At 37.1% G+C, this 288,358-nt stretch overlaps 2 protein-coding genes and 1 pseudogene across 5 annotated transcripts in view; 1 reads left to right on the plus strand and 2 right to left on the minus strand.

The window, feature by feature from the left end:
• Positions 1–396: 396 nt before the first annotated feature.
• On the minus strand, positions 397–148,353 carry GREM2 (gremlin 2, DAN family BMP antagonist). The gene is made up of 2 exons (XM_060192034.1): positions 147,806–148,353; positions 397–3,580 (listed from the first exon to the last, which is right to left on the minus strand). The coding sequence occupies exon 2, from the start codon at positions 3,577–3,579 to the stop codon at positions 3,073–3,075; it is 507 nt and encodes a 168-aa protein (XP_060048017.1). The 5' UTR covers position 3,580; positions 147,806–148,353; the 3' UTR covers positions 397–3,072.
• Positions 148,354–254,183: 105,830 nt separating this feature from the next.
• Positions 254,184–254,307, plus strand: LOC132539175 (small nucleolar RNA SNORA70; annotated as a pseudogene).
• A 29,080-nt stretch (positions 254,308–283,387) lies between these two features.
• RGS7 (regulator of G protein signaling 7) overlaps positions 283,388–288,358 on the minus strand; it is a 522,282-nt gene continuing 517,311 nt past the window's right edge. For 3 of the 4 annotated variants that reach the window (XM_060192035.1, XM_060192037.1, XM_060192036.1), the window contains one exon: positions 283,454–284,099. Coding sequence is in view for 1 of the 4 variants with exons in the window: in XM_007532564.3 (XP_007532626.1) it covers positions 284,049–284,099 (51 nt within the window). In the remaining 3 variants the exon portion in view is untranslated. Of the gene's footprint in view, positions 284,100–288,358 lie in introns of all 4 variants that reach the window. The other variant, XM_007532564.3, reaches the window with a different exon arrangement.

The raw sequence follows: 288,358 nt of genomic DNA on the forward strand, positions 1-288,358 counted from the left end.
GGGCTTCCTGCGGTTCAGTGGAGGGGAAGACTCAAACCTTGGTTGCAGCCATGGTCAAGCAGGCACACTGTCCATGTGAGCTACTTTGAAAGCTGTTCTTATTCAGAGGGTACATGGAGAAAGGATTAAGAATCCTGTTTTCATTTGTTAGATGAATCTATAAGAGACTTGAAAACTCCCCAACACCAGGACTTGAGAACCATCCCCATCATCTCAGCAACATGTATCTCTGATTTTAATTCTCACTGAAGATGTCAGAACCAAAGAAGATTATGAGAGATAGACTACGTGATGAGATCAGAACGGTTGGGTAGACATGCTCTGAATGCACTGTGTTCCTTTGCTACTTACTGAAACAAGCTCAGGCTTAAATTTCCATGACATATCACACCAGTATCACATACAATCCTATTTTTATTTGCTCTATAACTTAATACAACTATAAAATAATTACATTCTACTTATAGTTTTTCTTCATTAATAAACGAAAAACCAATTAAATACAATTTAAGCCATTAGAAGGTAAACTTTATATATATGGTGGCCCCCAGAAGGAGCTTGAGATTGCAGCATATCATGTTGATTTCATTGCTACATCTCATCTACAATTGGTTTCAAAGAGAGTGTACTCATGTTTGTATTTTGTGCATAGTGTAACCCTACCCCTATCTATTAGGGTTCTGTATGAATAAAATGACAGGGGCTCACTTTGTAAATGGGTTGGCAACTCCTCTCTCTGTCTGCTCCTGCACACCATTAGTGGTCATTACAATCACATGGACATCTTTCTTTCACAGCTTTTCTGCTCTTTGTTCTGCCACTGAATCTGATGTGAGGTTTTCCACCAAATGCAAAAAAAAAAAAATTCTGAACTTTAACTGCTTCTCTACTTTTTATCCCTACCCCGCAAGGATTTTTTTTAATTCCTGCTTCCCAATTTAGGGCTGGATGGTTATATTTCTGAAGTCAAAGCAATATGTTTTCTTTTTTTAAGTTTTTTATTGTCTTTATTTAGGCATTAGATAGAGACAGACAAAAATCTGGAGGAAGGGGGAGATAGAGAGGGAAAGAAACAGAGAGACACCTGTAGCATTGCTTCACCACTCATGAAGCTTTCCTTCTGCAGGTGGGGACTGGAGGCTCGAACACAGGTCCTTTTGCACATTGTAACACAGGTCCTTGCACATGTGCGCTCAACCAGGTGCGATACCACCCAGCCCCAGCAATATGTTTTCCTTGGGTTTCATGGTGCTACAGACAGGAATGAAATGTGCAATTAATGCCCCACTTGAATCCTTGCTTTCCAGGTGAATGTCTTTAGATCCCCAATCATTGTCTAATAGCAAGAAGCCTCAGTTCCCAAGGAAGCATGAAGAGAGCCTCTCACACACCCAGAAACTGGGCCTTTTGGGATTCTCTTAGGAGGAGAATTTGAGACTTCACCTGAGATTGTGTTTTTCAGAATTACCAAAGACAGATTTTCACAAGTCTGTTGTTTATCATCAATGGCAGCTTATTCACATTTATCAGATTTCTTAAACATTACTTGCAGGGAAGATTCTGTGGGGCAATTTAAGAAAGGTGTTTAAAGTAAGTAGAATTTTGCATGAAAAATAAATCATGTCAATGTTGTTCTTTTAAGAGATAGCAACATAAAAGGTCAACAATAATAATAATGAAAGGTGAACTAATGTTTACTCATCCACTTTAAAGTTTATTCTTTGAAAAGAAAGCTAGTTGTTTTCTGCTCAACAAGATTTCTGTCCCACATATATTATTTATTCTTTAACATTTTATTCTATATCACAGAGTGATTCAGTTCCTTATATTTTTAAAGTATTTATTTCTTTTAACAGGAAATGTTTGTTTTGTGTCATGGTAGTTAGCTGGTGTAAAAATTTCACTCCACATGTGTGTATTAAATAGTGTAGAGTCTTTTCAATTTTAGGCTTACAACTTCCCAGTGTGTCTCCTCCCCCAACCCAGTTTTTGCATTGTGCTATGCTTTAGTAACTTCAGTGAAATATAGCCAATGTAAAATTATAACTCTTCCAATTTCCCTGCCCAGTTTATGAGTAGGTGCATGACAGTAAGCTGCTGATTAGGCATTTATGAGTAAATCACTTTGCTGGAAGCAGATCACCAACCTGCTCTGGTCTGTACTATGAATGGTGCTGCAAAGCCTAATCAAACACGTGAAGTAATAGATGGATAGAGTTATAATACTTTTTTGAAATAGTATTTTATGATACAGGTCAATTATAAAACCGCTGTTAACAGAGAGACCTTTTGTGTGTAATAATATTCTAATTGCAGCGATAATAGCATGCACACCAGAGCTTATCTTCAGCCCATGGATGGCATTAGGGTAAGTGGGAAAGAAGAGGCAGTGATGGCTAGTGGAAGGGCGTGTCAGGTCTGCTATTAACAAAGTCCTAGGGAAGCCCACTTTGTCATCCAAATGACTCAGGTTTTCCTGTGGCTATCAGGTTCCTTAGGCTAACCTTCTGTCAACCCAGACATCCTTACACAAGACCTGGTCCAAATCAGCATCACGACTGGCAAAAAGCAGCCTGTGAATCACTTGAATGAATAATCTCAGGCAGAGGTCATACACCAGCAGGAGAGATTCGAGGAGGAGGAATGAACACCTTTCATTTTTATGGGAGAAGGGGAAATGACTTGTAGTCTAGGCCAGAGAAATACTCGCTTTTCCACATGGTGGAAACATCAGTGCATATTGACAAAAGTCCATCATCATCCCAAAGCTTCTCTCCGACAACTGGGTGGTGGCTGGCGATTCTCCAGCATCTTCCTTCGGACCTGCTGCTCAGCCTGACATGTGAGGCACAGGTGAGGCCCGGGGTCGGTCAGAAATACATCAGCAAGGCCCCCCTAGCGTCCGTGTTTGTGACTAGGACGCCGTCAACCCCAGGCAGCTGCGCTTGCTGCCCATGGGGAGAGGGCAGACAGCGTGTGAGTGAGCTCGGTGGACAGGGACAGAGGCGGTGACAGCGCGACCCGGAGGGCAGGGCACTCACGGAACGGGGGAGCGGCACCCTGCTCCGGAGCTCACTGCTTGTCCGAGTCGCTCAGGTTCACCGACATGCACCTGCACTGCTTCACCTTCTGGATTTTTTTGAGTCGGAAGGGGGGGTCCAGGCCGGGGCACTCGAGTTCCACGAGGACGGAGGTGGCGCGCTGCGGTTTGCAGAAGGCGCAGGACTGGAAGGACTCCTCCTCTTTCCTGACGTGGCGCGGGATGTAGAAGGAGTTGCACTGGCCATAGCAGAATCGGTTGAGGATGGTGCGGCTGCGGCAGCCTTCTTCGCTCACTGTCTGCCGCAGCGGCTGCGTCTTGCACCAATCACTCTTGAGGTACTTGCGCTCCGTGACCACAAGGGCCTCCTGGCTGGAGGCCAGCACCTCTTTGATCTGATGCTGCCATCTCTCAGAATTGTTGCTGCTGCCATCTTTGTAAGGCGAAGGGATGGCTCCCGCGGGCCGATTCTTTCTACCCTCCGCCACCTTTACCAGCACAGCAACCAGGAACAAGGACAGAGAAAGCTTCCAGAACATCCTGTAACAAGAGAAAGGCGTTAAAGTAGCTGGTTGGGATGAGCTGGAGCCGCACTGAGGTGTGTGTGTGTGTGTGTGTGTGTGTGTGTAGGGGTTGAGGGGTTATGGATGCACATTGCCCAGAGGGGTGTGTGTGTGTGTGTGTGTGTGTGTGTGTGTGTGTGTGTGTAGGGGTGGAGGAGGTGTGGATGCACATTGCTCAGAGGCAACTGGAGATAAAAAGTAATTAAAGGGGATACAGATCAGAGCTGAAAAAGCAAAGTCTGCACTACTAGCAGATGACATTATAGTATACTCCGGGAAACAAATTAGATAATAAAATAAGATGACAGATTACAGAGTTTAATGTACAAAAATCAGTAACATTCCTTTAAAAAGTAGTAAACCAGAAAAAGAAATCTCCAAATCAATTTCACTTCCAAAAGCAGCCAAAACAAGTACCTAGGAATAAACTTAACAATGGAGATGAAATACATGTACACAGAAGATTATGAATAACCATTAAAAGAAACACAAAAGACATAAAGATATGGAAAGACATTCTATACCCATGAATTGGGAAAACATTTTTTTTATGTCAACAGTATCAATGATGAGAAGATATTGGTAGACTCTTTACCAAAACAGATAACTGGATGTTTGAAATTATGTGGATCATTAAAAAAAAAACCTTAAAATTACTAATTAACAGATAAATGCAAATGAAGACAACCAGGTACCATTTCATACCTGTGATAATGTCATACAAAAACAATACTAATATGATTAATGCATTTAAGAATAGGGAGGCCTAGAAAACTAACTGCCAGTCATAATTGAAAACATAACTTTATTCCTCTATCCTCTGTCCTCCTCTTTTTACTTTCTTGTTTTGATAACCATAATATGTACTCATATTTCTAAACATTTTTTATGTATCAGTCAGTCATGGTACTAAGCAAGTTATATACATGAACTGTAAATACTGTAAACTTTAAGAAAAGAAAACATGAAATAGTTACTACTTATATCTCCATTAAATAGATGTCTTAAGATTAAAAAAAAAAAGGCAAACAGCTAGTGAGGATGTAGGGGAAAAGGATCCCTTACATGCTGTTGGTGAAAATGTAAATTGGTTCAGGATTTGAAGGAAACAGTCTGGAAACTCTGTAGAATATTGGAAATTGACCTACTATATGATCTAGCAGTTCCTCAGAATGCAAAGATACTTACTTGAAAAGGTTTAGGGACAGGTATATTCATAGCAGCACTAATTGTAATTTTCCAAAGTTACAAACAACCTAAATGTCCAACAACAAATGAGTGGTTAGGTTGTGTCATATAGACAAAATGGAATGCTACTTAGCTCTAAAAAGCTAAGCTAATAAAACCTTTTCTGACATACCTTGAATGGAATGTGAAGAGATCAGTGAGATAAACCTCCAAAACAAAAACTATGGGTGATGATCCCATTCCTAGGTGGAACTTAATAACCAAAAAAGAAAAGGATAAAACAGGGTGATTCTTAGATTAATTGTGGTTTATTGCTGAAGAAACAAGGGCTCTAAAAATGTAGAAGCAGGAGGGGTTTGAGAGGATGTTGAGGCCCCAGAGAAGGAAGACAAGTTGTTGGGTGAGAGTGACATGCAGATACCTATCAGAGGAAGATAAGAAGTTGTATTCATCTTACAAACACTGTCATGAAAAGTATTATTTATATCCAATAAATTTATTTGGAAAGACAATGTAAAAAGAAAGTTGTGAAATATATATATATATATATATATATATATATATATATATATATATTGAAATACCACATCTGTTACAAATTAGGAAATCTCATTTGGTATATCTTGAATAGCACTTGAAGGAATAATATTAATTGAGATAAGTCAGAAAGGGAAGGATGAAAATTGAATGACCTCACCCATAGATGCGATTTAAGAAAAAAAGAAATCATCCAACAGCACAGCTTTATACAAGATACTGGATACTGTACAGCAAACCATAACAAAAGGACTTTTCAAAGTTAACCCAATTACCAAATAATGTGATGATAACATTAACTATCGATTGTCTTTTTGAACCCTAAGACAGCAGGAACCTCACATCTCCACTATAGAGCCCCTACTTCCCCCAGTCCTGGAACCATTGGATAGGGCCCACTTTTACATATGCCTCTTCCAATCCATACCAAATAATATTGCATCCGCCGATCACAACCTAACCAACGCAACGATTGCCACCTTAAGATGCTTTACCTCAGACTGTGTCCAGAGACTTCACGTGTGGAATGACAACCCTTCAGCTTCATTACTTGGGTGAGACCTTTCCTTTTATAGTACACTCTAATTTCATCTCAGGTGGTTCACTTTCTAACAAAGTCCCAAAACCTAGATATACACCAGTTTCTGTGAGAGAGAGCTTATGTTCACATGTATCCATAAACTACTGCAAAATATATACCTGAAAGCAGAAGTACACTAGAGTTTGCAGTGAGTACCTCCCTAACACTTCCTCTCCATTATTCCAAGCTTTGGTTCCATGATTGCTCAACAATTTGTTTGGCTTCGTATGTTAACTCTCTTTCCAGCCACCAGGTTCCAGATGCCATCAGGATGCTGGCCAGGCTTCCCTGGATTGAAGACCCCACCAATGTGTCCTGGAGCTCAGCTTCCCCAGAGACACACCCTACTAAGGAAAGAGAGAGGCAGACTGGGAGTATGGACCAAGCAGTCAACGCCCATGTTCAGCGGGGAAGCAATTACAGAAACCAGACCTTCTACCTTCTGCAACCCTCAATGACCCTGGGTCCATGCTCCCAGAGGGATAGAGAATGGGAAAGCTCACAGGGGAGGGGGTGGGAAATGGAGATTGGGTGGTGGGAATTGTGTGGAGTTGTACCCCTCCTGCCCTATGGTTTTGTTAATTAATCCTTTCTTAAATAAAAAAAAATAAAAAGAAGAAAAAGAAAAAAAGAGAGGAAAAAACAGGGTGAAACTTAGATTAGTTGTGATTTATTGCAACATAGCTAAGAGATATACTGGGGAGAGTTGAGAAGGCAGTAGGGACCCTGTGTTCTGTTATGGAGGAAGACTTCAGTTGATAATGTGTGTGGAGCATATCATAGGGAGACCTGAAACTGTACTCATGTAACAATAAGTCCCCCCCCTTTTTTTAAAAACATGTCTTTATTTTATTTCTTTCTTTCTTGGGTAGACACAGAGAAAAGTCAAGAGAGAAGAGGGAGATGGAAAGGGAGAGAGACAAAAAAGACACCTGCACCATTGCTTAGCTGCATTGTGAAGCTTCCCTCTTGCAAGAAGGCCTAGGGACTCAAACCACTGCTGGGCACCCAATAACTGTCTCATAAATTATTGTTATCCCAGAAGTTATTTGAAGGAGAAAATGATAGTATTTTATGATCTAATTTATTTTTTACCATCTGTTTCCCCAACTGAAATTTAAGGTCCTAGAGGCTGGTAGATAATATACTCAACACATGTATTGAATGAAATATGAATATCATGCATTTAATTGCCTTGAACAAGGTTTCAATTATGAAGCTAGAGAAAGGTATGAAAAATGACAACATGATTTTTATATAGGAACAACAGCATAGGTATGCATGTCAGCGATTCTGTGATCTGAATCTCCTGAGATGTTTTAGGAGACAAAAGCTAGACTTTGTCCTAAATATTCAAAATTAATAGCACTGAGGTCAGCAATCTAAAGGTGATTCATTGATTCCACTGACCTTGGGGCATAGTGAGGGCATTGTTCTTTCTGGAGAGAGAGAAGGATATACCTAGAAAATAGCTAAGTTGATCTCTTAAAATTCAAACAGGATAAAAAGCTGACATCTATCATAGAGAGAAATGACAGTGTACATTTGTGGCAATAATAGTTTTATAAATCAACATTTCTCCAGTGAAGATCTCTAAATATATATCAAACAGGATTCACCCAGGTTCTGACAATGCTGAAAGTGCAGGAATTGAAGAAATATATATATGACATTGAGTGGAAGAATTAAAAAAATTAAAAGCAGAGAGGAGGAAAAAAGGAAAAATGCTTTTTTAATAAAATATTTTTGTCCAAGACAATTACTGGAATTTTCACAGTAAGGATTCATGTCAAGAAACTATTAAAAAATGAAAATAGGGAGAGCAAAAGAACACTCATTTTTGAATTTTTACAAGGCTTTTCCCATGCTCCTCCCTTGCACACAAGAAAAGTTATATGAAAATGGCTGCACTTCCAGTTGGCTCATGGTGATCAGTCTGCTTGGTTTGCTTGTCTCACACAGCTTATTGCAGTTGAAGAATGGCTTATGTTCTCAAATCTCTTAAAAAGAATTTTGATTTCATTTTAATAATTTCCCAAAATATTAATGTTCTGACTGAACACAGCAAATGTTTGAAAGTCCAAGCCAGGAAAGATTTGTAATTAGCCTGCTTGACTTCCCAGATCCTAATTCTAAGAGTAGCTTCACATGCATTTTTGATAGGCTCAACCATGAATAATTTTGCACAGGTTCAGATCAATATAACACAAGGAATTCTCCGATGCAATAGTATTTGATATAGTAAATGCTTTAAAACATTTTCAGGATATCTGGCAATCACCTCTAGGACTTCAGCCTCAGAGGAACATAAGAAGAAAAACAAGCTTCCCATTTTCAGAAACTAGAGAAGTCAATGAATTCTAGATGACTGAAGGCAAGCTAGAGTCTTATTTACTTCCTCTACAACTATTTTCTTTGCTCCCTCACAAACAGCAACAGTGAGATTTCCAAAGATCTGGAATCCCTGTAGTAGGCAACTATTCTGTCATGATGAACATTCGACTATCTCGTCTTTAAAGGGCACTACAATAGTATAACTTTATGTATGATCATGATACACACTTGCTGACCCTTAGTTGTGTTTTAAAATTTTTGATGTTTATTTTATTTATTTCATGATAGAATCAGAAAACAAAAGAGAGAAACAAAAGGCAGCATAGTACTCTGGCATATGCAGTGCCAGAGACTGAACTCAGGACTTCATGCCTGAAAATCCAACACACTACCCACTGGGGGAAATCACCAGAGAATTCTTGTGTATCTTCATTATACAAATGAGCTGCACATACATGACAGTGACTCCACTAAGACCTGCATTATCACTTTAGAATTATGTTCTGTCCTAAATTACTTAGAGAAATGGTTGATATGCAATTTACTTCACAGAAATGCTGACACCACTAGCAGTAAAGATGGAAGAAGTAGTCTGCATTTCATATTTACTTTTTGTGCTTGGCTATTATCAGAAGAAACTTGCAAATCAATTCTGATAGTTTTATTAACTTTCCTTGTGGCCTCACACTGATGCTGACTAAAAAGGAGTATCATGACTGTAAAAGCTGATGGCATAAGCAGACATTCTGGGTCAATTTTTTGTGTGTGTGCAGACAGAGATATTGGAAACACTCAACCCTTGGCCAATGGTGCATGCACTCTCAGCATGACGTTGAGTTTTAGAGATCTGTTAAGACAGTTCTGGGCTGTTCAAGAGTGATGAATAGGATGGACCTTAGATGTTTTCTATAGTTTAAAATTCTACAGCATCTTTGGTAGATGGATAAAAAGTATGCAGAGCTGAATAATAAGTCACATTTGGGATAAACTCCCCACAGTCAAGAGAGACAGAATCAAAATCAAACAAAAGCCCCCCAAACACAACTCCCAACAACATCAAACAGCGGACATCTTTCTTGTTTGTTTTACTACTATAACTTTAACAATCACATATATTTCACCAATGATTTGGATTCTTAGGCTGAGAGGATGGTGTTTCAACTAATGCCTTATCTCTAAAAGATGTGTGGTATATCTCTCCACCTCTCTCCTTCTCTCTCTCTCTCTCTCTCTCTCTCCTTCTCTCTCTCTCTCTCTCTCTCTTCCCTACAGGACTATCCTTCTTTAGCCTAAGAGTGCTTATCTATTGCTACTGACTTTTGACATCTATAATCTGTGACAAGCTATCTGCCACTGACTGAAACCAATCTAAAGTCTGTTTGTGTAAATACAAATTTATTGAACATATCCATGCCCATATGTTTTTATTTTGGATATGGCCAGGCAACAGCAGGGACAGAAACCATATGATCAATGAAGAAAAACTATTAAATATGTAACTTGAATAGAAAAATTTACAATGAAAACACAGAGATGGTTTATAGGTACATGAAAGATGCTTTATTGTACTGACTTGGGAAATGCAAATTAAAACCACAGCAAAGTTTCATCTCACGCCTCTGAGAATATTTTATGTCAAAAAGACAGAAATTCCTAGTCATGATAAGAAAGAACTCTTGTACATTATTGGTGTAAAATGTAAGTTAGTGTAATTTCAGTGAGAAATGTTAGGGGGATTCCTTTAAAAATTAAAAAGTAGGAGCTCAGACTTTCTCAGGCATGAAAGTCATTTGCATAACTATTATGCTTAGTCCCCAGAACCACCATAAGCCAGAGCTGAACTGTATTCTGGTGAAATAAAAACAAATAAAGGTAGACATGGCTATATGACCCATAAATATTATCCCTGCTGTTTACTTAAAGGATATGAAAACACTAATTCAGAAGGGATATATATATCTTTATACTAATAGCAGCATTATTTGCAATAGCTAAGAGAAGAAAATGCCAGAATATCCATTGATGGATAGCTGGATAAAAATGAGTATTATATTTACACCTGTGAGAATGGCACACATTGAAAGAGACAGAGACATCAGCTGTTGGAGAGGCTGTAGGGAAATATAGGGACTTTACTGTATTGCTGTTGGGAATGTAAGTTGGCCCTATGGGAAATAGTCTGGAGATCAATCAGAACTCTAGAAACGAACCTTCATATGACCCAGCAATCCCTCTCCTAGGGATTTACCTAGGGAAAACAAAAACACCTATCTGAAAGGACCTATGCACACAAATCTTAATAGCAGCACAGTTTGTAACAGCCCAAATTTAGAAGCAACCCAGTTGCCCAATGACCTGTCAATGGCTAAGGAAGTAGTGGTACATATACACCATGAAGTATTATGTAGCTGTCAAAAATGATGAGACCATCTCCTTTGCAGTGGTATGGTCAGAACTAAAAGTCATAATGCTGAGTGAGATAAGCCAGAAAGACCAGTTTTAAGTGATCTCACTTATAGGTGGAACTTAAGAACAAAGAACGATAAGGGAAAACATAAGGTGAAATTTGGACCGGGAGTATTATACTGCACCAAAATAAAGAACTCTGGGAAATCAGGGAAAGGGACAGGATGAAGGGACACTGGGATTCTGTTGTGTTTCCTACACATTAGTCAAGGGGTGATGAGAGGCTGTGCCTATGTGTTAAAGACTATAGTATAAATCATTATTCACCCCCAATAAAAATTTTAAATTGTGTGGTATGTATACTCAGTAGAACAACTCAGTTATCCGAAAGAATATTTAAACCAAAATTGCAAAAGCACCAATATGAAACAGTATGTACACAGCTATATTTATCTCAGCATTATTTGTTGTAGTTAATAATGGAAAACAATATGAATGCCCATTGACTTATAAGTGGATAAAAATGTGGTAAATGCCGCAGTGGAATACTCACGATAAGAAAATAAAAGATGAACCCTGTCATTTGCAACAATACGGACAGATATAGAAAGTTTCGTGTTAAGTGAAATAAACCAGATGGAGAAATACAAGCATATGATTTCACTTATATATAGTTTATAGAGAAAACAGATGAATCAAATGAAAAAGTAGTAAACTTTTGGATTACTATAAGACAAATTAATGTTTACCAGAAGGAAAGAGGGAAATCCAGGGCATTTGAGAAGAGAATAAATCAAGATAACAGGGGGCACACACGTTGATTTTTAATGAAGTACACCTGAGAACTTTGTGGTATTATAATGCAAAGATACTTCAACTAACACACACACACACACACACACACACACACACACACACACACACACACACACTTGTTCAAAGTAGTAGACTGCAATGAATGGAGAAAAGCCAAGAAATTTTTCTCCTGTGATAGGTGATAGAAATTTGTAATAAAAAAGTGGTCTCATGAAAAGAGTATTAGATTATACACTCAATTAAATAAGCCCCAGTTAAAAGATGTAATTTTGCCTTTTGCAGTAAACAAAGATGGAACTTGAGCAAATTAAGTCAAAGAGTGAAAGACAATTACCAAAAGATCTCCTTCATATGTGTAATGTAAATAACCAGGGCAAAAGACCTAAAAAAAACTACAACAAAAATAATTCTTTGACTGTGAGAAATATGGAAGTTACCAGAGAGGAAAGGGAAAAGGTGGTAGGAAGAGAAAGCAAGGGAGTCAGTTTTCAAGTAAGTATGGCACTGCTACTTTGGTGTGGTGGGTATGAACAGAAATGTACATATATAGAGGTGAAATATATGTTGTCTATATACATTATATATTGCGTACATATTTCTGAACTAAATATTTTCCATTTTAATTTTCAAGTATCTCCCTACTTTGAAATATAGAAACAATAGAGTTAAAAGTATAACCTGTCTTATCTTTGTCACATTCTCATTGAGATGACCAGTGTCCTGAAATTGAATACTTCATTCTTGTTGACACATTTCCACCTTCACTGTTGCCAACAGCACTGCACAAAACATTTCCATATGTGTTTATTTACATCCCTTTGTTAGAGGTTTCCTAGAGGAGACACTAGGAACTAGATACACTGGGTAGGATATGTACACTTAAGCTTGACAAAGTTTTGCCAAGTTATCTTCCAAGTAGTTATACCAGTATTTTCTCTCACATGAGAATGTTTTCTCACTGATGTATGCACTTGGTGCTACACACACTTTCTAATACCTGATATCATCAAATGTATTAGGTTTTGCTATCTGAAAAATTTTAAATGACATTTTAATTTTCATATTTCTGATCACTAAGAAATTTGATCAAACAGAACAGTTTGATACAGTCATTGTATGATGAAAAGGAATGATTGAAATTTATTGGAAGGGAAGTTAAGATAATATAAAAGGAGAAAAATTACTTGCTATGGAACTTCTGAACTTTCAGGATAGCAAAGTGGCTTACAATTTCAAAGCCAAATTATCAGTGCATCCCACATGATTTAGAAGTTTGAAATCCAAGTAGATTACTGTACTTTTCCAACTGACATTGTCTGAGTGGAATACTGACTATCATTTTGTTCCAGAAGTTGAATTTCATATGGAAATTATATTATGTTTTCATAAAAGATTTTCAACACATGAAGAAATGATACTATCACTACTTACTTAGACTTCTGGATAGCAAATGTATCATTTGAGTGTTTTTCATCAAAGTCTTGATCTTTGAAGAAATCATTACTATAAACTCATCCTGGGAAGTGTAACACAAAGCCAAGATGGTTTTGCTAAGCATTACGTTAAGAAAGAAAATGGAAGGCTAGAAATGTATACATTCATGGTAGCTTTTCTCTTGATCATGGCTACTGGAAATAGAAATGAGAACATGGTTTCTGGACCTTGGGGTGCCCATCTTATATCCATAGTTGACTCATTTCTTGCCTTCTCTGGTTTGCCCTCTGTAAAGTGGTATTTGTGACAGTTACCACCTCTGTTCCATGTTGCTGTTATAAGGAATGTAGCACCATGAACAAATTGTAGTCCAAGAACTCTCTGAATGAAAAGGACAGGAATTTTATGAAAAAAAGGAAGTGTGACCCATTAAGGATCTTATAGACTTTCAAACTATTTTTTTCAGTTGTTAGGCAGAATCTAATTCTGTTTTTTTTTTTTAATTTCAAATGAAAATTGTAGACTTTTGCACAAGGAATCAGTCATGCTGTAATAGATCCCACACTTCTCAGTCCGTCTTCATTCCCCTAAGTATTGTCTTTTACATTCAGGTCAAGTTTTAATTTTTTTTTTTTTATAATAGAAGTCTTCCTTTCCTAAAAATAGAGGATAGCCTTTTCTTTCTATGAACACACAAACATTTGAAAGGCTTTTCTAATAGACTCTGAGAAGGGGGTCAGGTGGTGGCATACCTGGTTAAGCACACATATTACTGAGCTTAAAGACCCGGGTTTGAGCCTTGGATGCTTCCCTAACTCCCCCTCTTCTCTCTGTCCTATCATAAAAATTAAGGGGAAAAAAGGAAATAAAGGGACACTGGGAGTAGTGGATTCATAGTGCTGGCACTAAACCCCAACAATTACCCTGGTGGCAGAAAAAAAAATAGGATAAAAAAAACTCTCAGAAGAAAAATCCCACCTATGCACTCTTTTTATTCCTTCTCTATTTTTGAATTGTATTGTTTTACTTGCATGACCATGTATAGGAATTCTGACCAAGTCCACAGTAAAGCCATTTGTCCTCTTTTTTTTTTTTTAACTTTATCTGAAATTCATAAAACTTTGTTTGTGGAGATTAGGCAGTGGCACACCTGACTGAGTGTACACATTACTATGTACAGGGACCAACACATTACTATGTACAGGGACCAAGGTTCAAGGCCCCTTTCCCCACATGCAGTGGGGAACTGTCACTACTTTACTTCAGGAGGAGTGAAGTAGTGATATAGGTGTCTCTCAATCTACCTCCCTTTCTATTTCTTCTTTCCCCCTTAATTTCTCTTCATCATAAATAAATAGAAAAAATTACTGCTGAATTACTGGTGAATTTATAGTGCAGGCACAAAACCCCAACAATAACCCTAGTAACAAATAAAAAAATTACTTTTATTTTTCTTTTCAGTTTTCTGATTTCTTTCCCTGATTCTTCTTTCTCTGACCTCTTATTGGAGGGTATTCTAGAACCCTGTTATCTCATTCCTCATATTCCTTCCAAGAATTTAATTTGTGACTTCAACCACCAGCTCTTTACTCGTGCCTTCCAGGTCTTTTGCCAAATTACTACCAAACATTTCCTGGATCTCTTGTAGACATGCCAATTACTATGTGTTCCTAATCTATCATATCTTCTCTTTCATTTCTTCTTCTAACAGTTCCTATTTCAGTGAATTACACAAAATGCATCCTTTAATCCAAGATGGAGAGTATGAGTTAACACAGATACTATTAATTGGGTCAAGTCAATTGGTTTTCCCATTATAAGTGATGGACTTAGGCATAACAATGCAACTGTGAGATGGTGAAGTAAGGAACAACCTCACAGCAAAAGGTTTTATTCCTTGATAAAAAGAAACATTCACAAGAAATTTGGGTTGTTGTGGTGATTATGGGAAGACTTGAATCCAGTCACCTTCAGAATACAAATATGGGATAAAAGCCAAAACTTGACAGTATAAAGCATACAAAATATAGGAACTAATATCTTTATTATCCTAATTCAGCAACTAAATTCACCATCTGGTTAACTTACTTATTTCTGGAGTTCGTGTTATGTGAGTTAATATTCTCTCCAGTATTTAAGCCAGTTTTATTTGGATATTGACAAGCATCCTTTCAATGTGCTATCCAATTCTCTTTGCTCTACTTTATCCCACTGGCCTAATGTTCTTTGTCATTTGTCTAAACCACAACAACGACCCTTCTTGGCTAATGGTATTCTTTTTTTTTTATTTATTTATAAAAACAAAACATTGACAAAGCCATAGGATAACAGGGGCACAATTCCACACAATTCCCACCAGAACTCCATATCCTATCCCATCCCCTGATAGATTTCCTATTCTTTAACCCTCTGGGAGTATGGACCCAAGATCATTGTGGGATGCAGAAGGTGGAAGGTCGGGCTTCTGTAATTGCTTCCCTGTTGAACATGGGCACTGACAGGTCGGTCAATGTTTATAGTCCTAGGAGTTGCAAACTTTTCAAAATGTATGTGCCAAATGCGATTTCAGAGAAATAATTATTCTTCCCCTCAGTCTTTTTGTTGTTGTTGTTCTTTCTCTCCTAAGACATTTGCTTAATATTTATAATGGAACATGTTCTACTTTTCTTGTGCCTTCAGTATGTCATCTCTATATTTGAGAGGAAAAAAGAAAGAGAACAGTTCTTATTCTATCTACTTATACTGTGATAGTTGTTCTGAGTGTTTCAAAACCTGCAGGGCATCAAACAATAGGACAATTCTAAGTATTGGTGCTATCTCTATTAGAAAGTAAATATTGTTACTGATAATTCGTTTAAGTCAGTCAAAGGAATATTTAATCTAACTATACTGTATATAATCTAAATTATTTTCTGATATAGCATCAATTATTAGCTGGTATATATATTTGATGACAGGGCAGAGGGTAGATAGCACAATGGTTATACAAACAGACTCTTATGCCTGAAGCTCCAAAATCCCCGGTTCAATCCCCTACACCACCATAAGCCAGAGCTAAACAGTGTGCACTTCTGGTTAAATATATATATATATATATTTGATGATAGTCACTGCATGAATTTTCACAAGTGAAATCAGAACAATACTATGAAATTGAACATTTTTTTTGTAATTTGTTAACTAATTAATCAATTATCAGAAGACTATTCAGCTCTGTCTCTGCTTATGGTGGTACTGGGGAGTGAACTTGAGGCTTTTGATGCCTCATGATACCTCAGTCTTCTTGCATAACTATTAAGGTATCTCCCAGACCCATTATATCTATCTTATTTGTCAAAAATCTTGCATCTGTCATCTAATTTGTCTGAATTCAATATTGGTTGTCAATAGGAGTTAATTAGAAAAGGGTAGGGTATTTAAGCCAGAAATGAGCAATGCTCTAGTCTCTATCTTCTTTCTTTCTTTCTTTCTTTCTTTCTTTCTTTCTTTCTTTCTTTCTTTCTTTCAAGATTTTATTTATTTAGAAAGATAGGAGGAGAGAGAAAGAACCAGACATCACTCTGGCACATGTGCTGCCAGGGATCGAACTCAGGACCTCATGCTTGAAAGTCCAAAGCTTTATCACTGCGCCACCTCTGGGACCACTCTATCTTTCTATATGTATTACCTCATTTAAATGAAATTAAAATTTAAAAAGGGCATAACCAGAGACAATCAGGAGATTTAAAATATGCCGATGAATACAGAATTAAGTAAGTAGTAAGCAAAAAAGTACCAAAGATTTCTTTTTATATAATTAGTAGTTACAGGGACTTAGAGGTCACACAGACTCCTGTGCTAAATGTGAATACATATATATGGACCCTGTGTCAAACCAATAGGGTAAACAATTAATTGTATTCATATACTTTTTTCAAGTTTGGAAGCTACTCTCCATAATACAGCTTTCTATTCATATTCTCAACTCTGACTACATCTTTCCAGACAATGTTTTTAGTCCACCTGCATATTAGTTATCAAGTTAAAACAAAAATGACTAAAGTCATGGCCCCCTAGGAACACTGATGTGTTGAAATAGACTTCCTAGCTTCTTTTCACCCTAAGATCCCTATTCTCATATGCTCTTTTCCTACTTCTTGGTTCCTATTTATTGTTCATTTTTATTGTTTTGTACTGCTTTATATCTTGTGACCTTTCAGTCACCAAGTTGCAGATGGTACTATGATTCCATCCTGACTTCCCAAGGCAGGTTACTACATCAATGTGTCCTGGAAACTCATGTCTCCAGAGCTCTGTCCTATTAGGGAAACAGAAACAGGTTGGGAGTATGGATCAACCTGCCAACCTCCAGGTCCATCAGGGAAGCAGTTACAGAAGCCAAACTCCAACTTTCTGCACCCCCAAAAGAATGCTGGTCCATATGCCAAGAAGGGGAGCAATGTTAGAGGAAGATAATCAGAGGGCTCTGAACTCCAATTCCATCAAAACCCCAAGATCTAGAGAGAGAAGAGGAGGAAAGGAAGGGCATTTGTAAGTAGCAGTAGGGTTGTATGTGACTCAGAACAGAAAGGAAGTAAGGACCATAGAAAAAAATGAGGAAACAGGGGCTGGGGTGGTGCAAATGACTGAGCACACATGATAAAATGAGCAAGGACCAGGGTTCGAGTCCCCAGCCCCACCTACAGGGGGAAAGCTTTGCGAGTGGTGAAGTAGTGCTGCAGGTATCTCTGTATCTCTTCATCTCTATTTCCCCTTCCACTCTTGGTTTCTAGCTGCTTCTATTAAATAAATAAAGATAATGTGTCCTTAAAAAAGAAAAATGGGCAAATGTATACAAATATATATAGTTATAGAAATAATGGTCAACTCATCTATAATCTTACTTCAGTTTCTAATTGAGGGAATGGGGATGCAGAACTCTGGGGATAGGAAACATGTGGATGATGCCCCTGCTGTTTCATAATTTTATAAATCAGTATTAAACCACTAATAATAATAATTGAGTAGAAACATCAAAAGCTTTCTTATTAACATATATAGGAAACACTTTTGCAAACATTATATACATTAATCGATCCATTAATTTATTCTGTGTGTGCCATGTACTTTCCTAAGAGTTGAGATTCAAAGATAACATTGCTAAGAATGGTCCTAGAAACAGATAAGCTAATTTGCTAATTCAATCACTCATAAAAGAAACCATGTGAACTAAAGGACAATGGTGATACTAGATAATTCTCTTATATTTTTGAGCTTTAACATGTTGATTTGGTTGAGTTGATGTAAATATAATGAAAAGTCAGAAATCTCAGTATCTAGTTCAGAAAACTAAATCATGAGGGTAGCATTCATCATGACAGAGAATAGTAGAGGGAGAGCTGGTTTTCAGGGGTGAAAAAACTGGGCATGAAAAAACTGGCATAAAGTATATACTTTAGAGGTGAATCTGAAGTGGCATCTGCTATATGGAATAAACTATAATTTATCTATTCCGATGTAGAGCAAGAGGAAACCTAGGACGACAGTGTCAACTCAAGGGAGTAAGAATAAAAAAAATCTACAAAAATGGCCCAAAAGGGGTTAAAACAGACAAGACAGGAAGAAGGTGAGGTAAAGATTGATGTGGTGTTCACTGAAGCAAACACTATAGAATGTTCTAAAAAAGTTTCCTCCTATAAATTTGTAGTTTTTGGAGATTCAATTATGACAGCATGGAAAACAAAAACGAAAAGGAACCTGTGGACCTATATTAAACCGAAAATATTTGCACAACAAAAGAATCATCACCAAAACAAAAAGACACTCTTAGGAATGAGAGAAGAAATATACACACCATATATCAGATAGAGAGCTAATAACCAAGATTATATCAAGAGTTCACTAAATTGACCACCAAAAAAACAGTTTTATTGAAAAATAGGGAGAGATGAACAGATCTTTCACCAAGCAAGGTATTCACATTACAAATAGATGACAAAAATCCTCTGAAAGTCATTGATTATCAGAGAAATGCAAACCAAGAGAACACTATAATAATATTTCACATCTATGAGAATGTCATACATTTAAAAGGATAAGACAAGGACTGCTGCAAAGGATGTGTAGAAAGAGAAACCAGTTTGTGCTACAAATTAGTTCAGTCCCTATAAAAAAAATTGTCTGCAGGTTCCTCAGAATATTACAAATGCACCTACCATAGGATCCAGCAATCTCTTAGAATAGATGTTTTTGGAACACAAAAACATCTATACTAAGAGATCTATGTACACCTATGTTCTTAGCACTCTTTATAATAGCCCAAATATGGAAATGACCCTAATGTCAATGACAGGTAAATGGGTAAGAAAGTTATAGTATATACATAATGAAATACAGCTCAGTTGTAAGAAAAATGAAAAAAATCTTCTCTTTTACCACATCTATATGGAACTTGAAGCAACTATGTTAAGTTAGATAAGCCGTAAGTAAGAATATGAAATTATATCACTTATGGGTGAAATTTTAGAAATATAAAGAAAGGCAATATGTGAAGTGACACTTAGACCAGTCATAATATATTACTGCAGAGCAAAGGACTCTAAAGTGGGAAGGCAAGTGGGGTCTTCAGAAGATAGGAGTGACCCAGATCATGATGGTGTACAGACTTTAGCTGGTGCTGTAATAATACCTATCACAGAGAGATAGGAAACAGTAATTTGCTGACAATAACTATGTTGTAAGTCTTTATCGCCCCCCCCATAAAGTGATTTGGTAAAGAGAAAAAAAGTTTTTTCTTTCTTGCTAGAAGCAGTCTTATCTAGAGGAGATTGAAGTAGAGGTTGGAGAAAGGTCAAAGTGGAAAGGTAAAGATAATACAAAATTAATACTATTTGTTTATTATATTTTGAAATGATGCTATAAACTCATGATTCACCTAGCCTGCTAATCATATAAATATAAGGATAATCATGAAAAGTATAAGAAGAGGGCAGATACTACTTCCTGAACCATGTCAGTAACCTAAACAATTTGACCCTGAAAAATCTAAAATTATGACAAGTGCAAAGCTGACCCTTTAGCTTAAAGGTCACTAAATACATATATAGTTTTTCTGTGACTCCCCTTGTTTTTAAAATAAACTCCAAAACCATCTGATTTATTAGTTGTCCATGAAGAAAGATCCTAGAGTAGAGACAAGTCTTTTTGACCTGGAACTTAGCACAAGTTTGATGTCATAACAGATGACCATCAAATATTTATGTAATTAATGAATAAATATGTAATATTTTAAAAGAAATAACAGATGTTGTATTTGCTAGTATTTAAACAGACACAATACAACTGCTATTTGAGAGGGAGAAAATCTGGGAGGTTAGAGAAATCATTCTTTTGCCTTTTATTTGGGAAATAAAGCAAATTTAAGTGTACCATTCATGCAGCAAATATTTACTGAGTGCACATGTGCTCATGATATGTTTGGTGTCCATTCTGCTTTTTTATAACTCTTTGTTTAGGTCTTTCCTTAGATCAGCTTAATTATAAATAATGTAAATAAGAAGAACTTCTATTGAACTTTTGAAGTATTTCTAGTAAATGTTTCTTGTTAACATCAAATAGAATCATTTATATCTTAAAGTATGGTTATCAAATGTGTTCTAATAAATAATTTCCTCACATGAGTATTAGCATATTTTTTCATTCAGCAAGTTTTGTTAGTAATTATTTTAGTTAGTATATTATTTTATTTGATATAAATTTATTACATAAACTTTATTTTTGTTTAATAAATTATCCTCAAACTTCATTATAGACAGACACATATGGGATCATTTAAAATAATGCAAATCCCAGGACAATTCACTACACAAATTCTTATTTTCAAGATATATGGGATGGAAAATGAACTTGCAAAGAAAAATGAATGAAAACCAAACTGTCTCTTAGACTTTGTGAAACATATGGTATGGTGTTGGTGGGCAGTAGAGAGGGTGGACACAGGACAATGGTGGAAGGAGTGATGGCATATACATATGTGGATGTGAAACTATACCTCTGAAAAATCTCATAATTTTATAAACCATTGTTAAACAATAATAATACATTTATTTTTAAAAGAATTTTTAAAATGTATAGATTGGAACCTGAGAAGTGGCAATATGTACCTCTTGTTCTGAAAAATAAAGCTTAAATTATTTGTGTAAAATATTCCTCTACCCAGGGCAAACTTCATTAACTATAACCTCATTTGTAAGGCTCAAAATCTAATCCAGTGATGTGCTGTAATCACTGTCCAAGTTAATTTTAGATCTAACATTTCTTCTTTCTTGGAGTAATTTTCTCATGTTTAGAGTGAAAGATTTAATGGTTTATGACAGGAAGATGTGAGGGAGATGATTTGCAAGTTATTGTGATGTGTGTTTCCACTTAGGATGCTCTCTTCTCAAGGCTGTGTACTGTGGCTTATGCAGTAATGTGGAGAGCAATGTGGGTAGGGGATCAAGCCCTTTGTTCATCACAGGGGGTTTCAAACAGGCACCTGGATTGCTGCAGCTCAGGCATAGTGAATATTGACACAAACTTCTACCCAGGAACTGTGTACTTACCTCTTCTAACCCAATCATTTCTATGTCTCTATAATGTTTGGGTCTCTGAGTTAACACAGTTTACACAGGGTCTTAAAAATGTAAAGAGAAGGCATAGCAAGTGTTGGGTCTCTGAGTTAACACAGTTTACACAGGATCTTATGGGCCCCAGACCAAATCAAATCGATGGGGTTTACAGTAAACAATATTTACACCCCTTTCCCATATTAGGAAGCTACTTTCTTCCCTGATCCAGCTTTCTGTTCCTTTTCCAGCCATGATATCATCTCCTCAAACAATAAGTTGGATCCACCAGCATATATCAAATTTCAGGCTGGGGGGGGGGCGGAGAAAAATAAAACTAGTATAGCCACAGCACTTTGGAATGTAAGTAAAATAGGGTTACAAGCTATCTACGAAAATGGAGGGACCCCCCCCCCCCGACTCTTCATCTGCACTATTAAGTCCATGATTGGTCAACAATTTGTTTGGCTTGTATGTTAACTCTCTCTTCAGCCACCAGGTTCCAGATGCCAGCACGATGCCAAGCAGACTTCCCTGGACAGACAACCCCACCAATGTGTCCTGGAGCTCTGCTTCCCCAGAGCCCCGCCCTACTAGGGAAAGAGAAAGGCAGGCTGGGAGTATAGATCAACCTGTCAATACCCATGCTCAGTGGGGAAGCAGTTACAGAAGCCAGACCTTCCACCTTCTGCGCCCAGTAATGACCCTGGGTCCATACTCCCAGAGGGTTAAAGAATAGGAAAGCTATGGGGAGGTAGTACGGAGCTCTGGTGGTAGGAATTGTGTGGTGTGGCTTTGTCAATGTTTCCTTTTTATAAATGAAAAAATAAAAATAAAAAAATCTAAAGAGAGGGCATAAGCAGGTGTGTGTTTTGAAGAAAGGAACTGTAGAAAGATTTTGTATACCAATATGAAGAAAATCATTGGTATTAGGGAAGAGATACCAGCAATGACAGTACTCAGCTATTTAGGGAGCATAATCCCTGATGTTATAGTGAAATATTTAAAGGACTTTCTTGAGAAAGTCACAATTAAGCCACTCCAGAGCTACTCTAGGGCAAACTATGCCAGTAAGCAGGCAAAACAAGCAGAACTATTCTTACTCAAGATGTACTTACTATCTTTAAAAATAACAACTATAGCTCTTTACAATCAAATGGGACTCAGATTAAAAAGTTTATAGAGACAGAACACAGAATGGTGGTTCCTGGGACTGGAAATGGGGTGAAGATCGGGGAATAATTCCTTAAAGGGTACAAGATTTTCTTTGGGGGTAATAAAAATGTTTTAGAACTAGACTGAGGTTGAGGTTGCATAACTTTGTGAGTCTACTAACTGCTGCTGAATTATACATTTTAAAATGGTCAATTTAATGTCATATGAAATTTATTTCAGTGACAAAAATAGCCAACAGATTGATGTAAAATCATTATGTGAGTATATAGTTCAATTTTATGGTTAATTTTTAAATAAATAAAAAGTTTTTTTTTTTTTTTTTTTTGCTTCGAGGGTTATCACTGGAACTTGGTGCTACGAATCCACTGTTCCTGGAAACTTTGTTTCCCTATTTTGTTGCCCTTGTTATTGTTGCCATTGATGTTGTTGTTGGGTAGGACAGAAAGAAATGAAGAAGAGAAGAAGACAGAGTGGGGGAGAGAAAGATAGACACCTGCAGACCTACTTCACCACCATGAGGTGATCCCCCTTCAGGTGGGCAGCCAGGAGCTCCAACAGGGATCCTTATGGCGGTCCTTGCAATTCATGCCGTGTGAGTTTAAACCACTATGTTACTGCCTGCCACCCCCCCAATAAATTATTTTTAAGAAAATGAAAAAATACATCTATTGTTTAATAGCACATTGAATTCTCATCTCCGAGAAAATATGTAAATGAAGGTTTTATGATTATTATTCTTTAATATTTAATTTATTTATTGATTAGAGATTGAGAGAAGAGGGGGGAGATATAGAGAGGGAGAGACAGAGAGACAGAGAGACAACTACAGCCCTGCTTAACCACTTGCAAAGCTTTCCCCCTACAGGTGGGGCCTTGGATCCTAGTGCACTGTAACATAAGTGCTTAACCAGGTGCGCCATCACCTAACCCCTGATTATTTTTTGAGTATATCATAAAAATAGCATCTAACTTCAGTGGAAAAAGTGCCGTATACAATCCAAGTTAGTTTAATTTAACTTTTAATGACTTTATTAACTTATTACTGGGTCTCTCCCATGCTTGATTTTACTACTCCAGTCAATTATTTCAGTCATATATGCAGACAGACAGACAAACAGAGGAAACACCACAACACTGAAGCTTTCCCAAAGCCTGTTTTATCATTTAGAGGGGGAGAGGAGGGCAAGGAGAAAGACACCACAGCACTGCAACTTTTGCTAGTATGAAAGTACTCCCAGGTGCTCCTGAGTGAAGACATACACTCTGCCAAGTAATTATGTCTTTGGTCAGATATTCTGTCTTCAAACTAATATTTCTATTTTAGTGAAAAAAAGATCTCTAGAAAAATGGTACTAGTTTTTCACTAAGATAATTTCAATGCTAAGGCTTGGCGCTTGATTTCCTAGACAAATTCCCAGACTTATCAAGTCTGAAGTCCAAGTCTCTTAGTGACAAAGTAATATGATTTCTAGGGATCTTTCTAAGTGTGATAATCCATGGATGAGGTAGTTACCACAATGTTTGATAAAAACACAAATCTATTCTTCAAAACTCCTGATCAGTCCTTCTTCAAAATGCCAGGGTTGGGGGAGATAAAAGTTCAACAGAGGAAAAAAACATTGATATGAGTCTTCTCACTTCACCATATCAAGTCATTTAAATTTTTACTCCCTATGGTAAATGATTTTCAAATATAATGTATTATTCATGACAATATAGCTTCAATTCAGGGGAACAGTGAGGCACAAATAAATATTATCTGTAGGGGAGTTTCTGTAAAACTGTACAAGAATAATTTACTGCTGAAAAATAAAAGTTATCTGAGTAGAGCATCGGTTTGAAAACATCTATAATGTACTTAACCAATGTCTAATAAACAGAATTTCTTATATCAAATGTAATAGTATTCTTTTAGATTAATAGAAACTATAACGTTTTAAAAGAAAAGGTGATTTGTCTGGATAATCTGATAATAAGATAGAAGATAAATTTGGCAAGTTATGATTTCTTCCTAATTTTCTACTCTTAGGAGTCTCTCCTTTCTCTCTCTTTCTCTCTCTCTCTCTCTCTTTCTCTCTCTCTCTCTGCCTCCAGGGTTATTGCTGGGGCTTTGTCTGAAGACCTGCTTCGCAGCTTGTGAAGCTTCCCTCCTGCAGGTGGGGAGCCAGGGGTGGGGAGAGGGGCTAGAACCCATATTCTTACATGGGTTCTTGCACTTCATACTATGTGCACTTAACCAAGGTGCACCATCACCCCCCCCCTGGTTAGAAAACAAAAACTATCAATGAATTTAGTAATAAGGAAATCACTGCCAACTTGAACAAGTTTCAATAGAGATATTTAAAAAGGAAGCTACACTCTAAAGATAGAAGAATAGTAAGTTAGGGGAGTAGCTAGATTGTGAAGTGATGGAAATGTAGAATATTTAGTGTGATATGCAATTGTTATATGAGACTTGCTCTTTAGTGAAACAACAAATGATCCCAACAAGTCTTGTAAATCCCGCACATATATCAAATTCTTACAGGTCTCGTCAATTAAATTGTAACTTTTTCTTCATCTATATTCTTCACTATCTACTTAATGATTTTTAAAATGGATGTACTGGTTCAACTTTTTTTTATGCCCTTTACCTTTCCATAACTGAAAATATTAATTTGTTCCTTTCCTTCTTTTAATGTAGTCAAGATACATTAGAATTAGACAGTATCTCAACAGTGCTTTATAGTCTCTTGGAAGTACTCTATCAACAAGGCTTTTATTATTTTTCGTCATTTACTCATTTCCTTTCTCTCTCTGGGAGGGCACTTTTGAGATTATATGAGGTCGGAATTTATGAGTTAAACAACACAAATATTTAACAACACAAGTACTAGCACTTAAAGAAAAAAGGATAGGGGTCATTGCAAAATATTGTAAATTTTGGGACTAACTATTTTGTTTTGTGGGTTTTCATCCCGAGGCAGTGTTCCAGAGAGGGCAATAAAGGGTAAAACTCATTAGTACATCATTATCTTTTGTCTGAAGGAAACAATGTGTGGTTTCTGGGAAGCCCACTTGGTGTTTGCATTGGTCCTGGATGTATTTCAAACCAGCTATATTGTTTGAACAATATCCTCTCTTAACATGAAAGGACCACCACAGAACCACAGAGTTGATGCTAAATTACTAGGTGATGACTCTTCTGGCTCCTAAAGGTTCCTAGATCTCAATCACTGAAATCATGGATCTTTCTTCTAATGAGAAAGAACTAAGCCTTTATGGTAGACCTCCCATGCAGTCAGTCGCCCGTTGTCCTGGCCTCAGCGTGCTCCATGGACTTCTGAAAAGTTTGGTTTGGAATCAAGGTTAGTGAGTTCTCTCCAAACCTGACTTTTAATAGTATGTATATATTTGAAAGTGCAAAGCATTTCCAAGTCAAAGCTGCAAATTTGTAATTATCAGCAGCTCATAGTTTACTATTATATTTGATAAATTAAAAATGAAGCATTAAGTGGATATTGGCAAGTCTATTTGTATTCAAGAGATTATTTATTTTATTACACTTTATAATAAACAGTGATATCAAATGTTTATATATGAGAAAACATTAAAAACACATTTGATTCTGACCTGGCAAGATAGCTCATTTGGGAAGGTGCCTGCTTTACCCTGGAGGTTGGCCCAGGCTCTAGTATGGCCACCACTTTATTGGGAGAATCTTCAGAGTTAAGGTGTTGTTTCCCACTCTCTTTCTGTCTCTGAATTTCTATTTGAAAAAGTCACTTGAAGTGGTGAAGAATCTACAATGACAAATACATTAAAAAATAAAAAAGTAAATTTTAATCCATCTGGGAAGGAAATATTTATTTCCTTTTTTTTCTTAAAAGAATCACCTTTATTTATTTCAGATGAGATAGATTTTAATGTGAGAAAGACAGAAGTCAGAAAAATCACTCCAGTACATGAGATACTAGGGACCGAATTGTCTTGCATTCTTCCAGTTGAGCTATTTCCAGAAAATTCTTTTCATTGCAATTTCTAGTAACTATAGTACCAATACTGTGTCTTTGAAAGAATATTATTTGATTTTCTTCTCTACATATGCATATCAAGATTTTAAACATCAAAAATGGAAGCAGTTATCTATTTCCTGGTTTATATTATTGTCCACTTAGGCTAACGTTACAAGGTTTTAAAGTATTCCTTTTCTCACACTTATTTTTCCTTGTATAGTAGGATCTTACTTTTAAGATCACCTTTTCCTAAAAGTAAAAATAGCTTCAGTCTCTTCAGAACGCCAACCAGTCAGTCATACTCAGTTTTCATATTTAGGATTTGATGTCAAGGTAACTGAATATTTGCATATGTAGTAGTAATTTGACACTTATTTATTAAGTCTGAAATTATATTTGGATTGAAAGATAGTGTTTCCTTTCTTCTTTCTTTCTCTCTCTCTCTTTCTTTCTTGCTTTCTTCCTCTTATTTTGCCTTCAAGGTTATTGCTCGAGTTTAGTGCAGGCACTATGAATTCACTGCTCCTGGTGGCCATTTTCATCTTATTGTATAGGACAGAGAGAAACTGAGAGAGGAGAGGGAGATAGAGAAGGAAAGAGACAGATATGCACCTGCAGACCTGATTCTCTGCTTGTGAGGCGCCACCCTCCCCCCTACAGGTGAGGAGTAGAGGCTCCAACCAGGACCCTTCTGGACCACTTGCACTTAGTACTGTGTGTGCTTAACCAGGCACACTACCACCCAGCCTCCAACAATAAGTACTTCTTTCTCTATATATTTTTTCATAGTTTTTTTTTATAATAAACCTTACTGTCTAGTGTGTTCTGTGAACAGAAAAATATGTTTCTTGTTTTTGATGACTAATGAATCAATTTCCATTTCCAAAAAATAAATTTAATGCAAAATGAAAAAAAAAAATTTAAAGATGGTGGGTGAGAAGCCCATCAACATAGAACCAGAAATTGGTTTCATGTATAACTTCATATATGCCAGAAAACACCTTTTTAAAATGTACCCAAGCTCATTACTTTCTTCTCTTTTGTTTTGGAGGAGGCAACATACAATTGCTTTTACATTTTCATTAGACTCAATTTCCCTAAGTTTCCCTTAAAAACTGAATGCAGAGTCAATTCACAGAATGAACCTTATGAGTTCACTGATTCATACATCTTCAAGAATAGGAATGGAGACTGCTAAATAAGAGCGATACCCATTTTAATCTCAGTAACAGCTGGATGAGACTGCACAGAGAATGGATATATGTTGTATTTGTTTAAGGACACATTGCTCTGAGGAGTGGCTGTATGCATTTATTTGCTCTTATCTTATTATTGCCACTAGGGTTATTGCTGAAGCTTGGTGCTTGCATGAACAATCCATGGTCCTGGTAGTTCCCCCCTTCCCTTTCTTCTTTCCTTCCTTCCTTCCTTCCTTCCTTCATCACAGAGACAGAGAAATTGAGAGAGAAGTAGGACACAGAGAAAGAGAGACACCTGCAGCTTTGGTGGTGTAAAGTACTTATTTTATGAGAGTCTTTTTCTCATCTCAATTATAGATTTATTGAGAGCAAGAATTATATTTTCCACAATATTGATCTTTTAAAGATTTTTTTATTTTGTTTTTTTAATTTATTTTATTTTTATTTATTTTATTTATTTATTCCCTTTTGTTGCCCTTGTTGTTTTTTTATTGTTGTAGTTATTATTGTTGTTGTCGTTGTTGGATAGGACAGAGAGAAATGGAGAGAGGAGGGGAAGACAGAGAGGAGGAAAGAAAGACACCTGCAGACCTGCTTCACCGCCTGTGAAGCGACTCCCCTGCAGGTGGGGAGCCGGGGTTCGAACCGGGATCCTTATGCCGGTCCTTGTGCTTTGCGCCACCTGCGCTTAACCCGCTGCACTACAGCCCGACTCCCGATCTTTTAAAGATTTTAAAATAATTTTTTGTACTGGTATATACAAAAAATTTCTTTTCAAGGCCAAATTTAAGTTAGAAACAACATTTTAGTTCAATATCCTGTCATTTACATTTTTAAGGAAATAAAAAATGCATGACAAAGTAGCAAAATAGATAACTACTATTATTATTTTTATTATTATTTGGCTGTCATTGGGATATTATGGCTCCATGCCAACTTTTCGAAAAAAAAAATTTAATTATTATTATCCCCTTTTGTTGCCCTTGTTGTTTTATTGTTGTAGTTATTATTGTTGTTATTGATGTCGTTGTTGGATAGAGAAATGGAGAAAGGAGGGGAAGACAGAGAGGGAGAGCGTAAGATAGACACTTGCAGATCTACTTCACCGCCTGTGAAGCAACTCCCCTGCCGGTGGGAAGCTGGAAGCTTGAACCAGGATCCCTACCCGGGTCGTTTCACTTTAGGCCACCTGCGCTTAACCTGTTGTGCTATCTTCCGACTCCCTCCAGACCAACTTTTTCAGCTAGAAAGAGCAAGACAGAACAAGTGGAAAGTTGGGGCCAGGTGGTGGAGCATCTGATTAAACACAGGTCGGAGCCCCCAGTCCCACCTGAAGGGGGAAAGCTTTGTGAGTGGTCAAGTAGTGTGTTGCAGGTGTCTCTTTCTTTCCCTCTCTATCCCACTCTTCCCTCTCAATTTCTGGCTGTCTATCCAATAAATAAATAAAAGATAATAAAAAATAAAAGTAAATTGACTTTCAGGAGGCATGGTTTATGGAGTAGCTGCAATCAGATCTTCGCTCTCCCCAGTACATCTATTGAACACAACAAGAGATTGGATTGGACACATAATCTACAGCTGAAAAAAATCCACAGCCTCAGGTGAGTGTCAGCGTGCGCAGTTGGGGAAAGGAGAGATCTGGGTAAAGGCGCTTAGCACCAACCCACACCATCTTGGACTGTAACGGAGTTATCAATCTCCCCAGAAAAAAGAAATTGAAGCTTAAAACCTCACAATCTTTGACTCAGGGTTTTTATTTTATTTTTACTCATTTGTGTGTGTGAGTGTGTGTGTGAGTGTTCACACTTTTTTCTCAGTCTGAGTTTAAGACAAAGCTCAGTCCACAAGATAGCCCAAAACACCCCTCCCCCCACCCATCACCACAGATTCAAGTAACTGAAAAGCAAAGACCACAACAGCACCACCTGCTGGCCAACAATAACCAATACCATACATGTGAAAGCAAAGAGGCAGACAGTTAAACAGCATGCCAAATCACACAGAGAGATGTAAATCAGACGAAATCCAAGAAATTCCAGATGCAGAGAGTCTATTAGAGACAGACTATAGAAATCTTATGAGAACAAGAATATAAGCGAGCTTTGAAAAAGCATTTTACTTTGGAATTTGCTAAGATGCTACAAAGCGTGAAAGAAGAACTCAAAGCAGAGTTCACTAAGCGGTTTTAAGCAACATGGAGGAAAAATTTCAAACAGAACTTCAAGGACTGAAAGACATCTTTATTGCAGTTCAATCTCATGTAGAAAGCATAGGAAATAGACTCACACATGTAGAAGAAAGAATTTCCAATCTAGAAGACACAATTACCCCACTCTTGCAATTCAAAGATGAGGGAGAGAAAAGGTTTAGAAAGAATGAAGCTACTCTGTGAAATTGCAGACTCCATAAAGAGGTTGAATATATGAGTTACAGGGATACTTGAGGAAGTAGACCGGGTCAAAGGTCCAAAGGTAATTTTCAGAGAAATTTTAGATGAAAATTTCACTCACTTAGGCAATCCTCAGAAAATACTTATTTTGGAGGCAGATCGATCACCCAGGTTCAGAAATCCAAAATGACCAACACCAAGGTACATTAATGTAAAATTATCAAAACTCAATAAGAAGAAAATTTTTCAGGCTGCTAGGGAAAGGAAAGAAGTTAATACAAAGTGAGAAATATCAGACCTTCATCAGATTTTTCTTCACAAACTCTAGAGGAAAGGAGAGAGTGGAATGACATATTCAAGGCACTACAGGAGAGGGAGCTTCAGACACAAATTTTATATCCTGAAAAATTATCCTTCAAGTATGAGGGAGAAATAAAGATACTCCTAAATATTCAAAAACTAAAGGAATTTGCCACAATCAACCCCACCAGACAAGAAATATTGAATGGAGTCTTACAGGAAAGGAGGAAGCAAATGGACACATGTTCTCAGTGAGGTGAACAGCAGTAGACTAGAAACAAAAGCACAATAAAATAGGAAAGAACGAAATGCAAACAGGGGAGGGAATTAAAAGACAAAGAAGTCTATCAAATGTTTGTTAATCAAGATCAACTTAAAAAGACTTTTCTAGATGCACAATGCTAGTTATTACACACATGGTAAACACAAAACAAGGAACAGAGATTTACAGAAAACAAGAAAAATCAGTGAGGAATTCACTACAGAAACTCATCCACACAATAGGCTAGATAGAAACAAATGGGCAAAGACTAAACAATTTAAAATAAACTCAACACAAAAATCAGAATGGTCATAAGTAAACCACATACATCATAATAATCTTAAATGTGAATGGCCTAAATTCACCTGTCAAAAGACTCAGAGTAGTTAAATGGATTAAATGACAGGACCCATTCATTATATGTCTTCAGGAAACACACATCCAAAGAAAAGACAAATGGAAACTGAATATTATAAGAGGTTGGAGTAAAATATTCCAAGCTAATAACTCACAAAAAGGGGCAGGGACAGCTATCCTATTTTCTGATAAAATAGACTTTCAGGCAAAGAAAGTAATCAAAGATAATGAAGGACATTACATAATGGTTAAAGGATCAATCCAACATGAAGATATAACCATCATTAATATATATTCTCTCAACTTAGGAGCACCCAAATATATAAAACAAACACTTACTGAATTCAAGGGAGACACTGATAGCAACAAAATAATAGGAGATTTCAACACACCACCCACAGCAAGAGACAGAATATCTGGACAAAAAAATCAATAGAGAAATAGTGAACTTAAATGAAACCATAAATGAAATGGACCTAATAGGTATATATGGAACTTTCCATTCCAAAAGTAATGAACACACATTCTTCTCAAGTACACATAGAACATTTACAAGGATTGACCATATGCTGGGCCACAAAGATAGTCTAAACAGATATGTAAATATTAAAATTATAAACTATCCTATCAGACCACGAAGACATGAAACTAGAAATTAACCCAGAAAGGAAAAGAAATTTCCCCAAAGCCTGGAAACTAAACAAAACAAAATGCTGCTGAATAATAAATGGGTCATTGAATAAATCAAAAAAAGAAATTAAGAATTACCTTGATACCATTGTAAATGAAGAAACCAGTTACCAGACCCTATGAGATGCAGCAAAAGCAGTGCTGAGAAGAAATTTCATAGCAATACAGGCCCACATTAATAAACAGGAGAAATCACTAGTAAATCATCTAACAACCCACCTTAACCAACTAGAAGTGGATCAACATAAAGATTCAACAGTCAGCAAGAGATAGGAAATAGTTAAAATCAGAGCATAAATCAGTGAAATAAGAAAACAAGAGCATTAGGAAGATTAATGAAACCAAGAGCTGGTTCTTTGAAAGGATAAACAAAATAGATAAGCCACTAGCTACACTCACCAAGAAAAAAAATGCTGTAGTAAAATCACTAAAAAATGAAAGAGAAGATTTTACAACAGATGAGGTAGAGATTCAAAAGATTATACAAGAATATTATGGACACCTGTATGGAACTAAATGTGACAACTTAGAAGAAATGGACACATTCTTAGAGTCATACCCACTACCAACCTTGACACAAGAGGAAGTAGATAAACTTAACAGGCCAATCACTAGTAAAGAAATTGCAACAGGGGAGTCAGGTGGTAGCACAGCGGGTTAAGCACACATGGCACAAAGCACAAGGACTGCTATAAGGATCCTGGTTCAAGCCCCCAGATCCCCACTTGCAAGGGAGTAGCTTCACAAGCATTGATACATGTCTGCAGTTGTCTATCTTTATCTCCCCCTCTCTTGTTGTCCCTTCCTCTCTCCATTTCTCTCTGTCTTATCCAACAACAGTGACAATAATAACTACAACAATAAAACAACAAGGGCAACAAAAGGGAATACATAAATAAATAAAATTAAAAAAAAAGAAATTGAAACAGTCAAAAGCCTACCCAAGAACAAAAACAGGGGTCCTGATGTATATACTAATGAATTTTACAAAACATTCAAAGAAGAACTAACACCCATCCTCCTCAAACTCTTCCAGAAAATAGAAGGGGGAATACTCCCAAATACATTCTCTGAGGCTAACATCACCCTGATTCCCAAAGCAGGAAAGAACCCTACCAAAAAAGAAAAATACAGACCTATATCCCTGACTAATATCAATGCTAAGATCCTCAACAAAATCTTGGCTAACTGAATACAACAATATATTATGAGAATAATCCACCAAGATCAGGTGGGATTCATCCCTGGGAAACAAGGATGCTTCAACATTCATAAGTCAATAACCATAATCTTCCATATCAGCAAAAGGAAAGATAAAAATCACATGATTCTATCAATTGAAAAAGCAGAAAAAGCAAGGTACAACACCCATTTATCATAAAGGCCCTTGAGAAACTTGGAGTAGAAGGAAAATTCCTCAAGATAATATGATAAATCAATGTCTAACATCATAGTCAATAGGGAAAAATTGAAAGCTTTTCCCCTAAAATCAGGAACTAGACAAGGGTACCCACTCTCAACATTTTTATTCAGCATAGTCCTAGAAGTCCTTGCCATAGCAATTAGACAAGAAAGAAATATCAATGGAACCCAAATTGGAAAGTATGAAGAAGACACCAGAAACTATGCCAAGAAACATGTTGGAGGTAGTGGATAGATTTAATATCTCAAGTTCCCCAACTGCCTAGACAGTATCCCTAAGCACAAATACTAGCTTTTTCTAATATTTATCTTAGATTTGCAAGATGATCAAACTCCGATAAGGGGATTAATTTTTTATAGATCTCTAAAAATGTATCTGAAAATATAGCTCTGCAAACATCTAAGTCAACTATAGCTTTAGGCCAGACCGGTCAAGACTCCCTTCCCTAATCCAACTTTCTAGTCCTTTTCTCTACTCTAACACCATTCTCTCACACAATATTCTCCTCCAACCTTAGGCTAACTACTATAGTTGTATGCCCCCAGGAACATGTCTAAAATTGTTCCCCTAGCATTTTTCTACTCTAAAGTCCCTAATCTCATCTTCTCTGACCCTACTTTCTGGTTCCTATTCATTAACCATCTTGTCTCAACTTAGTCATGCCACCTTCCAGATATCAGGCTGCAGATGCTAACATGATTCCACCTCTACTTCTCTGGGCAGATGATCTCACCAATGTGTCCTGGAACCTTGCATCTCCAGAGCTCTGGTCCACTAGAGAAAGATAGAAACAGGCTGGAGGCATGGATCGACCTGTCAATGCCATGCTGAGCTGAGAAGCAGCTACAGAAGCCAGAACTCCTAACTTCTGCTCCCCATAAACAACCTTGACCCATACTCCCAGCGGAGGAAAAGTGATAGGATGAAGATAAGAGGACTCTGCACTCCAGTTCCATCAGCATCCAGAGAGAGAGAAGAAAAAAAAAGAGGGACATATGGAAGTAGTTATGATGTCATGAGTGGCTAAGGGGAAAGAGAGGATTGAATCAGAAAAAGAAGGGGCAACTATGTATAAATGTGGACAGATAGTTGTAGAGAAGATGGTTGGCCCATGTTTAAAACTTTAGGGGAACTGTGGTGGATTGCAGTGGGGAGAGTGAAGATTCAGAACTCTGGTGGTGGGAATGGAGTGGATTCAAACCCCTGTCGACATGTAATTCAGTAACATAAAAATATAAAAATTAAATTAAGATAAATTAAAAAATAAAGTGAGGTGTTGGGCAACAGTGCACCCAGTTAAGTGCCCATTATACTAAGTGTAAGGACCTGCATAAGGATCCAGGTTTGAGCCCCTGGTTCCACACCTGCAGGGGGAACAATTCACAAGCAGTGAAAAAGATCTTAGGTGTCACTGTTTCTCTATTTCCTCCTCCTCTCTCAATTTCTCTCTGTTTTATCCAATAAAATGGGGGGGAAATGTCCTTCAGGAGCAATGGATTCATAGTGCTGGCACGGAAACTTAGTGGAACCTTTGAGGAAAATAAAAGAGACAGAAAGACAGAAAGCACGAATCTTTGTTCAGTGAAGTTGGGACGGGGCTCTAATTTGAGTCCATGATAAAGCAAGCACATAATCCAAGTGAGCTATTTTGCTAGTACAAAACAAACAAACAAACAAAAAAACCTCAATGTAAATGTAGTTTGGATACAGTTTGCTTTTGACTCCATTAAATTTCATTTTTGAGACCTATGGTCTCTTCTAGTTCTTCTGTTATAGGTTACAAAGGCTTCTAGCTTTCCTCTCCTGCTCTTGTGAATAGTTGAAATAGCTTGAAAATAAAAAAAAAATATCAGAACTATTTTTCCCATAGTTTCTTATTTTTATGTATATTAAATAGGAAGAAAAATAAATAAAAATTATTAATGATATACAAATAGTGAAATATGATGTAGTAATGACAACTCCTAGGATATTATCTACTAACATTATACAACTTTCTTCAAGCATCTATATTATGTTTAAAACAATTAATTTTACTTTCAGATCTTAGCTACGTTTTTAATTTATTGATTTAATAATGATTGACAAGACTGTAGGATAAGAGGGGTACAATTACACACAATTTCTACTATCAGAGTTCTGTATCCCATATCCTCCATTGGAAGCTTTCCTATTCTTTATCCCTCTGGGTATATGAACCCGGGATCATTATGGGGTGCAGAAGGTGAGAGGTCTGGCTTCTATAATTGCTTCTGTACTGGACTTGGGTGTTGGCAGGTTGATCCATATTCCCAACCTTATTCTATCTTTCCCTAATGGGGTAGGGCACTATTGTTTATACATATGATGTATATTTGTATGTGTTTGTGACATGTATTTTTAAATACAATTTAAACATAACACAGTAGTTGAAATGTCAAAGTACTGAAGTGGAGAAAGAGATTTTGGAAAAAAGTTTAAAATAAAAGAATTAAAATACAGATTATGATCTTTTGGAGCATTATTGCTAGGGAAAGTAGATGATAAATTTGGGGCAGATATTAATCTTACTTGATTACAGTGAATGACTTCTGGCACATTCAAATCTGTTGACAACTTTGCTTTGGTAAAGAAGTTTTGGGAAAGTAGTGCTGTGAGGGAAGGTATTGATGTAGTGGCAAAGATAGCTTTCATTAACATCTAGAGCTATCATGAGACAAGAGACACTAACACTGAAACTCTATAGTAAATTTATAAAATGATTCCAGAGAAATAAGTAAAAGTCCCTTAGACTTTTAAAGTCACTGTTGTGAGGAATTCTAATCAAAAGGCACCTCTACACTATCAGTTTCCTCTTATGAGAATGTTTGTCTTTGCAACTGAGAAAACATTGACTTACAACATTTGTAACTTCTATAAATTTAGGTTATAATTTTCTCTGGTGTTTGCTAAGATCAAAGTCTGTTTGGTCAGATATAATACATTGCAACCTCATTCCATTTTATTCTATCAGCTGGAGTACCTTTCCAGAAGAGAATACCTCATCTATACTAAAAACAATCAACATGTATGTCCTTGAGTTTCTAAAGGACAAAGGACCACAAGGAAAGACATCACATGAACAGCAACAGAAGCAAGAACAAAAAATCATTTTTCTTCATATCCCCTAAGAAAAATTTTAGAAGATTCAGTACTGACTTACAAAAGTAAAAGAAAGAAAAACTGTCATTCATTTATTTTTGAATAGGTAGTATATACATACAAGTGCATCATTATAAATGAAAATAGTGAACATTTATATCAATTTCTTAATTCAACATATATGCAATATCATCAATTTATATATTATCTAATGTAGTACATGTCATACCTAGAGAATGATTTCTGAATGTTGGCACTATTGACATTTAGAATGGATAATGTTATGCACTGAGGGGCCATCTTGTATATTGTAAGATGTTTATATTATCCCTTGTTTCTACCCACTAGTTCTCCAAATTAGTCTTATTTGCCTCCTAGATGAGACATCCTAAATATCCCTCAAGTATTCAAAAGAATAAATAATGCATCCAGAAGAAATGATAACTGTATCTGATGAACTCCCTCTATTTTGTGGATCTGCATCATAACCAAATATATATATATATATGTATATGTATGTATATATATGAGAATTCATATATATATAAATTTTTATATATGTAAGAATTTATTTAACTAAGAACTCAGTTATGGTTCTTGTTTCTGTATTATTTAAAAATCACATGCAGGATAGCAATGAAATTTCTTAGAGTTGAGTCATTTCAATAATATTTTCACCATTAATATAAGTTCCTAGAAATAATTTATTTTAGGTTAAGCTTGTATGTGTCTTTAATTTTAGCATGTATTTCTGAACAAACAACCCTCTTCAGAGGTCACATTAATTTATGGTCTCAGTAACAGTATATTATTGCTAAGACAGTAAGCTAGTAACATTGGATTTTTGCTGATCACAGAGGTGAAACAAAATCATTAACTAGTCTTTTAATTTAATTTAATTTCCATAATAAAACAACAGTTAAGTGGCTGTTTATTTGTTTATGATTTATTTATGTTTCCTTGTCATGTCTGTCTAGATCCTTTACTCATTTTTAATGATTTTGAAGCTCTTCGTATGAATCAAGTGCAACCTGGTACAGTGTACACAATACCGTGTCTGAGAACCCTGGTTTAAGCCTCTGTCCCTACTACAGGGGGGAAGCTTTATAAGAGGTGGAGCAATGTAGCAGGTGTCTTTCTTTTTTAAATTTAATTTTTAATTTTTTATATTTTTATGTTACTGAATTACATGGGACAGGGGTTTGAATCCACTCCATTCCCACCACCAGAGTTCTGAATCTTCACTCTCCCCACTGCAATCTACCACAGTTCCCCTAAAGTTTTAAACATGGGCCAACCATCTTCTCTACAACTATCTGTCCACATTTATACATAGTTGCCCCTTCTTTTTCTGATTCAATCCTCTCTTTCCCCTTAGCCACTCATGACATCATAACTACTTCCATATGTCCCTCTTTTTTTTTTCTTCTCTCTCTCTGGATGCTGATGGAACTGGAGTGCAGAGTCCTCTTATCTTCATCCTATCACTTTTCCTCCGCTGGGAGTATGGGTCAAGGTTGTTTATGGGGAGCAGAAGTTAGGAGTTCTGGCTTCTGTAGCTGCTTCCCCGCTGAGTATGGGTGCTGACAGGTCAATTCATACCCCCAGCCTGTTTCTGTCTTTTCCTCTGTGTCTCTCTCCCTCTTTATCTTCCTCTCTATTTTTCTACTTTTCACAATCTGTCAGAGAGAGAGAGGTAAAAGAGAAAGAGGGTGGGAGAGGGGAAGAGAGAGTTAGAGAGACAGACAGAGTGAGAGAGAGAGAGAGAGAGAAAGGAATACAAATGACTACCAAGTTCAATATAGTCATTGTGTAGATACTGAGTCCCAGTAATTTTTGTTCAGTATATTTTTCTTTCCCTCTGATATATTTGTCATTATTTTTATTTAATCCGTTGTCCTTTGATTTGTTTATGGAACAGAAAAGGAAAGGAAAATACCTAGATCTATATGAATATTTAGATCTATACAAATATTTAGGAAATAGTTATAGTGATAAAAAGGTGACAGGCTATACAATAAATGATGTTGGGACAACTAAAAAGTCATCTGTAAAATACAGAGCAGAGTTCATGGTTCATATTATACAACTATAAAGTCTCCATGAAAGTAAGGTTTAACTGAAAGAGAAAATTATTACAAAATGTCATGGGAGTAATTTTCAATAATGTAAGTATGGAGAAAGCTTTCCTAAGTCTGACACACTCTAATAGCCATAGGAGACTGTAATATGTTTCCTTTTTGATGACCTTTTTTTTTTTCCTGCTATTGATTTTTTGATAAAGTTCCAAGTTCAAAACAGACATATCAGAAAAACCTCAGTCTCCTTCGCATGAGTCCAAAGTGACCTCATGATAATGATATTGAAATAGTAGAAGCTAGAAGATATACCAGTAACAACTCAGAACTATGTAGAAGCTAAGAGCTTTGAAGTCATGTAGGCCTGGTCTTCGTTCATGGGGCAGCTACAAATGAACTCTTGGGCAGTTGACCTTGGAAAATTCACACAACTTTTCTGAGGATTAGTTTTCTCCACTTGCAGACCTCAGCTAAATTAGATGTGAGAAGACATGTGAAGAACCTAGAGGGTATAAACTTTAAATAATTGGAATTCACTCCAATACTACCCAAACTTCCCTTGTTAATGTCAACTTCCACACAAGCTTTCTTCAAGTTTCCACATTGTCATCAGTTACACACTTACTGGGCAGGAATTATTGTCATGATTTCTTTCTTTAAAATTGCTTAACTATATCCTGAACCTCCACTTAGAGTATTGTTTTCTCACTAGAGTCTTTCCTTTAAATAAATGAACAGCAAGTACCCCATTACTCCATGATTCTTAACAGTCTTATGTTCAGCCTTGGTCCAGGAAGGATATTTAAAAAATGAAATATCAAGTAAAGAATTGTTTCTGAAGTCTGTATTCCTCCTATACTTTTTTCCATTGCTTTAATAGTAAACTATTCCAAATTCATTGGTTTGATGAACCAAAATTTACTTTCTCATCTGTCTACAGAGGCTAAAACCAAGCTAAAACAAAGCTTTGTTGCTTTCTTGATAATCTAGGAGATAATTCATTATTTCTTTCCCTTCCTGCCTTCTAGAAACTGCTACATTCTTCACTTACGACTTCATTTCTTTTTGAGTTTGTAAACCAGCACTATTCCACTCTATGGCCATTATTCTGAAGATACATCTCTCTCTAACCACAGTCATGAAAACCTCTCCTCTTTTAAAACTTATGCATTTGTATTGGGCCTAGTTAGATAATCCAGGGTAACATACCCATCCCAAGATCTTTAAATATGGCTACAAATTCCCTTCTTACTAAGCAAAGTAATATGTGTCACACAAATTATGGGGATTAGGATGTAGACTGGGGCCAGGGTGGTGGGCAAATAGTTCCTGAGAGATTAAGAGTAATGTGATATGATCATGTCATCCTAACAACTACATTGAGTAGATTGTTTCAGGGTTACTGTTTTCATAAAATTAATATACTTCTTGTAACTAGCACATGTAGTTTGACATACTAATTTCTGCAGAAATCAAAGCAACTCAGTCTCCTCTCTGCCTTCATCACTAATCCAGAGGGCATGTAAAGTTGTGTTCTCCTTGGCTTGCTCTACTAAAGCTTTCTAGAGGACCTCTAGGCACAGCTGCTCAAACTATCATGAGTGCCATGCCTGGATCAGACTACTTTGGCCTTCCTCTTTCTAACTTGGCTCTCTCACGAGAAGTAATTTGAGTTAGATATTGTATTTCTTACTTGTCAAGTACTTTCTGACCCCTCTTGGTTTTTAAGACAATTCTGTCTTTGTGCTTACAAGGATGCACCTTTAAGAGTATCTAGTAGGCACTGTTCTTTCTGGATCGTAGAGAAAAATCTCAGTGCTGACTGACACACAGGAAGGTATTTTAAAAAGCTGGGAGGATGTACATGTTGCCAGATAGAAACTGCTAAACTGCTTTTCTGGGAATATGTTGAGATGGCCTAAATGTACTGGCTAAACAGAAACTTGAACTTCTAGGATGGGGTTACTTATCTTACTACATTTAAACCTATTAGCTGATGTTCCACTTGCTAAGCAATATTTAAGTACCAGCAATACTCAAAGACCAAAATAATGAGATGGAAAAATGGTTGAGAAGTCAAGGAAAGGAAACAAAAAAAAAATTGTTAATGGTGAAAAGGGAATAGGAATTAAGGTCACATCAAAGACTACATCTTCAGTGTCATTAATTTGTACCTGTAACATACTGGTAAATTTTGTTCTAAGTCTGTTGGCATATTGTTCCTACTTGTCTCAGTGGTTCCAATGTGAAATGTCAAATTGATTTTTCCTAAAGAAAGGTTGAAAAAATGCATTTCTGTTCACTTCCTTTTTTATAACTTGAGGGATGTTTATTTTATAATTTTATGTTTTTGAGAAATAACATTGATTTATGAGACCGTGACTAATTTAAAATATTATTTCACATCTGAAATATATATATAAATATATATATATATATATGCATATATGTTACACCTACCACCAAAGTAGCAATATTCCTCCACCAAAATCCTCTTCTTGCAATTCAGTTCCTCTAAACTACTATATATATATTTTTTTCCTTTAATATAATGGCTGTAATTTCTTTCTTTTATATTTTATTTATAAAAAGGAAACACTGACAAAACCATAGAATAAGAGAGGTACAACTCCATACAGTTCCCACCACCAGAACAACGTATCCCATCCACTCCCTTGATAGCTTTCCTATTCTTTAACCCTCTGGGAGTATGGACCCAAGGTCATTGTGGGATGCAGAAGGTGGAAGGTCTGGCTTCTGTAATTGCTTCCCCACTGAACATGGCAATAACAGGTAGATCTAGACTCCCAGTCTGCCTCTCTCTTTCCCTAGTAGGGTAGCGTTCTGGGGAAGCGGAGCGCCAGGACACATTGGTGGGGTTGTTTGTCCAGGGAAGTCTGGTTGGCATCATGCTAGCATCTGGAACCTGGTGGCTGAAAAGAGAGTTAACATATAAAGCCAAACAAATTGTTGACTAATTATGAACCTAAAGGCTGGAATAGTGCAGATGAAGAGTTGGGATGTACTCCATTTTGTAGATAGCTAGGAGGCATATTTTAGTTATATTCCAAAGGTCCTAGGCACTGCTCATCTTTGGTTTATGGCTATACTGGAGATTAAATTTAAGACCTAGGAGTCTCAAGCATGAAAGTCTTTTGAATAACCATTATTGTCTTCTCAGCTACCTCTCACCTAAACTCCTCTGTTAATTTAATTTCTGAAGCCTGAGTCCACCTTCATGGCTTTTGCTTGATTTCCTAGTTTTGTTTGTATATTTCCTATGGGAGGGGTAATTCTATATTTTCTTTTTTAAAAGTTATCTTTATATATTTATTTAATAGAGACAGCCAGAAATTCAGAGGAAGCGGGAGATAGAGAGGGACACAGACAAATAGACGCCTGCAGCACTGCTTCCCCTCTTGCAAAGCTTTTCTCCTTCAGGTGGGGACCAGGGGCTTGAACCCAGGTCCTTACACACTATAATGTGTGTTCAACTTTCGGTGCATTACCACCTGATCCTCTATATTTTCTTTTTATGTATATGCCTTTACTATTTCTTGTAGGGTCAGTTTAATGGTAATAAGTTGCTTTAAATGTTGCTTGAAAAGCTCTGCAATGCTTCTTCAAACTTGTTTGATAACAAGGGTAAAATTTTCTTGAGAGAGAGGAAATTGAACTGCTTTGATTTCTGCACAAACTAAATTTTCTGCTCAGAATTTTGATCATATACTTCTAATAATTTCTAGTCTTCAAAGTTTCTATTAAGAAATCTATTGATAGTCATAAGAAATATGGGACTTCTCTTGTAGATGACTCTGATTTTCTCCAGGAGTTTCCAAAATGTTCCCTTGTCTTTGATATTTGTAACTTTAATCATGTGCTATGGCGAGATTAATTTGAATTAATTAATTAAAGGAGTTTTAGAGCTTCTAGATTATGAAGGTCAATTTCTTTTGGTTTGGGAAAATCCTTGCTCAATATTTCATCAAACAAGAATCCTTCTTGTTTATCTTTATCCTTCTTTCTACTGGTATCCCATGTTGTGAATGCTGTTCCTCTTGATGTTGTCTCATAGTTAGCTTATATTATCTTTGTTTTTGCATCTTTCTTCTTTTTGTTGATTTTTCTTTATGGTTTCCATTACTGTTTCTCCTCCCCTCCAGCTTACCACTTCAGTGTTTGGAGTCTGTTGATCGCTCTATTGTAGTTTTGTTGTCACTGTTTTTAACCTATTGAGTTCTAAATCACTTTAATTTCTCTTATGAGTTATCTCTTATTGTCTATCATACTCTGATATATCTACACACACAGCTATCTCTCTGCCTCTCCCTCCCTCTTCTATATTAATTAATCAAAGAATTTTAATATATTTATTTATTTATTGGGTAGAGACAGCTAGAAATGGAGAGGGATGGGGGTTATAGAGAGGGAGAGAGACAGACACCTGCAACACTACTTCACCACTTATGAAGCTTTCCCCTTGCAGATGGGGAAGAGGGGTTCAAACCTGAGTTCTGCACATTGTAATGTGCACTCAACCAGGTGTTCCATCACTGACCCTATTGATTAATTAATTCATTAATTAATTGCCACCCATCTGTTTCTGGGACTCCATGCCTGCACTATAACTCCATTCCCCTGATGGCATTTTTTTTCTTTATTTTTGATAGAATATGAAAGACAGAGATACAGGAGAGAGAGAAGAAAGAGACACAGAGAAGGAAAGATACTTGCTCTACCCTTATGAAGTGTCCTCCTGCATGATAATGTGTTTGCTCTACTGAATGCATAACTACCCAGCCACTGTTTATCAGTTTTTACATGGAACTCATCTCAGTGAACATCCTAAAGATCATGGCTTTCATAATCTATTTAGGATGTTGATATAACTTGTTGAACTTGGTGTTTGCTTCCTATTATAGCCAATTTCCAACAGTGTTTAGATTTAAGTGGCAACCTAAAGCTCAGAGTTGGGGCAGTATAATCTTACTAGGTTGCTTTAGCAGGACCTCAGTCTAGGCTATAACAGCTCTATACCCAATCTGAGACTGGCCAGAAACAGTATCTTCAAGCTGTGGTCCAGAAATCTAACCCCTGAAGTCTGGATTTTGGTCTGCCCCACTCACTAGACCATTGTCCATTACCTTATTAATTTCTTTCACTTGTGGCTTGTCACATGGCAGGGAGTCTAAATACCAGGATGTTGACTTTTCTGTCTTAACTGTAGAAAAACTTTTTTTATGCATAGATTCAGTATATTACTGTGATCTTATTGTTGGTACTGGGAATTGAGATACAAAGTCCTTATGTGAGTCTTCCATCTTAGTCCCCATTTTCCTCCTCCATCTATATGTGGGTTAACTTATTTTTTGCCATAGGATTATCTATGGGGGTTGGTGTCTGCATAACTCCACAATTCCTAGTGGCCATTTTTTATCTTTCTGTGTTTCTTTTGACATAAGGTAAGAGAGAGAGAAAGAGAAAAGAGATACCTGCAGTACTGTTGCATTGCTCCTGAAACTTTCACTTTGTAGGTGGGGACTGGTCCCTCAGATACTTGTGTAGGGTAACATACTACTTGGTTAGCCACCACAGTCCACTGTACTCTCTGTTCCCTTCAATTGGTCTCAGTGCATGCTTTTATTCCATTGCCACATTGTTTTAATTACTATTGCTTAGTAATATAAACTAAAGTATGGGAATATTGTAACTCCATTTTCCTCTCTCAGAATTACTTTAGATATTGTCTTTTGTAGCTTTACATTAATTTTTGGGTTATATGTTTAATTTCCTTGAAATATACTATTGGAATTTTTATAGAGGTTGCATTGAATAGATTTACTTTTATATGCTTGTCATTTTAATAATATATTCAACCCATTAACAAGGAACATTTTTCCATTTCTTTGCATCTACATTATTTCTTTTAACTTTTCATTATAAAGGGTTTTTTCCCCACTCTTGTTAGAGTTACTCCAAGGTATTTGATATTTTCAGTTCACCTGTAAATAGGATTGCTTCCTTCATTTCCATTTTCTCTGACTTAGCCTTTGTGTATAGAAATGACACATTATGTAAATTGATTATTTATTTATTTATTTATTTACTTACTTATTTATTGTCATTGGGGATTCACTGCACCAGACTGACACCCTTCCTTCCTTCCTTCCTTCCTTCCTTCCTTTCTTCCTTCCTTCCTTTCTTCCTTCCTTTCTTTCTTTTTTTACCAGAGCACTGCTCAGCTATGGTTTATGGTTTTATGGTGGTACAGGAGATTGAAACTGGGACTTTGGAGCCTCAGGCATGAGAGCAGCAGCTGCCATGAGCTCCATAAAGCAGCAGCTTGCGACCTGGGATTCTCTGGATAGGGTAGGATACTGTGATATATGTAGGAAGGTGAACATGGGCTGGCCAGGAAGGTACCATAATAGAGTCCCACAACTCACTCTTGGGCTGACAAATGGAGGCCAGGGGGACAAAGAAAAATCTTTTGATTATTTCTGAGCTCACCCTCCCCCCCCCCAACCCCAGAACCAGCCCCCAGGGGCTGGACAGCCTCTTCTAGCAGGCTTCCCGCTGCTGAGCTATCTTCTTTACCATATTCCTGGCTCACCAGGGTGTCATTCCAAGCTTTTTCCTTTATGTTTAAATTCTCTGTTTTTTGTTTTTTTTTTTTAAGTAGCTAGAGCTCTAGTTGAGTGACAAAATACCTGACCAATCAGAGCCTCATCTCTGCCTGGGAAAGATTACATGGAGTTTTTTTTTTTTTTAATACTTCTTACAATTGGCTATCTTAGCTCAGGCTGCCTGCAGCCAATCTGGAGTGGTCTAAGCTGCAGACTGACTGTTAAGGTTTTTTACTCTATTTTATTGTATTATTACTATTATTATATACGCATGTTCCTTTTCCTCCTAGCTCTTCAGGTTGACCAAAATTAACTGTTATTTTTTCCATTACTAGGTGACTAAGTGTCCTATCCATTGTGAGAGGAATTTGTTTCTCTCTCTTCTTTCCACTCTCCTTTTTTCCTCCTAGCTAATTAAAAAAAAAAAAAAAAACTCTTTCACTGCTCTTCTTCTTATTATTAATTTTTAATTCTTTTCTTCCTTCCTCCTTCTTTTGCTTTCTGAATTCACTGATACTTGCTTGTGAATGATTTGGGGGAAGAAATCTGACTCAGAGTGGACTGTGTGTGTGTATGTCTTCTCTACTTCCCTTTCTCCTCTTTCTATCCCTAGAATTTATAGTGGACAGTAGATTTGCATAATTGTCTATTCTTGCTTTCCCTTTTTTACTTTCTGTTTTTTTTTTTTTTCATTAGGACTTGGCTGTTATTTTTTCTTGGATTGGAGGTGTTGTTTGGCTAACTAGTATTGGCTGAACTGCATCAATTCTTGCTTCAGTTGCTATTGTTGTAACTTCTGAGGTTAGAGACTGCATTTGTCATAAAGGACCTTAGTATAGTGTGGCTTGTACCTAAAACACAACAACTAAAGAATGACAGACAGAAAAATTAAAACCACATTAATAGGTTAAATCAAGAGCAAATAAAACTGGTACCACAATGAATTAGGACAGGAGCCCAGGAGAAACTCTACATCAGTCAGAAGTAACCATAGATAAGAAAAGTATGGAAGCAAGAGTAAACCTAATAATCACAGAAATGAAGACAACTATGGAGCAAAGGGCTATCAGAATTAGGGAAACAACAGAATAGAGCCTCAAAGAAAATACAAGCCACCTTGAGGTAATTACAGAGCTGAAAGATGAAATAGTTGAACTAAAAGGCCAATTAGTAGAACAAACTAATACTATAAATGAACTGAAGAAAGAAGCTGAGGGAAGGGAAAGCAGGCTAACAGAAGCAGAAAAAAGAATTAGCCAGACAGAGGATAAGCTAGAGAAAACTAAGAAAGAGGTAAAACAGCTCAAAAAGAGATTGAGAGACACTGAAAACAACAACAGAGACATACAGGATGATCTCAAAAGAAGTAACATTCATATAATTGGCATACCAGAGGAAGAAAGAGAGAAAGGAGAAGTAAGTATTATAGAGGAAATAATGGAAGAAAACTTCTCAGGCCTAAACAACAGAAAGGACATTAAGATTCAAGAGGCCCAGAAAGTCCCAAGCAGATTCAACCCAGACCTGAAGACACCAAGACAGCTATTTTTTAATATAGTATGAGACAGAGAACCTCTCTCTCTCTCTCTCTGTGTGTGTGTGTGTGTGTGTGTTAAAAAGAGAGACAGAAGAAAGAGGAAACATCTGCAACAGTGTTAAATCACTACATTTTCCTAAACTATTTTACTCCATTTCTTTCATTTCAAACAGAGTGGTCATATTGCCCTTTAGTATTGATATTCTCACCTCTACCTGATTCAGTCTACTTCCTAAGCTAATTTCAAACCTAGCTTGCATTCAAAAGTATCCTTCGCACCTGTGAATTTGTTCTTTATGCTTTCCATGTCTTTAGTGAGAGACTATAAAGATTTCTAAATCTCTTTTTTAACCTGTCTTATTTTTAGGTTAAATGCCAAGTTTTAAATTTCTTGAATTGGTGTCACCATGAATTTTCTAAATTATCTATTTAATATGTCCTCTAGTCCTGCAGCTTTCTGTAGTTTTCCTGTGAGCTTTCTTTCCACAGTTTTAAATGGACATGGTAGAAGTTTCTCTGTGTTTGCACAGAGTATGTAGCTTCTGTTTTTAAGCCCCTGGATATGCTGTGGCTACAATGCTATATTTATTCATTTTGTTTTGTTGGGAGTGAAGAGGCTTTTGGGATAATAACCCAGTATGGCTTCTGGTTCTAGTGGGAATGTTTAGGCCTGAACCCAGACCTGTGAGAACGAGCAATCTAGATTCATTTTCTTTTTTTTCTTTTAATATTTATTTAGTTATTTCCTTTTTGTTGCCCTTGTTGTTTTTATTGTTATACTTATTATTGTTGTTGTTATTGATGTTGTCATTGTTGGATAGGACTGAGAGAAATGGGTAGAGGAGGGGAAGACAGAGATGGGGAGAGAAAGACAGACACCTGCAGAACTGCTTCACCACCTGTGAAGCGACACCCCTGTATGTGGAGAGCTGGGGGCTCAAACTGGGATCCTCATGCAGGTCCTTGTGCTTTGCACCATCCGTGCTTAACCCGCTGCGCTACCGCCCTACTCCCTGGATTCATTTTCATCTCTGTGTTCAAAAGTATACGGCACACTGTTTCCAGTCTGTGCATCTGTGCCTCTTTCAACTCCTGTGCTTTCCCTTGGGGTCCTCATGTCCTGTAAATTATGGCTGCCAGTCATTTGCCATTTTACTTCTTTGCTGTAGAGTTGAGTCCTTTCAATGTTCTTATTTACTTGAAATGTTTTCCGAGGACAGAGGCTAAACTTTCAGTCTTTTTACAGCTGTCAATCTCTAACTCTTCAATTCTGAGATATTATCCTTCTTCCTTTCTCTGGCCTCTGATCACATGTGAGTGCACCCACTTTATGCCAATGCTTTTCTTCCATAAGTTCTGGTTGTAGTTTAATTAAGCTTGTTGTATTCTTTTGTTACTTCTAGTTTTAAGGAACAATGACATTTGAGGTTGATACTATACCATAGACCTCTGGAAAAAAGCCATTTATAATATTATGATATATTTATACATATCATTTCATTTAGCACTTACAGTGACCCATAAAAATAAAGAAGCATCTTATTTCTTGTCTGTGTCTTAAAAATGTTTACATAGTATATATTATTCAGAAGTACATATAGTGCTTTTAAAATTCATTAACAATAATTTATGTATTTATTTTAATGAATATATATATATGGAGAGTATATATATATATATATATATATATATATATATATATATATAGAGAGAGAGAGAGAGAGAGAGAGAGAGAGGGAGAAAGCCAGAGCACTGGTCAGCTTTGGTTTCTGGTAAAGATGGGATTTGAACTTGGGACCTAGAGCCTTATACATGAAAGTCTTTTTTTTTCTTTCTTTATTGTTTTTCTCTAATATTAATTAAATAGTGATTTATATGACTACAGATTAATAGGAGCGTACATAAACACCATTCCCACCACCAAAAGACTATGTCCCATCCCACCCCCCCCCACCCCACCCCCCGCCTACCTCATGAAGCTGAACATACACCCTCACTCTTAACCCAAGGTTTTTACTTTGGTGCCCTACTCCAAATTCAGACAAATCCTGCTTTTAGTTTATCTTTCTGTTCTTCTTTCTCAACTTCCGTTTATGAGTGGGATCATCCCATACTCATCTTTATCTTTCTGACTTAGGTCATTTAATATAATTCCTTCTAGCTCCATCCAAGATGGGTCAGAGAAGGTGGGTTCATTGTTCTTAATAGTTGCATAGTATTCCATTGTGTATATTTACCAGAGCTTTCTCAGCCACTCATCTGTTCTGTTGTTGGGCACCTGGGTTGCTTCTAGGTTTTATCTATTATGAATTGTGCTGCTATGAACATAGGTGTACACTTATCTTTTTGGTTGGGTGTTATGGAGTCCTAGGAGTATATCCCACATGAAAATCTTTTTGTATAGCCATTATATTTCTCCAGAGTCATGGTATTTAATTGTGAAATTTCCTGGACCAACAAAATAGCTCGTTTATATAATGAAACTTTTTTTTCTTTTTTTTGCTATGAGTTCGTCCTACGTTTGATCCCAGCTCCTTTCACATTAAAGGGAACTTTGGTGCCTCTCCCCCAACCCCTCTCTCTCTGGTTGAAAAAGTTGATCTAGTGTGGTAGAATCACAGCAACAATAAAATAAAGGGATTTCTGTGAGACTTTAAATTTTGGGGGATTGGATTTTATTATGTCCATTTAGCAAAGTAGTTAAAATCATTTGTTAATTTATTATCATTCACTATAAAGTTCAAATGGTTATGATTCTCAGAAGCCAATCACCTTTTATTCATCCGTCCAGTTACTAATTGTTTAGAAATCTTGTTGGCCACAAGAACAAAATTATATCTGGATAAAAAAGGAAATACTTAGGAATTATATGCACCATTTTCTCCAGATAAATCTGAGAGCCATGAAATGACACTTGAAGTTAATCAAATGAGTAAAATAATTATTACCAGCCCATTCTCAGAATATGTAGTGAATTTCTTGACACATCCGATTTGAGGACGTATCTCACTAACTCCTCAGTGAGTGTCCAAAAGTCTGACTTCTCAGTTCCAGGACTACCATTGTCTTGCCAGAGAAATGATAAACAGCCTGGCTGCTGGGTTTTTATGACATTCTAGCCTCAGTACAGCTTTTTATATCCAAATAGAACTTCAGATTAGCATCAAGTTTTGCCAAAGTCACACTAGGGAGAATCATTTAACCTGAGTTATTTTCCATCTCTGCCTCCTACATCGCAGAGAAAGGTCTCTTGGGCTTTCTTAAGGGGAGCATTTGATCATTTCTTTTGTTTTGCAACCAAAGTTCCCCTAAGGTAAAGCTGTTTGGATTTGGTTTCCTTTGTTATTTAATAACTTCTGATGATGACATGGCATTTGATAATGATGATGGCATTTGAGGGAGTTGAGTAGGATTTTTTTTTTTTCCAAATAGGATGATCTGGTATTGTGGCAAAGTCAGATAGGTTGGTTCTTAAAAAATAATGTCACAGTAATGTTATGATTATCCACCTCGTACCGTTGTATTTGATTCATTTGAACCATTGGGTAGATTTCTTTTCTACAGAAATGTCTATGGCTATAGTTTTTCTTGTAAATTTTGTTAAATCAGTGACTATGTGTTTAAAGAATGGGGGGAATTATATGATCACAAGGTATGAAAAGTCAGAGCCAGAATTAACATAAAAAATGACAGATAACAAAATACCATATTCTTCCCACTTTAGTATTCTTGGGACCCTGACTAAAGCATCATCTCATCATAAAATGTCTTCCTACTGGACTGTCCTATGTGAGCCCCTCACCTACAGCAAGTTATCAAAAACTATATAATAAATATATCTATGTACAAAATATATAATAAATGAATGCATTATATGAATATAGTAGGTGAATAGCAACCAAATTAAATTAAATAAGCTCAAAACTCTTAATCACCACAGTTCAGGAGTTTTTGAAAGTCCTATACATATATTTTTATTGATGTGGAAAAATAGTAGTCCAGTGAGTATATTAGCTTTATAAATTTTCTTAATCTCTTACCAAATGTTTTAGTAAAGCATTTTCCAAGTGAAAACTGTATAATTTTAATTAATGAAAGGTTTGTCTTGCACAGGTTTATATGTATACTACATTATTACTGCTACCAGAATTAAATAAAATTATTTAATAAGTGAACACAGTGATGGCCCTTACGTTTAATTCTTGGAGCTTTTAAGGAGATATTTTTAGTACATAAATTATCCCTAAGAGTTATCTCATTCTCAGTCTCAAATTCTAGTATTAGATTTTTATTACTAGTTGATTACTTGACAATTTCATTGGAAACTAGATTTCTAAACAAACAACAACAAAATGAAATAACTTAATGTTTCTTGAAACATGGATCCCTGGATACTAGTTCATGGAATAACAGAGTTATATGACAAATAAATAAATCACAACAACTGGGGTTAACATAGATGTAGAGCTTCCTTTTCTGAAAGATGTAAATGTGACTAATGTGATATATAAGTCTCTAAAAGAGAGTAATAGTGTGCAAGATTTCCTGACTTCTCAAACAATGGAAACTTTGGAGAAATATCTAGCTGGCAAGGAACATATTTTGGAACCTTCCAGACAAGATAATTTTTAAGAGTCTTTTCTTTGAATTCTCTGATTACCTTTATACACATATAACCCCTATGCTCACCCCCTACTCCAGCTATTCTCTAGATATTTTCTATACACCTACCAACATTTCTTTCTAAAATATTTAACTTCTTTACAAGTGTAAAGATCAAAAAAGATCACATTATCTTTTACTTGCAGTGCAAAAATATCAAACAATTTAAGGGGAAATTATATACTTTTAAATACTATTATGATTATTTAATCATGGGAAACCTAAAACAAAATTACTCTTTTAAAAACTGAAACTGCAAATGCAAATGCAATAGTAAGTTCTATGGAAAGCAGTCATACCATAAAACCCAGAGAGGTTATTTCTATAATCACTGTCTATAAAGGATTTCAAGTATCTTTTGTTGTACTTTATAACATAAACAACAAAATTTGGGCCTTGTAGTTTTAATTCTCCATTTTTGTCAAGCAATGAAATGTTTTCTGAACAAATATAAAAAGCTTAAGAGTAAACTAAGTGGAAAACACAATGCTTTCTAAAGTTAACACTTGTGCTACTAAAGAGACATTTCAGAGCAAAAAATAATGCTATAATCTTTGAAATTACAGACATCTAGGAGCCTGTGTCATTAGGATTTTATTATATTTTATTAAGTCTTCAATCAGATTCTGTGACAAATAATTGGTGTAATTGAAATTATCATCAAGAATCTCGTGTTATTAGGAAGTTCCCTTAGCCAAGGAAGACTCATTTAAAAACTTTTGTTTAGATTCCTCTAAGAGGAAGAAATATCTCCACCATACAGTAGTTTTTTTTTTTTCTTTTTCCCTTTTTGGCATGTACTGATATTTTTCTTTCATGTTCTCTCATCTGTCTCCATCTTTATTTTTGAGACCTCCTTTCTTCACCCTATCCTGCTGAAGTACCTCAAACAAATTGGTGATATAATTAAAATTTTTACTTTTCTGCATGCTAACTTAATAGGGGAAAGACAAAGCTGAGAGCTGGCAGAGATGGCAGAAATTAAGCATGATCAGAGCTGCATGCCAGCCCTGGGAAATGTGTCTGTCTCAACTCAGGGTTTACAGTCACTGTAATTTTAATCAGATTTGCATGTAATAGTATTTCATAATTTCCCACAGAGTTCATTTTTATTTCCTTGGAAAGAAAGAACATACCAAATAAAGGAAATTAAGGAACAGAACAGTATAGCTAGAATATGGGTGTATAACAAGACTACATTTTCATCCATACAGCATCTTCCTTTTTCCTAACATGGATTCTTGCTATAGTGGTGGCATACCTAGTTGAGCACATATGTTACAATGTGTAAGGACCAGGGTTCAAGACTCCAGTCCCACTTGCAGGGGCAAAGCTTCCTAAGTGGTGAAACAATGCTTCAAGATTCTCTCTGTGCTCATCCATCTCTATCTCCCCCCCTCTCTTCTTGATTTCTCTCTGCCTCTATACAATAAATAAATAACTTACCTTTAAAAAATCTGTAGCTTTTGGGTCATGCAAAATATCTCACTTGAGAAAAAAAAAAAACTCACTTGGATAGTGTGCTGGCTTGTGACGTGTATAGCCCAGGCTTGAGCTTGAGCTCAGCCCCACCATTACTGAAAGGAGCTTTAGTGCCATAATATCTCTCTCTTAAAAAAATCTTCAGGTTTTCTCATTTCTCATTTTTTCTTGTAGAATATAAAACAAGTGGTTTATTCAATTGGAACAACTGGGAATAATGGGCATTTAGGTTCTATCTGCTCTAGTCTAACCACTAAGAAGGGATGTGGCCTAGATTTTAATCATCTTGGATCACTACTTCCTGACATAAAAAGTGAGGGTTTTGAAGTAAATAATCCTTATTGTCCCTTTCATCTCAATATATCTGTGAGTCTGAAACCTAAGGGCAACTTTTCCAAAAGTAGATAGCTACATAATTGATTTTAATTTTTCTAACGACTTACAATTAAAAGACTACACAATTGAAAATAACAGTTTAAGGCAATATACCAAACAGAAAGTAGAAAAGTTGGTGTAATATTTACTGGTGACTATATTTATGGTAACAGCTGTAATAACCACTTTTATGTAAGTTATGCTACCTGTACCTTTCAAGAATCACTTCAGGGAGTCATCATCATCATTTTCATAGTTGCTATTTTCCAGATAATTTTAAAAAATGCTTAGACAAGGTTATGTATTCAACTAGAGATAAGAAGTGACACTCCCCCCCCACCTAGGAGGTTCACTTCACAAGCAGTGAAGCAGGTCTGCAGGTGTCTTTCTACCCCTTTCTGTCTTCCCCTCCTCTCTATTTCTCTCTGTCCTATCCAACAGCAATGGCAGCAATGACAATAATAGCAATAATAACAATGATAAACAACAATGTCAACAAAAGGGAAAAATAAAAAAAAAGTTTCTTTAAGAAGTGACACTCCGAGGCAGAATTCAAAACCAAAGTTTTTATTTTTAATTTTGTTATTTTCCCTTTTGTTGCCCTTGTTATTTTAGTTGTTATTGTTGTTGTTGATGATGTCATCATTGTTGGATAGGACAGAGAGAAATGAAGAGAGAAGGGGAAGACAGAAAAAAAGACACCTGCAGATCTGCTTCACTGCCTGTGAATAGACTCCTCTGCAGGTGGGGAGCCAGGGCTCAAACCGGGATCCTTAAGCCAGTCCTTGTGCTTTGCTACCGCCTGACCCCCCAAATCAAGGTTTTTATTCTCCAAAACCTTACTGTGAACCAATGTAGTCTGCTTCTAGAACTCAGGCTTTGAAGTATATACTAGTTCATATTTTTCTAGTATTCAACATTTATGATTTTTATTGTGTTCATTTATTCAAACATCAGGAATGTAGTGTTTATATGTAGAAGGCACTATATGTAATTAATATTACAGCACAAAGGTACTATGACAAAGAGCTTACTCAGCAAGAATTCAATTTTTACTGAAATGTTTGACAAAAAGATAGCATTTATAATAATGGGTTGTCAGAAAGCCATGACATTTTTTTCCTGTGCTTTTCTGTAAAAAAATCTGTTGGCTTTTCCAACAATCCAATACTTAGCAATAGGTACTATGAGATCAAACATTCAGGAAATTCCATATCTTTTTTAGGAACAAAGGATAATGGCTAAGTAAGCATGATAAATATATTTTGATCATCTGAAAGACTTTATATACAGCTTGTCTCTGAATTAAACATAGCATATCTTGAAATGAAAGCATAAATCACACATCTGCTTTTAAACATTGCAATTCCAAGGTATATCTGCATAGGCATGTACAATAGTTATGATATGAATCTGATCCCACAGGAGAGGGCCAGAAAGAACAAAACTTAAAAGTATTTGATAGAATAAGTTCTAGTAAATATTAGCAGTGGTATGATATAAATCACTTATTATGTGTAGCATTGCACATTACATATTTTATATGAATGCATATATAATTTCACTAAATATCCAATAACAGTCTGGATAAGAACATTTCCCTTTTACATAGGTGATAGTTAATAGAAAGATTATGTAACTTTTCAAAGTTATGTTGTTAGTTGTTAATAAAAGTAAATGTTATTGCTGAGATTCAAACACAGGTTTAAGTGTTTAAATATATATGCCCAAATATTTTTAATTTTATTTTTGAACTTTATTTTGACAAGACTGAGAGATATTTAGAGGGAAGAAAGAGATAAGGAGAAAGAGAGAGAGAGAGACAGAGAGACAGAGACAGAGAGAGAGAGAGAGCTGCAGACCTGCTTTACCACTAGTGAAACTTCTCCCCTGCAGGTGGGGACAAGGGGCTTGAACCCAGGTCCTATAATATGTGCACTTAACCAGGTGCATAACCACCTAGGCCCCATCCAAAATATATTTTTTATTTTATTAGTTATTTAATAATGATCCACAAGATTTGAGATAAGAGGGGTACAATACTATACAATTCCCACCAGCAAAGTTCTATATCCCATCCCCTTCACTGGAGCTTCCCTATTCTTTATCCCTCTGGAAGTAGGGGCCAAATATTTTTATGGGGTGCAGACTGTGGGAGGTCTGGTTTCTGTAATTGCTTCTCTGCTGGACATGGGCATTGACAGGTCCATACCCTCAGCCCTAGTGAGATAGGTCTCTGGAGAAGTGGGGTTCTGGGATACACTGGTGAGGTTGTCTGCCCAGAGAAGTCAGGTTGGTATCATGGTAGTATCTGCAACTTAGTGGCTTAAAAGCATTAAGATATAAAGCCGAACAATTTGTTTAATAATCAGGAACCTAAAGGTAATAATATTACAGATGATATTTGGGGTCTTCATGTTGGAAGAAGCTAGGAAGTCTATTTTAGGAATATCCTAAGGGGCTCATGACTGTACTAATTTTTGCCTGAGCCCGACAGCTAACATGCAGGTGGGCTGAAAATATTGTCTGAGAAGATGGTGTCAGAGTTGGAAATAGGACCAGAAAGCTGGATCAGGGCAGAGTAGCTCCTAAATATGGGAAAAGTATATAAATGCCATCAGTTGTAAACCCATCGACTGACCTAGGGCTTGTATCTATTCATATTTAGCACAGGAGCCTTTGTAACCTTTGCATCTCTGTTGGTCTAAGCTTAGGTCACAGCTAGGAAAATTCTAGACTGCACGGTATATTTTAACTGCAACAGTCCTTTGAATTTGTAAAGAAAGAAGACTATAAAAGGGAGAGATGACTACAATAACAAAAGGCAAGTAAAGATACCTTTGGAGGAAAAAGATTAAAGAACAATTGTGAAAAAGAAGTATTTTTTACAGAAGACTTTGGGCAAAAAGAGAGTAAATCAGTCAAAGCTTTCACTAAATCTCAATTAGGACAGTTGGAGAGAAGTCATCTCCAACAGATAATTTATTATTTATACATTTATTTATTTGGATGCATGTATTAAATCTTCTTCACATATAAAGATGAAGGGAAAAACTGGAAGACAGGAGGTTTAAATAATGTGAGTAAAAGAGTATAATAAATCCTGCAGCAAGATTTATAACTTAATTAGAAAATATGAAGAAGGAACAAGCAACCAAATGTACAGGTCTATGTGCTGGTCTTGAACTGGTTGCCACTTGGCTTGTCTATGGCACATGTGCAAGAGTTGGAGAGTAAATCGATATATATTGGTGTTCAGAGAGATGCTAAGTTGATCCTTGTGCCTGGACAGTTGTAATTTTCTCCATTAGGGAGATCATATAGTAATTTTTCTTAGGTGGGAAGTTTCTGTTGAAAAATGTATTTAGAGTGGGGGAGTAGCATTCTGCTTATGCATAAAGATCCTCATACCTGAGGCTCTGATGACAAAACGTTTAATCTACTGCACCACTATAAACCAGAGCTAAGCAGCTGTGGAAAAAAATAAAAAAGGATTGTGCACATGTATCCACAAGTTAGGGGAAAATATATACCTTAAAATAAATTGTGCAATTGTCTACAATGACTCAATAAGTGCAGCAAGCAAGTAGAAACACACACACACACACACACACACACACACACACACACACACACACACCACAAAGTACTTATTCAAATATTTCTATTTAGACCTAGATACCCTTCTTACCTACTTCCTAGTTTACTTCCCTCAATCACTCTAAGGCTAGCCTTGCCAGACTACAAAAGCTGGATTGGGGCAAGAAACCTGCACACTTTACTGATGTCCCTTTTGATCACTAAAAGGCCACCCCATCATCTGGAGCCCTAGTCAGGGAATCTTGGGGTTCCCACATAAATATGATGGGCCCAGACCTCTAACAGATGCCTCTTTCCACTATCACTGTGGACCTTACAGGACCTTGCTCTCAATGTTGAACAACAATGGTAGAAACTGCCCCACTCTCTGAAGGGAGGCTGGGTCAGCTCACCTACTTGAGGAAGACTAGTTCTGAAATGAGTGAAGCCTAGAATGTTCCTAGCTGTGACCATGGACTGCAAGTTTAGACTCACAATGGTGCACAATATGCCAAATATAAATAGACATAGGTCCTAGGTCAGATTGATGATATTTATAGTTAATGGTAATTGCATACTTTCTTCATATTTAGGAGCTACTTTCTGCCCTGATACAGCTTTCTGGTCCTATTTCCAATCTTGACACCATCTTCCCAGACAATGCTTTTAGCCCACCTGCATTTTAGCTAAGCTCAGGCAAAAATTAGTTAAGTCATGTGCCCCTTTAAATATAACTATAATAGACTGCCTAGCTTCTTCCAACATGAAGATCCCAAATCTCATCTGCTAAATCTTCCATTTATGTTCCTGATTACTAAACAATTTGTTCTGCTTTATATCTTAATGCTTTTCAGCCACTAAGTTGCAGATACTACCATGATGCCAACCTGACTACCCTGGGCAGACAACTTCACAAATAAGTCCTGGAAACCCACCTCCCCAGAGCCTTACCACACTAGGAAAATAGAAACAGGCTGGGGGTATGGATTGACTCATCAATGCCTATGTCCAGTGGAGAAGCAATTACAGAAGCCAGACCTCCCACATTCTGTATCCCATAAAAATCTTTGGCCTCTACTCCCAGAAAGACAAAGAATATAGAAGCTTCAATGCAGGAGATGAGATATGGAACTTTGTTGATGGGAATTGTATGGACTTACACTCAGCTTATCCCACAATCTTTCTGATCATTATTAAATTACTAATAAAAATTAGGAAAAAAAGTATTTGGGGTTTAAGACAAAATTATAGCTGGCTCTGTAGAGCTGGGGCTAATTTGGGCTAGGATTTGTCTCCCAAGAGTTGAACCTTAGAGACAAATGATATTTGGGATGAACAGAGTAATGTTTCCTCAGAGTTCTGTAGATGGATAAGTTTGTGAGGACTAGCAAGAATTCAGCATCCAAGTAAGGCAAGAGTTTCTCAGAGACACATGCTGAGGAAAGTTCTTAACTTATTAAAGAAGGCAGGATTGAAATGACTAGTTCCTGTCAAGGAACTTAGTTATACTGTAGTCTCAGTTTTGGTGTGAAACAGCAAATAAATGCAGAACTTCAGTGAGCCCCCCCTCCCCCAATAAACTTGAACAGACCTCAGAAAGTTTAATTTGCCTGCCTGCCTCTCTCCAGACCTTCACTCTTTCTCCTTCCCTCCTTTTTATTTTCTCTTCTTTCTGTGCTTCTTTCTTCCTCTTTCTTCCTCCTTCTTCATTTCTACCTTCCTTCCTCCCTCCATCTCTCCTTTTCTTATACTTAATTTTTCATTCCTCTCTTTCTTCCTCCTTCTTTCTTTCCTCTTTTCATCCATGCATTCTTTTATTCCTTATTTACTTATTTATTTACTAATTTATGCCAGAACATTGCTCATCTCTGCCTTGTGGTGGTGCTGAGGACTGAACCTGGTACTTCAAGTCTCAGACTTGAAATTTGGTTGCATAACTGCTAGAATTCCTTTAAAACTTTTTTCAGTTGTCAAATTTTAAGTGAAAAACTGAACATATTTATAACTGAGCACAAATAAAGAACAAAAATAGCAGACATTTGAAAATAGAGACAAAATAGTGTTCTACAAGATTAGATATTTTCTGAGATGAGAAACAAGAGATGACAGTTTTTAAAATGATGGAATTCCAAACTTGGTAACCTCCCTGCTCCCTATAGCTATCTACTTGGAGAATGCAGAAATGAAAATAGTATGAAAGGTTAATAAGAGTGGTAAATTCTGTGACCAACAGTGTAGGAAAAGAGAGATAATATACTAAGAAATAGAAAAAAAAATCTGCCAGTCCAAAACAGTGAGGATATATTATTTTATTATAAAATTAATAATATCAGCAATGTAAATCTTGCAGAGTGTTCATAGTTTATTCATTAGCTTTCATAATGTAGATGTAGAGATACTGTGAAGAGATGGTTGAGCAGGCTGCGCTTAAACCTATGAGATGAGTCCCTCCAGGTAAGTCTCTCTCTCTAAAGAGGGGTTGAGCACAGGAGGACGCATAAATCTCACAAGGTTGGCAGACATTTAAGCCTTCCCTCCTCCACAGAAAGTCCTACATCTTACCACATGAGCACGGCATTCCTTAAAAACATTTAAGCCTGATCCATTCCATTTTTCTTTACTGTGTCCATTTAGATATAAAGGAATAGGAGGAGACGTTGCTGAGGAATTATTCTGATGCAGTCTCTGCCCCCAGGTTTTACCACGCCCTGCGAAATCCTAGCAGTGCCCCCTTCAACCTATCCTGGCCCCACACGTCACCCCTGGTTGTCGCCCAATAAAAAGCCCCCTCACCCCCCCCCCCCAGGCTCTCGGCTCCCCCTCTCGCAGATCTCTCTCCCTTCTCTCTCCCCGTGGTCAGGTAGTGGGGACGGCCATTGTCGGCTGACTCCACGTGGCCTGAGCCACCCCCCCCACCGCCATCCTATAATAAAGATTTGTGTACCTAAGACAAATAAAAGTCAGTAAAGAAAGAATAAATAAGTAAAGTTGGGTTGTTTAGAAAGAAATTTTTATAGGCCACACTGACCTTAAATTTAGCTATTCTTATGATGTATAAAATAACCTAAAAATATCAGGTGACTATGCCATCAAATGCTAAAATTTGAGACTCGATATTTCTTTTTAGCTCTTGTTTGACAATTTCAATAAATATGCCAACTCACACCCCAACAATAAGTTCTTTCCACAACTTCAGTAACCTGGAGAAAGGCTTACAAGAGCTTGAGATCAGTCATTCCCTTCATTCTGATATGTTTAAGAACATACACAGATTTTTTATAATGGAGTTTAGTAGATAGCATATACTCAACATAAACTATTTATAAAATATTAAATTGAGTGAAATTGTATGAGCATGTGTCTCTCCCAAAATGAATCTGAAACTTGGCACCCTGGCTAAAACTACTTTGAAGTATCTCTCAAATGAACAATTTTTAGATGTTGCATTTTAGGAATGAAATAACAGTATCAGATAATTGGCAGCAAAGTCATTTTCCCAAGTCCGAAAGCCAAATGAATGGCAGACATCCATTATGGGATGATATAGATCAAAAGAGGGTGAGACAACATCTCATGCTTATAGAATTTTGGAATTAGAGACATTTGGAAGGGGAAAGTTAGCATCATTTGTCACATTAAAGCCAAGCCATATGTACTGAACTACTTTTCTTCATTAGTCACATCCCAGTCATCCATTTTTATTTACCACCTCTTCTCAATTTTTCATAATAGTGTGATCCATGTCAAAACTAATTGCTTCACTATAACTACAAAGCTGACTTAAGGTCTGCTGGTTGGTGACAAGACTCATTTGTATATGTCTGATGATCAAAAATGATATCCCATGGTCCAGATCCAGTCTCTGAGCTTGCATGATTGGATCATTTAAACATATTTAGATAGAAAAGAAGCACATTTGTCCACTACTTCTGGAGGAAAATAGTCAGATTCTTCTTTCCTTTCAGAATACCATCCTAAGGCCTTTTTATTCTGTTGTTAGATCAACAATATTCTCTGCTCATTTAGATTGTCATCTTTTTAATAAAATGAAATGATGAATTCATACAAAGTTTTGAAACAGGCTCAAACACTTCCAGGGCTTTGAAAGACCATCTTGAAATAATGTGTGCGGGCTCTCTGGAACATATAATCCATACATGCAACACAAATAAACGACTTGGATCTAATAGTAGGCTTTGGAGAGCAGAAGGAGGAAAAGGGCAATTGACTCGTCATGTTAAACTCTGTGTAACATGGATGAAGTGGAGATTTTTAAACTAGGATGTTATTGTAAATTTTCCAGTAATCTGGATCTCTGAATTGCAAATACTGGAAACCAATGCAGCCTTCCTGCTTCACACTAACAGTGACACTTTGCTTTCCCACATCTGAAGTCTTGTGGCTTTTGATTCATTCTGTTGTTGATGCTGCGTCTTTTGTTTTCTCACAATGTAAATATTTGTTCTGTCTGCATTCAAATTGCTAGTCTTCGAGTCTTATTGAATATGAGAGCTGTGGTAACTCAGAGGCTTCAGAATTCTTTGCTATGGGCTGGGATTTTATGTCTTATGACATTAGTTTGGCATAGCTGTCAGCCACCCTGTTCTATGCCCCTAACTAAATTGGAGTTATGTCTTTAATTGAAATCCAGTATTATTTTATTCTTCCCTCCAAAGAGGAAACCCAGAGCTATCTTTCTGTACACACACAAAACCACAGGAGCCTGGGTGAGGGTCTGTAATGACAGGGCCTCCTACACAACAAACTTGTGAGCTTTCTGCTAATTACTTTAATTTTCTTTGTCTAGACTAACTTATTGCATTGACAAGCTTCTTTTCTAAAAGAGGGTATAAAGGGGGAATCAAATCGTTAGTCCTTCAACTCCTGCCAAGGGAAAAGGAGAGAAAAACACAAATAGAACAAAGAAAATAAACAAAACAGAATCAAAGAATTTGCTCTTGAATGGGCTTTTTCCTAGAACATATGCTGTTTTAAAAATTATTTTGGAGGATGTGTTCTAATAAGACTAGAATTACTCTCATGAATAACAGAGAGCTCTTCAAATACATAAGCCCAACGTAGAAAGGTAATTAAGAAATGACAGTAATAAAGAGAAAAGGGGCATTCACCAATTTACTCCCTATGTCACCTGACTATGGCGAGAATACTTTTGTTCAGCTATTACAGCATCTTTACATTTTGTCTTTTCAGACTGTAAAACTATGACTTTGTCTGGAATAATCTGGTTTCTGTTTCCTTCATGCTTGTGTAGAAGAATTCTAAGAGGAATTTAATAGTTCAGCCATAAATAGTTTTGAAAACTTTCTTTATGCATTCTTAAATGCCTGAAATAAAAAAATGAATTTTGAATTTCCTGGATAATGGGTGTTTGAAGATAGACAGAAGAACCTCAGAAGTGCCCATAGACTGTGACAGTGGATTGAAAAAAATTCACTGAATAAAGTTGTACCCTTCTGGGTATGAACTGTACCTCTGCTAGGAGGTTGAAGGTCTTTCATGGAATATTTACTTTTTTTCTTTGTAAAAAAGAATTATTTTTTATGAGAGAGAGAGAGAAAAAGAGTGAGAGAGAGAGAGCGAGAGAGAGAGAGAGAGAGGATCAGAGCATGCCTAGCTGCTTAAACTCTCATATACGCAAGTAAATGAATGGCACAGGTACATACTTGGAAGTGATCATGCTGCAACAGTCTACTATTTACTTTTCCATGTCATTACTTTGGATCTCTATATGTAGGAGATATTCTATACATTAGATACATCAGAGAATTTCAGTCAGTTGTAGCTTTGTCCTTTCCATCCTCTATGTTCCCTCCACCTCAGTGGACCTCAGTGGACCTTTGGAATTGTTTTTGCTTGGCATTTTTCTTGGCACTATAATACTACTGGGATCAAGAAGGCCAAGGCCCAAGGTGAAGCTCCACAGACCACAATGATCTCCAGAACAAGAAGTTAATATGTGCCTCTCTCCAAATACCTGGAATTCAGAGCCGGGTTGACAGAGCAATTTTTTCTTTCTTCCCTTTCCCATGCCCTCTTTCATGTTCCTCTTGTTCTTCCTAATTCTTTTTCTTCCTTTCTTTTTTGAAGAGGGGGGTGATGGAAGCTTACATATGCAATTTTACTACCTCTGGGCTAATTTTCTTATTCAGAGAGATAGACAATTGAGAGGCAGAGAGAGAAGAAAAGATATCACATCACTAGTTTCCTTTCTCATATGGTTCTAGGTTCAAATCTAGATACCAAGTATGACAGAACACAATCCTATTCAATGAGCTCTCTTCTGAGCTCTGATTCAGCATTTTAGTTTTTGTGGAACAAATATATTTTTCTGATAATGCTTGGATTTTTTTCACAGAATATTTCTATAAAAAAATTGTCATGCTTGGAATTTTTTTCACAGAATATTTCTGTGAAAAAAATCATCAGATACTTTGGTATAAAAAGATAATGAAGCAAAGTAATCTGCCTAAACTTTATATCATCAACTTGTGATGAAGGCATTACAATTACTAGTGATTAGTAGAAAACTAGTTATCTATCATCTATTTATATCTATCTATCTATCTACCTGTCTCTCTCTATATAAAGAATATAAAGTATATATTCTAGGGAGTCAGGTGGTAGCACAGTGGGTTAGGTGCACGTGGTGCCAAGAACAAGGACTGCTTAAGGATTTCAGTTTGAGCCCCCGGATCCCCACCTGCAGGGGAGTCACTTCTCAGGCGGTGAAGCAGGTCTGCAGGTGTCTATCTTTCTCTTCCCCCTGTCATTTCCTCCTCTCTCCATTTATCTCTGTCCTATCAGACAATGAAGACATCAATAACAATAATAATAACTACAACAACAATAATAAACAACAAAGGCAACAAAAAGGAATAAATAAATAAATATTAAAAATATTTTTAAAAGAAAGTATATATTCTAGTAATTTGAAGGTTCTTGAAAGATTATTCATTGTATGCAAAGAAGAAAGACTTTTTACCACTCATAAATTATACAAAATCCACCAAAATTTTACCTTTTAAAAATATTTTATTTATTTATTTTTAATGAAATATAGATAGACAGATAGCTAGCTCTGACTTACGGTGTTACTGGGGATTGAGCCTGTGACCTCAGAGCCTCAGGCATGAAAATCCTTTGCATTACCATTATGCTGTCTCCACAGCTCAATTTCACCTTTGTGTGATTTCTTACTTAGGTTTCTACACTTTCTCAAGATAACACTAAAACACTAATTCTGTCCCAAAGTACCTTAGACAGTTTTCTCTTCCAGATTTCAAAAGCATTTTCTTTCTTTTTTTCAATTTGTATTTATTTATTTTTAGTTGGTATGATAGAGAGAAATTAAGAGGAGATAGGGAGATAAAGAGACAAACCTCTAAACAAAATTAATGTACAAAAATCAGTGGCATTCCTTTACACAAACACTAAGTCAGAAGAGTATATCCAGTAATCCCTCCCACTCACTATTGCAGCAAAATCAATAAAATACCTAGGAATAAATCTAACCAATGAAGGGAAAGACTTGTTTACTGAAAACTATGAGTTGCTATTGAAGGAAATAGAAAATAATATAAAGAAATGGAAAGATATACCACATTCGTGGTTTGGAAAAATCAATATCATCAAAATGAATATTTTACCCAGAGCCATACATAAATTTAATGTGATACCCATCAAAGTCCCACCAAGTTTCTTTAAGAGACTATAACAAAATTTACAATCATTTATATGGAACCAGAAAAAAAACTAGAATCACTAAAATGATGTTGAGAAATAGAAACAGAAATGGAGGCATCACACTTCCAGATCTCAATCTATATTATAAGGCCTTTGTAATTGAAACTGCCTAGTACTGGAACAAAAATAGGTACACAGACAAGTGGAACAGAATTGGAAGTCCAAAAATAAACCTCACACTTCTGTACACCTACTTTTTCTTTTTTTTTTATATTTTATTTTATTTATTTATTCCCTTTTGTTGCCCTTGTTCTTTTATTGTTGTAGTTATAATTGTTGTTGTCGTTGTTGGATAGGACAGAGAGAAATGGAGAGAGAAGGGGAAGACAGAGAGGAGGAGAGAAAGATAGACACCTGCAGACCTGCTTCACCGCCTGTGAAGTAACTCCCCTGCAGGTGGGGAGCCGGGGTTCGAACCGGGATCCTTATGCCGGTCCTTGTGCTTTGCGCCACCTGCGCTTAACCTGCTGTGCTATAGCCCGACTCCCTACACCTACTTTTTCGTAAGGGGACCCAAACTATTAAATGGAGGAAGGAGGGTCTCTTCAGTAAATGATGCTGGGAAAACTAGGTTGAAACAACAAGAAGAATAAAACTGAATCACTTTATTTCAGCAGAAATAAAAGCCAATTCCAAATGGATTAAGGACATGGATGTTAGACCAGGAACTGTCAAGTACTTAAGAGGAAAACACTGGGGGAAGAGGAAAACACTGGTGGAAGACTTTGCCACCTAAACCTCAAGGACATCTTTGAGTACAAACCCAACCGCAAGGATGACTAAAGCAGAAACAAATCAATGGGACTGCATCAAATTGAAGAGTTTCTGTACAGCAAAAGAAACCATCACCCAAACAAAGAGATCCCTCACATAATGGGAGATGATCTTCAAATGCCATACATCAGACAAGAGATTAATAACCAAAATATACGAAGAACCCACCAAACTTAGCAACAAAAAAGCAAATGAACCCATCCAAAAGTAGGGAGAGGATATGAACAGAATATTCATTAAAAAAGTGATACAAAAGGCCAACCGACATATGAAAAATTGCTCAAAGTCACTGTCAGAGAAATGCAGATAAAGAACAATGAGATACCAGCTCATCCCTGTGAAAATGCCATACATCAGAAAGACAGCAGCAAAAAAGGCTGGAGAAGTTGTGGGGACAAAAAAAAACCCTCCTGAACTGCTGGTGGGAATGTAAATTGGTAAAACACCTGTGTAAAACAGTCTGGGGAATTCTCACAAAGCTAGAAATGGACCTTTCATATGACCCAATAATTCCTCTCCTTGGGATATATCCTAAGGAGTCAAGCACACCCATCCAAAAAAATATGTGTACACCTATGTTCATAGCAGCACAATTTGTAATAGCCAAAACTTGGAAGCAACCCAGGTGCCCAATAACACATGAAAAGCTGAGAAATTTGTGATATATATATATATATATATATATATATATATATATATATATATAACGGAATATTACTCAGCTATTATGAATAATGAACCCACATTCTCTGACCCATCTTGGATAGAGCTAGAAGGAATTATGTTAATTGAGATACATCCAAAAGAGAAAGACAGTGGTCTGGGAGGTGGCGCAGTGGATAAAGCACTGGACTCTCAAGCATGAGGTCCTGAGTTTGAGCCCCAGCAGCACATGTACCAGAATCATGTCTGGTTCTTTCTCTCCTCCTATCTTTCTCATTAATACATACATAAAATCTTAAAAAAGAGAGAAAGACAGTATGGGATGATCTCACTCATAACCAGAAGTAGAGAAAGAAGAACAGAAAGGGAAATACAAAGTAGAAATTGGCTGAATTTGGAGTATTGTACCAAAGTAAAAAATTTGGGGGTGGAAGGGGGTAGATTTTTCAGCTCCACTATAGGTGAATGGAGGTAAGGACACAGAACTTCGGTGGTGGGAATGTTGTTAATACACCCCTATTAACTTATAGTCTTTTAAGTGACTATTTAATCAATATGAGGGGGAAAATAGATTGAAACTCTCAAACACTTTTATGCATAGACCCCTGGTCTGAGTATATATTCCTCCAGTCCACTTAAAGTTTCAGATTGGTAGCCTGATTGAATTTAACAGGCTTAAATTGTTAATACATTTCTAATAATGACTTTTTTTGGAAATATTAAACTACCTATAATCTTAGACCAGGGAGACCAGAAGCAACTGGTCTTGTCAGTATATAAGATATAGTTAATTGTAAATAGCATTAAATGACATAATTCATGTTAAGGTATTGTATGGCACAGTAAATCCTAACCATAGGACTTTCAAAGTAAACCCAATTTCCAAATAACTTGGTTATAACAGTTACTATTTATTGCCTTCTTAATATCTAGGAAAGCAGGAACCTTCCCCATTCTCTTTTAAACCCATGTTTCTCACAGTCTGGAACCTCTGTGGTGTGGCTCATTTCCTTCACATGGACTGCATCTGCTAATTTCAATCAAATCAATGCAACCAGTACCACCGTGACATGTTTCCTTTAAACCTACTCATAGCCATCCCTCAGCTGAATCCTTTACACACCACAGCCAAAGCCCCTTTTAATAGTTATAACAGGTCAATATACTCTGTCACTTGAGGAAGACTGTTCCTGAAATGAGTACAGCCTAGAAAGTTCCAAGCTATGACCACAGGGTGTGAGTTCAGATCTACAGGGATGCAGAAATTACACAGGCTCCTGTGCTGAATATGAGGCTCCAGATCAGATCAATGGGGTTTACAGATAACAGCATTTATATACTTTTTCCCATATTTGGGAGCTACTCTCTGCCCTGATCCAGCTTTCTAGTCCTATTTCTTCTTCTCCTTTTTCTTCTTCCTCTTCTTTTATTTTTTTTTAGCATTTTTTATTTTATTTATAAACAGGAAACATTGACAAAACCATAGCATAAGAGTGGTACAACTCCACACAATTCCCACCACAGGACCTTTGGAATATAATTAAAATATGCCTACTAGCTATCTACAAAATGGAGACTCCCCCCAACTCTTCATCTGCATTACTCCAGGCTTTAGGTTCATAATAGTCAACAATATGTTTGGCATTATATGTTAACTCTCTTTTCAGCCACCAGGTTCCAGATGCCAGCATGATGCCAACCAGGCTTTCCTGGACAGACAACCCCACCAATGTATCCAGGAGGTCCAATTACCCAGAACCCCACCCCACTAGGGAAAGAGAGAGGCAGGCTGGGAGTATGGATAGACCTGTCAATGCCAATACTCAGTGGGGAAGCAATTACAGAAGCCAGACCTTCCACCTTCTAGTCATTTTTCTAATTCTGACACCATCTCCTCAGATAATACCTTCAGCTCACCTGCATGTTAACCTGTTGGACTCTGGCAAAAATAAGTAAAGTAATGGGCCCCTTGTAATATACCTAAAATAGACCTACTAGCTTTTTCCAAAAGAGAGACCCCAAATTGCATCTGCTACATTCTTACCTTTAGGTTTCTGATTATTTAACAATTTGTTCTGCTTTATATTTTAATCCTTTTCAGCCACCAAATTGCAAATACTACCATGATGCCAACCTGACTTCTCTTGGCAAATGACTTCATGAATGAGTTCTAGAACCCCACCTCTCCAGACCCTGCCCTATTAGGGAAAAATAAGGACAGGCTGGAAGAAGTATGGATTAACCTGTCAATGCCCATGTCCAGTGGAGAAGCAATTACAGAAGCCAGACCTCTTGCCTCCTGCATCCAATAATGAACCTGGGTCCATATTCCCAGAAGGATAAAGAATAGAAAAGCTTTCAATGGAGGGGATGAGATATGGAACTCTGGTGGTGGGAATTGTGTGGAATTATACCCCTCCTATCCAATGGACTTGTTGATCATAATTAAATCAAGAATGAAAGAAGGAAAGAAAGAAAGAAAGGAAGAAAGAAAGAAAGAAAGAAAAGAAGGAAGGAAGGAAGGAAGGAAGGGAGAGAGAAAGAAAGAAAGAAAGAAAGAAAGGAAAGAAAAGAAACAAAGGGAGAGAGACCTAAAGCACTACTTCACTGGTCTTGAAGCTTTCCCCCTACAGGTAAGGGAAATTGTTTTTATTTCCCCCATATATGGAGTGACCTCAGACTAAGATCTGGATAGTTTCACACTAAGACAGCTTTACAGCCTAGGAGAGTAAGTGGAGAAAGTGCTCTGTGAAACAATTCCAGTAATTAACACTAAAATTCCATGTCAGGTTTTGTGACAGTCTGTCATCTAAAAGTATGCATAATCTTATCAAGGCTAGTTATATCAAATATACTTTGACATTGATATTTCATAGAAAAAACTAGGTAATTACATTTCAAATAGAATTAATGCATAGAGAATTCCCGGAAGATGGCAGACTGAGAAGCTGCTAGTGGCTTGAGCTCTGACCACATCCTCTAGAAATGGTAGGATTTTCTGCCTTTAGTAGGCCAGTCAAGAAGGGGTCCTAGTGGTGACACCAAGGAGGTGACTATAACTTAATTTGGGTCAAAAAATAGAGTAGAAAAAAAGAGAAAAAAAATTTTTCTTTTAAATTATTATCTCCAAAGCGTACCTCCTACCCCTTCCCCCCCCCCATAACCAGTCCCTGGGGACCAGCTCCTAGCAGGCTCCCCTGCTGAGTTTCTTTCTTTACCAGGATTTCCGTCCCACCAGGGAGTATCATTCATTCTAAGTCTAGTCCCTTCTGAAACCTCTGCCCTTTTATCTTTCTAAGTAGCCAAGCCCCCCTGCATAGCTAATTAAATAATTTTTAAATTTTTTTAAATAAAAAACTCTTTCCTTCCATCGCTCTTTTATGACTGTTCTTTTTCTTATCTTTTTCTTTTTTCTCTCTTTTTTTTTCTTTTTCTCATTCTTGTCATCCTTTCTTCCTTAATCCTACAGCTTCCAAAGCCACAGGCCTCATCCCCCACACCACCAAACAGTGTGCTTTCACTGATACAGGTTTGGGACATATTTTGGGGAAGAATTTTGACTCAGAGTGGACTCTTACTGAGAGTATCTCTGCTCAACTTCCCTTTCTCTTTTAGCTACCCCTAGAATATACAGTGGATAGTAGATTTGCATAACTGTCTATTTCAGCTATCCTTGTCTAGTCCTGAGGTTTTTTGTTTGTTTGTTTGTTTGTTTTCTTTTCTTAACAATCAGCTGCCACTGCAAACGAGGTTTGAGGTAATCTGGGACAAGGTTTTTTTTTGTACCCTGCTCTATTTTATTATTAATATTATATAAAGGCATATATCTTCCCCCCCCCTTTAGGCTGATCAGAATTAACTCGTAGGGTATCTTTCATTGCTAGGGTAGTGGGCATCTTATCTATTGTGGGAGGAACTTGTCTCGTTACTCCTACCTCCTCTACAGACTCTCCACTTCTTCCTCCTCCTAGCTAATTAAAAAAAATAAAATACAATTAAATTAAATTAAAAATAAAGTAAAAAAAAAACCCTTTCCTTTCACTGCTCTTTAATTATAGCTCTTGTTCTTATCTTTTCTCTTTTCTCTCTCTTGTTTCTTTCTTTTTTTTTTATGTTGTCATACACTTCTTCCTTCCTTCTTCTTCATCTTTCTGAATTTAGGAATTATTTGGGGGAAGAAATCTGACTCAGAGTGGACTCTCTATGTATCTCTGATCTACTTCCCTTTCCCCTCTTGTTACCCCCAGAATATACAGTGGACAGTAGATTTGCATAACTGTCTATTCTTGCTATCCCTTCTTTCTTTTCTCTTTATTCTTCACTGGGATATGGTTACTATTTTTTCATGGACGAGACATTGTTTGGCTAACTGGCAGTGATTAAACTGCTTCAATACTTGCTTCAGTTGCTATTGTAATTCCCGAGGTTGGTGAGTTCAATTGTCATAAAGATATTTAGTACAGTGTTGCTTGTACTCAAGACACAACAACTGAGGAACAACAGAGCATAAAAATAAGAATCACATAAATCAAAAAAATTAGTAGATCTAAAACAAATAGAACTTCTACTCCAATGAATGAAGACAAAAGCCCAGAAGAAACTACAAATCAGCCAGAAGTAACCATAGAAAAGAAAAGTATGCAAGCAATAATAAACTTACTAATCACAGAAATGAAAACAACATTGGAGGAAAGGAGTGGCAGTATTAGGGAAACAACAATTCAGACCCCCAAGGAAAATACGGATTAACTTGAGGCAATTAGAGAACTGAAAGCTGATATAGCTGTAATGAAGAAAGAAGCTGAGGCAAGGGAAAACAGACTAACAGAAGCAGAAAACAGAATTAGACAGAGGATGAGTTAGAGAAAACTAAGAAAGAGGTGAAAGAGCTCAAAAAAAGATTGAGAGACACTGAAAATAACAACAGAGACATATGGGATGATCTCAAAAGAAGTAACATTCATATAATTGGCCTGCCAGAGGAAGAAAGAGAGGAAGGGGAAGCAAACATTCTAGAGGAAATAGTAGAAGAAAACTTCCCAGACCTGAATAACAGAAAGGACATCAAGACTCAAGAGGCCCAGGGAGTTCCAAACAGAATCAACCCAGACCTGAAGACACCAAGACACATCATAGTCACAATGAGAAGAAGTAAGGATAAAGTAAGGATCCTAAAGGCTGCAAAAGAGAAACAAAAAGTCACATACAGGGGAAAACCCATAAGATTATCAGCAGACTCCTCCACTCAAACTCTAAAAGCCAGAAGAGAATGGCAAGATATCTATGGAGCCCTGAATGAAAAAGGGTTTCAACCAAGGATAATATATCCTGCTAGGCTTTCATTCAAATTAGATGGAGGGATCAAACCTTCTTAGACAAACAACAGTTAAAGGAATCAACCATCACCAAACCGGCCGTGAAAGAGGTTCTAAAAGACCTCTTATAAACAAGAACATCACTATAATACTTGCAATATAGCAGAGCAAACAAAAATTTATTTTGAACAATGGCACTACAATACATTAAATCCATAATATCAATAAATGTCAAGGGCTTAAACTCACCCATCAAAAGGCACAGAGTGGGGGGATGGATCAGAAAACATAACCCAACCATATGCTGCTTGCAAGAATCCCATCTGTCACAACAAGATAAACACAGACTTAAAGTGAAAGGATGGAAAACTATCATGCAGGCTAACGGACCACAAAAAAGGGCAGGAACAGCCATTCTCATCTCAGAAAGGATAGATTTTAAATTAAATAAAGTAATAAAAGATAGGCAAAGACACTACATAATGATTAGAGTATCAATCAGCCAAGAAGACTTAACAATTATTAACATCTATGCACCCAATGAGGGACCATCTAAATACGTCAAGCACGTACTAAAAGAATTTCAAAAATACATCAATAGTAATACAATAATAGTGGGAGACTTCAATACCCCACTCTCACACTTAGACAGATCAACAAAGCAGAAAACCAATGAAGATACAAGAGAATTGAATGAAGAGATTGACAGACTAGACCTCTTGGACATTATCAGAGTTCGTAACCCCAAAAAACTGGAATACACCTCCTTTTCAAAGCCACATAACACATACTCAAGGATAGACCACGTTAGGCCACAAAGACAGCATCAATAAATTCAAGAGCATTGAAATCATCCCAAGTATCTTCTCAGACCACAATGGAGTAAAACTAACATTTAACAACAAACAGAAAATTATTAAATGTCACAGAATTTGGAAACTAAACAACATACTCCTTAAGAACCACTGGGTCAGAGATTCACTCAAGCAGGAAATTCAAATGTTCCAGGAAACTAATGAAAATGAAGACACAACCTATCAAAATATTTGGGACACAACTAAAGCAGTACTGAGACGGAAACATATAGCCATACAATCACATATTAAACACCAAGAAAAAGCTCAAATGAACGACCTTACTGCACACCTCAAGGACATAAAGGAAGAGGAACAAAGGAACCCTAAAGCAACCAGAAGGACAGAAATCACTAAAATTAGAGCAGAAATAAACAACATTGCAAGTAAGAGAACCATACAAAAGATCAATGAAGCCAAATGTTGGTTCTTTGAAAGATTAAACAAAATTGACAACCCCCTAGCCAGACTCACCAAACAAAAAAGAGAGAAGACTCAAATTAATAGAATTGTAAACGATGGAGGAGCTATCACAACTGACACCACAGAAATCCAGAGAATCCTGCGAAACTTCTATGAAGAACTATACGCCACCACGCTAGAGAATCTGGAAGAAACGGAACAATTCCTAGAAGCATATGCCCTTCCAAAACTGAACCAAGAAGAACTACAAAATCTAAATGCACAAATCACAGACAAAGAAATTGAAACTGTTATTAAGTACCTCCCAACAACAAAAGTCCTGGACCAGATGGCCTCACAAACGAATTCTACAAAACTTTAAGGAAACAGTTAGTACCCAAACTTCTTAAGCTTTTCCATAATATTGAAGAAACAGGAATACTCCCTTCCACCTTCTATGAATCCATCACCCTGATACCAAAAGCTGATAGGGACAGAACAAAAAAGGAAAACTATAGACCAATATCTCTGATAAACATAGATGCCAAAATATTAAACAAGATCTTGGCCAACCAGATACAGCAACATATCAAAAAGATTGTTCATCACGACCAAGTGGGATTCATCCCAGGAATGCAAGGCTAGTTCAACATCCGTAGGTCAATCAATGTCATTCACCACATCAATAAAACCAAGCCAAAAACCACATGACTATCTCAATAGACACAGAGAAAGCCTTTGACAAAATCCAACACCCATTCATGCTCAAAACTCTACAAAAAATGGGAATAGATGGGAAATTCCTCAAGATAGTGGAGTCTATATATAGCAAACCTACAGCCAACATCATACTCAATGGACAGAAGCTGAAAGCATTCCCCCTCAGATCGGGGACTAGACAGGACTGTCCACTGTCACCATTACTCTTCAACATAGTATTGGAAGTTCTTGCCATAGCAATCAGGCAAGAGAAAGAAATCAAAGGAATACAGACTGGAAGGGAAGAAGTCAAGCTCTCACTAATTGCAGATGATATGATAGTATACATAGAAAAACCTAAAGAATCCAGTAGAAAACTACTGGAAGTTATTAGGCAATATAGCAAGGTATCAGGTTACAAAATCAATGTACAAAAATCAGTGGCATTTCTTTATGCAAACACTAAATCTGAAGAAGACATCCAGAATTCATTCCCCTTTACTGTTTCAGCAAAATCAATCAAATACCTAGGAATAAAGTTGACCAAAGAAGTGAAAGACTTGTGAAAACTATGAGTCTCTACTCAAGGAAATAAAAATTGATACCAAGAAATGGAAAGATATACCATGCTCATGGATTGGAAGAATAAATATCATCAAAATGAATATTCTCCCTAGAGCCATATACAAATTTAATGCAATACCCATCAAAGTTCCACCAAGCTTCTTTAAGAGAATAGAACAAACACTACAGTCATTTATCTGGAACCTGAAAACACCTAGAATTGCCAAAACCATCTTAAGGAAAAGAAACAGAAATGGAGGCATCACACTCCCAGACCTTAAACTATATTATAAAGCCATCATCATCAAAACAGCATGCTACTGGAACAAAAATAGGCACACAGACCAGTGGAACAGAATTGAAAGCCCAGAAATAAATCTCCACACTTATGGACATCTAATCTTTGATAAGGGGGCCCAAACCATTAAGTGGAAAAAGGAGGCTCTCTTCAATAAATAGTGCTGGGAAAACTGGGTTGTAACATGCAGAAGAATGAAATTGAACCACTTTCTCTCTCCAGAAACAAAAATCAACTCCAAATGGATTACAGACCTGGATGTCAGACCAGAAACAATAAAATACTTAGAGGAAAACATTGGTAAAACAGTTTCCCACCTACACCTCAAGGACATCTTTGATGAATCAAACCCAGTTGCAAGGAAGACTAAAGCAGAAACAAATCAATGGGACTACATCAAATTGAAAAGCTTCTGCACAGCCAAAGAAACTATTAAACACACAAAGAGACCCCTCACAGAATGGGAGACTTCACATGCCATCCATCAGACAAGAAACTAATCACCAAAATATATAAAGAGCTCAGCAATCTTAGTACCAAAAAATCAAATGACCCCATCCAAACCTGGGCAGAGGATATGAACAAATCATTCACCTCAGAGGAGATCCAAAAGGCTAACAAACATATGAAAAACTGCTCTAGGTCACCGATTGTCAGAGAAATGCAAATAAAGACAACACTAAGATACCACTTCACTCCTGTAAGAATGGCATACATCAAAAAGAACAGAAGCAACAAATGCTAGAGAGGTTGAGGGGACAGAGGAACCCTTTTACATTGCTGGTGGGAATGTAAATTGGCCCAGCCTCTGTGGAGAGCAGTCTGGAAAACTCTCAGAAGACTAGACATGGGCCTTCCATATGATCCAGTAATTCCTCTCCTGGGGTTATACCCCAAGGACTCCATAACACCCAACCAAAAAAAAGTGTGTACTCCTATGTTCATAGCAGCACAATTCATAATAGCTAAAACCTGGAAGCAACCCAGGTGCCCAACAACAGATGAGTGGCTGAGAAAGCTGTGGTATATATACACAATGGAATACTATGCAGCTATCAAGAACAATTAACCCACCTTCTCTGACCCATCTTGGACAGAGCTAGAAGGAATTATGTTAAGTGAGCTAAGTCAGAAAGATAAAGATGAGTATGGGGTGATCCCACTCATCAACAGAAGTTGAGGAAGAAGACCTGAAAGGGAAACTAAAAGCAGGACCTGACCAAATTGTAAGTAGGGCACCAAAGTAAAAGCCCTGTGGTGAGGGGTAGACATGCAGCTTCCTGGGCCAGTGGGGGGTGGGAGTGGGTAGGAGGGATGGGTCACAGTCTTTTGGTGGTGGGACTGGTGTTTATGTACACTCCTAGTAAAATGCAGTCATATAAATCACTAGTTAATTAATATGAGAGGGGGAAAATTAATTGTATGTCTCGAGGTTTTTTTTTTAAATTATTTAAAAAATATTTATTTTATTTATTTATTCCCTTTTGTTGCCCTTGTTGTTTTATTGTTGTAGTTATAATTGTTGTTGTCGTTGTTGGATAGGACAGAGAGAAATGGAGAGAGGAGGGGAAGACAGAGAGGAGGAGAGAAAGATAGACACCTGCAGACCTGCTTCACCGCCTGTGAAGCAATCCCCTGCAGGTGGGGAGCCGGGGTTCAAACCAGGATTCTTATGCCCGTCCTTGTGCTTTGCGCCACCTGCGCTTAATCCACTGCGCTACAGCCTGACTCCCTCGAGGTTTTTTAAAACAGACTGAATCTTTTTAATATGTAGGCTGTCTATTTGATAGGCGGACGCTCTCAAAAGCCTAGACCAAGTAGATCAGAGGCAACTAATAGCACAGCTATATACAAGATACTGGATACTATACAGCAGACCCTAACAAAAGGACTTTTCAAAGTTAACCCAATTACCAAATAATGTGATGATAATCATTAACTATTGATTGTCTTTTTGAACCCTAAGACAGCAGGAACCTCACATCTCCACTATAGAGCCTCTACTTCCCCCAGTACTGGAACCCTTGGATAGGGCCCACTTTCCCGTATGCCTCTCTCAATCCATATCAAATAATATTGCATCTGCCTATCACAACCTAATCAACGCAACGACGGCCACCTCAACATGCTTCACTTCAGACTGTGTCCAGAGACTTCACGTGTGGAATGACAACCCTTCAGCTTCATTACTCGGGTGAGACCTTTCCTTTCATAGTATACTCTAATTCCATCTCAGGTGGTTCACTTTCTAACAAAGTCCCAAAACCTAGATACACACCAGTTTCTGTGAGAGAGAGCATATGTTCACACGTATCCATAAACTACTGCAAAATATATACCTGAAAGCAGAAGTACACTAGAGTTTGCAGTGAGTATCCCCCTAACACTTCCTCTCCACTATTCCAAGCTTTGGGTCCATGATTACTCAACAATTTGTTTGGCTTTGTATGTTAACTCTCTTTTCAGTCACCAGGTTCCAGATGTCATCAGGATGCCGGCCAGGCTTCCCTGGACTGAAGACCCCACCAATGTGTCCTAGAGCTCCGCTTCCCCAGAGACCCACCCCACTAGGGAAAGAAAGAGGCAGACTGGTAGTATGGACTGACCAGTCAACGCCCATGTTCAGCGGGGAAGCAATTACAGAAGCCAGCCCTTCCACCTTCTACAACCCACAGTGACCCTGGGTCCATGCTCCCAGAGGGATAGAGAGTGGGAAAGCTATCAGGGGAGGGGAGGGGATGGGATATGGAGATTCGGTGGTGGGAACTGTGTGAAGTTGTACCCTTCCTACCTTATGGTTTTGTTAATTTATCCTTTCTTAAATAAAAAAAATAATAATTAATGTATAGCTCTAACACTATTACTGAAACTTGATTTTTTTTTTCTTTTTAACTTTTTTTTCCATAATACTAATCAGCTCTGGTTTATGATGGTGCAAGGGATTAAACCTAGACCTCAGAGCCTCAGGCAGGACAGTCTGTTTGCATAACCATTATGCTTTGCTATCTTGAAACTTGATTTCATAGGGAAATATAACACATTAGGTTGTCAGAGAAGTTATGACAGATTTTTAATGTTTTTCTATGCAAAACTGAGACTTAACTTTTCCAATAACCCAATATATAATCACTATAATCTAAAAAGAGCTATGGTGCATAATAATTATGCAAAAAGCCTTTCACCCCTGAGGCAACAAAAGTCCCATGTTCAGCAGCACCACCATAAACCAGAGCTGAGCAATGCTCTGTTAAAAAAAAAAAAAAAAATTTAAAACACCGTAAAAAGTATATGGTTTGATCCCCAGCACTGCATGTATCAAAGTCTTTCTCTGTTTTCTCTTCCACTTTATAGTGCATGTAAAACTTGTATGTAATAAATAAAAATGCTTTTTTAAAAAAAGTATATGTTTGCCTATATGAATTCATGGAACGAAAATGAGATTGGATATCATTAAAATATATTTCACTGGGGCCAGACAGTGGCATACCTGGTTAAGCTCAAGCATTATAGTACGCACAGACCCACAAGGTTTAAGCCCCTGGTCTTCAACTGCAGGTGGGGGGGTGGGGGGTGGCCGTCGAAGCTATACGAGTGGTGTAGCAGGGCTACGAGTGTCTCTCTGTCTCTCTCCTTCTCTCTATCTCCCCCTCCCCTCTCAATTTCTCTGTCTCTATCCAATAATAAACAAATATAAATATTTTTTAAAATATATAGTACATCATACATAAAAATCAAATAAAAAGTCATAAATTTAGGTGTTTAATGCTTATTAGTTTGTTATTATTTTAAGTTTCAATAAAATAATGTTGAAAACTGGAATAGCAACTATTCATTTTCATTGGAGTCTCTTCAAAGATGTCTTCAATTTCTCTAAGCAAAATTCTCTAATCATCTCTACTGTCTACTTTACGCATGTCTCATAAGACCTCTTTTTGATATTTCTATAGGTTAGGAACATTTTTTTAAGAATATAACTCCTCAAAGGGAAAAAAATCACAAAATCAAGGAGCATTATGAACTATAGAGTAGTTTGCAAGTAACACAGATGTTACTGATATAAAGTAGTAACTCATGTTTTGAAGGCTTCTAGAAAGAGAGGAAGTACAACACACACACACACACACACATGAATAGTGTTACAAGATATCATGTGAAAATTGTAGGTGGATGGAAAGTAGACATTTAGTGTTCTAATTCAGAGAAAAGAGAGTAGACACTAAAGCTTTTGGTCTCTGTAGCTTACCTAACAAGTGTTATGAAAATTAATTTGGTTTTAAAAGGGTAAGGGAGATTTGAAGGGGAAACTATGCTATAAGGTCTTTTTGGCATTATGGATAAAGAAATGCTTCAGGGAGGGTGGGTGATGATGCACCTAGTTGAGTGCACATTACAATTGGCAAGGACCTAGGTTCGAGCCCCCAGTCTCCACCTGCAGCGGGGGAAGCTTTGCATGTGGTGAAATGTACTGCAGGTGTTTCTCTGTCTCTCTCCCTCTTTATTACCTCCTCTCCTCTTGATTTCTGGGTGTCTCTGTCCAAAAAATAAAATAAAGATAATTTTAAAAGAATAGTAAAACTTTAAAAAAATGCTTTGGTAGCTGGAATGAACACAGCATAGTTACAAAACAAGGAGTAGGTGAGAGCAGTAGATATTAATATCAAAAGGGGGTTTGAAAGATCCATTTGAGGAGAAGTTAAAGGTGAAAGTTGGTGATTCAGAATAAGAAAGTCATATAGACAAAGAATCTTAAATGACTAACATTTGGTCTTGATAAATGAAAAATGATTCAGCAAAATAGTGATATGTGTGAAGAGATATTTGAGAAAGGTTAATGTGATAGTTAATGAGGAAATTGGGAAATTAAAAAATTCTGGGGAAAAATTATAATTATCTACTTATAATTTTTAAAAACCACCAAGAGACATGGCAAATGCTTACTGACAGGTTATAACAGGTTATGATGAATAACATCATTGCAAGACTGGCCAGCTCCTCATGGGGTGCGAGTGCTTCCACACTACGATCATCATCTCTGGCATTATGCTATTCCACTGCAGAATACTGTGCCCCAGTATGGTTCCGTAGCCCCCATGTCCACTTGGTCCATTCCAAATTATATTCCTCCATGAGGATAATTTCTGGAACCATCCGTTCCACCCCGGTTCCATGGCTACCAGTTCTTAGCAACATCGCCCCACCAGATATTCGTCGGGATGCGGCATCATCTAAGTTCATTTCCCATGTCTACGCTCGACCGGACCTGCCAATATACGTGGATATCTTCGCCCACCCTGTCCAACGCTTGACGTCTCGTCACCCAATCTGGTCCCCTACGCCTACACTGAACTTCTCTGTTCCAGTCTCTTGGAAACAGAGTTGGCAGTCAGCTGAGGTAAAGAACAAACACCTCATCACAGACCCCTGCAAGCGTCAACCCGGCTTTGACCTAGCACGTTATGATTGGGCTCTCCTCAATCGCTATCGAACTGGCCATGGCCAGTGCGCGCTATGTTCCATCGCTAGGGAGCCAGAGACGACCAAAACTGCCCCTGCGGCTACAGACAGACTATGACCCACATAGTCAACGACTGCCACCTCTCCAGATTCAAAGGAGGTCTCGAAACTTTACATCAGGCTCAACCTGAATGTGTTGACTGGCTACAGAAGAAGGGCAAACACTAGAAGAAGAAGAAACTGACAGGTTATAAAATATATGAGTAACTGGATAAGGTAGAATTTCTCTAGCAGTAGAATTTTTTTAAAAAAGGAAGGAAGTCAATAATACTGAATTACTGTAGAGAAAAACTTAATGTAAGATGTTGGAGTAGGCTTTTTTAAAAAAACAAAATAAGAAGCTCTGTAGGTATTTCTATTTATGTTTCTATAATAGAAGTAAATAAGCTCTTGGTCCCTCAGTCTTTTAAAACATATCCAGATCACCTCTGATTACTCATTTTATTTATTTCCTTATATCTTTACATATAGTTCTCTTAAATTTGAATAAACATTCTATGTGTAGTATTTTACACAGGACTAAAAAACTTAATGTTACCCACAACATACATAAAAACATAAACTGATTTCTGCAAAAATATATGAGTCTAATTCAATATACTGAGAATTTTTTTTGCTTTATTTTTTCTATTAGTGATTTAATAATGATCAACAAGATTGTGAGATAACAGAGGTACAATTCTACACAGTTCCCACCACCAGAACTGAAAAACCTTTACTAAGATGCCTCTGACAAACAAATGTCAATTCAAGAGTAATACTTAGGTGAAAAACTCTTTATTTTTCTTTCTTTTACTCAGTAGGACAGAGATAATTAGGAGGGGAGAGAGGGACAGAGAAAAAGAGACACCTGAAGCACTGTGTCATCACTTGTGGAGCTCTCCCTTATAGGTGAAGACTGGGACCTTAAACCTGGATCCTGGCATATAGTAATATGTGCACTCAACAGGGTGTCACCATCCAACCCAAGAGAATTCTTTTAAGTCATGAAAATGGATAAAATTTCTGAGAAAAAGTCGAAATGTTGTGAAAAATGAACACTCATTTTCAAGAAGGAAATGAGAGGACAAAGTTAACGGATGACTTTCATTTAAAAAGAATTTCAAAGATGAAATAAGAACTAGATCCATTTGAATTTATATAATTTTAATATAAAAAATTTATATGGATGGGATATGAAGATCAGGTTGTGGGAATTGTGTGGAACTGTACCCCTCTTTTTCTATGGTTTTTTTTAATGTCTCCTTTTTTAAACTAAAAAAAAGTTGAAAAAAAAGAAGTTTTGACTTACTTTTTCCTGGTTTTTGTACATTGACTTCATGCCCTGTAACTTTATTACATTCATTTATTAGTTCTACCAGTTTTTAGTAGATTCTATATATAATGTCATCTGGAAAGAAAATTTCATGAATCACTTTCCTATTTTGATATAAGCTTTGTTTATTTTTTCTTACATTATTATCATTATTATTATATTTATTTACTTATTTTAAGTTTATTTTTAAAATTTTATTTATAAAATGGAAACACTGACAAGACCATAGGATAAAAGGGGTACAGTTCCTACCACCAGAACACTGTATCCCATTCTCTTTCTTCCCTGATAGCTTTCCTATTCTTTATCCCTCTGGGAGCATGGACCCAGGGTCATTATGGGTGCAGAAGGTGGAAAGTCAGGCTTCTGTAATTGTTTCCCTGCTGAACATGGCATTGACAGGTCAATCCATACTCCCAGCCTCTCTCTCTTTCTCTCTTTCCCTAGTGGGTCAGAGCTCTGGGGAAGAGGGGCTTCAGGACACATTGGTGGGGTCGTCTGCCCTGGGAAGTCCAGTTGGCATCATGGTAGCTAGCATCTGGAACCTGGTGACTGAAAAAGAGTTAATATAGAAAGCAGAGCAAATTGTTGACTAATCATGAATCTAAAGGCTAGAATATTTCAGATGACGTTTGGGGGTTTCCATTTTGGAAAAAGCTAGATCTATTTTAGCTATATTCCAAGGGGCCGGTGACCCAACTAGTTTTTTCCTGTGCCTGACATCTAATACACAGGTGACCTAAGTTATTGTCTGGAGGGATGGTATCATAGTTGGAAAAAGGATTAGAAAGCTGGATCAGGGAAGAGTAGCTCCCAAATATGGAAAAAGTCTATAAATATTATGACAAGCTCACTCCTAACATAATCCTCAATGGCAAAAAAATTAAAAAGCTTTGCCTCACATATATCAGTGACAGGAATACCTTCACAACATTCTTATTCAACATATGAAGTGGAATAAGAACAATAATGGGATTGAGGTAGATAGCATAATGGTTATGCAAAAAGACTCATGCCTGAAGCTCCGAAGTCCCAGGTTCAGTCCTCTTCACTACCATAAGCCAGAGTTGAGCAGTGCTCTGGTAAAAATAATCCTCAATGTGGATCAACAATGGTAGGGAGTGTTCCATTAACTCCACATGTCACCCGAAGATGATGGGCCCTGAAATTGGTGCAGCCTGGAATATTCCTACCTGTGACCACGGAATGTGAGCTCAGACCTACAGAGATGCAGAGGTTACATATGCCCCTGTGCCTATGAGATTTACACTGTCTTCATTCTATTGAAATATATTTCATTATGTCTAATTTGTGATAGTTGCTATTATGAAAACATGTAAAATTTTTCAAGTGTTTTTACTGTATCATTTAAAATAACCATATTGTATTCATCCTTTTTTTCTATTAATGTGATCTATCAATTTTACTGACATAGCCATACTTTTATGAGAACATAATAAATCTCTCTTGATCATATATGGTGTTTGACCCTTTTAATGCAATGATACTTTTGATTTGCTAATATTATGTTAAGAATTTGTGAATTCATGTTCACTGATATTTGTCTATAATTTTCAAGTAAACCAACTTGGAAAGTTTCTAATAGCTAGACTTAAATTTAGATTTAAAAATTCCCTAATTTCCAGAGAAAAGCAAGACTAGTTTCTCACAACATAAGCTAAAGTGTTTCTATGACTTACAATTATCAGATTCTATATAATTATCAAATTCAACTTTTAAAAATACTGATTACCTTTTTATAATATAAGTCTTTTCAAATTTCAGCCCAGGCATACCAGACAACAATATTGGCCAACAGGAAACTGATGAATTGCTGAAATTTAATTTAAAAATGGTATCACCCAGAATATTGTTACAGTGTAATAGATTATTTTTCTACATTATTTGAGTGTCGTAGTGTCGTAGTGTTAGCTCTCAACCATAACTGTATTTGCTCACGCAAGCAGTAATTTGTACAAGTAAATTTTGACATGAACAAACACACTTGTATTGGCCAAGTCCCATTACATATTAAATTTTTAGTATTTTAAATTATTGCAATAATTATTTTAAATTATTTTTTAATTTTGCAATAATAATTATTAATTATTTTTTTAATTTTGCAATAATTATTTTAAATTATTGCAATCTTTACATTGTTAGACAAAAATAGAGTTGGAATTTTTAAGAAATTGATTTATTTTAGTTGTAGGTGGAGGTGGAGAACCAAAGTATTACTCTAGCATATTTATTTCCAGGACTCAAACTCAGGACCCCATGCATGCAAATCTGTCACTACCTATTACACCACATCGCAGACTTTCAGTGTTGGGAATTATGTTTCATTATTTGTATGACAAATTTCTTGCATTTTAAAATTTTGTTTCATTTCAATAATCACAGCATATTTCCCATTTTAAATAATATTAGTTGGTTATTTTGTTCCTTTCTAACATCTCCTTTTAAAAATATATATGTTAAGAACTTACCAAATAACTCTAGATCATATTTTGTTGTGTTGAAAAATGCAAGCTTTTTTAAAAAAATGCAAGCTTTTTTAAAATAAGCTCAGTTAAGGCTCTGGTTTTATTATATTAATTATGCAATCTGAAGCAAGTTATCTGTACAATGTAAGACTTTGGATTACTGTAATGATTAAATATAATTATGAAAACACACCTAAAACTCTTTAAATATAAAGATAACACAATAGTATTAACTATACTCCCTTGTCTTTGATCTTTGTCATTTTTAAGTATGTGCCTTGGTGAGCTTAATTTGAATTTACTTATTTAAGGAGTTTCAGAGCTTCCAGTTCATGAAGATCGATGTCTTTTGGTTTGGGAAAATAAGAATTCTTCTCCTTTATCTTTATCTATCTTTCTACTGGGATTCCATGCTGTAATGTTATTCCTCCTGAACAGGGATAAAATTTTAAATAGGGAAAAAGCTGAAATTTTCTCCAAAAATTAGGAACCAGATAAGGATATTCAATATCTCCACTATAATTCAACATAGTTTTCAAGGTCCTCACCACAGCAATCAGACAAGAAAAATATATCAAAGGTATACAGTTTGGAAAAGTAGAAATCAAACTATTACTATTTGCTGATGATGTAATAATATGCTTAGAGAGCCACAAAGACTCCAACAATAAACTACAAGAAATAATAAATTTAGTAGAAGGATATAAAATTAATATTCATAAGCATTCCTGTATAAAACAAGGAGTTCGAGGAAAGGGAAATAAAGACTCAATCCTGTTTACAATTGAACCTAAAAACATAAAATACCTTGGGGTGAATCTCGAAAAGGACCTCTACAACTGAAGCTATCAGAGTTTATTAAAATAAATAGAGAAAGATATAAACAAGTAGAAGAATATTTCTTGTTCCTGAGTTGGAAGAATAAATATTGTTAAAATGACCGAACTTCTAGAAGCAACTAATAATTTCAGTGCAATCCTATAAACACCCCACTGACACTTTTTAGGAAAATCAAACAACTTGTCCAAAAATTTGTGTGGAACCACAAAGAGTCACAAATAGCCAAAGCACATCTAAGAAAAAAGAAAAAAAATATGGAAGTATCATGCTCTCTAACTTCACTTTATACTCTAAAGCAATAATGATCAAAACAGCATGGTACTAGAATAAAAACTGACACTTGGATAAATGGAGCAGAATAAAAAAGCCCAGAAATGGGCCCACACATATACAACCATCTAATATATGACAAAAGGCCCAAGACCATTCAGTGAGCTGAGGAAGGTCTCTTCAACAGATGGTTCTGGGAAAATTGGACAGACACATATAGAAGAGTGAATCCAGGGAGTCGGGCTGTAGCGTAGCGGGTTAAGCGCAGGTGGCGCAAAGCACAAGGACCGGCATAAGGATCCCGGTTCGAACCCCGGCTCCCCACCTGCAGGGGAGTCGCTTCACAGGCGGTGAAGCAGGTCTGCAGGTGTCTATCTTTCTCTCCCCCTCTCTGTCTTCCCTTCCTCTCTCCATTTCTCTCTGTCCTATCCAACAATGACGACAACAACAATAATAACTACACAATAAAACAACAAGGGCAACAAAAGGGAATAAATAAATAAAATAAAATATTTAAAAAAAAAAGAAGAGTGAATCCAGAACACCACCTAATACCATATATCAAAATCAAATCAAAATGGATGTTAGACCAGAAACCCTAAAATTTGTAGAAGAAAAAATTGGAGTAATTATATTTGGAGACTCAACTCCATGGGCATGGAAAATCAAAATAAGAGTAAATAAATGGGACTATATTAAACTAGAAAGCTTCTACATTAAAAGAACACTACACAAGGATAATCAAGGAACCTAGTAGATGAGAGAAGATATTTGTACACCACATACCCAGTAAGCAACTGATATTGAATAGAATTGGTACTGAGCTACAAAAGAAGTAATAATAACCCAATAAAAATTGGGCCAAATAAGTAAACAGATTTCTAAGAAAAAATACACATGGCCCATAGACACATGAAGAAATGCTTCATTCTGGGAGACCGGCGGTAGCACAGCCGGTTAAGTGCACATGGCACAAAGCATAAGAACTGGCAAAAATATCATGGTTCGAGCCCCGGCTCTCCACTTGCAGGGGAGTCACTTCACAAGTGGTGAAACAGGTCTGCAGGTGTCTATCTTTCTCTCCCTCTCTCTGTCTTCCTCTCCTCTTTCCATTTCTCTCTGTCCTATCTAACAATGATGACATCAATAATAACTACAACAATAAAACAACAAGGGCAACAAAAGGGAATAAATAAATATTTTTTAAAAAGAGGAAAAAAAGAAATTCTTCACTCCACTTATCATCAGAAAAGCACAAATTAAAACTATATTGTGGTTGGGTGGTGGCAAACCTGGTTGAAGGCACATATTGCAATGTTCCCCCTGTTCCCATCTGTAAGGGGGAAAGTTTTGTGAGTGGTAAAGCAGTGTTAGAGGTGTCTCTCTGTCTCTCTCCCTCTCCATTTTCCTCTTCCCTTTCTAGCTATCTCTATCCAACAAATAAATACTTTCTTAAAAAAAACCTATACTGAGATACCATGTCGTACCTAAAAGAGCGGCTTTCATCAACAAATCAGGAAATGTCAGGTGCAGGTAAAGTTGTGAAGAAAAATGGTCTCTGCTACACTGATGGTGGGAATGCAAACTAGTATAACTCCCTTGGAAGACTGTATGGGGAGTCCTTCAACAAATAAAAATGGAATTAAGTTAGGATCCAGTGATACCACTCAGGCATTTGTCCAAATGACACTCAAACACTAATTCAAAGGAACATAGCACCATGTTCAAAGCTGTATTATTAACAATAGCCAAAGCCTAAATGGCCATCATCAGATGACTGGCTAAAGAAGTTATGAAATACATATTCTATGGAATACTACTCTGCAATCAAAAAAGTTGTACTGCATCCTTTGGGATAAAATGGATGGAACTGGAGGTGATTATGCTTAGTGAAATAAGAAATGAAAGACAACTATCAGACAACTATCAACTGTTCAGTCATACATGGAATTCAGAGATTTGATACATCATGAACTTAAAAAAAAGCAGAAGCAATTAACCTATATCTAAGACTTGTATTAACTATGATGGTTATCTCTGAGAGGTGGGAAGGTGGGACACAGAACTTTGGTAGTGGGTATGTTATGGAACTATATACTTTAATGTTACAATCTTGTAACCTCCTGTAAATCACAAATAAAACAGAAGAGGAAAAGGAGTAGAAAATGTACTCCAATCTCACTCCAGTAAACTGAAATTCCATAGAGATTTTTAAGGTGAAAATTTTCTTTGGGTAGTAAGGTGCTATGATAAGTCCAAGCACTCTGACAAATGCAACCACACAATTGTATACTTCGAACCCATATAGGTAGCTAGGAACTCTAAGGTATAACCTCCATGGGAGTCACTGAAGACATATTTCTTTTCTTTTTAAAATATTTTTATAATTTTTATTTATAAAAAGCAAAGACTGACAAAAATAGGATAAGAGGGCTACAACTAACTCCACACAATTCCCACCACCAGAACTCCGTATCCCATCCCCTCCCCTGATAGCTTTCCTAGTCTTTATTCCTCTGGCAGCATGGACCAAGGGATATTATGGGGTACAGAAGGTAGAAGGTCTGGCTTCAGTAATTGCTTCCCCACTGAACCTGGGCATTGGCAGTTTGATCCATACTCCCAGCCTGTCTCTCTTTTTCCCTGGTGGGGTGGGGTTCTGGGAAAGTGGGGTGCAAGGACACATTGGTGGGTCATCTGCCCAGGGAAGTCCAGTTGGCATCACGGTAGCATCTGGAACCTGGTAGCTGAAAGAAGAGTTAACATATAAAGCCAAACAAATTGTTGACTAATCACGAACCCAAAGGCTGGGATAGTGCGGATGAAGATTTGGGCATCTCGTTTTGTAGATAGTTAGTAGGCCTATTTTAGTTATACTCCAAAGGGCCCATGACTATACTTCTGTTTTTTGTTTGTTTGTTTTTTCTGAGCCTAACATCTGATATGCAGGTGTACCCAAGTTATTGTCCAGGGAGATGATGTCATGGCTGGAAAAAGGACCAGAAAGCTGGATCAGGGAAGAAAGTAGCTCCCAAATATGGGAAAGGGGTATAAATATTGTTGACTGTAAACCCCATTGATTTGAAGGCATATTTCTATATCACCCTTGCAGCCTTCTTGAGAAAAGAAAAACTAGTGAACATAATATTGGATCTCATATACTTCTATAGTAATAGATCCTGGGGGAAAATACCTGAGAATTGCCTCATACAACTCCAACTAAAAACTGAACCAGTGAGAAGCAGAAAGATGTTTACTTAGGGGTTGGGTGGTGGTGTACCTGGTTGTGCACACATGTGACAATGTGCAAGGACCTGAATTCAAGGTGCCTGAGTAGTGAAGCAGTGCTGCAGGTGTGTCTCTGGCTCTATGCCTCCTCTCTATTTCCCTTTCCTCTTGATTTCTGGCTCTCTCTATCAAATAAATAAAGGGAGAGAGAGAGAGAGAGAGAGAGAGAGAGAGAGATCTTAAAAGTAATATATCTAAAATATACCTACTAGCCTTTCCCAAAATGGAGACTCCAAATATCATCAGCTATAGTCTTACCTTTAGGTTCCTGATTATTCGACAATTTGTTAAGTTTATATCTTAATGCTTTCTCAGTCACCAAGTTGCAGATGCTATCATGACTCCAGCTTGACTTCACTAGACAGATGATGTCACTAGTGTGTCCTGGAACCCCACCTCTCCAGAGCCCTGACCCACTAGGGAAAGATAAGGACAGGCTGGGAGAATGGATAGACCTGCTAATGCCCAGGTCCAGTGCAGAAGCAATTACAGAAGTCAGACCTTTCACCTTCTGCACCCCATAATGATTGTGGGTCCATGCTCCCGGCGGGATAAAGATAGGAAAGTTTCCAATGGAGGGAATGGGATGCGGAACTCTGGTGGTGGTAATTGTGTGGAATTGTACCCCTCTTATCCTCCAATCTTGTCGATCATTATTAAATCAATAAAGAAAACAAAAATGATAATAAAAAGATATTTACTTACAATGCTTTCTCATGGCAGACAAGTTGCCCTGCCCCTACTACCAGAACTCTCCTTACTATTTGTAAGCAAATCATATCTCTACAATCATCAAGAACACTATAGAACTCCCAAATCAGTGCATGATTGCTAAAGCATCCCACTACCTATTTATTCCTTTACTGCCCCAAACTCCTCTTGTCGATAACACAAAAGTGGACACTTTACAACCAGCTAAAGGTTAGATTCCAGGCTATTTTCAGTACTGTTCTGGCACTGGTGTTCCAACTTCCTACCCCACTAGGTCTATGCAACTGTGACAACCTAGGTGCCATTAGTTACTAATTATCACTGCTCTGATATATCTGTATCTGCTTGGTTGTGTCATAAAGACGTCACTGAATATTTGAGATGTCAGATCTTAAGTCACCATTAAAGACCACTCCGACCATTTGAGCATGGTGCCATAGCTATTGTTGTGTATTTATGACCATGAGGACCTTACATAGGTCATTTTGGTCTCCATGTAAAGGTGCTACCAGGCACATACAACAGTGAATGCCAACCCACTGTTTGGGCTTACTATTTGGTACCATAGATAGTGTATTCCAGCTTTGATTCCAAATACCTACTCTCACTCAGGTCCACTTAAACTTTGTTATGCATCACTGGGCATTCACTTTATCATCCTTTAATCACTGTGCACACAAGTCTAACTCTGGTGTCATAGATACTACTAGTCACTAGTGACTTTGAATCTCTGTTCTTTTATCAAAAATTTTGATAAATTTTTGATGCATAGCTGCTACTGAATACTCACCACATTGGGTACATTCACTTCTGCACAATAGTTATTGTTGACCTAGTTTTTTTCAGGAACCTGTAACACTACACCACTTGTGAAGCTTACCCTCTACAAGTGGAGAACAAGGACTTGACCTCAGGTCATCCTACATGGAAATATCTGCATTTTATGGTTCCACCATCATATGTCCCCTGGACAAGCTTTCTCAAACTCACCAATAAGCACCTGAAACCCTGGACTTCTTTGTCACCAGTCAGACTCACAGAGTTTTGTGGATGTTGCCAGTGCTGAGGACAAAAAATGAACATAAACAAAGAATACAACTGCTCCCAGGCACTCACACCACTGAACCCCTATCATGCTCATGTTAATTCTTGCAGAAATCAATGTATCAGGTTTTCATGCTTTACCAGATAAAATAAGGACATAAAGTTACTCATTTATACCACCCAAACCACCAACAGATCAAGGCAACAATCTGAGAAATAACCCAAATACAACATGTAGACTTTATGATGTCTTGAAAGCAGCAATTCTATTTAGTAATATGACCACTGAAACAAAGAGATTAATGAAAGAAAATCAAAAGGATTGAATAATGTGTAAGAGATATCCAAACACCTAAAGAATACAGTGACTAAGCTAAAAACTACAAGGGAGGAGACTGGCAGAAACTGAAGGTTAAGTCAATGAACTAGGGGATAAACTAAAGGAAAACAACAACAAAAGTATTAAAATAATGAAATGAAGAACTGAAATAAATGAAAAATAATTAAAATAAATAGGGTACATACTTGATTGAGCACACATATTGCCAGGCACAAGGACCAGGGTTCAAGTTCCTTATGCCCACATGTAGGGGGAGATGAGGTGTCTTATATGTTGATTCTTTTTTCTCCTGCTGCTTTAAAAACTCTTTATATCTTATCTTTGTCATTTTAACAATAATGAGACTTTCTGTTTGAGATTATTTTGCATGGAATTCATTGATCATCCTAGACCTGGATCTGGTTATATCCTTTCCCAGTTTGAGTGATTCTTGATTATTATTTCTTTAAAAAAAATCTTGCCTCTTTCTCTTCTTTACTCCCTATGATACATTTTTCCCTTTTTGATCCCATCACATAGATATATCTTGTTTTAGTTATTTAAAAAAAAATGTTATTGCCAGCAGGGTTAATGCTAAGAATCAACGCCTACGCTATGAATACACACCACTCTGGAGTAGTAACATTTTTTCTTTTTCTTTCTTACTTGATAAAACAGAGAGACTTCAATAAGGAAGGGGTATAGAAGGAGAGAGAAAGAGGGATACTTACAGCTCTGCTTTACTATACATGAAGCATCCTCGCCCCCCCTACATCTTCCATAAAATTGACAAAGGGAATTTTTTCAAAGGTTTTTTAAATAAGGTAATCATTACCCCGTTACCAAGAGCAAACAGAAACATCACACACAAAATGAAAACTTTAGCTGAATATCCTTAATGAACATAGTTATAGTTGCACAAGCCCTCAACAATCCAGAGATATAAAGATAGCTCAACAAATGCAAGTCTTTTAATTTAATACATCACATTAAATACAGGAAAACATTAAATCATAGGATCATATCAGTAAATGCAAAGAGAGAGCCTCTGGTGAGATCCAACACTTATTCATGAAAATATAAAACTCAACAAAATGGTGATGAAAGGAGCATGCCTCAATATAGTCAAAGCAACATGTGCCCCCCACCCACCCACCTACTGACATCTAATCTTTGACAAAGGTGCCCAGACTATCAAATGGTGAAAGGAGAGTTTTTTTAAATAAATGATGTTGGAAAAATTGGGTTGAAACATGCAGAAGAATGAAACTGAACCACTATATTTCACCAAACACAAAAGTAAATTCCAAATGGATCAAAGACGTGGATGTTAGACCAGAAACTATTAAATACTTAGATGAAAATATTGGCAGAACTCTTTCCCATCTAAACAAAAACTGCATCTTAAGTGAAACAAATGCAATTACAAAGAATACTAAATAAAAAATAAACCAATGGGATTATATCAAATTAAAAATCTTCTGCACAGAAAAAGAAACCACCATCCAAACAAAGAGACCTCCCACAGAATGGAGAAGATCTTTACATGCCATAAATCAGATAAGAGGCTAATAACCAAATATATAAAAGCTCAACAAATTAAGCAACAAGTAAACAAATGGCCGGGGTGCCAGTCAGTAGTGCAGCAGGTTAAGCACACATGGAGCAAAGCTCAAGGACCTGTGTAAGCCCCTGGCTCCCCACCTGAAGGGGGTTGGCTTCACAAGCGGTAAAACAGGTCTGCAGTTGTCTAACTTTCTCTCCCCCCTCTTTGTCTTTCCCTTCTCTCTCAGTTTCTCTCTCTCCTACTCAACAGCAGCAAAAACAAGAATAATAAGGGCAATAAGGGAAAAATAATTGGGGAAAAATGGCCTCCAGGAGCAGTGGATTTGTAGTGCAGGCCCGGTGCCCCAGAGATAAACCTGGGGACAAAATTTTTTAAAAATAATAAAGAAAAAAAAAGTAAAAAAAGAAAAAGAAATGACACCACCCAAAAATGGGGAGAGGACAGAATATTTACCGTAGAAGAGACCCAACAAGCCAACAAACGTGAAAAACTGCTCAAGTCATTGATTGTCAGAGAAATGCAAATAAAGACAACAATGAGATACCACCTTATTCCTGTGAGAATGTCATATATCAGGAAAGACAGCAGCAACAATACTGGGGAGGTTGTGGGGACAAACAAACCTTCCTGCACTGCTGGTGGGAATGTTAATTGGTCCAACCTCTGTGGAGAACAATCTGGAGAACTCACAGAAGGCTAGATGTGGACCTAGCCTATGACCTTGCAAGTCCTCGTGGACCTAGCCTATGACCTTGCAAGTCCTCTCCTGGGATATATCCTAAGGAAACAAACATACCCACCCCAAAAGATTTGTGTATACCTATGATCATAGCAGCACAATTTGTAATAGCCTAAATCTGGAAATAACCCAGTTGTCCAACAACAGATGAATAGCTGAGTAAGTTGTGGTATATATACACAATGAAATACTAGTCAGCTATTAAAAAATCATTTTACTTCCTTCACTTCATCTTGGATGGAGCTTGAAGGAATCATGTTAAGTGTGATAAATCAGAAATAGAAGGATAAATATGTGGTAATCTCACTCACTGGCAGAAGTTAACAAACAAGAAAAGAATGGAAAACACAAAGCAGAACTTCGGAGTTAGTGTATTGCACCAAAGTAAAAGACTCTTGGGTGGGGGAAGGTTCAGGTCCTGGATCATGATGGCAGAGGAGGACCTAGTGGGGGTTAAACTGCTGTGTGGAAAACTGGGAAATGTTACACATGTACAAACTATTGTATTTCACTGTTGACTGTAAACTTTCAATTCCTCAATAAAGAAATTAATAAAAAAACATGTTACACTTAAAACTAACCTCAGACTATATGGGTGAAGATCTGAGAATTTTTACTCTAAGATAAAGCACAAGAGAAGGTTGTTCACTGTCCTAGAATATTATTTATCATAGATTTTGAAGTCTTAGCAAGAGTAATTAGATTTAAAAAAGAAGTAGAAGATATAAAGAGAACCAAAGCAGTAGAATTCTCACTGTCGGTAGGGCACCAAAGTAAAAACCCTGTGGTGAGGGGTAGACATGTGGCTTCCTGGGCCGGTGGGGGGTGGGGGTGGGTGGGATGGGACACAGTCTTTTAGTGGTGGGAATGGTGTTTATATACACTCCTAGTAAAGTGTAGTCATATAAATCACTAGTTAATTAATATGAGAGGGGGAAAATTAATTGTATGTCTTGAAGTTTTTAAACAGGAAACAGTTAATACCCATACTCCTAAAGCTTTTCCATAAAATGAAGAAACAGGGACACTCCCTTCAACCTTCAAGTGATAAGCCAATATCACTCTGATACCAAAAGCAGATAGAGACACAACAAAAAAGGAAAACTACAGACCAATATCTCTGATGAACATGGATGCCAAAATATTAAACAAGATCTTGGCCAACCGGATACAGCAGCATATCAAAAAGATTGTTCATCACGACCAAGTGGGATTCATCCCAGGAATGCAAGGCTGGTTCAACATATGTAAGTCTATCAATGTCATTCACCACATCAATAAAAGCAATGCCAAAAAACATATAATTATCTCAATAGATGTGTAGAAAGCCTTTGACAAAATCCAAAACCTATTCATGCTCAAAACCCTACAAAAATGGGAATAGATGGGAAATTCCTAAAGATAGTGGAATCCATATGTAGCAAACCAACAGCGAACATCATACTCAATGGACAGAAGGTGAAAGCATTTCCCCTCAGATCAGGGACTAGACAGGGCTGCCCACTATCACCATTACTCCTCAACATAGTATTGGAAGTTCTTGCCATAGCAATCAGGCAAGAGAAAGAAATCAAAGGAATACAGATTGGAAGGGAAGAAGTCAAACTCTCAGTATTTTCAGATGACATGATAGTATAAACAGAAAAACCTAAAGAATCCAGTAGAAAACTACTGGAAGTTATTAGGCAATATAGCAAGGTATCAGGCTACAAAATCAATGTACAAAAATCAGTGGCATTTCTCTATGCAAACACTAAAACTGAAGAAAAAAACATCCAGAAATCACTCCCATTCACTGTTGCAACAAAATCAATAAAATACCTAGGAGTAAAGCTGAAAGAAGTGAAAGACTTGCATACTGAAAACTATGAGTCACTCTTCAAGGAAATAGAAACTGATACCAAGAAAGGGAAAGACATCCCATGCTCATGGATTGGAAGAATAAATTTCATCAAAATGAATATTCTCCCCAGAGCCATATACAAATTTAATGCGATACTCATCAAAGTTCCACCAAGCTTCTTTAAGAGACTATAACAAAAACTTCATTCATTTGTCTGGAACCAGAAAACACCTAGAATTGCCAAGACCATCTTGAGGAAAAGAAGCAGATCTCAAACTATATTATAATGCCATCATCATCAAAGTAGCCTGGTACTGGAACAAAAATAGGCACACAGACCAATGGAACAGAATTGAAAGCCCAGATCTAACCCCCCACACCTATGGACATCTAATCTTTGATAAGGGGGCCCTAAGTATTAAGTGGAAGAAAGAGGCTCTCTTCAATAAATGGTGCTGGGAAAACTGGGTTGAAACATGCAGAAGAATGAAATTGAACCACCTTATCTCACCAGAAACAAAAATCAACTCCAAATGGATCAAAGACCTGTATCTCAGACCGGAAACTATCAAATACTTAGAGGAAAACATTGGTGAAACACTTTCCCACCTAAACCTCAAGGACATCTTTGATAAAACAAACCCGATTGCAAGGAATACTAAAGCAGAAACAAACCAATGGGACTACATCAAATTGAAAAGCTTCTGCACAGTCAAAGAAACTATCACACAAACAAAGAGACCCCTCACAGAATGGGCAAAGATCTTCACATGCCATACATCAGACAAGAGACCAATCACCAAAATATACAGAGAACTCAGGAAACTTAGCACCAAAAAAGCAAATGACCCCATCCAAAAATGGGCAGAGGATATGAACAAGACATTCACTTCAGAGGAGATCCAAAAGGCTAACAAACATATGAGAAACTGTTCCAGGTCACTGATTGTCAGAGAGATGCAAATAAAGACAACATTGAGATACCACCTCACTCCTGTAAGAATGGCATACATCAAAAAGGACAGCAGCAACAAATGTTGGAGAGGCTGCGGGGACAGAGGAACCCTTTTACATTGCTGGTGGGGATGTAAATTGGTCCAGCCTCTCTGGAGAGCAGTTTGGAGAACTCTCACAAGGCTAGAAATGGACCCAGTAATTCTTCTCCTGGGGATATACCCCAAGGATTCCATAATGCCCAACCAAAAAGATGTGTGTACATCTATGTTCATAGCAGCACAATTCATAATAGCTAAAACCTGGAAGGAACCCAGGTGCCCAACAGCAGATGAGTGGCTGAGAAAGCTGTGGTACATATACACAACAGAATACTATGCAACTATTAAGAATAATGAGCCCACCTTATCTGACCCATCTTGGACAGAGCTAGAAGGAATTATGTTAAGTGAGCTAAGTCAGAAAGATAAAGATGAGTATGGGATGTCCCCACTCATCAACAGAAGTTGAGAAAGAAGAACAGAAAGGGAAACTAAAAGCAGGATCTGATTAAATAGAGAGCAGGGCACCAATGTAAAAACCATGTGGTGAAGGGGAGGGTGGCCACTAGGCTTCCCGGCATGGCGGGGGGGGTTTGGGGGGGGTGGGGATGGGACACAGTCTTTTGGTGGTGAGAGTGGTGTTTATGTACAATCCTATTAAAGTGTAAACATACAAAGCACTATTTAATTAATATGAGAGGCAAAAAAACTGATGATATGTCTAGAACTTCTTAAAACACAGACTGAGTCTTTTTAATACATAGGCTGTCTTTGATATGTTGTCTCTCCCAAAAGCCTAGACCAGGGAGAATAGAAGCAACCAGTAGCACAGCTATATACAAGATGCTGAGTATTATACCCCAAACCCTATCAAAGGGACTTTCCAAAGTTAATCCTATCACCAAATAATGTGATGATAACAATAACAATCCATTGTCTTCTTGAACCCTAAGAAAACAGGAACCTCACATTTCCACTACAGAGCCTATATTTCCCCCAGTCCTGGAACCTTAGGATGGGGCCCACTTTACCGCATGCTGCTCTCAATTCAAATAAAATAATATTGCATCCGCGGATCGCAACCTAATCAACACAACGAGTGCCACCCCAGCATGCTTCACTTCAGACTGTGACCAGACACTTCAGGTGCGGAATGACAACCCTTCAGCTTCATCACTCGGGTGAGACCTTTCCTTTCATAGTATTTTCTAATTCCATTCCAGGTATTCCACTCCCCAATAAAGTCCCCAAACCTAGATATAGTCCAGGTCCCCTGAGATAGAGCATAGGTTCACCCGTGCCCGTAAACTAGGGGAAAAATATATACCTGAAAGCAGAAGTACACAAGAGCATGCAGGGAATACCCCACAACACTTTATCTGCATTATCCCAGTCTTTAGGTCCATGATTGTTCAACAATTTGTTTGGCTTTGTATGTTAACTCTCTTTTCAGCCACCAGGTTCCGGATGCCAGCAAGATACTGACCAGACAACCCTGGACAGATGACCCAATCAATGTGTACTGGAGCTCTGCTTCCTCAGAGACCCACCCTACTAGGTAGGGAAAGAGAGAGGCAGACTGGGAGTATGTCTCGACCAGTCAACGCCCATATTCAGCGGGGAAGCAGTTACAGAAGCCAGACCTTCCACCCTCTGCAACCCACAAAGACCCTGGATCCATACTCCCAGAGAGATAGAAAATGGGAAGGCTATCAGGGGAGGGGATGGGATATGGAGATCGGGTTATGGGAATTGTGCGGAATTGTACCCATTATTCTATGGTTTTGTTATTATTCTATTACCCCTTATTCTATGGTCTCCTTTCTTAAATAAAAAAAAAGAAAAAAGAAAAAAAACACAGAGACTGAGTCTTTTTAATATATAGGCTGTGTATTTGATATGCGGACTGTCTCAAAAGCCTAGACCAAGTAGATCAGAAGCAACCAGTGGCACAGCTATTGACAAGATACTGGGTACTACTATACAGCAAACCCTAACAAAAGGACTTTTCAAGCTTGGTATTTCCAATTACCAAATAATGTGATGATAACATTAACTATCCATTGTCTTTTGAACCCTAAGACAGTAGGAACCTCACATCTCCACCATAGAGCCTATATTTCCCCCAGTCCTGGAACCGTTGGATAGGGCCCACTTTCCCGCATGCATCTCCCAATCCATATAAAATAATATTGCATCCGCCGATCGCAACCTAATCAACGCAACGATGGCCACCTCAACATGCTTCAGCTCAGACTGTGTCCAGAGACTTCAGGTGTGGAATGACAACCCTTCAGCTTCATCACTCGGGTGAGACCTTTCCTTTCATAGTATTCTCTAATTGCATCCCAGGTGGATCACTTTCTAACAAAGTCCCAAAACCTAGATATAGACCAGGTACTGTGTGAGAGAGCATATGTTCACACATATCCATAAACTAGTGCAAAATATATACCTGAAAGCTGAAGTACACTAGAGTTTGCAGTGAGTACCCCCCAACACTTCCTCTCCACTATTCTGACCTTTGGATCCATGATTGCTCAACAATTTGTTTGGCTTTGTATGTTAACTCTCTTTTCAGCCACCAGGTTCCAGACCCCAGCAGGATGCTGGCCAGGCTTCCCTGGACTGAAGACCCCACAAATGTGCCTGGAGCTCTGTTTCCCCAGAGACGCACCCTACTAGGGAAAGAGAGAGGCAAACTGGGAGTATGGACCGACCAGTCAACGTCCATGTTCAGCAGGGAAGCAATTACAGAAGCCAGACCTTCCACCCTCTGCAACCCACAACGACCCTGGGTCCATGCTCCCAGAGTTATAGAGAATGGAAAGCTATTGGGGAGGAGATGGGATATGGAGATTGGGTGGTGGGAATTGGGTGGAGTTGTAGCCCTCCTACCCTATGGTTTTGTTAATTTATCCTTTCTTAAATAAAAAATAAATTTTAAAAAAAGTTATATCATAAAAAAGGAAAAAAAAAAGAATTCTCACTGTTGGTAAATACTATGGCAATATTCATAGAAAAAACTAAACATTCCATCAAAAATTTTTAGAAAAATTAATCCAATATGTGAGTTACATGCTATCAAAGCTACAAATTATAGATTTGATAGATTTGAGCCCCCAGCCGAAACTGCAGGGAGAAAGCTTCTCAAATGGTGAAGCGGTGTTGCAGGTGTTTCTCTGTCACTCTCCCTCTCGAACCCCCCTCTCCTTTACATTTCTGAAGATCTCTATCAAATAAATAAAGACAAAAAAAAAAAAAAAAGACGGGAGTCGGGCAGTAGCGCAGTGGGTTAAGCGCACAGTGGCGTGGCTAGAAGTGCAAAGGCTCGCTTAAGAATCCTGGTTCGAGCCCCCAGCTCCCTACCTACAGGGGTGTCTCTTCACAAGCTTTGAAGCAGATCTGCAGGTGTCTATCTTTCTCATCCCCTCTCTGTCTTCCCCTCCTCTCTCCATTTCTCTCTGTCCTATCTAACAACGACTACAGTAATAACTACAACAATAATAAAAAACAAGGGCAACAAAAGGGAAAATAAATAAAAATTTTTTAAAAAGAAAGACTAGGATAATATGTGGCAAAACTGGGCCCAGCAATCTACAGGGGAAAAGTTGGATGGACTTTAGAGGGTTCTGGCCCAATTCTTGATGGTGAAAGAAGACTTAATAGTGGGAATGGTGTGCATACACCTATTCCAGGGAGGTAAGAAATTGTACTCACGTGACAACTTCTTTATAAATCATTATTTTCTCTAGTGAGATGATTTAGAAAATGAAATATATGTTAATATTAATTGCTATTCCCTTTTACAAGCACATGAATGTAATGAAGAGGCTTATGTCAAGTGAAATTAGCAAGGGTAAAAACCAGATGATCTCATAAGTGATCATAAGTATGTGGGATATAGATAAATACAGCCAGTTTAAGGACAGTATCATGGAAAAGAAAACTCTTGGACTCTATAGGATTGAGGTACCCAAAGAGTGAGGTGTAGCAGGGCTTGTATTGTATGGATGGAAAAGACTCTGGATTTTGGTGAAGGATTATGGGTACTGTGGCATGGTATGGTAAGATAATGAATACATCAGGAATATGAAATTGTACCTCTAAACCATACCACTTTGTAAGCAGTAAAAATTTAAAATGTTGAAAATCTAAAAAAAAATTCAGGTCTTTTAATTCCAGAAATAAACTTTTTTACATTTAGTAGTTCTTACTGTTAACAAAATCAAATAATATCAGAATAAGGCACTGACTCTTCTGTGAGATGTGGAATCACTTTCCCAGCCTGCAAGTGTTCACAATACTGGCCTATAAATCATTTGATATCTAGATAAAAGATTTTCAATGAAATATTCTTTTATTTATTTATTTTCCCTTTTTTTGCCCTTGTTTTTTTATTGTTACTGTAGTTATTGTTGTTGCTACTGATGTCATTGTTGTTGGATAGGACAGAAGGAAATGGAAAAAGAGGGGGAGAGAAAGAGAGACACCTCCATACCTGCTTCACCCCTATGAAGCAATGCTCCTGAAGGTGAGGAGCCAGGGGCTCGAACTGGGATCCTTACTCCAGTTCTTGTGCTTTGCGCCACTTGCTCTTAACCCTTTGCGCTGCCGCCCAACTTCCTCAATGAAATATTCTTTAAGGCATTAGCTGAAAATTGAGTTTTGTCATCAGTCACATAAAATAATAATGCACTTTACAAAAACTATCCTTGGAATTGTGAAATGGAAATATTTATTGTATACTTAATCACTTGTTTATTTAGTCTTCAAAATATTCAAAGGGGAGCTATCCTTATCAGTTAAAGATATAGTACCTGATAAATAGAACAAGAAAATTTTCTAAAGTCACATATCCTTGAAGCTATGGATTCAACATTGGGACTAATTTTTGACTCTAAGATTATGTTCTTGCTATGCTAATTATCAGTTTAACATGCAATATGACAAAAAACTGACTATTTTGGAAGCTTATATGTGAATATAAAATTCATGCTGTGCTTAAAGAATTCAAAGATTCATTACAGAAAGAAAAAAAAAGGATAGTTAAGTTGTGTGTTTCAAGTAATGGTGATTATTTAGAGAGGAGGTGAAGCAATTGCTTGTATGTTGCTGACTCAGAATTGTAGGAAAATATCAATGGTCTTAGAGCCCCATTCCTTTGGTGTACTATGTGACCCTAGCCTAAGAAATTTAGTGTCGTGGAATTGTATACCTTTCCACTATAGTCACTTTACCCTGTCAGCCTAATGAAATAACTGAAATTTAAAAGTATGTCAGAGTTGCAGGTAAACTTTAGACATAGCCCTGTCTTTGAGACACAGCCATTTTGTGCTCTGGGAGATTAAAAGATTCCTACACTAACAGGTGGTGTCAGAAAGCAAAACTTAATCCTCTAGGAACTGCCTTGGTGTTCAGTTTCGCCTCTCACTGTAGGTGTAATCCATGCCATTAGTTTAATATTTCTCTGTGGGAAAGGTACCAAGAGACAGGATCCTGGAGAATCTCCTGGGATTTTCAATATCTCTGGAGGAAATTATAGCCTGTGTAGGGCTTTCCCTTTAGGATTTACCATATAGTTGGTAAATTAGTTGATGGTTGGAGAATTACAGGGTTGTATGAATGTGTGTGTGTGTGTGTGTCTGTGTGTGTGTGTATGACTGTGCAGATGTCTCTCATTTTAGATTTAACATTTCGTTACAGACTAAAAAAAAAGCTAGAAAGGATTGTGACTGGAGAACACAATGTTCCTGAAGCTAAATTTACAGTGAAAGGACTTCTATCTGTAGTACTGCATACTAAAGGGTAAGAAGTAAGTTAGTAAGTATTACTGTATGAATGCACTCTGTAACGTAATGGCATAACAAATTGATTTAGACAAGAGTAGAATAGGCCAGGGTGGAAAAAAAAGTTCTGTGCCCAGCTATTAATCCAACTACAGGATAGGATTGCTACCTTTTGTCTAAGTCTCTCAGGACATTACCCAAGGGGAACCCACTTGAACTTGGGCAGTCTCCATAGCAACTGCTAGGTGCTGGGTGAAAGTCAGTGGATGGGGCTACTTTGGCTAAATGGAGTGGAATTCTGGAGCATTTTATAAATTTCAGCTGACAGGATCATGAATCAGATGCTTTGTCTAGCCCACCTCCCCATCTTTTACCCACTGATGTCTTTGAGCCTCTCCCCACTTTTTATGTTCTTGGTTAAAGAAAACATACCAATTGACTTATTTGCAGTAACCTTTGACCTTTTAATGTTATGGGGTATATTAAAGGCAGGATCTCTATCAGTACCTTATGTTGAAATGTATAAAATTACTTGAAACAATTTTATTATAGCCATATTACTCTGCGCTTGACCATGTCCCTCATCCTTGATTCCCTCAGAGGTCAATTCAAGGTAAAGTGAATGATGCTAAACTTCAGGTACATTTGAGCACTAGCAATATAGTCACATGGTCATGTGGATTGATAACATTTGGAGAATTAAAAAATAATAGATGTCATAGATCAATATTGAATATATTTTCATTTAAAATTGTTATCCTGTATACTTTCTTTTCTATTAATTTACTAGTGTGTAGCAATGGGCATATTTTAAACTTCCTGGTATTTAAAAAATTTTATTCATTTAAACCTTTTGAGAGAGAGAAAGAAGAAGCTTCTCTCCTGCAGATCAGAATTGGGGACTTGAATCAGGGTCCACACTCATAGTAACATGAATGTTCTTGTGGGTATACCAGCAACTCATCTCTATATTTGAACTTTCAGTCTCTATGGTAAGTAGAGTTGAATATGAATTTATTTTTTATTTTTGTAGCATATATATTTTTACATTTGAAGTAATTTAAAAATATATTTTATTTATTTATTTATTTATAAAAAGTAAATGCCTACAAAACCATAGGATAAAAGGGGTAGAACTCCACACAATTCCCACCACCAGAACTCTGTATCCCATCCACTCCCCTGATAGCTTTCCTATTCTGTAACCCTCTGGGACTATGGACCCAAGGTCATTGTGGGATGCAGAAGGTGGAAGGTCTGGCTTCTGTAATTGCTTCCCCACTGAACATGGGTGTTGACAAGTTGATCCATACTCCCAGCCTGCCTCTCTCTTTCCCTAGTAAGGTGAGGATATAGGAAAGCAGAGCTCCATGACACATTGGTGGGGTTGTCTGTCCAGGCAAGTCTGGTTGGCATACTGCTAGAATCTGGAACCTGTTGGCTGAAAAGAGAGTTAACAAATTGTTGACTAATCATGAACCTAAAAGCTGGAGTAGTAGAGATGAAGAGTTGGGGGGGGGGTCTCCATTCTGTAGATAGCTACTAGGCATATTTTAGTTATATTCCAAAGGACCTTTGGATATAGTAGGTTTTTTTTTCTTTATTATTTTCCCCTGAGCCTGAAATCTGATATGCAGGTGGATCCAAGTTATTGTCTGGGAAGATTATGTCATGGCTGGAAAAGGACAAGAAAGCTGGATCAGGGAAGAGAGTAGCTCCTAAATATGGGAAAGGTGTATAAATATTGTTGACTGTAAACCCCATTGATTTGATGTGATCTGGGGCCCATATTCAGCTTAGGAACCTATGTGACCTCTGCATCCCTATAGATCTGAGCTCACATTCTGGGGTCATAAGTAGGAATGTTCCAAGATGCCCCAATATCAGGACCCATCTTCCTCAGGTGTAGCATAGAGGATGTTGTCCAGACTCCCTTCAGAGGATGGAACATTCTCTACCGTTATTGATCCAAGTTGAGGGCAAGGTCCTATGGGGACCCACAAAGGGGTCTATTTTGTTGTTCCTGATAGAGATGACTGGCAACAATGGAGAGGGGGATTTATTTGAGGTTTAAGCCCATCATGTCTGTTTGGGAATCTCAGGACTTCCTGAATAGGGCCCCAGTTGATGGGGTGGCCTGATAGTGATTAAAGAGTCATCATTAATGTATGCCAGTCTCTTGCCCTTATTCAGATTTTTGCAGTCCTTGCTTTGATAAGGATAGTTTGGGAGTGAGTGAGGGAAGTATAATAGGAAATAGGTGAGGAGGGTAGCTAAGTCTATGTAGACACAATTTCGTTATGAACTTCATACTGACTCACTGTAGACTTTTAGGTATATATTTTATATATTTTTAGGTATATATATTTTATATAAACATATATACATATATAAACACATATATACATATATATGTTTACATATATACACATATATAAACATATATATGTTTATATATTTTATATAAACATATATATATGTTTAGGTATATATTTTAGGTATATATTTTATATATGTTACTTTTAGGCATATATTTTGCCCTAATTTATGGAAACGAGTGAACACATGCCCTACCTGATGGTAACTGGTCTATATCTAGGTTTTGGAACTTTGTTAGGAGTGAACCACCTGGAATGGAATACACTTATGTTATTTGCAGAGATGCCAGGACTGGGATGTCAACTCTCCAGCTCTAATACTCAGTAACTTTCCTAGCTTATAGGATCCTGTGTTCCATTTTGGGTAGCACATTTGCTGATGAAGTTATAGAACCTACATATAGACCAGGGCCCATGAGATAGGGCACAAGTACACATGTACCCATAAATTAGGAGAAAATATATACCCTAAAGTAAAAGTGTGCAATAGTCTACAGTGACTCACTAAGTACAGAAAGCAAGTAGAAAGTCCTAAAAAAAAAAAAGACACCATAAAGTACTTAATCAAATATTTTCTACTTAGGCCCACATAAATTAGCCCCCACTAATAGACTAATTTTCAGGAACACTGTTGACTTCTTTTTACCAGTTATAAGTGCTTATAATTTTGGACATTGTTCTTTTAGGAAGCTTCTCTAATTTTATGTTTTAGGTTCCACCGAACCTGAATCTGTTTCAGATTTTTAGGTGTTATGTGGTGACTGCTTTATGTTAACATTTTCTTTTGCATGGATAAAAGATTGTTGGACCATGATTGTGTGATCTTGAAGTTAGCATTATGACACTCTCTTTAATACATTTTTTAAAATATCAAAGTTCTTCTCAAGATATATATATATAACTTATTTATAAAATAGCAACATTGGCCTGGAAGGTGAATGTACTCTCAAGCATGAAGTTCTGAGTTTGATCCCTCATATTTCATGTTCCAGTGTGGTTCTCTTGGTTTTCTTTTTTTTTTCTCTTCTAGGGAAGGGGAGATAGACAGAGACATTCCCAGCACTGCCTCATTGCTTACGGAGCTTTCTCTCCTGCAGGTGGGGACCAAGGGTTTGAACCCCGGTCCTCATGCATGGCTCTACTAGGTGCATTACTATCAGGTCTCTGGGTTGTGTTTGTTTTTAATATATATATTCCCTTTGTTGCCCTTGTTTGATTGTTGTAGTTATTATTGTTGTTGGATATGACAGACAGAAATGGAGAGAGGAGGGGAAGATAGAGAGAGGGAGAGAAAGATAGACACCTGCAGACCTGCTTCACCACCTGTGAAGCGACTCCCTTGCAGGTGGGGATCCAGAGCTCGAACCAGCATCCTTATACCGGTCCTTGCGCTTTGTGCCACATGCGCTTAACCTGCTGTGCTACTGCCCGACTCCCCGGTTCTTTGGTTTTCTTTCTCATTAATAAATACATATTTTCCCATAGTGGTTGTACTAATAGAAGAGTTCACATGATACCATGAACAAAGACCTGGGTTCAAGCCCCAGGTACCTACTTCCAGGAGGGAAGTTCCTAAGTGATGGAGCACTCTCTGTTAACTCAAGAGAAATGTTATCAACAAGTAGTCCAGTTTCTACCTTGCTGAACCTTGAACTTACAGATTTTTAAAAAGATACTTTCTTTTTCTCTAGTTATGAAGCAGTCACAGCAATAATAAGGACCTCTGTTTCTTAGTGACTGTATGGGTAACAGACAATGTTGACTGAGTACCCTAAATTTTTCAAAGAAACAAGTTATGAAGTGGTAAGTTGTGTAGTGCCACTAAACTAAGCATTTATCTCATATATTTGTCTGATGTGTCTGGACTTGTATCTAGATAGGCACCAATCATATACTTGCAAAACAAAAAACACTCTAAAAAGGATTATCTCTGTGGTCAGAGTGCTGAAACTAGTTCTAATTTGTTTTTACTAGAAAAATAGGATGATGCTTAACTTACCTAAGGTATAAACTCTTTGATTATATATTAGAATTAGTCACTAGTATTATAAATGGAGTCTATCAAGACAATATTAAAGGGAGTGCATAGCTGGGACTAAGATGAAGCAAAAAAGGTGATTAATCTAATTAAAAGTTGAAATGGAAGGAAAGGAAAATTCTGGGGAATAGAAAATAGTTCACATGGTAAGTCAGTGCTTTTCCATGAGAAGACTTGATTTGAATTCCAGTTCTACATTGCTATATCAGAGTCCCTGGGGAGTAGAAGAGAGAACATCAGAAATTGATAACAAAATCACAACATTCCTTGGTTTCAATGTAGAAGGCAAAAAAACAGTTTAGGAAAAATAAAGTAACTCTTCAAGAGATTGAAGACTCCATCAAAAAAGCAAGTATCATAATTATAGAGGTCTCAGAAGGAGAGGAAAGAGAGAATGAAGCAGAAATTATGTTGAAAGAAATAACAGCAGAATTTTGTTTTCCAAATTTGGGATATTGTCAGGATGTAGAAGTTCAGGAAGCAGAGAGAACACCCAAAGTCTCCAACCCAAATAGACCCACACCAAGACACATCATTGTGAAACTATCAAAATTCAAGGACAACGAGAAAACTACATGCTATCAGGAAAAGAAGGATGTGACTTATAAAAGCAGTGTAGTCAGACTTGCATCAGACATTTCTGCAGAAACCATAGAGGCCTGGAGAGAGGGGAATGGTATATTCAAGGTCTTAACAGAAAATTGCATTATTCCAATGTGAAGGAGCAAAGTAAACTGTATCAGGTATACATTTCTCCGACAGGCAACTACTGGATGGTTTCTCTCTTTATTTTGCAACTGAAACACATGAATTCATTAAAAAAAAGAAAAAAGTTGATAAACGTTTGTGAAAACTATGGCATTTATTCTTTGGTGGGAAGGGGTAATATCTGAGATGGGAAGAAAGGAGGACACAGGACTTTGATAGTGGGTGTAGTATGGAACTATACTCCTGTAATATCTTGTAAATTATTATTAAATGCAAAAGAAGAAAAATAATTTAAAAATCCGTGTTTCAGATAAAAGTCTATAATTTTTCATTTTAATATTTTATTTATGTTACTTTAATGAGTGAGAGAAAGAGATACAGAGAGGAAGTTTTTGAAGACACACAGAGAAAGACCAGAGCAAAACTCATTTCTGGTTTATGGTAGGTTGAGCCTGGGACCTCAGAGCTTCAGGCAGAAAATTAGTTTGCACAACCATTATGGTATTTTTCCAGCCCCAGTAAACATTTTTAATGTGCATTTAGTATATATGACTTCATATAGTGTTAGTTACTACTGACACTATCTGAAATAGTGATAATAGAGAAGATATGCCACATTTATTTAAGAGTTTATCTTTTGTGGCTTGTCAGTAGCATGCTCAGTTGAGTGCACACCTTACCGTGCAGAAAGACTGGTTAAAACCCTTGCTCCATCTTCAGGGGGGAAACTTCACAAGCAGTGAAGCAATGCTATAGATGTCTCTCTTTCTTCTTTTTATCTCCTCCCCACCCCTCTCAATTTCTTTCTGTTCTATCAAATAAAAAAGAAAAGGGTGAGGGCAATGTTCATTATGAGAGGTGGATCTGTCATGGAGACACCTAACCCTGATGGCAATAAAATAGAGAGATAAATAATTTTTGCTACTTTATTCATTCCTGTATTAATTTTGATTTTTTTTTAAATGCTGAATTTAAAACATTATCTTTCTTATTCAAATAGGCATCTTCTCAGATGTTGTGCCTGGGGGAGTTCTCTTGCCTTCATCTTTGTCCTTGCTTTATAAAATCTTGATACCTAAAATGAACCACCAACATTTTAAGGCCACATAGTCGATAAGTGGTGGACACTAGATTCAGTACCAGCCCTTACGAGGTTTCCCTCTGAAGAGTGTATTTAATGGTCAAAGATGTTTGTGAAGCCTAACAGTTCTAGAGGAAATAGTAGCTCTGTTTCTTTTCAGTCTGGGACCTTTTGCAATCATAGAAGGATGTGGGAGATGGTAAATCCTGAGCTAAGCATCTCAGACCTGAAATTAAATTTTAACAGAGATCCAGGAATGAGTTAAGGATCATAAACAGGAAGAATGCTTCATCTTTTTTTTTTCTTGGCTAAGTTTCAATCTTTAAGAGACAAAAAGGAACTGGTGATGCAAGATAAATTAACTAGGAGTAGTTTCTCAGAGAAGAACTTACTTGGATTGTCTATTGATAGAGCAATAATTTTTCTCTCACACTGTTCTTGTGCTTTTCTAACATCACCACACCTATTTATTTATTTTAAGTAGTACAGAGTTCTTCAACCCGGTTCTTGGAAAAGAAAAAGACACTTTTCTTCTGAGATAGAACTATAATCAATGGTGAGGAAAAAAAAGACTGTAAAAGTTTATTTGTAGAAGATGAGTGTTTTCAGGTAAGACATGAACATTAAGAAAGTTCATGCCACTTAGAACTAGTAAAGTAGGATCTTGGAACTGCTAAGGAGATAGGATGCTGAAAGTATGGAAGGAAGATAAGATAGACAGTTCTTAGGGAAAGAGAGAGGCAGGCTGGGAGAATGGATCGACATGTCAACGACCATGTTCAGCTGGAAAGCAATTACAGAAGTCAGACCTTCCACCTTCTGCAACCCACAATGACCTTGGGTCCATACTCCCAGAGGGATAAAGAATAAGAAAGCTATCAGGGGAGGGGATGGGATATGGAGATCTGGTGGTGGGAACTGTGTGGAGTTTTACCCCTCTTATCCTACAGTTTTGTTAATGTCTCCTTTTTTAAATAAATAAATAAATAATAAAGAAATCTAAGAGAAAGAGAGAGAAAGAGAGAGACAGAGAGAGACAGAGATAGAGAGACATTTCTAGCATCATCTTTGTGGTCTACACACTCAACAAGAGATATTGGCATGATTCCTCTAAAATGCAGCATGATCTATTAATATGAGTCAAAATCAAAGATACAGTTTAATTATCATGCTACTATTTAACTCCTTAATTTAACTCCCTAATCCCTTAAAACTTTATTTAATTGTAACTGTAATTATCCATCTATTTTATCTAGAAGTTTCAGGATAAACTACCTCCTGATTTTTTTCACTGTGAAAAGTTAGCCACATTTTTGTTATCTTGTTTCTAAAGTAGAGGTTACAATGGAACATAATTCTCCAGAAATCAGGCAGGTAAAACTAAACAGCTGATCATTGCTGTGATAAATTAAAAAATCATCTATCACTACACAATTCCAGAAAGTGAGAGGAAATGGCCTTAATTTTTCAGTGCCTTCATTGAATGTGTAATTTTTCTGTTGACTGAAGTTTAATACTAAGAATATTATATGTTTATTCTGCTTAGTAGATGTCAATAACTTTTATTAGCAATTTTGTAATGTTTCTGTCAGTGTGCTGTAGTTTTTTTGCTATTAGGATGTTTCTTATTCTAAGTACCATTTTTATAATATTGTTAATACTTTAAAGTCTACATATAAAGAGAATCAATAAAATATCAGAACTTGAATCATATATGCTATGCTGTAAAAGCATAACAATGTCAGTTGGATAAAACCATAAATATTATCAATGGTAAACCCCAAGAAAGAAAGAACATCTCCCCACAGTAAGTAAAAAAAAGATTAATTGAATTGCTCTGTGTTCTATGGAATAATTTTTAAAACATTTATTACAACTTCCTCTCATGAAGAATAACCAAATAACTTGTAGGAGTAAATTCTCTGGAGAAGAAAACAATTAAAAAAACTATGAGTTCATGATATATACCAGTTAATTCATCAAGACAGCATGAAAGCTTAACTGAAATTTGAATTTATAGTAATGCTGATTTACTAGGGTGAGTTACAGAATTGGCTGTGTTCTCTGAACCTTGTTTCATCCTCCACCTCTTTTCTTCTAAATGTAGTCTTTTATTAATCTTGCAAATAGATCTGTCTTCCCTTCCTTGACTCAGATTTCTGGTTTCATTTGGGGGAATGGAATAATATGACAGCTAACCATGTTACTAGTATCACCAGCCTATATATCCTATTCAGACTTCAGACAAGCCTCAAACCCTAAATAATCATAGTTTTGGTTTGGTTTGGCTACAAAATATGTATTATTGCTACTATTATTATTATTTTAATAAACCATAAAACCACACAAGTCCACAGTCCTAAAGACTGCCAAGCATCTCTGGTTGACCTAGTTAGTTACTCTAATGAGCAAAGGGAAGTCAATAAGTAAAATTCTAATTAAAATATTCAAAAGACAAAAAAATTAAATCTAATTCCTTGAGAGTAAAAACAACTAAATATTTAGATGTAATAGAAATTATAGCTATTTATTTATACTTCAGATAAACCAGTTACAACACAATATAACTCAAAGATTTTAAACTATGAACTGAGGTTTATTAAGTTCTGTGAGTCCTTCTGAATTACTTTATAATATTTAAATTTATTTGTTTATCATTTTTAAGACATCACTTCTCCAGTAGAAAAGAATCAGTGGAGAGGGAGAGGGATAGAGATGAGGGGAGAGATAGGGAAAGGGAGAGGAGATCACAGTACAAGGCATACTCAAATTTGTGTCTCACACATGACAAAGCAACACACTATCCAAATAAAGATTTTTCTCTACAATGTTTTGATTTTAAAACAGCTGTGTAATCAATACTACAGAAAGTAATGTATACTAAAAATTTACTTGCAATTATTTCTGTCTCTTTCAATATATTACTTAGTAAAATGACATACAGTTCTTTATGCTCAATTTTAGTACCTACCTAATAAGCAAATTAATGAAATTCACATTTGAAACATTTATACAGGTTTTTTTAAGTGAATTATTCTTTGTCTCTACTTACAGTAGGTACCAAAATAAGTCTGGCTTAGGGTTGAGCTTTCTTAATATCTTTTATAGAATCATGAAAAGCCAGAATCTCTTTTTTAAACTGAATGGCAGTGTCAGTATCAGAATAAGTAGAAGTTCCATTCCTGAAAACGAGCATGGAATTGAGTCGGCTATAAAAGTGATGTTGTTGCAATTTATTTCAACAAAGAGAATTTTTTAAATTAAAAACATGTTTCTTCTGTCATGTGCCACACAAGGAAAACTGGGGACTACGAGGACATCATAGTGTGTTCCTAATTTAGACTCTGATTCTTTACTGTAAACGTAATTGTCTCCAGTGACACACACAATTGTGTCATGAGTATTGATGACATTTTCTCTTTTAGCTTTGAGTCCCACCATTTGAACACTGCGTTTAAAAAGCAAAGTTTATATAGGCATGTGTGCAAGTGATGACTGCAAGTGAATCTATTGTTTACATGAATGTTTGTTAAACAGGGTTTGCTCCTAATTTGAAAGAGTACCAGAAATCCCATTTCCTTGAGGATGCACAACTTGGGGTATTTGTCTCAATGTTCAGTTTATAGATGTTTAAATAAATTCATGAAGTACTGAGTTGCTTATTTAGAAGCATTACCAACTTAAAAAATCTTAATACACACACACACACACACACACACACACACATATATATATATATATATATATATACTATTATAATCAAAGCTGGTAACTTTATCCAGTAGACATGAAAAATTTGAAATGGCTCCCCACCTGCAGGGGAGTCGCTTCACAGGCGGTGAAGCAGGTCTGCAGGTGTCTGTCTTTCTCTCCTCCTCTCTGTCTTCCCCTCCTCTCTCCATTTCTCTCTGTCCTATCCAACAACAACAATAATAACTACAACAATAAAACAACAAGGGCAACAAAAGGGAATAAATTAAATAAATATAAAAAAATTTAAAAAAAAAAAAGAAAAATTTGAAATGAAAACAAAACGAGTCAGAGGGGAAATTGCACAGCTTATAGTGTCCAGGACTTGAATTTCACTATAGTGGTATTTTGTCATATCTTTTTTATTAGTGATTTATTATTGATTTAAAAATTATGGATAACATGGGTATAATTCCACACCATTCCCACCACCAAAATTTTGTGTCATCATTCCCTCCATTGGAAACTACAGCAGTTCTCCCAAGGTTACAGATATAAGTTGACTATTATTTCTATAGATATCTATCTTTTGATATATATATGTGTGTATATATGTATACATATATATATATATATATATATATCATGTATGGCATTATTTCCATGGTTCTTACTCTGTTCCTTTCTTTTCTTTTTCAAAATTTAATTTATTTGTAAAATAAAAAATAGAAAATATCGACAGAACCATAGAATGAGGGGTAAAATTCCACACATTTCCCACCACCAGAGTTCCATACCCCATTCCCTCCGTTGGAAACTCTACCTCTGTTCCTTTCTTTTCTTTTTTAAAATTTAATTTATTTGTAAAATAAAAAATAGAAAATATCGACAGAACCATAGAATGAGGGGTAAAATTCCACACATTTCCCACCACCAGAGTTTCATACCCCACTCCCTCCGTTGGAATCTTTCCTGTTCTTTGTCTCTCTGGGAGCATGGACCCATGGTCATTATGGGGTGCAGAAAGTGGGAGGTCTGGTTTCTGTAATTGCTTCTTCAATGGACATGGGTATTGACAGTTTAATCCATACTCCCAGCCTGTGCCTATCTTTCCCTACTGGGGCAGAGCTCTGGAGAAGTGGGGTTCCAGGGTACATTGGTGAGGTCTTCTGTCCAGGCAAGACAGGTTAATATAGTAGCATTTGCAACTCAGTGTTTGGAATGTGTATTCCTTTGTTTCCTCCTTCCTTCTGGGACTCGGTTCAGTAGTTCTTGTAAGGTGGAAAATTATTTTAGTTCTTGAATATTTGAGAAAACCTTTATTTCTCTCTCATATTTGAAGGATAATTTTTGCAGGATACAATATTCAAGGATGGAATTCCTTGTCCTTTAGAACTTTGAATATGTCATTCTACTCTCCCCTTGCATCTAGAGTTTGTAAAAAGAAATCTGATGGAAGGCTTATAGCTATGCCTTTGTATGTAACTTCTTTCCTTTCCCTAGAAGCCAGAAAATTTTTTTCTTGTGGTTGACTTTTGATAGTTTTACAAAAATGTGGCATTGGTCTTTTTGTATTTATAAATCTGGGTGATCGTTCTACCTCTTGAATGATAATGTTCTGATGGTTTCCTAAGTGAAGGAAGTTCTCAGTTAAAATTGCTCTGAAAATGGACTCTGGGCCTTTGGTCTTGTCTTCCTCTTCAGATATACCTATTACTCTTATATTCAATCTTTTGATGGAGTCTGCAATTTCACAGAGAGTTGCTTCAGTCTTTCTGAACCATTCCTTTCCCTCATCTTTGAATTGAAAGCATGGGTTAGCCATAACTTCTAGATTGGAAATTATTTCTTCTGCATGTGTGATTCTACTTCCTAAGCCTTCTACCTGGGCATGAATTAAAGTTACTTTTACTCACTGAAGTTCTTCTTTCAAGATTTAAAGATTTTTAGTGATCTGTTATAAATTCCTTTCTCATGTGTTTTAAATCCATAGTAACATGCTTTTTTAATTCTTGCTTAATTTCTTGGAGAATCCTCATAATGAGCTCTGTGTAGTCTGCCTCTGAGAGTCTCTCTAAATCTGAAAATTCTTGGATTTCCTCTGTTTCATTTCTGTCTGGCTGATATGACATACTTGGCTGTTTAGTTCTCTTTCTCTGCTTGCACATTTCTTGTGTGCTGGTCATTGATGGCCAGCAGGTGGTGCTATTGTGATCTCTAGGTTTCTGTTGTTTGTATGATCTTGGGCAGGTGATATGGGGCTGGGGGGTGGGTGGTTGTTTTGGGCTTTCCTGTGGTTCACAAATAGCTTGTTTTATATTGTGTCCTTGCTTTGAATTCAGAAGGCTTACCCCCCCCCCCCCCCCCCCCAGTGAAAGACTGAGAGGTTTTAAGCCACTGTCCCTTTTCTTCCAGCACTTGGAACAATGTTACTTGCTTGCTGTGCTTAAAGTGAAATCACCAGAATGGCACAGCTTAGAGCTCACACCACCCAGAGTTCTGATTTGACTTTGCTGTTCTTCAGCCTGCATCTGTACCTCTTTTTGCTCCAACCACACACAAGCACCCACCTGAGGCTGCAGAACTTTCAGCTGTAGATTATGACTTCAATTGTGTCTCTTATTGTATTTATTTGTTGTCTTGGGAGGAGAGATGATTTGGTCCCAGTTATTCCATGGCTACACCTCCCAAAAGTCCTGTTTTGCTATTTCGTATATAAAATTATACATTGTATAAAATAAAATAAAAATTTAAAAAATAGTAGCAGAAAAATTAATTCTTCGAGAAAAAAATCTAGGAATTAAAGGACCTGATAAGCCTGCTCTTGTGTGTGTGTGTGTGTGTGTGTGTGTGTGTGTGTGTGTGTGTGTGTGTGTGTGTGTAAAATAAAAACAAAACAATCCAGGGAAACCCATCATTATTTATGTTGTCTTTACTTTTGGCTTTATTACTTTTATGAAATATTGAGGGCTGGATTCTGGGTCCAGCACATGCAAGGAAGACACTATCCCACTAAATCACCTATCTGGCACAAGAAACTCATCAGTTTTTGAAACCTACTTATGAAATTCTTCAAATATTATTTTATGCTCAAAGAGCAGAAAGCAGAAGGAACAAGGCTGAGGAATTGTGTGTGCTTGTTGAGGGAGAAGGTATATGGGTGGGCTTCTCTTCTCTTTATGGCTCCATATATTCTGACAAGTAATTTTCCTTCTTAGTTTGCCCATTTAAAAAATGAACAGAATTGGAGGTCGGGTGGTAGCACAGTGGGTTAAGCGCACATGGTGCAAAGCACAAGGACTAGCTAAGGATCCCAGTTCGAGACCCCATCTCTCCACCTGAAGGGGAGTTGCTTCACAAGTGGTGAAGCAGGTCTGTAGGTGTCTATCTTTCTCTACCCCTCTCTGTCTTCCCCTCCTCTCTCCAGTTCTCTCTGTCCTATCCAACAGTGACAGCATCAATAACAATAATAGTAACTTCAATAACAAAATAACAAGGAAAACAAAGCGAATGAATAAATAAATATTTTTTATTAAATAATAAAATAATTTATATATAAATAAATATTTTTTAAAAATGGACAGAATTAAAATGATGTTGACTGAATAGGGGATCAGTGTGTATCCCTGTAGGACTGTGATTACAAGAAATAAAAGGCCCTATCTCTTATCAACTGTTCATCTGTTTCTGAATTTATTCATTTAACTTGTAGTATTAGTGTTCTTGAGTCTATTTCCTAAAATACTAAAATGAATTATTCTAAAACAAAAAAAATGAAGAAAATGAAACATGAGCATAAATGTACCTGAATCTCTTCTGTTTAGTATCATGGGAATTTCTGGCCAGTGTTTCTGCTTAGGATGCCGTATTACCCAATTTATAATTTTGTATTAATTTATTTACATCTTTCCAGTATACAAGATCTTACATTTCAATTTCAATTATGACAAATAAATAAAATATAAGTTCTTTTTTAAAATAATTTAATTTATTTTATTTTTGAGAGAGGTGCAGAGAGAGAGAGAGACAGAGAGAGAGAGAAACACCAGAGCACTGCTCAGCTCTGGTTTATGGTGGTGCAGGGGATTGAACCTGGGACTCTGGAGCTTCAGGCATGAGACAGGCTGTCTGCATAACCATTATGCTATCTCCCTCACACTATCAGTTCTTTTTTAAAAGTTTTTTTTAATCCTTTACTATTGGAAAGATACAGAGAGAAATTGAGAGTGTGGGGGAAGATAGTGAGGAAAAGAGACAGAAACACACCTGCAGACCTACTTTAACACACATGAAACTTTCCCACTGCAGATGGAGACCAGGGACTTGAACCTGGGTCCTTGTGACTGTAATGTATACACTTCACCAAGTGCTGCACTGCCTAGCCCCAAAATTGAATTCTTAAAAGATGCTACATCATAAATTCTGGTGGTCTCTATCCAAGCATATGGCAAACTTTAAAGCTGCTTATGATGGTCAATACAATAATTATCTCTAAAATCTACAGTCCTGATGGTCTGGAGCTATGGCTATCTAGTAGGAGCATTTTCACATCATTCTCATGATAAATTAGGAAAAAGGATTAATGATTCCCTCAGAAATCAGGATTTATTTAGAAACACAAGGCCAGAGAGTATTGCTTAGCTCAGCTCTGTCTGGGGGTGGGGCAGGGATTGAGTTCTGGACTTTGGAGCCTTGGAATATGGGAGTCTTTTTGCATAACCACTCTGTTATCTCTCCCCACACAGTTTTATCTCTTGGTCAAAAGTGAGTGATTAAGCTAAAAAAAAATCTACTTATAATTAAATAGCCCTCAGGCTCCCATAGCCTGCAGGGAAGATAAATAACATAAGAGGGTTTAACAGCCACTGTGTTCAATCCTCAGGGATTGAGATAACATTAAAGCAACTGTTAATTTCCACAGTTGTGAGCTCTTTAAGTACTTTAGATACAAGTTAATCAAGGCAAGTGTGATTAGTGGATTGAGAAGTATTGAGAGAGGGACCTCATAACACACCATATAGAATGGATAATCCAAGAGGAAACTTTGGAGAAATCAACCAGGACAAAAGTTCAGATAAAATTCCTCCCAAATGAAGAAGCACATAAAAACGAGGACAACATCCAAATATTAATTGATGCATTAGACAAAAGAGTGAGGAAAGCTTTTAAAAGTAATATCATCAGAATGGGAAAACAGCAAATGAGGATCTGAAAGAAAACACTAATTATCTCAAGGTATTTAGGGAGCTGAAAGCTAAAATAGCTGACCTAAAAGAACAAGTTAAACAAAATAATTGAGAAAACAACAGAGGGGAGAGATAAAAAGAATAAGTGAAGCAGAAAACAGAATTAGCAAAATCGAGGATGAGTTAGAAAAAATGAGGAAAGAGATAAAATATCTCAATAAGAAATTGAGATATTGAAAACAGAGACATATGGGATGACTTCAGAGAAGTAATGTATACCAATTACTGGCTTACCAGAGGAAGAAAGAGGGGAAGAAAGCATTCTACAGGACATAATATCTGAGAATTTCCTACTTTATACAACATAAAAGACATAAAGGTTCAAGTAGCCCACAGGATCCCAAACTGAATTGATCCAGACTCAAAGACACAAAAGACATTTCATATTTATAATGAAAATAATAAATATAAAGAAATGATCCTGAAGACTGCAGGAGAAAAACTAAGAGTCATTTACAGAGGAAAACCCCTAAGATTAGCAGCAGATTTCTCCACACAAACACTAAAGGCCAGGAGAGAATCACAAGATAACTATTGAGCTATAAATGAGAAAAACTTTCAACCAAGATTACTGTATCCTTCTAGACTGTCTTTCAGACTAGGTGGAAGCATAAAAACCTTCTCTGACAAGCAACAGTTGAAGGAATCAACTATCTCCAAGCCTGCCCTGAAGGAAGTTCTGAAAGGTCAAAACAACCAAATCACCATAAACATACCATATATCAGAACACTTTAAAAATCTTACAATAACGGTATTAAATTATCTTAAACCTATACTATCAATAAATGTCAATGGTTTTAATTCACCTATTAAGAGGCACAGAGTAGGAATATGGATCAGAAAATGGAATCCAACCATATATTGTCTGTAGAGATCCAATCTAACTCACCAGGACAAACACAGACTCAAAATGAAAGGATTGAAAACTCTCATACAAACTAATGGACCACAAAAAAGGACAGGGACAGCTATTCTCATATCTGACATGATAGACCTTAAAATAAATAAAATAAAAAGATAGGGTTGGACATTAGTTTATGCTCAGAAGATCACTCAATCAAGAGGATTTAATGATTATTAACATTTATGCACCCAATGAGAGGTCATCAACATCAAACATCTACTGAAAGAGCTACAGAAATATATTAACAGCAGCACAGTAATAGTAAGGGATTTCAATATTCCACTCTCTCAACTTGACAGATCACCTAGGGAAAAATTCAATAAAGAAATGACAGAGCTAAATAAATAAATAAACTATAATTATTGGGCATTTTCATAGTTATTCAACAAACTATACTGCACATTCTATTAAAGTCCGCAAGGGTCTTTCTCAAGGATAGACCATATGTTAGGTCACAATGACAGTGTCAACAAATTCAAGAGCACTGAAATCATCCCAAGCATCTTCTCAGACCACAGAGGCATTAAATTAGCACTTAACAACAAACAAAAAATTAGTAAATGTCCCCAAATATGGAAACCCAAATGTGCACTACTTAACAACTACTAGGTCAAAAAGGAAATTAAGAAAGAAATCAAAATGTTTTGAGAATTCTATGAAAATGAAGACACGAACTATGAAAATATTTGGGACACAGCTAAGGCAGTACTGAGAGGGAAGTTCATAGCCATACAAGCACCCATCAGGAAACAAGGAAAAGCTCAAATAAACAACCTGATTGCACACCTTAAATATTTAGAGGAGGCAGAACAAAGAGACCCTAAAGTAACCAGAGGGACTGAAATAACTAAAGTTAGGGTAGAAATAAATAACAATTAAAATAAAACTTAGATCATCCACATGTTAGATGTCAAGCTCAGACAAAAACTAGCAACGTCATGGGCCCCTTGGAATATACCTAAAATAAACCTACTAGCTTTTTACAAAACGGAGACCCCAAATCTTCATCTGTAATATTCATGTCTTTAGGTTCATAATTAGTCAACAATTTGTTCTGTCTTATATCTTAATTCTTTTTCAGCCACCAGGTTCTAGAAGCTAAAATGATGCCAACCTGACTTCACTGGGCAGATGATCACACCAAAGGTGTCTTGGAGCCCCTCCTTCCCGATCCCTACCCCAGTAAGGAAAGAGAGAGACAGGCTGGGAGTATGAATCTACAGTCAATGCCCATGCTCACCAGAGAAGAAATTACAGATGCCAGACCTCCTACTTTCTGTACCGCATAATGATGCTGGATCCATACTACCAGAGGAACAAAAAATAAGAAGGCTTTCAAAGGAGGGGATTGGATACATAGTTCTGATGGTAGGAATTCTATGGAATTGTACCCCTCTTAGCCTATGGTCTTGTCAATACTTCCATTTTATAAATAAATAAATAAATAAAAATTTAAAAAATAGGAAAAGTATACAAAAAAATCAATGAAGTTGCTTCTTTGAAAGAGTAAACAAAATCTACAAACCCTTAGATTCACAAAACAAAAAAAGGGAGTAGACTCAATAACCATCTCTAGAAGAATCTTGGGAGAAAATGCAGGGTTAAGAGACTTGCACATATAGTTAACATGCTAGAAATACTGAAGTATATTATGCATCACTGATGATTCAATTTTGATTTGTTGCAGATATTTCCTAACTTTCAATGAAGTCATACGTCAGTAAACTAATCACACATTGTAAATATTTTAAACTGAATTTGCATTTAGCATGCCTAAGTTACCAGATATCATAGCTTGGCTTTTAACACATACTCAGAACACTTACATTAACTAAAGTTTGATAATATTATCTTACAGAAGAATCTCATTTTATAATAAAATGCTGAATACGTCATGTAATAGATTGAATTCCTTGTAGTGAAATCCCAAAAATTAAAAAGAAAGAGAGAAAGATATAAAGAAAGAAAGGAAATAGTTATGGTTTCTATTTATGGTATATGTGTTTGTACCACTGTAAAGTAAAAAATAAATAATAATAAGTTGAACCACTATCTTTTAATTTTTTTTTCAATTGCCACCAGGGTTATAGCTGGGGCTCAACGTGAGCATTATGAATCCACCTCTCCCAGTGGTCTTTCTTTCTTTTATTTTTCCTTCTATTTTATTAGATAAGACAGAAAGAAAGGAGAGGAGGGGAGATAGGGAGAGAGAAAAATAGACTCCTATAGACCTGCTTCATTGCTTATGAAGTGTCACCCTTTGCTGGTGGGGAGCAGGGCCTTGAACCTGGGTCCTTTTACATGATGATATATGTGATTAATGGTCCTAGAGCTATTAGAATCAATTGAGAGTTTATTTTAATACAAACTTCAAGCTAGAGAAATAACATTGAAATTGCATGAGGTTACAACTCTGAAAAAATAATCTGCAATTCATTATAAAAATCAAAACTATGGGGACTAGGTGGTGGTGCTCCTGGTTGAGTGCCCAGGTTACAGTGCAAAAGGATCTCGTTCAAGCCCCAGTTCCCACCTACAGAGAAGCTTCATGAGTGGTGAAGCAGGGCTGTAGATGTCTCTCTGTCTCTCTCCCTCTCTGTTCCATCCCCCTCAATTTCTGGCTGCTTCTATCTGATAAAGATAATAAAAAAATTTAAAAATTAAAACTACCAGGTTGGGGTTCAGATAGATAGTTCCACCTATTTGATTATAGGACTGTAATCAGACACCACAAGAGACTGTGGGTTCAGTCCCAAGCTTCATTATATATCAGAACTAAGCAGTACTCTTGTCTTTTTCTTTCTTTCCCTTTTCTTTCTTTCTTTCTTTCTTTCTTTCTTTCTTTCTTTCTTTCTTTCTTTCTTTCTTTCTTTCTTTCTTTCATCTTTCTCTCTCTCTTCTCTGATTATTTCTCTCTCATATAAATAACTAAACTTTAAAATTATTGAACTAGAATAAAACACCTAATAGAGCAGGTGGCTAATAATGTTTATGACTCACAACTTAATCTTTGACACTGCATGGGAATATGACTGATGGTCTTGGAGAGCTTGGTGATCTGAATTCTCCCCCCCCCACCCCCCATGTTTCACTCTGTATCTCCACCACTCCCCCTCTCTCCCTCTCTTTCTCCTTAAAATAAAAGAAAGAGACAGGCTGGGAGTATGGATTGACCTGTCAACGCCCATGTTCAGTGGGGAAGCAATTACAGAAGCCAGACCTTCCACCTTCTGCATCCCACAATGATTTTGGGTCCATACTCCCAGAGGGTTAAAGAATAGTAAATATATAGGGGGAGGGCATGAGATACAAAGTTCTGATGGTGGGAATTGTGCAAAGCTGTACCCCTCTTATCCTATGGTTTTGTCAATGTTTCCTTTTTATAAATAAAAAATTAAAAAATAAAGAAAGAAAAGGCCTCGTCTCTCAATGATGGGATTACAGTGTATAATACCATAACTTCATTCTGCAGTACTGTTAAAAATATTAAAGTTAGAAATGAAAATTCTACTCTCTGATTTTAATATAACTTTAAGAAGTAACAAATATCCTTCACATTGATGTAAGGAACAACATTTTAAAAAGATATGTAGTACTAAAACTCCAAAAGACAAATAGAATCTACTTCCTCAGAAATCTATTTCTGAATTCCATTGCTGACTTTTTCATTTTAGATTTACTTTAATAAAACCTCTTGTATGTTATTTCTATCTTCACCACACCTAATTTTTGTGGTGATGACATCTCTCTTTAAGAGATTTTAGTATTTTGTTTTGCCTGGATGAGTACTATTATAAAATATCATTTCCTGTATCTACTTGCACATTGCTTATTAATATATAATTACATTGGATCACTATTTATACAACTTCTGGAATTTGATACCTTATAAATAATCCTTAATTGTAGAAAATGTTAGCTGGCATAGTACTTTGTTAATTTTATAGAGGAAAAGGAGGCAAAAGAGAAAGAGATTCTGTGTAGCCTGTGAAAACATGATAAGTATCCAAAATCATAAAAAGTGCAAAGTTTATTTAATAAAAAGATGGGGGGTGATGGCTGCAGATAGCTCTCCTGGTAGAGTGCAGACATTACAGTGTACAAGACCCAGTTTGAAACACCTGCAAGGAGAAAGGAAGCTTCCTTGGTGGTGAAGCACTCTCTCTCTCTCTCTCTCTCTCTCTCTCTCTCTCTCTTTCTCTGTCTTTCTGTGTTGTACACTCTGAAGGGATGAGAAATCTTTTTTCCCCTGCAAAATCCATTTGGATATTTATTTGAAAGCCATATAAAATCATTAGCTGAAAGCTTATCCTTTAATATTGATATAAAAAGTCCCTAGATTTATCAGATTTTGAGTCCTGCTTGTGGTTGCTTTGGCAGGGTCAACCGGGAGGATTTCCCAGGCCATATACTGCCTAGAGTGAACATTTCCCACCTAGATCTAGCAGAAAGAATAAAAGAAAAAGAAAGAAAGAAAAATGCAACTTGAGAAATTGAGTCATGTAGGCCCTTATCCTCAGCAATAACTCTAGTTGGAAAACAAAACCAAGATCAAAAACATACCCAGTGAAAAACTGTTAACTTATCTAAGTACACTTTATTCCTAGGAGCTTTATTTGCAAGTGTTGCCATCAAATATACCTGAAGAGACTGAGGTCAGAGCTTCAGTGTTTGAATTGCTTTCAATTTTTATAAGTATAATGATTATTATTATTATAACTATTATTATTTCATGCTTTATTATTATATGCTTTCAGGGTTATTGCTGGGGCTCTGGTGCCTACACTGAATCCACTGCTCCTGGCAGCCATCTTTTTTCTAGTGTTGTTGCTGTTGCTATTATTGTTGTTGTAGTTACTGGTTTTTTTGTTTAGGGCAGAGAGAAATTGAGAAAGAAGAGGAAGACAGAGAAGGGGAGAGAAAGGTAAGACACCTGCAGACCTGCTTCACCACTTGTGAAGTGACCTCCCATCATGTGGGGAACCAAGGGCTCCAATCAGAATCTTTGCACCTGTCCCTGAGCTTTGCACTACTTAACCCTGTGAGCTACTGCCTGACCCCCTAAATTATTTTGCTTTGATGACTAAATACTTCTTACATCTATTCTAGTTTTGAAATAACCTTCTGCTTTCTCCTTCACATTACCTGTTATCATCTGACTCAGTATCACATCTGTCGTAGAAAGCTCCCCTCTGCCAATACATTCTTCCTTCCCTACATGATGCTGGAACAAGGATAAGAGATGAATACTGTAGGGTTTGTCATTACTGCTATCCTATCTTTTCATCCCTTTGAATTTTTGTAGTTTTCCTACATGGAAAAAAATCACTAAATAAATGAACATGTCTTATTAAAGATAGCATGAATTTAGAATAAAATTCTAGACTGCAATCCATACATGGACTGGAAGACATTTATCTGAAACATTAGGTTCCTTGTCAATTTGGGAGTTAACTACTGTCATTTGAGTTCATAAGGCTGTATTGAAAACTGAATTCAACGATCTATGTAAAGGCTCTATGTACATAAGTATAATAACATGTATAGGTCAGAACAGGATGAAGCAAGTGTGTTGTCAGGTTTCACAGCTAGTGGTAGTGGAGGTGTGGAAGTTGCACTCTCGGAATTGTGCACATGCAGGATATGAGACAGCATAAACCATATTACCCTTGCCATTATTGTCTTCTACAACTTACCTGTGACTGCAGGCTAACAATCTTAGCAAGTTGACTGTTAAGGTTAAATTGATTTATCACTTTTTTCCCCCTCTGACTTGTATGTATTTCTTAGAGACTGAAGTTTTGGAATTAAATTAAGTTCCTGGTATCCCTCAATTTTCCACAGTGGATACTCAGGATTTATCCCTCCATGAATAAGGCTGCTGTTTGCTTTAGGGTTGAGAAAGTTTACATATTTGAAGTGAGTTTACACTTTATTGAGCTCCTTCTCAGAAGAAAAAAAATGTTACTTGGAACTTTAAAATAAAATTTAAAAAACTTCTACTATAGTTGACTCACAACATACATCTAAGACAAAACAAACAAAATCATATACAATTAGAGTAGGAAAACCTTATAACAAAAAACGGGTAAACTTCATAGAAAGATTTACTTTCTCAATATAACACTAAGACAAGAATTACTACATAAAACAAAACTAAGCCCTTTCATGGGGACAGAACATCTTGCTCACCAATAATTATCAAAAGACAAGAATTCACATACTATTAATATTTGTAAAGCTTTCTGTACTAAAAATACACTACTAGTAGAAATGTAAATCAATCTTTATTTTAGGAGCTGAATCTAATTTGACTGTCTTATGATTCCTGCTTAGCTAAATGGGTGCTGTCTCCTTCTTCTGTGCAGACTGAGTAGATCTAGAAAGATTTTGCAACCTATGGGACTACATCAAATTAAAAAGCTTCTTCACAGCAAAAGAAACCACTACCCAAACCGAGACCACTCACAGAATGGGAGAAGATCTTTACATGCCATACATCAGACAAGAGGTTAATAACCAACATATATAAAGAGCTTGTCAAACTCAACAACAAGACAACAAATAACCCCATCCAAATATGGGGGAGGACATGGACAGAATATTCACCACATAAGAGATCCAAAAGGCTGAGAAACACATGAAAATATGCTCCAAGTCTCTGATTGTCAGAGAAATGCAAATCAAGACAACAATGAGATACCACTTCACTCCTGTGAGAATGTCATACATCAGAAAAGGTAACAGCAGCAAATGCTGGAGAGGGTGTGGGGTCAAATGAACCCTCCTACACTTCACCTCCTGACTTGACCAATGTCAATTGGTCCAACCTCTGTAGCGAACAGTCTGGAGAACTCTCAGAAGGCTAGAAGTGGACCTACCCTATGATCCTGCAATTCCTCTCCTAGGGATATATCCTAAGGAACCCAACACACCCATCCAAAAAGATCTGTGTACACATATGTTCTTAGCAGCACAATTTGTAATAGCCAAAACCTGGAAGCAAACCAGGTGTCCAACAACAGATGAGTGGCTGAGCAAGTTGTGGTATATATACATAATGGAATACTACTCAGCTGTAAAAAATGGTGACTTCACTGTTTTCAGCCAAACTTGGATGGACCTTGAAAAATTCATGTTAAGTGAAATAAGTCAGAAACAGAAGGATGAATATGGGATGATCTCACTCTCCGGCAGAAGTTGAAAAACAAGATCAGAAGAAGAAAAAAAACACAAGTAGAACCTGAAATGGAATTGGCATAACGCACCAAAGTAAAAGACTCTGGGGTGGGGGTGGCTGGGTGGGGAGAATACAGGTCCAAGAAGGATGACAGGACCTAGTGGGGGTTGTATTGTTATATGGGAAACTGGGGAATGTTATGCATGAACAAACTATTGTATTTACTGTTGAATGTAAAACATTAATTCCCCAATAAAGAAATAAAAAAATTAAAAAAGAAAGATTTTGCATTGAGTCCTTAAAGCATATGACCATAAAGTATATATCTCTCTCCTAACCTTCTCTTTCAATGACTAGTGCATTCTCTAGTGGAATAGTAAGTGGAAGAACTTATTCAACACTGTGTTGATCAGCAGAGCAAATACCTGGTATATGATAACTCCTATGTAAGGAGGTAGAAAGGCTAAAAAGAGTCACAAGAACCAGGTATTGCCCGCCTCACCCCACCCCACCCCTCGAGAAAAAGTTACTTGCTCATGGTAATGTTTCAGAGAATATAAAATTGGGGTCACTCAGGGTTCCCTCTAGGACCTCTGTTGATGCCTTCAAAGAAATCTGAAAAGGCATTTATCCTGCAATAAATAAGATGGCTCTTAAAGAATGAAGTTTAGAAGTTTTGATTTCAGTTCTGTACCCCATCTCTATGTAGAAACCTCTGGCTAAGATGTTGCAAATTAAAAATTGCTTGATTAAAGTTCTAATAATTCCCATTAAAAATAAACATAAATTAAAATGGAAATATGTTACATTAAAAAGACCCAATATTTATTAGTCACTAAAACAATCAGTGAATAATTGGTATAATGTTAAAAACACTACTGAGCAAACTGATGTTGCTCTCTAGTTTAACTATATTTGAGTCTAGTTATTTTCTCCTATTTTGAAGTTAACTCTTTTTTATATTTTGTTTATTTGATAGATATAGAGAAATTGAGAGGAGAAAGGGAGATAAGGAAAGAGAGAGAGAGAGACACCTGCAGCCCTGCTTCACCACTCATGAAGCTTTCTCCCTGCAGGTGGGGACCAGGGGCTTGAACCTGGGCCCTTGTGCACTGTAATGTGTGTGCTTAACCAGGTGTGCCACTGCCAGGCCCCTCTTTATAACAACACTGATATATTAGTAAGAGAGAGACAGACAGAGAGAGAGAGAGAGAGAGGAGAAATAATATAAAGAAGCACACTAGTAACACAATCTCTGAGAAATATGCCACCCAAATATAAAACTCTTAGAATTTACACTGTGTATATAAGCATTTCTTTCCAGAATTTCATGCATTTTTATATACAGAGCTTTCTGTCCTTGAACTTTTTTTTGTTATCATGGGGATTTTTCTATGTAAATAAATGAGGCTTGATGTGTTGTTGTTGTTATTAGCTACATTATATTGTATTATGCAAGAGTAATATAATTGTAGATGCTAGATTTAGGCATGATCAAAATATACTATAATGTATAGCAACCTTTTTCCAGGAAAACTAAAAACCATTTTTCTCTCTTTTTCAAATCATTTTGTTGGGAGGATAATAGCTTACAACACATGTGTTGATACAAGTACAATTTCTCATCTTCCTGTGACAGGTGTCTGATAAACACTCCCATCCCCAACCTGAGTCCTTTTCCATCATTGTACACCAGTTTTTAATTATGACAATATCTGGCATAGGTATGAATTTTATTTTGAACTCAATTCAGTAGTATAATCTCTATTTTTAGATCCCACATGATTCCATTGGAATAGAAGTGCTACTATATCCTCTATATTCCAAACTGATTTTACATGGCTGGTACCCTCTTCTTTATCAGAACACTGCTGTCAAATGTCATATGAATCTAGCTCACAAAGCCATCAGGACTTTAGCACATTGCCTGACCCCAATGCACACAGGTAAAACCCAGGACCTACCTAACATGTACCACTGCTGCTTGAGGACCCTGGTTTCTAATCTACATCCATCCTCACCAGCAGAACCTGGATGTCCTTCCAGGGAAAATCATTAAGCAATGAGGGAATGAATTTCTCTGCTTTTTCACTTTTAGCATCAATCATTTTGAGGTGTGCATTTTGCACTTGTGCAGTGCTGTTTCAGTGGATGAAGAGACACTTGCCCACAGTAGTCGCTGATTTAAAGTATCTCTTTATTAAGTGCTTCCTTTCTCTATCCCTTTTCCTGACACTAACCTTGATTCTTTGCACTTTTCAAAATGTAGCTTGTGCTTAAATCCTTGGCTCAGAATTTGCTTCTGAGGATACCCAAACTCAGATCCACATTACTTCAACCACAGTAATTACAATGGTATGACCTATGATAATTTATCTGGTCTTCACATGGAGGTACTCTTATTATTTCATATAAGTAAGATATTTGATGAAAAGTCATAGTTGCTTAAGGTTAAGAAATTTCTGTACAATGTTATGATGCTGATTATATCATGATCTAGTATCAGACCTATACATTCTCCAAGCCAAGTGTACCAATGCAAACAAATTTCTGTGCTAAAGATAAATAAGTGAATTGATTATTAGGAAGTATAAACCTTGAATGATTGTACATTTGAACCATTTATTTAATAACCGTGTTATATTCTTGATTCTAGTCACTGCTTTTCATCCTCTTTATCTCACTTCCCATTCTCTGCCACTGAATTGTCTCTACTAGAATCTACAAAAGCATGCATTTATATTTGCCATTTAACTCAATTTTAGTAGTTTGAATTCATGGGGGGATGTGATGTGAATAGTCAGATCTAATTCACGGAAATTTGAGGCAAACGCTCTAAGAGAGGTGGAAAATCTTCTCAGAGGACAGAGGAAATAAAGATAAATTCTGGCAGAGGGAAACGGGAAGCTTGATAAAAACAGGTGGTTTCAAGCTGGAACTAGAAGAATGGATAGGATTTCAAGAAGCGGATGTCAGGTGGGGAGTGAGGAAAAAGGAACAGCGCTGGCAAAGAAAAATGTGGTATGTGTTCAGGGGATGTCATTTGGAGTTAGGTAGCTGAGCTGATTCATGGGACACAAGTGAAAAGTGGAAATGATGTGTTTCAAGTTACATGGTAAAGGGCCCTTTCCTCAATCTCTGGGAAGTTTTTATCTTCTCTGTTTAAAAGCAGATTTGTGAGATAAAAGTATAACCATTACCTCTGCATTTTGTGAATACTTATCTGTAGATGCATTTCTTTATTATTGGAGACTGACTATTAGTTATATTATTTTCACTAATTTTTTAAATATAGAGTGGAATTCACATATGATGACACTAGAACTCTTTATCACAGTTATTACACAGTACGGTATGCATTTCTACCTCAAATTATCACACTGACAATTACTTCCTACACATGCTTGCTTCTAGTAGTTCCTGGACAAACCTGGTTTTGCTTTATCCTGACCTAGGGAAATTGCAATTATTCTCCCACTGGCCTCCATGTAGTTGGTTTCTTTGTAATGAACATTTCTTGAAAGGAAATTTCTGTGCCTTCTTTTAAGAAAGCAACACTGGGGAGTCAGGCAGTGGAGCAGTGGGTTAAGCGTAGGTGACACAAAACACAAAGACTGGCATAAGCATCCTGGTTCAAGCCCCCACCTCCCCACCTGCAGGGGAGTTGCTTCACAAACTGTGAAGCAGGTCTGCAGGTGTCTCTCTTTCTCTTCCCCTCTCTGTCTTCCACTCCTCTCTCCATTTCTCTCTGCCCTATCCAACAACAATGACATCAATAACCACAACAATGTTAAACAACAAAGGCAACAAAATGGAAAATAAATAAATACTTAAAAAAATTTAAAAAAGAAAGCAACACTGATGATTTTTCCACACCAAATCTAACACAATTTTTATTTGTTTATGTTTTTATTATCTGTCATTGCAATTAGTTCCATGAGGACATGAATTGTTATATAGTCATGCTCCTTCAATATATTCCCAGATTTTGGTACTGTGATTCATGCAAGGTTCCCCAAAACACATGTTGAATAAAAAGGAGTGAAAGAAGTAATGTTGCTATAAAAATAAAAATACAGGGGAGTTGGGTGGTAGCACAGTGGGTTAAGTGCATGTGGCGCAAAGTGCAAGGACCACAATAAGGATCCCAGTTTGAGCCCTAGGCTCCCAACCTGCAAGGGGGTCGCTTCACAAGTAGTGAAGCAGATCTGCAGGTGTCTTTCTCTCTCTCCCTGTCTATATTCCCCTCCCCTTTCAATTTCTCTCTGTCCTATCCAAAAATTCCCTCTCTTTCTTTCCCTCCTCTCTCCATTTCTCTCTGTTCTATCCAACAATGACGACATCAATAACTACAACAATAAAACATCAAGGGCAACAAAAGGGAATTAAATAAATAAATAAATAAATATTTAAAAATGGAAGTACATTACATTGCTTAAAGTTATACTTAAGTAAGTTATTTAGCAAGTATTTTAAGAGACTTTTAGTTATTATGCAAGTATTTTAAGAAACTTTTCTACCAATCTAATTATTTAAAATATCTGCCAATGCTAACATCCTTCCCTATGTTAACTGATGTATCGATTATTAACTGAAATTTTCTCTCAGAAATTTTGTATCTTTCACTTCCAGAAATGCTGGTTTTTCTTTCAACTAAGTACTAGCCTTGTAAATTTTCCCAATAATCTGGGAAACATCTCTTCTCCTTTCCCTTCTCCTTCCCTTCTTCCTCCTCCTTCTCCTTCTTCTTTCTTCTTCTCCTTCTTCTCCACCTCTTCCTCTTTCTTTATTTGTGGATGACCATAGATAGAGTTGCCCAAGACCCAATCATAAGTCATGACTGCTGAAAAGAGGGAGGGTTTTTTGTGTGTGTAGCGGAAGAGGCATTTGGAGGTCATCCAGCAGCATTTGAAATAGCTCCAAGAGTCATAGTAGTAGATTCAGTACCTTCCCTAGAAGTCTAGTCCCCTGATTTACTATGAGGTATGGAGTTGTTTATTATGTTTTTGATAGAAAATGAATGACTTTTAATTCTACCATATAATGAACTTCATATTTGAAATATTTTTCAGACAATTGGTCTACAATTGGTAATAAAATTTTACTGCCATGTTTCAAGGATTGGAGCCTCCACTAAAGCTATAACTGGAAGAATTCTAAAGGCTAGAGCTACAATTGGAAGACATTCTTTTTTGGATTTTGAAACAAAAACACATTGTACTAAAGAATCAATGTATGGGGGGGTAACTATTGTGTTTCCGGTTGAGCTCACAGGTTACCATGTGAAAGGACTCGGATTCAAGCCCCAACTCTCTGTCTGCAGGGTGGAGCAAGTCTGTAAGTCTCTGTCTCTGTCTCTGTCTCTCTCCTCTCTCCTTTCTCCAGGGGGAACATTTTCCACTAGAACAGCAGCTTCAAGCTCCAAGGATAATTCTAAATAACTTGAACATGAAATTCAAAGTCCTAGTATAAATCTCCAAGATTATTTTCCAGATCATCCTCCACCTACTGTCCTACCAACTATCTTGTGTACTTGTACTTACCCCCCCCTTTTTTTTCAATTTACTTGATAGGGAAAGGGTACAGAGGAATAACTCTGTGTGTGTGTGTGTGTGTGTGTGTGTGTGTGTGTGTCTGGGGGAGAGATATGCACCTGTAGCACTTCTTCCCTCCTGCAGATAGGGACTGAGAGCTTGAACTTGGATCCCTGCACATGATTATATATGCATTTATCGGGTATGCTACCATTCACCCCCCTAATGTCTAACATTAATAAGTTTAGTTATAGATGCTTGGATTGCCATTAATAATACTGTAAATTCACCATAGTAAGTGTAGATTGAGAAACAACAGCAAGTGCAGTGAGGAAAAGGCATTAGTGTTCTTGTGTGTGCAGCACAGATAATTATTTAATTTTAAAACATTTAGAGTGCTATCCAGGGGCGCCAGGTGGTAACGCAATGCGTTAAGTGCACATAGTACTAAGAGTAATTACGGACCCTCGGAAGGATCCCTGTTCAAGCCTGCAGCTTCCCACCTGCAAGGGGGTCGCTTCACAAACGGTGAAGCAGATCTGCAGTTGCCTTTCTCTCCTTATCTATCTATCTATCTATCTATCTATCTATCTATCTATCTATCTATCTATCTTCCTTTCCCCTCTCAATTTCTCTCTTTCCTATCCAAAAACTAGGGGAAAATGTCTAAAGGAGCCATTAAAAGAAAGTGGAATGGTTTCCAAAACAAAGTAATATACAGGTGTTTATTATGTAAATAAACTTTGATTAAAATAAGTCAGGACTTGGAGAATGATGTCTTCTTGGATTATCAGTATTTTATGAAGTAGGAAAATAAACACGACTTCTTGAAAATATTTTTGTAAGAGAAATAAGCAAATTAAAATCATAAATTTTAGTTATTTTTAAAGTTGTCTCAGTTCAATCCTAACATTTTTGTTATCAGACGAACAGCCTTTGTTGAAGTCTTTTATTCTTGATTTATTCCTCAATTTAATGCTTTACAAGAAGTCTGTAAAATTAAAAGAAAAGCAATAGAAGTTACTTTATAGGAACAACACTACATTTAGAGTCATTTTGTCATGTGAAACCGAGGGCTCAGGGAAGATTAGAAACTGCAGTCTGCATTATTTCTAATCTCAATGGTAACAAAGCACCTACTACAGCACTACTCTGCAGATCTACATATTACTCATATCCATAACAATTTTGACCCTATCCTTCTGTCCATTGCAGTCAGGAAGCTTTCAACAAACAAGTTCCATCACTGCCTTTTGCACATTGGTGTTATATGGGAGCAATGAGCTTCCCCTCCCCTGCCCCCAGCTCCCTGTCCTAGCCATGCACTGGGCTGTGAAGTTTGGCACTTTGCCTGGAATGCCTCTGCCCCACCCCTCTGCTCCCTAATGAAACCTTAGATATTCTTCAAGGTCTATCTCAAATATCACCTCCATTGTAAAACTTTTCCTCCTCTGCACTTTCTCATTCACTACTAGAAAGAGTACATAACTCCTTTTTGGTCTACCATCACTTGGCTCCAATTTCCTTCCTTTCCCCCTGTCCCCCCTTGTCATTTTATTGGGGAAAATAATGGTTTACAAGACAGTGTTGACACATGGGTATAGCCTCTCATCTTGTGTTAGGTATCTGCACACCACTCCACCACCTACCCAAATTGTTTTATTCCATCATTCTGATGCCCTACATCCTTGTCTACCCCCACCCCCAACCCCAGCCACATCCTTCACATTGCTGAAATTACACCATACCCTGCGCAGGTTTCATGTTATGCCTTCCCTTTCTTTTATTTATTTATTTATTTATTTATTTATTTATTTATTTATTTATTTTTTGGTTGCCACCTATGAGTGAAATCAGGCTGTATTCATTCATCTCTTTCTGGTTAATATCACTTGGTATGATTCCTTCAAATTGTCTACAGTTTCTACCAAGATATATGTCAGTGTCTCTTTTAGGGAAGCAGCAAATGCACGGCTGCTATGAACTCAGGTTTTGAGAATGTAGACATTGAGGTTTGAACTCTATTTATATCACTCATTTGCTAAGACAGCTTGGACACACTCACCTTGCTGTGCCTAGGTACACTGATTTGAAAACCCAGCATAAGTATGCTTACCTAGCTCATATGATTAGGTGAGGTGGCATGACACGTGAAAAGGTGTTAGTGAGTGTCACTGAGCATTGATCCTGTTAGCAATGTAAGCTAGGCATGTGTCTTTTTTTTTAAACAAATTATATTTATTTATTTATTTTCCATTTTGTTGCCTTTTATTGCTGTTGTAGTTATTGTTGTTGTTATTGATGTCTTTGTTGCTAGATAGGACAGAGAGAAATGGAGAAAGGAGGGGAAGACAGAGAAAGAGAAAGATAGACTCCTGCAGACCTGCTTCATTGCCTGTGAAGTGACTCCCCTGCAGGTGGGGTGCCTGAGGCTTGAACCGGGATCCTTACCCCAGTTCCGCCATGTGTGCTTAACCCACTGTGCTACCTCCCGACTCCCGCATATATCTTTATATTAGATCATGAGTGTCACCAGTGAATTAGTTGCACCCAAACTAATTCTTGCACACAATTAGTTCTCAGTGCTTATCAATGAGTCTATGTGACTGTGTTCAATGTCACTTAGATGACATACGTGATTAATAAGCATTGTAATACAGCAAAAGTCTCGTACTGTCTTAGTAATCTATTTTTCACTAGGGTTTCAACTTTAGTTAGACATGTCCAATGTCTGACTTGTTATTCCCCACCCTTTCCTTGTCATTCCTCTCCAGTGAGTACTAGAAGAATTTTCATAGATTTACACATATTTATATCGCAGCATTTAGATTACCACATGAATATAGTAATTAAATTTTAAATCTTTCCCCATGACCCTTTTTGTTCTCAAAGTACATCTTTACATGTGTTCCTATGTAATACCAGTTTCACTCTCTTTTGTTCTTAAAAACATCTAAAAAGTTTACATCACACCAGTTGTGAGAAGAATTTTACTCATTTTGTTCTCAGAAGACTAGCTTCTCACTATGAAGTGCACAAACTACATTTGCCACTATGGGGAACAATCAGTTCCTGCATGAAGGTAGGTCTCCAAATAACTAAAAATGTCTGCAAGCAACCAATAAAAGGATAAATGAATGAGTGGTGGTAGAAAAGCACACTTGGATAGTGTGTCTGCTTTGCTTTGCACACAACCCAGATTTAAGCCTGGAAGCCATGGACATAAAAGGCAACTTTGGTGTGCTGTGGTATTTTTGCCTCTTTTCTTATTTCTCTCTCTCCCTCTCTCTCTCTCTCTCTCTCTCTTTCTCCTGTCTCTCTCTTTCTCTCTCATATGAAAAAAGTCAGCCAGGAGTAGAAAAACAACAGCAACAATTAAAAATGAAGATAAAATGAATGAAATTGGGTCATGATCATTTCTTTTTCTGAGAATAAAAGAGAAACATTGTATATAATCAAAAAAGATAGGAAATCTGCACTTAAAATGTCATTTACAATATTCTTGTTCAACACCATGTTAACTATCAAACTCAAGCAAAAATTTCAAGTCATAGGCTCCTAGAAACAGCTAAAATAGACTCCCTCACTTCTTTCCACCCTAAGATCCATATTCTCATCTTCTCTATCATACATTTTGGTTCCTGCTCATTAATCATTTTGTCTTGCTTTATATATTACTGCCTTTCAGCCACCAAGTTGCAGATGCTACTATCATTCCATTCTGCTTCCCTAGGCAGACATCCTTGCCAATGTGTCCTGGAACCTCATCTCTCTGGCACCCAATCCCCTAGGGAAAGATAGAAATGTTCTAGGGATATGGATAGACTTGTCATTGCCCATGTCTGGTGGAGAAGCAATTACAGAAGCCAGACTTTCTACCATCTGTACCCCCAGAAGAGTTTTGGTCTATATTCCCAGTGGGAGTAGAAAATATAGAAAGAAGATGGCCAGAGGGCCCTGAACTCCAACTCCATCAGGACCTGGAGAAAGAAGAGGAAAAAAAGGAAGGACATTCAGAAGTAGTAATAGGTGTAGATGTGACTTAGAAAGGAAGAGAAGATGGAACTATTGGGGAAAAATGGATATACCTTGGGAGAACTACTGTAGCTTCCAGTGGAGGAATGGGGACACAGAACGCTAGTGGTGGGAATGGTGTGGAATTATACCCCTGTTATTTGATAATTTTGTGAATGAAATTTAAGTCACTAATAAATTTAAAAAAAGAAAGGGTCTATAATAAACAAGTAAACCACTAGTGAATTTAATAAGAAAGGCAAGTTATATGGATAAGACCTAAGGGGGGAAAAAGCTGGTTAACATCGCATGTGCTCTTTAGTCTCATTTACACACAATACATTCAGGAAATTTTACAGTAACACTTAAAGAAAAGAAATAATTCAGAGACCCTTGTTCCTATTTTTAATATTTCATTGATGTCATTTATAACAAAACAATATAGTAGACTGGTATATAGTTCTTTGCTAGGTCTCAGATTCTTTCTTTCCTTTCTTTCTTTTGTACTTCCTTTTTTTCCTCTTCATTTCCTTCTTTCCTTTTTTATTTTTATTTTTTTGTAATTGCAGGACTTTACTGTTCCAGACTGACTTTTTCAGTTAGAGAAGACATGGAGAGTAAGAAGAAAAGATAACACAACACTGAAGTTTTTCCTCCAGTTGTGGTGGAAACTAGACTCAAAGCTGGGTCACATGTATGTCAAACCAGGAAAACTATCCAAATATGAACTATTTTGCTGTCCTCAGACTCTTTTTTTCAACTTAGATCAGAAAGTGATTGTGTGAGAATGTAACTAAAATGAAAAACATGACAACTGTGTTAATAAAGATCAGAAAACACTTAACTACAAAGTCCAAAATTTGTCCATTAGCAGAAATAAGAAAATGAGAGTCTGGATATTTCAATATATTGGAATTTAGACCTGGAACGTAGAAAGCTGATGAAGAATTCAGCAAGTAATTAATGGAGAGTTGAGCTTTTAAATCTCTTTCTGATCTATTTTTAGTTTTTATTTTTACTAGAGAACTACTCATCTCTGGCTTTTATGGCGGTGTGGTGAAATGAACCTGGGACCTAAGAGACTATGCCATAAAAGTCTGTTTGCATAACCATTTTGCTATTTCCTCTGACTTAACTTTTCTTTTGCATTCTCATTGTTGTACCCCCATCTCCAGCCCCTATCACCACATTCCATTTTGTGCCTCTTATCTTGTATACCTATATAGTATAGTAGTAGCCCAAAGATATCTGGGTCAATATTGAAATATTATAGCATTATTTTTCTTTCCAAATAATTTCAAATTATAAATAGAATATATTGTTTTCTATCAGTGGAATTCCAGGAACCAGAGTACCTAGTGAGAATGAAATCTGGGGATAAGTATACAATTATGGAACTTTTCTAGTAGCAACATATTTCTTGTATTGCATAGTAATTTAATTTTTTAAATTATATTTATTTATTATTGGATAGAGACAGCCATAAATTGAGAGGGGAGGGGGAAATAGAGAGGAGGAGATAGATACCTGCAGCCCTGCTTCACCACTTATGAAGCTTTCCCCCTCCAGGTGGGGACCGGGGGCTTGAACCTGGGCCCTTGCACATTGTAACATGTGTGCTCAACCAGACGTGCTACCACCTGGCCCCAATTGTATAGTAATTTTAATAGTAGTTTGCAAGGTTATAAAATAACAGGGTTATGCACCACACTCAATCTGGTCTTCACACACCTCTTCCAACAAAACTACCTTAGTTAGCTCAAAATCTTAAGCACAAGATGGCTATTTTTTTCATTGTATATATATGTGTGTGTGTGTGTGTGTGTGTGTTTCCTATATTTTATATATAAGTGGTCGTTGTTTGTCACCTCTTGGCTTACTGCACTAAGTACCTGTAGTTCTATCCACTTTGTCTCAAAGGACACAATATCACCTTTTTTAAATTACATGGTGGTATTCCATTAAATACTCTGTAATTTCTTTATAAAGTCTTTCATTAATGGGCATTTAGAATACTTGCATATTTTGACTATTGTGAATAATGCAGCTATGAATATTGTAATACATATGTACCTTTGAATTAGTGTTTTCATTGTATTGCTACATCATAAGGTAATTCCATTTTACTTGCTTAAGGGTTTATCATACTGTTTTCCTTAGTGCCACACCAATGTGCTTTCCTACCAACAATGTAACAGAGTCCCTTTTTCTCTAAAACCTTACCAGCACAGACCATTTCCTGTTTTGTTGCTATAGGCCATTTTCACAGATGTGAGGTAGAATTTCAATGTGATTTCCACTGCATTTCTCTAATGATAAGTGAGCTGGAGCATTTCCTTTTATGTCGGTGGGCCATATGTATGTTTTCCTTAGAAAATTTTCTATTCAAATATTTTGTCCACTTTTTATTGGGTTATTTGAGGTTTTTGTTCTTGCTAGAGTTTGACATGAAGTCTTTATGGATGTTTCATATCAATAGCGTGTCAGATGTGTGATGTCAAAACATTTTTTCCCAATTACTGAGTTGACTATCTTTGTGTAGTTTAAGTATGTAAAGCTTTGTAGTTTGATTTAGTCCCATTTGTTTAAACTTGTTGTATTTTCACTTTCCCATGTAGTTGTAACTCCAAATCTATCCTTGATGTTAAGGCCCTGAAGTGTTTTAACAATATGTTCCTTTGTGTATTTAATAGTTTCAGTCTAATATCCAGGTCCTTGATCTATTTTTATTTAATTTTGATGTATGATATTAAAAGGTAGTTGAGTTTCATTTTTCTATATGACTGTCTAGTTTTCCCAACACATTTGTTGAAGAGATCTTCTTTTCTTCTATTAGGCATACATACATGCATGAGTTTATTTCTGGCCTCTATATCTTGTTCCATTGGTCTAATAATCCATTTTTGTTCCAATACCACATTGTTTTAATTACTATTGCTTTGCAGTATAAACTGAAGTCAACGTGTGATGTAGCAACATGTTAAGTGGACGGAAAGCATGAACCTTGGGACCAGACTAAAACATCTTAATAAATAATATTGGGGTTATTTGATAGTTCCGGTTATCAAGTCAGTTCAACAAAACAGCAGTTAATGTTAACTAAACCATTCGAAGGCTCAACTGGACAGTGTTTTAATCATATGAAGATAATTTGAATTTGCTGCCATCAAGAAACAACAAGAATCTCTAATGGAAGAATTAAGAATGCATATCAACTTTCATAGTGGAGTTTTGCAATTTATAAATGTATACATTCTTGTTGTGTTCACGGATCTTATAAGCCAAACTATTGTTCTCGTGTATGATAAGTCTAAAGACTACAGTAGTCTCTCTGCCTTTCATCTTTTAGCTTCAGAAACTCTAGGATGTTGCATGCTTCACTGATAATCTAGGAAAAATGAACAACCACCATAAAAGGAAGTTTTTCTATTAGTCCAAGAATAATTATTTATTATTCTTTAATTATTTATTATTTAATTATTAATTATTTAATTATTAATTATTTAATTATTTATTATTTATTATTCTTTAATTATTTATTATTTATTATGTGGGTACATATCACCTTTTTGAAGACTAAAGATACTTTTGAAAGCAAGCATTATTTTCCTCCCTTTGTACATATCCATATGGTGCCTATTCAAACATCAGTAGTCATCAGTAATTCTGCTTTATCCAACCCATGGAACAGAGTTCACAATTTTTGCTCCAAATTTGGTCAGAAAGAGTTTTTTATTAGAAATTAGCTGTTTTATCTTTCAAAGCACAATTACCCAATGACAATGGCATGTAAACTCAACTCAGGTAGGATGGCAAACACAAATGAAGTAGATATGGAATATGGCTTTTCTGTCTTGGACAAACCCTGTTTGAGCTATACCTTCCCTGTTCCTTCCTACTTTCTCCCATGGAAGAAAACAGTTGCATAACTACAAGGACTACTATCCCACACTACATAGTTCATCTGCTGCTGATCATCAAAGTGCTTTGGGGATGCCACAGATAAGTACTGATGTACTTCATTCATTCATTCATTCATTCATTCACTCACTCACTCACTCACTCACTCACTCATTCATCCATTCATTAGAGCTTAACTGAGGGAGGTATCTATTGTTTATCTCCCAGATAGATATCTGCTTCTGTGCATGTCTAGTTCCAGAAATAATGCAGAGTAGAAAGAAGGAGCACTGCACCAACATGACCTTGCTAGTGAAGAAAAGAATGATTTTCCTATAGGAAGTAACTGATCTGAAAGAAGTGGAAAGGCCAGAGCAGGGGAAGGAAGTGAAGTATTAACAAATGACATCAACTCCTTTCTTTAAACCAGGCAGCATCTGTTGACTCAATTAATTGTAGATATAATCAAAGGAGCCAGTGTGACTGGGACACTTAAACTAAAGAAGCTATATATTTGGGGTTGGTAACAAACATAATTACTGCATATATCATATAGTATAACCATCCTTGGTCTTAACAAAAGGAAGGGTCATTGCTACGATTCAATTATACAGAATGTGCCATCACACCTAGGTGTGATTAATCTGGGATGGTGACAAAACTTTTTCTCCTTTACCTAATTAATTCCTAATTTTCTTTTACTCATCACTTGAGGGACACTATTGTTGGACTTCAAGAAATATTTGAAAATATTTCAATGGATCTCAATCTTGAGGAATTTCTGCTTCAGGATTACTTGGGAATGTAGAAAGCAGGAGAAAAATTAATTCAAATTAAGCAACAACAACAAAAACAAAAAAACTGACACACACATTCTCATTCTTTCTGCATATATAATTCCTCCTACTGCTTCAAGGAAAATGATTTTATCCCTCTGGGCATGTGTTCTAAAGAATGCACATTGGACCTTTATGAAATCTATCTCACAACACTTCATGTGCTGTTGATTTAGGCTCAGTCTGATAAACTCATAGAGCTGCTTATTGGAAAGCATGGAGAGAAAGAAGAACAGACAAGGAAATAAGAATTCTGAGTTCTAGCTTTAGTCCTTCATCAAACTAAATTATGGTATTAAAATTTTCCATTAAGAGATAAAGTTAAAGCTAAGACCTCTCAATTTATTTATTTTTCTTTGTAGAATAAAATTTGAGCTAATTAAAAAAAACCATAAAGATTTCTTTTGAAAAATCAGTTATGTACAGATATACAACCTGAAGGCTTTGTCTTCACAGCTATAATTTATTAATTTCAGAACTCTGTGAAGGCTGGGGAGACAGCATGATGTTTATGAAAAAGGCTTTTAGTTTGAGCTCCCTAGGTCCTAGATTCAATCTTTAGCACAACCATAAGTCAGAATCAAGCAGTATTTTGGTCTTTCTCTCTGAATCTCTCATTAAAATAAAATAATTTTTTCTCTGGAATTATAAACTTTTACTTAGAAAAATAAAAGTCATATGCATAGAGACACTGGGTCATTCAGTCAAAATGCCAAAGCTGTTGTGGAAGCTGTGCATTTCAAATGCACTTGCTAAGGCTCCTCCTTTTCCTTCCTAAGCCACACCTCCACCTAATACCACTTCCTTTTTCTCTCTCTAGGTAAGGGATTCTGGTTCCAGCCCCTGGCTTCCCCCTGTCAAGAGGGGTAGGGAGTCAATTCACAAGTGGTGAAGCAGGTCTGGAGGTGTCTATCTTTCTGTCTCTCCTCTCTATCTTCTCCTCCTCTCTCAATTTCTGTCTGTTCTATCCTCTCTCTATATAAGAAAATATGGCTTCCAGGAGCAGTGGATTCATAGTGCCAGCACTAAGCCCCAGAAACAATCCTGGAGGCAAAATAATAATAATAATAAAAGTTAAAAAATCTGTAAAAACAGCTATATTTTGCATCCAGGCTAAAACATTATTTCATATAATTCTTAAAACAATTCTACACAATTTTAGATGAGGATTGCTGATATTAAGTAACAGTCCCACAGAAGCAGGAATAGAACCATGTTTATCTGACTTCAAAAGGTCATGCTGCAAATCAATGGGGCACATATTTCTGTGCTTGATCACTCACTCAACACAGCCTATATGGATTATCTGTGAATCTCTCATATGAAATGTAATTCAGTAGGAGATAATAAGGCTAGAATGATCAAAAGAAAATGCAATTTTATTTTAGAGCTTTAGTGTAGTGGAAAGACTGAATTTAACTTAAGCCCTTGGTTTAAAGTTTACTTATTCACTTAATGTGTGAAGTTAGAAAATAGATTAATGCTTAGTCTGAGTTATTTGTTGGTAAATCATGAACAATATATCTTAATAACTCATTATAAAAATGTAATTTTGAAGGATATTTGGCAGTGGTATACCCAGTTAAGTATGCATATTACCATGTTCAAGGAGTGAACATGGTAATATGCATAAGTGTGAGTCCCTACTTTCCACCTGCAGAGGAGCACTTCACAAACAGTGAAGCTGGTCTACAGGTGTCTCTGTCTCTCTCCCTCTCTACCTCCCCCACCTCTTTCAATTTCTCTCTGTCCTATCAAGTATAATAGAGGGGGACGGGCTGGCTTCCAGGAATACTGGATTCGGATTCGTAGTGTCCCAGAGATAACTGTGATGGCAATAACAAACAAACAAAACTCAATTTGATATATCAAATGTCCCTTTTCAGCACAAAAAAAAACACTTATATCCTTTAATAAGACATCCTTTCATAAGGAAAAAATTAATTTTTTTCTCAACTCAAGTGTGTGCCAAATAAGACATTTCACCTACCTGGAAACTTCCAGAGCTTGAAAACTCCAGCAATCCTGAAAGCTATCAATTGCTAATAATTCTACTGAGTTGAGTAGGAAAGAAATAGATAATTTTGACATTATTAAGATTGTTTTCTGGTATTCTTATTTGGATGCTCATTGGTCCACAATCAAACAGTTTGTCATAATATTACTGTTTTCTCTGAGCCCTCCAGTGACTTCTTCCTTGGTTTATTTTTAAAATGGGGTCTTGTTCATGCATAATAATGACTACTACAGGTGTATTCATCCACTCACTAAATGTTAATCATCCTGTATCAGAGACAAAAAGATAAAACATAAGCATGATCCTCTTTAATAATTTGCAATATAGTAAGGAGAAAAGAACATAAAAAAATGCAGCACAGAACTATGTATAACTGAATACCCCATTCACATAAGCTTTGATTTTTTACAGCCATAAGGCACACTCAAGCATTTTGTGACCTTCAGTTACCCATAATGGATCTGATTAAACTTAAGGTCTCCATTTTCAGGATGTTTCTAGATTTAGAAACATATACTATTTAATAGTAATTTATGCACATTATATATGCATATTTCTATGTAGCTTATATATGTATTTGTCAATATATTTTTAAAACAAGACATAATGATATGTTTAGTTGGTCCTCTTTTATTAAAAATGCCTAAAAGTAGCTATAACTAACAAGTAGAGGTACATGTAAATTATATTTTTAGACATCTGTTTTAGCTGTAATATCGTATAAAAATTGCTTTGATTTTTATTGGTAACGCAGTCCTGTCACTATAGCTTTTGGCTCACATTAATAAGTAATGACAAATTATGTAACTAATACAAAATTTTGGTTGCAGGCTAATTGAAATAAAAAGGCAACTTTGGAGCTGGAAAAGTAGGTGTCCTGGATAGTGTGCATGCTTTACCAGGCAAGCATCCCAAGTTTAAGGCCAACTTCCACCACACTGATCATATTCTATTGTTATTTCCTTGTTGTGACATAACATGGATATTGGGATATAATTAGCATATGTCTGACACAGGCTGATGGGCAATGTAAACCAAGTTATTTAACTGTGAGCTTGCTGGAAGTTAGGCACTGTTTCCTGGCTCCCTCTTTTCTTGCATGTTCCATTCCATCTCAGCTTCCCAAGACCTGCCATGCTGCCTCTCACTGAAGAATCTGAACATGTGGAGCTGTACTTTGGTAACTAACTTCTGGACTCATGGGCCTTGCCTAAATTGCCTATTTTGCTGTACCTAAAGTATACTGTTCAGTATATGTAATCAAACTTGATTTTCTTAAACCTGTACCAAGCAGTTGCTCCTTGAAGTCTGTATTTTTTAAATTACAATATTTCCTCTCTCACTCTTTGTCCTTCTCTCTCTCCCTCGCTCTCTTTCTGTCCTCAGCCTGGAATGGTGATGTGTGTGTGTGTGTGTGTGTGTGTGTGTGTGTGTGTGTGTGTGTGTGTGTTTATTAATGGGTTAGTGCTTTACAAGGTATTCACTGATATATTAATACAATTCCATTAGGCACCATGACCCGAAAGTTCTCCTCCACTCTTCTTCCTCCACCTTCCCCCAAGTTCTTTGCTTTCATGTAATATACCGTGTCCAGTCCACATTTCATTTCATGTCCTCCTTCCCTATTTATTAAGCCCCACTTTTAAATGAGATTGATTGATATTTGTCCTCTTTTTGGCTTATCTCACTTTACATGGTGTTTTCTAGTTTGATCCAAGATGACTCAAAGACATTGACTTCATTATTTTTAACAGTTGAGTAGTAATCCATTATATACCACAGAAGGGGTGGAAGAGAACTGTCGTGTCATGGTGCATAATAGAATTGTACTAATATATCAATTAATGCATTGTAAATAAACACACACGCACATACATACATCTGTTGAGTACATGCTGGTGAATGCATACATGCTGAATATGTATGGTTATTTTTCTGCATAAAATATAATATTTGAAAGCAGTTCTTTTAGCCAGTAAGACTTGCAGCACATACATTCTCAGGGTTATGATGATGGTTAAATTAACTAATATTCCCAAATGTGTCTATTGCAATTTGGCATATTTTAAGTGTTCAAAAATTCAACGTGAACCTTGGAAAATAATTAATTATCAAACAAATAGACCGTTAAGATAGTTCACCTCGGAGAGAAACTACTTTGTCATGTGTACAACCCAAATTTGAGCTGTCTATCCCCTCCTCCCCACCCCCACACCACCACTGCACAGAGCAAAGTTTTGGTGCTGATCTACTTCTTTGTTTCCATCTGAAAAGTTGACATACAGTTTTGAGGCTCCAATGATAAAAAAATGATCACAGAAAAAATGGAAGGCTACTTGAAAATGTGGCAGAACCTAATTTCCTATGAAATGAAACACTTGCTAGGATAATCTCTATAGAACTACCATATTTTTATAAACTAGAAGAACACTATCGCCATCTATTAACTTCCCCCCTGAACTGCTACTATAAATAGAAAATATATTACCCAACATGTCAACTCATTTCCTATAAATAAGAATAGTTTCATCCTCACCTTTAGAGTCACAGCTATAGAGACAGGTTGAATAATATTTTTAATACAGGCAATTGTTTATACTAGATAAAGTCAACTTAACATTTCTAGCACATGAGTTAGAAAGTCAATCTAGCTTTGTACATGAACCAGTCAAATGTTTCCTCTATTCAATGTTCTCACCTGCACCCTATAAGTTAAATAAATTACAGAACAGGTGAAGCTTAGCTTAGACATGCTACTGATCCATAACATGAAAGTTATATTTGGGAATATATGTGTTCTTGGCATGTTAGACTTCAAAAACTTTCTTTCAAGAACAATCAAGAGAGCTCACATGGATAGTGTGCCTTCTTTCTCATGCACATAACCCAAGTTCAAACCAGCCCTCCCTGGCCACTGTAGCAGAAGAAACTGTAGTCCTAGGGCATATTTCCCAAAAATCACTCCACCACCCCTACACACACACACACACACACCCTCCTTTTTCAGTTGTTTTCTCATAAACCATGCATTTTAATCATTTTCTTCTAATTCTTTTGTGTTGACAGTCCAGAAGCATTTTCTAAGTGGAATGTACTATCATGCATATCTTATTGCATCTGTCAGTTACTGCATCCTGCCAAAATGTATGACCTTACCCTGCATTTCTTCTTAATCAGGTGAGTGCTTTCAAAGAAATTTCCCATTCATCCATAATATTATTTTTAGTGGCAAGTAACTTGGAGATGAAATCTATGGTTTCTCTGACTGAAAAGAACCTAGATGTGCTACACTGAAAACTGAAAACAGCAGTAATACCCTCCTACTACAACGCTGTGTTTGTTTCGTAGTCACCCTGGATAAATCTTCCCCTTCTCTCCAAGCCTTCCAAGCGTAGGGGCAGTATTTCATTCCAGTAATAACTAAGAATGCAGTAGAGAATAATCAGGCCAAGAAGGGGATACACAGCAGTTTCCACTGTCTGCTACAGGCCAAGGAATCTTTGCTTTGTCCTTGAAAAAAAATGTTTTGCTCCATTCGAGGACTCCACACCTTCTCCTAGAGAGAAGTGCTGTCCAGAGCTCTTAAGGGCTCAAAATCCTGAATTCTTAGTAGAAAAACAAAAAGAAAACAAAAGGATGAAACCTGGATTAGATGTGGTATATTTGGAGGAAAGCAAAGCACTCTGGAGGAGAGACAAGTAGGAGGGGACTGCAAAGAGAATTGGGGACCCAGTGAGGGGGAGAAATATTTAGCAGGTGGTGGGAGCAATATGGAGACACCTATCACAGGGAGATAAGAGATTATAATTATATGACAACAACTATCCTGTAAACCATTACTTCCCCAATAAAATTATTTAAAGAAATGAAGTTTAATCCTATTGATAAGCAGTTCATGAACACTTACCTTGGATAACTAAATTTAGAAGCTCTTTCTTTTTTTCTTTTACATGTATTTTTTATTTTCTTTCATCCACTAATCTGACAGAGTAAAAAGACTGCTTGAAATAATAGGAAAGCTGTTGGGGAAGGGGATGGGATACAGAGTTCTGGTGGTGGGAATTGTGTGGAGTTGTAACCCTCTTATCCTATGGTTTTGTCATTGTTTCCTTTTTATAAATAAATTAAAATAAAATAAAAAGACTGCTTGAATGGTTCCAAAGAATGAAAATAAGAGACAGAGAATTGAGTTCTCTGTTGTATACTCTGCTTTCCTTATTCTACCAGGCAGCGCAAATTATAGGGAAAAAAATCATTTTTTTTTGTCTTTTTGTATGGTGTATCTTTTATTAAGACTACTAGAGTATGTTTTCAAAAGGGAGGAAAACACATCAAGTTAGAGAAATGTTGGCTAGCTATTTGGAGAAATTAAGCCTCCCCCCTGATCAAGAAGAGACATCACTTTTCAGAGTTTGCCTGCTGCCCTCTCCTGGCCTACATATACAGGAAGTTGTCAAGACATTGAATGTATTTCTTTTCATACCACACCTATATGGGAAGTACATGTGCAACAATAGTATTCTGCAAATCTTTTTAAAAGTGTGTACTTGAAGATAATTTGAGAAGATCCATTCATTATTCCTTCTGTTCTTAGATTTATACCTAGAGATTCTAGTCTATAAGCCATCTCACTTCATCTCTCTGTGATTTGGTTCTCTTTGTCCCATATGGATACAAACCTGTTTTGCAAATTAGTCTTCCTTTACTGATGGGGTCCTACTGATACACTGGCCCATGAAAGACATCATCCCAACTGAGAAGTGGTAGCAATGCCTTACTAGTCAACATATAAGATAATGACTGGGGACCATGTTTTGGCTTGATGTGTGATTAAAATTTATTTTATACAGGACAGGTGAAATAGTTCATTTGGATAGTGTGGTGCTTTGCCACATGCAGGGCAGAGTTTTGAGCCTCGTCCCCATCATGCTGAAGGAAGCTCTAAGCTGTGGTCACTTTCACTTTCTCTCAGCATCTCTTCCTGTAGCTCAACTTAATAATAATGATAATGGTTTCTAGACATTATTATATCATTGTGTATGATTTACAGGAATAAAGAGTGTGATGGTAAGGGAAGTATTTTAGCTAATAGACACAGGGGCCTGATTATAATTATAAATCACAAACTTTCTCCTTTCAAAAGACTTTCTTTTATTTGCTTGTCCTTTGTGTGATTTGTTCCAATCTCAATTCTCACCACATGGTCTTTGGTTAAAATAATTTGTTACTATTCTAGATATTTAAAGATCTCTTATACTGAGAAAATGCCAGCAACATGGCGTAATTGCTGTAGGAACACCTGAGTACAAATATGTCTGGGCTAATCTGTTGTGTGTCTGTACCTCCTCCACAACCTTTCAGTATTTGTCCTTGACCCAGGTTGACCAGTTCTTTCATATCAGTAAACTTGGCGCCCAGAGTCAGAGTCAAATTCCATTCCTTTACTTTAGAAGATGAGGGCTAAGGAAGAGGTGTTTACTTTAAAGAGATTTAAAGGCATGTACCTTGTTTAAACTTTACTAAACTTTTTTTTCCCCTAGAGCACTGCTTGGCTCTGGTTTATGGTGGTGCTGGGGTTTGAACCTGGGAGGTCAGAACCCCAGGCATGAAAGCCATTTGCATTATCATTATGCTGTGTCCATGGTCCCCACTAAATTTTTAACTTGAAGTTATCTAAAACTCTGGATTGATAAAATGCATAGGGAATGAATGTCTGATTACCTCTCTCACTGAAACACAAAACAGTAAGTAAGAAACATCTGTCTATCTTTGAAAAATCACCAGTGTTTCTTTATCCATTCAAACTGTGTATATATTTAGTTTCATATTCATTCAGTCACTACCAGCATGCTCAATATTGCTTTGGAGCTTATAGAGTAAGAGAAGAATAGGCTTTGATTTACTTCAGAAACTACATTTGTAGAAAAATAAGAAATGTATATAATAATACAAAGCTACCCCTTTACTAATAAAGTTACTACTGTGTGTTTATCAAACTATTTTGTGAATAAAAAGCAAAATACTCACTTGTAAATCCAAAAAGCTTTTTTCCTAAATCTAATACTCAAGTCTTCCACCTCTACTATTTACTATAATTTTTTTTAAAAAATGATCCTGCTAAATCTTACAAATCTGGCAATGCATAAAACATAGATTTTTCTGTTTAAAACCACTCTCTCAAATAGCTCACCACACATTTCCATTATGTTTACCAGATAAAAGTCGTCAATGTAAATTCATCATAAAATATGCCATGTAAAATATTACTTTCTGTCCTTTAATCAGACATGTCTTGGCATAAGAACTGGTCAGAAAACTGGACACAGATGAATGAGGAATTACGTATGAATTATCACTGGATGCTTTGGATATAAGCCATACCTAAAAGTCCACTGAGAAGAGTACCATTTTGTTCAGTGTTCCTGCACCTGCTATAGCGTCACTCTTGTTTATAGTAGAGTTTCTGTGTATGTTTTTCACATACACAGTGTAGAAAACACTTGGAGTGTGTGTGTGTGTGTGTGTGTGTGTTTATAGAGATTGATATTAGTAATTCAGCAAAGACTAATAACTGAGCCATAACTCAGGCACTCTGACTTTACCAGGGAAAGACCAAACTTACTAAGCAATGCTAATTCAAGCACAGTTAATCAATGAGGGGGCAGAGGAGTTATATAACGTCTTCAAAATTAAACATAGTCAAATTCCAGGAAATCAATTTTTTAAATAAAACGTGTTTTAAAGGAGGAAAATGTCCAACAGTCTAGTAATAATGTATAGATCGAATAAATTTAGCTCCTAGATATTTTCTTACAGATATAAAATTTATTACACAGTTGAAACTCTGGCTTTTCAGTGTAGTAATGACACACAATGTCATAAACTTATCCTGTCTTGCAAGTGTGGTATACAGACTGCATTTTCAGTTAAAATCATAGTGTAAGAATAAACCAGGCACACAAATGAGTCATCAATGATCACATTTTAAATTAAAAACATTATTTCACCTTCAGCCATATAGCTGTGATGTCTCATTCAAAGCTTAGTTCACCCTGGCCATAAGCTTTGATAATCACAAAGGATATCCACATCCAGTAATTCCTCTTCCTATACTAACCTAATAAGACAATACTAATCTAATAAGAAGGTGAGATACACTGTTTTCTAGTAACCATATGATGTTTGACAAACTGAGATCACCAAGAGGAATAAATGGGTTGTATGTACAGGTATTGATGTTATCTTTAATAAAGAGATCTTGGTGAAATTCGAATGTTACACCCATGAAAATTTCAGTAGATGAATAAATCCTTTGGTCTCGAAACGTAAGCTAACAGTCTTAATTATTAAGGGTGAACCAGGCTAGACAGTCATTCAGTGTTCTATTCTGATTGGCGACGGAACAAACAATGCCAATTACTTTTAAATGCTGTTGTGAAGGTAGAAATCAGAAACCATGTCTGTGTCAGATTAGTCGTGACAAACTGCATACCTGCAATGACGTGCGATGGAAGCTTCCTCCTTGGGTCCCTTCTCTTTCTCTCACTCTCCTTTCTCTGAGTAATATAGTCCACAGCGGGATTTAAATTTGATTTCCTACTGCCGCTTTTCACTTCGACCAGAGGCGGACTCCAGCAGACTCCTGTAATAGCAGCGTCCTGCTTGAGAACAAGCAGAGTAGATGGTCCCTGCGCCGTGTGGCCCCGCGCTGGGCTGGCAGCGCTTGTAGATGTGAAAGGCGCCTGAGACTTAGCTGACTGTCTCCGCGCTGCACTGGGATATTAGCACAGTCTGGGATTTCTATTGGCTCTGAACATCAAGCAAATCACACCAGGCAACCACCCCCTTCCCTTCTTGGTTTCACTCAGCGCTAGTTTCTCATCTAACCCACAAACATTGCAGCCACACACACTTCAGTCGCCTGCTATGTTTCTCTTTTCTTCCTTCCAGTCTGTGGATTTACAACCTTGTGGTCAGCTGTAACATTTTTTTTTAGCAGACTTCCTATCCAAACCTTCTTGTTTACGTAGAGAAAGTATCCATCTCCTGAGCCCACAAAAACCACTCATTCTCTTCAGATCCTCTGCCTCCTTTTGTTGATGGGTTTGCAATGTAAAAAATGTACAAAGCCTGCATGCCTGTGACATACACACATACACACACACACACACACACACACACACACACACACACACACACACACACACACACACACACACACCAGCACCAGGTTTCTTTTGTTTTAAATAACTGGAGCTAGTGAAATTAAAAGCAAACTGAGTCTAGTAATCTAAGTGAGAGTTCAACTAATAAAATCTTGAATGAATTCAGTTGAAAACACTCCTTGCTTGAGTTTGTTTTCTGTTCCAAATAGTGCTTCGGTCATTATTATCCCTATTTTTGTTTATTGAATGCAGAGATTTCTAATGCAAATCAGATTCTTCAGCGTTCAGAAAACATGGAACAATGACGCCAGACCAATTCTTGTGCAGCATGGGCTTGTGTGTTATATCAGAAAGCTTCAGTGAGGGTGGCATGCTTCCTTTTATATTTTGGTCTTCTCACTACTAGCAATTTGGTAGAGGGAGAGTCTCTTAGATTTATTCATTTAGCAGAGAAAAATTGGTTGGAGTAATTTTTTAGTCTATGTATGTTAACATAGACAAACCCCAAGGGAGAAAATCATATTTTATAAATATGACTGGAAAAATTAAGAGTAAAATAAAGTTTCATTGAGTGAAACATAACCATCTATCTTATTACTCAAGATAATTTTTCACTGGTATTTTTTGGAAATTAAGTGACCATTATTCTTGACAATAAACTATACTTGAAGATCTTTATTTGGATTTTTTACTTGACATTTTTTTCTTTTCTTTTCTTTTCTTTTGTTGTTGTTTTGTATTCTGGTTCCAGCCTAACATCTCTAACATTTTATTGTTGAATCACAGGAAATAATAATTACTTTTTGAAATGTGTTATCACACAACAAACGTGCTTTTTTTTTTTTTTAGCAAATTCCAGTAATTCTGAATTGAAGCCTATATTCAAAATGACCAACCTGAAAGCAGCTGAAATTGACAAAAGAAATACATAACAAAACAAAATAACATTTGGTCATTGGTTTCAACCCACTGCATTTTAAACTCAAATGGCATACAACCCTGTTGTTTTACCAAACTCCAATTAAACCAGAATCTCTGGTTAGGTAGTTTAAAAAATAACATTGTCATAAATCTTTGAATGTTTAGAGATCATTCCATCAAGAGATCGCAATATTCTCTGAAAAAAGGGACTCCTAAATAAGACTTAACAAATTTTTCAGGGGAAGAAACAGAGTTGGAGAATGATGAAGTGACTTGCTTTAGGTTGTGAAGGCAGACAACAAACAGCTGGGAGACTGGACAACTGCTTTCCTCCCTTATCTTTTTTTGAGAGTGCTCCTCTATGCAAACTATTCAACACTATATAGAGTAAAGTGTTACTACAACATATTCTGATTCCTGCCTGATTCTTCAAAGAATTAACAGTTAGTGAAATCATCTAATCAATTTGGTAAAAAGTCATTTACTCATCATTTTAGGACAGATCATGATATGGTCAGATAAGTTGTCTATAGTTTGTACATTTTAAGAATTACCTTTTTACAAAAGAAAGTAACTGATAAAAACAAGTAGGTTTATTCTTCTACTTGTCCCTTTGTAGGCTCATTACAGTTCTTTAGATCTACACTGGAAAGGTAGTGTAAACGTATTCATGGATGTTCAAAATTTCACTTCAGTAATAATTCAAATAATCCTCATTTTAGTTAGTGAAAATCTGGATGAATAAGGATACATCACCATTCCACAAATTATGAACAAAGGAGAAAGTTAGAGTTAGTCTTCTACTCTTTCATATTTTACCTCAAATCCTTTTGCAAATGATACACTTTATTTTGCCTTTATAAATACATAGGCAATGTTACTAATACCAACACTTACATCTCATCATGCACAGTAATGCAGTTATTCAGATCAATAGCTGAACAATCTTATTTTATTATTCACTGCTTATCCATTTGAATCATCCTTTCATCCTGTTTACCTCAGAATGGTATTTAAAAAAAAATATTTATTTTATTTATTTATTCCCTTTTGTTGCCCTTGTTGTTTTATTGTTGTAGTTATTATTGTTGTTGTCTTTGTTGGATAGGACAGAGAGAAATGGAGAGAGGAGGGGAAGACAGAGAGGAGGAGAGAAAGATAGACACCTGCAGACCTGCTTCACCACCTGTGAAGCGACTCCCCTGCAGGTGGGGAGCCGGGGTTCGAACTGGGATCCTTATGCCGGTCCTTGTGCTTTGGGCCACCTGCGCTTAACCCTCTGCGCTACAGCCCGACTCCCCAGAATGGTATTTTTGACAAGAGATAGATGTTCAAAAATTGGTATGTGTTCAGAGGAATTGGTAAGTCAGTGACTGTGAGAGTATGTATGTGGTGTATGGTATGTGGTGGTGGTAGTGATGGTGGTGGTGTGTGTATGTGTGTGTGTTCTTTTCGGAAGACTGTTCAGCTCTGGCTTATCGTGGTTCAAGGAATTGAATCTGGGACCTGAGAACTTCAAGTGTGAGAGTCTGTTTGCATAACTATTTTGCTATCTCCCTTGCGTAAGACAGTCTGAATATCACAATTTATAAGATGATACAGAGAATCAAATAGCTTATCTTAGAGAACATAACTTGGAATGAAATATAAATTATAAAATAATCATGTGGTAAAAGAAATATATTTGGTGCCAATTTATGCTTCATATAGATTTACATTCTCACACATTATTATTTTCTTTCTTTTTTTCCCTCTCACACATCATTTTACTTAAACATGTGAGCAATTCTGTGAGATGAGCTAGCTTCATTATTGTTGTGGTTATTATTTGTGTAATCTTATAGGTAAGACTTGTATAGTAAAGTAACATGATTTTGTTATGGCTATGATGATAAAGGATATTTTAAAAAGTTGAAGTGAATTCCAAGTCCAGTGTTCTTCGGAAAACTTAAATTTAAGGGACTGGGTGGTGGCTCACCTGATTGAGTGCACATGTTTCAGTGTTTAAGGACCCAGGTTTGAGCCATTGGTCAAAGCTTCACAAGTGATGAAGCAGTGCTGCAGGTGTCTCTCTGTCTCTCTCTCTCTGTATCTCTCTCTCTGTCACCCCCTTCTCCCTCAATTTCTGGATGTCTCTAGCCAAGAAATAAATAAAGAGAAAAAAAACTTAAATTTAGAATAAGATTGAATTTATAAATGCTCCTGAAGTAGAATATCCAAAAAGTTGAATAGAATTCCTAGTAAGTCCATTATGGTAATTGTTAAATAAAGAGCACAATCGTCTAAAGAGATTTATCTAAAAGCATTTTTTAATGAGTTCAGATAGATAATCCACAGTTCAATTCAGTTTGATAACATATTTGATTTTATTATGAATCTTTAAAACATTCCAAATAAAATTTTATTTTCATTGCATGAATTACATGATATGTTACTTGGTTAAAAAGTATTATAATTATGATCTAAGTATTTTTCTAGGCTAATGATAATTATAAATGCTCCTTAACATAGCATATAGGTATATCCTATGATTAATATCTAATAAGAAAGAAATAGATTTTTGGGAGGCGGTAGCACATGCACCGGCTTAAGGATCCAGGTTCGAACCCCTGGCTCTCCACCTGCTGGAGGGGTAGCTTCACAGGGGATGAAGCAGGTCTGCAGGTGTCTATCTTTGTTTTCCCCTCCTCTCTCCATTTCTCTCTGTCCTAACAACAATGGCACCAATGATAACAACAATAATAACTACAAGAACAATAAAAAAAGAAAGAAAAGAAAGAAGGAAGGAAGGAAGAAAGAAAGAAAGAAAAGAAAGGAAGAAAGAAAGAAAGAAAAGAAAGGAAAAGAAAGAAAGAAAGAAAGAAAGAAAGAAAGAAAGAAAGAAAGAAAGAGAAAGAAATGGATTTTTAAAAGCTGAATAGTGCTCATCTCTGGCTTATGGTGCACCAGGGACTGAATTTGGGACCTTTGGTACTTGAAGCATGAAAGTCTATTGTGCTGTTTCCTTTAAAAAATAGTATAGAAAAAAGAAATAGTGCCTATATATATAACAATTTAATGATTGTTTATTGTGAAACAAATTAATATAGAAAAAGAGGTTACTATTATTTATCTAGTATTCAAAGATATGATACCTACACATAACTAGAATAAAGGTGCCTAATTGTATCTCTAGTATTGTAAGATATCACATTCTTTATCTTTTCTGTGCTTATTCACTTATGTTCTAACTTTGGTTAGATGTTATAATGCTGATTTTTATTTTCCTGGTTATTTTCATATTTATCATAGCAACTCTCTTTTAACTTATCTATGTATTGGTAAGTGCATAATGTATTATTTAGTACTTTTATAGATATAAGTATTTTCCTTAGATTTAGTATAACTTACCAGTTTTATTAAAGTCATTAAAATGATTTATATATGAAAAATTTAAATTATCCAATTTAAATGTCTATTCTTCCACCAGATAGGAAGTTTTTTTCCCTAGAAATCAGAAATTATATTTATTTTAAAATCTCTTTTTGATTCACTGACACATGAATGTGTATTGTTACCATATACAAATTTCTAGTGTTCACAGATATGGAATAGCATTTATTTTTCTTGTAACACAATGGTCCTATCCCAAGTACATATGAGGAATTCATAATACTTTTACAGCAAAATATAGTCATCACTGTGACACAGAATGTGCTCACTGGGCATAAACGTGCCATATGTCATGTCTTTTCACCCCAGTGGAGCACGAAGCATATACCACAGAGGTCATTGGAAAATTAATAGGAAAGTAAATGACCATATATTCAGCTCTACTCTTATATTTTCCCTTAAGATCCAGGGAGCAGGTGGCTTTTTTTTTTTTAATTCATTAGTTCATGCTTATCAGATGTCAGCAAGGTCTCCTCATTACATCCTTAGCTATCAAGTACTGATAGGAAGAGAAATTCTATTCTGAATTCTGAAATATGAATTGTGGAAAGGATGCATCAGAGAAAAGAGAAGATGGGACCATCTATTATAGTTATGACACAGGAAAAGCAGTTAATGCAAAAAATTCAATGATGATAAAGATTATTGAGGTAATTTGGTCAAGACTGTCTCATTATGATGCTGACCACTCCCACCACACTTCTATTAAACCTATAGCGCAGTTAAGGAAGCAGAACTAGTGGGAAATATTTCAGAATCTCTGCTTCTGGCTTCAAAAACTGGGAATTTACAGAGGTACTGAAGACTGGCAGTCAATCAGATTTCCTCTTCTGAGAATCTTGAACTAAGATAATATCTACTTCTCACCAATTTGTATACCTAATTTATATAATTTATCTAATATGTTTATGTAAATATTATCAATCTACAATTGATAGATTAATAATAATAAAAGTTTAAAGAGTCATAAAATCAGAAAAAAACAGTATCTTTGTAATGGTCATGCTTAGAATGGCCTCTGTGAAATTTTAAGGCAAGACAAAATGAGGTTCATTTTTAATTTGATGTATGTATGTATGTTGTGTGTATGTATATATTTTAGTTTCCCTGGGCTTTACTCATATTTCCCTTGTGTCTGTATGCATTCTTTAGTTGGTTCTCTAAAAGGACCTACAGGCTTAGGAAGGGTAGTGGCAATGGGAGATTTATTACTACCAGCTTTAATGACACATCAACCTTATTCTGGAAGTTCATTTCCACAACATTAAAATGAATTTACTAAAACTTGTTATAAAAATTTCTGTGTAAGAATTAGTCATTATATAAACAAAACCTTGAACAGTGACACATACACGTTTATTTATGCCTTAGTGGTTTTCCACACATGCTCCCTTTGTTTTTGAAGTAGTTTTCCACCTTGAAATCTTATGCTATTTTTTCAGCTCCATGACTGGTCATTTCCTTGTCTGCAGTGGGTCAGATTCTCCTATTTCCAAAATCCTCACTAAAGAAAGTTTCCCCTTGTTGTCTTGTTATTCTTGGTGGGGATGGTCTATTGTAGCTTGACTGTAAGCTCCCCAGAAAACAGTTTGTAACAGAATGGGAAACAGATTTGCTTTATAACTAAGGCAAGGCCATAACTTTATAACTAAGGCCAGGCTGAAACACTAATGCCATCTATATCTCTGAACCTCTTTCTGTCTCAATCTACCCATCCATAAGATAGAGGTATCAATAACCTCTTTTTTTAAATGTATGTTTGAATGGCACCTTTATATTATCCAGAAGAGATCTTGGCTGCAGATATAAAAATAAACTTTATTAACTGAAGAAGGTTGCTGGTGCCACTGTATTAAGTGGTTCCCTTTCTCTCTCTCTCTAGTATATTCTTGATATGCTGCCTGATTGCTGAAGCATATCCACTGATCAAACCTTGAAGCAGTTGCTGGAAACTTTTAAATAATCTGCAGATTTTTTTTTTAGCCAGTGGTGTATATAAATAAAAGGGAATACTAATTTTTTGAAGTGCTGTTAAGAATGGCAATAAAAAGGTTGTTGTTGTTGTTGTTATTATTATTATATTTACACTCTGTTTCACGTTTTTACAAAGTAGATAGGATCACCCCTTTCCAGTACAGTGTCAGAATTAAATCAAAGCAATATCTACTCCTGTTTTGTCTAAAAGGACCTGGAACAAACTTTCCTGATATATTTGGAAAAGGACAAAAGATAGTACAGAACAATATTTGACCTCTGTCTTGTATTCATGTGAATCTTGGGCTGCCCTGCATGAACTTCTGAAAGTGAGATCTCTGGGCAGGATCAGTGACAGAGGGACAGCTGGTCAGCTTCAGAAAGAGCTTAGTCCCATAAGAACTGCAAGGCTACCCTGTTAGAGAAGCAGAGTCTGGGAGTCCTCCCCAGATGGTGCCTTTATAGGGTTTTCTCTTCAAGAATTGTTACATAGTCAGAGTCACAGAGGAATAGTTCCACAGGGAATTTGATAACAATAGGATTATGTTCTATAAGTCTGGTGAATTCATGGAGTCATGAATATTGAATAAATTCATATAGCTCCACATAGAAAATATCAAGTAAACTTATGTTCCAAGCTTCAGCATATTAGAAGCTATTTACATGGACTAAATTAATAGGCTACATAGATCTGTCAGCAGAAAGAAGTCATAATAACTAGAAGTACTCTGCCATTGCAAATATCCCTGAAGTTAGAGTGTATTCCTTGTTGTCAAACAATCTAAAAGAATCATTCATTTAACACCCCCAACACACACACACACACACACACACACACACACACACACACACACACACACACACACACACTTGAATCATCAGTCATTCCTAGAAAGACATCAAGAATGTAGACCTTAATATGAAATTCCAAATTTTTCATGTGAATTATACTATAAGACTGAAAACCTAGGTCCTTTACAATCTTGAATGGTTGCATCGCTCAACATCTTTGCCCACAGGAAATTCCAGTAATTTTCCAAGCCTTATTACATTTCTAGAGAAGAGTTCATTGGTTTCTATCACAGGAAATGTTTGTCGTCAATGTAAATATGTAAAGGTATTTATCCTATTAATTTGACCAAAAATTAATAGAAAATGAAGATTATAAAGGAAGTTAAAGAAATGGAAACTGCTATTAATATACAAGCCAAAGGGGCAAAATCTTGCTTCATTTTGACCACCCCAATCTTTCAATTGTTTTCAATCATGAAAAAATTAAGAAACCTATGTAAAATGTTTAAAACATACTACAAAGGCGGTATCTAAAAAGTAGGTAAAATGAGAAAAATATTTTTAAAAATCTAGCAATTTGATAGTAAAAATTTCCTCTTGAAACATTTTCTTGTGGTCTGTGGTCTGTCTGCATCAGAATAACCTGGGGCACTTTTCAAGAATGTAAATTGTCTGTCTCAACAGGAATGAAAGTTAGAACTAGAAATGCCATTTAAATAAATTCCTCAGGAGGATCTTAGTTACTTACAAATTCCAGAATAACTACCTTTAAGAAATATTTTCATTTGGTCAGCATTTGCATTTTGATGTTTGAGGAGAGTTTCAGAAACTTGATAGATTTACAGATTATACTAATTAAATCTATTTAAATGTGCAATCAAATTGCTTGAGGATTTACTTTCTTGCACTGTTATTAAATAATGTGTTAGATTGCTGGTTTGTTTTTAGCAGGATTATTCACTGACGGACTGTTTTTCTCATTTGTTTAAGTTAGGATTTATTTTTCCCTGTTTTAATTGGAATGGCAAGGTAATTAGGGTGTGTATGTGTGTGTTTACATTATTGATATATGCTACCAATGTTTTTTTTTTATTATTAGTAATATAATCATGATCAACAAGATTGTGGGATAAGAGGGGTACAATTTCATACAATTCCCACCATCAGAATTCCACATTCCATTCCCTCCATTAAAAGCTTTATTCTTTATGCCAGTCCTTGCGCTTTGCGCCACCTGCGCTTAATCCGCTGCGCTACCACCTGACTCCCGCTTTCCTATTCTTTATCCCTCTAGGAGTATGGACCAAAGATCTCTATGGAGTGAAGAATGTGGAAGGTCTGACTTCTGTAATTGTTTCAATGCTGGATGTGGGCTCTGACAGATGGATCCACACCCCCATCCTATCTCTACTTTTCCCTAGTAGGAAGGCTTCTGGGGAGGAGGGGTTCCAGGACACACTGGTGAGGTCTTCTGCCCAGGGAAGTCAGGTTGGTGTCATGGTAGCATATGCAACTTTGTTGCTGAAAAGCATTAAGATACAAAACAGAACAAATTCTATAGTAATTAAGAATCTAAAAGCAAGAATATAGCAAATGAGATTTGGGGTCTTGGAGTTGGAAGAAGCTAGGAGGTCTATTTTAGGCATATTCCAAAGGGCCAGTGACTTTACTAATTTTTGTCTGAGCCCGACAGCTAACATGAAGTGGGCTAAAAGTACTGTCTGGGAAGATAATGTTAAAGTTGGGAATAGGACTAGAAGGCTAGTCACTCCCAAATATGGGAAAAGTATATACTTAAGTTACCAATGTTTTTGTTCACAGTTACTTCATGTCATCTGTGAGATAGCAAGTCTTGGTGGCCTAGAGAGTGGCGGGTATGAGGTCAGGTCACATGGTTTCCTGTGTACCCTGTCACTCACCAGTGGGAGACGCTGGGCATGTCACCCATGTGAAGTGTTTCCATCTATATTACAGGAGCATTTTCTCAAGTGTTTATTGGAGTTGTCTGCATTTGCTATTCTGTGAGCTGTTCACTTACATGCACTCTGCTAATTTTTGAGATCTCAATAGTTTTCCGCTACTCTTTGCAGCCCTTTATGCAATAATGATACTAAAATTTTGCTGTTTGTCAAACATTGCCTCAGTTTCGTGCTTCCCTACATATATTCATCTCTTTCATTTTGAAATATAATATGTGAGTTTTCTTTTATTTTCTTTTCTTAAATAAAGGCGGATTGAAGAAGAAAATGAAAGAGAGCCAAGCTTCTTAAGTGTTGTGGGTTCAGCCTCAAATCTGAATTGCACCCATGGGACTGTAGCATACTATCCAGGTGATCTATTTTGCCAGTCCAAGGTATGAATTAAAGTAAAGTGTATGTTGTTCATTTATCAACATTTTTAATTTATTATTACATTCACTAATTTTAAAATATAACTTAAGACCTATCTCCAATATAGAGAGGAAGTCCAGTGTACATATTTTCTACTTGTTATTTGAATTATAAAAATTAATATTTAATTTAAAGAACAAATTATTTATGTATGTTAATTTTAAGTACTGTGAAGTATGTTTAACTTAGGTGAAATGGATCTTATTGCATAGTACAATGTGATGTTGTTAGCAAGTAATTCTTCATCTATGGCTTATTTTGCATTAGATATGTGTATTTTGTCAGGTAAGATACATCTCATACATAGATTATATTTCATATAGATAATTTATCCATTTTTCTGGTTTAACTATATTTTTGCTAAAATGCTAGTTCTGATTCTGCTGTAGGGAGAAGAGACTCATACTAACATCAGTACTAACAGATAAATTTGGTTGCTTTCCTCATTATATAAAGGTAATACTTAAAGGCTCCAGTATTTCTCTCTTAAATATATAAGGAGATTGAGTATAAATATTTGCTAATGATGTTTGGGGAACATTCTGCAATAAAAGAATGTTTTTGAAAATCTAGTTAATGTAGCCTAATCCTTTAGGCATTTTATATTATCCACCCATGCTTTAGGGTAGAGTTATAACAATATGAAGAAAGAATTTATTCAGTGCTTAGTTTTGAATTTCAAATGAGTCATCATTTATCTTCCAAACCAGGACACTTTTGATTGTGAAAGAAGGCCCCATTAATAATTATGCTGGGACAACAGACCATAAACCTGAAGTGTCTCCAGATAAATTGAGAGACTTAGAGTCACCATAGCCACAAATAATGGAGTTAGTATAATGCATGCAAATGTAAGAGGAAGTCTGTCCTGCGGAGAAAGAAGAAAACAATTCACAGGACTGGCAGTGAGCAGGAATAAGTTCTTTTAGGAAATAATAAATAAAATGACAGTTAAGGACATACAGCAAAAGTGTGACATACACCTTATATTTAGATGATGATTTTGACAAAGTTGTAAAGAATGAAAGGTAAAAGTGCCTTAGGGGAAGAGTGCCAATGGCAAACCCAAACCCAGTCATCTAAATAGGAAAGCTTCAAGTTATCTTTACCTTATCCCTCTCAAATAAGCTAATTCAACTAGCTAATCCTGTCCTGCATGACTCCTTTTCCTGACCTAGCTCAGCTCTTTATATACCTTTCAAGTATTTGCAAAACATACTGATGGGACTCTGAGAGCATATTAAAAATATATGGGTCTGCTTAATCCAATATGGTCACCACTAGCACTTGAATTTTGGCGATTCTAAATTGAGGCATGCTTTAAGTGTAAGATACTTACCAAACTAAAAGACCAACATATTTTTAAAGAATGTGAAATATATCACACTTCCTTTTAGAATATAGATTATATATCAAAATTAAAATATATCAGATATTTTAGGTTGAAATTGCTAATTTTTAAATTAACTTTGTCAGTTTCTTTTTAATATTTTATATGACTAATGGAAAATTAAAAATAACATATGTGACTCAAATTACTCTTTTATTGGGTAGTGTTATTACAGACAAATGCATATCATGGCATACATAATTTATGTTTTATTTAAATACTGCTATTTAGACCTTGTTTGGGATAGATGGACTCTAGATAGTGGGACTGCAGAACAGGTCACTTGGACACATGCTTTGTCAAGCACATAACACAGGTTTGGACCTGGCTCCCATCATACTAGGGAAAACTTCAGTTCTGGTGTGTCTATTATTCTCTATTTCCCTCTCCTTCCTCCCTCCCTTCTTTACTTCCTTCCTTTCTTCCTTTTTTCCTTCCTTCCTTCCTTCCTTCCTTTTTTTTTTCCCTTCAGAGTTATTTGGGCTTGGTGTCTGCACTACAAATCCATGGCTCCTCATAGCCATTCCCCCCCACACACCCCACTTTTCTCCATTTTATTCTATAGGACAGAGAAAAAACAAGAGGAATGGTGAAGATAGAGAGGGAGAAAGAAAGATGAACACCTGCAGACCTGCTTCATTGCTTGTGCAGCATCCCCTCTGCAGGTAGGGAGACAGAGACAGGGGGAAGGAAGGAATGGAGGGTGGCTGGACTTGAACCCAGGTCCTTGAACAGATTCTTTAACTTAGTATTATGTGTGCCTAACCTGGTGTGCCACTGCCCAGTTCCATTTTCACTCTATCTGAAAAAAATTTTTAGAATGATGAAACTCTGGTAACAACATAAAAAAGAAAATAATAATAACCAAGATAGAATACCATAGTTTGTTTTTCTAATTGCTCTCTAATGGACTAATAAAAAAATAAAATACAAAAATCTTGCTATTGTAGTTTACATTAATCAATGTGTCTCTCATTGCCTACAAGATGAATTTCTGTAATATTACTTTACTCAAGGCTTTTCTCCACTTAATTCTAGTTTATTTTTCAAACCCTACTTACAAATCCTGACCACACATATACATCTCATCCACCAGTTCCTCCAATTTGACTTCCTTCCAAATGAACATGTGCATCTACCCTTCCTCAGTCTCTTCATTCAGCCCAGGTAAGTAAGTCAGTCTTGGCTTTTCCCTATTGTTTTTTTCTACTGGTTTCCCCCTAAATACCCTTCATTTAAAAGATAGTTAAAATGCAAATTTATCTTCTAATCTCTTTTCATTATCAAGTTTGAGGTAGTTAATGCTCTGTATTATCCTGTGAGTCTTGGCACTTGCACAAAGAATCCACTATTGACCCACATAGTCAACGACTGCCACCTCTCCAGATTCAAAGGAGGTCTCGAAACTTTACATGAGGCTCAACCTGACGCTGTTGACTGGCTACGGAAGAAGGGCAAACGCTAGAAGAAGAATCCTGTGCACATTCCATAGTGCTGTCAACCTACTTGATATTGCAGTTATGTGTGCAAATATATGAAAGTATGACACATCTGTGTCATGTGTCTGTCTTCCATACTGCAATATGTATTTTCTTCTCCAACAGGGTTATCACTGGGGCTTAAGTGTTTGCACAACCCCACCACTCCTGGTGACTTTTCTTTTCTTTTTCTTTTTCTGTGATAGAGGGTGAGAAATAAAGATAGAGCAAGACAGAGGTAGAGTGGAGTTAAACCTACAGCATGTCTCCACTGCTTGTGAAACTTCTCTTCTGCAGTTGGGAACCATGGGCTTGAACTTGAATCTTCTCACATGATAACGCATGTACTCTACTGAGGAGCCACTGCCCAGATGCAAACTGAACTTTGTTTTGAGGCAGTGATTTATTTATTTATTTATTTATTTATTTGCCATCAGGGCTATTGATGAGTCTTGGCACTTGCACAAAGAATCCACTATTCCTGGTGGCCAGTTTCCCTTTTCATTTTTCTTCTATCCTTCCTTCTTTCGTTCCTTCTTTCCTTCCTTCCTTCCTTCCTTCCTTCTTTCCTTCCTTCCTTCCTTTCTTCATCCCTCCCTTCCTCCCTGTCTTCCTTCCTTCCTCCCTCCCTTCCTTCCTTTTATCCTCCCTTTCTTTCTTTCTTTCTTTCTTTCTTTCTTTCTTTCTTTCTTTCTTTCTTTCTTTCATCTTTCTTTCTTACCTTCTTTCTTTTTCTCTTCATTCTTTTCTTTCTAATTAGATATAAGAGAGATAAATTAAGAGATGTGGGATGATAGAGGGAGAAGGATAGGTAGACACCTGCACACCTCTTCACTGATCCTGAATCTTCTACCTTGCAGGTGGGGATCAGGGGCTTGAACCCAAGTCCTTCCACATGGTAAAGTGTCCAGTCATCCAGGTGCGCTACCACCTAAGCCACAGGATGGTGAAAATACTAAATTTTCCTATCTACTATGTTTGTTGGGCTCTCCTTTGTCAAGTCTGATTAGTTATAAGCTTCTTTGTGTCTGCTCTACTTCTTGGTATTTGGAGTGGAAAATTCAAGTGGTGTAATGAGCTTATTCTAAACAGGTGATCTGTTTCAACCAGGAATTAAGCAATGGGTCAACTATTTCCCCATCATCGCATTGTGAGAGGACAAAATATATGGTTTAATGGAAAAGTTTTAAATTTGATTCCTGACTCCACTTGGACCTTACTGAATTTATACTTTGGTTGTATAATATTTCTTACCCTATTTACATTATATTTACACAGGTGAGAGTAATCTTCTCTTAAAGGTTGCTTTAATTATAGACCTTATATAGGCAAGGACCTAGGGGAATAGGCACATGGATATACATATCCATAAGTTAGAAGCAACTATATACCTCAAAGTAAAAGTGTTTAGTAGTCTGCTGTGACTAGATTTAGACCTAATAACCTTGGAAATCTAGTAAAAAGGCCTAAGAAAGACACAATAAATTGTCTAATCAAGTACTTATTACTTAGGCCTAGACAATTTCTTCTACTCCCTATGTCACTTACCTCAATCACTCTATCTACTCAACTAATTAAGCAAAAGAAAATAATTAAGATATATATCTTTTGACAGCATCAACATTATTGGCACCCTTAATAATTTTTAGAAGAAACACTGAATATAATTGGTGAAGAGATACAATGGCAAAAATATTTATCAACTACAGGACAATTATTGCCCCTATGACAACCTTTATTAGAATCATCAAGCAAGTAAATTCAATAAACCTCAAGGTTACCATTACCCCATTAAAATCCTAGATACATTTCTTCCCTAACTTGAGGCCAGACCACACTTGAAGAAAACTGGTGCTGAAATGAGTGAATCCTAATATGTTCCCAGCTGTGACCATGAATTGTGAACACAGACTTACTGGGACTCTGATTTTATATAGGCTCCTATGCTAAATATGAATATATGTATATATACATATATATATACTCTGGATATTTATACATTTTCTTCAAGTTTGGGAGCTGTTCTCTGCCTTAATCCAGCCTTCTAGTTCTATTTTAAACTCTGGCACCATTTTTCCACACAATGTTTTTAGTCTACCTTTATGTAGTGTGGGGTTCTGGGGAAGCAGGGCTCCAGGACACGTTGGTCGGGTCATCTGCCCAGGGAAGTCTGGTTGGCATCTGGAACCTGGTGGCTGAAAAAAGAGTTAACATATAAATCCAAACACATTGTTGACTAATCATGAACATAAAGGCTGGAAAAGTTCATATGAAGAATTGTGGGGGTCTCCGTTTTGTAGATAGTAGTCCTATTTTAGTTATATTCCAAAAAGCCCAAGACTACACTATTTTCCCCCCTGACATTGACATCTGATATGCAGGTGGATCTAAGTGTGATGTTTATATCACAACTTTCTCAGCCATTCATCATTTGTTGGGCACCTGAGCTGTTTCCAGGTTTTGGCTATTACAAATTATGGTGCTATGAACATAGGTGTACACATATATTTTTGGATTTGTGTTTTTGACTCCTTATAGACTATATCCCTAGGAGAAGGATTATTGGGTCATAAGGAAGATCCATTTCTAGTCTTGTGAGAGTTCTCCAGACTGCTCTCTGCAAGGGTTAGGCCCATTTACATTCCCATCAGCAGTACAGGAGGGTTCCTTTTTTTTCTACAACCTCCAGTATTTTTTGTTTCTGTTTTTTCTGATGTATGGCATTTTCATAGGGGTGAGGTGATATCTCATTGTTGTCCTTATTTGCATTTCTCTGACAGTCAGTGACTTGGAGCATCATTTCATATTAACCTTTGCATCACTTCTTTAGTGAATATTCTGTTCATATCCTCTTCCCACTTTTAAATTGGGTCATTCACTTTTTGTTGTTAAGTTTGGTGAACTCTATATTTTTTGGTTATCTTGTCTGATATATGGCATGTAAAGATCTTTCATTCTGTGAAGAATCTCTTTGGGTGATGGTTTATTTTGCTATACAGAGCTTTTCAATTTGATGTAGTCCCATTAGTTTATTTTTGTTTTAGTCTTCCTTGCAGTTGGGTCTATATCATCAAAATTAGACATAAGATTTAGATGGAAAAGAATTCCACCAATATTTTCTTCTAAGTATTTCATAGTTTCTTATATAACAAATAGGTCATTTGGAGTTTACTTTTGTTTCTGGTGAGATATAGTGGCTCAGTTTCATTCTACTGCACATTTCAACCCAATTTTCCCAGCACCATTTATTAAAGAGAACCTCTTTCCTCCATTTAGCAGTTTGGCCTTCTTATCAAAAATTAAAAGTCCATAGGTGTGAGGCAAGCTTGTTTTCTACCACCTAGTGATTTTCAAAGTAATTTCCTTCTATAGCTCTTATACTAAATATTTGTGTTTTTATGGCAGTCAGAATTTATTTTAATAAAATTTGATACAATATGCTAACACAAAAGTTATTTTTATGAAAATGACATATTGTTTTAAATCCCTAGAAGCAACATGTCAGGCAAACATCATGGTTAGTAAACAAATAGGGAAGTGAAAGGAAGAAAATGGGCGGGATTCTATGGTTTGTGTAGGAAAGGGGTGAATTGGTATAACAAAGTTTAGCTAGATAATAATTTCAGTGGGACCTGGGATGTAGAGATGATTCCTACTTGTCTTGTATCTGGCTTTGGGTGATTTAATGTAGGTAAAGAGTGGCCTTGAGTACAAGACATTGGTAGAGCAGGTGATTGGGGATAAGAGGTATGGATTGACTTGTTTGCATATAAAATATTCAATAACGAGTCATTATCTCTATTGGCTAACCTGGGAAGTTCAGTCTTTCCAGGGTCAGTGAACCTCAAAGTCTCCAGTCATCATGCATACAGGCATAAAAAATATGCTTAATACAACCTAAAAAATATAAATATTTAAGTTATTCTGTAGTAGTTATGTTGACATAAAGTAAAATATATTCTGTACATTTTATCTCATTTACATAACTGGCTTGGTCATCAAAAATGTTGATTATCTCTTTAGTTCTAAACATTACAAAATTGAATAAGTACATATAATGCACATAAACTAGAGTTGTTTCTGGATGAGAAGTTCATTGAAACATAATGTTTTATCATACCTGGAACCTAGAGCCATTATTTTTAACTAGAGGCTACACATATAGCCTCTAGTTCTTTTGGCATAATATGATAAAGAAAGAATAATAGTGGCTTGTATTTATTAATGTTTCCAGGTAAAAACAGTACATAATGTAAGTTGAATTTCAGTAAACAAAAATATTAGTCATAATATACTACAAATATTGCATAATGATATACTTAGATTAAAAATAAGTTGATTTTCTAAAATTCATATTTAACTAGAGATTAAATTAGCATTTATCCTAAAAATTTAATCAATATGGCAGAAATAATTTTTAAAAAATGAACCTTCACTATTCCCTAGTCTCAGGACCCTGTAAATATAATGAGCTTCTACTTCCATTATTAAGGTATGTTATGTACAGGCACAATTGACCTAATTCTAAGCAACTAATCTTTTAAAAGCAGAGAAAGGAGAGTAAGAGAGACAGAAACTAGAGTGATTCAAAAAAATGTGAAAAATCAACTATCGCTGAATTTGGAGATGGAGAGGTCACACAAAAAGGAACAAGAACAACTTCAAAGATCTAAGGATGATCCTCAGCTGACAGTCAGCAGGGAAACAGGAAATTCATTAGGAAAATTGCAAAAACTTGTAGCCTGTTAAAATCTGAGTAGGCTTGGCAATAGAATAGTTCTCATTGCTTCCAGACAAGAACCTAGCCTAACCAACATCTTGATTTTTTTTTGTTAGTACCAAAAGTAGGAAGAGCTTCTTTTATTTTTTTATTAGAGTATTTAAGATATTGACACTTCATCTGCACTATTCCAGGTTTTAGCCATTATGAATTGTGCTGCTATGAACATAGGTGTATACATATCTTTTTGGTTGGGTATTATGGAGTCATTAGTGTATATCCCTAGGAGAGGAATTACTGGGTAATATGGAAGGTCCATGTCTAGCCTCGTGAGAGTTCTCCAGACTGCTCTCCTCAGACATTAGACCAATTTACACACCCACCAGTAGTACAGAAGTGTTCTTTTGTCCCCACAGCCTATCCGGCATTTATTGATGCTGTCCTTTATATATATATATATATATATATATATATATATATATATATATATATATATATATATAATTTCTATTCTTTTTTTTTATTTAAGAAAGGATAAATTAACAAAACCATAGGGTAGGAGGGGTACAACTCCACACAATTCCCACCACCCAATCTCCATATCCCATCCCCTCCCCTGATAGCTTTCCCACTCTCTATCCCTCTGGGAGCATGGACCCAAGGTCATTGTGAGTTGCAGAAGGTGGAAGGTCTGGCTTCTGTAATTGCTTCCCCACTGAATATGGGCGATGACTGGTTGGTCCATACTCCCAGTCTGCCTCTCTCTTTCACTAGTAGGGTGGGTCTCTGGGGAAGCGGAGCTTCAGGACACATTGGTGGAGTCTTCAGTCCAGGGAAGCCTGGCCGGCATCTTAATGACATCTGGAACCTGGTGACTGAAAAGAGAGTTAATATACAAAGCCAAACAAATTGTTGAACAATCATGGACCCAAAGCTTGGAATAGTGGAGAGGAAGTGTTAGGGGGGTACTCACTGCAAACTCTAGTGTGCTTCTGCTTTCAGGTATATGTTTTGCAGTAGTTTATGGATACGTGTGAACATAAGCTCCCTCTCACAGAAACTGGTGTATATCTAGGTTTTGGGACTTTGTTAGAAAGTGAACCACCTGAAATGGAATTAGAGTATACTATGAAAGGAAAGGTCTCACTGAGTAATGAAGCTGAAGGGTTGTCATTCCACACGTGAAGTCTCTGGACACAGTCTGAAGTGAAGCATGTTGAGGTGGCAATCGTTGCTTTGATTAGGTTGCGATCAGCAGATGCAACATTATTTGAGATGGATTGGGAGAGGCATACGGGAAAGTGGGCCCTATCCAATGGTTCCAGGACTGGGGGAAGTAGAGGCTCTATAATGGAGATGTGAGGTTCCTGCTGTCTTAGGGTTAAAAAAGACAATCAATAGTTAATGTTATCATCACATTATTTGGTAATTGGGTTAACTTTGAAAAGTCTTTTTGTTAGGGTTTGCTATACAGTATCCAGTATCTTGTATATAGCTGTGCTATTGGTTGCTTCTGAGATGCTGTCCTTTTTGATGTATGCCATTCTCACAGGAGTGAGGTGGTATCTCAATGTTGTCTTTATTTGCATTTATCTGACAATCAGTGACCTGGAGCAATTTTTCATATGTTTGTTGGCCTTTTGGATCTCTCTTGTAGTGAATGTTTTGTTCATATTCTCCGCCCATTTTTGGATGAGGTCATTTGCTTTTATGTTGCTAAATTTGCTGAGCTCTTCGTATATTTTGGTTATTTGTCTCTTGTCTGATGTATGGCATGTGAAGATCTCCCATTCTGTGAGGGGTCTCTTTGTTTGTGTGATAGTTTCTTTGGCTGTGCAGAAGCTCTTCAATTTGATGTATTCCCATTGATTTGTTTCAGCTTTAGTCTTCCTTGCAATTGGGTTTGTATCCTCAAAGATGTCCTTGAGGTTTAGGTGGGAATGTGTTACACCAATGTTTTCCCCTAAGTATTTGATAGTTTCTGATCTAAAATCCATATCCTTGATTCATTTGGAGTTGGCTTTTGTTTATGGTGAGATAAGGTGGTTCAGTTTCATTCTTCTGCATGTTTCAACCCAGTTTTACCAACACCATTTATTGAAGAGAGGTTCCTTTATCCATTTAATAGTTTGGGTCGCCTTATCAAAGATCAGATGTCCATAGGTGTGGGGGTTTAGTTCTGGGCTTTCAATTCTGTTCCACTGTTCTGTGTGCCTATTTTTGTTCCAGTATCAAGCTGTTTTGATGATGATGGCATTATAATATAGTTGAGGTCTGGGAGTGTGATGCTTACGTTTCTGTTTCTTTTCCTCAAGATAGTTTTGTCCATTCTGGGTGTTTTCTGGTTCCAGAAAAATTATTGTAATTGTTGTTCTATCTCTTAAAGAAGGTTGGTGGAACTTTGATGGGTATCGCGTTAAATTTGTATATGGCTCTGGGGAGAATATTCATTTTGATGATATTAATTCTTCCAATCCATGAGCAAGGGAAGTCTTTCTACTTCTTGGTTTAATTTTCTATTTCCTTGAATAGTGACTCAAGTTTTCAGTATAAAATTCTTTCTCTTCTGGGAGTTGGGCGGTAGCGCAGCGGGTTAAGCGCACGTGGTGCAAAGCCCAAGGACCGGCATAAGGATCCCGGTTCAAGCCTCCGGCTCCCCACCTGCAGGGGAGTCCTTTCACAGGTGGTAAAGTAGGTCTGCAGGTGTCTGTCTTTCTCTCCCTCCTCTGTCTTCCTCGCCTCTCTCCATTTCTCCATTTCTCTTTGTCCTATCTAAATAACAACAACAAGGGCAACAAAAGGGTAAATAAATAAATAAAAGATAAATTTAAAATAAATTTTAAAAAATTCTTTCTCTTCTTTGGTCAGATTTATTCCTAGGTATTTTATTGATTTTGCTGCGACAGTGAATGGGAGTGATTTCTGGATGTCCTTTTCTTTGGATTTTGTGTTTGCATAAAGAAATGTCACTTTTTTTAATACAGTGATTTTGTAGCCTGACACCTTGCTATATTGCCTAATAACTTCCAGTAGTTTTCTGCTGGATTCTTTAGGTTTTTCTATGTTTACTATCATATCTGCAAACAGTGAGAGCTTGACTTCTTCTCTTCCAATCTGTATTCCTTTGATTTCGTTCTCGTGCCTGATTGCTATGACAAGAACTTCCAATACTATGTTGAAGAGTAATGGTGATAATGGACAACCCTGTCTAGTCCCTGATCTGAGGGGGAATGTTTTCAGCTTCTGTCCATTGAGTATGTTATTGGCTGTAGGTTTGCTATATATAGACTCCACTATCTTGAGGAATTTCCCATCTATTCCCATTTTTTGTAGAGTTTTGAGCATAAATGGGTGTTGGATTTTGTCAAAGGCCTTCTCTGCATCTGTTGATATAATCATGTGGTTTTTGGTTTTGCTTTTATTGATGTCATGAATGACTTTAATTGACTTACATATGTTGAACCAGCCTTGCATTCCTGGGTTAAATCCCACTTGGTCATGATGAACAATCTTTTTGATATACTGATATATCGGTTGGCCAAAATCTTGTTTAATATTTTGGCATCTATGTTCATCAGAGATATTGGTCTGTAGTTTTCCTTTTTTGTTGTGTCCCTATCCGCTTTTGGCACCAGGGTGATGTTGGCTTCATAGAAGGTGGAAGGGGATGTTCCTGTTTCTTTGATCTTGTGGAAGAGCTCTAGAAATATAGGTATTAACTATTTCCTGAAGGTTTTGCAGAATTTGTTTGTGAAGCCATCTAGTCCAGGACTCTTTTTGTTGGGAAGATTCTTAATAAGTGTTTTGATTTCTTTGTCTGTGATTGGTGTATTTAGGTTTTGTAGTTCTTCTTGGTTCAGTTTGGGAAGGGCATATGTTTCCAAGAATTTTTCCATTTCTTCCATATTCTCTAGCTTGGTGGCGTATGGTTCTTCATATAAGTTTTGCATTATTTTCTGGCTTTCTGTGGTGTCAGTTATGATATCTCATCTATTGTCTACAATTATACTTATTTGAGTCTTATTTCTTTTCAGTGATTCTGACTAGGGGTTTGTCAGTCTTGTTTAATTTTTCAAAGAACCAACATTTGGCTTTATTGATCTTTTGTATGGTTCTCTTATTTTCAATATTGTTTATTTCTGCTCTAATTTTAGTGATTTCTGTTCTTCTGGTTGCTTTAGGGTTCCTTTGTTCCTCTTCTTCTAAGTCCTTAAAATGTGCAGTAAGTTCATTTATTTGAGCTTTTTTTCTTATCTAATGTGTGATTGTGTGACTATGAGTTTTCCACTCAGTACTGCTTTAGCTGTGTCCCAAATTTTTTGATAGATTGTGTCTTCATTTTCATTTTTTTCCAGGAACACTTGAATTTCTTGCTTGAGTGCTTCTTTGACCCAGTGGTTCTTAAGCAGCATGTTGTTTACTTTTAGTAATTTTCTGTTTGTTGTTGAATGCTAGCTTTACTCCACTTCTGTCTGAGAAGATACTTGGGATGATTTCAATGCTCTTGAATTTGTTGATGCTGTCTTTATGGCCTAACATGTGTTCTACCCTTGAGGATGTGCTGTATGGATTTGAAAAGACTGTATATTCCTGTTTTTTTGAGGTGAAGATTTCTGAAAATGTCCAGGAGGTCTAGTCTGTCCATCTTTTCATTTAATTTTCTTGTTTCTTTGTTGATTATTTGCCTCATTGATCTATCTTAGTGTGAGAATGGGGTGTTGAAGTAGTTTTTCCCAATCAGGGCTAAGGTTCTGATTGGTCAGGTATTTTGTCACTCAAATAGAGCTCCAGCTACCTTAAAAAAAAAAGGAAAACAAAAAGAAAAAGGCTTGGAATGACACCCCTGGTAAGCCAGTAATCTTGATAAATAAAATAGTTCAGTGGGAAGCCCCTGGATGATGGTTCTGGAGTTGAGAAAGGGGGAGTTCAGAAGTACTCAAGCCAAAGATTATCCTTTGTTCTTTTGACCTCTGTTTGCCAGCCCAAATGTGGGTTATAGGATTCTTTTTTGGTGTAACCCTGACCACCCCTTGTTCACCCTCCTAATGACAGCCCAGTATCCTACCCTATCCAGAGAATCCCAGGTTGTAAGTTGCTTCTTTTTGGAGCTCACACCTGCTGTTGTTCCCAAGTTGCCATCTTGTCTCCACTCCCCCTATTTTGCACATTTCAACCTACTTTTTTCAACACCATTTGTTGAAGACTTATTTCTCTACTAAATATTTTGGGGCCCATTATGAAGAATTAGTTTTCCATAGATGTGGCAGCTTATTTCTGAGCTTTTAGTTTTAGTCCACAGGTCTTTATATCTATTTTAGTTCCAGCAGCAGGTGATTTTGATTAAAGTAGTTTTGTAATATAGTTTGAGGCCAGGAAGTGTGATGTATCTAGTCTTATGATAAAATATCTATGTACAACTATTTTAATAGCAGCACAATTCATACCAGCCAAAACATAGAATCAAACCAGAAGTTTGACAGATGAGTGGCTAAAAAAAATATTGTGGTATATATACACAATGGAATACTACTTAAATAAAAATGATGACAACATCATTTGCTTCATCTTGGTTGGAACTTGAAGTCATCACATAAAGTAAGATAAGTAAAAATGAAATGACAAGTATTTAATGATCTTAATTGTGAGTGGAACTTACAAGATAGAACAGAGAGGGAAAACACAAAGTGAAACTTGTGCTAAGTGTGGTGCATTGCACTAAAGCAATGGACTTTGAGTAAGGAACTGGAGAAAAGGGGTGAAGGGAAACTTGGGGTCCTATTGAATTATGATTAAAAAGTCCCTAAATTATGGATCAGAATGTTCTGTGAAGAACTTTCATGGAGAGATCAGAAAATGTACCCAAGTGTCAACAACTACACTGAAAATCAGTTACCCACCCAAAAAAAATAAATAAATAAATTTTTAAGCCAGATTTTCTAAGAGAATTTTGAAACAAAGAGAGGACTAATTTTAAACTAAAGAGAGAGTTTGAAGGACTAAAGTTCAAGGGCTACCGTCAGGGGAAAATGTCTATGTACAAGATAACGGGGGCATATTTCCAGTATTGTTTTGTTACTTTATTTCTATTTTGTAAATTGCCACCAGGGTTATCTCTGGTGCTTGGTGTCTTCTGGATAAATCTACCATGCTTGGTAGCCATATTTTTCATTTTTTTCTCTATTTTGTATTTTTTATAATTTTATATGAAAGAGAGAAATTCAGAGAGATGGGGAGATAGAGATGAAGACAGAAGGCAAGCACTGCTTCAGCTCTCAAGAATTTCTCCTCTTCAAGTGGGGACCAAGGACTTGAAGCACAGTCCTTGAACATAGCAACAGGTATACTCAACCAGGTATACCACCACCTGCCATCTTATTCTCTTACTTCAGTTATAGAGCTAAAGGTATTTGTGTGTTTTATAGTCTCTTGTCTAAACATTAAGTACACAAATAGCCTGTTCCTTTCTTTTTTTTTTAATTGAGTGTTAGTGATTTTTTTTATTCTGGTTTTTTTTTATTATTATTGAAGAAAGTGCTGGGCCAAATCCCAGAGATGAACATAGTGGTAATAAAAAATCAAGAAAACAAAACAAAACAAAACACAAAACAACCTCTTGATCCTGAAGAAGTCATTACATCATTCGTTTTCCCTTCTAACAGTTCAATCTTCTTATTCTCTCTCTAAACAAGGATTCTGTAATTATTCCATGGCCTTTTGGTAAAAAACTTTTAGATGTCAATTACAATGCATTTTCTAATACCTACTCACAGCTGAAAATAATAAATAAACCTTCATCCACATTCATCAGTAATGTACTTAATGTCAAAATTGTCTCCTTGCTTTTATCAAGTCCAGTTCCCTAACATAGCCTGAGGCTAATCTCTAAAAAACTCTGATGTTACCTTCATTTCTTTAGACGATCTTCTATGTTATTTTTCTCCTGTAAACTTACTTTTGGAATTGAAAGAAAAGACTCAATGTTTTGTGCTCTAAGTTAAACCAAAAAAATGCTTGGACATGAGAAGCTTACTTTTTCCAATTATGAAATTTTTTTATTTTCACTTTCAATAATGATAAATTATATTTCCTATATATGGAATTTGAATTTTTCAGGTGGCAAAATCATTCACTTAGTAGAGTACCTACTTTGTCATGCATGAGACAATGGTTTTATTTATTTATTTATTTATTTATTTATTTTAAAATGGAGACATTAACAAAACCATAGGATAGGAGGGGTACAGATCCACACAATTTCCATCACCCGATCTCTATATCCCATCCCCTCCCCTAATAGCTTTCCCATTCTCTATCCCTCTGGGAATATGGACCCCAGGTCATTGTGAGTTGCAGAAGGTGGAAGGTCTGGCTTCTGTAATTGCTTCCCCAATGAACCTGGGCGTTGACTGGTCGATCCATACTCCCAGCCTGACTCTCTCTTTCCCTAGTAGGGTGGGTCTCTGGGGAAGCAGAGCTCCAGGACACATTGGTGGGGTCCTCTGTCCAAGGAAGTCTGGTTGGCATCCTGCTGGCATCTGGAACCTGGTGGCTGAAAAGAGAGTTAACATACAAAGCCAAACAAATTGTTGAACAATCATGGATCTAAAGACTGGAATGGTGCAGATGAAGTGTTGGGGGGTATTCCCTGCAGGCTTTTGTGTACTTTTGCTTTCAGGTATATATTTTTCCCTAGTTTATGGACACGTGTGAACATATGCTCTATCTCCTGGAACCTGGACTATATCTAGGTTTGGGGACTTTATTGGGAGAGTGGACCACCTGGAATGCAATTAGAGAATACTATGAAAGGAAAGATCTCACCCGAGTAATGAAGCTGAAGGGTTGTCATTCCACACCTGAAGTCTCTGGACACAGTCTGAAGTGAAGCATGCTGGTGGCACTCGTTGCTTTGATTGGGTTGTGATCCACAGGTGCAATATTATTTGATTTGAATTAAGAGAAGCATGCAGGAAAGTGCACCCCACCCTAAGGTTCCAGGACTGGGGGAAATATAGGCTCTATAGTGGAAATGTGAGGTTCCTGCTGTCTTAGGGTTCAAGAAGACAATGGATAATCATTGTTATCATCACATTATTTGGTAACTGGGTTAACTTTGAAACGTCCCTTTGTTAGGGTTTGGGGTATAATACCCAGTATCTTGTATTTAGCTGTGCTACCAGTTGCTTCTGTCTCCCTGGTCTAGTCTTTTGAGAGAGTCAACATATCAAAGACAGCCTATGTATTAAAAAGACTCAGTCTGTGTTTTAAGAAGTTCTAGACATATGAACAATTTTTCCCCTCTCATATTAATTAAATAGTGGTTTATACATCTACACTTTAATAGGAGTGTACATAAACACCATTCCCACCACCAAAAGACTGTGTCCCATCCCAACCACCCACTCCTGCCCCCCAATCCCCCGCTGCACCGGGAAGCCAAATGGCCACCTCCCCTTCACCACAGGGTTTTTACTTTGGTGCCCTACTCTCCCTCAGACTGTTCCTTTCTTTACTGCACATCTGTTGAGGACTAGGATTATGTAGAGGTGAGCTGCAGCTAAGATTCTGACCTATGGATTTTGAGAATGTTTTCATAGTGAAAGTAGATTGAAGACATTGTTGGTATCTAACTGTACCAGTCTGTGTGTTTACATTTTAAAGATTTATTTATCAAAGAAAGAGAAATGGAGAGAGCAAGAGACAGTAAATCATAGTATCACTCTGACATCTGATATTCATGGAATGGAACACAGGACCTAATGCATACGGGGCCTATGAGCTACATTCCTGGTTGCTTCTGAGAGTCTTAAACTACATCTGGTACCTAAATCAGGGTTACTCTGAAGGGGATCCATAGAAGGAAATCCAGATCATTTATTCTACATTATGTTCTCCCCATTCTATGACTAAATTCTCTCTCATTTCAACTTATAGACACAATGTTCCTGTTTCCACTGACCTAGTAATTAATACCATGTGCACTAAAACTAGATCAATTTAGGTTCCAAATTCTGAATTTAAAATGAACAGTATCAAGGGTCAGGTGTGGTGTACGTGGTTAAGCACACACATTATAGTTCTCAAGGATACAGGTTTAACTCCTAGTTCCCCATCTGTAGGGAGAAAGCATCACAAGTAGTAAAGCAGTGCTACAGGTGTCTCTCTGTCTCTCTCCTCCTCCACTTCCTCCTCCCCTCTCAATTTTTCTCTCTGCCTCTATCCAGTAAAAAATAAAAAATTAAAATTAAAAAAATGTTTAAAAACTAAATTACTAAATAAATAAATAAACAGAATCTGTAATTTTTAGAACTTAACTTCCCCAAATCTTGGTTTCCGTGCCTACAAGGTAAGGATCATGATGATCAGACTCAGAGTGTTGTAAAATTAACACAAAAATAACAGTGCTTACTTTATATTTCCTGGATGAATGGAAAGATGACTCAGCAATTGTCTTGGAGGGTTTTTCTTGTTTGCAATAAAATGTGTTTGAGATTTTGAAGATAAAACATATACATGATTTTAGCAATGTCTCAGCTTTTCCTTCAAACAGATCTGGAACAACACACTGTCAGTATCCTCAAGAGCTTTAGGAAGAGAGAATATTACATTGATAGTCCATCTGTGATCCAATTCTATTATCAGGTTCTTTGTTTACTAACTGGTTGAGGTAACTTACCATCCATTGCCTTGTCTTCTTTCCAGATAGTCTTTTCCTTGATTCCCCAAATCAAAGAAAGGAAACTTCAGCCAAATTCATGGTTGTGTTGACATGCCAGTGTGGCACAAGTTCATATTTTGCCCGAGGTGTTAGAGCCATGTGGATGCACTTGAACAACAGGAAAGCCAAAATTATTCCAAAAGGATTTCAGAAATTACTTTTGGAAGCACATTTTAAAAACTCCTAAATGAAGAAGGAGGCTCTCTTCAATAAATGGTGCTGGGAAAACTGGGTTGTAACATGCAGAAGAATGAAATTGAACCACTTTATCTCACCAGAAACAAAAACCAACTCCAAATGGATCAAAGACCTAGATGTCAGACAAGAAACAATCAAATACTTAGAGGAAAACATTGGTAAAACACTTTCCCACCTAAACCTCAAGGACATCTTTGATGAATCAAACCCAATTGCAAGGAAGACTAAAGCAGAAACAAACCAATGGGACTACATCAAATTGAAAAGCTTCTGCACATCCAAAGAAACTATTAAACAAACAAAGAGACCCCTCACAGAATGGGAGAAGATCTTCACATGACATACATCAGACAAGAAACTAATCACCAAAATATATAAAGAGCTCAGCAAACTTAGCCGCAAAAAAGCAAATGACCCCATCCAAAAATGGGCAGAGGATATGAACAAAACATTCACCTCAGAGGAGATCCAAAAGGCTAACAAACATATGAAAAACTGCTCTAGGTCACCGATTGTCAGAGAAATGCAAATTAAGACAACACTAAGATACCACCTCACTCCTGTAAGAATGGCATACATCAAAAAGGACAGCAGCAACAAATGCTGGAGAGGTTGTGGGGAGAGAGGAACCCTTTTACATTGCTGGTGGGAATGTAAATTGGTCCAGCCTCTGTGGAGAGCAGTCTGGAAAACTCTCAGAAGGCTAGACATGGACCTTCCATATGATCCAGTAATTCCTCTCCTGGGGTTATACCCCAAGGACTCCAAAACACCCAACCAAAAAGAGGTGTGTACTCCTATATTCATAGCAGCACAATTCATAATAGCTAAAACCGGGAAGCAACCCAGGTGCCCAACAACAGCTCAGTGGCTGAGAAAGCTGTGGTATATATACACAATGGAATACTATGCAGCTATTAAGAACAATGAACCCACCTTCTCTGACCCATCTTGGATGGAGCTAGAAAGTATTATGTTAAGTGAGCTAAGTCAGAAAGATAGAGATGGGTATGGGATGATCCCACTCATCAACAGAAGTTGAGTAAGAAGATCTGAAAGGGAAACTAAAAGCAGGACCTGACCAAATTGTAAGTAGGGCACCAAAGTAAAAACCCTGTGGTGAGGGGTAGACATGCAGCTTCCTGGGACAGTGGGGGGTGGGAGTGAGTGGGAGGGATGGGTCACAGTCTTTTGGTGGTGGGAATGGTGTTTATGTACACTCCTAGTAAAATGTAGTCATATACATCACTAGTTAATTAATATGAGAGGGGGAAAATTAATTGTATGTCTTGAAGTTTTTCAAAACACAAACTGAATCTTTTCTCAGTATATGCAGTATAGTTGATATGCAGACTCTCTCAAAAGCCTAGACCAAGTAGATCAGAAGCAACAATAGCACAGCGATATACAAGATACTGGATACTGTACAGCAAACTCTAACAAAAGGACTTTTCAAAGTTAACCCAATTACCAAATAATGTGATGATAACATTAACTATCGATTGTCTTTTGGAACCCTAAGACAGCAGGAACCTCACATCTCCACTATAGAGCCTCTACTTCCCCCAGTCCTGGAACCATTGGATAGGGCCCACTTTCCCGTATGCCTCTCCCAATCCATATCAAATAATATTGCATCTGCCGATCTCAACCTAACCAACACAACGATTGCCACCTCAACATGCTTCACTTCAGACTGTGTCCAGAGACTTCACTTGTGGAATGACAACCCTTCAGCTTCATTACTCGGGTGAGACCTTTCCTTTCATAGTATACTCTAATTCCATCTCAGGTGGTTCACTTTCTAACAAAGTCCCAAAACCTAGATACACACCAGTTTCTGTGAGAGAGAGCATATGTTCACACGTATCCATAAACTACTGCAATACATATACCTGAAAGCAGAAGTACACTAGAGTTTGCAGTGAGTATCCCCCTAACACTTCCTCTCCACTATTCCAAGCTTTGGGTCCATGATTGCTCAACAACTTGTTTGGCTTCATATGTTAACTCTCTTTTCAGTCACCAGGTTCCAGATGTCATCAGGATGCCGGCCAGGCTTCCCAGGATTGAAGACCCCACCAATGTGTCCTGAAGCTCCGCTTCCCCAGAGACCCAACCTACTAGGGAAAGAGAGAGGCAGACTGGGAGTATGTACCGACCAGTCAACACCCATGTTCAGCAGGGAAGCAATTACAGAAGCCAGACCTTCTACCTTCTGCAACCCACAATGACCCTGGGTCCATGTTCCCAGAGGGATAGAGAATGGGAAAGCTATCAGGGGAGGGGGTGGGAAATGGAGAATGGTTGGTGGGAATTGTGTGGAATTGTACCCCTCCTACCCTATGGTTTTGTTAATTAATACTTTCTTAAATAAAAAAAAAACTCCTAAATGGATATGCCTGGAGTAAGAAAAATTTGTGTGAATATCCATCTTCAAAGTTAATGTCTATGTCTATTGCATTTATTTTACGAGTTTGCCTTTTCCATGTACAAGGTAAAAATTTCCTAAATTATGTTATATAATTATATTATATTATCATATTATAATTAATATATAATTATAATATACATAACTATATATATTATAATTAAATTATATTATTATTGCAAGAATATTGGTTGGTGGAATAGAAGAGGTATGATGGGAAAAGATTTCCCAAAGGCAGATCAACAAAGAACAAAGAAACATAGCTGGCAGAATACAAAGATGGCTCAGGAAGACATCTAGTACCATTTATCCAAAGGAAATTTTAAGTTAAACAGGGATAAAAAGAAAGTTTGTAAAGTTGACAAGGGGCACCAGAAAAGGTCAAGAATTATAGTTGTAAAAGTCAAACTACATTAGTTTTCAAATAACTATATGTAAAGTAAAGTAATAATTCAGCAACCTTTAGAAACATAACAATAGCAGAAAAAGATACTCTAAGCTTCAGAAAAGTACTGAGGTGGTCATTCAATTTGGAAAGACCCTCTGGCACATTAAAAAATCAAGAAGGGGGGCCAAGTGGTGGTGCATCAGGTTATATGCACATAGTACTATGTAGAAGGACCAGAGAAAGGACCTGGATTCAAGCCCCTGCTCTCCTCTGCAGTGGGGTTGCTTTAATGGGCAGTAAAGCAGATCTGCAGGTATCTTTCTCTCCATGTCTATCTATCCTTCCCTTCTCAGTTTCTCTCTGTCCTATAGAATAAAATTTAAAATAAAGAAAAAATAGCCACCAGGAGGGGTGAACCTGAGCCTTAGCTATAACCCTGGGGGCCAAAACAAACAAATAAATATGTGTACAGGAACCATTTAAAATGATCATTTATAATACATTATTAGGGAGTCAGGTGGTAGCTCAGTGGGTTAAGTGCACGTGGTGCAAAATGCATGGACTGGCAAAAGGATCCTGGTTTGAGCCCCCAGTTCTCCACCTGCAGGGGGGCGTCGCTTCACAAGCGGTGAAGCAGGTCTGCAGATGTCTATCTTTCTCTCCCCCTCTCTGTCTTCCTTTCCTTTCTCCATTTCTCTCTGTCCTATCCAACAACAATGACATCAATAACAACAACAATAATAACTACAATAATAAAAAAGGGCAACAGAAAGGGAATTAACAATAAAATACATTATTAATTATTATTATTACTTTTGTTATTGCTACCAAGGTTATTACTGGAGCTGTACCTCTCCTGGTGTCCATTTGTTGTTTTTCTTTTCTTGATAGAAACCGGGGAATTGACAGGAAGAGATAGTAGGAAGAGAAAGATATACAATGGCAGCACTGCCTCACCACTCATGAAGCTTCCCCCCACCCCAGGTGGAGAGCAGATGCTTGAACCTAGCAGGTTCTACTGGTTGTGTTATTTCCCCTACCCCCAACAATGTTGTTTTTGTGAAGTGTGGGACTATTAAATTACTATACTTACTCCTTTCCTGTCTCTCTCTTTCTCTTGTTTTCCTAACAAATTGTAAATCAAAAAGGCACTAAGGATATTTCCAAAAATATTTAAAAATTAATAGTTAATGTTTTAAATTCTAAGAAAGAGAATTATTTATATGTTGAGACCACAGAGAAAGCTCTGTTCCTATCCACTCTGCCTGGTCTTCTTCGCTCAACAGCATGGGTTATTGCATTTCTGTCAGGTTAATAAAATGTATTTTTTTAATGTACCCTGGAACCCCACCCCTCCAGAGCCCTGCCCCACTAGGGAAAAATAGAAACAGGCTGAGAGTACGGATCGATCTACCAATGTCCATGTCCAGCGGAGAAACAATTACAGATATAGAACTCTGGTGGTGGGAATTGTATGGAACTGTACCCCTCTTATCCTATGGTCTTGTTGATTATTATTAAATCAATAATAATAACAACAGCAAAAAATAGAAGGCATTTTATCAAAGAAAGTGATAAGCTTGCCCATGCAAGCAACATTGTCTGTGGGACTATTTTTATTAAAGAGCTCATTATAATAAGGGGAAAAAATTCAAAGCACTATCATTGCTGTTTAAGACAAATTACTTAACCACCCTAAGTTCTTATTTTCTCATTTCTGTAAAAAGATTAAGAACATGTGATATGTAAGTATAAAAGGACCGAGTAACTATGCATTGGAAACATCTGACAGAGCCTGACTTATGGTTGTTAAGTGTTAAATAAATAAATAAATCTACTTCTTTTCCTTTCTTGTGTTTTTCTCTTTATTTCTTCTCCTCTAAGTGACAACTTACCCAAGTAAGAAGATAAGAAACTAAGTTATACTCTCATCTTTAGTCAAGCCTGCTGCATGGCCTTCCCAAATTCTGAGCCATTTGGTTTCTCGCTTTTTCTTTCTTAATCAGAAAAGGCAAACACCAGGCAGCAGGAATGTACTGGAGGAGGAAACAGATGGCAATCCAGTCTGTGCTTCGAATTGCCAATATAGCTTTACTTTAAAATGAAACTTTAGAAACATCATTTGAAATAATCCAATTACTTTTGATATTATCATGTTAGGAAAAAGAAACTGGATTCATGCAGGTTTTATTTTAAGCCAGAGATATGATTTACTGCAATTAATATCATTTCCTTCTTATTCCCAATTTCCCCATCAAATCACCACCCATTCACCCTGCCCCCTTTCATGCATGTCTCAAAGACTGGCAGAATTTATATAAGGTCTGGTTTTCTTCAGTTAATGGGAGACTACCTTTCAAATCTGTGCATATTTCTTAGGTTTCAATGTTCTACAATTTATTTGCTCTTGGTGTGGAGCGGCATATCATGCTTTCCATTAGGAAAGTTGGAATCTTAATTGTGAACAAGGACATTAATGCTGACTATGTGATTTTTCATATAAAAGCAGTTTCAACTTCAACATATCCCAAGATGAACTTACTTTTAATTTTATTTCCTTAATATATTTTTCCTGTCAGTGGGCCTTCACTGCTCCAGGTTGGCTTTCTTAGATAGAAATACAGAGACAGAAAGAAAGAGAGGTATCACAGTATTAAACTTCTCTCAGTGCAGTTAGAGCCAATCTCAAACCCGAGTCATCCCTATGGCAATGCAAGTACTATAAAAAAGAGCTGCTATGGGGTGTGTGTGTGTGTGTGTGTGTGTGGGGGGGGGGGTTATCACTTGGTAGAGCAGTAGATTAAGCGCACATGGTGCAAAGCTGAAGGACCAAAGGAAGGATCCCGGTTCGAGCCTCCAGCTCCCAACCTTCAGAAGGGGAGTCTCTTCACAGGTGGTGAGGCAGATCTGCAGGTGTCTATCCTTCTCTCCCTCTCTCTGTCTTGCCCTCCACTCTCCATTTATCTCCATCCTATCCAACGACGATATCAAAAACAACAATAATAATGACCACAATAATGGTAAAACAACCAGGGTAACAAAAGGAAAAAAATGGCCTCCAGGAGGAGTGGATTCCTGGTGCAGGAATTCCCCGCAATAACCCTGGAGGCCAAAAAAAGAAAGAAAAAGAAAAAGCTATTATGCAAACTCATGAGAAGTTCATAAATTTCCTTTGAAACCTTCTCTTAAATGTATTTTCTCTTGTGGCAGTATCATATTTCTTTACATTGCACAGTTATAAAGGTAAGTGCTGTTCTACTCTCAGTTCTTTTCATGCTACCAAATTTACTACTTTGATAGCTCTTAACTGACAACTGCAAGGTGTGCTTCTAAATAAATGCATATATCCCTAGACCTCTCAGCTTCAACCACACCCTCTATATATACTGTCCCTTACATATTGAACTGAATGTAACTTTGGTGATATTTATGTTTACAAATATCAACCAGTCATTAAAATAAGGTCCTAATAGCATCCAGGATGATTTGTAATCTTGGCTGATTCTGTTCAGTAGGTGCACCTTTTGTAATTTTTTTGCTTTTAATTAATTAAATTTAATTTTTGCTTTTAATTGTTTCAATCCAGTAGCAAAAAACTGATTACAAATTCTTTCATACACCATGTTATCTCATGAATTCCACGCTGGGTCCATGTATGCTTCTTGCTTGAAGTGCATTTTCCCTACACTGTTTAAAATCTATGTCATTTTTTAATTTCTTTATTGGGGGATTAATGTTTTACAGTCGACAGTAAATACAATAGTTTGTACATGGCATAACATTTTTCAGTTTTCCAAATAACAATACAATCCCCACTAGGTTCCCTGTCATCCTTTTTCAGGACCTGTACTCCCCCCCACACACCCCAGAGTCTTTTACTTTGGTGCAATACACCAACTTTAGTTCAGGTTCTACTTGGGTTTTCTCTTCTGATCTTGTTTTTCAACTTCTTTCTGGGAGTGAGATCATCCTGTATTCATCCTTCTGCTTCTGACTTATTTCACTTAACATGACTTCTTCAAGCTCCATCCAAGATAGGCTGAAAATGGTGATGCCACCATTTTTAATAGCTGAGTAGTATTCCATTGTATACCACAACTTGCTCAGCCACTTATCTGTTGTTGGACACCTGGGTTGCTTTCAGGTTTGGGCTATTACAAATTGTGCTACTATAAACATAGGTATACACAAGTCTTTTTGGATGGGTATGTTGAGTTCCTTAAGATATATCCCCAGGAGAGGAGTTGCGGGATCATAGGGTAGGTCCATTTCTAGCCTTCTGAGAGTTCTCCAGACTGCTCTCCACAGAGGTTGAACCAATTTGCATTCCCACCAGCAGTGCAGGAGGGTGCAGGAGGGTTCCTCTGACACCACAGCCTCTCCAGCATTTGTTTCTGCTACCTTTTCTGACATATGACATTCTCACATGAGTGTCAAAGATTAGATGTCCATAACTGTGGGGGCTTACTTCCAGGCTCTCAATTTTTATTCCACTGGTCAGTGTGTCTATTCATGTTCCAGTACACAGTAGTTTTGATTACAGTGGTCCTATAATACAACTTGAGATCTGAGAGTGTGATGCTCCCAGTTCTGTCTTTTCTTCTCAAGATTGTTTTGGCAACTTTAGGTTTTTTTCTGGTTCCAGATAAACATTTGCAGCATTTTTTTCTAATCTCCTGAAAAAATGTGGTTGGGATCTTGATGGGGATATCATTAAATTTATGTATGGCTCTGGGTAGTATATTCTTCCAACCCATGAACATGGAATATCTTTCCACTTCTTTGTGTTTTTTTCTACTTCCTTGAGTAGTGACTCATAATTTTCAATATACAAGTCTTTCACTTCTTTGGTTAGGTTTATTCTTAGATATTTTATAGCTTTGTTGCTATAGCAAAAGGAATTGATTTCTGGATTTCATTTTCTAACTTAGTGTTTGCATAGATGAATGCCACTGACTTTTGTATTTTAATTTTGTAGCTTGACACGTTACTGTATTGTCTGATGATTTCTAAAAGCTTCTTGTGGATTCTTTAGGTTTTTCTATGTATACCATCATGTTATCTGCAAATAGGGAGATTTTGACTTCTTTTCTCCCAATCTGTATTCCTTTAATTCCTTGCTCCTGCCTGATTGCTATGACAAGAACTTCCAACATTATGTTGAATAGTAATGGTGATAGTAGGCAGCCCTGTCTAGTACCTGATCTGAGGGGAAATGCTTCCAGCTTTTCACCATTGAGTATGATGTTGGCTGTAGGTTTGCTATATATAGACTCCATTATCTTGAGAAATTTTCCATCTATTCCCATTTTTTTTAGTGGTTTGATCATGAAGGGATGTTGGATTTTGTCAAAGCCTTTCTCTGCATATATTGATATAACTATGTGGCTTTTGGTCTTGCTTTGATTGATATGGTGGATCATGTTGATTGATTTACTTATATTAAATCAACCTTGCATTCCTGGGATAAACCCCACTTGTCCATGATAAACAATCTTTTTACTATACTGCTATATCTGCTTAGCTAGAATTTTGTTCAATATTTTAGCATCTATGTTCACCAGAGATATTTATTTGTAGTTTTCTTTTTTGGTTGTATCCCTGTCTGCTTTATCAGAGTGATGTTGGCTTCATAGAAGCTGGAAGGGATTATTCCTGCATCTTTAGTCTTCTGGAAGATTTTTAAAAGTAGAGATATTAACTCTTCTTTGAAGGTTTTGTAGAATTCATTTGTAAAACCATCTGGTCCAGGCATTTTATTCTTGGGAACGTTTTTGTTAACTGTTTAAATTTTTTAGCTATGATAGGCCTGTTTATTCTATCTAGTTCCTCTTTATTTAATTTTTTTTGAAGTTTGTAAGTTATCTTTAAAATCGCCCATTTTTCCAGGTTCTCTAGCTTGGTGGCATATAGTTGTTCATAGAAGCCTAAGGTGATATGTTGAATTTCTGTGGTGTTCTATGTGATTTTTAAGATATAGCTCAAGAATAACATTTCTCTGATGCTTTCTCAAACACCAGTGGATAGATTAATATATTTTTCTAATATGTTTTTAATATGTTCTAGTATGTTTTCTATATGTTTTTAATAAAATGTTTCTTTGCATTAAATAATGGAATTAAAACTGTTCTTACATTTGCTTTACAAATGACTCCATTAGTGTTTTTGAGGAAATGTATCTACTTTGAAGTGTATATTATAGATTTAATAGATTATAAATTTCAGTAGGTACCAATGAACTAACTAGATTATTTTGGGTAATGTATAAGCTATCTTTTGCATTATAGCAAATGATCTCAAAATAGAGAGACTGATGTAATAATCTCCCTCTCCCCTCTCTTTCTTTAAACTTCTTAATTGCCTTGGCACACCTCCTGTCTGCCATTACCAGAGCTTCACCATTCCAGGTAGATGTTTTCTGGTAGAAACACTGAGACAGACAGAGATAGAGAAAAACACCACAGCACCAAACTTTTTTTAGCACAGTAAACAAAGTAAGAAAATCAATTTTTTATCTCACAGGTAGGGGAGTTAGAAAGATAACTAACTGGAAACCAGATTTTTGAGGCAGTAAGACTATTCTATGTTACATTGCAATGATGGAAATGAAATATGATGCATTTGACAAATGCCAGAACTTTACAACACAAAGAGTAAATCCTAAGTTAGACTCTAAATTTTACTTAACAATAATGTGTCATTGTTAGAATTAGACTGTCAGTTATAAAAAAAAAAATGTACCACACCAAACACAGAATGCTATAATGGTGGGAAATGGTGAAAGTGAGAAAAAAATGTTTTTATTAGTTCAATAATTAGTTCTGCAAACTTGTATTTAAAATGCATAATAACTTGCCAAAGTTCATATAGGCCATATATGGTACAGCTATAAATTAAACCCAGAAGTTGTGGTTTCCATATCCATACTCCTTAACTGCTTTGGCACATAGCCTGTCTGCCTAAATGGAGATTATAGAAGAATAACAAGTGTGAACAGTGTCACAGAGAATTACATTGTAATGACTATAAGTACAAAAGTTAAATGAGCCTGGACTTCTCAACAGTATTGGAATCAAGTAACAGACACACTAGTCAGAAATGTTTCAACACATCAACTTTATTGGTAGTTAAGATTGTTCAAAAAAGTAACTTGGACCCAAAATGGGCTTCCAATTTCTACTCATCAAAAGCTGAATTCCCTACTCAGTTGCAACAGATATGCTGACTACATAATGTGCTGGTTTGTTTCATAGAGAGAAAAAGAAAAGAATACGTATGTCAGTGGCTTGTGAGAAATTCAAGAGAAAAGCTCAGAGGCAGAGAAGTGCATACTCAGAGACCTTTTCCCCAAAATGTCCAGCCAGGTATGTTAATCCTCCTGCAAAAGGAAGTTTTGAATATGGGAAATTATTGAAGAGAAAATGTCATTTCCTTCTAGGAGTAGAGAATTCCTCCCCTTAGAAGCACAAGGCATGAGAACCAAGCAAACAACAAAGGAGTAAGCAACCTTTAATCAGATAGACTAGTTATTCTAAGGTACAGAAATACACTAGATATAAAAATAACCTTTTGGTTGTGCACAAAGTAAATCATTACCCAAGTAAACTATTTTGCTGGCCTCCAAATTGATATTCACAAGTGGTAATTCTTCTGACACATTTTTTTCAGGTAGGACTTGTAAGTCTATGATGAGAAATGCATAATCTTAAATGGCCATTGAAATCAACAGGAGTACCACCTTAGCATGCTTCACTTCAGACTGTGTCCAAGGACTTCAGGAGTAGAATGACAACCCTTCAGCTTCATTACTCAGGTGAGACCTTTCTTTTCATAGTATTCTCTAATTCCATTCCAGGCGGTTCACTTCCTAACAAAGTCCCAAAACCTAGATATAGACTAGGTCCCCTGAGATAAAGCATATGTTCACACATATCCATAAACTAGGGCAAATATATACCTGAAAGCAAAACTACACAATAGTCTGCAGTGAGTACCCCCCAACACTTCATCTGCACTATTCCAGCCTTTAGGTACATGATTGTTCAACAATCTGTTTGGCTTTTTATGTTAACTCTCTTTTCAGTCACCAGGATCCAGATGCTAGCAGGATGCCAACCAGACTTCCCTGGACAGACAAACCCACTAATATGTCCTGGAGCTCCACTTCCCCAGAGCCTCACACTACTAGGGAAAGAGAGAGGCAGGCTGGAAGTATGGCTCGACCAGTCAACGTCCATGTTCAGCGGGGAAGCAAATACAGAAGCCAGACCTTCCCCCTTCTGCATCCCACAATGACCTTGGGTCCATACTCCCAGAGGGATAAAGAATAAGAAAGCTACTAGGGGAGCAGAGGGGATGGGATACGGAGTTCCGGTGGTGGGAATTGTGTGGAGTTGTACCCCTCTTATCCTATGGTTTTGTTAATGTCTCCTTTTATAAATAAATTTTAAAAACAATAAAAGGAAAATAAAAGAAAGGAAATATAATATTTCACCATTTAAAACAAAATGAAATCACATCTTATCCACCTGTTAACTTCTGTCTTCCTTTAAGCAGTGGCTTGGCAGACACTGAATTTACAAATTGGAGTTCTGGTAGAAAATGTGGTACTTGTAAAGTGATTATTTCTGTTTACTAAAAATAGTCATCCTTTATTAGATATCAAAATTGTTCTAGAAAGCAACCAGAAGGACAGAAATCACTAAAGTTAGAGCAGAAATAAACAACATCGAAAATAAAAGAACCATACAAAAGATCAATGAAGCCAAATGTTGGTTCTTTGAAAGATTAAACAAAATTGACAAACCCCTAGCCAGACTCACCAAACAAAAAAGAGAGAAGACTCAAATTAATAGAATTGTAAACGATACAGGAGATATCACAACTGACACCACAGAAATCCAGAGAATTCTGTGAAACTTCTATAAAGAACTATATGCCACCAAGCTAGAGAATCTGGAAGAAATGGAACAATTCCTAGAAACCTATGCACTTCCAAAACTGAACCAAGAAGAACTACAAAATCTAAATGCACCAATCACAGACAAAGAAATTGAAACCGTTATTAAGAATCTCCCCAACAACAAAAGTCCTGGACCAGATGGCTTTACAAACGAATTCTACAAAACTTTCAGGAAACAGTTAATACCCATACTTCTTAAGCTATTCCATAAGATTGAAGAAACAGGAATACTCCCTTTCACCTTTTATGAAGCCAACATCACCCTGATACCAAAAGCTGATAGGGAAGAACAAAAAAGGAAAACTACAGACCAATATCTCTGATGAACATAGATGCCAAAATATTAAACAAGATCTTGGCCAACCGGATACAGCAACACATCAAAAAGATTGTTCATCATGACCAAGTGGGATTCATCCCAGGAATGCAAGGCTGGTTCAACATCCGTAAATCAATCAATGTCATTCATCACATCAATAAAAGCAAAGCCAAAAACCACATGATTATCTCAATAGATGCAGAGAAAGCCTTTGACAAAATCCAACACCCATTCATGCTCAAAACTCTACAAAAAATGGGAATAGATGGGAAATTCCTCAAGATAGTGGAGTCTATATATAGCAAACCTACAGCCAACATCATACTCAATGGACAGAAGCTGAAAGCATTCCCCCTCAGATCGGGGACTAGACAGGGCTGTCCACTGTCACCGTTACTCTTCAACATAGTATTGGAAGTTCTTGCCATAGCAATCAGGCAAGAGAAAGAAATCAAAGGGATACAGATTGGAAGGGAAGAAGTCAAGCTCTCACTATTTGCAGATGATATGATAGTATACATAGAAAGACCTAAAGAATCCAGTAGAAAATTACTGGAAGTTGTTAGGCAATATAGCAAGGTATCAGGCTACAAAATCAATGTACAAAAATCAGTGGCATTTCTTTATGCAAACACTAAATCTGAAGAAGAAGACATCCAGAAATCACTCCCATTTACTGTTTCAGGAAAATCAATCAAATACCTAGGAATAAAGTTGACCAAAGAAGTGAAAGACTTGTATACTGAAAACTATGAGTCGCTACTCAAGGAGATAGAAACTGATACCAAGAAATGGAAAGATATCCCATGCTCATGGATTGGAAGAATAAATATCATCAAAATGAATATTCTCCCCAGAGCCATATACAAATTTAATGCAATACCCATCAAAGTTCCACCAGGCTTCTTTAAGAGAATAGAACAAACACTACAATCATTTATCTGGAACATGAAAACACCTAGAATTGCCAAAACCATCTTAAGGAAAAGAAACAGAAATGGAGGCATCACACTCCCAGACCTTAAACTATATTATAAAGCCATCATCATCAAAACAGCATGGTACTGGAACAAAAATAGGCACACAGACCAGTGGAACAGAATTGAAAGCCCAGAAGTAAATCCCAACACTTATGGGCATCTAATCTTTGATAAGGGGGCCCAAAGGATTAAATGGAAAAAGGAGGCTCTCTTCAATAAATGGTGCTGGGAAAACTGGGTTGAAGCATGCAGAAGAATGAAATTGAACCACTTTATCTCACCAGAAACAAAAATCAACTCCAAATGGATCAAAGACCTAGATGTCAGACCAGAAACAATCAAATACTTAGAGGAAAACATTGGTAAAACACTTTCCCACATACACCTCAAGGACATCTTTGATGAATCAAACCCAATTGCAAGGAAGACCAAAGCAGAAACAAACCAATGGGACTACATCAAATTGAAAAGCTTCTGCACATTCAAAGAAACTATTAAACAAACAGAGAGACCCCTCACAGAATGGGAGAAGATCTTCACATGCCAGACATCAGACAAGAAACTAATCACCAAAATATATAAAGAGCTCAGCAAACTTAGCCGCAAAAAAGCAAATGACCCCATCCAAAAATGGGCAGAGGAATTGAACAAAACATTCACCACAGAGGAGATCCAAAAGGCTAACAAACATATGAAAAACTGCTCTAGGTCACTGATTGTCAGAGAAATGCAAATTAAGACAACACTAAGATACCACCTCACTCCTGTAAGAATGGCATACATCAAAAAGGACAGCAGCAACAAATGCTGGAGAGGATGTGGGGACAGAGGAACCCTTTTACATTGCTGGTGGGAATGTAAATTGGTGCAGCCTCTGTGGAGAGCCGTCTGGAAAACTCTCAGAAGGCTAGACATGGACCTTCCATATGACCCAATAATTCCTCTCCTGGGGTTATACCCCAAGGACTCCATAACACCCAACCAAAAAGAGGTGTGTACTCCTATGTTCATAGCAGCACAATTCATAAGAGCTAAAACCTGGAAGCAACCCAGGTGCCCAACAACAGATGAGTGGCTGAGAAAGCTGTGGTATATATACACAATGGAATACTATGAAGCTATCAAGAACAATTAACCCACCTTCTCTGACCCATCTTGGACAGAGCTAGAAGGAATTATGTTAAGTGAACTAAGTCAGAAAGATAAAGATGAGTATGGGATGATCCCACTCATCAACAGAAGCTGACTTAGAAGATCTGAAAGGGAAACTAAAAGCAGGACCTGATCAAATTGTAAGTAGGGCACCAAAGTAAAAACCCAGTGGTGAGGGGTAGACATGTAGCTTCCTGGGCCAGTGGGGGGTGGGAGTGGGCGGGAGGGATGGGTCACAGTCCTTTGGTGGTGGGAATGGTGTTTATGTACACTCCTAGCAAAATGTAGACATATAAATCGGTAGTTAATTAATATGAGAGGGGGAAATCAATTGTATGTCTCAAAGTTTCTCAAAAGACAAACTGAATCTTTTTAATATATAGGCTACGTATTTGATATGGGGACTCTCTCAAAAGCCTAGACCAAGTAGATTAGAAGCTTCCAATAGCACAGCTATATACAAGATACTGGGTACTGTACAGCAAACCATAACAAAGGGACTTTTCAAAGTTAACCCAATTAACAAATAATGTGATAATAATATTAACTATTGATTGTCTTTTTGAACCCTAAGACAGCAGGAACCTCACATCTTCACTATAGAGCCCCTACTTCCCCCAGTCCTGGCACCCTTGGATAGGGCCCACTTTCCCGTATGCATCTCCCAATCCAAACCAAATAATATTGCATCCGCCGATCACAACCTAACCAAAGCAACGATTGCCATCTCAACATGCTTCACCTCAGACTGTATCCAGAGACTTCACGTGTGGAATGACAACCCTTCAGCTTCATTACTCGGGTGAGACCTTTCCTTTAATAGTACACTCTAATTTCATCTCAGGTAGTTCACTTTCTTTTTTTTTTTTAATTTTTTATTTAAGAAAGGATTAGTGAACAAAAGCATAAGGTAGGAGGGGTACAACTCCACACAATTCCCACCACCCAATCCCCATAACCCACCCCCTCCCATGGTAGCTTTCTAACAAAGTCCCATAACCTAGATATACACCAGTTTCTGTGAGAGAGAGCATATGTTCACACGTATCCATAAACTACTGCAAAATATATACCTGAAAGCAGGATTACACTAGAGTTTGCAGTGAGTACCTCCCTAATACTTCCTCTCCACTATTCCAAGCTTGGGATCCATGATTGCTCAACAAATTGTTTGGCTTCACATGTTAACTCTCTTTTCAATCACCAGGTTCCAGATGCCACCAGGATGCTGGCTAGGCTTCCCTGGATTGAAGACCCCACCAATGTGTCCTGGAGCTCAGCTTCCCCAGAGACACACCCTACTAGGGAAAGAGAGAGGCAGCCTGGGAGTATGTACCGACCAGTCAACGCCCATGTTCAGCGGGGAAGCAATTACAGAAGCCAGACCTTCTACCTTCTGCAACCCTCAACGACCCTGGGTCCATGCTCCCAGAGGGATAGAGAATGGGAAAGCTACCATGGGAGGGGGTGGGTTATGGGGATTGGGTGGTGGGAATTGTGTGGAGTTGTACCCCTCCTACCTTATGCTTTTGTTCACTAATCCTTTCTTAAATAAAAAATTTAAAAATAAAAAAAAAATTGTTCTTGAGTTACTGCTTACCAGAGAACACTGATAAAAGTCTGGATCACAAAATACATAAGCTCATTTGATTAGTGAATACATTTTATTTTCTCCAAAATAACTAGAAGGTTTTGAGTTTAAGGGACAACTACTTCAGGGGCCAGGTGGTGGTGCACCTGCTGGAGTACACATGTTACAATACATAAGAACCCAGGTTTGAGCCCTGGTCCCCAACTGCAGGGATATTGCAGTTGTCTGTCTCTCTGCCTCTCTCTCACTCCTCCCTTCTTGATTTCTGGCTGTCTCTATCAAAATAAATAAAGATAATAAGTTTTTTTTTAAAAAGAGAGAACTACTTTACAACATGAACTCCGATTTGATTTTGCAAATATAGATTTGTAGCAAATAAAACACTTTGATACATGCAAACCTTGAGAGGAGGTGAGGTTAAGCCAAATCTTATTGAAGATATTTAATTTCTTACCAAAGCGATGCATGGAACAGAATAACTGATAGATGAGGTTATGAGATGTTAAGGAAGAAAATGGAGGGACAAAAGTCAGCCTGGAAGAAAAAGTGACACTAAAAAAAAAAGTTGAGTCATCTTACCATTAAAAAATGGTTTTTAAAGAGTAAGAGCTTATTCAGTTAGAATTTTTTTCAACCTCAACCTCATGGCTATATATAAATTAAGCAAATTCATATTTCAAAAAAGTCCAAAATAGCTTGACTAGGTGAATTGTTGCCTACAGAGTATGTTACAAACTTCTCTTGCTAGATTTCACTGGCTATGTTTTTGAACTTCTTTTATCCCGGAATTAAGCATCACTAATTTAGGAATCCAACTGAAATATATATATATTTTAGTTATTATAACAGTCAGCACAATCCAGTGTTCTCTAATTGTCCATCAATCAAGGTATTCCTGGATTGTATGTCTATGAGTAGAATTTAGGAAAAATGCATACTTATCAAGAGTGTTAGTCTTCAGAAACAACAATAATAATTGTCTTATGATAAATGAGAGCAGAGCTCCCCATATCTCTACTTCTTTATTAATTATAAAACAGTTACCAGAATTCAGGCCCTTATGATTCACTCCTTGAAGCATTAAAAAAATATTATCTTTATTATGAATAGAGACAGTCAGAAATTGAGAGGGAAGGGAGGGAAAGAGAGGGTGACAAAAAGACACCTGCAGCACTGCTTCACCACTTGTGAAGCTTTCCCCATGCATGTGGGGACTGAGGGCTTGAACCTGGGTCTTTGCGCATTGTAACATGTGTGCCCAACCAGGTGCACCACCACCCAGACCTGAAGCATTTCTATGTATATAAATATCCTTATAAGTAAGCAAAAAAGAAAATGAATACTTAAGGTGACTTGAGTACCATTATTAAAGCTTGCTGTTTATGGTAGTCTGCAAGATGATTTGTAAGGTCATTTTAATAAAACCTCTTGCTATATTATTGTGTAGCCCCTTGCTGCCTTCCTTCTATATTGTTATTAATGTTGATTGCTATGTCCAGTGGAATATAGCAGAAGTAATATAGTATGACACTTCTAAAATTAAATTTTAAAATACACTAGAATTTCATTTTGGTATGCCCTTTCCCCTCAGAAGCTCACTCTGAGAGAAATCAGATAGCAGGAGTACCATTATAGAGTGGCTTACATGTTAACAACTACATGAATGAGCTTGGAAGTAGATGAACCGGTTCTAGCTAATCACCCAGCTTGTTGTACCTTCTTTTTTTTTTTCTCTTTTTTTATTTTATTTAAGAAAGGATAAATTAACAAAACCATAGGGTAGGAGGGGTACAACTCCACACAATTCCCACCACCCAATCTCTATATCCCACCCCCTCCCCTGATAGCTTTCCCATTCTCTATCCCTCTGGGAACATGGACCCAGGGTCATTGTGGGTTGCAGAAGGTAGAAGGTCTGGCTTCTGTAATTGCTTCCCCGCTGAACATGGGCGTTGACTGGTCGGTACATACTCCCAGTCTGCCTCTCTCTTTCCCTAGTAGGGTGGGTCTCTGGGGAAGTGGAGCTCCAGGACACATTGGTGGGGTCTTCAGTCCAGGGAAGCCTGGCAGGCATCCTGATGACATCTGGAACCTGGTGACTGAAAAGAGAGTTAACATAGAAAGCCAAACAAATTGTTGAGCAATCATGGACCCAAAGCTTGGAATAGTGGAGAGGAAGTGTTAGGGGGATACTCACTGCAAACTCTAGTGTGCTTCTGCTTTCAGGTATATGTTTTGCAGTAGTTTATGGATACGTGTGAACATATGCTCTCTCTCACAGAAACTGGTGTATATCTAGGTTTTGGGACTTTGTTAAAAAGTGAACCACCTGAAATGGAATTAGAGTATACTATGAAAGGAAAGGTCTCACCCGAGTAATGAAGCTGAAGGGTTGTCATTCCACAAGTGAAGTCTCTGGACACAGTCTGAAGTGAAGCATGTTGAGGTGGCAATCGTTGCTTTGATTAGGTTGCGAATAACAGATGCAATATTATTTGATATGGATTGGGAGAGGCTTTCGGGAAAGTGGGCCCTATCCAAGGGTTCCAGTACTGGGGGAAGTAGAGGCTCTACAGTGGAGATGTGAGGTTCCTACTGTCTTAGGGTTCAAAAAGACAATCGATAGTTAATGTTATCATTACATTAATTGGTAATTGGGTTAACTTTGAAAAGTCATTTTGTTAGGGTTTTCTGTACAGTATCCAGTATCTTGTATATAGCTATGCTATTGGTTGCTTCTGATCTACTTGTTCTAGGCTTTTGAGAGAGTCCGCCTATCAAATACACAACCTATATATTAAAAAGATTCAGTCTGTGCTTTAAAAAACTTCGAGACATACAATTAATTTTCCCCCTCTCATATTAGTTAACTAGTGATTTATATGACTACATTTTACTAGGAGTGTACATAAACACCATTCTCACCACCAAAAGACTGTGACCCATCCCTCCCACACACTCCCACCCCCCACTGTCCCAGGAAGCTGCATGTCTACCCCTCACCACAGGGCTTTTACTTTGGTGCCCTACTTACAATTTGGTGGGGACAGAGGAACCCTTTTACATTGCTGGTGGGAATGTAAATTGGTACAGCCTCTGTGGAGAGCAGTCTGGAAAACTCTCAGAAGGCTAGACATGGACCTTCCATATGATCCAGTAATTCCTCTCCCGGGGTTATACCCCAAGGACTTCATAACACCCAACCAAAAAGAGGTGTGTACTCCTATGTTCATAGCAGCACAATTCATAAGAGCTAAAACCTGGAAGCAACCCAGGTGCCCAACAACAGATGAGTGGCTGAGAAAGCTGTGGTATATATACACAATGGAATACTATGCAGCTATCAAGAACAATGAACCCACTTTCTCTGACCCATCTTGGACAGAGCTAGAAGGAATTATGTTAAGTAAGCTAAGTCAGAAAGATAAAGATGAGTATGGGATGATCCCACTCATCAACAGAAGTTGAGTAAGAAGATCTGAAAGGGAAACTTGTTGTACCTTGTATCACAACTTGATTACAGCTTCATTAAATACCCTGAAAAAGAACCACCTAACTAAGATACTTCTGGATTTCTGACTCTTAAAAAATATTGGAGACAATAAACTTTGGTTAAGACCAGCAAGCTGCTCACATGAATAGTGAGCTTGCTTTTTCATTCTTCTTTAAATTTTTCTTCTGTTATTTCTATGTATATTTATATTTCAAATATACATATATGTAAATTTTTCCTTTCTAGCTAAGAACTGTTTTCATGTTTTATCCCTCCAGTACTAGGGACTCAGCATATGCATGGTTCTATTCTTCCCAATGATGTTTTCATTATATACTTTTAGTGTGTGTGTATGTGTGTGTGTGTGTGTGTGTGTTTGTGTGTGTGTGTAGAGAGAGAGAGAGAGAGAGAAAGAAGAAGGAAGAGAAAGAAGAGGAGGAGGGGAGAAGGGAGGAGGAGGTAAGACACAGAGAAATGAGAAAGGAGACAATCCATACTCCACCATCTGTGAATTGTCCCCTTGTCCTATGCACAGTGCTCCCATATACTCCTGAGGTGAAAGTACCCATACCGTACTGGGTAAGCTATCTCCTGGCCATTCTTCTGTTAAATTTCAGGCAACATAATTCTCAGTGTATATTTGTGTTAGTCTTTATCATTCTGAAGCCTGATTTTGTTAAATAGATTTTTGAGCTGAAGGACTTTTTCAGTGCTGTAAATATTTCATTCAATTCTCTTCTTCCATATATGGTTTCAGAAGAGAAATTTGTTATCTTTTTTTCTGCTATAAGTAAAGCATTGTTTTCCTCTGGTTTATTTTTAAGATATTTACTTTATCTATAGTTTGAATTTACTATGGTTATGCTTGGTTTTATTTTTAGGCAATTCATTTAATGTTTTTTCTAAGCTAGTTAAATGTGTTGATCAATATCTACTATTAATTTTTGAAAATTCTCAGCGTTCAAATATTTCCTCTATGTCTTTCTCTTTTTACTTTGTAAATATTTATTTTATATGAGCTGCATATAGAAGCAGAAGAAACCTACACACAGGCAGAAATGAGAGAGACAGACAGACAGACAGACTCACACACACACACACACACACACACACAAACAGAGAGAGAGAGAGAGAGGATGGCCATAATACCATTCCAGTACTGGAATATGTACCCAAAAACTCTAGAGCATGTGAATCTAATACTTTATTAGTTGAGCTATTTTCCTGACTATTCTTACTCTTTTTATTCAATATCTTCTGTTATTTTCATTATATGCATGCTGTAGTGTTTTTTTATAATTCTCACACCACTTTTAAATATTTTTCTTTCTTTCTTTATAACTTTTTAGTTTTGTGCATTTTAGTACTGGGAAGTTCTATTGAATTTTAAGCTCACTGATTCTTTTCTCATATGTTTACTGATGAGTCCATGAAATACATTGTCCATCTCCACTTCACTATTTTAAAAGTTTTTGAATGTTTCCTTTTTATTTTAACTTAGAGTTTCCATCTCTCCACTCATATTATGTAACTATTCTTGAATATTCAGTTTTTCAGTTAGCACCATTAGCATATTAATAGCAGCTATAAATAATTCTGATAATTAAAAACTATGTGAAATAAGAGATTCTGTTTTGTTCTCTCGGACTGTGTGATTTATTTTACCTTTTAATAACACCTGCTTTATTTTAATTTATTTTTGTATGCAATGTCAGGGATTGAAACCAGCATCTTATACACATATGAGGCATGCCCTCTATCTTAGAGCCTCTTCTCTGGACCAAGCCTTGTAATTTTTGACAAAAGCTGGACATACTATTTTTGGAACACAACAGATGCATACTGTGAGATTTTTAAATTTTATGTCTAGAATATGTCTAAAGACTAATTACATCTGGAAACTCTAAGTGACTGATGCTTGTAGTTTTTCTTTTCATATATATATATGTATGTATATATATATTTATTTATTCCCTTTTGTTGCCTGTGTTTTATTGTTGTCATTGTTGTTGAATAGGACAGAGATAAATGGAGAGAGAAGGGGAAGGCAGAGAGGGGGAGAGAAAGATAGACATCTGCAGAACTGCTTCACCGCTAATGAAGCGACTCCCCTACAGGTGGGGAGCCAGGGGCTTGAACCGGGATCTTTATGCCAGTCCTTGGGCTTTGTGCCACATGCGCTTAACCCATTGCGCTACCGCCCAATTCCAACTTGTAGTTTTGTTTTTTTTTTAAGAAAGGAGACATTAACAAACTCATAGGATAGGGGCTATAACTCCACACAATTCCCACCACCCAATCTCCATATCCCATCCCCTCCTCAATAGCTTTCCCATTCTCTATTCCTCTGGGAACATGGACCCAGGGTCGTTTTGGGTTGCAGAAGGTAGAAGGTCTGGCTTCTGTAATTGCTTCCCTGCTGAACATGGTCGCTCACTGGTCGGTCCATACTCCCAGTCTGCCTCTCTCTTTCCCTAGTAGGGTGAGTCTCTGGGGAAGCAGAGATCCAGGGCACATTGGTGGGGTCTTCAGTCCAGGGAAGCCTGGCCAGCATCCTGCTGGCATCTGGATCCTGGTGGCTGAAAAGAGAGTTAACATATAAAGCCAAACAAATTGTTGAAGAATCATGGACCCAAAGGTTGGAATAGTGGAGATGAAGTGTTGGGGGGTACTCACTGCAAACTAGTGTACTACTGCTTTCAGGTATATATTTGCCCTAGTTTATGGATATGTGTGAACACATGCTCTATCTCCTGGAACCTGGTCTATATCTAGGTTTTGGGACTTTGTTAGGAAGTGAACCACCTGGAATGGAATTAGAGAATACTATGAAAGGAAAGGTCTCACCCGAGTGATGAAGCTGAAGGGTTGTCGTTCCACACCTGAAGTCTCTGGACACAGTCTAAATATGACCCAGTAATTCCTCTACTGGGGATATACTCCAAGGACTCCATAACATCCAACCAAAAAGATGTGTATACTCCTATGTTCATAGCAGCACAATTCATAATAGCTAAAACCTGGAAGCAACCCAGGTGTCCAACAACAGATGAGTGGCTGAGAAAGCTGTGGTATATATACACAATGGAATACTATGCAGCTAACTAAGAACAATGAACTCAACTTCTTTGACCCATCTTGTACAGAGCTAGAAGGAATTATGTTAAGTGAGCTAAGTCAGAAAGATAAAGATGAGTATGGGATGATCCCACACATCAGCAGAAGCTGAGAAAGAAGATCAGAAAGAGAAACTAAAAGCAGGATCTGACTAAATTGAAAGTAGGGCACCAAAGTAAAAACCCTCTGGTGAGGGGGAGGGTGGACATGCGGCTTCCTGGGCCGGTGGGGGGGGTGGGTGGGATGAGACACAATCTTTTGGTGGTGGGAATGGTGTTTGTGTACACACCTATTAAATTGTAGTCATATAAATCACTATTTAATTAATATGAGAGGGGGAAAAATTGATTGTATGTCTAACAAAGGGACTTTTCAAAGTTAACCCAATTACCAAATAATGTGACGATAACAATAACTATCCATTGTCTTCTTGAACCCTAAGACAGCAGGAACCTCACATATCTACTATAGAGCCTAAACTTCCCCCAGTCCTGGGACCCTAGGGTAGGGCCCTCTTTCCCCTATGCTTCTCCCAATTCTTATCAAATAATATTGCATCTGCTAATCGCAACTTAATCAACGCAGCGAGTGCCACCCCAGCATGCTTTGCTTGTAGGTTTTCTTAACTGTGATTATTTGATACTGTATTGGATCCCTATTAAAATAGTAGTGACAAAACTAAAGTATTCTGTAACTCTACTGGGGTGGATCCTTGTTGAATGTGAGTTGGCTTTTCCCCTTTATCTAAAGGGAAATTTGAAGGCTTCTGGAATTGGATATTCCCATTTCTTTCCAGGCCATTTAGGCTTTGATAAGAACACGAGTAAATAGGCTCTGGCAAAATAATTTCCTTTGAGGGCAATTTTAAAAAAGGGATTGGAGGACTCTGGTCAAAGGGGAACATGGATAAGGGTTAGTCCTTGTTATAAATATAACTATTAAACTAGACTATTTTAGAACAGAAATTAAAATTCTGAATTACTTAACTTTTTGACCCTTATTTTCTTTTTTTATTAAGTAAAGGTAATAGAATCGATCTTATAGGATTTAGGTTTATATATTTTTTTATTTATCCTCTGTGCTGCCCTTGTTGTTTTATTATTGTTGTTACTGATGCCATTGTTGTTGGATAGGACAGAAAGAAATGGAGAGAGGAGGGGAAGACAGAGAGGGAGAGGAAGACAGACACCTGCAGACCTGCTTCACCGATTGTGAAGCGACTCCCCTGCAGGTGGGGAGCCAGGGGCTTTAACCAGGATCCCTCCACCGGTCCTTGTGTTTTGCGCCACATGAGATTAACCAGCTGCGCTACCGCCTGACTCCCAGGTTTATATTATTTTATATTTTATTTTATTTTATTTTATTTCATTTCATTTATTTTATTTTATTTTATTTTATTTTATTTTACCAGAGCACTGTTCAACTCTGGTTTATAGTAGTTTGGGGGATTGAACCCTGGACTTTGGAGCCTCAGGCATGAGAGTCTCTATGCATAAACGTTAATGCTGTCTCCCCTATGCTTATGTGAGGTTTAAACGGTTTAAGGGAGATAATGATTAAAACACAGACTTGCATATTGTTAATTCATATTATTATTATTGTTGCTGTCATCATCATAGCTATTAAAAGGTACAAATATGGGTCTAAGATTTGTCTTGCTCATTCTTCTCTTAAGGGTCTAACACTTAGTAGCCCATATATGTTGGACCAAAGGAATTTGAAACATAACTAACACTTTAGTAATCTCTATATCCCATTTTCTCCAACTTCTGGAACCATGCCCATGTCTGTGATCCTTTTACTCTAACTCACACACAAATGGATCTGACATCTAACATTTGGGGAAAATGTTGCTAGTTCCTATACCCATTCATTTGAAATTTACTGAAAAGTGATGAAAGAGTTGTTATATTACAACAACATTTATATTTTATGAGTCCAAAAGACTACACAGTAGCCATATGAATCAACTATAACAATTAAATAGTATACTGTCTCATATCAATCTAGTATTTAAAACCTTATAACATCTTGAGCTGCCCTTTTATCTTGCTGTGTCTTCTTGATCATATGTAAAGTAAAAAAAAGTAAAAAAAAAAATTTGTTGAAAGTTCTTTCAATATAGGACAGAGAACACATGCCATATTCTTTTTTTTTAATTTATTTTATTTATTTATTCCCTTTTGTTGCCCTTGTTTTTTATTGTTGTAGTTATTATTGTTGTTGTCGTTGTTGGATAGGACAGAGAGAAATGGAGAGAGGAGGGGAAGACAGAGAGGAGGAGAGAAATATAGACACCTGCAGACCCGCTTCACCACCTGTGAAGCGACTCCCCTGCAGGTGGGGAGCCGGGGTTCTAACCGGGATCCTTATGCCGGTCCTTGTGCTTTGCGCCATCTTCGCTTAACTCGCTGCACTACAGCCCGACTCCCGCCATATTCTTTATGAATAAATTTGCCTTGTCAGAGATAGCATTTTGTTACATAAGAAAAGCAATGTGGTGGTCCGGGAGGTGGCGCAGTACATAAAGAGTTGGACTGTCAAGGATGAGGACCTGAGTTCAATCCTGGCAGCACATGTACCAGAGTGATGTCTGGTTCTTTCTCTCTCTCTCTCCTCCTATCTTTCTCATTAATTAACAAATAAAATCTTTAAAAAAGAAAAGAAAATCAACGTGCTCACTGCTTACTACTGTACATATTTTTCATCATCATAAACCAGGACCTAAAAGTCTTTTCTTCCTCCAACCATCTCCTTGTTCATCCACAAAATCCTTTACTCCATCTAGTGGTTAAAAAAGAAAAAAAAATCAAGTGTGTGTTTGTTCTTTCTGCCTATGTTTGCCTTAAATTTGTGAAATATATATATATATATAATATATTTGTAATTAACAGTTGTTTACAAGATTATAAAATCACACTACATCCACTAGGAAAGTTCTATTCCCCCACTCTCCCAAAGATAACCACTACCATTCTCACAGTCTTAGAGACTATTTATTTCTATTTTTAAATTCTTTTAAAATTGATATTCTCTTAGATACCCTCTAGAAATGTAAATCACTGTATAAAGCAGTAGACTTCATTTTTACTTAAAAAAACTTAAAAAAATTGAGAAATGGTATGCATGTACAAACTATTGTATTTACTGTTGAATATATATCATTAACCCCCCAATAAAGAAATTTTAAAAAAACTTAAAAAAATAAATTGAGAGGTTAATGGTACAGTTGTTGTCACATGGCTACAGGTTATCATTTCACCAAGATAGGTGTCTGCAAAACACTCTTACTACCAAGTTAAGTTGGTCATCATGTACCAGGACCTGAAAACCACTTCCCCCATTCATCACCCTGTCTTTCTTCCACAGAGCCCTTTGATTTGGTGCAATACACCAAACCAGTCCAAGTTTAACTTTTTGTTTCCCATTTCTATTCTGGATGAATGTGGGATGGTATCATTCATGGGCAGAATTTTTAAAAAATAAATTTATGTTATTTTACTATCTATTTCCTCTTAAAATTCCAATGCAGGAAAGTATAGTAGAAGAATAAAATCAACATTTGTGCAAAATGTTGTTTAACATTCATGATTATGTTACCTGTTTTAGAAATTACTTAAGGGACTATGAATATTTTAAGTTGTAAAAAAAAGTTAAAAATGTATATTATAAACAAATAGAAAAAATGTAAAGGCAAGGACAATTACAAAGAAACTCAGACAGAAAGTGTGCATGAAGTCAACACAACAGCACACCTGGCTGAGTGCAGTCAAGGACCCAGTATCTAGAATATATGCTCTATTTAGAGTTTAATATAGTTCAAATATCATGTATTATGAGAAATGAAAAATTCAGCCCCATTTTTTCTTTCATTCCTTTCCTCCTTTCTTCCTTTCTCTCTTCTTTTTCTTTTCTTTTTTTTAAAAATTTTTTAGAACAGAGGGAAAATGAGTGGGGATGGGGAGATAGAAAGATATACCTGCAGCAATGCTCTAGCACTTGTGAAGACTTGAATCTGGGTTCTTGAGTGCACTAAGCTAGGTGTGTCACCACCCAGCCTCCCCTCCCCAATCTTATTTTAAGTGACCTCCTCCTTGCTCTTTCTGTTTCAGACATACTGACTTCCATTTAGTTACAAAGACCACTATGGGGGCAGGGAGCAGGGGGAAAAGGGGATGGGACACAGTCTTTAAGAGTGGGAATGGTGTTTATGTACACTCCTATTAATTTGTAGTCACATAAATCACCGTTTAATTAATATGAGGGGAAAAATTGATTGAATTTCTCAAACCTTTTAATGCACAGATCATAGTTGAGTCTTCATTATGTTGACTCTCTTAAAAGCTTAGACCAGGGAGAACATAAGCAACTGGTGGCACAGCTATGACATCTTACACATCTGAAACATTAAATACATAGGCTAAAGGTTATAGAGCTATCTCAACATATTAGAGTATAGGATTTACATATTCAGGAGCTCAGAGGCTCTGGGCTCAATTCTTCGTACACTGTAAGTAATAACTGAGAAGATTTTGATCTGTCCCTCTCTCTTTCTCAGAAAAGCAAATAAATCTTTTTTAAAAATCCATTTTATTAATTTATTGACTGAGTACATAATTTTTGTTTGGTTTAGTTTTTTTTTCCTCAGATGCTAACTTCAGCAATATATAAATTACCCTACTTAAAACAGAGTATTATACATACTTAAAATAGTCATAATCTCTGTTGTTATTTAAAATATAAACTATTCTAAACCCATCAATTATATATGAAACAGTCATTTGATCTGAAAACAACAATTGCACATTAGTTATTTTTATATAAAGAGAGAGAGGCAGAAAGTCTCTCTCTCTCTCTCTCTCTCACACACACACACAGAGAGAGAGAGAGAGAGAGAGAGAGACTTTCTGCCTCTCTTTATATAAAAATAACTAATGCAGAGAGAGGAGATCAAAACACAGAAGCTTCCTTCAGTGCTATGGGAACCAATTTTAAACCTGAGTAGTAAATCAGTGCAGAGCTATTTCACTGATTCTCAACTTGATTTTAAAAATACTTTTTCATGAAGTGATCAGTTATTCACAGTGACATGAAAATGTCAGAACTGTGGTCCCAGATCCAGTGAAATGATATTTACTTTATATCTTTCATAATCTTTATTTCCTTCATTTTTTTCTTTTTCCCGTAGCACTGCTAAACTGCCGTTTATGGTGGTGCAGAGGATGGAACCTGGGAATTTTAGTGCCTCAGGCAGGAATATATTTCTGCATAACCATTATGCTCTCTTCCTAGCCCTCCAGTGAAATGAGCTAAGTAATTTTCAGTCATTTATCCTGTGGTTTAGCCAAGATGGTTTTTATAAGCTTTTCTCAAGTTGTTAACTAACAGTGTAGGCACTGTTTCTAAGAGCAAATAAGCAAAAATTCCCTACAGTGTTTAAATTTTGCATGGTACTTCACAGCCAGTAGCTTCTCAATCCTCTTCAGTGATTATTACCACTCATTTCCAATCACATTTTGATTGTCCTTCTGCTAAGTATTTTAGAGGGAATAAGAACTGTTTGCTTATTCTTTTGACCACATGCTTAGATTATATGAGTTAGTGTGTTTATACCACTTTTAATCCTTAATTTGCTTATTCCATCTCAATAGGGAGCCACAGTGTTTGCTTTTGTTCATTGAGCTTTTGAACATAACAGAAATATCACAGCAGAAAAAAGTATTTAGATAGTATAATATATATATTTTATTTTTTAATTAATTAATTTATTTATTCCTGGTTTTGCCCTTGTTTTATTGTTGTAGTTATTATTGATCATTGTTGGATAGGACAGAGAGAAATGGAGAGAGGAGAGGAAGACAGAAAGGGCGAGAGAAATAGACACCTGCAGACCTGCTTCACTGCTTGTGAAATGACCCCCCTGAAGGTGGGGAGCAGGCGGCTCGAACTGCGATCCTTACTCTGGTCCTTGTGCTTTTCACCACCTGTGCTTAACCCACTGTGCTGCCACCCGACTCTCAATAGTATAACATATAAATGGATTAAATAATTTAAATAATTTCATCTGCTATAAAATGTCTAACTTTTCAGAGATTTGAAATTGACAGGCAACTGATTTTATGGGATTCTGAGAATACACAGAGTTCTATTTCCTGTTTAAATATTTCATTGATTGTGTTCCTAAATCCTATCTATTGCAAGGATTTTTTAGAACGATATGTCTTATCCCTTTGTTTATATATATTTTTAAATTATAAATGAATCTTCATGACGGATCTAGAATTTTTCATATTTAGAATTCATCCATCTAGTTTAGACTCCTCAATTTTCTTTTTTTTCAGTTTTATTTATTTATTAATGAGAAATAGAGGGGAGAGAGAGAGAAAGAAGAAGACATCACTCTGGTATGTGTGCTGTGGAGAATTGAACTCAGGACCTCATGCTTCAGAGTCCAGTGCTTTATCCACTGGCGCCACCTCTCGGATCACAACTCCTCAGTTTTCAAAAAAGGCAGTTGATAGTTCTGGGAGGTTACTAAGGGACATATCCCAGGATGCAAAGTTGTGATAAAGTGGTATCTTTTCTCAAGATGAGCTTTCTAGTCGTCCTGATAACATTTTAATTGTTTTTTTCATGAGCACCCACTTCAATAAATAAAAATAAAAGCAAGACAAAAGGGACAAAACAGCTTTGCTAATAAAATATTTTACAAACCTTTAAAATAATGTTAACCAGGGGTCGGGAGATAGCACAGTAGGTTAAGAGCACATGGCGCAAAGCACAAGGACCTGGGGATCCCGGTTCAAGCCCCCAGATCCCCACCTGCTGGGAGGGGTGTTGCTTCACAAGTCATGAAGCAGGTCTGCAGGTGTCTTATCTTTCTCTTCCCCTCTCTGTCTTGCCGTCCTCTCTCGATTTCTCTCTCTCCTATCCAACAACAATGACAGCAAAAACAACAACAATGATAATATCAACAACAACAATAAATAACAAGGGCAACAAAAGGGAAAAAAAAGCCCCCAGGAGCAGTGGATTCATAATGCAGGCACCGAGCCCCAGAAATAACCCTGGAGGCAATAATAATAATGTTAACCTTCCTTTAGTCATAAATTTCCTGAGACTCTACTGAAAAATTATAAATCTTGAAAGAAAAACTCATATTTACCTCCATTTCATCTAAACCAGAAACTTTTGCAACCTTAATTCTAAATTTCCATGTCTATAATTAAATGTTCATCAAAAGTAATTGTGCCCAAATTACACTTTTATATCTGAACTTAGTTATTTAGACAATTTAAGTAATTTTTATGACTATTCATTAAATGATAGCTATTAATACTGAGTAAAATTAAGACCTTCAGCAAAAACGATTCACATGACTACACTGTCAGATGTAATGAATGCAATTACTTTCCATAAATTTTAGTTCATTTTCTTTCTTTCTTTCTTTCTTTCTTTCTTTCTTTCTTTCTTTCTTTCTTTCTTTCTTTCTTCCCTTCAGAGCACTACTCAGCTCTAGCTAATAATGGTGCTGGGGACTAAACCTGTGACCTTAGAGTTTCAGGCATAAAAGACTTTTTACATAATCAATATGCTATCACTCCAGCCCAAAGAGGTACAGATATGCCCAGTTGCATACATACATTTGCAAAAGATTTTTGGAAAAAAAAACTTGTTAAAATAATTATAGGGACTGGGCAGTATAGTACATATGATTGAGCACACACATTACCAAGCACAAGGACCTGGGTTTAAAGCCCCACTCCCCACCAGCTGGAGTGTCATGTCATGAGTGGTGAAGCAGATTTGGGGTGTCTATCTTTCTTTCATCCTCTCTATCTTTCCTTCCCTTCTCAATTATCTCTGTCATATCAAAATAAAATATAAATAAATAATAGGAAAAAATGGCCTCCTGGAGTGGTGGATTTGCAGTATGTACGCTTAACCAGGTGTGCCATCATCTGGCCTAGAGTGGTGGATTTGTAATGTTAGCACATAGTCCCAGTGATAAAGCTGGTGACAATTAAAAAATAAATGATTAAATTAGTTGACTGAAAGAATTCAGACGCTGTGCTTAAATTGTTAAAGCATTTCTGGTAACATCTTTCTTATTGAAATACCAAATCACTTATAGTCTTAGACCTGGTAGATCAGAAACAACCTGTCAACATCTAAGATGTAGTTATGTGTAAATAGCATTAAATGGCATAAATCATGGTGAAGTCATGTATAGTACAGTAAATCCTATCCATGAGATTTTTTTGAAAGTAAACCTACCTCCCAAATAACTTGGTTATAATAATTATCTATTGCCATCTTAAACTCTAACACAGAAAGAAACCTCCCTCATTCTCTTTATAAATCATATTTCTCCCAGTCTTGGAACCTCTGGAACTTTGCTTGTAGTTATTCATGCTTCTCCTCTTGAGCTCTTCCCTTATAATACTGCCTCTGCTGACCTCAACTAAACCAATGTAATCAGTGCCTCTAACACCATGTTTTACTTTGGACAGTATCCAGAGATGCTGAGCCTGAGATGTCAACCCTCCAACTCTAGTAATTTGATGAAATCTTTCCTTACTCATGGAACCCCCTATAAAATGGCACATTCACTAACAAAGTCATAGACACTAGATCTAGCGCATGGCCGAAGGGACAGTGTGTATGTGTATATGGATCAATAAATTCAATAAATTAGGGGAAGATCACTGGAGTTAGGCAGTAGCACAGCGGGTCAAGGGCACATGGCACAAACCACAAAGACCGGCTTAAGGATCCCAGTTTGAGCCCCTGGCTCCCCACCTGCAGGAGAGTTACTTCACAGGCAGTGAAGCAGGTCTGCAGGTGTCTTTCTCTCCCCCTCTCTCCATTTCTTTCTGTCCTATCTAACAGTAATGGCATCAATAACAATAACAATAAAACAACAAGGGCAACAAAGGGAATAAATAAATTTTAAAAAAGAAACCTAAAAAAAAATTAGGGGAAAATCTTACACTTCTTGAAACCATGGTAACAAAAGCTACAGCTATGCACATCACAAAAATGAATAAATAATAGAATTGGTTTTTGGAGCACAGAAAGCCCAAAGGCAGGTGAGTTCATAGAACCCAGGAGAAGAGACAACAACAATTCAATGACAGGTACAGATCTGTTCTGTACAGGTTTTTTTTTTTTTTTTTTTTTTTTGCCCTTGCATTAGCAATATAGAGCTACCTAAAACACAGAAAGTCCTTTGGACTCTCAAGAAACTAATTCAACCAAAATCCAAACTTGAGTCCTCCCTACTACCATAGCCCTCTGAGCACAGACCCTAGAAGTTTCTTGTAGTCCTACTTGCCTGCTGGGTCTTTGTTACCCCAGATCAATAGCCATCATGGTTCCAGGTAAGTTGGGTGCCACTATCTGTTGCTCCTTGGCCCAACCATTCTCAGGGTTTGGTGCCCCTATACTAAATGCACAGTATTACTGAAAAAAGACAGCCCTTTGCACTCAGTACAAATAGTCAAACATACTTCTAGCCTGAGACCTCCCTGAACCCCCTTGAGTAACAACCTGCTGTTGTTGACTCTGTATCTCTCGATTATCACTTTATGAATTGTCTTAAACTAGGCATTTGCTGCATCCTGTGGAGTCCCTACTGCTCCTCCCCTCTTCACCCATGACACTCTCTTTTGGTTCATCCTATGTCAAGCACTATTCTGAGCAAACCACCAGTCTCTCAGTGCCTGCTAGCCACCCCGATAACCTCTGCAACTGCCCCAGGTCTGATACCTCTCCCCTGAGACCCCTGCTTGGCTGCCCCAAATGTGCCACTTTTTGGTGAGTCCCATTGAGTTCCTGGGTCCTAGACTCCTTTGAACACTCCTCTGAGTAGCTCTGGGCCCAATGTCTAGTCATGACCCCCTTTTCTCCTATCCTAGGCTCAGGGCCCCTCTCTATGTCTGGCCTAGTGCCTCCACGTACACAGACCACTGGGACCTCTGCAAACTCATTCAGCCATACCCTTTAGGCCCCAGTGACACTCTGGAGAATCTCACGCATCAGTCTTGGGATCCTGCGGGTCTGCCCACAGCTCCTTAGGACCTAGAATATAATCTCCAGTTTGGCCTGGGGCTCCTGGGAAATTATCCTTAGGTTGATCCTAAGGATAAAAAAGTTCCAGTGGCAACCTAAAATGCTGGATCTGGATTAAATTGAATCTATAAGGGAAACCTCTGCATCTTGCTATGGTCCACCATGACTGCTTCTCTCCCCACCAGATTCTAGGACCCTACCTGGTTTCAGGGGAAAGCTCCTCTTGTTAATACATCATAGTATGTAGAACCTACATGCTAAACTTCTTTCTCACACAGCTCAAGAATTGTACTCTTGGACTGATCTACTTCCACTGATGGGTCACTATTTACCCCTTCTGGGTTTTTTTTCAATTTTTAAAAATATTTATTTATTTTCCCTTTTGCTGCTCTTTATTTTCATTGTTGTTGTAGTTAGTATTGTTGTTGTTATTGATGTCATCATTGTTGTATAAGACAGAGAGAAATGTAGAGAGGAGGGAAAGACAGAGAGGGGGAGAGAAAGACCTGCTTCACCGCCTGTGAAGTGATTCCCTTATAGGTGGGGAGCTGAGGGCTCAAACTGGGATACTTATGCCCTTCCTTGCGATTTGTGCCATGTGTGCTTAACCCGCTGCACTACCACCGGACTCCCCTAGGTTTACTTTTTATAGGTCCCCAATTCAACATTACACCAGTTGGATTAGTTTTGCAGTTATTCTGTTAAACTGCTCCCTAAGACTTAGCAGTGGTTGTACACTGGTTAGACTCCACATGTCTCACAGAGAGACACACAAGAGGACATTTATCCAGGCCTGTCTAAGTGAGATCAGGCACAAGGCAGGATGAAAAGACAAAAGAAATTCATTAGAACAACAAGTTAAGACAAATCCCTAGAGGAAAACACTAACAAACCAAAGATAATAAAAATTTCTGAGGAAGACTTTGAAACAATAGTTAGACTGATGAGAGAATCAGCAAATTTGAAGATGAAAGAGGATAAACTAAGAAAAAAGCAAAGACTTAGAACAAAAATTAAGAAACAATAAAATGTGGTGCAACTGGTTGAATGCACATGTTACAATGTTCAATGCCCTGAGTTTGAGTCTCTGCTTCCCACCTACAGGGTGGAGCTTCACAAGTAGTGAAGCAATGCTGCAAGTACCTCTCTCCCTCTCTCTATGTCTCTATCCAATAAATAAATATATATTTAAAAAAGATACAATGAAAATAACATGATATGGGGCTAGGTGGTAGTGTTGGTTGAGTGCATATGTTACAATGCACAAGGACCCAGGTTCAAGCCCCAGGCCCCCACCTGCAGGGGGAATGCTTTGTGAGTGGTGAAACAGGACTGCAGTTGTATCACTGTATCTCTCCCTCTCTTTCTCTACCTTCCCTCTCAATTTCTGGGTGTCTCTATCCAATAAATAAATAAAGATAAAACAAAAAAAAATTAAAAAAGAAAACAACATGATATGTGTGATGACTTAAACAGAATAGCACTCAAATGCTGAAAGGAGAACAAGTGAAGACCTGCATAGAACAATGGCATTAAGATAACTTAAATCTATAATTTTTAAATATCAGTGGTCTGAATTCACCCATTGAAAGTCATAGAGTAGGGCTGGGTGATAGCATAGTAGTTATGCAAAAGACTTTCATGCCTGAAGTTTTGACATCCAAGATTCAGTCCTTAACACTACTATAAGCCAGTTCATCAGTGCTCTGGTATATCTATCATCTATAATTTATTTTTCTATCTATCATCTATCTTTCTATCTGATTCTATGTCTAAAGAGAGAGAGAGAGAAGAGAAGAGAAGAGAACAGAACAGAAAAGAAGAAGAAAGAAGGAGGAAGATGAGAAAGATGAGGTGGAGGGCTCAGTGGAATTTTAATTTAGGTAAACAGTGAATTGTTTTATAAAAAGGAAAAAAAAAGGTATGAGCATGGGTTAAGAAACTCAACTATATACTGTCTGCAGAAGACCCACTTGACCAGACAACAAAAATAGACTGTGGAAGGATGAGGAAAACATCATACAAGCTAATGTGCTGGGCTTGCATCATGGGAGAGAGACCAGGAACTCGTGGCAGCATGGTAATACAGTTCTTTATTCCTGAGGGAGCTCCAGAGTCGGGTGTGAGCACAGTGGGTTAAGCCATGTGGCGCCAAACTGCAATGGCTGGCATCCACCTTCCTGTCTGCATGCCTGCTCTCCTCCAGGTCAGGACACAGAAAGAGAGAGAAACCAGAAACAGAAATGACTTTTATAGGATAAAACTGGAAGTGGCAAGTCGGAAATGGAAATGGCTAGGAAAGAGGGTTGGAAAAAGGAAAAAGGCACTCTGGGAACTACCTAGCAAATGTTTTGCTGGTTTTAACTGGTGGGATTAATGTTACCCTGCAGGCAGGAAAGGCTCGAGGTACAAAGAAGATAGATCAATAGGTGGGGATCTTTCAGGAAAAACAATGATTATGTAAATAGGCCATAGTATCTGCAATGGAGCAGGGAGGGCTGGCTTAATGCTCGACACTAATGGATATAATAATAATAATAACAACAACAACAACAACATCAGAGACATCCATACAATAAACATCAAAATAACTAAAACAATAAAAAATGAGGATAGGTACTACGTAATTCTCAAGTATCCAGTCAGCCAAGAGGAGCTTGTAATAATTAACATCTATGCTCCAAAAGAAGGGACAGAAAATTATGTAAAGCAATAACTGAGAGAACTGAGAAGGTATATTAATAGCAATAAATAATATTAGGATTTTAACTCCCAAGTTCCTCAAACAGACAAATCAATTAGGCAAAAAAAAGTAATGAGAAAACAAGAGAATTAAATGAAGATATGGTTAGATTAGACATAGACTAGACATTTTCAGATCTGCACACAAAGAAAATGGGATGTATGTTCTTTTCTTTCCAAGGATTTTATTTTATTTATTTATGGAGAACATGGGTGGAGAGAGAGAGAGAAAGATCCAGACATCATTCTGATACCTGTGCTGCTGTGGATTGAACTCAGGACTTCACACTTGAGAGTCCAATGCTATATCCACTGCATCACCCCCTGGACCACTGTATGTTCTTTTTACATCCACATGGAAGATTCTCACATATGGGATAACCCACAGATATGTCATCAGTAAGTTCAGAAACATTGAAATCATTCTAAGCATCTATTTATATTACAGTGGAATTAAATTAGCATACAACAATAAACAGAACACTAGAAAAAACCCTCAAAATATGGAAACTCAGTAGTACTTTACTTGATAAGTATTGTATCAAAAAGGATATTAAAATGTTCCTGAAAACAAATGAAAATTTAGATAGAAACTATCAGAATGTCTAGGACACAGCTAAAGCAGTGTTAAGAGAGAAAGACAATCCATATAGATGCATATCAGAAAACAAGAAAATCCTTTCATAGTATACTCTAATTCCATCTCAGGTGGTTCACTTTCTAACAAAGTCCCAAAACCTAGATATACACCAGCTTCTGTGAGAGAAAGCATATGTTCACACGTATCCGTAAACTACTGCAAAATATATACCTGAAAGCAGAAGTACACTAGAGTTTGCAGTGAGTATCCACCTAACACTTCCTCTCCACTATTCCAAGCTTTGGGTCCATGATTGCTCAACAACTTGTTTGGCTTCGTATGTTAACTCTCTTTTCAGTCACCAGGTTCCAGATGTCATCAGGATGCCTGCCAGGCTTCCCTGGACTGAAGACCCCACCAATGTGTCCTGGAGCTCCGCTTCCCCAGAGACCCACCCTACTAGGGAAAGAGAGAGGCAGACTGGGAGTATGGACCGACCAGTCAATGCCCATGTTCAGCGGGGAAGCTATTACAGAAGCCAGACCTTCTACCTTCTGCAACCCACAATGACCCTGGGTCCATGTTCCCAGAGGAATAGAGAATGGGAAAGCTATCAGGGGAGAGGGTGGGATATGGAGAATGGGTGGTGGGAATTGTGTGGAATTGTACCCCTCCTACCCTATGGTTTTGTTAATACTTTCTTAAATAAAAAAAAAAAACAAGAAAAAAGTAATATAAACAACCTGACTTCACACATGAAAAAGAACAAAGATTTAGAAAAAGAACAAAGCAGATAGAATCCATAAACAACAAACCTACAGTTAAGATCTGACTCAATGGTGAGAAGATTTTTCTTCTTTGATCAAGAAAGGCTGCCACTATCATGGTTAATATTCAACATAATCTTGAAAGTCCTGGCCATAAAAATCAGGCAAGAGAAAGGAATAAAAATAATACAGATTGAAAGAGATTTAGGAAAGCTAGAACTATTTACAAATGATATGATGGTATATATAGAAAATTCTAAAGAATCCAATAGAAAACTCCTGAAAAGTATTAAATATATAGCAAGGTGGCAGGCTAAAAAAAAAATCAATATACAAATACCAATTTCATTCTTCTGCAAACACTAAACTAGAAGAAAATAATTACAAAAATAGGTCTCTATTTTTTACTATGTCAAAACCAATCAGATGTACAGGAATAAACTTAACAAAAGAGGTGAAAGGCTTGTACACTGAAAACTATGTAACTATTCAAGAAAATAGAGACACAAAGAAATGATAATAGAAAAGATAATCTGTGCTGTAAGATAGGAAGAATTAACATAGTCAATTGTTTTGGTTTATTGCACCAAAACAGAGGACTCTTGGGATGGAGGGGGGAGGAGGAGGTGGGGCATCATGTTAGGGTCCTCATGCATGATGAATGAAATGGATCTAAGTTGGTGGTGAGTGTTCTGTAGATACTTGTCACAGAGAGATGATAAATTGTACCCATATGTCAACAACTGTATTTTATACCAATGACCCCTCCAGTAAAATAATGAACTGACTAACCATCCAGATCCACTGAAATTTGAGTCCAGTTTGTAAAAGCTTTATAGCTGTACTTAAAATGTGAACATTTCTTTTTTATAGACTTTTTATAAGAATCAAATGAATTAATACATGAGAAGAATTTATATTTTAAAAACTGCATATTTTTAGTCACCAAGTTGTAGATGCTACCATGATGCCAACCTGACTTCCCTGGGCAGAAAACCCACCAATGTACTCTGGAACCACACCTCTCCAGCACTCTGTCCCACTGGGGAAAGATAGAAATAGTCTGGGAGGGAGTCGGGCTGTAGCGCAGCGGGTTAAGCGCAGGTGGCGCAAAGCACAAGGACCGGCATAAGGATCCCGGTTCGAACCTCGGCTCCCCACCTGCAGGGAAGTCGCTTCACAAGTGGTGAAGCAGGTCTGCAGGTGTCTATCTTTCTCTCCCCTCTCTGTCTTCCCCTCCTCTCTCCATTTCTCTCTGTCCTATCCAACAACAACAACAACAATAATAACTACAACAATAAAGCAACAAGGGCAACAAAAGGGAATAAATAAATATAAAAAAAATTAAAAAAAAGAAATAGTCTGGGAGTATGAATCAATGTGCCAATGCCCATTTTCAGTGGAGAAGCAATTGCCAGACCTTTCACCTTCTGCATCCCATAATAATTCTGGGTCCATACTCCCAAGGGATAAACAATAGGAAAGCATCTAGTGGAGGGAATGGGATATGGAACTCTGGTGGTGGGAATTGTGTAAAATTGTACCCCTCTTTTTTCTTCTTATTTCTTTTTTTAAATTTCTTTATTGGGGGATTAATGGTTTGAAATTGACAGTGAAATACAATAGTTTGTATATGCATAACATTTTCCACATAACAACTTCCATTAGGTCTTTTTCTGCCATCATGTTCCAGGACTTGAACCCTACTCCACCACCGCAGTCTTTTACTTTGGTAGAATAACCAACTCCAGTCCAAGTTCTGCTTTGTGTTTTCCCCTTGATCTTGTTTTCCAACTTGTGCTTATGCGTGAGATCATAATATTCATCCTTCTCTTTCTGACTTACCTCACTTAACATTATTCCTTCAAGTTCCATCCAAGATGAGATGAAGATGGTGAATTCACCATTTTTAATAGCTGAGTAGTATTCCTTTGTGTATATAGACCACAACTTTCTCAGCCACTTGTTGTTGGACACCTGGGTTACTTCCAGGTTTTGGCTATTACAAATTGTGCTGCTATGAACATGGGTATACACAAATCTTTTTGGATGGGTATGTTTGGTTTCTTAGGCTATATCCCCAGAGGAATTGCATGGACACAGAGAAGGTCTACTTCTAGCTTTCTGAGAGGTTTCCAGACTGTTCTCCACAGTGTTGGACCAATTTGTATTCCCATCAGCAGTGCAGGAGGGCTCCTTTGTCCCCCACAACCTCTCCCGCATTTGTTGCTTCTACCTTTTCTGATGTATGACATTCTCATGTGAGTGAAGTGGTATCTCAATGTTGGCTTTATTTGAATTTCTCTGACAATCAATGACTTGGAGCATTTTTTCATATATTTGGTAGGCTTTTTGATCTCTTCTATGATGAATATTCTGTTCAATTCCTCTCCCCAGTTTTGGATGGGTATTGTACCCCTCTTATCCTATGGTCTTGTAGATCATTATTAAATTAATTTTTAAAAAAGGCAGTGCACGAATCTATATACAAACTATGAGGTTGGTTTATTTTTAAGATGGTATATCCGTACTCAAATATTCAGGTGGTAAAATCACATATTCACTCTTGATAATTAAAATTGGTCTTACCCAGCACACTTTAATGATGGTCCTTTTGTTCACTTTCTGGCCACCCCATCATCCAGGGCTCTCATCAGGGAATCCTGGGATTCCCACATAGGTATGATGGGTCTAAACCTCTAACAGATCCGTCTCTCCACCATCGGTGGTCATCCCCATCAGGAATAACATCATAAACCCTTTTTTGGACCTCTACAAGACCTTGCCCTCAATGTAAAATAGCAATGGTGGAAACTGCCCCACTCTCTGAAGTGAGGCTGTGTCAACATAATCTGCCACTTGAAGAAGATAGGTACTGAAATAAGTGCAGCCTAGAATGTTCCTAGCTGTGACTATGGAATGCAAGCTTAGACCAACAGAGATGCAGAGGTTACATAGCCTCCTGTGCAAATTATGAATAGACATTGACCCTAGGTCAGACTAATGGGGTTTACAGTCAATGATATTTATACACTCTTCCCATATTTAGAAGCTTCTTTCTGCCCTGGTCCAGCTTTTTTGTTTGTTTGTTATTTTTAAGATTTTTTTTTTTTATGATCCAGATTTTTAGTCCTATTCTCAATTTTTGACACTGTTTTCCCAGACAATACTTTTCGCTCACCTATATGTTAGTTGTAGGGCTCAGGCAAATATTACAAAAGCCATGGGACCCTAGGAATCTACCTAAAATAGACTTCCTAGTCTCATACAACATAAAAACTCCAACTATTACCTACTATATTCTTACTCTTAGGTCCCTGGTTATTTTTTTTTCTGCTTTATATCTTCATGCTTTTCAGTCACCAAATTTCAGATACTACCATGATGCCAATATGATTTCCTTGGGCAAAGAACCTTGCCAATGTACCCTGGAACACCAACTTTCCAGAGTCCTACCCCACTCGAGAAAGATAAAAATAGGCTAGGGGTATTAATTGAACTGTCAATGTCCATGTTCAGGGGAGAAGCAGTTACAGACCTCCCACCTCTGCAACCCCAGGGATATCTTTGGTTTATACTCCTAGAAGGATAAAGAATATGGAAGCTTCCAATGGAGGGGATGGGATATGGAACTTTGCTGGTGAGAACTCTATGGAATTATACCCTCTTATCCCACAATTTTGTTGAGCATTATTGAATCACTAATAAAATAAAATAAACAGAATTAATCTTACATTTTGAAAACCAAAAAAAAAATTAAAAACAATATCAAGGTATTGAACAAAATGAAGAAGCATGATCTCTAGCCTTATTTCAACTTTGTCAGTTCAAAGGCAAGATTGAAAGATTTTATTTAGCCTTTGACATTTTACCCTTTACTACAACCTATTTATACAATAGAATAAGTATATTAACGTTTTGTTTCCTGTAGGCTCTTACTAGCACATGGTTAAAATTCACTTTCAAAATGTTATTTATTGATAATGAAATATTTTACTAATTCTCAACAAATAAACAAAATGCAAGCCTGTATTTTATCTTTTTCCTCCTTTAACTTTCCCTATTTTAATTCCACTGCTTTAATATCCCTGTTTTACATTTGCAGTTCTGTGCTTTGGAAAACATATTAGATTCCTTTGAGGAATATTAAAACTATTGTCAGCAATAATCTTTTTCAAGGATTCCATGAACAGTGACTGCACATAGCCTTGGAATGAAGACTGTTGTGGTATTTGTGGTATCATCCAGTCTTGCCAATTCAAAGAACCTACTAGTAAATAATAATATGACTTTTTTTTCACTTATATCTATGCCAGTGGTGCCCTAACTGAGGTTTTATTGCCTTGTCAGCAGTTCAGAATTTGCACTTAATAGAAAAAATTGCATATTTCTAGATAAGTCAAGCATTCCCAGATAGAACATAACCATGAGAATTTATTAAGATTTTTTTAGTATGCATTTTTCCAGACCCATGGGTTAAAGTTGGACTTCAGTTAACATAGCTAATCTCTATGCATGCAGAATAATAATTTCCATACTGTTTTAGAATAGTTACACTTCATCAGATTTAAAAATTAGCAGTTCTCAAGATTGTCATGCTGACATATCCAATTGTTTTTATTTGAGGGGGGCTAACAAATATTATATTCCTATAAAGAAGAATCTCTTTCTTCCCTGATATTGAGAATAACTAGAAAACTGTATGTTAGTACTGCCAAAAATTATCAACGTTTTTCAGTACTGAGACAATAAATTAATAGTATATGTTCTGAGCTATTGAACTTTCATATGTCCTTGGCTTTCTTGTCTTAACTTACAAAGGTGACAGTTAGCATCATCAAAGTAAGCTGAATTCCATTCCTTTTGTAATGGAAAATTACAAGAATTTTATGAATTTGTAAAATAAATTACAAACACAGACTCACAAAATAGCTTATTTGGACAGTGTGCTGATTTTCCCTGTATGTAACCCAAGCTTGAGCCCAACCCCCACCACACTGAAGGAAGTTTGGGAGGTATGGTCTCCTTCACACTTTATGTCGACCTCTCTTGATTCTATATCTCTATAATAATAAATAAATACAAGCTCCTCAAAGGGAAATTATTGTCAACATTTTGGCATTGCCAAAAGATAATATGTAACATATATCTTCTGCATCAATGTCTTAGAAATCTTAGTACTTAATTCTCTTCCCTTCCCTTCTTTTCCCTTTTCTTCCCTCCCCTCCTTTTTCCTCCCCTCCCCTCTTCTTTCCTCCCCTTTCTTTTCCTATCCCCCTCCCTACCCTATCCCCTCCCCTCCCCTCCCCTCCTCTCCTCTCCTCTCCTCTCTCTTCTCTCCTCTTCTCCCCTTTTTAAAATTGCTACCAGGGTTATTGCTGGGGTTTGCTCCTGGCACTACAAATCTACTGCTTGTGAAGATTATCTTCCTTCCTTCCTTACTTCCTTCCTTATTTCCCTCCTTTCATCTTCTCCTAATTTTTTTCTTGTTTCTTTGACATGACTGAGAGAAATTGAGAGTGGAAAGAAAGATAAAGAAGGGGAAAGATAGACACCTGGAGACCTGCTTCACAATTGCAGGTTGGGAAGTGAGGTGAGGGCTCCAATCTGAGTCCTTGCACTTGGTAATGTGTGCACTTAACTGGATGATCTACTGCTAAGCCCCCAGTACATAACCTTCATGGATGTGTTTATTTATCATAGCACTTTACTATTTGTGGATGAGTTCATTCATGAACATGTGGAGTGGTACATATTTCTTCATCTAGTTGGGGCACAGTTGAAATCCTCTGAGGGATGGCCAGAAAGCTCAGCTACACATGTTTTTCATTCTTCTTGGTGTAGTAGACCAATTGGGCAAGTTCTGCTGATGGCATGGCAGAGGAATAAGAGAAATTGCTGAGCCAAGCAAACACATCTGCAGAATCTGTTTACATCATGCTTTCTAATATGCCAATATCCAAAGGAAATCACAAGGAAAATCTCAAAGCCAAATAGGAGGGGGTAATTCTTTTTCCATAATGGTGTGGGTGTGTATGTCTATACAGTGGTTGAGGAGAAATTTTGAACAATAATCTTATGTACCATACTATGGTAAGGTAAAGTGCTAGGTGGAGAAACCTGCCTCTGGTCATGATGAAATAATCCCCATGAGACGCCAGCCCTTTATGGGAATTACTATGAAAGCTTGATAAGCTGAAAAAATTATTTAAAATATCATAAAGCAGCCATGGCAACCTGGACTTGAGAGTTCAAAACTGTAGAGACATAAGAAACACATTGACATTGTGTGTATTTATTTACACATTACACATTTGAAGCACAGGAACTAGGGGAGATTATTCATTTTTCTGAACCAATTTTTGAGGTATAGTGAGTGGCAGAGAGAGAAAGGAAAAGGCACCACATCACTGAAATTTTCACTAGGGTTGGTGGAATCTAGGCTTCAAACTGGGTTGCACTCATAGTAGAAGTCAAATATACTTTGTTGGGCTGCGGCGCAGAGGAGAGAGAGAGTAGATCTGGAGTGGAGAGGGAACGCAATTCTTTATTCGCACGGACACCTCAGAGTTGGGTGAGAGCACAGCAGTTGGGGCCATGTGGAGCTAGAAAAAAATAGCTGCCTCCAGCTAAGCACAGCACCCTTCCCTGCATCCATTCACTGAGGTGAAAAGCAGGCAAGAGAGAGAAAGGTGTAATCAGGAGGACTTTATAGGGCAAAAACCAGGAGTGACAAGTTGGGACAGGATTGGTTGGGAAAGGCACTCCGAGAATATCGTATTAACTCTCGTGGGAACTGGCAATTACCTGAGGGGACAACATGGCAGAACAGGCACTCCGAGAATATTGTCTAACTCTTGTGGGAACTGGCAATAACCTGAGGGGACAACATGGCAGCTGTGACTACATCTGCACAATTTCCCAGCATCTCCCCCTTTCCTTTTATCTAATGGGCACAATATAGGAAATTTAGAGTGGAGCAGGCTTAAATGTTTTTAAGGAATGCCATGCTCAGGTGGGAAGATGTATGATGCTTTTGTGGGGGAGGGAAGACTTACATGGCTGCCAACCTTGTGAGATTTATGGGTCCTCCCTGTGCTTAACCCCTCTGTAGAGAGAAAGACTTACTTGGAGGGACTCATCTCATAGGTTAAGATCTGCCAGGCTCCACCATCTCCTCACAATTTTTCTACATATTTTCCTATCTTTCTATCTAGTCATCACATTAAGATGGGTCAATGTCTGTAAAAGACTCCATCTGTGACAGAGGAATAGTAGTGTAGGGGTGAGCAGAAAACTTTTGGGAATAAAGCTGAATGCTATAACAAAACAGGAAGGGACAAATAGGGGAGCAGTAAGAGCCAGTGTGATGCCAAGGGAAGGCTGTGGGCAAAGGGGCATTTCCTGTCTCTGGAGGTGTCTCCTGAATCTGGGGGCATCTCCTGCCTCTGGGGGCAGGGCCTACTAATGGGGGGGGGGTTTCTTGCCTCAAAGGACAGGACTGGCAGGCATGAGGGCATGGCCTGCCAAGCGGAGGGGCTATTTGGCATTGTATAGTACTCAGGGCAACAGGCTGCAAAATCCATGAACTACTGTGGGTCAGTCTTTGAAAAACCAGCAGCGTGAAGGGAAGGAAGCTGCTATAAAATTGTGTAAAGTGTCCAAAGGGTATACCAGCAAATCCTATAGAAGTATCAGTCCAAAGTAGTTGACTAGGGGAAGAAATGCCAGGGGATGAAACACTGCATGTCTATCTCCATAGGGAAGGTCAGCCACTGGAATTCCACTTTTCTGTAGAAAGTGAGCTGGAACTGACAAAATGTGACAGACAAAGCAGAAGCAGGAAGGGGAGACAGGCAGTAAGAAAGTTCTGTCCTTAGAGTCTGTGAATTAGGTTCTTCAGATTGTGTCAGGTCATATCATGGGTTTCGGGGGGTGTGCCACTGTACTCATGCTGTCTAGTGGGCGATGTCAGAGGGTGCAGGGGTCCAGATGGTTTTTCTGGGGATTACTGTGAAAGAAACACAAAAAATCTGCTTCCTGTTGTTAGCAGGGCATCTGATTCAAAAATTTTTATAGAAAAAGAGGTTTGGTGCCTTAGCCAACTGAATATTGGGGGGATGTATCTCCCCTTCTTTCTTTCTTTACTTAATTAGGCCTAGGCATTTGGCAGGCCTTCTCAACAACCATTTGTCTTTGGGGATATTAACGGGTGTCTGTGGCATAGGTGACGTTATAAAGGGAAAAATCTTTAAATTGTTGGCTGACAAAGGCAGGCCTATAGTGGCAAAACGAGATACACCAGTTAAGTGTAGAAAAATATGTGAATGTTATTAATTCACATAAGTTGTATATGGAGGAACTTCTTATAGTTTAATACCTTACCATATGAGCAGATGCTTCTTCATGTGAAGGCTTTGACATAGTTGTAGTCAATTACTTGTGAAAAAAAAACTTTTAACAAGTCAGAAGTTTACTATAATTGATAACTCAATGATTATAATTGGTTTAATTATCTCTATAATTTTGTTTGAAGGTCATCTAATGTGACCTCCTGTAGCAGTCTCTACAACAGGATATTCAGACCAATTTTAGTTAAAATGTATATTGATTTTTTTTAAACTATTTTACTTTGGACTATAAACAGACCCAGGTTACTTAGAGAGTTAACGCATGTTAGTGACAATTGTTTTAACACTTACAGTGTCAGATTGATGCCAGATATATTGTGGATTAATTTCCACAAGATTAGTTTACAGGCACTTTTGGGGTCCCTCCAAAAGTGTCCTGTATAGAGAATTTGTATTTTGGTTTTGGAGATGTATTGTCACGTTAAATATTTAGTCTTTTACCTTAAATTGTTAGTTAGTTTTGGTAAATTAATTTGACCTTGCCTGGTAATAATGTAGCTTCAAGGTTACACTTTTAAGCATTAAGTTAATGTTTACCAAACTTGAAACATACCCATAAACATTTAGTTATAACACACAGGAGGAGAAAAACTTTTGTTACAAAAACATATCATTTTAAAAACGAATTTAGATCTGTCTTTACTCACACAGTTTAAGACAAAGCACTTTACATTTATACCAAGACTTATATATTAAAAAATCAAAAGAGGAAAAAACAAATTTTTGGACTTTTTCTGGATGTCTTCAGAAACCTTGGCTGCGTCTAGCATTTTTATATAAAATTTCAGAGTACTCTGAGCACAATGGGTCATACAAAAAATTTTGGTCACTCAACTCACTTAATTTTTTTTTCAACTCACTCACTCATAAAACACAACTGGCCAGTCAAAGATAAGATATTCAGAGAAGGGGTAGGAGAGAGAGCTCTGTGAACCAGATTTTTCAGATTCCACCATGTCATATTATGGGTCCTGGGGTGCATCCTGCATCTAGTCCACTTGCAGTATTTCTTGTTCCTCAGGGATAGCAGCTCCATCATGCAGGTATTGCCAGACATGGCAGGCAGGAACCCAGACAGGTTTTGAGTAATTCTGTGGAAAAACGCATGTGAAACCCCTCCCCATGGACAATAGGGGGTCAGGCCCTTTCCAGATTTTATCGAGTGGGTCTTCCCATTTGACCTTAATAGCTGGGAGGGTGATGGTGTTTGCCAATGAAGAATAATAGGAGGTAGGTCCGAGTTTTTGTAAATATTAAAGAGATTCAATGTAGTTAAGGCTTTTGCTAGCTGGATATTGGGGGGTACATTCCCCTTTATCTTTATTTAATTGAGCCTTAAGGGTTTGATGGGCCTGCTCAACAATGCCTTGTCCCTGTGGATTATAGGGAATGTCTGTGGTATGAGTAATGTTCCAGAGGGAACAAAAGTCTTTAAATTGTTTGCTGGTAAATGTAGGTCCATTGTCAGTTTTAAGTTGAAGCTGTAAGCCCATTGTAGCAAAACAGGAGAGCATATGGCTTATAAGCTTTTTAGAGCTTTCTCCCGTCTGAGCTGTCAACCACATAAATTTAGAAAAGGTATCAATTGAGACAAACACATATTTTTGTTTGTCAAAGTTGGGTATGTGGGTGACATCAATTTGCCAAACAGTATTGGCTTTTAAGCCTCAGGGGTTAACCCCAAGAGTTTGAATAGCAGGTGTTTTTATGAGACTTCAAACTGGGTTGCACTCATAATAGGAGTCAAATATACTTGGATCCACCTGCATATCAGATTTCAGGATCAGGGGAAAAAAGAAAAAGAAAAAAAAAACTACTATAGCCACAGGCACTTTGGATATAACTAAAATATGCCTAGTAGCTATCTACAAAATGGAGGACACCTCCAATTCTTCATCTGCACTATTCCAGCTTTTAGGTCCATGGCTGGTCAACAATTTGTTTGACTTTGTATGTTAACCCTCTTTTCAACCACCAGGTTCCAGATGCAAGCAGGATGCCAACCAGACTTCCTGGGACAGACAAACCCACCAATGTGTCCTGGAGCTCTGCTTCCCCAGAATCCCACTCTACTAGGGAAAGAGAGAGGCAGACTGGGAGTATGGACCAACCTGTAGACACCTATGTTCAGTGGGGAAGCAATTACAGAAGCCAGACTTTCCACCTGCTGCAACCCACAATGACCTTGGGTCCATACTCCCAGAGGGATAGAGAATGGGAAAGCTATCAGTGGAGGAGATGGGATATAGGGATCTGGTGATGGAAATTGTGTGGATTTGTACCCCTCCTATCCTATGGTTTAGTCAATGTTTCCTTTTTATAAAAACAATTTTTTTAAATGAAGTCAAATATCAAACACTGTCCAGGGTTTGTAGCAGTCTCATTGGACTGGAAAGATAGAAATCAGATAATAACTTCAAGGCTTTCACTCTTATGAATTCTTAATCCTAAGGATAAAGAAATAAAAAGCCAGTAACAACAGAACTTCCTAGGTACTATAGCATTATCATGTGTTTTCAAGGCTTGGATTAGTTTATGTGCATGACAAGGCAAGGGTTATGCTGCGTAAACTCTATCTCTAGACACAGAACCCCAGTCTTGAAGCTTATAATTCTATATGAAAGATTCCCTTAAGTTTTTTGATGGAAACTTTCTGTGGACACAAATGGGTGCAAAAATCCTTTGTGAGGTTAAGAGTGAGGTGTGGAATTTGGCATTCTTAGAGAACTGGGAAAGCAGAGGTAGGAGTCTAGGACATGAATAGGAGGAAATTGCTTCAGTGAAGTTCAGTTCTCTGAGAGATAGCTAAAAAGTCAAAAATATTTTAAAAATATATATTGCTAATCTGTTTGTTAAAGGAAACATTAACATAGGAGATAGAATATTAGCAAATAAAATATTTTGAAATAAATGGTAATGAAAAATAGTATAACACTTGTATAATATTGAGTTCTACCTTTTCCAGAGGGTAGTATAAAATGCATATTAAATTAAAAGATATATTGAAGTTTTAATATAAATGTTCACTAAGTAAAGGGGAAGCATAAACAATTAAAAGCAAAGCGAAAGAATAAATCCAGTGACAAATATCAGTGAGACAGCAAGCATGATGTAGAAAAAATCAGTAGAGTCTAAATTGATTATTTGAAAAGTATAGTAAGAAGTGAATAAGATTGATATAAAGATAAATTTCTATTATTACCAAAAGCTCCAGTGATAAACTGTACTATACAATGGTATAGTGATGAAATCATGCCAAAAGTTAGAGACCTTCAAATGGACAAAAGTTTTCAAACCAAATGTACAATTTACTGAGAAAAAAATTGAAAAAAATTATTTTTGGAATAATCCATTAAAAGAACTGAATCTGTAATTATAAACTCCTAGATACACCCATCATACACAAATACTTTGGGCCTTGATGTCCTTACTAATTTTTCTTCTAATATTTAAGAAGAGAATAATAGCAATGTTTTTAGAAAGTTCTTCAGAGCAGAAAAAAGGTGGAAACACTTCCAAAATCACATTTAGAGACCAGAATAACATATTACCCATATCTGAAAGACTATTGCAATAAAAAAGTGAAAGTTTCTTTCATGAACATAAGTGAAAACAAATCCTTAACAATGTAGCTGTAAGTTACTTCCAAGAGCATATCAATTGACTAGTATACCAAGACTTAGTTACCCTAAATCCAAAGCAAAGTGGTTAAGTATTCAGAAAGTAATATGCATCACCTTGTTAATAAAATCAAGGAGAAAAATCATTTTAGTAGATTAAATGAAGTCTTTGATAAATTTATAGTTCTTGGCAAATTAGGAATAAAATTAAAGAAAGACATGTCTCCTGCGTTGCAAATATAAAGCACTACTGAAAGAATTTCAAAAAACTTAAGCCAATTGAGTGAGAAATCATTTCCAAAACTATAAGTTAATCCTACATTGATTGTATAGACTGAATTTAATCTATACAAGATTCCTGCATATTATCTATACTGCATGAAAAACAATATACTACAACAAAAAAAGCAAAGTGCCCGCACTTTTAATCCACTGCTCAGGGTGGCTATTTTTCCCTTTTTGTTGCCCTTGTTTTATTGTTGTTGTTGTTGTTATTGGATAGGACAGAAAGAAATTGAGAGAGAAAGGGAAAAAAGAGAGTGTGAGAGAAAGACACCTGAAGACCAGCTTCACCATTTATGAATTTTGATGGGGGTAGGAGCACAACTGAAGGACTTATGGACAGGCATGATTTGAAGGTGATTGCTTTGCTATATCTAATTCCCACCTCACTAAGAGAAGCTTTGGTATCATGGTGTCTTTCCCTCTTTTCATCTATCTCTGTCCTTCTCTCAGAATAAGTCAACCCAGAGCAGTGAACCAGATGATGAACAAAAAACCAGAAAAAGACTTGGAACAAAAGATATTAAGACTTATTTCTCGGGAGTCAGGCTGTAGCGCAGCGGGTTAAGTACAGGTGGCGCTAAGCTCAAGGACAGGTGTCAGGATCCCGGTTCGAGCCCCCGGCTCCCCACCTGCAGGCAGGTCCCTTCACAGGTGGTGAAGCAGGTCTGCAGGTGTCTGTCTTTCTCTCCCCCTCTCTGTCTTCCCCTCCTCTCTCCATTTCTCTCTGTCCTATCCAACAAAAACGACATCAATAATAACTACAACAATAAAACAACAAGGGCAACAAAAGGGAACATATATATATATATATATATATATATATATATATATATATATATGACTTATTTCTCAAAATATCATAAGAGGTAGCTCGCCAGGTAAAATGCATATCTCATCAGAGTCAAGCCCTAGGGTTTGAACACAGAAATGCCAAAAACAGCACCAAAGGAATATCACTGATGGTAGTGTGATTCTCTCTTGTCTGTTGTTTTACATTTTCTAGGTTTAGAAAATATAGAATACTAGTGGACCTAGGGGGGATTGTATTGTTATGTGGAAAACTGAGAAGTGTTATGCATGTACAAACTATTGCATTTACTGTCAACTGTAAAACATAAAACATTAATCCCCAATAAAGAAATAAAAAAATTAAATTAAAAAAAGTATAGAATAAATATTGGAGTTGGTAAGGCAGTGGTGCATTAGTAGAGAATACATGTAACAATGCACAAGGACTCTGATTTAAGAAGAATAAATAATTAGAACAAAGAGTATTGAGAATTCAGAAAAAGCTTAGAACATTCTCACATGCAAGTTCTTTATTCTACCAATGAACCTTTATTTAGCCATCATTTTAAACTGCTAAAAATTAGCACATATACACAGAACCCAATAAAACAAGTGGATGACATTATATTCATACAATATATAATATTGTATAACAATGAAAAAAGTATGTCAACTAACACATTCAAGATCATTAAATTCGCAAGCAATATGAAATGAAATAAAAGTTTCATGCACAGGAACTTCTAAAAAAATTAAAAATTGATCTATAAGGATAGAAATTAAAAAGTTACATTCTTTTTTCCATAGATTTATAGTGAAAACATTCAGAGGGGACATGAAAGCCACTTCTGGTTGATATTAATATCCTTTGTCTTGATCTAAAAAATGATTTCACAGGTGTACTCACCTTGTAAAATTCATAAATCTGTTGAACTGTTTAATATTTGGATATATTTCTATTATTTTTTTTGCCTCCAGGGTTATCTCTGGGATTTGGGTGTCCGCACTTTGAATCCACTGCTCTGGGAGGCTATTTTTCCTTTTTGTTGCCCTTGTTTTATTGTTGTTGTTGTTGTTGTTGTTGTTGTTATTGGATAGGACAGAGAGAAATCGAGAGAGAAAGGGAAAAAAGAGAGTGAGAGAGAAAGATAGACACCTGAAGATCAGCTTCACCATTTATGAAGCAACACCCCCCTTCAGGTGGGGAGCCATGGACTCGAACTGGTATTCGTACTCAGGCCCTGCACTTCACGCCATGTGTGCTTAACCCACTGTACTTCCATTGGCCCCCTTCTATTAATGTTTTATGAAATATGAATTACAAAATGTTGAAATTATACCTGAAATGCAATTACATAAACCTGTATACATGCATATATTACACATGTGCATCAATATACTTATACAGAAATATGTGTGCATTGTATATGTATATACAGGCATTCATATATATGTCTACACGATGCACATACATGCACAGTTTTTATAAGGAATAACCAGAGATAGTTTCTCCTTTACACTATTTCAAATTGCATGATTTTTGTTTCATAATATGACAGCGATACTAATAGAAGACAAATGTTGAAATTAAGTAGCACAATCCTTCCTTAATCATTATGTGATATAATTAATATCATGACTTTACAGTGATAAAGTATTTTTAAATGATTCCTAAGTATAGTCTGAACAATAACATTTGAATCTATATTTCCACATTTAATTGAAATCCATGATGAATATAGATGCTAATTCATTCATCCAGGTGTTCATAATTACTATGATGTGGAAATGGGCCCTGAGATAAATGTCATTAACAATTAACATACAGTGTTGCACCAAGAAATCAAGCTTCTTCACTGTAAGTCAACAGAAGCTCTGTTAGCAAAATAAGAGAGAGGAGTTTCAACTAGTCCATACTTTTAAGATTTAAAATTCAGTCTCAGTAGAGGAGCATTATTCCCTGGCAGTCTGAAGTCTGGCCCACATTTTTTTTTTGCTCTAATGGTTGTGTGTTTGTTTGTTTTTTATATAAAAAACAGAGAAGCATAGATAGATTAAAAGATAATGAAAGTTTATTTAAAAGTGGTGGGAGCTGGGTGGTCTTCATGATTTGCCTTTTCTCCCCCATATTCCAAATAATTTTATTAAGGAGATGTTAACTTACATGATTACTCTTGTCAAATGGTACAATTTCAGCACATTTCAACCACCATCAAGTTACTGAATCCTTATTTTTTTTTCTATTTTATTTTAGAGGTTAGTAGTTTACAGTATGGTTGATGGTATATGAGCACATCAATATTCCAAGGCCCTTTCCATACCACTCAGCCCCTCCCTCCCTGGAGTATTTTGCTTTTCTGTAGTACACACTGCCCAGTCCAAGGTTATCTTTCTGTTTTCTTTTTCTGCTTTGCTTCTTAAGTTCCACCTATAAGTAAGATCATCTAGTATTTGTCCTTCCTTTTTTTTTTAATTAATCTCACTTAACATAATGCTTTCAAAGATGAAGCAAAGGAGATCCCTTTATCATTTTTGACAGCTAAGTTATATATATATATATATATATATATATATATATATAAATGTATTTTATAATATATTTAAATAATATTTGTTGTTGTTTGGCACCTGGTCTGTTTCCAAGATTGGGCTATTGCAAATTGTACTGCTATGAACATAAAAAATACATAGATGTCTTTGAATGGGTGTACTTGTTTCTTTTAAATATATCCCCAGAAGTGGAACTGCTGGATCAAATCAATTTCTAATGTTCTAAGAAGTCTCTAGACTGTATTCCATAAGGGTTTGACCAATTTGTATTCCCACTAGCAGTGTAGAAGTGTTCCTTTTTCTTCATACACTTGCCAACATTTCTTTTGTTACTGTCCTTTCTAATATCCCACTTTCTTACAGTATAAAGTGGTATCTCGTTGTCTTTATTTGTACTTCTCTGACACTCAGTAATGTGGAGCATTTTTTATGTCTGTTGGACTTTTGCATCTCTTCTTTGGTGAAGATTCTGTGCATACCCTCTCTCCATTTTTGGATAGGGCTGTTTGCTTTTCTTCCCCTGACTTTGGTGAGTTCTTTATAGATTTTGGTTGTTAGTTCAGTGTGTGCTGTCTCAAAGCTCTTAGTGATTAAACAGATTGTCCAGCAGCCCCCCTGCTCTGATGCTATGGTCTATTTACATAATCATTGTTTTGCCTGAGACCTGCCCTGCCTGAAGGGTATTGGTTAATCCCACTGGTTAGAACCTTCACAGCAGCTGTTATGGAAGCTTTCTACCTTCAAGCTCTTTTCTTTTCTCCACCCTCATCCCTAGCCTATTACATCTCAACTTGCCACTTCCAGAATTCTCCTATAAAAGTCACTTCTGTTTCTACTCTCTCTTCTTCCCTCTCTCTCTCTCTTCCATGTCCCGACCTGGAGAAGGCTGGCATACATAGTGAGAGGCGGCCATTTTGCTATCTCCACGTGACCTAAACCTTCTGTGCTCACACCCGACTCTGGGGCATTCACATAAATAAAGATTTGTGTTCCTGCTCTGCCACGAATTCCTGGTATCTTCTTTCCTGGGGATGCTATCCAGGCATTCTGGTGTCCAACGTGGGGCCTAACTTGCTCAGCCCCAAGATAAGTATACAGCCGCTTGGCTCTCTGCAGCCTTGTGTTTAATGAAGGCACTGCAGTTCCTTTTCTCCCTCTTATTATTTTTCTGAGACCCCTCTGCCATGGGCGACCTTCCTCTTTATGAAGAGGTTTCCCAAACCCTCTACTCTTTTTTCATGAGACAGGTTTTCTATCTTTGGCACATTTTGCTCTGGGCCACACCTTGGTTCCTTTTGACAGTGATAATAGAGCTTGGGAAATATGCGGAGATTTCCCCTGCTACTTCCTCGACTCCCTCACCTGTGTCTCCTGCTGAGAAGGGCAACTCTAACTTGCAGAGCCTTCTCCAGAACCTTGGCAGTTCCCAAGAATGGTACATGTGGTTAGTTCTACCCTCCTGATTTGATTCTTTCTTCTTTGGGAAGACATTTTTGGGAATGGGTGCCTACAGCAATCCCACAGGAACAGTCAGAATCAGCCTAACTGGGATTTTGAGGCCCTTTTTGGAGTAGGACATCCTCCAGGACTCATAATGTGACATAGCGGGATCTGAAAAATCTGGCTCAAAGAGCCCCCCAAAGAAAAACCTCCCTACCACTTCTCTCTCTCCCCTCACTCTCTTTGAATATCTTAAGTTTGCTGCCTACCCCCTCTGCTTTCAGTTGTGTTTTGTAAGTGAGTGGTTTGAATTACCGAATTTTTGTACTACCCATTTTGCTCAAAGTACACTGAAACTTAATTGACTTAAAAAAAAAAATGCTGGATGCAGCCATGATTTCTGGAGATGTCCAGAAACAATCCAAAAACAAAGACAAAACAAAACATTGTCACTAACATGTGTTAACTCTCTAAGTAACCTGAGTTTGTTTAAAGTCTAAGGTAAAAATTAGTTAAAAATCAATATATTTTAACTAAATCTGGTCTGAAGATCCTGCACACACCTAGGGTGTGTCTTCTTCTTAAATGGGTGTAACAAAAAGTAGAAAAGATGCTATCGATATGTAAAGCTCTCATATACCTTCTCAATTAAAGAGGTAGAACCATCCCAGGTGAATGATAGATCACACAACGGTTATGCTCATTAGCTCATTCTCATGCCTGAGGCTGCTAACAATGGCTCTTCTGTTTACCTTTCCACATTTTATTGAGCTTAAACTGTTTAAACAACCTTAAAATCATACTAGAAAGGACTTCCAAAATTATAAAGGTACTTTATAATCATCGAGTTATCAATTACAGTAAACTTCTAACTTGTTAGAAGTTTTGTTTCACAAGTAAGTGAATTACAGCTGTCAAGTCTTCACATGAAAAAGCATCTGCTCATAGGGAATCTCCAGAAATCCATTTGGATCCCTGTCCTCTGACATCACCCCCCACCCCGAAACCAGTGATGTGACCTGACATGACCTAAAGAGCCTGAGTCACAGACTTAAAGGACAGAACTCTCCTACTGCCTTTCTCTTGCCCATTGCTGTCTGCTCTTTGTGCTTCTGTTTCGCCTGTCACCTTTTGGCAGTTTCAGCTCACTCTCTACAGAAAAGCAAAATTCCAGTGGTTGTCATCCCCCATCGAGATAGACTTGCAGTGTTTCATCCCCTGGCATTTCTTCCCCTGGTCATCGGCATTGGACTGACACTTCTATCGGACTTACTGGTACACCTTTTAGACAATTTACACAACTTTACAGCAGCTTCCCTTTACACTGCTGGGTTTCTCAAAGACTGACCCGCAGCAGTCCATGGACTTTGCAGCCATCTGTCTTGGGACTATATAATGCCTAATATCCCTTTCTCGCTTGGCAGGCCATACCCCCCACCTGCAGGACCTGCCCCCATAAGCAGGAAACACCCCCCCTTCACCTGATAGGCCCTGCTCCCAGAGGCAGGAAATACCCTTTGAGGCAGGAGATGCCTTTTAAGGCAGGAAATGCCCCCTGAGTCAGGTAACACCCTTTGAGGCAAGAAACACCCCTTTTTGCCCACCAGGCCTCCCCTTGAGATCACACTGGCTCTTGATGCTCTCCTACATGTCACTCCATGTCTTATTTCAGTTCTTTTAAAAATGTCTTCATGATAAAGGTTTCTGTTTACCCCTACACTGCTATTCCCCTGACAGAAATGGAGTCTTTTACAGACCTTGACCGATTTATATATGGCCATTTTGAAAGAGGGAGATGTTGGAAAATTGTGAGGATGTGGTTGAGCATGGCAGGGCTAGAGCCTGAGGGGTGCATGTAATCCTGTTAGTCTCTCTCTCTACCAAGAGGTTGAGTAAGGAGGGGCAGTAGTAACCCCAAAGGTATGCCTCATCCTATGAGACTCCCTGTCTCACAAAACACCCCACATTCCTGATACTATGGCCATTAGGTAAAAAGAAAGGGGGAGATGCTGGGCAGCCCCCCTGCTCTGATGCTGTGGCCTATTTACATAATCATTGTTTTGCCTGAGACCTGCCCTGCCTGCAGCGTATTGGTTAATCCCACTGGTTAGAACCTTCGCAACAGCTATTATGGAAGCTTTCTACCTTCATGCTCTTTTCTTTTCTCCACCCCCTCTCTTAGCCATTTCCTTTTACCACTTGCCACTTCTGGTTAAAGATATATATAAAGGCGTCTCTGATCAATAAAGGCATTACATTGCATTCCCCTCCACCATGGGTCCCTGGATCATCTCTCCAGTGTCACTGAGTAAGCAGCAGCCTAGGTTGGCTATGATCAGTTCTCTCCAACCCAGATAGCATGTGCCCAGGAAGAAACACCCACAAAGCTAGCCCAGCAACAGATGATACTACTAAGTAGAGAAAGAGAGAAAAAAAACTTAAGTGCTAGTTCATACTGAAGAACACTTCTTCATATCTAGTCATCTTCCAAAGTTGTGTTCATTTTGCTTTTTTTTTTGAGACAGAGTGGAATGTAACTATTCAACACTAATATTTCTGTAGGACAGTTAATCACTGTTTCTCACTAACAACTTTAATTTACCTTCCCTTTTAATACTTGAAAAACTAATTTAAAAAAAAAACTAAAGAGAAATTATTAGCTTGTTGCCTCTGTAAAATAATTATACTGTTCTTGAAATTTCATGTAAAATTATGCAGAGATTCATGTGATACTTCTGTGAAGAGGATGAATAGTTTTCTTCAGATCTGCAAAGCAATCCTCACTCCCCAAAAGGTTAATAACTCCTGCAAATAGAATAATTTTTTCTTCAAACACACTCACTTCCTGAATTTTATGTAAAATATTAAAGTTTAAAAGCTCTTCTGTTTCCCCTAACTACCACATTTAAAAAAAATTCTAAGCTATTCAAAATCTGCATATTTTATTTTAGTCTGTCATGTTTGTGCTTTCATAAAAACAAAATTTCATATTTAACTTCTAATCTTATTTTTTTAAGGCTGGCAGAACATTGACTGCCCACCCTAGTTGTTACAGGATTTTTGTTGCTGTTTTGAACTCGTATCTGTTTCTGGAAACCTCTTAGAATATTTGTATAGTTGTTGTCTCTCCCTGTTTCCTTCCCCCCTTCCTCAATCTCACATAACTTCAGCTTCCTTAACTGTGTAGTTCATTTAACTAGTAAGTTCTGTGAGGACTCTATGTTGGCAAATTCTGTACCAACCTTCTCTGCTTTAGTTTCCCATGCTCATACACAATAGTTAAGTTTACATTAAGAAATATTTTGCTTCCAGAATAAACTTCAATGAATCTTCCAAATTCATAGAAATGTCAACCCATAAGCATTTAGGATGTCAGTAAGTAGAATAGCTGGATTGCTGTTTATCAAAGAAAGATGAAGTTCTTTTCAATTATCCTCTGGCTTTGCTTAGATCTCAGACCACAAAGTATCCAGGGGAGACTACAGTTTGGCAATATTTACCAAATTCATACCAAATTTGCTTTAGACAAAGGTACCAGTACTGGACCACACATAGCTTTCCTTTTTTTTTTTTTTCTTAAAGACAGACATAGAGAAAAGAGTGAAAAAGACCACAGCACTGAAGCTTCTTTCAATGCAGTGGGGGTGGTGCTCAAACTTGGAAAGCACATATAACAGAGTAGCACATTATCCAAGTGAGCTATTTTGCCAGCTAAACTCATAAGTTTTCCTACCAGATCTTCTGAGGGAGATAATAAATCAATAACTTCATCAGAGAACCATGAACTGGGAAAAAAAATTCAAAGTCTGAAAGTTAAAATTTTCCCAAAGTATTTTTAAAGCATTTTGGAAGACTATTAAAGAATGATGTTTGTAGACCTGAATATTTTCCCTTTCTTTTTTTTTTTTTTTTTTTTTTTGCTAATAGGTTCACATTTTTGAACTGTCAAAAAATAATATAATGAAAGTTATTTCATAATTTATGTGTTAGGATAGATTGAAGTTAATCACTTAGCTAAAACTACTTATTCACTTTCTTAATCAGTTAATATTTACTAGAGGGAGATCAGGAATTTAATCAAATAGCTAGTCCTTGTGATGAAGCAGGACAGTGAAGTTACTTAAGATATATATTTTTTAACTACAGCACTACACAGATCTGACTTATGGTAGTACTGGGGATTAAATTGGATCCTTGATGTCTCAAACATTAAAGTCTTTATGTGTAACCATATGCTATCTCCCCAGCCCTTAAACAAATATCTCACTGGGTAGGACACAGACCTTGCCATAAGCTTAAAGTCCAGTTTCAAGACCCAGCACTACACAGGAGATGCTTTTGTACTAAAGAAAGCTTTAGTTTCATATCCTCTCCCTCTCTCTCTCTCTCTCTCTCTCTCTCTCTCTCTCTCTCTCGATGTGGAACAAACCTGTATGTGTACAAAACTTGGGGATGCAAAAACCAAAACCAAAATACAAATGAATAAGATACCTTAACAACACTATCAGAGAAGTACAAATAAAGACATCAATGAGACATTACTTTACACCTGTGAGAATGTCATACATTACAGAGGACAGTAACAAAAATACTCTGAGGAGGGAGGGGTTTAGTGGTGTGAAAAGGGCCTTGGGATATTGATGTGCTCATATACCATCAACTACTAACCTCTAAAATAAAATGAAGAGGGATTCAACAATATGATGGTGGTTGAAGTGTGCTGAAACTATCCATTTAACAAGCGTGTTCTTTTAAGTATACATCTCCTTAATAACTGGAATGTGGTGGGTAGGGGGAATGTTAGCAAGGATGTGGAGAAAAAGGAACACTTCTACACTGCCATAGGGGTAAAAATTGGTAAACCCCCTGTGGAAAAGTCTGGAGACTCCTCAGAACACTAGAAATTGACCTACCCCATGGTCCAGCAGTTCCTCTTCTGGGGACCCAAAAGAAACAAGCACACCCATTCAAAGAGACCTATGTATACCAATGTTCACAGCAGTACAATTTGCAATATCTTGGAATCTTGGAAACAGACCAGGTGCCCAGAAATAAACGAGTAAAGAGGCAAAGGCCAACTACAAAATGACTTCATTCATGTGCAGAATATAGAGAATTGAACATAAGAATGTGGGGAAAAAAAGTCAACCTATATCTAAGACTGTGGGAGAACTATAGTGGTTATCTATGGGGGTGAAGATGGGGACACAGATCTTTGGTGATGGGAGTGGTGGGGGAAAAAAGATTATTCTGTAAACCATTAGCCCCACAATAAAAAAAATACCTCAGATGATACCTAAGAAATTATACTTATATGACAACTGTCTTATAAACTAATTTCACCCCCCCCAACAGATGATTTAGAAATAAAAATAACTTTAGGGAGTCGGGCTGTAGTGCAGCGGGTTAAGCGCAGGTGGCGCAAAGCACAAGGACCGGCATAAGGATCCCGGTTTGAACCCCGGCTCCCCACCTGCAGGGGAGTCCCTTCACAGGCGGTGAAGCAGGTCTGCAGGTGTCTATCTTTCTCTCCTCCTCTCTGTCTTCCCCTCCTCTCTCTATTTCTCTCTGTCCTATCCAACAACGACAACAACAATAATAACTACAACAATAAAACAACAAGGGCAACAAAAGGGAATAAGTAAATAAAATAATAAAAGCTACAACAATAAAACAACAAGGGCAACAAAAGGGAATAAGTAAATAAAATAATAATAACTACAACAATAAAACAACAAGGGCAACAAAAGGGAATAAGTAAATAAAATAAATATTAAAAAAAATAACTTTGGACACCTTGACTTAATTTCATTTGAAAATACACTTAAAAGTCTTTCTTTCAAAACCATTTTTTCTTTCTTTCTTTTCTTTCTTTTTTTCTTTTTCTTTTCTTTTTTTTTTTTTTTTTTTGCCTGTAGGGTTATTGCTGGGAAGCCATTTTTTCTACTTTACTTTTATTTGACAGGACAAAGATAAATTGAGAGGGAGGGGAGATAGAGAAAGATAGATATCTACAGACCTGCTTCACCACTTTTGAAACAGGGCCTCAAACCAGGATCCTTGCGCGTGCATGGTGGTATGTGCACTTAATTCATACCACTGCCCAGCCCTTCTCAAAACCACATTTTTCTCTAACCCAGATTAATTTTACGAACCCAGTATCTGGTAATTCATAGGTTGAGCTAATGATAAAATGGTTTCCCTATTTCTGAGGAAAAAGTAGTCAATGAAAGTCAAGGTTAATTACAGTCTGAACTCAAATGCCACCCACCTAGAAATTTGAAATTATGTTTAACTCAGGAAGGTAAAGTGTTGGATTCATAATCCTGATTGCTTATAAGGTTGAATTTAGTAAAATAAATAAATAAGTAAAGCTTAAGTAACTCAACTTTGTAATATCAGATCATCAAATAGATCAGAATAAGTAAATTTGTGCTGATTATTTAAAGTAAACCCTGCTATCTAACCCTGTTAGATTATGGACAACACAAAACAGAATGTTTGACTTTCAAAGCTTAAGATGAAGGTAAAATAATGTAGGTTTCTAATAATCTCCAAAAACAAGAGCAACTGTACTATGTTGCATTGTATATTTCTGCTAGTGACTTGAAATCCAAACTTGACTGAGTCTCCAAATCCCTAACATCACTGATGTGCTTACAGATTACTGACTTCAGCACAGATAAATGATCCTGTTAATGTCAGGGCAGTTTTGTTTGTCTGTCTGAAGAATATATATCTGCATTTTAAGCTGTATTATCCAGTTTAACCATGGGATAAGAATTGTTTATATTCACAAATTCCAAGCTTCTGAGTAGAACCCAACAGGGCAAGTTTAAAGATAGGAGCTCAAAACAATTCATAGCTTTTTTCCCCCAGCTTTAAAGTAGGATGCCAGTGCCAAATTAGGCTTATCTCTTGGCTTCTGAGTTGAATTTAATGGCTTTTCAGGTATCTTCTGCTACCTGCAGCTTCAATGGGTTTGTACAGCTGTTAGCTATACAGTTGATAGAATAAAACTAAAAAGTATTATTTTGTATGGGATTAGTATTTGCAGATGTGGATCCAAAAATTGCTCAATAGGCTGTTGAAGGCTGAGGAAGATCTGCAATGTCATTGATGCCATATCTTACTATGCTACTTCTGCCTCAAGTCCCTTTCCATCTGGACAGCCAAGCCCAGGCTTTTCTCTAGTTCCCTCATTTCCAGTTTGCTGTGCTTCTGTGGATTGAGACATCCCTTTATCAATGATATAGACATAAAAGGGAGGTAAAATATGCATGAGAACACTAATAAATCATTGTCTCTATTCAACTAGGTCTGCATTGACTTGGAGTTGCAGTGCGAGCCAAAGTTTGAAAGTCTAACAGCTTCTTGCTGCCACCTACTGTACTCACCGTTGTTAGCAATTATCCAATTATGGCTCAACATACAGAAAATATAGGCAGAAAATGAGCCAAAAAGGGGTGGTGAACACACTTACCATCATGGATTTATGAGTTCATGTCACAAAAGCAATCATTTTTCTCATAACAAATAAGCCATGCTGATTTCTCAGGACTGAATAAAGGATTTTCCTTTATACTAACATATGGCTGTTTCTTCCAGTCTATGATTATGTAGGAGAAAGAAATTGTATGTTCAAATAACTACAAATTAGAACAAATTTAAAGTGCACTATATTGTTGGCAATAAATTCTATTGATCACTCTTTTTTTTTAATTTTTTTTAATATTTATTTTATTTATTTATTCCCTTTTGTTGCCCTTGTTGTTTTATTGTTGTAGTTATTATTGTTGTTGTCGTTGTTGGATAGGACAGAGAGAAATGGAGAGAGGACGGGAAGACAGAGAGGAGGAGAGAAAGATAGACACCTGCAGACCTGCTTCACCGCCTGTGAAGCGACTCCCCTGCAGGTGGGGAGCCGGGGTTCGAACCGGGATCCTTATGACAGTCCTTGTGCTTTGCGCCACCTGCGCTTAACCCGCTGTGCTACAGCCCGACTCCCCTTGATCACTCTTAAAGGAAATTTGCACTTTTCAATAAACTGAATCAAAGTAGAGGATGAAAATTATTTTTCTACTTTAGAAGATGCACACCTAAAGAGAATTTTTTTTAAAAATTTACCTTGAGGGGGCCAGGCAGCACTCAATAGACCATACATGTTACCATGCACAAAGACCTGGGTTTGAACCCAGCTCCCCACCTGCATGGAGATGCTTCACAAGTGATGAAGCAGGTCTTAGGTTGTCTATCTTTTTCTCTCCCTCCCTTTATCTCCTTACTCTCAATTTCTCCATGTCCTGTCAAATATAATAGGTAATTAAAAAGAAAAGAAAACTGGCAGCTGGTAGAGGTGGATTTGTAGTGCTGGGTCAAATCCCAGAGATGAATATAGTGGCAATAAAAAATTTAAAAAAAAACCACACAAACAACCTCTTGATCCTGAAGAAGTCATTACATCATTCATTTTCCTTTCTAACAGTTCAATCTTCTTATTCACTCTCTAAACAAGGATTCTATAATTATTCCATGACCTTTTGGTAAAAAACTTTTAGATGTCGATTACAATGCATTTTCTAATACCTACTCACAGCTGAGAATAATAAATAAACTTTCATCCACATTCATCAATAATGTACTTAATGTCAAAATTGTCTCCTTGCTTTTATCAAGTCCAGTTCCCTAACATAGCCTGAGGCTAATCTCTACAAAACTCTGATGTTACCTTCATTTCTTTAGACGATCTTCTATGTTATTTTTCTCCTGTAAACTTACTTTCGGAATTGAAAGAAAAGACTCAATGTTTTGTGCTCTAAGTTAAACCAAAAAATTCCTGGACATGAGAAGGTTGCTTTTTCCAATTATGAAATTTTTTTATTTTCACTTTCAATAATGATAAATTATATTTCCTATACAGGGAATTTGAATTTGCCAGGTGGCAAAATCATTCACTTAGTAGAGTACCTACTTTGACATGCATGAGAAAGTGGTTTTATTTATTTATTTAATTATTTATTTTAAAATGGAGACATTAACAAAACCATAGGATAGGAGGGGTACAGATCCACACAATTTCCATCACCAGATCTCTATATCCCATCCCCTCCCCTGATAGCTTTCCCATTCTCTATCCCTCTGGAAGTATGGACCCAAGGTCATTGTGGGTTGCAACAGGTGGGAGGTCTGGCTTCTGTAATTGCTTCCCCACTGAACATGGGCATTGACTGATCGATCCATATTCCCAGCCTGACTCTCTCTTTCCCTAGTAGGGTGGGTCTCTGGGGAGGCAGTGCTCCAGGACACATTTGTGGGTTTGTCTGTTCCAGGAAGTCTGGTCGGCATCCTACTGGCATCTGGAACCTGGTGGCTGAAAAGAGGGTTAACATACAAAGCCAAACAAATTTTTGAACAATTATGGACCTAAAGGTTGGAATGGTGCAAATGAAGTGTTGGGGGCTACTCACTGCAGACTATTGTGTACTTTTGCTCTCAGGTATATACTTTGCCCTAGTTTATGGATGCTTGTGAACATATGCTCTATCTCAGGGGACCTGGTCTATATATAGTTTTTGGGACTTTGTTAGGAAGTGAACCACCTGGAATGGAATTAGAGAATACTAAGAAAGGAAAGGTATCACCTGAGTAATGAAGCTGAAGGGTTGTCATTCCACACCTGAAGTCTCTGGACACAGTTTGAAGTGAAGCATGCTGAGGTGGCACTCATTGTGTTGATTAGGTTGTGATCCACAGGTGCAATATTATTTGATTTGAATTGAGAGAAGCATGCAGGAAAGTGCGCCCCACCTAAGGTTCCAGGACTGGGGGAAATATAGGCTCTATAGTGGAAATATGAGGTTTTGCTGTCTTAGGGTTCAAGAAGACAATGGATAGTTATTGTTATCATCACAGTATTTGGTAATTGGGTTAACTCTGAAAAGTCCCTTTGTTAGGATTTCCTGTACAATACCCAACATCTTGTATATAGCTGTGCCACCAGTTGCTTCTGTTATCCCTGGTCTCATCTTTTGAGAGAGTCAACATATCAAAGACTCAGCCTGTGTATTAAAAAGACTTAGTCTGTGTTTTAAAAGTTTAAGACATACAATCAATTTTCCTCTCTCATATTAATTAAATAGTGATTTATATGACTACAGTTTAATAGCAGTGTACATAGACACCATTTCCACCACCAAAAGACTGTGTCCCCTCCCACCCGCCCCCCGCTGCCCCAGGAAGCTGAATGTCCACCCTCCCCCTCACCACAGGGTTTTTACTTTGGTGCCCTACTCTAGATTTAGTTAGATCCTGCTTTGGGTTTCCCTTTATGTTCTTTCTCAACTTCTGTTGATGAGTGGGATCATCCCATACTCATCTTTGTCTTTCTGACTTAGCTCACTTAGCATAAGGCCTTCTAGCTCCATCCAAGATGGGTCAAAAAGGTGGGTTCATTGTTCTTAGTAGCTGCATAGCATTCCATTGTGTATATATACCATAGCTTTCTCAGCCACTCATCTGTTGTTGGGCACCTGGGTTGCTTCCAGGTTTTAGCCATTATGAATTGTGCTGCTATGAACATAGGTGCACACATATCTTTTTGGTTGGGTGTTACGGAGTCCTTGGGGTATATCCCCAGGAGAGGAATTACTGGGTCATATGGAAGGTCCATGTCTAACCTTGTGAGAGTTCTCCAGACTGCTCTCCAGAGAGGCTGGACCAATTTACATTCCCACCAGCAGTGCAGAAGGGTTCCTCTGTCCCCACAGCCTCTCCACCATTTGTTGTTGCTATCCTTTTTGATGTATGCCATTCTCACAGGAGTGGCAAATGCTAGAAGAAGAACAGGAGTGAGGTAGTATCTCAATGTAGTCTTTATTTGCATTTCTCTTACAATCAGCAACCTGGAGCAGTTTTTCATATGTCTGTTAGCCTTTTGGATCTCTTCTGTAGTGAATGTTCTGTTCATTTCCTCTGCCCATTTTGGGATGGGGTCATTTGCTTTTTTGTTGCTAAGTTTGCTGAACTCTTTGTATATTTTGGTGCTTAGTCTATTGTCTGAAGTATGACATGTGAAGATCTTCTCCCATTATGTGAGGGGTCTCTTTGTGTGATAGTTTCTTTGACTGCAGAAGCTTTTCAATTTGATGTAGTCCCATTGATTTGTTTCTGTTTTAGTCTTCCTTGTGATTGGGTTTGTATCCTCAAAGATGTCCTTGAGGTTCAGGTGGGAAAGTGTTCCACCAATGTTTTTCTCTAAGTTTCTCATCTAACATCCAGGTCCTTCATCCATTTGGAGTTGATTTTTGTTTCTGGAGAGAGAAGGTGGTTCAGTTTCATTCATCTGCATGTTTTAACCCAGTTTTCTCAGCACCATTTATTGAAGAGAGCCTCCTTCCTCCATTTAATACTTTGGGTTGCCTTATCAAACATTAGATGTCCATAGGTGTGGGGGTTTAGTTCTGGGCTTTCAATTCTGTTCCACTGGTCTGTGTGCCTATTTTTGTTCCAGAACCAGGCTGTTTTGGTGATGATGGCCTTATAATATAATTTGAGATCTGGGATCTTCTTCTCTTTCCATCTCTCTTTCTACCTGGAAAGTTGACTCAGAGATGAAGCCCCATATGTAAACAAAAGTGCCAATTCACCATCTATAGTGATGCATTTTTAAATCTTAGCACAGTTTCATGAGGTAAAGAACAGTTATGTTCCCTAAAGTTTATGGCATTTTTATAGCATGTAAATTGTATAACAGAGTCAGTAGAATGAGGTGTTTTTTTTTTTTTGAAAGAATAGTGTGGAATTGAGAAGAAAGGGGGAGATAAAGAGGGAAAGAAAAAGAGGGACACCTCTAATACTGCTCTACCACTAGCAAAGCTTCTATTCCAGATGGAGAGCAGGGAACTGAATCCAGGTCTTTATGCATGGTAATGTGTGCATTCAACCATGTGTGTTAACAACCAGGAAACAACCCAGAACAATAGCAATAAATCCTTTTAAAGAGTTGTTACACATTTAGCAGGTAATACAGAATATTTTTCTTCTATTTCAATCTTGCATTAGATGATACAAGTATTTCACTGTATGCTGATAACATATATTTGTCTATTAAATTTTCTTGACAATTTGCTAATATGATGTAAATTGAGAACCAACTACCAGTAGCTTGATGAGCAATTGAATATTTCATGAAATTGAATAGCTATGAGAAAACTTTATTGTGACTGGTAGATATTTTTCATTTGTCCATCTACTGATAGAAAATTTGGGTATATGAACTAAATCACACTCTTTCAAATATATACATATATATGCATATACATATTTATGTGTGTGTATGCATATAAATAAATGAGTTTTTTTCCTATATTTTTCACCAGGGCTCCACTGCTTCAGGCCAAATTAGAGAAATAAAGACTGAAAGAGGAAAAGATACCACAGCCCTGAAACTTCTACCAATTCAGTGGGGGCTGGGATAAAAGTTCTTCATATATATGGAGAGAGAGAGAGAGAGAGAGAGAGAGATTTTTCTGTTTTTTTCTTTATTGCCACCAGGGTTATTACTGGGTCTGGGTGACTGTATTAGGAATACACAACTCTCAGCAGTCATTGTTTTTCCTTTCTTCTCCTTCTCCTTCTCCTTCTCCTTCTCCTTCTCCTTCTTCTTCTTCTTCTTCTTCTTCTTCTTCTTCTTCTTCTTCTTCTTCTTCTTCTCCTTCTTCTTCTCGTCTCCTTTTTCTTCTCCTCCTCCTCCTCCTCCTCCTCCTCCTCCTCCTTCTTCTTCTTCTTCTTCTTCTCCTTCTTCTTCTCGTCTCCTTTTTCTCCTCCTCCTCCTCCTCCTCCTTCTTCTTCTCCTCCTCCTCCTTCTTCTCCTTCTCCTCATCTCCTTTTTCTCCTTCTCCATCTTCTTCCTCTTCTTCTTCTTCTTCTTCTTCTTCTTCTTCTTCTTCTCCTTCTCCTCCTCCTCCTCCTCCTCCTCCTCCTCCTCCTCCTCCTCCACCTCCTCCTCCTCCTCTTCCTCCTCCTCCTCCTTCTCCTCGTCTCCTTTGTCTCCGTCTTCTTCTTCTTCCTCTTCTTCTTCTTCTTCTTCTTCTTCTTCTTCTTCTTCTTCTTCTTCTTCTTCTTCTTCTTCTTCTTCTTCTTCTTTCTCCTTCTTCTTCTTCTTCTTCTTCTTCTTCTTCTTCTTCTTCTTCTTCTTCTTCTTCTTCTTCTTCTACTCATTCTTCTTCTTCTTCTTCTTCTTCTTCTTCTTCTTCTTCTTCTTCTTCTTCTTCTTCTTCTTCTTCTTCTTCTTCTAACTTGATAGGACAGACAGAAAATGAAAAGGCAGAGGGATATAGAGAAGGGGAAAGAAGTATATTTGTATTTGTAGCCCTGCTCCCTGCTTGTGAAGCTTCCCTCCTACAAATGGAAACGGGCCTTAAACCCTGCTCCTTAAGCATGGTAACATATATACTTTTTAAAAATTTTAATTTATTTATAAATAGGAAACATTGACAAAATCATTGGATAAGAGGAGTACAACTCCACACAATTCCCACTACCAGAACTCTGTATCCCACCCCCTCCTCTGATAGCTTTCCTTAACCCACTGGGATATGGACCCAAGGTCATTATGGGATGCAGAAGGTGGAAGGTCTGGCTTCTGTAATTGCTTCCCCACTGAACATGGGCTTGACAGGTCGATCCATACTTCCAGCCTGCCTCACTCTTTCCCTAGTGGGGCAGGGTTCTGGGGAATCAGAGCTCCAGGACACATTAGTGGGGTTGTCTGTCCACGGAATTCTGGTTGTCATCATGCTAGCATCTGGAACCTGGTGGCTGAAAAGATAGTTAACATATAAAGCCAAACAAGTTGTTGACAAATCATGAACCTAAAGGCTGGAGCAGTGCACATGAATAGTTGGGGGGGTGTCCCTGTTAGCTAGTAGGCATATATGAGTTATATTCCAAAGGGCCTGTGGATATAATAGTTCCCACCCCCCCCCGGAGCCTGACATCTTAATCCACTGCACTACCTTCCAACTCCCTAGACCATCATTTTTATGAGAGGCTGTGCTTTATATGAATTTCCAGAACCTATTGTCTTTCACATAGCAGATGTTTAGTGAATATTTACTAAGTAAATGAATTAATAGTTTTTAATCTTAAACTCACTACATTAAGAAGGTTCAAACACATGAGCTGCAAAAGAGGACAGGAAATGTATTACCAAATGCACATGCAGTATATGCCAAGACTGCAACGAAAGAACAATAACTGTTGATTTTTAAATTTTTGTTTCAGTATCCTAGACTCTTTAAATAAAGTGTATAATATAACCTAAAATTTTTATTTTGTAGAGATAGAAGATTATAATAGTCAGCAGACTTATCCAAAAAATACTTTATGTGTTTAGAATAACCACAGAATTTCCTTTATGCTATGATGGTTCAATAAAATTCTCATGTTGTTAATTGTTTGTGATACAGACAACATTATATTTATTAGTGCTCTAATTTATACTTTAAATATGTATTTGTGATAAATGTGAATTAGGGCTGGATGGTGGCACACCTGGTTAAGCACATACATTATAGTGCACAAGGACCCAGGCTCAAGTTCTGAAGTCTCCGTAAGCAGCAGTGGTGAAGCAGAGCTTCAGGTGTCTCTCTTCCTCTCTATATCCCCCTTCTTCTTGATTCCTGACTGTTTCTATCAAATGAACAAAAATAATTTAAAAATTAAAAAGAGAAATGTAAATTAAGACATAAAATTATTCTAATAACTTATCTGTATTGAGTATTGCTAAGTATTCTTCTAGAAACATTATAGATTTAAGAATTCTCTGACCTGTTTTTTTTGTTTTGTTTTGGTTTTTGGTTTTTTTTTTAATCAGAGCAATACGCTATTGTGACATAGCATGGATTTTGGGATGTAATTAGTATACAGCTGAGGAATGAAGTTAGCCTATGGCTGGGGCTGACAAACGTAATTAGTATAAAGCTTACATTGGGCTGACAGCCTTATGTAAACCAAGTTATTTAGCTTCCAGGTGGCAGAAAGTCTGGTTGCTTTACCAAGCTCCTTTTTCTGCACGCTCCATGCTGGCTCTGCTCACCAGGACCCACCATGCTACTTCTCACCTGAGAGACTGAACATGTGGAACTGAACTTTGGAGATTTATCTTTTTTTTTTTTTTTTTTTGGTATACCATAGCACTACTTAGCTCTGGCTTGTGGTGGTATAGGAGATTAAAGCTGGGACTTTGGAGCCTTAGGCATGAAAGTCTGTTTGTAAAACCATTACGCTATCTCTCACCACCTAGGAGTTGAATTTTGGTAACTTACTTATGAACTCATGGGCCTGGCTTAGTCTTACTCCTGCTGATAATTGTTTTTCTTGCTGTACCTAAAATATACCATTCTGTACTGCTGGGCCACCATGTGATAAACCTTGATTGTCTTAATCCCTCACCAAGCAGCCTTTCTCCTATGAAATCTTTTTATTTTTTCATTATAATAATATGCACCTCTGGATTATTGTGGTTCTGGAGATTGAACCCAGGAGCTCAGAGTCTGGGCATGAATGTTGTTTGCTTAGCCATTATGCTGTTTCCCTGGCCTAATTCAATGATCCTTTAAAAATAATCATTAACATGTATAAAGATGAACAGACACAGAGTTGTTGTATGCATCAGCCAATATCACTGTCTACTAGAAGGAAAAAAAATTTTTTAACCCAATCTTGATCTGGTAGTTGACTTGTAGAATTTATTTTTCTCTCCATTAGACTTGCTTCTCATCATCAAAACAGGGCAGATGATAAGTAAACCTAAATATCACTGTGAAACACATATACACATACAAAGCAAATAAACACACAAGTATTAAATGCAGATATTGGGGGAAATCGATGAATAAATAGGTATATAATAGCCATTAGATATCTCAAAGTGGTTGTAAATGCACATGAATTTGCCATCAATATAAACTTTAAGGTGAGGCTTATCACTTCAACTTCTCATTGGAAGTTCACTGTGTCCTCCTTGATCTCCTCTAGTCTGGTATTGAGTAAGCACATATGTCACTCTTATGTCTCTTTTACTCTCTGTCACACAGAATCACAACAATGGTGAGGATATTTGGCATTTGCAGTCAGAGAAGGGAACATTTTACCAATACCAAGACACTTTAGATGTCTTTCTATATGAGCTTTTTTATCTTGTTTTTTTCAAAATAGAAAACATATGTTACTTAGTTTTAGTTATATTTATTTTTAATCAGAATGATATTCATCTTTGGCTTATAATGGTATAGGGGATTGAACCTGGAACCTCAGAGCCTCAATCATGTGAATGTGCTTGCATAGGTCATTATTAATGATTTAATAATGGTTTATAGGATTATAAAATTACATGGATATATATCCACACTGCAACCACAACCAGCATTCTGTGTTACATTGATTTTAAAGTCTTAGAGTTTTTCCATTTTTTTTTCTTTCCCTTCTTCTTTCTTTTTTTTTTCCCCAAGTTCATGTGTTTTACTTCTCCCGTTTCCACTTGTGAACAAAACCATATGGTAGTTATTTTTATCTCCTTACTTATTTCACTAAGCATAGTTCTCATTAAGCTTCACCTGTTTTCTCTCCAAAGATACAATGTAATGTTTTTTACTTTTTTATTTTTTTATTTATAAAGAGGAAACATGAACTAAACCATAGAGTAAGAGGGGTACAACTTCGCACAATTCCCACCACCAGATATCTGTACCCTATCCCCTCCCCTATTCTTTTAACCCTCTGAGAATAGCTTTCCTATTCTTTAACCCTCTGAGAGTATGGACTCAAGGTCATTGTGGGACGCAGAAGGTTGAAGATCTGGCTTCTGTAATTGCTTCTCCGCTGAACATGGGTGTTGACAAGTCGATCCATACTCCCAACCCGTCTCTCTCTTTCCCTAGTAAGGAAGGGCTCTGGAGAAGCAGAGCTCTAGGACACATTGGTGGCATGGTCTGTCCAGGGAAGTCTGGTTGGCATTCTGCTAGCATCTGGAACCTGGTGGTTGACAGAAAGTTAACATATAAAGCCAAAAAAATTGTTGACCAGTCATAGACCTAAGGGCTGGAATAGTGCAGATGAAGAGTTGGGGAGGGGGGGGGGGTTCATTTTGTAGATAGCTAGTAGGCTTATTTTAGTTAAATTCCAAAGGACCTGAGGTTATACTAGTTTTTTTGTTTGTTTTCCTTTTTCTTTTTGCCCCTGAGCCTGAAATCTGATATGCCAGTGGATCCAAGTTATTGTCTGGGGAGATGATGTCATGGCTGGAAAAAGGACCAGAAAATTGCATCAGGGAAGAGAGTAGCTGCCTAATATGGGAAAGGGGTAAAAATATTGTAGACTGTAAACCCCATCGATTTGATGTGATCTGGGACCCATAATTAGCTTAGAAGCCTGTGTGACCTCTGCATCCCTCTAGATTCTGAGCTCACATTCAGTGGTCATGAATAGGAATGTTCTAAGATGCCCCAATATCAGGACCCATCTTCCTCAGGTGGAAGACAGAGTATATTGTTCAGTCTCCTTTGGAGGATGGAACATTCTCTTCTGTGGTTGATCCAAGGGCCCCAGCTGATGGGGTGGCCTGGTAGTGATTAAAGAGTAATCATTAACATATGCTAGTCTCTTGCCCTTATTCAGCTTTTGTAGTCTACTTTGATAAGATTAGCTTTGGAGTGAAGTATAATAGGAAGTAGGTGAGGAGGGAATATAAGTCTAAGTAGACACTATTTCATTATTAACTTTATGGCTTCTTTTTAGGTATTTTACTTGCTTGCTGCATATACTGACTCACTGCAGACTATTGTGCACTTCTGGTTTCAGGTATATATTTTTCCATAATTTATGGATACATGTGAACATATGCCTTATCTCATGGGACCTGGTCTATATCTGGGTTTTGAGACTTTGTTAGAAAGTGAACAACCTGGAATGGAATTAGAGAATCCTATGAAAGGAAAGGTCTCACCCTAGTAATAAGGCTGAAGTGTTGACATTCCATGACTGACGTCTCTGGACACAGTCTGAACTGAAGCATGCTGAAGCATGCTCATGACATTGATTAAATTGGCATTAGTGGGTGCAATATCATGTTGTATAAATAGATAGAAGCATGTCAGAAAGTGAGTCCCAACCCTAGAGGTTCCAGGACTGGGGAAATATAGGCTCTATAGAGTCATTGGGAGGTTCCTTCTCTCTTAGGGTTTAAGAAGGCAATAGATAGTTATTGCTATAATCACATTGTATGGCAATTGGGTTAACTTTGAAATATCCCTTTGTGAGGATTTGCTGTATCATACACAACATCTCCATAATTTATGTGCTTTGACATTATTTGTATATAGCTGTGCCACCAGTTGTTTCTGTTCTCCCTGGTGTAGGCTTTTTAAGAGAGGCAACATATCAAAGACTCAATCTATGGTCTGTGCATTAAAAATTTTGAGACAGGGAGTCGGGCGGTGGAGCAGTGGGTTAAGCGCACGTGGCGCAAAGTGCAGGGACCGGCGTAAGGATCCCAGTTCGAGCCCCCGGCTCCCCACCTGCAGGGGAGTCGCTTCACGGGCAGTGAAGCAGGTCTGCAGGTGTCTGTCTTTCTCTCCCCTCTCTCTCTGTCTTCCCCTCCTCTCTCCATTTCTCTCTGTCCTATCCAACAACAAAGCAACGTCAACAACGGCAATAATAACCACAACGAGGCTGCAACAACTAGGGCAACAAAAAGGGGAAAAAATGGCCTCCAGGAGCGGTGGATTCATGGTGCAGGCACCGAGCCCAGCAATAACCCTGGAGGGAAAAAAAAAAATTTTGAGACAGTCAATCAATTTTCCCCTCTTATATTAATTAAATAGTGATTTATATGACTACAAATTAGTAGGAATGTACATAAACACCATTCCCACCACCAAAAGACTGTGCCCCAACCCATCCTCCCTCATCCCCATCCCACCTCTGACCCGTGCCCCATGAAGCCAAATATCCACCCTCACCCTTAACCAAGAGTTTTCCAAATTCAGTCAAATTCTTTCTGTTCTTCTTTCTCAACTTCTTTTTATGAGTGGGCTCATACCATACTTGTCTTTATCTTTCTGACTTAGCTCACTTAACGTAATTCCTTCAAACTCCATCCAAGATGGGTCAAGAAGGTGGGTTCATTTTTCTTAATAGCTGCATAGTATTCCACTGTGGATATATACCACAGCTTTCTCAGCCACTCATCTGTTGTTGGCACCTGGATTGCTTCCAGTTTTTAGCTATTATGAATTGTCCTTCTAGGAACACAGGTGCATACATATCTTTTTGGTTGGGTGCTATGGAGCCCTTAGAGTATATCCCTAGCAGAGAAATTACTGGGTCATATGGAAGGTCCATGTCTAGCCTGGTGAGAGTTCTCCAGACTGCTCTCCAGAGAGGCTGGACCAATTTACATTCCCACCAGCAGTGCAGAAGGGTTCCTCTGTCCCCACAGCCTCTCCACCATTTGTTGTTGCTATCCTTTTTGATGTCCTTTATCTCAATGTTCTTTATTTGCATTCTCTGACAAGCAGTGACCTGGAGCAGTTTTTCATATGTTTGTTAGCCTTTTGGATCTCTTCTGTAGTGAATATTCTGTTTATACCCTCTGCCCATTTTTGGATGGAGTCATTTGCTTTTTTGGTGCTAAGTTTGTTGAACTCTTTGTATATTTTGATGATTAGTCTCTTGTCTGATGTATGGCATGTGAAGATCTTCTCCCATTCTGTGAGGGGTCTCTTTGTGTGATAGTTTCTTTGACTGCAGAAGCTTTTCAATTTGATGTAGTTCCATTGATTTGTTTCTGTTTTAGTCTCCCTTGCGATTGGGTTTGTATCCTCAAAGATTTCCTTGAGGTTCAGGTGAGAAAGTGTTCCACCAATGTTTTCCTCTAAGTATTTGATAGTTTCTGGTCTAACATCCAGGTCTTTGATCCATCTGGAGTTGATTTTTGTTTCTGGTGAGATAGAGGGGTTCAATTTCATTCTTCTACATGTTTCAACCCAGTTTTCCCAGCACCATTTATTGAAGAGAACTTCTTTCCTCCATTAATACTTTGGGCCCTCTTATCAAAGATTGGATGTCAATAGGTGTGGGGTCTTATCCCTTTTTAAAATATTAGCTAGAAAATCTGCTTTTCTTTTTGTACAAACTTATTCTTTAGTCTGATGAAAGCTTAACAGACTTAAACTTAGTAGATTTAAAATCAAGTAAGTTTAAAAAAAATAAAATAAAATTTAAAAGGGAGTTGGGCAGTAGCGCAGCGGGTTAAGCAAAGTGCAAGGACCAGTTAGGATCCAGGTTCAAGCCCCTGGCTCCCCACCTGCAGGGGAGTCGCTTCACAGGTGGTAAAGCAGGTCTGCAGGTATCTCTCTGCCTCTCTTCTTCTCTATCTCCCCCTCCTCCCTCAATTTCTCTCTGTCTCTATCCAGTAACAAATAAATTAAGAAATAAAATAAAGTTTTAAAAATCATGTAAGTTTTATATGAACCATTACAAGGTACATTTTTGTTTTCATATAATGTTTCATAAATAAGATATAAACAGTACAATCTGATTGTTGAGCAGACTGAAATTTTATGTATTAGGATATGACTAAAAACAGAGACTGTGAACATAAGGAAATAATTTGGTTTTCTGTTAGGTATTGTTGTGCCCCCTACTCTAGCGTTTGCATTTTGAGATAACTCATCGTAGAAAATAAAAGTTCATTAAAAAATTATTTCACAAAGGAGAGATATATGGAAGAAGCATACCAGGTTGATCACACATATTGCCTACTCAAGGATGTGAGTTCAAGGCTTAATCCCCACCTTTACAAACTGTGAAGCAGGTCTACAGGTATCCATCTTTCTCTACCTTTCTGTCTTCCCCTCCTCAATTTTTTTCTGTCCTAGCCTCCCAGAGCTGTGAATTCATAGTGCAGGTACCAACCACCAGCGATAATCCTGGTGGCAAAAATAATAAAGAAAGAAAGAAAGGAAAGAAGAAAGAAAGAAAGAAAAAAGAAAGAAAAAAAGGAAGAAAGAAAGAAGAAAGGAAGAAATGAATAAGGTGAAAGCATAGGCAGGTGATGTAATATTTATACTTGACAACTAATATTTTTTAGAAATACTGCACTAAAATCTTTCACTTAAGGAGCACCATAACCACCATTTCTTAAGATGATGCTATAAAGATTGTGGGGTTATAGAGAAAGACATCTTCTATCACTCCTGGAAATTTTCTCACAGCCATATTAAATAAGGTTAGTTAAATTATCAGGCTGAAAGTTCTCATAAATAAGCTGTCTCTCAGCTTCTGCTGAGAATATACTGTGACATTACCTTGTCCCTCCTGCTATTATATCTTTTGAGAAAATGTTATGACTCAGACATTTTAATTATGTAGCACAACTGAAGCAGTAGATGCAAATAATGTCTCTGTTGTTCTGTTTTAAGGTAGCAGATTGTTAAATTCACTGACAAGGGTCATTTCCTTTATCTCTGCATGGCTTTGATAAGACTTCCTTATGGAGCTGGATTCTGTTACCAAAAAGGAGGAGGTGACTGTTAAGCCTTCTGGATTATGAAATATAAAGATATTTTCCTTTTGTATCCCCAGTGAAAATTTTGAAAATTGACACTGCAACATAATGACAAATGCACATAATACATCTCTTTTTTTCCTTTGTCATTTACCTAAACTTCCTCATGAAGTTCTATTCTATTTACTGATGGAAGATCAGAAAGGGAGTAGAAGACTTAGGAATTTTAACTTAATCTTGCCTTTTATAAATATTATTATGAATCAATTCCCATTTATCCTGTTACTTAACTGATGACTTACTACAAATTGGGTAGGTCCATCTCAACTTCCCTTCAAATCTTCTTTCTTTTCCTTAGATGGGGCTGTGATGCAGAGAGTGGAGTGCATATACAGCAAACCTACAGCCAACATCATATCCAATGGACAGAAGCTGAAAGCATTCCCCTTCAGATCAGGGACTAGATAGGGCTGTCCATTATCACCATTACTCTTCAACATAGTATTAGAAGTTCTTGCCACAGTAATCAGACAAGAGAAAGAAATCGAAGGAATACAGATTTAAGGGAAGAAGTCAAGCTCTTACTATTTGCAGATAATATGATAGTATACATAGAAAAACCTAAAGAATCCAGCAGAAAACTACTGGAAGTTATTAGGCAATATAGCAAGGTGTCAGGCTACAAAATTAATGTACAAAACTCATTGGCATTTTTATGCAAACACTAAATCTGAAGAAAAGGATATCCAGAAGTCACTCCCATTTATTGTTGCAGCACAATCAATAAAATACCTAGGAATAAACTTGACCAAAGAAGTGAAAGACTTGTATACTGAAAACTATGAGTCACTATTCCAGGAAATAGAAAATGATACCAAGAAATGAAAAGACATCCCATGCTCATGGAAAAGTGCACAATAGTCTGCAGTTAGTCAGTATATGCAGCAAGGAAATAGAAAGACCTAAAAAGACACCATAAAGTTCCTAATGAAATAGTGTCTACTTAGAAGTAGATAACCTCCTCACTTACCTTCTGTAACACTTCCTTCAGTTAGTCCAAAGCTAGCCTTATCAAAGTAAGGAATGCAAAAGATGAATAAAGACAAGAGACTGGCATACATTAATGATGACTCTTTAGTCACTGTCAGGCCACCTCATCAGCTGGGGCTCTAGTTAGGAAGTCCTGAGATTCCCAAACAGACAAAATGGGCCTAAGCCACAAATAAATTCCTCTCTCCATTGTAACTGGTCATCTCTATCAGGAACAACACAATAGAACTCTTTGTGGACCCCCATAGGACCTAGCCTTCAACATGGATCAACCATGGTAGAGAATGTTCCATCCTCCAAAGGGAGACAGGACATTACACACTATCTTCCACCTGAGGAAGATGGGTCCTGATATTGGGGCATATTAGAACATTCCTACTCATGACCACTGAATGTGAGCTCAGGATCTAGAGGGATGCAGATGTCACACAGGCTCCTAAGCTAATTATGGGCCCCAGATCACATCAAATCGATGGGGTTTACAGTCTGCAATATTTTTACCCCTTTCCCATATTAGGGAGCTACTCTCTTCCCTGATCCAACTTTCTGGTCCTTTTTCCAGCCATGACATCATCTCCCCAGACAATAACTTGGATCCACCTGCATATCAGATGTCAGGTTCAGAAAAAAAAAGAAAACACTATTATAGCCTTGGGCCCTTTGGATTATAAAATAAAATAGGCCTACTAACTACAAAACGGAGACCCCCATATCTTCATCTGCACTAATCCAGCCTTTAGGTTCATGATTAGTCAACAATTTGTTTGGCTTTATATATTAACTTTTCTTTCAGCCACCAAGTTCCAGATGCTACCATGATGCCAACCAGACATCCCTGGGCAGAAGACCCCACCAATATGTCCTAGAACCCCACTTCCCCAGAACTCTGCCCCACTTGGGAAAGAGAGAGGCAAGCTGGGAGTAGGGTAAACCTGTCAATGCGCATGTTCAGGGGGGGAAGAAATTACAAAAGCCAGACCTTCCATATTCTGTGCCCCATAATGTCCCTTGGTCCATGCTACCAGATGGATAAAGAATAGGAAAGCTATCAGGGGAGGGGATAGGATAGGGAGTTCTGGTGGTGGGAATTGTGTGGAGTTATCTCTTATCCTATGGTTCTTGTCAGTGTTTCCTTGTTTAAAAAAATATATTTATTTATTTCCTTCTTGTTTTTTATCATTGTGGTTATTACTGTTGTTGTTGCTGTCATTGGGTAGGACAGAGAGAAATGGAGAGGAGGGGAAGACAGAGAGGGGGAGAGAAAGATAGATACTGCAGGTGGGGAGCTGGGGGTTCGAACAGTGTTTCCTTTTTATAAATAAAAATTAAAGAATATAATTTCAGGGATCATTTCTGTAGTTCTTTATTTATTATTTATAAATAAAAGATATATATTATATATCTCAACTGTAATTTTTATTATTTGCTTTCCACTTATTACTTTTACTTTTTTTCATTGTTCTTCGTTCAGATCCTTGAAATATGAGAATAAATAGTTTTGTTCTTTGCTTATTTTTATTCATTTATTTTTATTGCCACCAAGGTGATTGCTGAGGCTTGGTGCAGGCACTACATATCCATGGCCTCTAGTGGCCATTTTTTTCTTTCCTTTTCCTTTCTACTTTATTTATTTATTTATTTTTGTCAGGACAGAGAGAAATTAAGAGGAAAGGGAAGACAGAGAGGGAAAGAGGAAGATAGACAACTGTGGACCTGCTTCATTGCTCATGTAGTGTCCTTCCTGCAAGTAGGGAGCTGGGCTGGAACCTTTGCGCATGTTGATATGTTTGCTCAACCCAGCATGCCAACACCTGTTCCCCAAATATTTTCTGGTTCCTAGTGCATCCTTATATGACTAGAGATTTCTCTCTTCTAACTGCTTTTTCTGTGTTCTGGAAACTTGGATGGCCTGTTTTTTCATTCTAATTCATTTCTTGGATTTATTTTTAACTTTGTCTTTAATTTTCTCCTTGACTAAATAGCATGTTGTTAACTCTCCATATGTCTGAATCTTTTCCAATTTTCTTTTTGTGGTTGATTACTACTTTAATTCTACTGTGATCTGAAAGGATACTTCTTATGATTTCAAAATTCTTGACTTTATAAATGCTAGTTTTGTGAACTGATATATAGTCTGTATTGAAAATGTTCCATGTGCATTAAGAAAAAAATGTATATTCAGCTTTCTTGGGATGAAAAGTGCTGAACTGTTTATTATGTGTAGTTATCTATCTCTTCTTTAAAGCTTTTGTTTCTTGTTCATTTGCCTGTCTGATCTTTCTATTGAGATGTTACCCCAATATTGTGGTGTAGAGCAATACCCTATAATCTTCAAATCCTGTAACCCACTATTAATGACAAGTAAAAAAAGTGTATGTGAAAAATAAAATAAAATAAAATAAAATAAATACCCCACTATTTTATGTAACGGCTGTAAACAAGTTCCCTTGGTAGTACATGTAGCCTGTAGCTTATACAGAGTGTCCTAAGAGCCCTTGGAGATAGGTCTTTTCACTGAATATTTATTTAATTCCTGATGGTCTAATGTCCCCAATTTCAGGCTTCTGCAGTTATGCAGTACACCTTTGGAAAGCCATCAGTCATAGTGGCCAGGGTCCACATTGTTCAGGCCACCATCTGCTCATCTGCACCAAGCTGCTGCTCAAGAAATATGTGATTTAAACCCTGTATATACATGGGTATAATTCCCGGGATTCCAGAAAATTCATATCTCCAAGAAGTAAGACTGAACTAAGTTTAATGCAAATAAATATGAAAAACACTGCATGTTTGGTGGCTGTGGGAGTTAAGTACATCCCTAAGAGTGACCCCCCGCCCTGAACAAATGGTGGGTCCTACACTTTTGAGAGCCTTAGAGTTCTCCCTTCCTTCATCACACACAATAAATCTACATCTATCTGTTAAAAAGAATACCCTACTACTACTGTATTTTGGTCAATGATTCAATTCAGTTCTATTAATGACTGCTTTATATATGTTATGTCCCTTCATTGGTGTATAGATGCTAAAAGTGTTGTATCCTTATTAACTTATACTTCATTCATAATATAATGCCCATACCTGCCTTAAATTACTTTCCCTATACTGTTTGAGTTTCACCATTCTGAGCTGACATTTTTTAGGTAGAAACAGAAACAGAGGGAGTGAGGAGGTGGGGAAAGGAATACCACCACAACAGTGGGTGCAGCTTTGAACCTGAGTTGTGCACATAATAAAGCAAGTACTTTGTCCAACTATCTTGCCAGTCATACTTTTCTAACTTAATGTCTATTGTACCTGAAGTATGACAAATTTTTCCTGATTTAGGTGCCAGTTAGCATATACAATTGTTGTCCAGCCTTTCACATTGAGTCTATAATCCTCATTCAATATTAAATGAGATTCCTTTACACAGCAGATAGGCTATGAATCCTAATCTAGATTGTTCCATGTCTTTTTGTGCATGAGTTCAAGCCGTTAACAGTTAGTGAAATTATGGACTTAAAAACATTCATTGAGGCAGAGGGTATATAGCATAATGGTTATGCAAATAAACTCTCATGCCTGAGGCTCCAAAGTCCCAGGTTCAATCTTCCACACCACCATAAGCCAGAACTGGAGTGTTCTGGTTTTTAAAAAATAATAATAGAAAGAGAGAGACAAGCTAGTAGTTCAGTGGGAAAGCAATTACAGAAACCAGACCTTCCACCTTCTGCACCCCATAATGACCCTGGGTCCATACTCCCAGAGGGTTAAAGAATAGGAAAGCTATCAGGGGATGGGATGGGATAAGGAATTCTGGTGGTGGGAATTGTGTGGAGTTGTACCCCTCTTATCAATGGTTTTTCAGTGTTTCCTTTCTATAAATAAAAATTAAAATAATAATAATTTTAAAAGATTAAAAAATTCATTGACATTTTTCTATGGATATTGAATGTTTTTGTAGTGATAAATTTCTTTAACTGTTACATATCTAAGCAACTCTTTTTCTTTCCTTTACTAGATTAATGTTTTACAGTCACCAGTGTATACAACAGTTTGTACATGCATAACATTTCTCAGTTTTCCACATAACACAATCCCCATTAGGTCCTCTGTCATCTCTTTCCAGGACTTGCACTCCACTTCTCACCTACCCACCCCAGAGTCTTTTAATTTGGTGCAATACACTGAATCCAGTCCAGTTCACATCTAAAAAACTCTTAATTTCTCTATAAAATATGAATCATAATCTAGGAAGATAGACGGCTTTCTTATTGAACACCAGATTTACCTAGGCAATAGGAATACAAAGTCAAAAGCTTATCTGGAAGCAGAAAACACCCAGAATCACAAAAGAAGTCCGAAGAAAAAAGAACAAAAATGGAAGCATCCTATTTCCTAATTTCCAATTACATTGCAGGGCTATAGAATGATAAAAGTGCATGTTACTAGAACAAAAAATATGGACATACAGATGAGTGAAAGAGAACTAAGAGCACAGAAATAAACTTGCACCTGAAGACAACTAATTAAAGACAATGAAACTCAGTGAAAGGGGAGTATTTTCAATAAATGATGCTGGAAAATTGGGTTAAAGTATACTGAGGAATGAAACAGGACTACTATACATTACTATGCACAACAGTCTATTTAAAACAACTCAGATACTTGGAGGTTAGACCATAAACCATAAAATACCTAGAAGGAAGCATTGGCAGACAACTCCAATATGTTTGCTTTGGAAACATCTGTTAAGGAGTCTAACAACATGAAAAACAAAACAAAAGTAAACTAATAGAAATATATAAAACTGTAACTCTTCCAAACAGCAAAAGGAACTGCCCTCAAAAACAAATAAGATACCCTACTGAATGGGAGATCTTTGCATATTAAAGAAGAGCTGGCAATCAAAGTATATAAAAATCTTATAACAGCAACAATAACAACAAAAAAACCAAGTAACTATATTAAAAATGGGGGGAGGATATTAATAGAATCTTAAACAAAGAAGACACTAACATGGCCAGCAGATGCAGGAGAAAATGCTGGTCTCTTTCAGGAAAATGCTAATAAATACAACAATGAGATATTACTTTATGCCTGTGAGAATGTCATATACCAAAAAGATGAGAAACAAGGGAGGGAACAGGAAATCTTCTACACTATTGGTCAAAATGTGAACTCATTCAGCCCCTGTGAAAATTGTCTCTAGACTCCTCAGAATACTAGATCTGGACCTACCATATGATTCAGCAATTCCTCTCCTAGGGCTTTATCCAAAGAATACAAAAACACCCACCCAAAGATACCTATTATCACAGCTCAAGTTTGGAAACAACCCAAATGTCTGAAGATAAACAAGTCGTTAACAAACTTGTGGTATTGACACATGGGTACAGTTTTCCATCTCACTATGATGAGTGTCTGCACACCACTCCTACCACTCACCTACCATTATTTCCTTCAATAAAACTGACCCAAAAAAAGAGAAGGTTTTGGTGTATTTTCGCAGTTGCATACTACTTAGCTGCAAGAAGTGATGTTGTATCATTTGCTATGTCATGGATGGAACTTGAAGAAAGCATGTTAAGTGGGATCAGACAGGTGGAAAAAGTCTTTCCTGACAGCCTAAATGTGACTTTTTCTGACCCACCATCAGAGTGAGTGCAATCTAGGAGAGATGCTCCCTTCAGGCCCAGGATCTTTTTATAAACAAAGTTTACTAAACGTCAAGAATTCCAGATACAAAGTGGTAGGTTTGGGTGAGAAGCAAAGCAGTGGGGTAAATGATCAAAGATAAAAAGCATAGGGTAGGGTTACTGAATCTAAAGATAGTAGGTTTAAACTCAGTATATGAATGACTTCTGCTTATCAGTAGCTATTGAAAACTCTCTTCCATATCAAATGTTAAGATATTAAATGTCCAGATTTGGCTATCCTCAGGCTTGTTAACCCAGATATGTTGAGGACTATTCAGATAGCTTACTGGAAACAGAGTCTTTCAGCTACTGGCTTAAGTAGTAAGGACATCTGATATGAACGTCCCCATAGAATATGTCCATAAATTTATTTGAATATTAAAAACAAATACGTGCAGCTTAAAAACTAGTGACCAGGAATATGGCAAGTAGTAGTAAATGTCTGAGGCTTCCTTGGTTCCAGGTTCAATCCCTAGCATGATCATATACGAAAGTCAAGTAGTATTTATTCTTTCTCATGAAAATAAATTAATAAAATTAATATATTTTTAAAAGGATAAAAAATATGTTAAATATTTGTGAAATATTAGTCCTCCACAGTAAACCCCCTTTATATTTACATTTATAGAAAGTTATATTCTGTCACTTTTTACTGAGTAAAATTTAAAACAGAATTTCTTTTATTTTACTTCAAATATCTGAGATTTTTGGTTTATCTCCATTTTACTAATGAAAAATAATGAATTGTGACCATTAATGTTTCTGCCAGCATTTGCATAGAGAATTTTCTCCTTTCATTTCCATCCCACTGCCACATGTGAATTAATTTTTCTTTCCCCCAGTTTTCTTTGTCTTATTCCTAACTTTGTATCTCTACACAGTGGTCTAATGGTTCAATAAATCATATCAAGCACTAATTTATGGAGCAGAGACAGTGGTCTTATCTTCCAAGCATGTATAGTTGAATATGTACCTACATAATAATAACTAAATTAGAAAAAAATAACTGTGTTCTTTCTTATTTCCCTAGTTCTGTTCTCTGAGAAAGAATGGTAACTCTAAGTATGAGGGATTCAAAGCTCTTTGCACTCCACCCTCTCTTCAGGTTGTTCCCTCCCCCATGACTCACAAATCTGTCAGTGTGACCCTCATTAATTGTTTTGACCTCACAATAGCCCTCATTTGTTCCCCAGAGTATCGCCTTAGATCTGTAGATCACTTTGATTACTTCCACATCTGGCTTTCATCACATGCTTGTGTTAACCATGAACATGTGCAGAGTTACCCAGCAGGATTTAGGAGACACTCAGTCAGAAAAAATTCATCCCTACTAAGAACACCATCTGGAGAAAATTAAGAGAAGATATTTTCCATTGAGAATCTTTTGTAATTGTATTTTATGTTGTAGTGACAAATAGACTTGAGGACATAGGCTGAAATGGATGCTTTTTTTTTGTCTCTTGAAGACTAAGGAAGAACACTATCTTTCATAAAATTCCCAGATTAACTATGCACCATAAATGTAAATGCATGGCAAGTTCACTACTAAGTAAAGAATTTTCTCGCCAAATCTTATTTAGAATCAGACATAGTCTCCAATAGAAATGTCTTTATAGAGGCTTCTGATACTGTGTGAACAAATAAAGATTTTATGAAAGAGAGAGTGGAAATGAGCCACATTTTCTTGAACTGGATCACCAAACAACTCCAACTATTTTTCCAATCCTTTGGGGTTGGCACAAGCTAAAATTGACTCTGTCAGGCATTTTTCCTTAATTTTTAAATCCATGTGCATTGAGGGAAATTTAATCCGTATGTTTCTGATTCATTTACACTTAACTCATAAAAATATTGTTTTGTAAGAGTCATTTGGCCCTCAAAGGGACTTAAGAGCCCCTCTTACCAGCACACATATGTTCACTGACAAACATGTGGGATCAGAAGAGTCCCTATACACACCCTTAGTTCCTCAGAATTAAGAGTCAGTATCTCTTCCTGAAACTACACTCAAATGGCTTTGTGTGGGAAAAATCATGGACATTTAATTGTGTTTTAGGCTACAGAAAGATTAACTTTCCACTTTCTGGGTGTAGCTGGAATGAAATTATTTCAAGGAATCAGATATCTCTGATTCCTTGAAGGAGATGGTATTGATTTTTAATGCAATATAAAATTAAAATGGAATAAATTTTTCAAAAGTAGGTTATCATTCTAACAATCAATTATTTTATTTTATTTATTATTGGATAGAGACAGTCAGAAATCAAGAGAGGAGGGAGAGATAGAGAGGGAGAGACACAGAGAGTCACCTGCAGCCCTGTTTCACCACTTGTGAAGCTTTCCTCCTGCAGGTAGGGACCAGGGGCTCAAACCTGGGTCCTTGTGCACTGTAACATGTGTGCTCAACCAGGTGTGCCACCACCTGGCCCTGGCATGCATATGTCTATGGAGAATGAACTGAGGAAAGACAAGTAAGACAAGTAAGTGATGAAGGTGTAGAATTTGAGAAGACTGGGCTTGGGTGGTGGTACACTCAGTAGTACATATAAATTACCATGTTCAAGGACCAGGGCTCAAATTCTTGTCTCCACCGCTAGCCCCAATGCAGGGTTATGCCTCATGAGTGGTGAAGCTATGCTAAAGGTGTCTGTCCACTCCTTCTCTCTTCCTTTTCATCCTCTGTCAATAGAAATTAGATAGATGATAGACTGATTGATTGATTGATGATAGAGAGATGGAATAGTAGTGCAGACATCATATCTCAACAATAACCATGGTAGCAAAATAAATAAATATAAAGTGTTTGAGGTGACTGCACTAAGTCTTTATAAAAAAGTCTTCCCAATGTCTGAGATGAAGTCATTTATCTGTAGTCAGGAAATCATGGCAATCATTTCAGAAGAGTTCCTGATATTAAGAGCTGAAAATCACTAAAACATTTTTTTAAAAAGAAGCAATGAAATATGTGAGGTCAGTTATCAGCACACCTCAAAGCAGTAAGATAAATTCTAGGACATCAGCAAGCCTACAAAATCCTGTTCTGATATGTATTTCTAGAAAGCCTCTTTCTCCCATATGGCACTGGGAATTTGAGGAGCTGCTATGTAAAGAAGCAGAAGATGAATCTTTACTAAGTGGGAGAAAATACTATATTTTACCATAAGAGAACCTTGATGAATTCAGTTGTAATATTTTACAAATTTATACTGAAAGAAACTGGCTATTTGCAAAAACACTTCTATACTATCACAGGGATTTATCTCTGATATTGTCAGCATAACATCATTAGATTTTCCTTACTTCACAACTAATGGATATCTCTTCCCAGAGAAATGTCTCTTTTTTAATTTCATATTTTTAGTTTAAAGCAGGTAGTTTTTCTTCCTCCTAAAGCTGCCATTTTACTTGGACAATTGTATCAAGCTTTTACTTTTTGAAACATTTGTAAATTTTTTAAGCATTTATTTCCAAATGAAATTATGCCTGTTTAATTTTGATTAGGATTAAACAGTATTTATGTTTCTCTTCCAAAGCTTTGAAACAGAGTACAAGAGAATGGGTTCTGTCTGAAGAATACACTTACTAGCCAATTAGATTAACTATCGAATCTACTTCAGGAAAAAAGTAATAATATGGTAATGGTTTAATTTCATCAAACCACTTTGTATGTTTTCATTTTCTAAAAAAATTTCAATTTTTTTCTTTACTTAATTGAAATCAGTCTCCAAGTAAAATAGAATTAAATAAAGATGATATTTTCTCACTCAGTAGAAACTTGTGTCATCAGAACAACATAGATTCTTCACTGACATAATTTGCTCTTTTCTTTCTTGTGCGTGTAAAAAACAGCAGCTCAGAAGTATTGCTTTTTATAAAGCAAAAACAACAAAAAATTAAAAACACTAATTTTCCGGGAGTCGGGAGGTAGCGCAGTGGGTTAAGCGCATGTGGTGCAAAGCCCAAGGACCGGCGTAAGGATCCTGGTTCGAGCCCCCAACTCCTCACCTGCAAGGGAGTCCCGTCACAGGTGGTGAAGCAGGTCTGCAGGTGTCTATCTTTATCTCCCCCTCTCTGTCTTCCTCCCCTTTCTCCATTTCTCTCTGTCCTATCTAATGACGACGACATCAATCACAACAATAACTACAACAACAATAGAAAGACAACAAGGGCAACAAAAGGGGAAAATAAATAAATAAAATTTTTAAATAAATAAATTAAATAAAAACATAGATTTTCCTTTGCTAGTCTCACGTTTTCACTCATCACCAAACCTGGATAGCTATTTTCCTATAAACTTGATATCTTCAGGCAATGTAACTAGCCCACCTACCCACTGGGCTTGCCACTTCTCTGCTGAGCCTATACACACTGGTTCAAAATGTCTCATGAAGGATCAACAAAATAGCTAACTTGGATAATGTGCCTACTTTCCCATACATTTGACCCAGGTTTATATCCAGGCCTTCCCGTGCTGGGAGATGCTCTTCTGTTTTGTCTTTCTTTCTTATTCTCTCTTTTTTATTAATTTTATTTATTTATTATTATTGGATAGGGACAGAGATAAATGAAGAGGAGAAAAGACAGTGTGGGAAAGAGACAGAGAGACACCTGCAGCCCTGCTTCACTACACATGAATCTCCTCCCTGCAGGTGTGGACCAGGGTCCTTTCACACTGTAATATGTGCACTTAACCAGATACACCACTGCCTCCCCCCCCTTTTATTTTAATTCTAGAGCACCCCTTAGTTGTGGTTCATGGTGGTACAAGGGATTGAACCTGGAACTTTAGAGCTTCAGGCATGAGAGTCTTTTTTGAATAACCATTATGCTATCTACCCCTGCCCCTTTCTTACTCTCTGTCTCTGTCTTTCTGTCTGAAAAAGCTGACCCAGAGCAGCAAAGTTTAAGTGACTAAATTAAAGAAAGGGTTGACAAAATAACTCGTTTGGAAAGTGTGCTGCTTTGACATGTTTGTGATCCAGGTTAAAGCAGAGCCCACAACGTTGAAGCATTGTTGCTGTGGTCTCTTTCTGCTTCTTTGTTTAAAATTAGACAACTTAAATTAAAATAGTTAAATTTAATATTAAAGAAAACAGTTAAGAAATAGGCAACTTCACTATCAGATGTTAGAGATCCTATGGAAGAAAAATAAGATGTCGTAAGAAGTAAAAAAAAAAAAGGTAGAAAGTGGATGTAAAGTGAAAGGATGGCTTCACTGATAAGGTGATATTTGAACAGAAGTATGAAAACAGAGATTGGGTTGGCCAGCTTTATATCTCAGACAGAAGAAAGTAATGGAAAAGTCTTGAGGAAAGAACATGATTTCAGAAGAACATGGAGGACAAAAGAGGCAGGAAACAGAGTGAGGACCCTAGAAAGTAGGAATGAAAACAGAGAGGATAAATCTGAACCACACACTTTCAAATTCATTAGGTAGAACTGGAAAGTGGAGAATTCTAAACAGATAAGGATGGTTCTGGATTATATTGGAAAAGATAAGTCCTGGATAGTTTGTGAGGAGAGTGGAAAGGGCAAAGGAGAAAACAGAAACTGTAGAAAGTTATGCAATTATCCTGATGAGCTGAGTTGATGGCTTGTACAGTTTGTATTGGCAATGGTGAGAAATGGCTAGACTGTAGGTGCATTTCAGTTAGAGCCAATAGGATTTAGGATATTTACAAATATGGATTGCCAGAAAAGGACTGCATGTTAGGTGTTGGGCTCAGTTCACTCCAAGCTTTTGCACTTAGGAAATGTGACAATTGTAATTGCATTTTGTTAAAGTGGAAAAGACAGCAGAAGTAGGAAGTGGGGTGGGGAATGCTAGAAACTTTTAAAATCATACACACAAGCCACATCAACACCAAGGCTAAATTCAGCAGGACAGTTTATCAGTAGTTATCAGATAGTGAAAATAAGAGTAAATCAAAGGAGCCAAGTCCCATGTTATTCCATGGCCACATGTCCCAGAAGTCCCACTGGGATTTTTAAAAAATATGTATTTATTTATTCCCTTTTGTTGCCCTTGTTATTTTTTATTGCTGTAGTTATTATTGTTGTTGTTATTGATGTCATCCTTGTTGGATAGGACAGAAATGGAGAGAGGAGGAGAAGACAGAGGGGGGAGAGAAAGATAGACACCTGCAGACATGTTTTACCACCTGTGAAGCAACTCCCCTGCATGTGGGGAGCTGGGGCTTGAACCAGTATCCTTATGCTGGTCCTTGCACTTTGTGTCACCTGCGCTTAACCTGTTGCGCTACCGCCAAACTCCCCCCATTGGGAATTTTTAATGGTTTACAGTGAAATTCCAACTAGAATCATGCTTTACCTGCTTTCATCATAACATGGAGCTGTGTATATTTATGTGTCCACCATTCATTATTGTTGTATTATAATTGCTATTATCAATCTAGTTACCTGTCATCTATCATCATCTATCTACATATAGATCTATATGCTTTCATATGATCCCTAATGCAACAGCTTTATTGGTTGGTACTCCTCAGTTCAAATGATGAGGCTTTCTTATGGCACATTTCATATAATCACTGTTGTTATTATTGCTGCCACATTGTCTTACAGATAACTCCCAGAGGTGTTTTCCCTGGACTAGTCCACATGTACCTCAATTACCGTATTACCCAAATGTGACATTCTGGTGATGCAGAGATCACACTACAGTGGGAAATAGTTAATCTGGACCATCACTGCTGGGCCAGAAGCCGGTTCTCATTTTGCAAGAGGAGGAAGAAGCTAGTTCCTGTAAGTTCCTAAACTTGACCAGCATTGTAGGCTACACATAAGTGTCTGCTGCTACACTCAGCTTCTTGTCACATGGCTCTGGGCACACAGGTTTTATGGTCCATGTCTGCATGACACCTTTTCAGAAGTCAGTATCTGGAATAAATTTCTCTTTTTTGGGAGTTGAGCAGTAGAGGCAGCGGGTTAAGCACAGGTGGCACAAAGTGCAAGGACAGGCTAAAGGATCCTGGTTTGAGCTTCCGGCTCCCCGCCTGCAGGGGAGTCGCTTCACAGGTGGTGAAGCAGGTCTGCAGGTGTCTGTCTTTCTCTCCTCTTCTCTGTCTTCCCTTCCTCTCTCCATTTTTCTCTGTTCTAGCCAACAACAACAACATCAATAACAACAACAATAACTATAACAATAAAGAACAACAAGGGTAACAAAAGGGAATAAATAAAATAAAAAATATTTTTTTTAAATTTTCTTTTTTAAATTAAAAAATATATATATCTTTATTTATTGGATAGAGACAGCCAAAAATCGAGAGAGGAAGGGGAGATAGGGAGAGAGACAGGGAGACACCTATAGACATGCTTCACTGCTTATGGAGCTTTACCCCTGTAGGTGGGGACCAGAAGCTCGAACCCAGGTCCTTGGACATTGTAACATGTACACTCAACCAGGTATCCCACCACAAGTCCCCTCTGGAATAAATTTCTCACGTGAAGCAACATCCTGGATGAAACAAGAGAGAAAGTTTCCCTCGGTCACCTTAAGTCTAACCTTGTCAGATAAAGTAAGGACTACAAAAGCTGGATAAAGGCAAGAACCAGAACACTTTAATGATGGCCTTTTAGGTCACTACCAGGCCACCTAATTATCTGCTGCTCTAGTCAGAGGAATCCTTGGAATCCTACATGAATATGATAGGCCTAGACCTCTAGTAGATACCTCCCTCCACCATCACTACTCACTTCCATCTTGAATATCATCATAAGCACTCCTGAGAGTCTCTACAAGACCTTGCCCTCATTGTAGAACAGCAGTGGGAGGGACTGCCCCACTTTCTAAAGGGAGGCTGGGTCATCATACTCTGCCACTTGAAGTCCTGAAATGAATGCAGCCTGGAATGTTGTTGGGCATTACGCCAGCTCCCCCCTGCTCCATTGCTTAACTCTGTGGTCTATTTACATAATCATTGTTTTGCCTGAGACCTGCTCTGCCTGCAGGGCATTGGTTTAATCCCCACTGGTTAGATGGAAGCTTGCTACTTTCACACTCTTTTTTCCTCTCCACTGCCTATCCTACCAATTTCCTTTTTCGACCCGCCACTTCCACTTCAGAAGGTATAAAGGCAGTTATTTTCTGATCAATAAAGGAGAATTGCATTGTGTTCCCGCTCAGCCAAGAGTTCCTGGTTCCTCTCCTGTGTCGCTGAGTAAGCAGCAGCCTAGGTTGGCTCTGACTGAGTTCTCTCCAACCCAGAGAGCACGTGCCCAGGAAGTAACACTCTCAGGCTAGCCTGGCAGAATGTTCCTAGCTATGACCAAGGACTGTGAGCTCAGACAGGGATGCAGAGGTTACATATAAATGGCAAGCAGACCATAGTTAAATAACAAATGACTGTTGTAAGCAACAACAGCCCCATAGCTTAATGAATATCTGAATGTCTTCCTTATACAGGTCCTGGATGTACACAACCTGTCTCTCCCTTGTTATCAAACTTAGAAATGCATTGTGGTTTATCTGCTCAGTTTCTTTTTGATCATTGTCACCCTCAATATAGTTCACTTAAAGTAGAAGATTCTGACTTAGACATGGGGTCTGGGATGACCATCTGGGTAGGTTCTTCAACATACTGAGGATTTCAAAGGATTTTTTTCTCCAGAAATTATGAACTACAAGTTGACTTATGTCATAGACCTTTTACAGAACATTAAAACACAGATTTCAACTTGAGGCTTAGTCAAGCCAGCCATGCTTACTAATCAATCCCATAATATTTTTCTTCTATTTTTTTTATTGGGGAATTAATGTTTTACATTCAACAGTAAGTACAATAGTTTGTACATGCATAACATTCCCCAGATTCCCATATAACAATACAACCCCCACTAGGTCCTCTGAATCCTTCTTGGACCTGTATTCTCCCCACCTACCCCAGAGTCTTTTACTTTAGTGAGATATGCCAATTCCATTTCAGGTTCTACTTCTGTTTTCTTTTCTGATCTTGTTTTTCAACTTCTGCCTGAGAGGGAGATCATCCCATATTCATCCTTCTGTTTCTGACTTATTTCACTCAACATGATTTTTTCAAGGTCCATCCAAGATCGGCTGAAAATGGTGGTCACCATTTTTTACAGCTGAGTAATATTCCATTGTGTATATATACCACAACTTGCTCAGCCACTCATCTGTTGTTGGACACCACCTGTGTTGCTTCCAGGTTTTGGCTATGAGAAATTGTGCTTCTAAGAACATATGTGTACACAGATCTTTTTGGATGGGTGTATTGGGTTTCTTAGGATATATCCCCAGGAGAGAAATTGCAGGATCATAGGATAGGTCCATTTATAGCCTTCTGAGAGTTCTCCAGACTGTTCGCCACAGAGCTTGGACCAATTGACATTCCCACCAGAAGTGTAGGAGGGTTCCTTTTGACCCCACACACTCTCCAGCATTTGCTGCTGTTACCTTTTCTGATGTATGACATTCTCACAGGAGTGAAGTGGTATCTCGTTGTTGTCTTTATTTGCATTTCTCTGACAGTCAGAGACTTGGAGCATTTTTTCATGTGTTTCTCAGCCTTTTGGATCTCTTCTGTGGTGAATATTCTGTCCATGTCCTCCCCCCATTTTTGGATGGGGTTATTTGTTGTCTTGTTGTTGAGTTTGGCAAGCTCTTTATATATGTTGGTTATTAACCTCTTGTCTGATGTATGGCATGTAAATATCTTCTCCCCTGTGAGTGATCTCTTGGTTTGGGTAGTGGTTTCTTTTGCTGTGAAGGAGCTTTTTAATTTGATGTAGTCCCACAGGTTTATACTTGCCTTAGTTTTCTTTGTAATTGGATTTGTTTCATTGAAGATGTCTTTAAAATTTATGCAGAAAAGAGTTCTGCCAATATTTTCCTCTAAGTAAGTATCTGATAGTTTGTGGTCTAACATCCAAGTCCTTGATCCACTTGGAATTTACTTTTGTATTTGGTGAAATACAGTGGTTCAGTTTCATTCTTCTGCATGTTTCAACCTATTGTTTCCAACACCATTTGTTGAAGAGACTCTGCTTTCCCCATTTAATAGTCTGAGCCCCTTTGTCAAAGATTAGATGTCCATAGGTATGGGGCCTCACTTCTGGGCTCTCAATTCAATTCCACTGGTCAATGTGTCTATTCATGTTCCAGTACCAGGCAGTTTTGATGACAATGGCTCTATAATACAATTTGAGATCTGTGAGTGTGATGCCTCCAATTCTGTTCCTTTTTCTCAAGATTGTTTTGGCAATTCTAGGTCTTTTCTGGTTCCAGATAAACATTTGTAGCATTTGTTCTATTCTCCTAAAAAATGTGCTTGGGATCCTGATGGGGATAGCATTAAATTTGTATATGGCTCTGGGTAGTATATTCATTTGGATGATGTTAATTCTACCAACCCATGAACATGGAATATCTTTCCACTTCTTTGTGTCTCTTTTAATTTCCTTGAGTAGTGACTCCTAATTTTCAGTATACAAGTCTTTCACTTCTTTGGTTAGGTTTACTCCTAGATATTTTATTGTTTTAGTTGCTATAGTAAAAGGAATTGATTTCTGAATTTCAATTTCTTCAAGCTTAGTTTTTACATAGAGGAATGCCACTGACTTTTGAATGTTAATTTTGTAGCCTGACACTTTACTGTATTGCCTGATGATTTCCAAAAGCTTCTTGCTGGATTCCTTAGGTTTTTCTGTGTATACTCTCATGTCATCTGCAAATAGGGAGAGTTTGACTTCTCTTCCAATCTGTATCCCTTTCATTCCTTGCTCCTGCCTGATTGCTATGGCAAGAACTTCCAACATTATGTTGAATAGTAATGGTGATAGTGGGCAGCCCTGTCTAGTACCTGATCTGAGTGGAAATGCTTCCAGCTTTTCACCATTGAGTATGATGTTGGCTGTAGGTTTGCTATATATAGACTCCACTATCTTCAGGAATTTTCCATCTATTCCCATTTTTTGTAGTATTTTTATCATAAGAGATGTTGTATTTTGTCAAAGGCTTTCTCTGCATCTATTGATATGACCATGTGGTTTTTGGTCTTGCTTTTGTTGATGTGGTGGATCACATTGATTGATTTACGTATATTAAACCAACCTTGTATGCCTGGGATAAACCCCACTTGGTCATGATGAACAGTCTTTTTCATATACTTCTGTACCTGGTTGGCTAGGATTTTGTTCAGTATTTTAGCATCAATGTTCATCAGAGATATTGGTCTATAGTTTTCTTTTTTGGTTGTGTCCCTGTCTGCTTTTGGTATCAGAATGATGTTGGCTTCATAGAAGCTGGCAGGGAGTATTCCAGTGTCTTCAATCTTCTGGAAGACTTTTAAAAGTAGAGGTATTAGTTCTTCTTTGAAGGTTTTGTAGAATTCATTTGTAAAACCATCTGGTCCAGGACTTTTATTTTTGGGGAGATTTTTTTGATAACTGTTTCAATTTCATTAGCTGTGGTGGGCCTGTTCATGTTATCCTCTTCCTCTTTACTTAGTTTTGGAAGTTGGTAGGTATCTAGGAAATCGTCCATTTCTTCCAGGTTCTCTAGCTTGGTGGCATATAGTTGTTTATAGAAGCCTCACATGATATGTTGAATTTCTGTGGTGTCTGTTGTGATATCTCCTCTTTCATTTAGTATCCTATTTATTTGGGTCTTCTCCCTTTTTTGTTTTGTGAGTCTGGCTAAAGGTCTGTTGATTTTGTTCACTGTTTCGAAGAACCAACATTTACTTTCGTTGATCTTTTGTATGGTTTTCTTATTCTCAATGTTATTTATTTCTGTCCTAACTTTAGTGATTTCTGTCCTTCTGGTTGCTGTAGGGTTCCTTTGTTCTTCTTCTTCTAGGTCTTTAAGATGTGCAATCAGGCTGTTTATTTGTGCTTTTTCTTGTTTCCTAATGTGTGCTTGTATAGCTATGAACTTCCCTCTCAGTACTGCCTTAGCTGTGTCCCAAATATTTTGATAGCTTGTGTCTTCATTTTCATTGAAGTCTCGAAACACAGTGATTTCTTCCTTTATTTCCTCTTTGACCCAGAGGTTCTTAAGAAGTGTACTGTTGAGCTTCCATATTTTGGGATTATTACTTGTTGATTGTTAAGTGTTAGTTAAATTCCACTGTGGTCTGAGAAGATGCTTGGGATGATTTCAATGCTCTTGAATTTGCTGATGCTGTCTTTGTGGCCTAACATACGGTATATCCTTGAGAATGACCCATGTGGATTTGAGTAAAATGTGTATTCCAGTTTCTTGGGATGAATGACTCTGAAAATGTCCAACAGTTCTAGTTTATCTATCTCTTCATTTAGCTCCCTTATGTCTTTATTTATTTTCTGCCTCGATGATCTGTCAAGTTGAGAGAGTGGGGTGTTGAAGTCCCCTACTATGATTGTGTTACTGTTAATATATTGCTGTAGCACTTTCAGTAGAAGTTTGATGTATTTAGATGGCTTCTCATTGGGTGCATAGATGTTAATAATTGTTAAGTCCTCTTGATTGACTGATCCTCTGAGCATTAAGTAGTATTCATTCCTATCTTTTTTAATCTTATCTATTTTAAAGTCTATCATGTCAGATATGAGAATAGCTGTCCCTGCCCTTTTTTGTGGGCCATTGGCTTGTATGATAGTTTTTCATCTTTTTACTTTGAGTCTGTGTTTGTCATGCTGAGTTAGGTGGGTTTCCTGTAGACAGCATATTGTTGGGTTCTATTTTCTGATCCATCTTCCTACTTTGTGTCTTTTAATAGGTGAATTCAGGTCATTTACATTTATTGATATCAAGGATTGAAAATATTTTAATGCCATTCTCATAGAGTTTTAGAGTGTTCTGATATATATCCTATTTATGGTGGTCTTACTGTTTATAGGAGACCTTTCATAACTTCTTTCAGGGCAGGCTTGGTGATAGTTCATTCCTTCAACTTTTGCTTGTCTGAGAAGGTTTTGATGCCTCCATCTAGTCTGAATGACAGTCTAGCAGGATATAGTATTCTTGGTTGAAAGCCTTTCTCATTGAGCACTCGACAGATAACTTGCCATTCTCTTCTTGCCTGTAGTGTTTGTGTGAAGAAGTCTGCTGCTAATCTTATGGGTTTTCCTCTGTAGGTGACTCTCTGTTTTTCTCTTGCAGCCTTCAGGATCCTTTCTTTATCCTTATTCCTTTCCATTCTAAATATGATGTGTCTTGGTGTCTTTAAGTCTGGGTTAATTCTGTTTGGGACCCTCTGGGCTTCTTGAATCTTTATGTCTTTGATGTTGTCTAGATTAGAGAAGTTTTCAGCTATTATGGCCTAAAGAATGCTTTCTTCCTCTCCCTCTCTTTCTTACTCTGGTAAGCCAATAATGCGTATATTGTTTCTTTTGAAGTCATCCCATAGGTCTCTGTTGTTGTTTTCAGTATCTCTTAGTCTCTTTTTGAGATCTCTTACTTATTTTTTAGTTGTCTCTAATTCGTCCTCGATCTTGCTCATTCTGTCTTCAGCCTCATTCATTCTATTCTGTCTGCCCTCTACTGTTTTCTGGAGTTCATCTATTTTGTTTCCCTGTTCTGATACTGTTTTAGCTTGTTCAGCTAGTTGTGTTCTTAGCTCAGCTATTTCAGCTTTCAGGTCTCTAATAACCTTGAGATTGTTAGTGTTTTCTTCCAGAGTCTCATTTGTTGTTCCTGTATTTCTGATTACAGTTCTTTCAAACTCTTTACTAATTCCTGTGATTATTTCCTTAGCTAATGTTTGGATGTTGAACTCGTTATCTTGTGCTTCACCCTTTGGGGGGCTTTTAGCTGGACTGTTGTCCTGGTTCGTTTCTCCAATATTTCTTCTTGTTGGTTTACCCATTTTATATATTATGTTATGAGTTCCCTCTCTTAGTACTTTTCAAATTACTGATTACTATTTCCTGGATTGACTTGTGTCTAAGTAAGGTAATTAAAGGGTTCACAGTGGTGGAAGTTAACAGTTGTTTCAATAGTATTTTAATCCCTGAATTGGAACTCAGTGATTTAAAAGTGTCTTTTTTTTTTCTTCTCTGTAGGCTATGGGAGCCTGAGGGCTTCTAAACTATAAGTAGGCTTCTTAACTTAATCACTGACTCCTGACCAAGAGATAAGGCAGGGTATGGCAGAGATCCAGTGGTTATGCAAAGAGACTTTCACAGCCCCACAGCTATGCCATCAAGGTATAGGTCTTCTCCTGAGTTTCCTGGTTAGATCTCTGTCCCGCGGTGTCCCTCCCTGCCACTGCTCCAGATTCTGAGAGCAGTAGCAATGGAGACTCAGAGTTGCACTTGGTGAGTCTCTGGTGAGTCCTCTCCTCCCTTCAGCTGTTGATGGAACAGACTGGAGGTGGTGTCTCAGCTGATAAACCACCAGACTGTTACTAGCCACTTAGTCTCTCCCTAGGCTCCTCTCTGTCACTGGCCATGTGTGTTTGCACTCACTGGTGATTTGGTGGGTTCCTGTAGTCGTTCTAGTCCTGTCTTGTTTCAGTCCCAGGTGGTCTCCTTTGGTATTCCTAGTTGATCCAGGAGAGGAGAGGAGAGGAGAGGAGAGGAGAGGAGAGGAGAGGAGAGGAGAGGAGAGGAGAGGAGAGAAACAGATCTGCTGCTGCTTGTAGCTCTGCCTCCGGAAGTCTCCTCAATCCCATAATTTATCAAGTTAAAATCTTAGAGCAGGTTTGATAGTGCACCTGTTTGAATGCACATGTTACAATGTTCAAGGACCTGAGTTCAAGCAACCTGGTCACCACCTGCAGGGGGAAAACTTCACAAGTGGAGAAGCAAATCTGCAGGTATCTCTCAATTTCTTTCCTTCTCTATCACCTCCTTCCCTCTTGACTTATGGCTGTCACAATTCAATAAATAAAGATAATAAAATTTTAAAAGATTTTTGTACAGGACACTGAACGTTGTATTTTAAGTATTTAGTATTTCAGCTAGTCTCTCAGTTACTGTCACCAATAGAAACATGTCAAAGGAATACATGGAAATACAAGAGATGCTTGGAGCACTTGGTATATGATGTGTCACTTAATTTCATGTACAATAGCTACTAGTGAGATTATTACTGAGAAATACATCTCTACAAACCTTGTCCTTCCTCTGTATTTCATTTTCTTATGAAACCACTATATAGAACATGCACCTTTGATTTCAATGTTAATTAAGTTATATGATCATAGATATCTGTAAGTATATCTAGGTAGCTTTCACAATTTTCTATTCTTCAACTTTTTGTTGATATTGTCGTAAGTCAATAACAACATAAATCCCACTCTGGGATCACTTTTTTCAGATAAAAAGTCAGATAATGAAACTGAGAGACAGAGAAAGACACTGTAACATTAAAGGTTTTTTTTTCAATGCAGTAGAGGGTAGACTTCAACTGGGGTTGTGTCTGACAAGGCAAATGCATCATCTAAGGGAGCTATCTTGCTGGTTCCAGTCTCCACATTTTAATCCTGTCAATTATTTCAGTCAGAAGTGTACTTAGAATATTTACACATCAGGGGCTTGGTGGTGGTGCACCTGGTTAAGTGCACACGTTACAGTGTGCTGAGTTTGAGCCCTCAGTACCCACATGCAGGGGAAAGCTTTGCAAGTGGTGAAGCAGGGCTGCTGGTGTCTGTCTGTTTCTCTCCCTCTCTATAAACCCCTTCCCTCTTGATTTCTAGATTTATATATACAATAAATAAAGATAGTAAGTTTTTTTAAAAAAAAATAGAATATCTACACATCACTTCATAACTACTTGACGTAGACCTATATCCTTTAGCTAACTTTAAAAAATACCAACTGACCACTAGATGTCAGGCTTGGTAAGTAGTTAATGGAGTAGTATTTTTTCCCAGTCCTGAAACACAGAAGCCACAATTACATTTTCTCCCTTTTAAATTTCTAATACTTTGACTAGTTTCCTCAAGTACACAGTTCTAATATATATTATTATAATATGTATATTATTTTTCTGAATTTTGAGAGGATTCATAACAGCTTATTTTGTTTCACTTTGGCTGTCTTTGCACACTTGTCATTAGAATGAATGATTCATACTTGTCCATTGGTCCAAACTATGTTAGAGAATAGAGATAACTACATGGTTGGGAGGAAATCAGATGGTGACAAGACCAGACACACAGCATCATCTGATGACAATGACAATCAGAAGCTTCAAATAAAAGAACATTATGATAAAAAATTAAAAGAGAGGGACCAGGAGGTGGCGCACCTGGCTAAGCACTCACATCATAGTGCTCAAAGACCTGGGTTTGAGCCCCTGGTCTGGAGCCCCTGGTCCCTGCCTGCAGGGGGAAAGATCCACCAGTGGTGAAGCAGGGCTGCAGGTATCTGTCTCTTGCCCAATCTCCCCCCTCTCTCAATTTCTCTCTGTCTCTATCTAATAATAAATAAATAAATAAATAAAAATAAATAAGAGACATCAAACTCAGTCTTAGACATCCATGTTCTGGAGATAAAAGTTTTCTTCTTGTCCTTTAATCTGAAGCTTGTGACAAGCATGTGAATTTGTAATCATGTAAGATGGCTCAGTACAGCCTACAAAAGTATGTTTGCTTAAGCATCTAATTCAAAACATTATTTCGCTAAAATCTTTGCCAAAAACAATAGTGCATACAAGTCATGACAAGAAAAGAAAAAATTGAAAAGAATTAATGATAGAATTAATTCTTTGAGGCAAGAATAAATAGTACATGAGAAGATGGAAGTTGTATTTGAAATAGTAAGCAGGTTCCTAGAGTCCAAAAGTGTTTATACCATATAAACAAATCTGATAAGAAAATTATTTATTTAGTTTTCTTCCATATGTATGTTTAAAAACTTTGAATTTAAAATATAAGTTACAGTCATATGGCAAAATGAGCAAACACAGCAGATTCCACCTTGCTTTTCACATGTAAGCTAGGAGAATAGATGTTACCAAGAAACTGCCACTTGAACCTCTGGGGAAAAAATATTGTTTATTGATGTTTGTTTCAGAGTTTTATAGGTGGCCATGCTCCTGTGGCTCATTTATCAAAACAGAACTAGCTTTTGGCATAACCTAATACACTGGCCAGATGACTTGGCATGGCCCACTGAGCCACACTACTCTTGGCAGACTATGGACTCGAGAGTGAGAGGAAGACGGTAATTTTGAAACCTGAATCTACCATTCTCTCAGGTTTTGCTGACATCTTATTAAATCTGCTTTTCTCAACCAATCCTTATCTCTTGGTTTATTGGCTTGGTATTTTCAGTAGTGATGACTTTGAATAGTGGATTCAGTAATGATACACAAAATTATTGGGGTGGGAAAAATAAAACAAAATGCTTTATTGAATAAAAAGAGAGAGAGAGAAGATCTATGTGCTTCTTTGTCAACAGGCTCAACAGACTGGGAAATAATTAAGCTAGAAGTATTATGGGTATGAGGTTGGACTCAGAATACAGATGTGTGTAGCCTCCTATAGTGAAAAGTTTTATATTATAGTAATCCTGTTTCCATTTTGGACATTCTAACCAATATAGAATGTGTTAGATAAAATATGAGGATTTTGTTCAAGATAAAATACCCATTGCCCCTTTCTTTCACTTTTTTCCTTTCTTTTCTTTTTACTTTAATAGTTTTATGATGTTTCATATGGAGGCTATTTTTTGTCAATTAATGTTGGTTCCAGTTTTTTAATTTGTTCATATCTGCTATGGTACTTATTATACTAACCCTTCTACAAGGTGGAGTGGGGCTGATGATAATAGTTCAGTTGTGTCCTCAAGATAAAATGTTAGTGGAAAAACAGATATTCTTTTTTAAAATTTTATTTATTAGTACTTTATAAATCAAAACCAATATCAAGCAATTTACCAGGAAGAGAGGTACCACTAATTAACAAATAATAAAAGAGCAAAATCTGTAATGAAAAGTTCTAAAATCTTCCTAGAAATTTAGATCCCACATGGATACAGGACTAGACCAATAAACAAGAAAAAACTGAAAGGTCTTTATATCACAGATCTGACTGCCTTGAACATTTGTGGAAGTAGAAAGGCAGAAAGTGATAATTATCTATTTACTGAATAGAGACAGAAATCAAGAGGGAAGTGGGGGTGAGTGGGTTGAGAGAAATACAGAGATACCTAAAGCAGTGCTTCACCACTTAAGCTTCCCACCTGCAGATGACGACTGGGGCCTTGAACTTGGGTCTACTCTGTCCTTCTCTATTATTAATTCTCTTATTTCTTTGTTGATTTGCTGCTTAGTTGACCTAATTGTGAGAGTGGGGTGTTGAGGTCACCTACTATTAGTGTATTACTATTGATGTATTTTTATTGTTCTTTCAGTAGGTGTTTGATGTATTGAGATGGGCCCTCATTGGATGCATAGGTGTTAATAACTGTTAAATCTTCTTGGCTGATTGATCCTCTGATCATTATGTAATGGCCTTGCCTATCTTTTATTACTTTATTTAATTTAAAGCCTATTGTGTCAGAGATTAGAATGCCTGTTCCTGCCCTTATTTTGTAGTCCTCTGCCCTATAAGATAGTTTTCCATCCTTTGTGTTTGTCTTGTTGGGTCAGGTGGGGTTCTTGCCAGCAGCATATGTTTGGGTTTTGTTTTCTCATCCATCCTCCTACTATGTGCCTAGGTCAGTTCCCAAAGTAATCCTAGTCTTATTTTGTATTCTCAGGTGTTCCTATTTGCTGTTCTTAGTTGATCAGGAAGAGCAAAATGCAGTTACTGCTGCTTCATAGCCATGCTTCTGGAAGTCCTCATTTTAATTTTTTATGGTGGACAGGCCTCATCATTAATTGATTTTGTATTGATTTTAGTGTATAATATTAGGTAATGGCACAGTTTCATTTTTTTGGATGTACACGTCAGTTTTCCCAGCATCATCTGTTGAAGTGGCTTTCTTAATCTTATTAAATGGTGCTGTCTTCTTGTAATATATTTGATGTCTATTTGTATGGGCTTATTCCTTTTCTGTTTATATTCTACTCTACTAATGCAAGTGTCTACTTTTGTTCAAAAGTCACATTGTTTTGTTTACTATAAAGTCCAGGAGAGTGATGCCTATTTTTTTTTTATATATCTTTCATTATTACTATTTTTGTTTATGGTCATTTAGGATACCACACAAATTTGGGGATTAATTGTTCATTCCTTGAAGAATATCATTGGGATTTTGGATTGCATTTAGTCTATAAATTGCTTTACATTATATGGATATATAAACATTTTTTACTTCTAATCTAAGCCCTTCCCTCTGACTCATTCTTGTGTACAAAACTGCCACCGATTTATGCATATTGATTTTGTATCCTCTAATTTCTTTCTCTTAGTGAATTTGTCAAGGGACTAATTCATTTTACTTTTTTTTGTTTTAAATTTAACTTTAATGAGAAAGCTATGAAAAAAAAGACACAACTAGAAACACCAGAGTACTTTTCAGCTCTGGCTTGTTGTAGTGCTTGGAACTAAACCTGAGAGTCTAAGGCAAGAAAGCCTTTTGCATAACCAGTGTGCTGTCTCCCTAGCCCTATATTATTTATTCTTTTGAAGAAACATTTATGGCTTCATTTACAATATATATTGTCTTTTATGTTTTATTTCTGTTCTTATTTTTATTATTTTACTCCTGATGTTTAGGTCTACTTGCTTTTTTTTTAAATTCCTTCATATGTGATGATAGCTTGTTTATCTGATATGTTTCTTCTTTATTAATGTGGGTCTGTAATGTGAGAAGAATTGGCCTACATTTTCCTCCTGTTTTTCAATGGAGCTCTTTGTACTTTTATTGCTGATTTTGGTGAGTACTTTGCATATTTTGATTATCATCCCTCTTTCAGTTATGTGGCATATAAAGATCTCTGTCCAACTCTATGCTGTGTCTCTGTTGTGGTAGTGATTCCTTTTTGATATGAAGCCTTTCAGTTTGATGTAGTTCCATTTGTTTTCTTCGTTTGTTTTGTTCTGTTTTACTTGCAATTGGATCTGAATTAGTAAAGATGTTTCTAAAACTTATATGGATGTGAGTTCTGCCAATATTTTCCTCTAGCTATGTGACGGTTTCTGTCCAATATCTATGCCTCTGATCCATTTTGAAGAAACATAAAAAAATTTCTGAAATTTCCTGTGAATTCAGTTTCTTCGCTGATATTTTTTATTTTTATGTTTACAGTCCCTCCTTATTTTACATTTCCCTATTCCCTTTCTTCTAAAGATACTGTGTCTTCTTATGAAAACAGTTGTGTATTGCAAATTTTGTTTTGAAATGTTATGCAGGATTTATCAGTAATCAATTATGATCTACCTGGATGTTCTCAATTATATTAGAAAATGTTATCTATTTTATCTAGTTATTAAGATTTTTTTCAGAAATTTTCCTTACTCTTTTCTACTTGAAAAAATTATCATTAAAATGAATTTCTTAATCAAATTCAGACTGTTGTAAGTACAGTCTCATTCACCAGAATATTTTGAGAGTAAGTTGATGACATGATGCTCCCCACATAGAAGAATATTTGTTTTTCTATATACTAACAATTAGACTATCAGCCTTAGGAAACTATAGCTGATTTTTATAGCAATGTATTCCACAAAGTCAGTTCATATTTTTCCAATAGCTCATGGTTGCTTTAAAGAGCAAACGGAGCTTTCCATAATACGTATTGCATTTAATTGTACTACTTTTGTCTTTCTTTGAAACTGTCTCCCCTTAATTCTTTTGACAATTTTGAGCATTTCAAGTCAGTAATTTGTAGAATTTTATTCATTTTGAGCTTGATGTTTCCATGTAATTAGATTGAGGTGTTAGTCATTGATGGAGACATGAGTGAAATTATGTTGCATTTTCTCATTGCATGTTTCAAAAGGAGAGGCTTTATTTTAATTTGTTTCATCACTAGAATTTGATCAAAGTTATATGTGACAGACTTCAACATTGTAAAACTAATCATTTTCCTTTTGTAATTGATATGATTTTATTGTCAGCAATATTATCATGAAGAATCCACCACTCCTAGTAAGCATGATTTCACTCTTCTTTTTTCTTCCTATTTTGGTTTTGATATATACAGAGCAAATACTGAAGAGGAAAAGTCAGATAGAGAAGGAGGAAAACACCTTCAGCACTACTTCATCCCTTGTGAAGCATGTTTCCCTTTAGGTGGGTACTGTGGACTGAATATATTAATGTATACTTGCACTTACTGTGTGTGCACTCTAACAGGAGCACACCCCCTGGGGGTTATGGAGAATAATCAGTGATGCTAGTGGCTTAGGGGTTAGAAACCAACAAGATAGTGTCAATAAAAGCTGGTATTTTTGCTTTTTTTTATTTTCACTTTTTTTTTTCTGAGTCACAAAAGAGTAACTAAAGAGTGAAACTGATCCAAATCAAGGAAACTGTATCCTAAACAAATGGGTTTGGCATGTGGCAAAACAGACACATTATCCAGTGAGCTATTTTTCCAGCCTAATATTATTTCTTGACAAGTTTGTGATTGATGATTTGACTACCTGGTTTAGTATCTTTTCAACTAAGGTAGATGTTAGAAGCTTTAAAGAAATTTGGTTTCTATTCTGGTGGTGGGAATTATATAGAATTTTACCCCTTTTATCCTACAATCTTGTCAATCATTATGAAATAAAGAGAAGAAAAAAAAAGAAATTTGATTTCTAAAAAATATAAAAGTCTTTACAACTTTACAACCTAATATACACACCAAGATTTTATATTTATTATCCAGGAAGTACTCATGTCTACAAAGCATTTAATACCCTTTATTAAAATGAATCTACAATTTCATTGCACATTTCAGCTTCAAAGAAGTCTTTCCCAGCATTATGAGATACAACAGTTTGTCTTACTTTGATTTTAAACTAATGCCTTATGTTGTTACTGTTTTTTTTGTTTTGTTTTGTTTTGTTTTTTAGATTAACTAGGAAGGAGAGGTGGAGCTGATCTATAAGTGGCTTTTTCAATCTGTCTTTCCATATCTGTTTCTGTCTCTTATACTCTATAAGAAACAAAGGGAAAAATGGCTACTGGGAATGGTGGAATTGTGCAGGCACTGAACCCTAGCAATAATCCTGTGGACAAATTAATTTGTCCATAAATAATAAGTTTCTCCTTAATAGTATTTCTAGGCATAAATCACTGTACTTATAAACATTTTGTCACCATCTTTAAATAATTTAATGTCACTTTTGCATAATTTCTAACATTTTGAATATATTGTAAATGTCTATTCAGTACTACATGTTGTACATTAATAAAAAAAGGGGGGAGAACAAAATTGTACTATGGGTGCATAATAAAGTAAAAGTAGCTAAAATATAACACTGTAATGCAAGCAGAGAGGTAATGCAAGCAGAGTCTCTGTGTGTTGTATGCTTTACATTGGTTTGTTCTAGCTCTCCCCCTGCCAGGAAAATTGGTTTAGTCCTGCTAGTTTCCAGGGCCCGCTGGTCCCCGCCCCAAGGAACCCTGACAGACTTAGAGACTTCATGGCGCCGCCATGTGAGAAGGATGCAGGAGAGTTCTGTTTGGTATTAGTTTGGGTTAGTTTATGAATCGTTGTTCGTGAATAAAGAAATACAGCTTCCTGGCCCAGCCACGTGTCTCTGGTCATCTCTGGTTACCCGCCCATGAAGCCAGCCCGGATAAAACAACATATGGTGCCTACAACGTGGGGCCAGACCTGCGCATCTCTCACATAAGTGAAGACAATTTGACTACCTATGCACCATGGCCTTCTCTTCTGCTTGTGAAGAGATCTCCAAAGGCCTCTGCCCTTTATTCGCGAGATGGTTTCGTTGTTTCTGGAACATTTATCTCTGGACCACTCTGTGGTTTCCGCCCAATGCCAGCTCGCAGGAGCCCAAGGCCAGCCCTCAGGAGCCAGCTTTCTGCCGCGTGGCGTGGGGCATTGGGTGTCAGCTCCCTCCACGCTGCTCGGCCACTGGGAGCAGGGCAGCAGACATGGCAGGGCCATGGGGCAGGGCCATGGCAGTCTATCCTGGCCGCCACCCCGGGGCATCTCAGCCCGTGCCTTCTGCACGGCTGGCCCACCCGCCCTCGTGCTATGAAGTCGGGACAGATCCCAGACCACCCCCCCAGAGACCTTGGGCTCCCTGCTGAAACTGGGCCCCCTGGCAGAGATCTCCAGCTTGGGTCTGAAGGCAGACAAGCTAGAACACGCAGAGATTCATCCAGAGATTGCAACCTACAATTCCTAGAAGTGGAGCTGCGTGGGAAGCTACCTCCGGATGGTGACCCCCCCCCAACAACTAAGACAGTACAGATCTAAATTCGTGTTTAAAATGACATGTCTTCATAACAAAAAAGTTTCTCTCCTTGTGTATTAATGACCATGTTTATGTGTGTGTTTAAAGTTTGGTAACATTAACTTTAAGGTTAAAAGTGTAACTTTAAGGCTAAATTCTTACCAGGCAAAGTTAAATGAAAAGGTTTTCAACGTAATTCTCATAAAGATAAAATTAACTTACATTTAAAGTCTGAGCTAAAAATTAGTTAACAATCAATATATTTTAACTAAGTTGGTCTAAACAAGACCTGCGCACACTTAGGGTGTGTCTCCATCTTGAATGGGTGTAACAAAAGGTTAAAAAGACGTTGTTATGTAAAAGTCTCAAATTCCTTCTCAATTAGAAGTGTTAGATTGTGCTATAGTTATGCTAATAACAAGTTTTGTTTCATAGTAAGTAAATTACAGCTGTCAATTTCTCTACAAAAAAGTTGGTCTAAACAAAACCTGTGCACACCTACGGTGTGCCTCCATCTTAAATGGGTGTAACAAAAGGTTAAATAGACTTGTTGATATGTAAAAGTCTCGATTACCTTCCCTATTAGAAATGGTAAATTACACAATGGCTATACTAATGATACTCATGCCTGAGGTTTTCTTTCCTTGATTCTCATGTTTACCTTTTCACATTCTATTGTTTAAACTTTAACCAAACTTAAAATCATTCTAAAAAAGACTTCTAATTGTAATAGTTATCACTTGTGATAAACTTCTAACCTGCTACAAGTTTGTTTCATAGTAAGTAAATTGCAGCTGTCAAGTTCTCTACAGAAAAGCAGAATTCCAGCAGCTGACCTTCCTCATACAATGTTCCACCCCCTGGCATTCTTCCGTGGACATTTGCTTTGGACTGGCATTTCTATTGGACTCAACTGGTACACCTCTTGGACACTTTGCAGCTTCCCCTTATGCTGCTGGGTTTCTCAAAGACTGACTGCAGCCATGCCTTGGGACTCTAGGCCCTTTCCCGCCCCCATGCTATAAAATGCCCGTCAAGGCAAGTATGCCCCCCAGAGGCAGGAAATGTTTTTTCTTAAGCTGATAAAGTTTTGCCCACAGAGGCAAAAAATGGCCCCCTCAGGCCTTCCCTTGGCAGCACACTGGTTCTTGTTACTTGCTTACATGTTTCTCCATGTTTTTGCCAGTTTTTTTGAAAATGCCTGTACGATATAGGTTTCTGTTCACCCCACACCCTTGATACTATAGTCATTTAGTTAAAAAGAAAAGGAGGGATTGTTGTATGCTTTACATTGGTTTGGTCTAGCTCTCCCCCTGCTAGGAAAATTGGTTTAGTCCTGCTCGTTTCGGGGGCCCGCTGGTCCCTGCCCCAAGGAACCCCAACAGAGTTCCAGAGTTAGTTCTTGGCGCCGCCATGTGAGAAGGATGCAGGAGAGTTCTGTTTGGTATTAGTTTGGGTTATGAATCATTGTTCGTGAATAAAGAAATACAGCTTCCCGGCCCAGCCGCGTGTCTCTGGTCGTCTCTGTTACCCGCCCGTGAAGCCAGCCCGGATAAAACATCTGTGTCACCATTTTCCATGATGAAAGCTTCAGAATCTGATAGTACTAGAGTATTGTTAGGGAACTGGTAACTACTTGGACTGGGGAGATAAACAAGTAGGTCACTAAGTGAGGACTAGTGATAGTGAGAGATAATGCAGAATTTGATTAAAGAGTATAGAGGCAAATCTGCACTTGGACCATGCATGCATATCTCATACTTTCCACTGTACTAATAGATATCTATAACATTTTATTGAGCATTTGTATTACAGTTAACATTTTTCTTTTCTCCTTTTTCTTCTCAAATTACTTGAGTTTGCAATGTGTTCGTGGATGCAAATAGAAAAAGGTTAATTTCATAATCTGGTCAGGTGGTCTTTTTAAATTATAGATTTTGTTTTTTAATTTTTAACTTTATTTTATTTGATAAACAGAAAGAAATTGAAAGGGGAGGTAGAAAGGGGGAGAGATGCAGAGAGACACAGCACTGCTTTACCACTTATAAAGCTTTCCCTCCTGCAGGTTTGAAATCAAGCTACCTTATAAAGTTGCTATAAGGACTAACTTGGAGGATTTGATGGGCATACAAAGTCAATGAAATAGTGAAGTGGACTTTTTAAAAAAAACAATCAATAAATGTATTTATCACCACTCATTTTCAAAGGAAAATATATCCACTAAAAAGCTAACAGTCAATGAACTAGGGCAACTTTAGAATTATATACATATTTTTTTAAATCATTGTCTGAATTTCAAAATCACTCAGACTAATTTCTGCTGAAATAAGTACATCATGTGATAGAGCTATACATCAGAGCTATCTCATTAATAGCTCTGTAAATATGAAGGCTCATGGGGATCTTTGTTGTTCTCCCCAACATGGCAATGCTCTTTCGTGGCACACCCTGGTTTTGGGTCAGTCCCACAATTAAACATTTTTAGCTGCTCCTGGTTGCTGTATCATCTAACCTTGTCTTGAAATACTGAATTAAATGCTTTTTTTTCAACTCTAAATTGTAAATCTATATTAGAGAAATCAACATTTTTGCTTTCAGTTAGCACACAAGCCAAAAGTTACAAAAACAAAGAGATTATTCATCTTTTAATGAAAGATAAAACAATATAAACATACACAAATTTCCAGAGAAAGAGATAATCTTTAATACATTAGGAATAAAAGGTGTTCTTATTTAAATATGGTATAAAAATAAATGCAAGGAACATTAACCTAGAATGTACAGACAATAGACAAAGACATGAGATTGTTTACAACTGTGAATACATTGATGAAATGAAACTTTCTGTGCTAATTTACTGTTTAATAAATGTGAACCATACTTATAGATATATACGTTTTTCTTTTACAATTCTTCCAGTTTGTAACTGAATTTTAAGTGAACTGTGTGTCTAGCAAAAGCTGAAAGAGAGAAAGAGAGAGAGAGAGAGAAAGAGAGAGAGAAGGTGTGCAAAAGGGAAATAAAGAAGTTTACTTCACTTGCTTAAAAGGAAAAGACAAATTTCCAGCTTAGTACAAGGGGGAAATAAGCAGACAACATTTTGAAATGGAGGCATTGAAATGGTGGAGTTCCACGCAGATGGCAATGCCTTAATGTACACAAAGTAAGAACAATTCAGGTCCTTTGCTCATGCAACATCTTGGTCTAGTGTCCTCTGTTCCAGGTAACAACAAAGATCTACACAGTATATGCAAAGATGCCAGTCTGCTTCCATGCTACAAGATGATCCTTTTAGTAAGACTGAACAAGGCTTGTTAACCTCTTTGACGTGAGAGACTTCCCCTGAGAAAAAGAAACAAAACAAGGAGGGAAATAAAACAGCACAGTCATTGAAAACCTGCTCTCAAGTAGTGTGTCTACTGTATTGATTTTTGTGCAATGGTCCAAATGGAAGTCTTTAGGTATTATCTTCATTTAAACTTTATGAACCAATCCCACCCTCCCTTTACCAACACATCAAACAGAATAATACTCCCTTCTTCTATCCTCCCAGCACTCCCACTGCAAACAGACTGATGAGTTCACAGCACAGATCAGCAAATCATCAAACATGTCTATAAACATTCCACTGAGGTGTAGCGATGATGCAACACCTAGGCTAGCAACTGGTTTTATAAACACATTATGAAAAATCCTAGTAAGCTGCTCTGAAAAATAACAATGTGACTGCATTCTTGTCAATTGCTGGAATTTGTGTTGCTTTTATAAACACATATGCAGAGGGCATAATTTGATTAATGCAATTTTGCGGGTGTGATTGATTCCATCAAGATTATTATCAAGAATATCCTGCTATTATTTATACTAAAGACTAGGTGCCAATAGTGTCTAAATGTAAAGATTGATTTATTCTTTAAATCAAACTGTAGACATCTTTTCTCACTTGATTTCCTCCAACCCCAACATCAGAAAAGAGCTCTGTAATTTAATTCTGCGTATTGGGTTACTACCTACAATACATATTCATTTTCCTAAAATTTTGAATATCAACATTATCTTGTTAATTACACACATTCTAAAAGAGATGAGAAAAATTTAATGTCTGATCAAAATAACAGATTCCAATTGGGTGGTTTCTGTTTCATCTTTCATTTTATATGTTCTAATATAAAATAGGTGGTACAAAGTAAATGCAAATTGTAGCTCCCAGGGGATAAAATATAATAGAAAATAATTTATTGAGGAATTATTTTTGTAATAAGTCAGTCACAGCAATAGCCTTGTCTTGATTCACTACTTAGTATAGATAATATACCTAATACAGAGATGGTATAGTATAGAGAAAGAAATAATCTCTTATGGCCATATTTTGGCCAAAGATCAATATGCTTAAGATATTATTTTCTCTTAAGAAAGTTAATTAATTAGGGCTAATTATTTGCCCAGAATCTTTATTTACACCCTGTACAGTTATTGAGAAATATCATTTTGCTGACATTAACATCAGTAGTGAAAAATAAGCACTTTGTTCTTTTAACTGAATAAACTCAGCTTTCAGAGCCAGTTGGTAGCACACCTGGTTAAGTGCACACATTATAGTGTGCAAGGATGAAAGTTCAAGCCCTTGGGCCCCCCTGCAGGGGGAAACCTTCATGAATAGTGAAGTAGTGCTGCATGTGACTCTCTGTCTCTCTCCTTCTCTGCTTCCCCCTCCTCTTTCAATTTATCTCTGTCTCTATCCAATAATAAATAATTAAATAATAAAACTCAGTTTTCACAAACCTTAACTTTCAAATGACAAGTGATAGAGAGGACATGGAGTAAAAGGCAGTCTACTACACTGTTGGTGGGAGTGAAAACTGGTATACACTCTGTGAAAAACAGTACAGAGATTCCTTACACAAATAAAAATAAAAGTGCCTTATGATCCAGAAATATCTCTCCCAGGCATGTATCCAAAGGATATAATAACATTAATTTAATGTGATATATGCTACTCCATGTCCATAGCTGCATTATTGACAATTGCCGAGGAGTGGAAGCAACCTATGTCACTGATGTGTTATTGGATAAAGAAGTTGTGGGATACATATTCAAATGAATACCACTCTGAAAGTAAAGAACATGATGTATATTTTGAGACAAAATGAATGGAAGTGGAGGTGATGGTGTTAAGTGAATAAAGACAATTGAAACACAGTAACTTAAAAAAAGTAGCCAAATGTGGTGATGGGTGCCATGTAAAACTATATTCCTATAGTCTTACAATCCTGTAAGCTATTACTAACTTACCAATCCATTAAAAACTATAAAGTAAGTTTTGTCAGTGGAAAATAAAAACACCTAAGCTCCTAGCAACTGATGGTAAAAGATGTCAAAGCTTAGCAAAGGTCAACTCCAACTTGGCTAAGTTTTAGCCACTTTTCAGAAGGAAGAAAAATACAAAGAAAAAGCAGTTTGTTAACACAACACCCTACTTTATATTGTATATCCTTATATACAAAATATACCCTTCTGCCACTACTTTATTGCTTGTTTCCTCATCCATAAAATGAGGACAATAGTAGAACGTATGTTAAGAGTTTGTATTGAAGAATAAAACAAATACATTTCTTAAAATGATTCTTGAAACATTATGTACTTAATTTAAATTGGGAATTGTTTGTTGTCATTATTCCAATTCTCCTCATTAGGCCATCCAGGGCCAAAATCACTGTTCAGATTCTGTGAATGGAAGAAAATTAAATCTGACATTATAATGCTTTTTTACCCCAACTTGGAGCAGTAAGTCAATCAAATAATGCTGACATTGTATACTCGAAGACTACACTAGTCCCTTTATCACTGTCTTTTCTTGCTAGAAAGATAGATATTTGTTTATATGTATTCTAAGATGAGCTTAAGTATTAACTTCTTTATATATATTTATTCTAAGATGAACTTAAGTATTAACTTGTGTGGTATTATTCATGGAATGGAAGTAGTTATAGGTTGAAATATGATAGTGTTTTTTTACATAGTAAAAGATCATATAATATAATATAAAATTATTTATTTAAAAAATTTTTAAATTTCTTTATTGGGGTATTAATGGTTTACAGTTGAAAGTAAAATACAATAGTCTGTATATGCATAACATTTCCCAGTTTTCCACATAACAATTCAACCCCCACTAGGTCCTTCTCTGCCATCATGTTCCAGGACCTGAACCCTCTCCCTACCCCCCCAAAACCCTATTTATTTTAAAATTAAGGATCACTGTGAATATGTTCATACCAGAAGAGATAATTATATTTAAATAGGCATTTGAAACTCAAACAAAATTATTGTTCCTTTACAGTCAGTTTAAAACATATTAAGTGCTTGAGCTGTGGATAGCTTCATTAAATTGAAGGTGGGGTATAAAGCTGGTTTGATAGGCTATTGTCCCTGGGTAATAAAAAACACAGGCTTACAGTAAACATAAGAATTGGTAACAATAAAAAAATGAACAAAAACAAAAAAAGCTATATGTATACATCTTAACTATAGTTGCACTAAAATATTCTTTTGTCTGACATGGAGCAAATATGTGATAAAGATTTGGTTCATGTGGTAAGATAATTTCATGGCAAATGTGGACTCAGTCAACAGTAACAAGAACTTAAAGTACTCCATTCTGGAGGCAAAGTGAATAACAAGGATGCTCCATGAGTCATCTATTTAGGCTGTTGGAAAAGTCATCCCATATTTTTCTGTGTTTTTCTAAGCAAAAATACATCATGACTTTTATTACTTTTATGACAGCCCAATAGATTTGAAATTCTAGATCACTGGAATATATCTGTGAACCCTGAGAAAATTCTTACTAGAATTTTACTTAGTGGAAAGAAAAAGAGCAGATGTCATACTAGGTCACATAAAGTGTCCATTGGAGGGACTGGGTGGAGGCACGCCCAGTAGAGTTCACATGTTAACAATGTTCAAGGACCTGGGTTCAAGTTCCAGTTCGCACTTGCAGAGGGGAAGCTTATAAAAGGTGAAGAAGCAGTGCTGCATGTATTTCTTTCTCACCCCCTCTTGATTACTCAAAGCCTTGGTTATATCAGAGCAGTACTCTGGTAAATGCTATTGAAAAGTTTGCCTTAGGCATAGGTAACATGAAAGAGTAGTTTCCTACTGGGAGCTATTTACTCAACAACCTCAGAGCATTTTTTTAGGAACTCTCAAGGCTGCATGGGATTCTGCGACCATAGCTCACTAAAAATAGAACATGAGGTGCAACTCAAAAACTAATAGTATCGGGAGTCGGGCTGTAGCGCAGCGGGTTAAGCGCAGGTGGCACAAAGCACAAGGACCGGCATAAGGATCCCGGTTCCAACCCCGGCTCCCCACTTGCAGGGGAGTCGCTTCACAGTCGGTGAAGCAGGTCTGCAGGTGTCTACTTCTCTCCTCCTCTCTGTCTTCTCCATTTCTCTCTGTCCTATCCAATAATGACGACAACAATAATAACTACAACAATAAAACAACAAGGGCAACAAAAGGGAATAAATAAATAAAATAAATATTAAAAAACAACTAATAGTATCACTAAGGAAACAAAAATATATTGTACAAACTAA

This window comes from Erinaceus europaeus, chromosome 6 (assembly GCF_950295315.1).
Source record: "Erinaceus europaeus chromosome 6, mEriEur2.1, whole genome shotgun sequence".
Lineage (NCBI taxonomy): Eukaryota > Metazoa > Chordata > Mammalia > Eulipotyphla > Erinaceidae > Erinaceus > Erinaceus europaeus.

Excerpts from the sequence above, each read along its gene's own strand:
- GREM2 (XM_060192034.1), bottom strand. The coding sequence starts at position 3,579 with ATGTTCTGGAAGCTTTCTCTGTCCTTGTTCCTGGTTGCTGTGCTGGTA.